This window comes from Diuraphis noxia, unplaced genomic scaffold (genome assembly GCF_037042655.1).
Source record: "Diuraphis noxia isolate RWA-SAM2 unplaced genomic scaffold, SU_Dnox_SAM2 contig0002, whole genome shotgun sequence".
NCBI classification, from domain to species: domain Eukaryota; kingdom Metazoa; phylum Arthropoda; class Insecta; order Hemiptera; family Aphididae; genus Diuraphis; species Diuraphis noxia.
Window position 1 is genome coordinate 68943783 of NW_028301712.1, and position 226051 is coordinate 69169833.

Consider the following 226051-nt stretch of genomic DNA (forward strand, 5'->3'; position numbering starts at 1 on the left):
AATTCCCTAAAACTAAAAAAATACCTTAATAGTCATATTTCTTATATGAGATACCAATAACAATAAAAACCATCTATACTTAATTTCTGTTATAGTTTGAAAAGGTTATGTATATATAAATAGGAGTTGAGTTCGGTAGTGCACGCAGCGGTCTCGTCATTCGTCAACTAGTTAAAACGCGGCCCATCAGAAATTTCCCGATTTTTGGATGACCCAATACCGTTACTGGTTATTGGTATACTATTCGTTGATAACATAAACTATAATAACTAGAGCTAATAAGGACGCAAACATTTAAAAATGAACTGGACATTCTGCCAAACTTCTGCTTGTTTTTGAATCACTAATGAATTAAGAAAAGTTCGGTCTAAGTACCTATTAATAAATTAGTCTTATAGTTACATATATTTATATTCACATTTCACAAACAACTGTAATGCAGGATAAAACTTGTAGCTTTGGATGACTCTGCGACCAAACGATCATTTTTAGCAGATTGTTCAAATATATAATCCTTTATTGTATATAACGATATGTTATAAAAACAAGGGTGGATTATATAATATTATATTTGTACACATAGGTAATGCATATATTATTATGTGTATATGTGAGTCATGTAGACACAACTAGCGGGGGCTTGGTAGGACTTAAAAAAATGTGGATTTAGTCACTTCTACAAAATTTTCTTGGTTATCAGAAACCTCTGTTTAATAGTCAAATCGATATACGAGATAAGTAGGTTAGGTAGGTCATTTGGGATTTTTCTGCCACAATTTAATATTATGTATACTATGTGTAATGTTTATTTTATTATTTGTCACTACAAAATAAAAAATATGTGTATACTGTATACAATAATAATATGTAGCTAATAGATACCTATATATTATGTTTAAAAAAGCTAACTGCGTATAAAAATCAATACTTCGCCACCAAGCTTATTGTTATGTAAGAATAATAATATTCGTGTTTATCCTTACGTTTGTAATAATATCAATAAAAAATATGACTATAGCCTATAGGTACTCGAATACCTACATTATATAAAAAAAATTAAACAAATATTACAAATTCCAATAATTTATTTTAGATAAATGTATACCGAATTTTTTGTCTATGATACTAAACCATCGACCTAGAATGCGATAGTACTTTTTGAAACTAATTTTAATTCGTAATATTATGTAAATATGAGATCGATAAATTCACTTTTCCCAATTTTACCATAATAAGCTCCTCCCCATAACAACAACGTATATAAATTTAGTTTGAAATGTTTGGATACTTTGACATATCATAATTTTTGGAATTTGAATCAGAAATCTTGAAATGTGGACTGACCTATCTCAAACGGACATTATAAAGAATTCTGATCAGTTTTCTGAAATATTATCGCATTATTAGGTTGATCCAGCTACTGATCGGTAGGATGGAAAAAAAGTACGTACAAATGAGCGTAAATTGTTTACCGCCCACGCGCACAATGCCGAAAAGGTGACTTGTACGAGTTGTACATGCGCGTCACTATTTCTTATTTTCTTTTACACACAGCATTACACCAATAATCAGTAATCACTAAATACGCGCGCATTTACAAAACCCACATGAATGCAATTTGAAAATAGTCTATTTTGAACTCCTTACTTGAACTCTTATTACTACCTAGTCTTCTGATTAATACCTAATTTTTAATATCTCTTTCTCTTTTATTTATACTTAACTGAAGTCTGAAGAGTGATATCAATGGATATATTCTCTCATCATGTGAACCCATCATGTCAATAATTCCTTCACTGTAATCAAATTTACTTATTAATAAGTATAACGATACAACTGTATCGTTAAACATAGATTGTAAATGAGAAATTTTTGTAAATAAAAAATAAAAGCGAATATTGTATTCGCATTAATAGGTATTACAAAGCATAGTTGATAATCGTTAATCTTAGTTGACGCACGTGGCGATGTCATATTTTTCTAGTATACTACGAAATACGAGGCTATAAACAATAAAATATAAGTGTCTAAATATTAAACTGTTATTGTGATTTAATTTACTATATGTGAGAAAACCAGGGTTTACGAGAGTTACTGTGATTGAACTCGCGTTTTCTGAACTAAAATCAGCACACGTTCTCCAATTGGAGCACTGTATTTATTCAAATTTGTAGGCATTTTTGAATTTTCTAAAAATATCTTTATACTTGGTACGATCTTTAAGACGAAAGGTATTGATTACGATTTTTCCTATAAGTATTTGAGAGGGCAATTTTTTTTTTATTCAATCTAATAACACTATGAGACATACTTTTGTGAACTTAAAAACTAACTCAATGTATGTTTTTTCAGAAGTTTACCTCGTTTGAATAATAATGGTAATATTAAAATGACCTTGACGGTCAGACATTACGCGACATCAATGCGATTCTCTTTCAATCGTAATAATAGTGGTTTTATGGTTTTATCAGTAGATATAGACATTTTGATTCAATTATTTTGTGTTCGAAAGTTAATCGTATGTCGTTTTATGGTTCGTAATGTGATTGACCTTTACAGTATACAGGCACATGAGAGTTATTAAACATGACACCATGTGATATTAATATATTATAATAAGACTATTCGTCTTCAATCCTCCCACGAAACGAAATAATTAACACTATTAATTTCCAATCTAAAATCACGTACCACTGCGACTGTATTGAAATACTATTTTATATACACCCGGAAAATTCAACCTACGTAAGCTTAGTATTTACTCATGATTATTAATTTATAATAATTATTATTTCGGAATCCAAGTAGTGCAATTAATTTAAAACTGATAACAATCCTATCAAATATCAGTTCATAACCTCTCATTCTTACAATTTTTTTTTTTTTTTTTTTTTAAATAGGTACAAAACATATTTTCAACTATATTATCTACAAAGTATACAGAGTGATTCACCATTCACATTAATGAAGGTATTCAAAATCTGATTTTTGGAATCTTTAAATATGCCCTAAGATCATATTTTCGAATTATTGAGATTTTTGTACCGCTTAAGGAGTATCCTGTAGCAATACAAACTTTTGTTTATCAAATGAGAACCCACTTTTTTACTGTAAATTATTTAGTGGATAATTATTTTGAGTATTTTGATGTACCTATCGAAGTGGCAAAAAACATCCAAAAAATTAGAAAATATGGTCTTTGAGTATATTTAAAGATTCCAAAATTTAGATTTTGAATATAACTTCATTATTAAAGGAGAAAGGGGAGCGAATGCTTGGTACCCTGTATATATTATATTATTAAATGAATAAAGGGCCTCTGATAAGTGATTCGCGGTTTTTTTAAGTCAGATAAGAATTAACAACTATGCACACCAACAGCTAATCGAAAGGGGAAAAATAGTCTAATTAGTAAGATTTTTAATTTTCTATCACTATAATTTTTTTTTTATATTTTAATTTTTGTAGTAAACGACAATAGATACGTCACACAAAAATAATTAAGTGAATGTGTGTTTTTTTTTGTTTTTCAATGAATTTTTAATGTTTATTGGTGAATTTCCCGACGCACATCGGTGTTAATCTATGTATAGATGGAATCTCCACGTACCTACACAGTTTTTCCACGAATCGCGTTGGTATGGAACAGAACACGGCACCGGTCCTTTCGCTTCCATTATACCTGTATCAGTCACAGAACACGGCACCGGGCCAATGATAAGATAATAATTATATTAATATTATCTAACAAGTCATAATAATAATAGTATGATTTTATATTTGGAATTCATGAAAACACATTATACTGGTACTCCTCGTGTAAATCGGAAGTTATTGTACGACGGCGTACAATATTATAGAAGCATAAGTATTAGCACAAAATGATAATATTTTTATGGCGGAGAAATAATTGTAAATACAAAATAATGATATTGCATAATATTAATTATTATATAATACAAAGAGTAGATAAATATAACGCAAGACTAGAACGTTTTGTTTCAGATTACCATAAACAAAAAAAAAAAATACTAGGACAACTTTTTAGTTATTAGGTGTTGTTCTGGATTTCTTAACAAAACAAGGAATGTATTTTATTGGTTAATTGTTTTACAGTATGTTTTTCTTTAGACATAACATTTCGGATGACTATATTGTCTTGATCTTCAACGTTGGCGTACGGGATCTCTGATAATACATTTGATCGGCACCTAAGTGGAATACAAAATAAATACAACGGTCGACACTAATAACATTGAAAAACTAACAAAAATTAAAAGAAAATGTGATGATTCGCGTAAAGACAGTTTCCGTCAAATCAATTTTATTTTATCTGGGGACCTGTAATTATCATAACTTTATTTTGCATTTTAAAGGTTTTGCATTTTCATACTACATGGTAAAGCTAGTTTTTCGGTGTATTTTCGTTGACCTTTTAGCTTTTAGACGCCTAAGACTTGTGAACAACATCATGCAGCGATCAATGGGAGACGAACACAAAACGCATCCAACACACTACCAGTTTGACGCAACGAGTAGGTATATATAACAATTTATTTATATATTTATTAGTTATGTACCTAAAATATATATACAATAAATTGTATATACCCGTGCGTGGGTGCGACCGGACGTCCGCTATTGATTTCAACCTGCGTTTCCGGTAGCAATTACGATTTATTTATTTTAATAGCCGACGTTGTGCTCCAAAATGTATTCTGATGTACCTAGTTTGCGCTCTAAAAGGACTCAATAAAACTTGAAGAACGTTCACTTGATAATATTATAGGCATGCGCTACTTAATACTTATATATTTTATATAGTCTAGGTAAAAGAAACGGAACACTGAGCACAGAAATGAGTCAATATCAATTTACCATAAATCGTAACTATCATATTAAAAATGTAGGTACTTAGGGTTATTCCTTTTTACTTTAATTATTATATGAATTGTCGACTGTCGTATGAACACAAACTATAATGATATGTTGAGTAGTATTCTAATATCTTCTTACAGTGTGTCCGTGATTTCACGTAATTAAGTTACTAATTTAAAAATTGAGAATTTTTCTAATAATAGTATATAGTAGTGCAAACGATTGATACTTTAAGCAATTATTAAGAATTTGAAAAACTGCAGAGTGCAAAACCGCGATTTAATCAACGATCTGAATTATTTTACCTCAGCCTGAAATAAAATATAATAATTTTCAAACATTTTGTACGTTGACTCACATTTGTAAAGGATAATTATTTGAAAAAAAAAATTAATCAATTTTAGCAATACCATTGTAAATAGTAAATTTGAAACATTTAGGTATAAATTAATATGAAGCTGCTTATGTTTAATTCGTTATTCGTCAATAATCAATGAAATACTTATCGGAAAACGATAATAATAATTATTAGTTTGATGAATTATTAAATTTTTATGATTTGTTTATTTTATAAGTTAACACACTGTTATTACTATATGAATTAAACTAAGTACTGCAGAATAATATTTTGATTAATTGTTAAATATTTTTATTGAACTCAGTACCTACCTACATCACTTTTGTCAAATCAAAATAATATATTATAATATTAAACGATATCTATTAACTATTATAGGTATTACAAATTAATAACGCAATTTACAAGAGACCTAATTTAAGTTGTCTCTTTCTCTTTATGTATTTGGTTAGAAATATTTTAATGCATTTAAGTATACCGTACTATAGTCCGAGTCTGTACTGTATGTCACGAGAGAATAATCACTTGTCACACATCACAAATGATTCGATTGGCGCGTCGAGAACCACATGATCGTCGAAAAGTTGGTGAGAGATGTGCAACACTGACGAGAATCGGTCGACGGACTGATTATTCTCTCTCGTGGTACAGTAACAGAGTACCTATTTACAATTTATCTACTATGTCGAATCTGAAATCGCGTATTATTGTATATTGAAAATAGAAAACGTTTAACATTTTGATAAACAAAATATGTATTTTATATCTGATGGTTCTATAATAACAATTAAGAGGACGTCGCACCCGCATGTGTTGTCTCCGTCTTACACACGTACGACATAGGAAATGTTCGTTCGCTAGTTTCAATAGGGTATTGTCAGTTTTGATATTAGAGTGAATCCATCTATTATCAAACTTTTAGGTAGCAACATTATCTGTGTTCTCTCGTTGGTTTTTTACGATATTTCAATTTTTAAGTGAGTTATGGGTATGTAAATTATGAATATTTTAAAATGTTCATAACTCACTTAAAAATTAAAATATCGTAAAAAACCAACAAGAGAACACAGATAATATTGCTACCTAAAAGTTTGATAATAGGTGGATTCACTCTAATATCAAAACTAGCGAACGAACATTTCCTATGTCGTACGTGTGTAAGACAAAGACAACACATACGAGTGCGACGTCTTCTTAACAGATATGTATTTTAAATTTCTAACCAAAATGTCGAAATCGTTTTATAATATCAACGCTTGACGTTTATATGTCGTCCGGACTGAAGAATAATTGAAAACGTTTTGTGATACAGGTAAGCACTAAGCAGTAAGCTTCTCATAAATCTAACAAACAGTATATGTATATATAGTGTTATCTGCAGAGTACCGATAACATCATATTATGATTTTTAATATTTGACGGCATTGTAAACGATGACTCACGACCATTTCCGTCCTGTGTTCAAAGATTATACAAAATATATTATAGTAAATTAAATAGTTTATTTTGGTATGAACTTGAAACCTATTTTTTCCTTGTACGAATTCCAGATAACTTAGATATACCGTAAGCATACAGAAATAATTGAAAAACAAAATCAATACCTATCTTCATTGTATACTATAATAACTTTAAAAAAAATTAAATAAGTCAATACCAACAATTAATTTTTTCTAATTCTATTTGTATTTAGCATTTCTGTATCAGTGCCGGATAATATGCAGTGGAATTGGATTACCTATTATGTATATTAGTAATACGGTTAAGCTTCACCTAAAAACCGTTCAGTTTTTATTCTAACGCCATTTTTTTTTTTTATTTGACGCAATAGAAATTCTGAAATTTAAGCATCAATATAGATTATTGAACCGATCATTTATCTACGGTAATACCAAATCCTTAAATAATAATCACATAATTAATAAGACGTGTGGTGTGTGCATGTGGTGCACCACGAGTAAATCGAAATATATTCTTACAAAAACTATAATAGCTCAGAATCATAATATATATATATATATTTAAATGAATGTAGTCAATGTAGAACACCAATAATATTTCCCAATTATTATTTAAAGGTAAAATATTCTCTATATATTCAGACTTAAAATCAGGGCCGTAGCCATTTTCCAATAAATAATAAATAAAATAATAAAATATAGTTGGTATAAATTATGTATGCATAACAAAAAAAAAAATAATAATAATAATAATAAATTGATTATAACATTATTATTATTTTTGTAATTATAGGACATTTTAGCAAGAAATCAATGCTCATGTAAAGAAAAAAAATTAGACATTATATGAATAATAATATTATTTTATTTTTTGTAATTACTCAGACAAGCGTTTTTCGATAGCTGATTTAGACAGTCGATACCAAAATCAATAATCATCAACAGATAAGCACAAAAGTGATCTAATAGCCTTACTTTATCTTTACAATACGGAACGTAATTCTAGAACACTGGCTAAAATATTGAAGGAAAATAGACACAATTTTAGTCGAAAATATGGTGGGCGGAAATGGAAACCAACCTTTTTTTTGTGGTTGAAAATGGTCAGAGGAGGAAAATGGTATCTCATTTTGGAGGAAAATAGATCTTCCCAAAATCAGAACTATATTACTAAAATTACTATTTTAAGTGATATCGAGGAATTTAAAACTAGCGCATGACGTCATTAGACTACAAACCACACGATTATTTAACTTAACGGCCGCATCTATTTCTCTCCAATAATGTAATACTAATTTCTTCAGCATAGGTGAGAAATTTATATAGTACGTTTTTTGTTAAGTATTGTATTTAACACATATAAAGTATAATACCTAAGTTATCATGACTTAGTCAGGAAAACTTTATAAAAAATAATAATAAAAAAAAAAAAAACACAAAATAAATGGCAAGATAATATTATTTATTTTTTCATATTATGATTAGTATCTACAAATAATATCCCTCTAAATACAGTACACAACATTACAACACTGATTTCGACTATAAATGTCGGTAATTTATGATCAAATGATTAAATGAATTTTAATAACAGGAGGAAAATAATAGACATAATTTTTTATAAGAAACATGTTTGATGAAAAATTAAAACTAACCTTTTCTTTGGAGGATTTCCACTCGGCCATCGTTATGTGTACAAGTTAAAAACTACACTCAATGAATTACTAATTTAAAAATGCTTGGTAGAAAAATAGATTATTAGCTAAAAATCAAAAACTAAATATTAAGCCTTTTCAACAAGGGAGATCCTTAACATTTGATTTTTTGTTACTGATTAATTGTCTTGTCACCAAAATTATATAAGGACATAAGGTAAATTTTTTATAGGTAGAAACGTGAAATTTGGCACAAAAGTATAGTGCTAAGTGAAAAATCTAAAAAATTGAAATTTTCTAAAAAAAATTATGCTACTTTAGGAAGGTTATAGTTTTAATTGCATAAAGTGACTTTAATATTAGTGATCATTCTTATGATCACTGTATTGATTTATTGTGTCCTAACGTCCTAAACGATACCTATAGGTATTGTCTGCATAACATGTCATTACTGTCGTAATCTTGTGATTTGTTGGTAATACGCACGATTTAATATATATATATATATATATATATATATCTTAAATCGTGGTAATACGTTTATTTATTATTTAAATATTATCATAATAATTTGTAACAAATATACTGATTAACCAATTTAACATTTAGATCAAACTATAACTTTTTTTACGATCTGTTAGATTCTGAACGAAGTGATGAATGTATTGATTTTACAATGATGTGTGTGTTTTTTTTTTGTGTCTGTGTACAGCATAACTAGTCGAAATAATGCTTCGATTTCAAACTTTGGGGGTGGTTTCCGATGTAAAATTGAAGATCCTTGGTGCATTATAGAGGTCAAAAGTAAACATTTTCCGACAGTTTTCAAAAAAATCGAGAAAAACAAAAAAAAAATGACAGAAAAACGGGAATTTTTACGCAAAATCAGTTTTCGACCAAATCGATTTTTTTATATGGTTGTAATTCAAAAAATAATCACTTTAAATACTTGAAATTTTCACCAAATGTTAATGTTAGTGTTCTCTATATACAGTTTAATTTTCAAAAATTTTTGACTTTTTTTGAGTTATTTATAGACCACTGAAATTTACACTTTTTTTGAGCATTTTTTTTTGAAGTGTCGGTAAAAAAATGTTGGACGACCAAAAAAACTTGAAAATTTAATACAAGGTTCCTTATGAGTTTTTCTTATTGTAGCTAAAAAAAATTAAAAATCGTAAGTCACAATTTTTTTTAATAAGCTTTTATAGTTCAAAATTTTACGAAATCTGTCGAAAACGCGAAAATTCGCAAGTAATTTTGAAGTTGAAAAATCATAAAATTTTTTGCGTTTATAACTAAGGATTAAAAATACAACACTAAGTTCTCCATAAGTTTTCCTTCAAGTAGCTATAGAGAAAACTCGAAGTATCATTATAGAAAAAATATTAAGTGCGTTTGAATTTTAAATTTTTACGAAATAGCGTAACGATAACGATTTATCCTGAAACGATTTTAAATATTTGTTATTATTCAAAAAGTATAAGTCCTAGATACTTGAAAATTTTACCAGTTATTAGGATTGGTATTTTCTTTACATGATTAAATTTTCAAAATATTTTGACTTTTTTGGAGATATTTATAGACGACTGAAATTTTCAATTTGTCTGAAAATTTTTTTTTGAAGTGTCGATAAAATTTTTTTGGCCCGATCAAAATACTTGAAAATTTAATACAAAGTTCCTCATAAGTTATTCTTAAAGTGATTAAAAAATTATAAGAATACATAGGCACAATTTTTTTTTATAAGCGTTTATAGTTCAAATTTTTACGAAATCTGTCGAAAATGTGAAAATTTGCAAGTAATTTTGAAGCTGAAAAATCATAAAATTGTTTGTGTTTATAACTAAAGATTAAGAATACATCACTAAGTTTTCCATAAGTTTTACTTCAAGTAGCTATAGAGAAAACTCGAAGTATCATTATAGAAAAAATTTTAAGTGCGTTTGAATTTTAAATTTTTACGAAATAGCGTAACGATAACGATTTATCCTGAAACGATTTTAAATATTTGTTATTATTCAAAAAGTATGAGTCCTAGATACTTGAAAATTTTACCATTTATTAAGATTGGCATTTTCTTTACATGATTTAATTTTCAAAATATTTTGACTTTTTTTGAGATATTTATAGACAACTGAAATTTTCAATATTTCTGAAAATTTTTTTGGAAGGGTCGATAAATTTTTTTTGGCCCTATCAAAATACTTGAAAATTGAATACAAAGTTCCTCATAAGTTATTCTTATAGTAATCAAAAAATTATAAAAATACATAGGCACAATTTTTTTTATTAGCATTTGAAGTTCAAATATTGACTTAATACTAAAAATTACAGCAATGTTCAAATTATCTTAGATAGAAATTCATAAAAATTTTTCTTTTTTGATCTAAGATTTGAAAATTTAATACAAGGCTCCTATCATATTTTTACAACAGCAGTTGAATAATAAAAGAAATGCGTAGTCACAAATTTTTTTTATAAGCATTTAAAATTCAAATTTTGACTAAATACATAAAAATTACGGCAATGTTCAAATTATCTTAGATAGAAATTCATAAAAGTTTTTCTTTTTAAATCTAAGATTTGAAAATTTAATACAAGGCTCCTATCATATTTTTACAATAGCAGTTGAAAAATAAAATAAATATAAATGAATAATATTTTTTAAATGCATTCAAAGTTTGAATTTTGACAAAATACATAAAAATCACGAAAATTCTCAAATTATTTTAAATTAGAAATTCAAAAAGTATTTTTCTTTTATATCTAAGATTTGAAAATTTTATACAAGGCTCCTAATATATTTTCACAATAGCAGTTGAAAAATAAAAGAAATATAGAGTCACAAATTTTTTTTATAATCATTTACAGTTCAAATTTTGACTAAATCCATAAAAAATACGGCAATGTTCAAATTATCTTAGATAGAAATTCATAAAATATTTTCCTTTTATTTCTAAGATTTGAAAATTTAATACAAGGTTCCTAATATATTTTTACAATAGCAGTTGAAAAATAAAAGAAATGAATATTCACATTTTTTTTTTTTTTATTATTTTTAAAAGAAATTTACAATCTATACCTTAGGCACAATGAGTAAATGTGAAACAGAATATATATAAGGTATCAAAACAATTAATATTAATAATAAAAAGAGTTTACAATAAATTAAATTTTACAAGCATTTAAATTTTAATTTTGACAACATACGTAAAAATCACGAAAATTCGCAAATTATTTTAAGCAAGAAATTCATAAAATATTTTCTTTTTAAATCTAAGATTTGAAAATTTTTAGTAATCTATAATATATTCTAGACAGATAAACCGTCTCCGTTCAGAATCGTTTTTCGTATACAATGATATACCTATCATTGCATTCAAATTTAATCCCATCCATTACAGTAACCTACTGTACAGCAGAGCGACATCCACGACTTACCCGCTTTTTTTTTTTTTACATGTAAAACGTAAATTTGTTATTTACAATCTTAAAAAAAAATTATCAATACTTTAGAATTTTGTTTTCTACATGAAATTTACTATATTTATATTCTAAGTCATAGGTAGGTATTTCATGAAAGTGAGATTTTGTAAATGTTACGAATCAAAAAACATTCCATTCCATGGTTTAAACATGATTAATAGCTATTATGTTTATTAAACATAGGATTTTAAAAATTTTTTTTACCTTTTAAAGCTTTACTTTACCAGTTTCGAGGAATATATGAGAATATGAAGTTTACATTTTTAGTGCGCAAAGACGACGGCGTCACATTTTCAGTGTCGCTCGATCGTCCGGTTCGGCCGTCGGCGGCAAAGTATACTTACGGTAAACAACTTCTGAAAACGTCAATGTACTCGGCGGCTTTCCCTTGTTTCCACCCCTCAGCCACCAGTCGTGCAGTTTTCCGCGTCGTAAAACAAATGCCGCGACGAAAAATTGATTTCCCCGCAGCCTTGTAGGTACCTACACATATAAGCGTATATTCATACTATCATATATTATTATATTTTGTGTAAGCCACACACACCGTAGAGGTACCTATACACAAAACAGTTAAAGGTACGCACATACATATATTATTATTATCATTTATTTTATATTAAAATTAATATTAAAAAGATTATTGTTAGACCTTTCACTGAGAAAAACTCATGTAGAGGACCAGGGTAGTATTATTATTAATATTATTATTGTAAAACGTACCTATATTATACTGACCTATAAGTCCACAAAATCATTCCGAAAAAACAGCATTTGTGTTTATACTTTATTGTATTGCATTCATAGCATTTTTGGTTTCAAAGCACATCAAATTTTATAATACACCTATACTTAATAATACACATTAATGAAAACCATGTAATTCATGCAAAATGTTTAATTCTCGAGGACATAATATCAATCTGTCTAGGTATATTATAGTTTCATAATTCTATATTATATTGTATAAATGTCAAATTCCGATCGAGTGTATCCCTCCCTGCAGGTGTTCACCCCCCCCCCCCCATCAATTAATAGAATTAAAAATTCTTAAGGTGCAAACTATAGATTGTTTATGTTTTATATCATTACATCGTATACATATTATGTACATCGTAAAATATCAAACAGAATGTGGGGTGGTACGTTCTGTATTGTTTTTTTTAAAGACATATTTTTTTTTACTTTTTACATGTTAAAAAAAATATGACTTCTTATTTGAAAAATTCCTAGTATCATCCCTGATTTTTTCTATGAATGGGTCCTATTGGAGTGTTTTCTGAAACTGCCGAATATATACTATCATATTAACGAACAGCACAACAACTTATAATCGATCTCGATCGCACAATCCATTTGGAGTGTATACGACTTGACCCAATCAACTCATAGTCCCGGACAACTTGGCGAACAAATAAGTATATCTCACGTGACGCCATCTATGCGGTTTGATTGGTGACTTTTTAAAAAATATTCAACGGAACTATATTCACCTGCAGACCGTGTTGGAGCTTGTGTTGTTTATTTTTTTTCCCGTCGGAGTCGTGTAGTACAGCTAGCATACTATGTATAAGTTTTATATATTGTACATTTTTACCTATCATAGGCACATTAAATTAACCTAACCTATAGATATTAAATATTTTGAAAAATAAGTACTTTCGAATCAGTGATCAGTGGATAGCATTTAGGGATTTTACATTTGAAATTTAGAATTTTCAAAGGATGAGCAAAGAGCAAAGAATATTATTTATCAATTATAACTTACAACTGCCGAAAGTTTTTACGATTGCAATTACTGCCTGTTGGAATTTTGGAATCGTTTCTTAGTTCTTATTAAAAAAGTACATTATTTTAAATTAGGTACCACTCGTATTAGTGTATTACGAATAATATCGGTAATTGTTTTATAAAAAATGTGATATGATATTGATACCTATATGTATTTAAGTTTAAAAAAATAGCGTTAGTTATAAGCTCACACATTTTATTTTATTTCGTTCACAATTTTTCCAATTTACATATTTTGGAGTGAAATCGTTTAATATTAAATATAAAGATTTACATATTTGATTCCTGAATAAATAACAAACATGCACTTGACACGTGTTTACGCGCTTAACCATAAATTAACGCAGAAAACATAAGCAGCTGGTGCATTATATATTTATTTATATTATTAATTGCTAAGTTGATTTAGATCATATTAGTATCTCGAAACCTTTACCAAATTCTTTTCTGCAGCAGTCGATAAATCATGTTTTTAATATAAATTGTATTATAAAATCCTTGATTGTTATTATTGTGTTTTCCTAAAACCACACGATCGCCATGTATGTTATATTATGAATTATGATGATAAGCAGCAGTGGTTTGGAGAGGGGATCGATATAGGGCATCATCCCCCCTACCGGCAATGTTTTTTTTTTATTATTCAAATAATTTGACCTAAAGTCACCGGCGCCTCAAAGGCCACAGCAGCTGTCTCCTCGCTGTAAACAACGACGACAATGCTATTAACATGCAGCCATGCAGGTTAGTACGCAATACAGTATAGTAATTCACAGTAATGCCTATTTGTAAGTAAAAAAAAATATACAATATTATCGTCAAGCATAAGGTCGGCTGAGTCGAGCTATAATTATTGGGAAATAAGTAATATAAAGTAATATCGATTACGGGGCCCCGAGTTCGGAGAGCAGGTTTGCCAGTGATGACGACTCCCCCCCGCCCCCTCGCCAAGGTACACACGATTTTTTATGAGTATATCGAGTCCACGGACGTATATTACAGTATACAAAATGTATACACCAACCAATGCTGAAAGAGTTTGTAGATCGACTTTCCCAGGTATTGCCTCTTCCGATATCATCAAACTACATAATAAATTATATAGGTGTAGGACATAGGTATATATACCTATAATGGGTAGGTAACCTGTAATGGTTACTGTATCTGCTACAGGTATAATAATAATAATAGTTAATAGCGGTCGAGGTGTGTCCGGCGCTAAACCGGACCCACCCCCTCGCCAACCAAGCTTTATAGACTCATCGATGGCGATTCTGTATAGCCAGCTGGCAGCTGCAGTGATGATGTTATAAATTATAATACATCATAATGGTATGATGTTGAACTGTATAGAAAATGAACCATTGAAGTCAATGGTACAATTTTAAAACTTCGTCCGACTGCTCGCGACGCGGTAAAGATGGATTGGACGTGTTATATTATCTAATATTGAGTTGCCGATATTATCTAATAGGTATCTATAATAGGCAATAGCCAATATCGAGATATAGGTACTATACTATCAGCAGCATTCTCTGATTTTTTATTTTAAAAGGCGATAGAACAATTGATTGAAAAGTTTACAATGTTGATGTGCAATAACAATGGAACACACATTAAACATATATTACATCGCAATAAACATTATCTTTATTGCGGTTAAATAAATTTAAAAAAAAAGTTATTGTAATTTATTAAAGTTAGGTATACACTATTCAGTGTGATCACGATTTAACATAATATACCTATACTTCGGTCAGATGACCTTGAATTTGATTTTGGCTTTTATTTATTTTTTTTACTGCATAAGGACTATATACTTACACGAATATAGTTTTGAACTGAAGACTGAAATTTATCTAGGTACTCTTTTTCTTACCTCAAAAATTGACTGATTGAAAATGAGTTAAAGTTTCAACAAATCATATATAAAATTTGTGCAATTGAAGGTTGACAGTTGAAAAATGTGATACATATCTATATAGTCAAATGTTAGATAGAAACAGCGTGATATCTAATATCTAACTTCTTGTCTATACATTATACAATAGCGATGTTTGCCACTTACAGATTACATTTGCATATGAAAACACTGATATAATATAGAGTATCTGTTGTTTGTGTTATTTGGGATACTAAAAAAAATATCACGAGGAGATGGGGATCTACCTCTCCCTCGCTAGAACATCTATGATGCCCAAAATAAATATAACATATAAATGTAGGCATATTTAATATAGTTATACTCGTACTTGCTCCTATTCAAGTAATACACTAAATTCAGTGGCGTAATTAGAAATTTGTCTTAGGGGGGGATAAACATTTTTTTCTACACAAAATACTTAGATTTTCAAGTACAATATCTGGGAAAACTATTTTATCAAAAATTCTTAAACTAATATATATATGTACACAAAATGTATTAATAAATGTGCTTTAAAATTCTACACAATTTAGTACCTATACAATATTATGATAATTTCTTAAAAATGTAAATTTTGAATATATTAGAATCAAAATTTACTTTTAAATTAAATAATAATTTATAGATTTCTTGATATTAATTATATTTAATATATTTCGTCGTGATGTCAGCACGATAAAACATATAATTCCATAAGCTTCAAATTAATATATAAATACACACATTATATAGGCTCTGGGGGGGATATATCCCTCTCATCCCCCCCTTAATTACGCCCCTGACACTAATAATATCCATGCTTGAAGATCACTAGCAAAAAACAAATTTCGGACAGAAATATCGGGATTTTGGCTCCTTCGGTATTAAATCATCGTATAATGGTCCTAAGTATTTTATTTATTGGTTAAATCTCAAGTGATTTAGCCAGAGTTCAAAACATTTAAGGTTGATTGACCATTTTATTGATCTAACTAATATGCTTCAATCGCTAATTAAATTTAAAAAAAAAATGTAAACATCCCAATAAATAATCCATGACAAATTGTTACACTTCGAAACATAATAGACATTGAGGTCTGTGCAAGTATCAGATTTTCAGCAGAGTTGGTCATATTTTATGCCATCTATGATCTCTATGATGGTAACAATATATTTAGTTATTTTCCTTAAATTATAAGTAAAAACATATAGACCACACAATAAAACAGTAATAAGCAATTATTAGCGGTGTGTACTAGTTGCGGTCACCCCTCAAAAAGGTTACATACTAGTTGCGGTCACTCAAATAATAATAACTAGGTAAGTATACTAAATAATATAATATAGTTTATACTTTATATAATTATTTTAATTTAGAAAAATGTATCAATCAACATTTTCCTTCCCATTTATATAGAAAATATAACATACTTGGGAATGTCTAAACACACTATTATTTATTGTGTAGGTATGGTTAAAAATGTTGATACTTTGTTTAAATTATTCGAATATTCAAAACTATGATCGGAGTATACAATTTAATCTATTTTATTTATAAACGCTGTGTACATTATATCGAAAAATATGTTTATCGTATAATATAAATTTCGCCTATAATTGGAGTATAATAAAGCTATGACCGCAATTAAGATATTACCTAAATTGGCGTGACCGCAACTGTTATATCTGTTTATCTCAAAAATCGTCATGACCGCAACTAGTATGCAGCCATCATCAATCTGTTGCGGTTACCCCGTGATATGTGCATTGTGCAGTGCAAGACGTATAGTACAATAAATTGAACTAACTGATGCATATAGCTAATGATAAACCAAAAAAATGCCCCGGTTAATAAAATCGTGTAAAAAATTAAATTGTACATTTGTTTAAACAGAAGCATGGTTATATTGGTTATATTGGCGACGAACGTTTAAAACTTTATTTTTACTCAAAGTTGTTTTTATATATAGCTTATCGCTTATAAATTTAAATCTTGCCCATAACACAATACAATATAATATGTAATAATGTACTTACGAAAGAAACGTACAACCTAATATAACCCTTGGTAAAAATGTAATATGTAGAAATGTCTAATTGTTTAATTCATAATAAATCGTTTGAATGTATATAAATGTATAATTATGTCATATTATATGCTTTTAATAATGGCCCATTAAATACATGGATTATTTTTAAATTTATATTATACTACCTATATTTTAATTTGAAATGAAAATAATTAAAAATAATTTATAGTTCAGTTACTTTTTCTATTACTAAGTCCAAGTCGTAGGAGCCTCATGATACTACTGCCCAGGGCCTCATAAAGTGTTTTGCCCTGTTAATGGTAAGTGGGGATATTTTACTGCGACTTTTGTTCCGTTTACTTAACAGTTTCCATCATATACCTGATAGTGAAGATCCATTAGTATATCACTCATATAATCAAATTAACATGTGTGTTTATGTTGGCTATAATCAAGTTTCATATAAGAATCCTAGTATATTGTAAATGAATATAACGGCTGAAAAATCTAAAAAAAATTATGAAGTTCAATTTGTACACTGATCACAAAAACCAAATTTGGTTTTAGACGCAATTGTTGATCAATGTCACAATTTCAAAATTGATACGCAGTAACAGCATCTAATAAATTAAATATTGATGATCCCGAAAAACCGGACTTTATATGAAAAACAAATTTATAGCGTTGAAATTTGATTTGAGATTGAATATCTGGATTGTAGAATTTCGTCCATTTGGCTACGTGCATGGTGTTCCGTTGTCAGTCAACTGACCTGACCGCGCCCTACACACAACGCGCGTCATCACTCATCATGGTCGTCTTCGTCTTCAAACATGTTTCAACTAGACAAGGATATCAAACATGTTATAGTGATCATCAAATCACATTATAATAAATGATAAACAAACAATAACAATAAAATATATTGGTATTTACAACAGACGTATAATAGACACTTATAAAACTCTTCCACGGTGAAAAACGGTGCGTTAACGCGCACTAAAATCAAGACGTATATATTATTTAGTATTTACATAAGTTTATAAAGACGTCACACACTATAGACGTAAGCACCAGTTAATGGTATTAATTGGTAATAATTAATAATTTTGCACCGGTTGTTACTCCGCCGATCGGCGACGAATTAGCGTTCGTGATATTGACACTTACGTCATTCGTGTGCCTGACCGAGCTGCGGGAAAGCGTAAAATGTTATTATTATTATTATCATTATTATTATATATTGTGCACTGACGCGGCGAGCGGGCGCCGGATATACAAAAAACGGCAGTGACAGCTTGCCGTCGCGCACGTGGAAAAACCGCCGCCGCCAAACGTTCGACCATAAAGGTAACGTCGACGTCGTCGTCTTCCAAGTTCCGGTTCGGTGCAATCGTAATAATACGATGAGAAAGAAATACACACGTGTCGTACGTGTAAACAACAAGAATCATTTAATTTAAGTGTAGTTACCTCTATACTCATCATCAATTCGTAAACTTAATTGAAAATGTTTTACATTATACAAAACATCTGCAGGTACATGATTTCTCGAGATTTTACGTTTTTCAATGACAGCATACATTTTGAATTGTATACCTACTTCGAACAGGTATAATTAACGTATTATAATAGCTTGATACATTTAAATCGAATTTCAAACGAGTAACAATTTGGTTTTGGTTTGGAGCAAATATTTTTGTCCATTGCAGATACTCCGTTCTCGCATCAAGACTTTTAGCCTTAAAATTAATCGATGTCATTTTTAAAAAAAAAATAGAAGGCTAAAAAGTGATATCGTCAGGAATTCGCTAAAATATAACTTAAAAAAATAAGTTTTTGCAACGATATCGAAGTATGTAAAAATAATATTTTCAAAATAAGTGAAAACTTCTAGACACTGATAAATGGATCGCCCTGTACAGTGCACACTACATTATTATTTAAGTAAGTTAACATGCGTTGTCGAGCGCATTTTACTCACTCACACACTAATAATAAATTACTTTACACGGTTTTAACCGATAATAACGATATCTGTCCATATAGCCATATATACTCGTGAATATATGTAATTATACATATAGTGATGGATAGATAGGCCGCACATACGTTACTAATTTACTATAATATTATTACCTATGTTGTATGTATTATATCGGTTGTGCGTGTTCACCGAAACGTGTGCGTTGTAGTGCGTAGTTGTTTGTAGAGAGAAGAAGAAAAGATACTTTGATCCCCAGACATTTCAATTGTTATCAACAATCGCGATATTGACTATCAATAGACGTCAGACGCTATAGTTTTTTTTTTTTTTTTTGTTATTAAAAGTTTATTATATGAGAAGAACGTGTGTGTATAATATTATACACTTGCGTTAAAAATCGGCCTACATTATTATTATTATGTTATGCGATAATATACGTATTGTGTTGTACCAATAACCCATAGAAACGTGCGGTGTGCATTTAATATTTAAAATATTAATAATGAGTGTTAAAAAACCATGTGTGCACTTGGTTAAGAAAAACACAACGCCGGAGTAATGTCACGAACAAAAAGTCAAGGTAAAGTAATCCGATTGATGAGATAACATTTAAATTATAAAAACTAAAAATACTCAATAAGTTTCCATTTTCTGACAATATTATGATTTATGTTCTCGACGAAAAATATTATGTAAATCGATATGAACAATGAAAATTTAGGTAGGCACACTTTTTCATTTTATATTTACGCATATTATAATACATCGTACGTCTACCTATATTTAGATGATGCCCCACTTCAAAACTGAAACAACTCAAAAAAAAGAATATGAGTTTTCTATACTGATTCTCTATTATGTAACGTAAAGCAAATAAATTATAATATTGAAAATGTTCTCTCGTAGACAATACTTTAACTATATTTTATAGCGTTATTGAACGAACTTAAATCGTTATAGGATTGTGTATTTTATGGTATGGTGTTCATAACATGGATTTGTTATAACTCAATAGTTGTTTCAGTTCTGAACTGCGCGGGGCGTCGATATATACGGTAAAATTAAAAGCGCGTTATTCATGGTAATATGTATATATAATTTAATTCTAGACGGCATAAGCATGCAAGTTCGACGAGGGTTCAAATTAGCAACAGATGAATACATTATATATTTATGTGGCAGTATAATATTAAATAATAATAATATATAAAAGGTACATCCTAAAGTTTACAAGTTAGCACTTAGCATAATATTTTCTATATAATATAACAAAAACCGTATACGTAACAAGGTTGAATGTTAATATTATAATATGATGGTTAGTGGTTACCCTTAATTAGTTGTTTCATTTTCACTAATGTATCCATGTATTTTTTTTTTATAAGACTTAAATTAATAAAATTAATGGTAAACTAATTATTAGTAATTAATTATAAATCCAGTAATGATTACTTAATAACTATTATGAGCTATTAAAATAAATGTCTTTGATCAAGTCGTTTAAATTTATATTAAAACTTTTTTTTTATTACAATTTAATAAATACATTCCATAGTTGTTATGATGTATTGATGTATCATAATAAATCGTATACCACCGATTACTTAATTCATAAAATGTTATCAAAATACCTTAAATAGGTACCTTCAATACAGTTTTGAGAAATAAAAATTAAAAATATAAAATATATTAAAAAATATTTTGTGATAAAGTAGGTATGAACACATCGTCCTGGAGTTTTACCGTTTAAATTAAAATAGTTAATATGACTAGTATGGGTGACTAAATCAGCTGGATGAAGAAGAAGAAACTAAAAATGTTATGAGCATTGAAGTCTTCAAATCATATACACGTTAATAAGTTAAATTTAATAGTCCAAATTTGATGTACCGTATTCAAAAAAAGTAAAGAACGAATTGGGGTTCACCATGAAAAATTCACCCCTGAACGATTTACCATTAATTACTATTTAGAAAGATCTAAAATTAATAAACACATATGAAATTAATTTTGAACTTAAAAAACAAAACAAAATAAAAGCACTATAATAATATATGGTATAAAACTAGTTCTATATAATAATGTAACATTTTTATATACTTTTACAAGAGCAAAGGCCTTTGGAATACCAGGGGGTTCCAGACCCGGTAAACTCTTTAGTCTGGCCCTAGAAAGTATACTTTACAATTTTAGATGATAAATATTATTATATAAAAAAAAAATTATAATAGTAGGTATATATTATATTATAAATTATAATGTATAAGTATATTTCTTGCTCGATTAAAAAAGAAAGCGACTATGCAATCACCAGGATTAAAAATATATGAACAAATAGTGAGAAATTCTATAGTTAATTGATGGTAATTTTTTAATTTAAAATTATTTCTCTATATATATCTTATATAATTGTATGAACACACCTGTGTAGAGCAATAAGCGAGCTATATTAAACTAATTCATATAACATGGAATCATAACTTAATATATGTGTATATATAATATACATTACCAAGCATCTAATTGACTTAATTATTATTTTTATTTTTATTAATAAATATTTCTAATTTTAAGTTAAAAATATTGAATAATAAGAGCAACTAAAAAATCGGTTCAAAATGTAAAGAAAAAATAATTTCAACAGTACATACCGGATCAGGAAAATCTTCTTCGTTGTACACATCAATTTTATTGTAGATTACTGTAACGAAGGTAACCATCATTACTCAGTACTCACCAGTCAAATGGAATGACTAAATAGACGAAACACGTAGGTAACACATACAAGGAGAAATTCACCTGATATTATTATTATTATTATTACATACATATCTTTTTTTTTAATCGCCACACGACATCACATTATGTTTTTAAAATACATTACCTTCCACACATTTTGTTTTTTGAAATGTAACATTTACTGCAGACATCAATATTTATAAAAAGTTCGTAAACCGCCGAGTTTTGTACAATATTATAGGGGTCTATCGTGTGTGGTACGGTATTTGGCCGTAGCCACTAAATATGTGTACACACACACACACACACACACACACGAACGCACGCACGCACACACACACACACACACACACAACCAATAATCTGTTTTCGAGGGTCATAAAAAAAACATAATAATATTATTATTGCCCAATCCGATATAATACACAATAATACGTATATACAATATTGCAGAGTGCGAACAGCTCTAACGGTAGTTATATTGGCATAATATACTTTAGTTAAAATGATAGGTACTCAGTATTATATTATAATTTGCGTGTAAAATAATTAAAAATTACATTAATATGAAAAAAAAAACCATATTATACTACACAATCGTTAATCACAGTATTATCAAATACATATTGTGTTGAAAAATATATTATTACATTTCAATTATAGGGTGCTGTTTTTAAAAGAAATTATAAATAAAAATATAATTTCGCACCACTTCAATAGCAATTTTTTCAATTTAATACAGGTCAGATATTATTATATACATACCTTTCAAGCGCCATAAATAGTATTATTATATTTTTAAAGTACTTTGTTTCCACGCATTTTGTTTTGTACCCACAAGTAGTTGCAGTTTTTGTACAGTAATCAATAGGTACCCGAGTGATCGTGTATTTTAAACTTTTGTGTATTGGCTTAAATTTGATTAGGCATACGACATATAGGTCATAGGTGCCTATAATACTATAACTTACAAATCCAAAAATATATTTATTGGAATTAAAATATAATACATAACATAATAACTTAGACAATATTTTACATTGTTTAAGTATTATAAGAAATGAAATAATTGCATAAATAATCAAACTCTAAGTAGGAATCTTGAAAATGATATTATAATAATATGTATATTGTATGTTGCATATTGTATATATATGTGTGTGTATATTTTTTTTAGATATTTAGACAATTTAGTTTAATACATAAATGGTGAAATTATACCCAAAACAATTTTGAAGAAAATAATATTATATATTAATATAAAGTAAAATTTAATAGTGATATAACTACGACAATTAATCATCCTTTTCTTGTACATTATTTACGTTATTCACGCAATTTGATTGTTTAATGTTTAAAGTCATAACTATATGCCTACATGGTCACAGAAAAGTTGGATAAACTTATCCTATTTAATTATAAATGTTTTTGAATAAGTTTATTTTTGTCTATATATATCATAACCAGGAGAGACAAAATATTTGCCCTTTGATCGAGTCTATAGCTGTGTTATACACAATAATATATATTGTTACAATTAGTTTAATTACGTTATTCGTTGTAAACAAAAATATAATATATTATTAACTTAAACATGTTGCAAAATGCATAATGATCTACTACAACTTGTATTTACACACAAATCACAAAAATGCATAAAACTTATCACAAATTATGTTTCGCGTGAGTTCACAAACACGCATTATAAAATAATATGCGTCGACTATTAAAAGCAATCGAACAGTTTTAATTTCAGGTTTAAGAGATATATTTACCTTAATACCTTAACATTATTTATACAGGTACTTACGTATTTCAAGTCGAACAGTTAAGAGAATTCGAGTATAGTTGGCAAAAACAATATTTAATATTATTATATCATATGGTATAATATGGAAAACAATAATCGCACAAACGTGGTAACAGTTTACAGTAACATAATATGTTTATTTCGTTTTTGTCTTTTACAAAAGTCAATAATATAATAAGGGTTATAATAAATTAATCCAATAACTATATATGCAGCCTAAATCATATAATTTTTAACATTATGCAAAAACCATCCCAAATGTTTTGTGTTTTTTAATTCCATAAAAAATAACCAAAGGTACATAATAATATAATCGATATTTTGTTTCGATACATATCCCGCGTAGTTTTAGTAGACAACATATTTTTTTTTCCTTAACTATGGTAGAGTCTTCTGAAATAACATAAAAATAAACGAGTTATTTTAACAAACAATAATAATATTCGAAATCGAATTATATAATAATAAAATAACATGTACCTATATCGCGGGGAAGGGGGATAAAATTAACATAAAAAACATAATAGTACAATAATAATGATAATGACAATAGTAATGTTAACAACACTTTTTATAATAGAAAATAATAACGTAGTGGAGGACTGTATGCACAACACTGCAAGAGGACCGAACCGCAACGTGTGCATAAAATAATAATAATAATAATAATAATAATAATAAAAAAGTCTATATTATAATATAATATGGTTTGATGGTTTTTCGAACGACCACGATTATCTCGATTATCAGTGAATTATGCGTATCCGGTTATAGTACACACAATATACGGCACGATATTATTATTATTACTGTAATAATCGCATATTATAATAATAATAATATTATAATGTAGTTGGATCGATCGTTTTCGAACGTCCGTTTGACGTCGAATATCGTATAATATGATGACTGCTGCAGTTGTCTCATTGCAGGCGGAAACGTCATGTCCACACATCACGAATCGGATATAATAGAACGACACCGACCCTCGAGAAGTGCAGAGGGTGTTTGAACGATAATATTGTGTGCTCGTCGGGACAGGACAGAAAAAGTCGTTTTCTAGGCGTGAAATAATCCAAACATCGTTCACATCACACGAGAAGACAGGTAGATATTAAAATCGTAACGAAGGCAAACGACATCGATAATATTATACCTAACACTATTATGGCACGGCCACATTATTCTGAATTTTCTCTGATAATGATGGCAATTATGATATTATCCGTTATAATATTATGGCAAATCTCGTGAGCGATGTTCGAGAATATATAGTCGTCGGCGAGAACAACGTAAAAAACAAATTTGAAAAACATTATGATTAAAAAAAAAAAAAGCGCGGGTGGTGCCGCCGAACAACCACCAACAAACCTGCAGTAGAGACAAAACGGAAGAAAAAAAAATGTTTTTCCAAAGACACCTGAAATTACACTGTCCACTGTATCATGGTCGAGCCGATTTGTGTGTACGCACCTTATCATATTGTCAATACCGTAATGGCACAACGCTTATATTATAATATATTATGTATCTCGCGGGAAGTGTTCTCTACTCAAACTTTAAATTTACGTATCTATACAGTATATATAGATTGTGATAAAATAATGTATAATTAATAATATCATAAGCTATAGTAGGTTGATTATTATTTTATTTTTTCACGATTTCGCGAAGCTACGGAGGAATATAATGGTGGGTGGCTTTATAGTTATTATCTTTTTCTCGTGTTAAGGTCAAACACGCACTACGGTATCGTAATAAAATACATCATTATTTGACATAATATTAACGTGTAACAAATACAATATATTATACTCGATCACAGTGACAGAAAACTCAGTTTTTGAATATATTATATAATTAGGTAGGTATATAAATTCATCATACTATTGGTCCGTGTAACAGTTGAGCCTAAATTCCGCTTTGAAAAGTAAAAAATATTAAAACAATAAAAAAAATTATGACCATAAAAAAAAAAACATATATGAAATTATAATGATAATAATGATTAATAAACTAATAATCGCAGGCCGCAATGACCCGCGTTTGCGATAATGTCGCGTGAGGTTTTGTTAACGGAGGAAGCTCTAACGTATAGTATTATCTCAAACATAATAATAATATTATTATAATATGACCGGACCTAATAATAATATTCATTATAATATTAAAATAACATAATGTATAGGAAGACTACGCTCGTACAAAATATAATAATATCGATAGGAATAATAATAATAATAATATAGTAATGGTACAAACAAAACGGACAACAACTAATATTAGTAGGATAAAAAAACTGTTGCAGGCTCTGTCTCGTCTAAAACAAAATGATAATAATAATAATAATAATAATATTTAGCGCACAGCTTTAAAAACTTGTATCATTGCTCTATCTTGTCATCAGCAACACAGCTGATACGAAATAATATTATTCAACTATAATAATATACAAACGGAATCAGAAAACAAAACTAAACAATATAATAATAATAATAATAAAAACAAAATGTAAACAAAACTGCCGGCGACGGACTTTTTAAACACGCTGATTCGCTCGCCATTTATATTTTATATAATAATAATATTATATATATATATATATATGTATGTAAAAAAAAAATATGCTATCGATAATATTTTATACAGTTATATAATATAATAATTTATTCATAAAATCATGATATAATAATAATAATTTAATGGTGCATTTTACAACATTATTAACTGTTAATTAATAAGGCACAACGACTTAAACACTATTATAATGTAAATCATACGATTATAAAACATCGAAACAAGACCGCCGTCGTCGTCGCGGTTTGTTTTCTTCTCTTGGCTTGGCGTTTGGAGGAAGAACTCGCGCGCGTATGATGACGAATGGTCACTAGGACGACACACCATCACGCCGGATGATGATGACGATATCAAAACCCGCTCGAAACCGATCAAAACGTCTTCCCTGGCACCAAATCGCAGTAAAATATAAATCCACATAAATATTACAGTTTCTCGAGGCCAACCATTTCTTCGACTGTCCATGCCCGAAATAAATAAAAATGTCGTTGTCGGTCGCGTGAAACACACCGACCACACACGCAGGCGGCGCGGTTTTTGTTCGACATAATAATAATAATAATAATAATAATAATATACGTTAATACACAACAATAGCATCATTCATAATATTGTTTTGATTTAGTTACAAAGTAATAAGTATATAGTTATCGTTTTAAACAGGACATCGAGTTACACCGTTTTTACACGCCAGGTGTGTGTGTGTTTTTTTTTTTGTAAAACGTGTCGCGAGAAGACGAATGTTATGCAAATCGGGAATTTCGTTTTCGACATTATAATTGACTCGTTGAGTGTCCGAGAAAAAAAAAACGGTAAATTCTACTATTCACATTTAAGCCACAAATTTTGTTGTTGCACAATAACGTGTGATAATAATACATCAAAATATAATATCGTTATAGGTACCGTGTATTACCATCGTCATCGTATCACAGATATAGTGAGTTAAAAATATTAATTTTGTATCCGACAGGGATGAGGTGAATGGAGGTAAGGGAGAATGTTTGAAAGGCACACCCGCCGTTGTTGGTGCGCTCAAACCAAACATAATATTTTTATTATTTATAATATACTTTTTTTTTAAATTTAAAACGATATTTTATGACACGGCGGCGGCGATGATGATGATCACTCCTCATCACCACTGGTTGTAGGTATTGTAATCACCGTAGTACTGGCCCGGACCGTAGTTGTGGTGATGACTGGGCCTGGATATGTGCTCGGTAGAGCAGCACGAGTGAAAACGGTTGTATCCGCCAGCGTACGACTGTTCCCGGTTACTGTTGTTGACGCCACTGCTGCCGTTGCTACTACTGCCTCCACCACCGTTGTCGTTGCCATTGTAGTACTGATTCGATGGCAGTGGCGGCTGTTGTTGTTGTTGTTGTTGTTGCTGGTAATGCATCCGATCGTACGACCTGTAGTAATCCTGTTGGTGGTTCTGGTACTGCTGGTTTTGGTGATGGTATTCTTGGTGATACCGCTGCTGTTGGGCGTGATGATGATGGTTCCGGTTGTACGGGTCTTGATGGTGGTACGGAGGCACCTGGTGCCTGCCCACCGCGGCACCAGTCACCTCGTAACCCACGTACTGTTGGGCGGCCACGGCAGCAGCCGCTGCCGCTGCTGCGGCCGCCGTTCTGGTCTGCTTGTTGCGCCTATTCTGGCCACCGCCGCGCTGGGCGCGTCCACGCCTGTTTTGTTGCCGCGGCGGTTCAAACGACGCCGCCACCGCGTGCTGTTCGTCGTGTCGCTGCTGCGACGTGCCGGCGCCGGACTGTTGCTGCTGCGCAGCGGAGGCGGCGGCCGATGCCGACCGTCCCGCCGACTGGCATTCGTTGATGGCCGTGTCTTTCGGCGGTTCGTAGTACTCGTGCTGCGAGAACCTGCCTATCTCGGTGGACCCGAAGGCCTGATGAAAGTTTGGCAACCGGCCGTTGGACTCCCTTCCCTCGCACGTCAGATCGCCGACGAGTTTGCCGTTGGCGCCCGAGCCCGCCACACCTCCACCTCCACCGCCCCCATCTGCACAAGCGTCGGACCGGTTACCGTGATCGACGACTTCGTCGTTTATGATGGTCGAGAGCCAGTCTATGGACTCCTCCTGTGAAATCGGCATGGAAAAAAAAAATGGTTTTCTCGTTTAACTAGCACTATATTATTGCGGAACAACAATGTATCATAATATCACATATTAGCCTTGGCGGCGGATGCCAAACAGGAATGTACGTCATACATACGAGGACACGTGGACGAGGAGGAAGGAATGGACGGACGGATCGCCACGCTCGACGAACTATATATTATATAAAAATAAATTATGATATACAGAAGCGTGCTGGTGGCGTTTTGTGTACGTGAATATAATAATATCGTTTAATCGATATATAATCCAGTGCCGTATCCAGGGGCGGACTTTTAGGTTTGAGCCCCCCCCCCTTCCCCCGAAATTTCAGGGGAGATATCATAGCAATTAGTAATAATGTTGACGGGTGAGCTTAGATTTAAAATTGTAACAATTTAAAATTAAATGCATAATAATACAATTAGTTTTATGTGTCTACCAGTATACATTTATATTTTTTTAAATTATTTCTTATTTTCCTATAGGGTTAAGTTTGAATGTTTAAGCTCCTTACCCAAAAAAAATCCTGGGCACGGCACTAACACGATCCATAACAACAATAATAATAATAATAGGTACACACAGGAAATGCGGAAGTTCGGATGCAGGTTTTTCAAACGTTTGGGTCGTGTTTCTTAGTCGGACTTACCTTGATGATCTTATCGTTTTCGGTCATGTTTTGGTGGCCGCCCAAGAAATCGGCCATGGGGTCTGTCATGTCGGTCTGGGAAACAGGATGATGGCTGTTGGCGACGAACGATTCCGCCGAAGACGTCGACGCCCCTGCAACGATTATAATATTATTATTATTACAATAATATTATGACGTGCACGCATAAATTATGATACAGATAATGTCATCTGCCACGGCATAATGCGGAATAACCATAATATTATCATTTTTATAACAATGTAACGGTATGTAATATACAAGTCGTATTATAGGTAACGCACTGGTGGTGCAGTGTGTCTGCACATTAGAGCGAACACGATTGTGATGTGCTCGGCGTTTATGCGAGACGACAGATAATAATATGCAAAAGTAGGTATAGTAATAATATTATTATAATATTTGGAACGAAATTAACCTGTCAACGTAGCTTGTTGATGATAACCATGGTTCAGGAAGTTTCCTGTACTTTCGCCGATATGTGAGTTGCAAGCATGCTGAAACACAAATTCAAAAGCAAACGCATGAAAGACGAATAATATTATATTATAGAACGCGTTCTCGCATTTTTCAGCGATAACATAATATTAAAAATTATTATTATTATTATTATTATTATCATCGAGCGTATTATAGGTTATTACAACGCACAGCTGCGACATTAAAACGTACGCATATCTTATTATTATTCATTGGTGCTCCCAGACATATTTCTAGAGGAAAGGGGGGCAAATATAAATTTTTTTTATAAATTTTATATACTTCCATTTAAAAAGTAATCTATGTTTATTAAATTGGCACGTTACAGATAATGCTTTAGAAAACAAATACAAAATCCTAGGGTAGGGGTGGGTCAAGTGCCTAATTAGGGGCACTTTTTTTGCAATATTGCAAATACTGAACATTTTCAGTCGAATTACGAATATTTATTAATATTTTCATACTCGAAACTCGCTTAAAATTATAATATCGTCGTAAAAAACAACGAGAGCAGAGGATTATACCTTTTAAATTTCACAAAATTTGAAACTGTCAAATGCATAAATGTTGGTAAATTATGCGTAGGAAATCGCTTCCTCCCTTAAGACTACATACTAACATTTTAGGAGATTTGTTAATCACAGCACTAACTAACTACTATAATACCATGATTCAGTCATGTGCCGAAGAATTAGTGTCAAAGTGGGGGGGGGATGGCAAGACGGGGCACTTGCCCTCCCTGGAAAAAATTATATGAACTTATAATTTAATAAATATTAGCACGATATTGACAACATAAAATAAAAATTTTAACTTCTAAGATATGAAATACTTGTGAATGACAAGCGTTCACTGAGAAAAAGTGAACTCAAACAAAAGTAGTTTCATTCAAGATGACATTATATTAATATACTTTTGGAATAAACCAAAGAAATTTGCTATTTTTATTTACCGATGTCGAATTATACTTTTGACCCTATTTTTTCTATTTTTTGAATATTACGTGTACTTATTAAAATGTATTTTAATTAATTATTGTATACCGTAAAAATATTAATTATAAAAAATAATAGCATATTTATATTTATATGTTGAAATTATATCATTAAACATTTATTTTGCTTAGATTTGAGAATTTTAATATTTTTCCCCCTCCTGAAAAGTTACCTATGCGGCATAGGCACCATGCATGGAGGTATCTATATAACCTATACGGACTATACGTTCAAAAATGGCGGATCAGTACTCACCATTTGCGCGTGATCGGCGGCGCCCGACGACGGCGAACCATACCAGGAGGACTCGGTGGCGCCATAGTTGAAGTAACCCGCGTTGGGCTGCGCACCGTACCCGATGCCGCCGTAGGGCGTGTAATCCGGTTGCTGTTGGTACTGTTGCAACATGATTTCCGGACGGGCAGAAGACGTCGTCGATCCCTCGGCCTTAAGCTGCTGGGGACTCTGCTGGAGCTGCAGGCGGCTGGTTGTGATGGTCGATGTGGTGGGACTCGGCGAAGCGTGGATAGCCGGATAGATGGGAGCCGGACCGGTGACGATCAGCGGGACGTCACAGCCGGCGATCAACCGTCCCCGCTGTTCGTCGATGCCTGCAGCTTGATCGTCACCACGGTGGCCGAAAGACGGTAGCACGTATTCCGCACCGTGATCTTGGAGTTCCGATGTCTCACGGTGATCTTGTCGCAGCTTTCCTTCGCCGAAACCGTCGACTTCGTTTTGACGCCGATCGCACGCCGATTTTTGTAACTGATCAACGTCTTGTAACTTCTGAAACATGCGCAACGATAGAAAAATTAGTATAAACGATAGGTTATACGATAATTCACGGTATATTATTGATGACTGTAAGCAGCAGGGTCACCACGAAAAGGGGAGGGGGACAGCCATTTTATCTGGAGTACAGGGACCCGTTTAAATGAATTTGCAATTTTTTAAGTATTGTAATTTTGATTGGAATACCTAACTTATTTTATGATTTAAAAGTATAATATTATTAAATAAAAAAATATTATTAAATAAAAATCGTGTAATATATCGCTTGTAATGAGTAGCATTTTATTGGTAGTTTTTTATAGGGCCGAAAAAAAAGGTTTAGTTAAAGAATTTGATGTGGGGTCCGTTGATGAAGCATTATACTAATGGTTGAACAATAAAATTAATTGTTAATTCAATCTATTAAAATACCGCGACCATCTTTAGCTTATACACATTTTATATACACGCCAACTATATAGGATGCTCGAGCATCAATTGAAATGTTTTTAGAGTACTGAGCATTCCATAAAATGTGGGATCAAATGTGTTTGGTAATTAAATATTTTCTTTAAGAAATTTCAAAAATGTTTATTATTTAATGAATAAATGCAATAAATTGATGGATAATATATTATTATATGGTGGATTAGACAACAGACAATCAGTGTATAATCCGAGCAAGTATGAGTATGTTTCGTTTATTCGATGATAATTTAGGTGTATCTGAACAGTTTTTAGGGTTTTTTGATATCTACAATTGATTTATCAATTATCTGACTGCCAACCTTGAATTCTGATTGTCCAACTCAATTTAAATTATCAATCACAGACTTCAAAGGTCAGTATCATGGCGCTAATGCAAATATAAGTGGTCATTATATATCACTATTATTAAGAATGGATGGTTAAGGCCACTATACATACTATTTTTTGGCGGTGGAGTATTCACTTGGAGTGCCCGGTGATTTTTAAAAATATGTGCACCTATGTATAATTATATCTTATATGATTTCTTAATTAAATTAATAAGGCACAAATTATATACAATATGGGAGGTTAGACTTCCTCGTATTATAATAGTTAGGTACAACGCGAAATATGTTGAAAAAGAATGAATATTAATTGTAATATGAGGTTCTGGTGGTATATAAACCAACTTAAAGAGAAAATACGACGACACTCATGGCGTGCAAAGGTTTAGAGCAATCTGTTAATAACAACATAATAAAATATGCTAAAACTTTTTGTTTACTACGAAATACGAAATGCGTATACGAAATACGTTTAATACGATACACTTGCGTATAATGTACTGCAAATCTTTTTTTGACAGACGACGTTCCGCGGTTTATAACACTTTAATCCCGTCGATCATGTTACGTTTCCCATTTCATATTTTATCCCGCAGTGGGGAATATTATTTATTGTCTAAAATTAAAATGTTTTATTACGACTATCTGTGTGGTCGATTTAAATCCAGAAAAATCATGACGTATATTTTCATAAATAAATATAATATATATTTGATACTCTTAAACTTTCGAACCACAATATTTATTGGTGAATATTTTAGATTATTGCTGCACAATACATTTCCCTTTTTAATCTTTTCACTCTTTTTTTCTTCACATTATACATTAATGAGATTCACGTCTTGGTATGCCATTAAAATATTATGAATACAGCTGTTCATTTCACAAATTTGCACCCGACTTAATTAAGCGGTTGCCAAGGGATAATATTATACAATTAGACCTATGATTAACCGGTGTTTCTACCTACCTGCAGTTGGGCCAACGACGTTTAAATCTACTCAGAACTTAATTTCATAATTTAACACTCGGGTTACATCCGAACAGATTATTTTAAAAGTGACTAAATTAAATATTTAATGATAAATAATATAAATTTGTACATATTAATAAAATTTATTTATTTATTTACGTTTAAAAAAATAATAATACTCAGTTAAAGTAATAAATATTTTATCAAATTTAATCATAAGTTCTTAACGTTCTGTCATTATAACAATGCACTAGACACTAGTCGTATCAGGAAAGTATATGACATTAAAAAAATAGTTTTAAGTTAAGTTTTAGTTAATTTAGTTTAATTTAAGGTATTTATATTAAACATATACTATTTATTTTTCAAAAGCTGTGGTCTATTGAAAAAAAGATAGGTAGCTAACTGATTTAAATTTATACTTTCATAATATTTCGTTAAATATCTCAGTATATATAACCTACACATGCGTCACGTAAATATTATCATGAAGCAGTTAAAATATCATTTGTAATGAATTAATTGAACAGTGAAATTTATTAAAATAAACAGTATAAACAGCAAATTACATTTGTTGGTTTAAATAGAGATATATAATCAGGCATTAATCAAACAAAATATTTATGATAGGTATTCTGAAAGTGATTATAATTTTTTTATTCTGTTCTACAATTAAGCAGTAAAATTAAATATAGCTTGAAAGATGTAAAAATAAATTATGATTTAAATAATAGTACAATTATTTAAAATAGAACCTATATATAATATAAAATTAAGCGACGGACTTATGAAAAATATTTGTAAATATGAGTTAAATTCGATATATTATTATGCATAATATTATGTTTATTTGATTAAGTAAATAATAACTCAAGCAAATCGATAACCCACAGGTTAATCCTGATGAGCGATGATCGTATAATTTACAATATACCTTTAGAATATTACCTCTATTATACTTTTCTGACCTACAAAATAATATTATATTTTCAGAGAGATGGGTTTTTGGTTAAAATGTCGAGACTCTAAGGGATCTGGCGTGCGTGTGAAAAGTCCTGCCACTTGTAAAAATCAATCCGGTCAACCCAACCCACAACGTACAGAGAGAGTAGACGAGTGGAACGAGAGAGATAGAGTGAGGGGAGGGTTGTGACAGAAAAAGGGGAGAGAAAAAGAGAAAATCCATTACACCGCGATATAATATATACGGTAAGAGTATTATGATGTACGTTTAGAAAAAAATAAATTTATTATTTGAAATGATGGGATGGATCAAAAAAATTATCGGTTTTCAAAAATTCAAGAGCCAATCCCTGTTACTTTTCTGTTGAGACTTAGTGGTTATGTGTGGGGGAGAATACATCTGATTTTTCCTGTAAATAACCGGGTGCATATCACGTAATTTCATAAGGCAAAATATCAGAGACATATACCAACCTAACGGATTTGTATAATAAATAATATTATCATAGGGACAACAATAAGTTTAGATGAGTTAGTCAAGGAAACTTTATTTAATAATAAAGTAATAAGCAATAGTAAAAAAACAATGATTATAAATTATGTAAAATTAGGTAAATTTCATTAATTAGTTCAACTCCGTATCACTTATATAGTAGATATAAGTAATAAATTATAAAATATAGGTACTTAGAAGATGATCAGACTCAGAAACCTTTTTTTATGTATGGAATGATTTAACATAGAATTCAAAAATAACACATCCATTACCAATTTATAGTGACCTACCTATGACAAAATACACTCGAAAGTGTTGAGTTGAAACCAGCTACTATCCTGTTTTTTTTTTTTTAGGTATGCATTTTATTCGAATTTGTATTTATGTGTAAGCTAAGGGGTATTAAAATCGAAAATTTAAATAATACATTTATGATCATAGTTGTTATGTTCATTAGTGTATGTTACAAAGAAAATATAGTAATTCGTTGTAAATGAGCTATTGAGTTAAAATTATAACAAATAATTATAATACACTATATACTGGCATATACTCCAATATAAATAAAGAAAAACTGTCACCAGATTTCTATACACCTAATAAACTATTTTCAAAACAAACATTTTTGGAATTACAAAAAACCCTATCAGGTATAGGTAGACCGCAGAGTACCAACACCTTGAATGAATGTGAATATAATATACATATTAATTTTGAATGAAATACATTAAACACAATTAATACACATAAGCTTAACACTTATGTCTTATATACAGACGCATAATTATAATACCTATTTACCTTAATATTTTTATTTTTCCATTTATTTAAGTGTATGATAAGTAGTTAATTATACATTTATATTCAATACTGATTGTAAGTTTGTTTCGATGAATTGGCGACATAGAACAAACTCAAAATTCCAACCTTCTTACGATTTCATGAATTCTCTTTATACAATATATTAAGAGTATACTTAATAAAATACATGAACCAGCATTAAATAACGAAGTTTAATCATTTTTTTATTAGTATTTTTTGTTCACTCCCAGACCATTTAAATTGAAATTAAATTCACATTTACAGTACCTAATCGATCAGACGCGAATAGTCTCATTGGCTATTATGATATATTATACGTATTCCTGGAAGCGATGGTTCGAAAATATTCAAAAAATGTCATATTAAGTGTGTTTAAATTGGATTTTAGAAAATCATGCTTTGTATATTGTATTCAAAATATCGTAAATTTATCTTTTTCTTAAGGTGGACATGACAACACGTTCAGTTGAACTAGGCAAATTAATTTGAGGTATTTTTTTGCAGTCAGTTTGTGCAAATGAACTGAGTAAATTATTTAGGTTTAGTCGTACAGTTATTGACACAAATTTTTGTTCAGTTCTAACTTGACACTGTAGCAAAAATGTCGTCGATTACCAGATTAACAGGAGCTCTCTATTCTCGCAGTGTGTGTAATTAAAAAAAACAATTCATGAAAATAAAATAAATATAAAGAAGTGGTCGAAAAATTGATTGTTAAAAAAACAACAATTTTCGCACGTAAATTTAATTGGTGAATTATCTGGAGAACCAGATGACTTCAGGAACTACCTTCGTATGGACGAAGAGACATACAGTTTACTATTGTCATTAGTTTCTATTTTTCTAATACCATTCAAAAACAAAATACTGCAAAAATCGCAGACGGCTGCAAAAACATACAATAAATATATATTATGCCGGCAATACATTATTAATTATTATAAATTTAAACATAACACGGGTGCGCTTTGGCCTCGTGTAAACGTATTTCCGGTATACACCGATATAATATTATACATACGTGCAACAACATAATAATTAATACAAGTATACCAATATACATGCAACCGATATGGCCGTTCGGGAAAAATGTACATATTTTATTTAACCGATCAGTTACAACTGAATAGGTATAAATGCACATACACACACACACGACGTGGAGTAACGATAATCAAAGGCACTGACAATAATAACATAATATACTATAACGACGAGTAAATCAAAACAAATCTGATTTCGTTGTATAAACTTGCGAATTTGCTCCAATGACTTCGGTCACAATGAAACACAAAAACAACAAGAATAAAGCCAAGTAAACGTATATATAATATTTTACTTGCTTTTTCTCGAATGCAAATACTTGGATAGTTTTGTAAGCTGATTGACATATACATGTTGAACACAGATTACTATTAAGATTTTTTTTTAATATTGCATAAGACAAAGTTGAGTTTGGTTTTCAAAAAACTGCAAATGTGTGAGAACCCGGCTGCTTAAAGACAATGATTTCTGCTCGAGTACATTGTAATGATCGATGAAGGTATACATAATAATTAATACTACAACAATACATGACGTGCAACACAAACTCCTACGGCAGCAACCACATCAGTTCGACAACCCCCCTCCCCTCCCACACACGAGGAACTCTCCCCGACATAGACGATGACGTTTCCGCCAGCCGCCCCATAGTGTTTACATCATTGTCATCGAAGTCTTCCAATTTAAAATTAAAAAAGCATCACGTATAGGCACTTTTCATAACTGCTATATATGATGTATATGCTAGATAATATACCTACTGCATAGTGCATATATGTACGTACCTATATAATACATAATATGCGCAGTGTGTACTAACTATAACTATACAATAAATATAATATATATGTACATGTAGGTATATAAATGTATATTATACGCAACACACTTGCAATTTATACGAGCATATATAATATAGTAATAATATGCGCCGACAGGCCGAGAATTATTAACGACGACGAGAATAAGAGACTCTGTATAAACATTTTTTTTTTTTATACGCATGTTGTTATTTTTTTTTCCTCGCCCGATTCGTCTCTTCCTCCGCCGCAGCAAATCTAACACCGCGGCGGCGTGTGCGCACGTTAAAAAAAAAAAATCGCAACCATATTCGTCAAACACCACACGTCGCAGTAACGATTATTGTTATTATTATTTTACGGAAAACGATGTCGATATACGCCATCGTCGGGTATACGTATACAGACAATATGAGTGTGATACGCGACGTGTATGCGAATTTGGAATTGCGTGTTTTTCGCCTTGAACAGAAAAAAAATCACCACTGTAAGTCAAAAAACGATTTGAACTTATTTGTGAGCGCGAAAAAATGCACACGCAAAATAATGGATTGGCTGCGTTGATGAGCTATAATAAAACACTACAATCACACGTCATTATACGAGAGAAATTTGTTGATCACACTAACGTAAGGTTGACAATATAATAACCATAATTTGACGAGTAAGCAGCCAAGCAGGAGATTAATTATTTATACAACACGTAGGTATGTTATTATAACAAAATGGCATAATAGACACCTATACATATTAAATCCATCCAAGAGGTTTAAGTAGGCGTATTATGTTAATAATACATAATATAGCTGTATTAAATTATATCCTTTTAAAAATGCTCAAAGCTATCGTGTATATACTTAACAAAGTTAAGTTATTAAATTATTTCGTTACGATTATTATGTTACCTATATTATATGTATATAATATTATGAATACGAAAGGGACTATAGCCATCATCATCATAGGGTGTGGAGGGCGTCCACCGATTATTTCACCGTTAATAAATCTACCTACTAACCACTGTCGCTCTTCTGTTAACATTATATATTGTAATAACATATAATATACGACTCCGACCACACGCTATGTAAACAACAATACAAAGTGTATAATATCGACTACGGCTTTTTTACTTTTTTATTTACCCTCTCTGGATTTGTTCGTACACATATTACAATAAATAATTACATCTACCTCATTATATATACAAATAAGAGCTACTCATGGTGTGGGGAGGGGGGGGGGGGTAGTCTAGCGCTTGCAGTGCTGCAGTTGCGCAGTGCACACCACGGCGGGAAAACGGAAACGCAGGTAGGTAGGAAGTGCATCAGTGCAGTAAGTTGGGTAGTATATTATGTCCTATGACCGATGTGCAATATAATATTATATATATAAGGACGATGACAGCTCTGACGTCCGGAAACGTACTTATATAATAATGTGTGAGCTACTATACTTAAATGGCTTATCGATTCACACGGGTGCCCCGAGCCAGGGTGCGGCAATCATTATCGGTGTAGGTCAATCATTGTTTAAAATAAATGGTATACGCATACGATGATAATGTCGATTCTATATTAGAAATCTGCTGTACAAATCATAAAATATTTTACCTATATAATAACTAATAAGGTATGTGAAGTTTCATTGTGATTCATGTCTATATAAAATTGTATGTTTCCCGGGCATTTGAGGTTCGATAAATAGTGGAGTTCTAGAGGTAAGAGTATATAATATTAATACACCGTATAATAAAACAACCCTTTGCATCATATTTTCCCAAAAATATTATGGCCTGCAGAAGCCTGTTTGATTTAAGTATACAAAAGGTGAGGCGGATGGAACGAACTAGAATTGGTTATTGGAATGCTATATTTACACTATATGTACTTACGACACTTAATATGTTGTAATTATTGAAAATAAAACATAAAATATATAGCTCCTCTTTTGGTTCTGCAGGAGGGTCAGTATACAGGTCCCGCACATATACGGCACACACAGCGTGTGATTACGAGAATGATATTATATATTACTATATGTTTTACCTATAGTATACATAATATGCATAATGATCCGAAGAAAAAAAAGAGAAAACGATGGTTTTTTTTTTAAAGATATTTGGAATGAGAACGAGTCCCTCTTTTGAGGTCGTAAAATGTACGTTTTTATGTGGGAATGTCGCGATATGGTTATACGTTTCACAATCTTTATACTATACACTCAACTCTTTCCTTACTATTGTTATTATTTTCGTCGGAACCTAATCTCGTGAAATATTAAGCACGTGGACTATCGGATTTCCGAACAATATATAATATATTTGAAGGAGAACATAATAATAAATTATAAAAACACAATATGTTCAGATTGTAAAGAATCAATAAAAAAATATTTTAGAGAGCACATACTGCAACATATACGCACATTATATTTAATGACGTGAAGCTGACAATAATTTTGTTACCGCACTGTTCGACGAGTTCTCCCTCTAGTGATGCTCGGACCTTTTATTGTCGACGTTCCTTTCTTGGTGTCATATCATGTCACGCACCACAAGAGATCGGGGTCAATTTTAAATAATATTATATAACTTTTTATAAACACACCGTATACTCACACACACGCATATACATAATATATTGTCATATAACGTCAATCCTTACACTAGGATGTTACACTGCAAGCTGACAGTCTATAATATAGACTCTATATATGTAAGGATCAAATCACCGTGGCGGGTACAAATTGTTGTAAAAAGGGTAAACGATTCGAAGTCCTGTCTAGTCTCATCACGACGAACGATGACGATCCCGATTTAAAACCATACACTCGTATAATAAAATATCAAATGCTTATTTGGCCATTTTCACGGTAAAAAAACATTTGCACGAATACGCCGGCGTTACTATACGCTAAATATTTATGTGTATCTAGCTGCACGTTCGTTGAATAAAATTAGTAGTTTGTCGATCAAACGAGCTTCTGTTTTATGATCCTAATGAATAGATCAAACCGATTTACGACCTACATTATATAGTATTATAAATTTTACATTTGATAATACACACACGTTGTGAGCAAAACAAGCACTGTCCGTTTGAATACTATAAAGACCACTATACATTATTAAAATAATAAACGCGATTAGCGATAAACATAATATAGCGATTATTATGCCGAGATGTTGCGACTAGTCGTCTGATAAAGAAAAGAGAATAAAAAAAACATCAATGCCCTTTTCAACTTGGACGCAATTTGATTGCACAACTTCAATAGTAATAGTAATAATATAACATGCGTATACTACTCTGTTTAGTGCGATGCCAGGCGGAAGAGTAATCCGATCGAAAAAGTATTTATATTATATACATGATAATATTAATTATCACAGAATTAATTATTCACATTATATGTGATATTATATCGTATTAAACAAACGTGCGTGGTAATCGTACAATAAACCGCAGACAATATATATATATATTTAAACATTGTAGATTATATACAATTTTAGATCATGATTTAGACAAATACAATTAAGTCAGTAAATATATTCATTATCGAGTAGTGGATTGGGGAGGCGATGCGTGAGTAATGAAACATTGTAACGATAAAAATGTAAAATATTTTCGTGGGTAGTGATGGATGCTGTACAACCATACATATATATACATATATATATATATATATATAATATAAATATATATACCTAAAAGCTAGACATCTACGGGGAGAAGACGTCATACCTCACGTCCACGACCAAACAAAAGAAATGGCGCTCTTGTCAGGAAAAGTGTAGGTATAATAATATTATTAATTTACAAGCTGAATCCGTGCACTTCGTAGCCCGTTAAAAATCCCACCTCTTGTTATATTTCTTAAACTGTGTGTTATCGTCCTATATACCGCCGAATGCTATGCAATAATTGAATCTCTAATTCTCATCTCAACACTAACCCCTAACAAATTTCTAACCATAACTGACTCTCCTTCATGTTTACAAGCTCTTGTCTCAAATGCTTTCAAAACACCCAACTCCCCACTCATCATTACAATCATATCTCTTCTTTACATGCTCTCCGAATTAGACTTTGACGTACAGTTTCTCTGGGTCCCTGGCCATACGGGGATCTCCAGTAACGAGACTGCAGACTTACTGGCTAAATCGATAGCCTCTTTATGCTGTCTCCCAATCAGCATAATACCCGGGTCTGACATTTGCCCAATTCTAAAAATAGCGTTAATAAGTTATGGCTCAGATACGGGGGAGGATTTTCTCACTCATTTTGCCACTTGGTACAGAGACATTGCGCCATCAATTTCTCCTCACCCTTGGTTTGATAAATCTAAACTATTTCGCAAGAATATTTCCTTTTTCTCTCGCCTCTGCTTCGGACACACCTTACTACCTTCACTCATTTAAGCTCGGCCTAAATGATTCCCCCATCTGCACCCGCGACACTTGCAATCCATTTTTATAAATATAGATATGTACATACAAATAATATATATATCCTCCACCCAATTATGAGAAAATCTTAAATCCGCCGCTGCGAACGCTTATAATAATATGAAATACACCTGCAGCAACAGAGTTGATATTCTCGTCGTGACATTGGCCGCATCGAACTTCGGAAGATCGGTTGCAAAACCTTTTTTACTCCCGACCACCTGGCGCCACCTGGCACCCTCGATTGTAATTATTATTTTTACAATTATAATATTATAAGTATATTTGACAACTATACAAGCCCCTCTCAACGAATGAAAAAAAAAACTGCACATAAATATTATATGATTTAAAATTGTGCGCATTGCTCGAATGATATACTTACCGGTATGGATACTATATACAGTGTGTTATATGAAGGTTTTACTTACGTCTTACAGCAATGTTGAACGATTCGAACGCATAAACCGATTAACGTTTATCGATTCGATAAATTATTACAAATATACATATTATATAATATGACGTATTAATATAACATTCAATACCGGCTATATATGTATTAAAAAATATACGTACACATATGCAATAATATTACAGAACTGTCGATGTGAATGTGAAAATATTATTTAAAACCCTTTTAAAAATGAAAAATCAATTTTTAAAGATAAGCCGATTGAACGTTGAACATCTCCAAAATGCTTATGGTTAGATTATATTTTTACAATAAAAAAATTTGTGTGCACAGCGTCCTTGTTAAATTCATATATATTATATAAATAGGTACCTGACTTAAAATGAATTATAGAGTTTATTGTCATAATGATGTTTCAAAACATAGATGCGCCGCCTGCAGTAGTACCTACTTGCAAACGATGCGGAAAAAAATTTAAACGATCTAGAACAAGAACAAAAAAATGTTTTTAAAAACACTCGCTATGACACACAACCAGTTATAAAATGTTTTAATTTTAACCGAATAACATTATAATATTATATGATGACAATAATTTAACGCTCCGAACGACGTCGTGCTATCGTCACGATAATAATATTATATTATGATGTTATTGCGTGTTCGGGTATACACACACACGTAGTAGATTGTAATATTGTCATTTATCACACCGGAAACTCATTTTTTCCGTTTTCATTTCGCGGAAACCGTGTGTACGTCACGGACATCGCGCGGAGACGACACACACATTCATACACGCATATCGCGCATGAATTCCTCTCGTGTGGTGAACCGGCGGCGGCGGCCGGCTACACGTGACTCAACACGTGGCTCACCGCATACAATAATAATAATAATAGTAATAATAATAATAATAATGTATTGGATTGTTCAGATGGCGCTCTGTACGCCGCGGCACGCTGTACGCACAATGTATATAAAATAATAATAATAACATGATAATGTAAAGCGCCACCGCAGCCTTTTTCCCGCGCTTAATATTATTATTACACAACTCTATCCACTCGCCCACCCACCATAAGCACCACGTATTCCCGTTTTGCCAGAGGGAGTTGCCCGTTTCCTTTTTTTCTCGGTTTTTATGGATTTTCCGCGTCGGACGACGACGACAACCGCCGCCGCCGCCGCCGCCGCCGCCACCACAACCACCACCACCACCACCACACTAACATCACCACCACCACCACCACAATAACGACCACCACACTAACATCACCACCACCACCATCACACACGAGCCTAGAAAAACATCAATTTTTATCCACGGGGGTTCCTCTCCCCCCTTGACGGCAGGTCCCCACCACACTGCCATCGGAAAAAAAAGGAAGTGAGCTTGTACATACAAATATATATATATATATATATATATATAGGTCAACAGAGACCAGTAAACGAAATAATACACATATGTACACAATACACGCCGAAATAGTATAGGTATATATATTCATCACAGTATCATACGAGTTTTATCGATTTTGAAAATCGGTGTGTGTCACATAATAATTTTATGGCCATCACAACATATGGAGGATATCCATTATTTACAAATCGTGCTAAATAATCAACGAGGTCTGATATTACTGAGCTGCAGTCCAATAACAGTATATATAATATATGCCTACACACCAGCTGATAGGAAACGGTTGCACATTAGTGCTTCATCGTAAGATAGTATGTCACACGATTGAGGCGGCTACGATAAAAAATAAAAAACAGTTACTTCAGAAGATAAAAACAAAACCAATTAGATTCGATATTTGACTTTACGTATTATGTACCAATCGTTTGATGTACCTACACGACCGCTTAGCGTTTCTATTTTTACATCATACTATCACTCCCGACTATACGTCATCATAATAATAATAACATACTAGATAAGACGGTGTTATGATATTGTACATAATAAAGCACACCTAGATACATAATATGTTATGTACACACAAACTGAGCTAACACGAAACACAACTAGAAGGTGTTATTTATACATACCCATGGCTTAAAGTGAGAGAAAAATTTCATGAGAGGGGATAATTTTTCCACATAGTTTTTAACCACCATCAGACCGTCAGAGTTGTAGAGGAGGCCGCATACCGGTACCCCCGCTGTAGACGCTGGGCGTACCAATAACGGAAAACCGAGAAAATCGTCCGAGAACAAAAAGTTGTATATACATTTTCCTATCATCGTTCTAAACTTTTTTTAGATTACTTAAAAAAATAGGAGAAAAAAATGATTCTGCGTAAATGCGTTTTGTCTATGTTGAGAGTGGGCAAGAGAGAAAGAAAACAAATAATGCATTGACATCATGAACAAATCTTAATCGACCGGTCACTATACTATGTTTATAAATATTAGTACATATATACACATAAACCACGTTTACGGCGGCGTCACACACGCGTTACCGCGGTAAACGAACCGGCGGCGTCTAACGAACCAGACGCGCGAAAAGTTTCTTAACCCTATAATTCGCTCAACAGAAACGCCTACGCCTCCGCCACCGAATCGATACGGACGCTCGGCGGCGACCGACAGACGACGGGCGCGCGTAATCGAAAAACCGTCCTCTTCGTCGTGGTTGACGTCGCCTAAATTCAATTTCCGAGTTGGTTAGCTGGTGTGCATATAGGGCAGAGGAGGCCCGAGATATATATTATATAAGCACGACGACCGTGGTAGGAGTTGTGTGTGTGTGACCGGTGTTAAAAAAGTGAACTGTTTTTGACGAAAGTTCTCCGCGAAGTAGGCTCTAACGAGAACATTATATTTTACATTTTTACTCCTCAAAAAAGCACTGATTCGGCGGTGGGGAGCGATACAATCATAAAAACAATATAAATAGATATACATAAAAATATAGGACTATTATTATGACTTCATGAGTATATTACATTATATTATTATATAGAAACTTAATGCCACACAAAATCGTCTTATTTCTCCGACAAATATCAGTATATTTTATTATTATTAAGTATCTATATCCGTTAAGACGTTTCTACAATTGAACAGCGATTTATGTTGTGATGCAACACCGCTTTGACAAAACAACATTATTTACAACAATATATTAATATATCATATTATTATAATATATGAGCTTCACACAAACTTGATAAATAGGGCCAATTATCTCCTTAAGAATAATTAATATATATACATATATAGGTTATAGGTATATATATATATATATATACATAAATATTAAATATGAATTAAATACACTGTATTTTAGTATATATTACTAACAATTAACCACCGTTTGTAATTAAATCAATTATATATCGAGAAATTTCGTAGACGGAATAAATTGTACAATTCGTCACTGCATGTGGCACTTAAAAATAATTATTACTACAGTCGACCTTAGCGTTACTATAACGACATTATGACATGAAAATTGTAATTTTACCATTGAATAACTTTTAATTATTTTGATATTTTAATGGTGTCGTGTCCTATTCGATCCGTCGAAAAAATCATAACGAAATTATTTTCTAATCTAAATACGAAAATTATTATTTTAATGGATTCCTTATTAGAATCAATAACCTCTGTAATATTTACAATATCTTTTTCCTAAAAAAATTCTATTTTGCATTAATATATGTATTACATAGTACCTATACGAAAATCCTTTGAACCTATTTATATCCGATAAGTCAACACTAATAAAGTTCGACAAAATAATACAATGTTTAATTTTGTTTATGTCAATTTTAATTCGAACTTGATGATAAGTCACCTTGTAATACAGGGTGATTTTCCTAGCATGCTCAATCTCCAGTATAGTGTATGTTTACTCAAATCACGATTTTTAGAATTTTTTGGTATAATATTATTCAAAGTATTCTCAAATGTAAACCATGTTTTTAAAAAGTTTCATAGGCACCTACTAATTACTATTTTTTTAACAGTTGATTTTTAAAAACATTTTGATGCATATTCATCAAATTCGAACAAGTAGTTTCTGAGAAATTAAATTGTATGTAGATACTAAACTACTAATGATAATAGCTTTGACCATGATTTAATGGGTTTAGATGATAAGGAAACTGGAGTTCATGATGATTTAAATGTATATTGATTAATATTTATTCATTAACATTCGTTATATTTTATAAGAATTGACAAGAGTATGTATTAATTAGTACTGAACTAAATATTATATTTTTATGTAAAACTATTATAAAGGACTCATTATTTTAAGTGTAAAAGTTTAATAACTCAGAAACTTCAAATTTTAATTCAGATGCATAAAAGTATTTGAATAAAAATTAATAGCTATTAAGTGCATCTAATAATTAACAGTAAGAAAAGTGTGATTCTTATATGAACAAAGTAGATTAAATTATTACATATTACTCTGTAGATTGTTTAAATAATCTAAGTACATTAAGTACTATTTGTATCTACTTGAAACTATGCTACTATTAATAGGTATTCATAAAAACTGTAAAATTCATAGAAAAATGATTTAAGGATAAAATCCCGATCATAATGTTATTGCACGATTTTCCACGGAAAAGTTGAGAAATTTACGAAACACTTAATAACGTGGAATCATAAATTAGTTATTACAATAGAGAACAATAATTTTTTTCGAGGGTAAATTATTATAACTATGACTAATTATGATAATTTAAATTTTAAATAAACATACAATTACATGATATCTCTAAACTTAAATTATCCTTAATGTGACCAGTTTATATATTATGATGAATTTATAATAACCATTTGTTTACTTGTGCAGCTATATATCTTGTTTAAATATTTAATTGTTTTTAAAATGATAAAATAATAATGATTTTTATGTGTAAGTAAATATATATATATATATACCAGTTATTATCATCATAAACGTTGAAATTAGTCCGGTGAGAAGAATGTGACTGTTAACATAAGACCTAGGTATAACTATGCAAGCTTATATTTTTCAGATATTCAACCGAGAATTACGAATACAGAAACACAAGTCGTTAACCGCTGCGTGAACTTGGTATTTTATGTCAGGTAAATGTGTATAATATTATTGTATAATGATTATTCATTGACCAACGCACATATATGACAACACGTGAACATATACATACCTATATAACGGCCAGCACACCAGACATAATAAGAATAATTTAATTTTACATTTCAATTATGATTTTTTAAACGCATCGTCGAGAAATATCGATAATAATAAATAACACTGTATTAAGAAGTAATAACTTAGCTCGTCCCCAAAGTTCTTATACAACGTATATTTCCAATTTACTAAGTACCTACTAAATTCACTAATAGAAAAAAAAAACAATATTTCGAAATAATATATAATAAAATGATCATTTATCTATACTTCGTAAAATTGATATCATTTTTATTTTGATTAAAATAACACTATACAAGTATATAATATGTATTTGTATTAACTAACTATAAAGTAATTTCAACAAGTAACTCATCTTTTCAGTGACAAATGCATCGTGCAATGAGAGCAATTTTATTTCCAAGTATAAGCATATACATGGGTAATATACTTCATAATATATCATAATATGTACATTGTACACGGTACATCATATTAATTAAATAATTTTCTAAATCATGCAAGTTTGGTGTGTAGCTTTGAGAGAATAGACCTTCGTGTTTATCAGATAGGATATAATATGATGTCATTAAGTACGTACAAGGTAGACAACACTGTAATTTAGGCACGTGTAATAAGGACAATATATGGTTTCAGCGACATTTGAAATCATAAAATCAAACTTTTGCGTGAGTCTAGAAAATTATTATAGTTGTAATTTGTATGTAATAAGTTATTGCTATCCAATGAAGGAAAACAATTGTGAGTCAACGACGCGGTAACTATATATACGTATATTATACGCCTATATAAGCGTCGGTCCAATATTATATCGTAATTATAAAACAAATAAGTTCCTTAATAAGTAGTTTAATAATATATACTGGAAGTACGGAATGAAAATAAGAGTGAGCACGGTATACGATCGAGAAGGATATCCCACAGACTTTACACTCGACTTCATGGGTACCAGATAGGAGACACATTGTAACATTTATGTAATTACAAGTTATGAAGTTAATACGAGATTTATAAGTTAGCAATTGCATTAAGTTTTGTTACAATACGAGGAGTACATAAACACTGTCATCTGTGAACCTCTAAAGAAAATAATTGCAGACCGAATGATCCAGAGAACGTTATTGCAAAGGGTAAAAAGGACTCTAGTTCATTAGTTGGCATTTCAACGGTAACTGATCGAAAACTTGAAACGCTTCACTCGCATTAGGACGTCAACACAACCTTTCGACAGTAGAAAAACCTTGAGAATCTTTTCTTTTGATGGTAAGTCGTATAGTCCGTTAAACGCCAACTACGGAATGCGTGTTCAAGATATATACACAAAACTGAAGTATATAGGATGGATCATTTTGGCATACCTTGTATATATACAATAGATACATCTATAAGTACTAGCGAGCAGCGATGTACCATAATATATATTTTATTGCGTAGTATGTACGAATAATATCGAGAATAAAATATACGCGCCAGAACTCTGTTCGTTTAACACGGTGACGACTTGAGAGTCAAACGGTGCACACACGAGAAAAAAAAACAACAAAACAAAACCGTCCCCCCTTCCACAAACAGAATTTTTTTTTCCTTAAAACACGAGCACTATTCGTCGTACTCGGGCATGTGGTAATAATAATATTGTATATGTATTATCGTCGTTGTCGACGCAATGTGTGTGTATTATTGTTATAAGTTATAATATAGAACAGTTCGAATCAGCAGCGCCGTTCGTTGTACGTGTGCGCGCGCGTGTTGTGCGTTCCACAGGTGGTAAAAATCAATTATTCGTGGTAGCGCGCACGCGCCCGGCGTCCATCGCACTAGTGGAAACGACACCACGCGAGTACTACACCACTACAATAATACAATATACCATAGTGCATAGTAGACGAATTATTATTATTATCAGGCAGTAGAGGTATAATAGGTATGGAGAGATATTATATATCGTATTATAATAATATCGCGCATTCGTACGAATAGAGAAAAATAGAGAGAGAAAGAGAGATGAAACAATGACATTTCGTTGTAGGGGATAATATTATAACGTGTTGTGTGCATGTACATAATGTGTACGTAAGTATGTGTAAGTAGTACGCCACGCCGCTGCAGTGGTCGGAGTGATACCGTACAACGTACGCGGCGTGTTAACAGCACTAGCAGCACCAACAGCAGCAGCAGTAGAAGTCTACACAACATAATATTATACACAATATCATATTATTATTATTATTATGTGCATAGGTATATACTGCAGTGGCACATCGCAGTACACCGCCCATCACTGCCCGTGTAACCAGGTCTGTACGCGGTCGTGTAACAACAATACTTTGCGCGTTGCTATATATACCGTCTTCATTTCTATTACGTATGCTATTGCTGGCGTGTGTATATATAGTAACCGTGATAATAGGTAGTATTCTATACACGGCGGCGATACTACCTACGAGTGGTTAAGACACGCTGCGGTAGTATACATGTCGCGATGCCCGAGAACGTATCAATTTTATGGCCTTAAGGGGAGGAGGAGCACGGGGATAACAGCCGCTCCTCGTCCTTAAAGAATCGGAATATTTGTCGCCAATAAGTGTTGAACATCGTATCGGAAAATAATTAATAATCTCGAAGTAAAGTTAGATTTCGTACTATACACATTTGAAATTTATGAAACAAAACTTGCGCCGAATTTATCGAATTCTTTTCACAAAGTCCTTTCCCCAAAAAACACTAAAAAAAAAAAAACATAGTCTTTATCATTTTATACACGCCACTCAATTGACAAGTATATGTGCGTGACGTCGCGTGATGAAAATGACCCGGTGAGTGTCAGAACTAGTCAGAAGTTGTATTCGATAAACGAACCGAATTGGTTTTTTTTTCAGAAGCGTTCCGCGTGTCGAAAACGTCGCCTGTCCCGTCGATCAAGGGGCGACGGATGACAATGACTGCAACAGTAAACCGACAATTGTTACGAAAAACATAATAAATTAATAATACGCATAGAAGAAAAAAGGCAGTATGATCATAATAGGTATTAAATAATAATAATAATATGATATGTGAGCGCCGACGAAAACGACGACGCGCGCGCGGGACCCCGTTCGACGGTGGCCGTGATGTTACACGCGCCTATGTCGTAGTTGTAGCGCATCATAGTCGTTTTCGTCATCGGGACACGCAGCGTATGACGACGGAATGGCAGGGGCAAGGGGCGACGAGGGGGGCATACGCGATATCATTATAATATGAACGCGCGCACGCACACGCACACATACGCATACATTTATACGTGTGCGTGCGTAAAGCGCGACGTCAGTGGCAAAAGCAGCAGCAGTGGCGTGCGTGTTGCGCAATCCGTCACATTTGCGAGAAATCGCCCGGAGGACTGTATTACAATATTTTACAATAATATTATTATTATTATTATTGCTCATACGTACTAAAACTGTACACTATAGGCCATCACGTCGCTATATATACTTCGTACAAGTATATAATATAGGTACGGAAAAAAGGGTCGTCCGAAATCAATAACATGCCCAGGAGGCGCGCGGTCACCGAGCCGTAGTAATATTGCGTATGCGTTGTCTAACTACAACTATATATATAATGCATATAACATACGCACGCAAGTATATAGTATGTGCAGTAGTCGAAAGTATATATATATATGTATGTATGTATGTATGTATGTATATAATGATGTGCACGCAGCGGGATTTCGCGTGTTCGATACACGACAGGGGGACAGGAGCAGTGGCGGCGGCAGAAACGGCAGAACGCTTATATATGTATAAAATATTGTGTACACGAGAAGCCAGTCGTCGGCTGTATTGTATTATTATTATTATTGTTATAGTACAAGCGGCGGCATGACCGGAGAGCGAGAAGAGAAAAAAACAACGCTACCTAATAGGATTTACGAAACAACGTGGGGGCGGGCTTCGGCGGCACCGTGGCTTTATGTTTTTGGAATGGGATAAATAAAAGCTGCTGCTGCTGCTGTAAAAGTGCTGGTAAGTCCCGAAAACGTCGTCGAAGATGTCTCCAATTATAATTTTTTTGTTATTCGACTTGAAATTGATTCCGGACGTGGCGCATCCGGTAAACCGTTCACAATTGTGCCGTATGCGTGCGATGGTGTTGGTGTACTCGCCGATGCCGCACTATATTATTTTGAAATATCGCGATTTACCGTTTTCCGTTTTACGTACGCACGCGTACGACGTATCCATTTTTCCGTAAATGCAGAAACGACAGTTTTTTTTCGGTTAACGCCCGTTTTAGTTTCTGCTAGGAACATAATGAAAAACTGCAAAAATCCGACGAAAAGGGAAAAAATGCTAGCAAGAGCATTTAACGAATATACTGACCTTTTGGCTTTCTAAAATCGACTTAAAATCCGCCCAGAATATGTAAATGTTTCGATTTATTCGGGTTCAGATTTAAAGACCTCCTCTGCGCTCTGCAGCACTGTACCACAAACAACTATATTCTAAATATTTTTTTTTGTTATAGCATTTGAAATACAAAATAAACTCGTAAATATTTCGTGGCATTCGAATAATGTAATATTTGCGGTGAGCTTCTGGGCGCAAGACACTATAATATAGTATTGTTATTTGTTGTGCAATTATATTTGCGTATGTTTATATTTAAATATTTACAGTTGCGGGGAAATTATATACACACATGATGTATCACACATTTTTCGAATTTAATAACACGAGAAATATGCCTACCAAATTCTAATATACAAACTACTTCGAACAACTACAACACTGACAGTTGTGAAAATAATACGACCAGACAGTTTACAGCAAGAAACAATAGACTAATTTCTGTTATCACATCAGATATTTTACTATATAATAAACGCTGTATAATGATAAGTAGTACCACTAGTACCTATATATTATCTTCTGATTTATAGACTATTAATTCCTCACCACGCTAATATACATATTATAACAACTAACCACAAGAATTATCTCATTAGAAATTACGATTAGTTTTTGAGCAATGCTGATAACAAAAGATAACATGTTGACATTCGTGAAATTTCTATATGTGCATTAATTTATATTCCATCAGATCAAATATTTGAGTCGTATACATCAATATAGGTACACTGGTGCTATCACCTATACCTTAATAATATGTTGAACTAACGCTTAAAAAATGCACTTACAAACCAATATTATTGCTTTAGTTAAAAAGTTCATTTACACAAACGACTAACACCAACTGTAGACAACCCGCAGACAATTATTGGAGTCGTATAATTTTGGCAGTAACGTTTAGACACTGAAATAATTGCGTAATTTAAAAATGTGTTATCACGACGTGGATGAATAGTTAAAACGCAGTATTCGCTGTAAATGCGTAAGTCCTATATTATAATGTCTCGTTACTGGAAAAACATAAAGGTTTTGTATTATACCTAACGCATATATTCATGCAGACTTAAATCTCTCGGTATGTAAACAATAAACATATTATTATCAACACTATAATATTATAATAAATAAATACGAAATATTAAACTATATAGTGTCATTTTACAGTAACGATAAAAATCGTAAAGGATGTTGCTTATTAATTTTTTAGTGTCCATCACGTCACACACACGCGCAAGCGTGCAAGTTAAAATATAATATATTACAATATTTGTATGTACGTGTACACCTGCAGTATAGTAAACATATACTGTATTATTGTTTATATATAATATATATATTATACACACACACGTATTATTACATGATATATTCGTATAATATATTATATGCAACACATTTGAAAATCATTGAGATAGGAAATGAGTCGCGCCCGAGATAATTTATATAATGATACTTAGACTTGGCAACAGTGCGTAAATGCGCGTCGCGACCATTGTACATAACATACTAACACTGCACTCGCGTATACATATGAGAGGTAGACGCGCGCACACATACACACTCGCGCACGCGCGCGGGTCCAATAAGTTTGATTTCCGGTGTTATCCGACTGACAATAATAATAATTTCACTAAATATATACTGCCGAAAAAAATGTCCCATTGTTTCGGTTCCCTCCTCCCCCTCGCCCACCACGTGTTCCACCGGTAGTCGGCCGAATCGCGCGCGCGAACGAGAAAATCCTCCACCCGGCGTACGTCAGTGTCGCGTCGCCGACTATTCAACATCGCAATTAATAACGCGACCAGTCGCGGCCGACCGACCTACGACTACCGTTCGACAACATCCATCAAAGGGTACACCCATGAGGAGGTCGCGGCCTTTCCACTGGAAGGGGGCGGACAACAAATAAGTAACAACGATAATAACACATTTTTTTTGCCTTTTACACTGCGGAAGTGCGCCCGCGCATCGGATTCAAAAATATTCGATTGCCACGTGGGAGGGAGAAATAGGTGGTAAACGCGAGTACGTTCGACATTGTCATAATATTATACATACCTGGGTAGTTTACCATCTGTATAATAATATTGTAACCAATGGTATCAATACATTAAGTATTTCAACTAGTTTGCATATACCTGGAATGTAGATTTGAAGATAACAATATAAACAACTAAACGAGCAATAACATTATCTTCAAATCCTACAGGTATTGCGTAGCCGTAAACCCCGCCGTCATAACAGTTTTTGTGTCGTATGCGATTAGGCCGAAGTCGGCGTTGTCGCACGTTCTACATTACACCCGCGTCGTCGAAGTCATGGTTTTTGTTGTTATAATATTATTTTGTTCTCGAGTGTAATGTTACCGCCACTAAAGTGCGCATTACTACACGTTTAGACGGAAATTTACAATTAGAAAAAAATAAAATGAAAAAGGCTGGAAACGAAAATAACAATAAATAATATAATATATCAATAGGTAAGCGGTGGTGGCGACCATCGCAAATGGGCTTCGGTGAGGTCAGGCAGGAAATCCGGAAGACAAGCCAGTGAAATGTAAATGTTTCAGAAAATGAAAATGATAGACAAAAAAATATAATATATAGATATCATAAAAACCGTTGGACGCCGCCGTTCGCGTATACGGTTTGTGTGCGGACGAGCGCGCGTGCACACTGCTGCGAGTTATAATGTAGTGCACACACGCGTGAAACGTGGCAACGTGCGATATTGAAATCAACGTCGGCGGTGGTGTCGGTGTCAGTGGCGGTGACGGTGGTAGCGGCGTCTCGGTGACGGCGCTTATTTATTATATTTTTATTAGGAGGTTATTTTATTCTTCTTTTTTTATACACACCTGCGTGTTCCGGGCGAGACGCGACCGACACAGCAACGCGGAGCGAAAACTTTTGGGAGAAAGGAGACCGCGAACCCGACACCGATTTCTGGCGCCACGGAACGGTGGACGCGGGAAAAGGGCGCTTACTGGTACGTTCTTTTTTCCTATACGACACCCGCAAGCATCTACCGAAATGTATATGCTTAGATATTATTTAAATAAATATTTCAATAGCAACAACAAGCTGGCGAATCGTCGTAATTTAGCATTCCGATGAAATGGGTTTATTTGTATTTTTTCGAAACATTACTACCCAACTACGCGATCAATGAGCACGTAAATTGTATTAAAAAACGTGAGCGTCACGCATTGGTTTGGACGTGATGCAGCGACCGCACGTCGCCCAAACATATTTACGAGAGCCCGGCAATATTTTATATTTTATACAATTGTAATATTCAGTAAAATGTTTTCGTCCATGCAAATGCTCTTTAACGTTTCGAATAAAACATATGAACTATGGATGTATTAAACGGAAGAATAAAAACTGTGTTTTTACTAGATATACCAATGCATAATATATATGTGTGCCTTTACATAAACGGCCGACGAAGACGATTATATTATGTCAAATATCTTGTATCGAATTTGAATGTAAAATGATGATTATATCTTCATAATAAATCATAATATAATGTATTTTATAATACGGTGTATATGCCCGAAGGAATTTTAAATGCGATTTGTTTGTATTATGACTTATGAGTAATAGCGTACGAACTATGTGCATTGTGCACCATCAAGCATTAACGATGAAAACACATACAAGTACGTGATAAAAAAAACCCTTATTCTTATTTATTATACTCATTAGTTATTACTTTGCAATTAATATAATATAATATGTATATAATACCTTATGTATATAAGGTGTAACAGGACTATTTAACAAATTTCCATTACAAATAATACCATATTTGTCAAATAGCATGCCAAATAGCATGAGTTTCAGAAAAAAATGCAATAAATATGGAAATGTAAAATCGAATTTTCGCGATAATGCCAAAAATGATGATATTTTTATTATTTCCCACACTTTACACACGCTTTACATACAATTTAACCTAAAACTAAGACAAAGTTCTATACAGATTAAAATATTCAAATTTCGCATTCTACTTAACTAAAATTTACTTTTATATTTTTTAAGAAAAATTTCTTTCGGGACCTTTCTACCTATTAAACATACTTGATGCAGTTAATTGACGTTAATGAAGGTTAGTAATAGGCGTATTCTAGAAGTTCAATTGGAACCAGCAAACAATGAATCACCAAATAAATGACTAAATAATATTATTAAGGTTTAGGACTATACGTTTAATATTATTGGTTAAGAAAAATAAACGTTGTATTCATCTTTTTCAGTTATCTATCTATAGGTACATATTATTGTCATCGTGATATTCAACATTAATTATTTCAGTCATAATATATTAGGTAGGTATATAGCAATAAATAAATTTAATACATATTCCCGTATGATAGCATAGGTAATAATAATACACTTACTCGTTAAGTGGTCTAACGAAGTCTCCAGGAAATTATTCAAATTATTCAAACAAGTTGGTTATCAGTTGGTGGTTGCATCTGAATTAGTTTTAATACCTAAAAATTTATATTTGAGGTGGGTACCAGGTACTAGAAATAATTACAGATAGTTGGGAGGCAAATGTTATTTGGTAAATAGGTATTCTAGTAAGATGCTATAACTACACCTACACTGCAGTGTCATTATACGTGGTAATTTGGATGCGCATCAAATGGACGTGATGAGTTCGTGCAATGCATGCATACGACATTTCTACTGGTGTAAGTATTATAGATAAATTTCGGAGAATTTAAGAGGACGCTACACCCGCATATGTTGTCTCCGTCTTACGAGTGCGTAACATACCAAATTTTATGCTCAGCAGATCATGTTTAGCTCCGTTAGTTTAAAATTTAGAGTAAATTGACCTCTTGCAATAATTAAAGGTAACATTATTATCGAGGGCATAAAGTAGGCTTTTTATTATATTTTTATTTTAAAGTGAGAAATGTGTATTTTAAGATTACAAACAATTTACAATTTTAAAATACACATAACTCACTTTAAAATAAAAATATAATAAAAAGCCTACTTTATGCCCTCGATAATAATGTTACCTTTAATTATTGCAAGAGGTCAATTTACTCTAAATTTTAAACTAACGGAGCTAAACATGATCTGCTGATCATAAAATTTGCTATGTTACGCACTTGTAAGACGGAGACAACGTATGCGGGTGTAGCGTCCTCTTAACAAATTTACAAAGTTTTGCATAGAAATCCAACTAATTCTACTAACTGATAAGTGTATACATAATCGACACAGTTCTTCTATGACAAACATATCTTCAGCATACAAAATCTAGGACCCAAATAGGTATCTAATCCAACTGTGTAGTACCTAAAATAATTTGGGACCCAATTAGTACCTATAACATTTTAATTATGGGAAACAACTGTCAGGATACAGCTTTCAGATTTATTATTGATTCTCGAAATTTTTGCAGCCCAAAACCAAATTATTAGCCATCCCTATTAGGGTTTTTTTTAAGTACATTAAAAATTTTAAACAGTTGGCAATTCTTCAAAATAAATAATAGTTGAAAAACAACGGTTCCTATAATAGTAAATATACAGTTATGATTCAATTAATTTAATAATATTTTTCAGAATTTAGTATTTAGCAGATATAGAAAAAAAAAATTAGAAGGAAAATTCAAATTGCTTTTAGAATTTAAACACAATTTCTTTCGTTTTATGTTGTATATCTACTTAACAAATATTAGGTATATTCGTAAAAAGATAAATGTTATATTTATTTTTGTACTAAATTTGAATTAAACGCTTTCAAAAACATGAGCTGATTTGCGTCGTCGATCAGCGAGACTTATTATAGGTATTAGGTATATATGGTAAAATTACCTGTATATTTTAGGTATAATACCAATACCGACACCGGTATATAACTTTAATTATATAAAAAAATAATAATAATAATATAATATTGTGCAATAACCACTAATATGGTATGTTTAAGGGTGTGTAATCCGTTATATTTTATCTTAAATCTAACTATTTAGAACATTCTAGAACAGTAGAACGATTCGTAATAAGTCGTATAAGTATACTATAGCAGACATATAATAAAATATCACAAAATATCTCAGTACACGTTTAAGCACTCGGATTTAATGCGTATGTGTTCAGGCATCATCACTATATACCAATATGTACAAAACGCCTGTGTCAGGGAGACGGCAAAATGATAACCTTTGGCCCCGTTACGATAAAACAAAATAAATACTATGATACGCCTACCACACAATCGTTCGAAATAGACGTGGAGTCGTGGAAGTGTAATGGAGAAACGAAACAAAAAATAATACTATAATAACGGCACAACGCAATAAAGTTCCCGTGTTTATTTATTTGAAAAACCAAAACCAAACACGTCTACCACACAAATACATAACATAATATTATTTACACATATATGAGGAACGGCTTTGTACAAAATTATTATTGGCGATATTGACAACTTGCACGTGAGACACCGCGTGATTAATTAAAATTAATGAACTTTTGATCACAAAATTTACTCTTTTATACTCAACAGTATATTATAATATTGTTGTCAAATATTTATCGGGGTAATGATATATTTTTATGCATTAGGTATGGTGTTACCACGGTAACACGTCATAGTGTCATTATAATATTATTGTATTGTAATATCCAATTTGAATACTGATTTGTTATAGAAGCACACAACATACAAATATCATGACAATTTTAGGAATAAAATATGTTTTATTGCATATTTGACACTAGCAATTCGAAATCCAATTATATTAACCCCGAACATTTTGAAATATACACCAGAAATGATAAGTATCAATAAGTTATTATACTGGTAAGTTGGTAGTGCCCAACTACATTATAATAATATATTAGTTTGATATTATATTATGTGGGGAATTGTTAATAATAAAATTATTAACAATATTAAAACTTCGCCAGTTTTATCAAAGGTGCCAAAATATATTATCAAATTATTTAACAGTTAAACCGTTAGACAAAGCATTATTTAATAATATGAAATGATCAAATGACTGATGTAATACAATCGCATCGGATGAACTACACTCGTGTAATAGCGTGCATCAGCCAAGGCTACTTTAAGATTCTGATTAATAATATAATATTATCGTCAATAAAACGCCTCGAATGATTAAAATTTCTTTTGCGATAAAATAAGAATGACATAATTTCTAATTAAACAAGGTGTGGTGGACGTATCAACGCTCAAATATCGTGTTAATTAATAGTATAATATAAACACCTGTCAACTGTACGTGAGAAAATATAAATAATAAAATAATTCGATAGAAATCATCATTTGCTTCATTCCCATTTTTTGTATCAACGGATTATTATGCGTAATTATTGTTGAAAAGTTAACACTATAGAACCTATATAGACCTATAGTCGTACTGTAGAGTACACTAGTACAGTGACTATATAACTTTATACGATAATAGTGTGTTTGAATAATAAATCATTTATACCGGGCTATACAACATAAAAAGAAACTATTACTTTTTCAAAATAAAAACATTAGGAAAAAAATACGTCGCACATCTTTACAGCCTGTACTGATGCTCATCGATCGTAGATTTTTATTATGTAATGAGTTTGATCGTTTTTAGAAAATATTTTTTACAATCACAGTCATAATCATTACGTTAGATGTGATTGTGTGAACAACTAAACCAATCTGACAGAAAATGAAAAAAATTAAAAGGATATAAAATATAATTTTAAGTGTAGGACGAGGTGCAAACGTAAAAACGACATATTATAAGTTGATGTTTAGGGTTTGTGACATTTGATGGTTTTAAACAACATAGATACAAACAGTAAACATTTGTTTTACACATCATGCAAAGATTGCAAATTAAAAGTTTTATATTTTTGCATAATATACTACATTACTACTTAAATATCTCATACTATGGCTTGGTGAGGCGCGGTCGTACGCTCGATCTGCGGAAACGCACTGAGCGTACATACTGGCCACAGTTGCTAGCTCCCGGATGGATGTCCACCCGGGATTTTTAGCAACATACCCTTGACACACAATCACAAACACGTGTTACAACCTTACCAACTCAAAAACCTTTTAACAAAAATAACCCCCACCCCACATGGTCTATGTTGCCGCGGGTTCCTCCCTAAATATATATATACACTATATATTTTAGATTTTTAGTGTCATTTTCCTAGTGTTGGTGCTATGTTTTGTTTAAAATCAGATTATTTTTTTGATAAAACATAGTTAAATAAAGAAAGTTGAGTAGAAAAAAATAAACCGATAACAGTAATTGGTTTTCAGTTAATTGTGAACCAATTTGCTTTGAAGATCAAAACAAATAAATAAATATAATTTATAATAATCTCAATCTCAAATTTAATATACTAGCTAATAAGTTAATAACTAATTAATTATAATTAATTAAAAAAAACCCTTTTTTTGTTACTATTTTTTATATGATTAAAGCCTTAAGGGATATCTAAAGATTATTAACTATGAACATTTCAAGATTAATTATGTTTAACTATGGCCCATTTTAAAGTGATTTTTAGTATAGTGCTATAAAAGTCTAAGCACTTAATAAATATGTGAACACGAAAACAAATATTTAGCTAGTCTAACAAGTTTTAAATGAAATAAAATTGTCTATAACTCATGTTACTCCAATTTTCTATAATTTGTAGTTCATCCAATCTGTTACAATCCTAATTACTAAATAGCTAAAATTTGATGATTATAAACACAATTTTAATCGCTGTATGCTTGTATCTCATTAATTATAATAGATTAAAATTAAAACATATTAAGGTAGTTGTATTTCGGGATAGTATTATCTTCTATAATTTCTTGTAAATAAATAAATTGTTTTCATTAGAAGGTACGTCATGTTTGAAAAAAATTACCATAACTCAAAAATGTTGTAGATAAGTATAAAATAATCAAGCTGTGTCTAATTTAAAAACGGCAAAATAATTTATATTGATTTCTATATTTTAGTAATATTCGTTATATTTAGGTAGATTAATTTTAAAAAGGAATATTGATAGTTTATTTAGAATTTAAAAATTTAACTAATTGGTAAAGTAATTAATGGAATAGTGTAACGGATGGTTAAAAATCAAATAAATACAATAATCTTGTACAGTTATTGAAATATTACCATAATGTGTAATTTTATTCCTTACGTAGTTCGTAGTTATGATACTTTCTAGAGACTAGTTAAAATATTTTAATATAGAATTCTGTGTGAAAATCAAGGGGTGAAAATCATATAACACTGGTAGACAAATGCCGGTCTAAAGTCTAAACAGTAACGTTGAAACCACTTGTTGACAATACAATAACAATACTAAAGTAAAACGTTCGTATTCGTTAAGTTCACGTACGTAATGTCGTCTGTTAGTTACACGTGTGTAACTAAATCGTCACATGTATTGTAAATATTTTGTAGGTATTTATCAATAGCAACAGACTATATTGTGATATTGTATCATGATAAATTCAAAATAATAATTTAATTTTTAAAATAAGTGCAATAAGTGATAGGGACTATTGTGTATTATTTTAGTCCGTAATTTGTTGGACAGTTTCTGAAGAAGTTTAAAGTGTTTTGTATGGTATAATAAAGGAAAATAGATAATCTCTAGGAAGTTCTTGGACAGTTCACCGTCAAAGAGCGTAATTGAAACTTGTACCGATGTCCGTCTTTTATAGTCAGGATAAACTCAGAATCAGGCGTGAACTCGTTATTGGGTTACGGTTATTTGTTTTCTCGAAAGTTTTCAACCATATTGAAACTGAGTACAACTTCTAGGGTTCATGTTCAATCATAACAATTTGTTTTAAATAGCTTATAAATGGTTTTCCCAGGAAATGTTTCCATTTTAAACTCGTCCCAGGTAATAAGTAATTATGTACCTAGAGCACGAAAGAAATTTATAGGAATTTGGTTATTTTTGTAATAGTTATTTATTATTAATTAATACACAATTATTATTACTTTCATTTTTCTTTAGTTTAAATGCATTTAAAAACAGAAAAGATTTCATGAATTTAGAAATTATATTTACACCAACTGTTAAAACTAACGAAATTGGCATAGTGCGTTTTTATAATGCAAAAAATTAGTGTACAAAATTTACTTAATTATTTACGTTTTATAATATTCAAAAACTTATAAGTTTGGTAGTTTGGTACTAAATAATAATAGGGCTTATCAATGATTATTAACAGTTATACTCTCTTCTATTCATACCTGAATATATTTTCTTAAATGTGGTACCTAGGTACCTTATTATTTCATGGAATAACACGTGGAATAACGAATTAGTAGTGGAAAAAATTTTATTCAAAACTTAAACTGACATTGTAAAATAAATAAATTTAAAACCATGTAGTCAAAAAAACTAAGTCCTGTAATTAATTAATTGGTAACATTTTTCAAATGAGAAAAAGAATTGGTTTTAATTTCAAACAAGCAATTAGTCTTTTCCTTGACAGCCACAGTTGAGAAAAATAAAGAGACCAATAATGTGATCTTGCAAAATATTTAAAAGATATAAACTATAATGACATATAGTAGAATACCTTGCAGTAGGCACTGAGCACATTAAACCTTTTGCTAATATGAAGTAAAACCTAATAATGTAACAATACACTATAATATTGTTCGGTTTAACACGTCAAAAAGTAGATATAATATTGAAAATTAAATTATAAAAATAATACCGTCAACCCAAAAACCTACGACTGTTCACTTACTAGAAAGTTTTCAATCGTACCGTATGTAATGACAAAATTATAAACGAGCATAGGTGGTGTTAGTACTTACCGTTTGTGGTGTCGGACACGGCGAGACAAATAAAAACGATAACAACCGTTTGCTGGGCCCCAAAAAAAAGTTCAAAACAAAAATTCGTCGGATAGTATTTGGCAAAAACCGAACCAACAAAAATGATCAAAACGCACTCGGTTGATAGTGAGAAACCGCTTGGCATCGGTTTATAATATTTAATAATATGAATACGACGATCGAATTTTCGCGGCAAACGATCGCGGAGAAGAGCAACGGCATCGACGGCGACGAAGATGACGAAGACGACGAGTGTGGAGTGACGGCGGCAATACGGCACGACACCACGATAGACACACTGTGTGTGAGGCGCGCACGGTGCGGCGGCGCAGCGTCGGAGGTGGTGGTGACGACGACGACGACGACGACGGCGGCGGCGGCGGCAGAGACGAGCCCCAAGGCTGTTACGCGCGTAAAGTGCCACGCCCGCGCCACCCACCCCACCCATCACCATTCGATCAGGGAGCGCGCGCGCAGACCGCCGCGCTAGACACGCGCCCGTCCGCCCGCTGTAGACAAATTTTGTCGCTCACGTTATCATTATAATTTTCACGCGGGCGCACGTTATCAGTATTTGCCCAAAATAGCACACGTGCTCGCGTGATAACGGTCGCAGCTCATAATATTGCCGTCGGATATCGACGTTATAACATGGCCGACGGACGACGTTTTGCGGCTCGCGGCGCCGACGACTTTGGTCGATAGTTTTTTTTTTCGCACACTACACTACAACTCCTTGGACGTGTCTCGACGGTTATCGGCCGTATCGGCGAGACAGTTGCCAAAGACCAAATTTTTTTCCGTCCGGTTAGGTCATTTTTTTTTTAAATTTAATTCGAGCCTGCCCGCCTGAAAGGTCAAACGACGAGCGCTACATCTTTTCAGTGTACGGATGAAATAAAGGTTACAACATCTGCGTATTTATAGAAACGCTACAACCGGGAATCGCCTCTCGGCCACGAGTACCGTAGACGATCATATTATTCAGTCCACACCACCTGCTCATTTATTGGGAATCGCACTCATTTTCGACTTTTTCGAGTGTATCAAATAATCCCAGTTCGTCTGAAAGACGATTGCAGCTGAACACTGCAGAAACGTATCGTTTCACTTCTCGAGCGCTGTGGAGCGGGTGACGGAAAAATTGCACAGTTGTTACTTGGTTCCTCTCAGAAAAATGACGTTATGCCTAAACGTCGGCGACTCTGTCGGGACGAAATATTTTTATCGCCTGACAGCTCGGCGCTTTTATGATACTTTATCCGAGGAGATTATGGTTTTCGACGAAAACGTGTTTTTAGGGGTTTTACCTGCCCTGGTTAGTGGACATAAAATGTAGATTATGAAGATACGGATGCGCGATGTCCATGGTTATTTCAACACTATAATATTAAGGTTCTGGTTTTTTTTGTTGAAGAGAGAAAGAATATATTTTTATACAAAATATAATATTATTATTTATTTACTTCTTACATATTATGCATATTCGATGTTCTTGGGACTTTGGGAGGTTTCTCTGTTTGAAATTGGGTACCTACATAATTTCATTTATCAAAAATTCCTTCTCAATTAAGTCGAATAGCCAAACCATTATTTTATTATCTATGACCCTGGATAAGTTTAGTAGTATAAAAATTATCGCTGTATGAAAAATAACTTTTATCTTATCATCGTAATGATTATAAGATTTGACAACGTTCGAACCAATTGGTCACGCAGCTCCATCGATAGAATCGACACATAGAATATGATTGTATGACGCACTCGTTTTCGTACGAATTCAAAAATTATATTTATAATCCAATTATTATACTATTGAATTAATATTTATTTGTAATCCATTAGTTAATAATTAGTATATGTATGCCAACACGCCGTGTCATATAGAACGCCGCGCAGGCTGTTGATTATTTTGATATTTACTTTACAGCGATTGATCGAGTCAATACTCAGTTACGTCGTTACGTGTCACATATTATTACTGAACACACTGTGTATTCAGTATTGCTTATAATTGTTTATAGAACGGCCAATTATATCATAAGTGCACACAGTTAAGTGTGATGGTTCCATAATAATATTGTAGTACCGATAAGATTATTCTCTATACCCTATTGATATATTTTCCTCAGACGACATTTATGTATAGCATTACTACCAATTGATATAATGTTTTAAAATTGTAATATAGGTGACGCATGAACGTTAATCAAACACAAGGTCAACTTACTTACGTACAAACTCAAACAAAAATATGTAAACTGTGTTTGTTTGTTTGTTTGAACCAGTCGACAGTCAACACACCGCGGAGTAAAAATAAATAAACACACTTTGAACAAATGATATTAATAATAATAATAATTTAAATTCTTAAATATCCATGTATTGGTTAAAAAAAAATACTCATACTTATGTTATGGTATATATTTTATTGACATCCAGGTGATCCGAGAAATATTAATGGCACCACAATGTTTTCGTCAACATAGGTAGGTATTAGTTTTGTAATGATAAATTCGTATCCAAGTACGTAAACGTTGCACGCACATATTTCGCCATATCATAATTATATTTTAAGCTATAAAAAATGGTAACAATTCGGTTAACCAATGACAGTTAAAAGAATAGTTGTATGCTTGTATCGTGTGTAATACACTGTTACCTTTTTCTATTAAGCACTGCTAAATTAGCAGTCTTAACTTTGTCGTTTGTCAATATGCACGTTAGGTTTGTTATTTGTTTTTTTTTTTTTTTAACGAAAGATGAAAGATAAATAATTTGATATTATGACGTATAGAACTAATATATTTTATATTTATAATAGAATTACTTGAACAAAATATATTCCAAACGAACATTATAAATTTTAATTCATAATTATAAGTTGTGATTTTGACTAATGTAGATCTTATTTGAATCTTTTTGAATTCCTACAGCAATAAAAGCTATAAGCTCTTCGACCATACCTAACACAACTTCAGTAATTATCGTTCATGTTACAAGTGCACCGGGTAGATATTTTAATTTCATTCTATTCTGACCATTTATCGTTATCGTCATCGTCTGAACTCTGATGCATAATATTTTATATGTTTAGCACCTGCAGCCCGACTATGATATCATTGTACTAATGTCGAAGTTTACTGTACGCGAAACTATGTAACACTAATAAACACGGTATATAATATGTTTACCTAAATGTGTCGAAGGCGATAATTTTTAATATTGACTTCTGCAACAAGCAGCCAACGAATGAGTTATGCATTTGGTTACAGAACAATAGGAACGAGCCCATATCGTACTTACTAAACAGTAACCGTTAGCAGTCCCCATATTATATGCATCGCATTACCGTTAAGTTTTTGTTTTTAATATTCTGACCATTCTACATTTCTACTTCACTTCTATAGTAACACACATTATTTCACTAAATATTCAAGCTGATGATCAAACTATTTACCTATATTATATATTTAAATACAATTTTATACGATTTGTAAAAATATGAAATAATAGTTAAAAATTAATTTTTATACGATCTATGAGCATTTTTAATGTTTTTAATATTATACCCCATGAAATATTTTTAACCAAATACGCAATCAATATAATGTAATCATTATACAAAATACAAATTTAAATTATAAAAAATTAGCTACCCTCTCCTACTCAGCCGCCCGGGGCAACAGTACTATGTAGCTCCCCTTTAAATACGGCCCTGCTGATGAGATGAGAAAAAGAAGGAAAGCATGAACTATTTTATGTTAAAGCTTCTATAAATTACGAAATTGTTTAAAAAATATATGTTATACATTTAAAAAATATTTATCAGAAATAAATATAACACTTTATTAGTATAATTAAAAAATAATGTATTATTAATTTGATCGCTTAAACTTAACGAACGTGTTAAAATACAAATAAATATGTGTTTGATTTATATTTTATTTTATTATTTGTTTGTTGTTTACATATACCTAAATGAAAAATTTAACTTTTAAATTATATTAATTTAAAAAAGTAACATTTTTTTATTTTACCTTAAGTTTAACGATAGCAGACAATATCATTGATCAAATGTATATAGTATATATAATTATTAATTAATCAGTGTTGATAATACTGATATATTTTTAACAGTATAGTTTATTTTGAAGTTATTATATGTACTTATAGTGTATTAATGTGACCAATATAATATTATAATAATGTTCGATCAGGGATAAAAATATATTGGTAGGATTGTATTTTTTTCCATTTACGGCAGCCCACATCCAATTATTGGCCACTCTAGGTCTTTTAATCACGACTAGATGATGTTATCATATTTATCTATATATACTATACCCTTTGTATAGGTAATGTATATAATATAACCTTGTATTTATGTATAGGTATTATAAAAATGCATTGTTTTATTCTTACTGTGGTCTGTGAGTTTCTAAACTTATGTAGCTGGGTATGTTATGTTTTTTGATTTTGAATGTTATAAAATTTGAATAAAAGTCATGGGTATATCTAATATAATATTTAACAACTAACTATGGAATCATACCAACAAATAAAGGAGATTTTTAATGATTTAGAGCAAGACGTGTTAAAAATATTGTAATAGTGTTCTCAAAATTCTCCAAGTTTTTCAAATATTTGGCTTATACCTACATAGATGATGAACAATAGCCTGTACTTTCCACAGTAACGAGTCAGCTGTATATATATATAATATATATATATACAATACAGAGGCAAGGATGTGTTTAATTTTTTTTCAGAAATCCCCTCCGGTACTATGTGCGTTCGAAAGTCAGCCACGACAATAGACTTATTATGTTTTGGGTTTTTTTCTCTCTTTTCTTTTTTATTAGAAATATACATAATATAAGGCGAGCGAGTTGAACGCGTGTGTTGTGAAGATGCAAGAGAAGAACACAAGTGGGTGTGCCATTTGGGCCGACCATGGTTGTCGCTTTCACAGTTTCACGTGTTGTCGCATTGCCGGGAGTGAGAAAAACTAAACAAAAATATTAATAATAATAACAGTCAATTATTATACGTAAGTAATTTATGGTATACCCATTTTTAGATAGGTAAATGAATACCACGGAATTCAGAAAATTACTACGATCCAGTTATAGTGTTTTGATTATCTACGCATTATTATGTATCTTTTAACATTTTAACATTTATATAAATTTTTTTGGAAAACTCTTGCCACCTTAGATTAATTCAGATTAATTAATATTATATATTTAGTAAGATAACTTTTATAATCATTGTTAGAATGTTTGAAAATGATTATTGGATTAATATAGATATAGATAGTGATATATACAGGGTGTAACAGATATAACAGATATAACAGATATAACTGACTTTTAGAATAACTTTTGTTCTAATTAATATTTTTAATTTTTTTTTTTTTGTTTATTATTAAGAGACCCTTGCGCTATACGTACAATATAAAAAAAATTTCATTTTTTTAATAGTACAAATAAAAAAATTTAAATTTGATTAAATTTTTGTTGGAAAAATTCAAAATAGCCTATCTGTAAATTTAATTAAAAGAAATATTTTGATGGTAAAAATATTTATCTAAATCAATTAGTTTATTTTTTAGAATTTTTTAAAATATCAATATTTTTTTGCATAAATTACTTTGCAGCGTTATAACTTATTTCAAATATTATTTCTGAAAAGAGTGTATTTCTTAAATTAGTTATTAATTATATAATTTTCACAATTTTTATTGTACGTTTAATCAGCATAATTTTTTTTTTTTAGTCAGTTCTATCTGATACACCCTGTATATATATGTATGTATGTATATATATATATATATATATATATATATATATATATATATATATATCCATGAACGGCACTAGAATTTTTTTTCAGGGGCTAAGGTTTTTTCAACAAACAATGAGATTATTTAAATGAAATATAAATATTTTCGTATCATATATAACATGATATAGTTATATTAGCTATATAGTACACAAGTTTTTATATTGTAGGTATGCTCTAGAAGTCTAAACAGATAATTTGTACAAACTTTTGAACAGTTAAAAATGTTTTAAAAATAATGTGAAATATTTTGTAGGTATGTACCTTAAAAAGAAAAAGTTTAATCACTTAATGGACTTAATGGACAGATGAATTTGTTTGAATCATCTCCAACGCAATGATTTGAGATATCTTTGTTTGTTTATTTTTATTCAGTAATTAGTACTCAATAAAGACAATGATAAATAAATAAAAGATTTTTTTTTATTTTACAAATTTCAAAACATATAATATTGAAATTGTAGTCAATTTTTTTCTTATTAGAAAAATAATATATTCAATATATTCCTCAATTTTTTTATTAATGACAAATATATTAAATAAGCTAAATAATGATATTTTACACAATATTTGTTTATGCACCACTCATTCATACAGTAAATGATTGAAAATCTTATAAAATTAAATGAGTTAACAAAAATGAATAAAATTGCACCAATATAGGCGAATAATATTTGTTTTAAATAAAAACTTGTGATTACCTACCTAATATTTAACTATAGTAAATTTCAAATTTTTAATTCAATACATAAGTGTTATAAGTCATAAATAGTAAATAATAATAATAATGTTTTATATCTTTATTATATCGTACATATTTTTCAAAGGGGGATTGTCGAGGGGGTTGAACTGTTTTTTTCAGGGGCTAGAGCCCCACCTTGCTCTCCTTGCCGCCGTGCCTGTTGATTGTATCAATTTTAAGTATTACCATTGAGTAGGTACTATAGAAATAACAATAATTTATTTCATATCAGTATATTTTATTTTATTAATTATTAAAAAATTATTTACTTTAAACTTTAAATAAAATACACAATGGGTGTATGTTCTTTTTATTTTATAACTCTCATCACTTGAATTTTATTAGGCTGAAAACAATATATATTCATATTTTGAAGATGCCAATATAACCATTTTGTTTTGGTAGGTAACTATAAAAATAGTAAAGATATTTCGTGTTGTTATGACGTCTTCGAGTAGATATCTACCTAATAATTCGACAATATTGGTTTTTTAAATTAGTATAGGTTTAAATATTGAATAAAAATTGGAAAATTACCAAAAATTGCACTTGAAACGCGTAGAATTACAAGAATTCGACACTTATATGCAGAAATTAGACTTAAATACAACAACTACGTAACTTAACATCGAAATCACGATCAAAGAATACGAAAAAAGTTGTTAATTAAATTAATCAATATCTGAATCTATAGAAAAAATTTACAATTCCACCTAAATCCCAACAATGCACTAAAATAACATAATATTGACAAATGGTAATAATATTATATTTTTAATTCCAATTTAATCGATTTTGAATATTAATAAATAATTTGATACGTAAGTTTACTATAAAAATACTTCTATAAAAAGTGTTATATTTGTATTATAAACTTATAATGCATTGATAACCTTTAAAATTATTTAAATTTGAATTAGTATATCCTATATGGCTATTATAGATACTTTATGAATGTATATTATAGTCCATTATTTAGAATTTTAAGTATTTATATACATTTACGTATTCTTTATTATAATTTAGTTACTATTATATTATAAATATAAAATGATAATTTTGTTAAATTTGGAGTTTGGGAGGCCATAACCATAACATTTTGTGTATGTATTACAAGGACGTAGGGAGTCCTGGATGTATAAGAGGCCCCCTATCCCTTCGCCAATAGCTAACAAATATATGTATACATTTTAACGACATTTTAACGACATTTTAAATTGGAGTTAATATATTATAGATCTAATAAGTAAAATATTTACTTATTGGATACCCCTTAATGAAATTTCTAGCTTTGCCCTTGTGTATGTCAATGTCTCATAGTATTTGATGTGTTAAATGGGTACTGCATTATAGGTACTTATAATGATAATGATTATTCCATTCCAAATTTTTCCCGAAACTATAAATTACTTACCTATATGGTTATATATTAAAATGTTTTAATTAAACTAATATTTATACACATCAATACTTAGACACATAAGTGTATAGGTATATAGAGGGTCCAACCCCTCAAAATTTTTCAAAAAGATTTTTATTTTTAACACATATGATAATTTCATAACGTAATGTAAGTAATGTAGTATACTTCTATATAGAAATATATTGTTAAGAGAGTGGTTGGTGTCAAATAAGAATCACATTTTCGATCGAAGTCGAAAAACAGTATACATAGAATCTCACAACAGTACATAATATTGTAAGGCTTTGAGATGTGTATATATACATATATATATATATACTTTATATATAAACTATATACATATATAAAATACATACAGAGAAATTTAAGGAGTGGGGGATCAATACGTTGACGTGCGACCACTCGTGTCGATGATAAGGGAGATCACCACCACCCCAGAGGGTTGGTAGCCACACTGAAGGGGCGGTGATCAATACGGTGCCGTGGGTCAGTAAACCTCACCTACTACACCAACTTCCATAATATCATCCCTTCCCCTCTTCAAACTCGCCACCACTACACTAGTATATATATATATGTGTGTGTGTGTCTGTGTACACGGGCATGTATATACGGGCATAAGGTATACGTATACAGGGGCTACATAACAAGCACCTGTAAGGATTCTTCCGTTCAGAATAACTCTACCTCTTCTCTTGCTCACTTCAATGTGTGTTTAGTCAATATAAGAGTCCCTCATTCTTTTTCACTCAATCATTCCGTCACTGATGGCATATATTTTGAATCGATGGTGAACGGTTGTATAACCACAATTTTTTTTTTTTTAGTTATGGGGTTTTTTCCTTCACGGTTATAATCGATATTACAGCATTTTAGATACACAATATGTGAATGGATATACTAGATAATTTGATGAATTTCCCATTGTAGCGAGTTGAACAATAAGCAGCTGTCATCGATTGAAACAATAAATCATGTTCGAGAATCCAAATACGTTAGATATTGTTTGAATAAACTTGTTGCTTTACCGAAACGAATTATGAAAAATGTCTTAATATACCTATGTATGACTATTTTCATTTTATTTCAAAAATACTCCCAGATAGCGCTAATGTTTTGAATTTCAGATTTACTTGTCTCTTACTAGTCGTATTAATGGCCAGAATAAAATATGAGATTATTGTTGTAGATAAATATCTACCTATTTTACCTACTTAGGCTGTATTAGTAAAATATTCTCCAATACTTATTTAAATAAAAAACTGTATTCACACCACATAGGAAATTAGAATCAGTATTCAGCACAGGTATAAAATAATTATATTTTTAAATGGCAAGACCTGAACATAAAATCGTGTAAGATTTGGACTTTTGGTATAATTCGAAAACTTGTTCTGTATTCTGTTTCTGTGTGTTAGTAGGTAAGTGATAATATACCATGAAAATCGTGAAATACTGAAATGAGTATACCTAACCCACTTTATTTCACATTATATGTTATGAGCAAGTGATTTATAAATATATATATATATATATATATATTATATCAGTATTTTATATTTTTATATTAATCATTATGTACCTACCTAATATTAAATAGTAATTTCTTATTAATATTCTTTTATTACCTATAACATAATTGTTGAATTATAGTTTATAATTGTAAGTATTCACTATTCATTGAAATATATTTCCCTTATATGATTAGTTATATAAGTACATAAGTAAAAATTAACCATTTTCATCAATTTAGACCTAATAATAGTAAAATAACAAACAAACTACGAACAAATAATTAAACACGAATTGAGAAATAAAAAAAGAATATAATCAGAAATTACATATTAATGAATTGCTACAGTCTTTTCTACGGAAATTATATATAGTTTAGAAGAGCCTTTATCGAGTTTCCTACTTTAATATTTCCGCTTGGTTCACGAATTAAGATTTGTTTATTTCTTTAAAAAATGTAATCAAACTAATAAAAAGTTATATTAATAAATAAATACCTTTAAATCAACAAAATGTGACTATATGTATATCTAAGAATGTTTAAAAAATTCGCTATGAATACAGTTAACTCTTATAAAAACATGCATTTTATAAAACAAAAACCAAAAAAATTTCAGTATTATTGAATTTTACTATAATTTTGACTTTCTTGGTATATTAAATAAATAAAATAGTATAAATGACTATAATATAATAGTATTGTGAATGATGAAAACAAAAGTATAATTCATATAACGATCAATAATAAAATATAAATATTATTTATATAGGTGTACCTCCTATATATTTTAAACAGTAATTACTATTCATTGTGTTTTAATGAAAATTTAAACTTTGAAAAACATTTAAAAATTGTTAAACTTATATGTGATCATGTTCTAGTTATTTAATTATTTAGTGTTCATTAATTATTTTGTTTAGCTATGTACCTATATAATAATTAATAAATTAACACTTAATAATTTAACTAGAACAAGTTTAACATCAAAACAATTTTTAAACTTTTAAAAGTACATAATATTATAATACACGTATTTTATAAATTAAAAAAACGTATTTTCAAGAATATGCATACACTAAATAACTAAAACATTATAAATATTTAAAAAATGAGAAATTAATAAATACAGTTTTCTACATCAGCTAAATCGTATACATATAAGTATAATATTATCATTTATTCATTTATCATATTTAGATAAAATACAACCTTTTTCATTATTAAACATTAATCAAATAAATTTTAAATAATCTCGCATTATAGTACAAACTACAAAAGGCCAAAGAAATACCTGTTGTCTATCATATAAATATGCCTTTTCAGTTACCCCTTCTTTTGTCAGAACGTGTATAATATATATTTATATAGATAGATATAAATAGATACAGCATGCAGGGAGAGAGAATAATCAGAATTGTATGAGTACGGTTATTGATGTCGCCGTACTATACTAATATACTATTACTTTTACACCTGTTGATTCAAATGAACTCTCCATACTAATGAAAAGTTCGGCCAACATTGCTTCCCAAATTTAGATTGGTGACTTTTTATCCGAATAAGTAATTACTCATTAGGTGTACTCATCGAATCGCCTCCAACACCTAGTACATATAGTATCCATAGGCTATAGAAGTACCAATATATTATATATTATGGAACTATCGATTAAAACATTAACCTTCGTATTATTCGTAACAAGTTGGAAAAATATTGTTTTTATTCTCTTATTTCGTCGATCAATGATTATTGTTAAAGATTAGATAAGCAATGAGTAATCATATTTACGATACTACTTTTGTTACGTTTGTCATAAAAATATGAAATTAACATTATTGTAGCGAAAGAAGGAAAATTGTTTCAATTTATTTTCAAAAGAATATACATAATAACATGAAATATTATATTGATTTTTAATCATTTAAATTAATTAATGTATCTAACGACTATCGAGATTTTTTGGTTCAAATATGAAATCATTGTATAAAGTGAAATAATATTCAAGTTAACAAATTACTAGAATATTTATTGGATAGTGGATATAATTCGAGCACTAAATTGTCAGCTACCTAATAGGAAAGGTGGTAATTTGAATGGTCTGAAAAGTTTCCCATCTTATAAATTATCCAATAAATTTAAAAAAAAAAAAAAGCTGGAAAGTGGATATCATTCTGCTGTACAAGTGTACAGTAGGTTACAAGTGGATTACTGTAATAGATGGAATTAAATTTAAATCCAAGTTATTATATAATTTGTATACGAAAAACGATTCTGAGCGGAGACGGTTTATCTTCCTAGGATATATTATAGATTATTATTACTTATTATTAATACTTATTAAAATATTTGACTTTCCGGTAGAAATTTTTTTTTTTATATAGGTAGACAAACTTATAAGGAATCTTGAATTAAATTTTCAAATCTTAAATTTAAAAAGAAAAATTTTAATGCATTTCTTTCTAAGATAATTTGAACATTGCCGTAATTTTTACGTATTTAGTCAAAATTTGAACTTCAAATGCTTATAAAAAAAAAAAAACCGTATAGTTATGTATTCGTACTCATGCATTAGAGTAAGACCGTTGTGATTAAAAAATTTAAGACCTGTGCAGTATAAATGTATCTGGATTTTGAGTGGCTTTTGTCTGCTTATGATGATAGAAATGTTTTTTACTACACAATGTTTATGTATAAGCGTGCTCAATTATAGATCAGTATAGACATAATAAGATATAGCACATTATGATATTACATATATTCAAGAGGGCTGAGTATGGTAAACCACATTAGTCAACACCATGGTTGTAAATAGTAGGGCCATGAAATTATCTCCAAAGATATATTGTACTATATATTATTCTGCAAAAAATATGAATATTAATTTAAAATTACAAAAAAAAAACCAAAACCGTTATTCCTTATTTAAATTTCTAGTTTTGTCCAAATTTGAACTTAAAATATGTATAAAAAAAACTGGGTTTGTATATTTTTTAGATTCTTTGGTTACTTTGGTTACTTATGTATAAATTCTTATTCTAATCTGTGATCATTGACTATAGACTATGGAGTATGGAGTAACCTATATAAACCACACTATGATAACAGTAATAAACAATTTATGAAGAATTTTAACTAATTTTTTTTTTGACCGAGTAAAAATATTAAAATAATTTCCCTTACCTACAAATAGTTCAAAAATAGTCAAAATCTCAAAATATTTTGAAAATTTTCATACAAACAAAATGAAAATTTAAACTAGCTTCGGTTATTAGTTTTTAAGTAACTCCAAAAATCTTTTAATTCAAGTTTTGCCTTAAAATCCTCGTTTGTCCTTCATTTTATTTATTATTATTTATTTTTCCCTATCCATTTGAAAGCTACAAATAGGTATATTATTTTTTTTCAATATTATAATTTTAACATTTTAAATAAATAAATGATTTTTTTACTATTATTATTATATTCATTATAATTTACCGTCTTTAAATATTTATGCGATTATAATTAATAATTAATTACTCAGGTACTTTTAACCTATTTTAAAATAAAATACTGTTTACAACCAGTTTATATTATTCTCCCCTACAAATTCGATAATATATAAATTTCTTTTAATATTCACTCTAAGAATAAAATGTAGGAAGAGTCAGGTTCATAATATGTAAATTTGCTATGTATGCATGTGGAACATATGCGGGTATCTGACTATCACATGCGGGTGTAGCTGTGTAACGTTTCTTAAAGAAATCGTATGTTGTATGTAATACATTTAGATGAATGTTCTTTTGTATGAACAACCAAATTTTTTATACCTAATAATAATCTTGGTAAGTTATGGCTACTGTTATAAATTATAATATTAAGTCTTCATTTAATAACCAATTATTAGTTAGTTTTAGTTTATCACCATCACAATAAATTGATTTTAGAACAGCCAATTAAAGGTGTCAATAAATATATAATTAAAATGAAATTGAAAACAACTAAGTATATTATGAAAATATTTTTAAAGAAATGTGTACCTTAATAAATAATATACAGTTTAAACTTTAAACCATAATAAACCTTATTTAAATACTTCTTTAACATATTGGCATTTAATAAATTGTATGGTTTCTATATTTTTTAGTATTTAGGTACTAGAACATTTTATTTCATTACTTACAAAGTTTAAACTAAAAAATTACCACTTACCAGAGGCGTTATGATTGGCGTGGTGAAGGATTTTGAAAACTTGACTTGAACTAGTTTCCCAACTACTTTCGAACCACTGGATTTAATTTCTTTTGTGTTATTGTCACTATTCGTAAATTTGTATGTTAACTTTTCTTGACCATTTTCTAAAAATAACACAATTTTATTAATGGTTGGTAGCAAAAAAAAAATAACAACTAGACAATAATAAGTATTATTTAAGTAATTCTATACAGTAAATTAATATTATTCTGAAAGATAATTGATATTATATAAGTTTCTACACTTATATACTTAAAAATTATATAATAATTGTATATTGTACCTACATACTAGGTAGTAGATAATATTCTAATACACACATATGTGTTGTATAATATGTTATGCCTTTATTATAATACCTATAGAGTGTAATACATTTAACTTAAACAAAATTATAGAGAAAAATATTTTTATACTTTTTTGGTTTATTCTATTACTTTATTCATTTTAATTGTATTAATAAAACGTTGATAATTCAATTTATAATAAACCAATTATATTTATACACGATTATAGGTCATATTTTCATTATTAATAATAAAATTGTTAGAAAATTGCAAAAAAATTTGTATTTTTAAATAAATTTTGATATACTTTACTGAATGTTTTAGCATACATGAGTCGTGAATACACTTTTAAATACAGTGGTGATTTACAATAGTAAATTTTATATTATTATCAACACAAAAGCAAGTATTCAACATAAACATAAAATAAATATAAGTAGGTATTATACTACGTATTGCACGTCATCTTAAATATTGGTTATTTTATGAATGTAATTAAACTCAATTTATGTTTTAATTAATTTAATTAATATAAATAATCATTAATAAATGATTATGACGTTTACAACTAACAGGCAATAGTATTTATTTTAGAACATGGTTAAACAATTATTTTTCATACAAATCTTTTTTGTAAAATTTTTAAATGTCGTGCTCGCATGTGTTGCTTTTATTTACTAATAATGCATTACTGCCCATCATGCTTCATAACAAAATATACGTGTAGCAGTAAAAATTTTGGGTTTTTAACTTAAATATTAGAGTGGATTGACCTATTATAAAACTTTAATAAGGTAAGAACATTATATTTATTCACTAGTAGGTAGTTTTAGGCTATTTCAATTTTTAAACTTATTATACATATGTTTATGTAAAATATTAAAATATTGTATAAATCAACGAAAGAAGGTGAACATAAATAAAGTTCTTAACTTAAGATTTTATAATAAATTAATTCGTTTTAATATTAAAGCTATAACATAAAATTGGATTAACGTACATTTTCATGTTGTCTATTTGTAAGACGAAGATAACACAGCGGTTGTAACGACCACTTTAAATTGTCAGACTAGTTGACTACATACATTAATTTTTATTTTTATATGATGCCTAACATTTGACACTCAATATTTTGTAAAATATAAGTATATAGGTACCTAAATATATAATATACATTTTTATAGTATGAATTTGAAAATGAATTAAAAACCTTTAGAATTAAATGAAATTTTAAATTTTCTTAAATTAAAATATACTTTTTTATCATATTTAGAAACTTAAAAAAAAAAATGTCTTTAGACAAAAGTGTTGCTAATGACTGGCTGCCTTCCACAAACTATTCATGAGTTACGTTCGAGTAATTCTTAACTTTTTTCTGTTTGAATGGTTAATATTTTATTATCTTTTATGTATGTATTACTGTATTGCATTTTATTCATTGGGCCACTAGGTACAGATTGTAAATTTAGTTTAAAATAAAATAAAAGTATTGCTATCTATGTTTAGATACTTTAAATTTGGAACAATTAATAATATTGTCTATTATGTTAAACTATAATACCTAGTGAAGTTGTGTATAATAATATATGTGATATTACTGAAACCTGAATATCGAACGTGTAAACATTTGTAATTAAAAAGAATATCTATTAATTATTTTTTGATTCATTGATTGTTTAATAACTTATATTATAATATAGGTATAGGTTATGTTTTTAAGATTATGTCAGAATATTTTCACATTTACTAACATTTAATAAGTGTTTTTTATATCTAATTAATAAAATAGCATTTTGACAATAGTTTTTGGAAATTTGGAATATAGTACGTCAGTAGATATTTATTTTAATGTACCTACGTCATATAAATAGTAAATCGTGATATTACCAATTCGTCGTTTGAAGAACTAATCAAATGTTCAGGTGTTATTGATGGACCTTCACCGTGAATCGCGGTCAAATCAAAAACAATAATAACAATAATTCTTCATTTATATAAGTATGATATAATATAATATTATTATAACGAATAAATAACACGTCCGATCGTTGAATTCGATGGGAAAAAATTCAGATTATACTTTAAACAACAACATACATAGGTGCTTATATTATTGTATATGCACGAGAGTGTGATAGCTATGGGTAGGCGTGGGTGTGTGGTATATTACAGTACGCATACGTGTAAGCATAATTGTATGTATGCGTGTCGTCTTGGAGCGTAAGCGGTGCGTATTGAGCTTTCGCGCGCACGTGCTGGTTGCCGGTTGTCACGTATATAGCGTGGTGCGCACGCAGGTGAGCAAAACACGCACGCGCACGCGCTCCATCAATTAATGTACCCATCAAGAGCGACTGCGCGAGGCAGATTCGACAGAGCGGTGTGCCACCCCACCATCGGGGGTGGACGTGGAGGAGAACAAACGGAAAAGGAGCGAGAAACGTTTACGGTTAGGCCATCACTCTATACACCCCACACCCACATGCGGTGGTGTCGCCCGGAATCCTTTCTCGGTGTGCGTTTGCGCCACACTAACGTTACACCGGTGGCGGCGTGTGAACGTAATAATAATGGGTATATATGAGCGCAGAGGCTGGTGTGGGTGGTGGTGTAGTACTGTAAGGAAGCCACATATTGAGGGGAAGGGTAGGGGTCGTTGGAAGCGCAAGGCTGGCTGACGCGTGGGTAGCCGCCGCCACAGACGCCGACGCCGGCGACCGACACAGGCGCGCGCGGTTCAGGCGACAGTGGCGGTGTTCGCGCGCGACGCCAGTGGAATCAATACCGCCACCGCGGCCAATCCATCGGTTTTCGACCGCACGGCGCCGAGGCGCCGTCATCACGTTACACTACCACTACTACTCATACGATATGTGTGTGTGTGTGTGTGAGAGAGAGAGTTCAATATATAGGTTTAAATCGTCTTATTTAGAGTTTACTCTAAATTATTATTATTTCAATATCATAATTATATATTTTTGTATTCATCAACATTCTTATTTTTCAGAAAATTATTTTACCTCAGGCTAAGAAATTAAAAAAATATATAGTTAGGTACCGATTTAAAATCAAAAGATTATATTATATGGTCCATATGGATAAACCAATGTCCAAACAACACATGGATGAAAACTAAACACGATATGAAATATTAAAATTACATGAATGTATAATGCTAGGTGTCAGTTTAACATTTTTTTAAATGAACATTTTCTAAAAAGTTATTTGTAGATTGTAGATAAGAGGACTTATAGCTCTAAAAAAGCTGTAAATATGCAGCTCTTTTGCACTTAATAACCCCATAATATGATGCGCATAAAATTTTTTCTAGTGAATTCATTTAAAATTATACATAAAATAAATAGCATGTAAAACGAGTCAAAACAATCACATAATTTAAATATATTTTACCATCTTCAAATAAACAAAATATATTTTTTTTTAATTTTATATTTTTTTTCTGGCACTAAAAAAAAAAAAAATTGTTTAGTTAAAATCATTTTAATCTGCAAGCACTTCAAGGAAAAACATTTGCCTGCGGATTATCAAAAACCATATACTACGACAAAAATTAAAAATAAATAATTTTTATCCAAACATGACTGTATTTTTTGAAATAAAAAAGGTCATTTTGGAAAAGTTAAAAACTTTATTTAAGTTAAATATCTCTCTAAAAATATAAAATGCCGCCTAAAAGTGTAAAATATGCCCTAAAAACAAAAATTACTCAAAATATGCATTTACTTGCAAAATTAAATTTCAAAACTAGGTGTGTGAAAGCTTGAAACGTATTTGTTTTGTATTCAGCTATTTTTATCACAGTGCAAAACAAATATGCAAATGCTACAAGTCAACTGCCCTAGTTATTTATATTGCTGAGAATTATCTTGTAGGTATATAATATATTATAATATATAAATAATAATCATATATAATTTTAAATAATTTTTGACTGAAAATCTATAAAAGCAAATTATTCAAGATAATACAGTAAAACCTCTAAATACCGGACACTCTCGGTCGCTTAAACGTCGTCTGCTATTTGGAGGTGTCCGCTATTAAGAGGGGAAATACAGTGAGTACACATTTCTCCGTTCCCAAAATTCCGTCCGTTATTTGGAGGTGTCCGTTAAAGGAGGTTTCACTGTATTATGATGGTAAGAATACTATAATAAGATTCGTGGTGGTAGAATTCAAAGTGCTAAACTCTTTTAGTCATTGCGCTTCTGTGTGCGTGTGTAGTGTGTACATGTATACAACATGACAGGCGCATGCTGTATAATAATATATTGTATGGATTTTTGCCTGAGACGGGAACGGTAGGCGTTGGTCGCCTATACATATAATATTCTGAAGGTTTCGTGGTGGCTATGCCCCTAGGGCGAAGGGAGAAAAAACTACACTCATCGTAATAGGTTATGGGATGGTCGGGAAGACTGGTGTTGGTTAGTGATGACTGGGTAGACATGAACACGAGACATTTTTTCCTTATATTGTACATATACATTAATTGCATACGCATTATTAGTGCATTACCCTCTCGTGCGATTATATATCTGGGGTGTCTCATTAACAGACGTATAGACGTATAAATTGTATTAAGTATAGCTAGGTAGGTATACTAAGACACTAGAGAGTACCTACAATGTATGGTATCAGTGGCGTATTTGACTTAGTTATATGGAGGGGGGCATTAAAATTATTACACACACAAGCTTAAATTCTGCCTATTTATTTTACCATGAACTGTTTTTATTTTTATTTTTGTGTTTGATGACACTTTTCTGTTCGATTTCAAAGAGATTTCTGGTAGTATATACATTATCCTGCTTGTACATTTCCTATATATAAAAACCAATAATTATTCAAGTCGTGAGGGGACGATCATCACCATCGGCCCCACTCAAGGACGGTCTGTATGATGGTAAAGTTGTGACTACATACAATACAATAATAATGATAAAAATAATAGTTAATACCAAATAAAAGTTATATAATAAAATTTCACCTGAAGTTTTTTTTCAATATGAATTCTACTTTAATGTATTACACATTTTAGTATCATTTTGATGCTATCTATTTAAATGTAATATGTAACACTAACACCACATTAACATTTTAATTACCTACTTAATTTTTTTTAACTCTTTAATATAGGTAAAAGATTTTTTTTTATTTTACAATATGCATGTATTACCTATTAATTATTATTCATAAATGGAAAAAATAAATTTTACGGTGATGCTTCAAAAACCTTACAAATAAAACAATTAAAAATTGTTATAAATCGATCATTTAATATTTATCAAAAAATTCTTTAAAAATGCTAAAAATGTTAAAACGATTTGCTTTTTAATTGTTGTATGTCTATATCATAAATCATAATTATGATAGAACTAAAGGTAATAGAACTAAAATGGTTCGTACTCTATTTTTGATAGAAAATTGAATGTAGAATTAGAATGTATTTTTAAATTATCCTTGATGCATTATAGAGGTCAAAACTCAAAAGTAAACATTTTTCAAAAAAAATCGAGAAAAACAAAAAGAAAATGACAGAAAAACGGGAATTTTTACGCAAAACCAGTTTTTGACCAAATCAATTTTTTATGGTTGTAATTCAAAAACTAACCACTATAAATACTTGAAATTTACACCAAATGTTTATGTTAGTGATATCTATATACAGTTTAATTTTCAAAAATGTTTGACTTTTTGAGTTATTTATAGACGACTGAAATTTTAATAAGCGTTTATAGTTCAAAATTTTACGAAATCTGTCGAAAATGCGAAAATTAGCAAGTAATTTTGAAGTTGAAAAATCATAAAACTTTTTGAATTTATAACTAAGGATTAAAAATACAACACTAAGTTTTCCATAAGTTTTCCTTCAAGTAGCTTTAGAGAAAACACGAAGCATCATTATAGGAAAAATTTCAAGAAGTGCGTTTGAATTTTAAAGTTTTACGAAATAGCGTAACGATAACAATTTATCCTGAAACGATATTAAATATTTGTTATTATTCAAAAAGTATAAGTCGTAAATACTTGAAAATTTTACCAGTTATTAGGATTGGCATTTTCTTTACATAATTTAATTTTAAAAATATTTAAACTTTTTTTGAGATATTTATAGACTACTGAAATTTTGAATTTGTCTGAAAATATTTTTTTGAAGTGTCGTTAAAATTTTTTTGGCTCTATCAAAATACTTGAAAATTGATTAACCATGCCTTATTCAAAATGCGTCCTAATTGAAAAATAAAATATTGGTTTCAAAATAGAATATATGACAATATTTAAATATAATATATCCTAGACTGACAAATCATCTCCGTTCAGAATCGTTTTTCGTATACAATGATACCTATCATTGCATTCAAATTTAATCCCATCCATTACAGTAACCTACTGTACAGCAGAGCGACATCCACGACTTACCCGCTTTTTTTAGTTTAAAAAAATGCTATAGTACACACTGACACTGTTAAGTGTAATCAACTATAGATCTTAAAAATTGTATAATGTATTTCTTGATGTATATCATTATATTTATTTATTATTTATTTTTATTTTCTATTAGATATATTATTTTAATTGTATTTTTTTTAAATGTGTATAATTATAATTATACACATTTATATATTGGAATCGGATGAAAGACATACTAGAAGTTTTGTGACAAGGGCAACTATGATGGACTGATGGAATGTGTTACAAGGTGGATTCTTTTATAGTCTATTATTCTTGTATTATCGGGCATTACTTATATAATAAATCTACTCTTGTATACCTAAGCTTTATATTTAACATTTTTAAATTTATATTCTTATAATATAAACGTTTACAGAAAGGATAAACATAAACAATTGTATTATTTTAATATGCTATAAAATATTTAAACTTTAGTGTAGTCTTTAGTGATATTGCTATAGTATTATCTATTATAATGAATTTATTGGTAAAAAATACAAAACTATTGAAAATATTACCTGCAAGAAATGGAAGTTCTGGTAGATTGTACATCGAGCGAGCCTTAGTTGCAGTTTCGTAATATTTATGTTTGTCTCTGATATTTAAATGTTTCCACATATAGTTGAGTCTAACGAGTTAAACATAGCATAAAGAAAATATTAGATAATAATAATGTAAGTAGTTTAATATAAGGTAAATTTGTTTGACAAATTTTAAATAAAACTCGTTAACATTACATTACTTTACAATATTTTAATTTATAATTATAATCTGTTTTCAGGAGTAAAATGTATAATAATTTAACATAAAAAATATTATTATTAATTTTAAATTTAACATATAATCTTAGCCAAAAAAGTATTCACTAAGTTGTTCCAGAGTAAATATGAACTTATAATTTATTTCTGAGTTTAATATAAGGCTAATGATAGTAAATTAGCAATCTTCGGGAATTTGTTTTAAAATACTTATAATTGTTATAATCTACCAAAACATACATAAAGTAGGTGTTTAACTCTATATTTTATAGTCTATAAAAATACCTGAAAACTTAATATTTTTATTTATAAGAACTCAGTAGTGATAGAATAACTACAACAACCACTGATTTTATTTTTATAATTTCACGTCCAAAATATTACGTAGAAGCAATTATACCAAGTAAAATAATTAACATACGCAGAGTTATGTCCATAGTCTACTACGGTAACCTCTGAATACACAACAAAATTGTTATTGTTCCATATTACTTGTTAGTGGTCAATTGGATATTATAATCAGATATAGCATATAAAAACACTCGACACCATAGATAATTATCAGATGGCATTGTTAAAGTATTATATAATTATTGTATGTTTAAAAAAAAACCTGAGAAACTCGCTAAGCTGTACCATTAGAAGATTTTGAGTTCATACCTTGTTAAGCTTTAATGAATAAGTCATGCAATAGATTATAATGACTATATGTAAAATTTGAATTTAATTACAAACCATTGTGTGTGAATGAAAAAATCACTGATTTTAAAGGTATTTTATAATATATTTATATTAGTAGGTGTAAATTATTTATTTTTCTGTTGGTAATACAATATTACCAACAGAAAAATAAATATGGGTGGTTGGGGGGGGGGGGGTGGAAACCCCTACCCCCCCGTAACTACGCCACTGGTAATACAGCACTTCTGTATTAATATGTTAGCTTGAACTAAATTTTTATAGTATCGTATATATTATATTATACAATATACATCATAATCGCATAATTAATAATTAATATAAAATTATATCATGTAGTATTGTTAGAATTTATTATTTATTAGCTTATAAAGTCATAAGGTTATAACTTACAAGTCAGTACGACGTAAGTTCGTAGAATGGTGTGAATAAGGCTAAATATTTTTAAAAGTGTATTGTGCATAGAAAATAATAATATACGTAATTACAAAAAGTGTTAGGTCTAGTGCCTATAAAAGTATCATTATAATTATTGAATTCAACATATTAGTAGTAATTTATAATTTTAAATGAGGAATAAATGTTTAAAGTTTAAATACACATAAACAAGAGCATATGGTTATTATATTAAAGTTTTTCTTCAATGTAGAGATCCAATAGTTCGAATATATTAAAATGGTAGTATAATCAATTGATTAAATTTGTATACAGAATGTCACAAAGCTGAATCACCCCCATTTTCTTTTAAAAATAAAATTATTCAAACTCTAGTTTTTTGAATTTTTAAATGTACCTAATTGAAGAAAATTTTTTTAAATTCTTCGAATTTTTAAAAAGGAGTGCTCTGTGGTTTTTGCTTTGTTTTTCAAATAAAAGTGTGACCCTCCCCTCCCTTCGAATGTTATGTATTTATCAAATAATTTTTCTGAAAATGTTGACATATCAGAATCAAAATTCAAAAGAGTAGTTTTTGAGTTATTTGCAGACTTTATGTTCTATACGGATAATAGATCAACGATAATGTGTTTGGACGATGTGGAGGCTTTAGTGGTTTTCAACATAAATAATTTGAAAAATAATCCAAGTATAATAAATAATAGATCCAATATTACCTCTAATACATTACTCTTTTTTTAAATCACTTCAAAGGACTATAATTATCCTAAGAATAGATAATTTAATAAATAAAAAATTACTTGTTCTAAATTGGGTAAATCAAAATTTTCAACAAAAAAATCCACTGACCAATTTATATTTAAAAAAAGGGGGAGTTCTCATATAAAAAACAGAAGTTTGTGTTACCACAGGAAACCCTTTGAATGGTGTGAAAATTTCAAAAATTTGAAATAAGGTCTTTAAATAAATTTAAAGATTCCAAAAATTAGATTTTGAATAAGTTCAAAGGTACAAAAAAATTGCTTGAAAATGCTGTTAAAATAAAATACGTAACCTATACTGTATACAATATAATAGTGTACTCTAAAAGTTTCAATTACTCGCGAATAATATTTTTAAATTGCAACAAAATAACTAAAATCGTTATTCTTGGTTTTAATATGTAATTTCGTCAAAGTTTTAACTTTAAATACTTATGAAGAAAAATCATGTATATAACACTTTATTATTTTCAACTACTATTATAACAACTTATAAGGAACCTCGTATTACATTTTAAAGTTTTTGATCCAACCAATACAATTTACAAATAACAAACTTAACAAGTTGAAAATGTCAAATGTCTGTAAATAACTAAAAATATTTTGAATATTTTATCATACATAGAAAATAATAAGATAAACATTTATAAAAAAATTTACTGCCATAGGTACCTAAAATTAACATTTCTTAAATAACTAAAAAATCAAAAAGTCATTGAACCTGTATTTCGGGTGAATATCTAATATCTTACTTCAAACGCTCGTAAATAATAATTTGACTTTCCGTTAAAATTTTGTTTGGTTTTAAATTTAAGAAAACATTAAGGGAATAATTTTTAAGAATTTCTACCTTAAAATATTTTACCAATTTTCTTGATTTTGATTAATTTTCTTAAAATTTTAAGTTCAAACGCTAGTAAATTATTTTGGATTTATACTCTCAACTTTTTAATTCCCACTAACAACATTTTATGAGAAACGCCGTGTTATTTTCAGTTTATTGACTGCAGAGTGAACATTTTTTATCAATAGTAATTTTAAAAAAGCAGGTAAGTGGATGTCGCTCTGCTGTACATTAGGGGGTGGGGTGGACATCTGACTTCGATAGGTTAAATTTGAATGCAATGATAGGTATCATTGTATACGAAAAACAATTTTGAATGGAGATGATTTGTCAGTCTAGGATATTATATTATATTTAAATATATTCTATTTTGAAACAAATAAATTATTTTTCAATTAGGTCGCATTTTAAATAAGGCATGGTTAATCAATTTTTCCAAAAACATTGCATGTAGTTATCATAATTCATAATACTTAATATTATCATAGATATACATATAACTGGTTTGAGGATAAATCGTTATCATTACGCGATTTCATAAAAATTTAAAACTCAAACGCTCAAAACATTTTTCCTATAATGACGCTTCAAATTTTCTCTATAGCTATTTGAAGCAAAACTTATGGAAAACTAAGTGTTAAATTTTATAACCTTTGATATAAATACAAACAATATTATGAGTTTTGAACTACAAAATAATTTGCAAATATTCATGGTTTTGACGAATTTTGTCAATATTTGAAATTCAAATGCTAATAAAAATTTAATTTGAATTTCCGGTGGACATTTTTTTTGTGATAAAGATTGACAAATTTTTAAGGAATCTTGTATTAAATCTTCAAATTTTAGATTTAAAAAGAAATTTTTTTATGAATTTCTAGCTTAAAACAATTTGCGAATTTTTGTGATTATTACGTATTATGTCAAAATTCAAAATTTGAATACTTATAAAAAAAATTGTGACTATGAATTTATTTTATTTTTCAACTGCTATTGTAACAATATATTAAGAGCCTTGTAATAAATCTTCAATATTTTCTACCCAAAAAATAAATTTTTATCGATATTAATTTAAAAAAAAAACTAATAATGATCGAAAATTGCATATACCTATGAATAGTACAACATAAGTCAAACATTTTTGAAAATTTCATGGCGGATAGAATATACTTATAAAAACATTCGGTGGAAATTTCATGTATCAATGGTCATTTATTTTAAAGTTACATCAATAATCAAAATCGATTTTGTCGAAAACTTATTGTGCGTAAAATTCCCCGTTTTTCCCTTAATTTTTAGTTTGTTTATACCGATTATTTAGAAAAATATGTAAGAATTTTTTACTTTTGATCTCCTAAAGTATCAACTAGATTCACTTTCTGATTTAACAAGGTACTGAAGTTAAAAGTCGAAGCATTTTTACTGCCTCAAAACGTAATGACAAACACAAAAAAAAATATTCATGGTTTTGTCAATATTTGAACTTCAAATGCTAATAAAAAAAAAAATTGTGCCTATGTATTCTTAAAATTTTTTATTCACTATAAGAATAACTTATGAGGAACTTTGTATTAAATTTTCAAGTATTTTGATAAGGCCAAAAATTTTTTATCGACACTTCAAAAAAATATTTTCAGACAAATTCAAAATTTCAGTAGTCTATAAATATCTCAAAAAAAGTCGAAATATTTTGAAAATTAAATCATGTAAAGAAAATGCCAATCTAAATAACTGATAAAATTTTCAAGTATCTACGACTTATACTTTTTGAATAATAACAAATATTTAATATCGTTTCAGGATAAATTGTTATCGTTACGCTATTTCGTAAAACTTTAAAATTCAAACGCACTTAAAATTTTTCCTATAATGATGCTTCGTGTTTTCTTTAAAGCTACTTGAAGGAAAACTTATGGAAAACTTAGTGTTGTATTTTTAATCATTAGTTATAAACGCAAAAAAATTGCAAATTTGAACTATAAATGCTTATAAAAAATAATTGTGACTAACGATTATTAATTATTTTTAGCTACAATAAGAACAACTCATGAAGAATCTTGTATTAAATTTTCAAGTTTTTTTGGTCATCCAAAATTTTTTTACCGACACTTTAAACAAAATTCTCATAAAAATTGAAAATTTCAGTGGTCTATAAATAATTCAAAAAAAGTAAAAATTTTTTGAAAATTAAACTGTATATAGATAACACTAACATAAACATTTGATGAAAATTTCATAAGTATTTACATTGATTAGTTTTTGAATTACAACCATATAAAAAAATCGGTTTGGTCGAAAACTGGTTTTGTGTAAAAATTCCCGTTTTTCTGTCATTTTTTTTTTTTTGGATTTCTTGATTTTTTTGAAAACCGTTGGAAAATGTTTACTTTTGACCTCTATAATGCATCAAGGATATTCACTTTTACATCAGAAACCACCCCCAAAGTTTAAAATTGAAGCATTATTTTGACTAGTTATGCTGTACACAGACACAAAAAAAAACACACATCATTGTAAAATCAATACATTCATCACTCCGTTCAGTATCTAAAAAACACACACAAATGATAAAATCAATACATTCCACGCTCCGCTCATAATCTAAAATTGTTTATACACAGTTTTCGACCTCAATTATCCGCTAAATGCCATCTTCAACATCGACAAGTGTATTGTAGTACCTAGTGCATTATTAATTGGTCATTATATTTATTTATTATTATCATATTATACCAGACACTTGTTGTACAGCTACGTAAATCAATCAAGTTTTATTTTTGCTTTCAATATGTTACTATTTATTTGGAATTTGGATTGTGTTTTTATGAAACTTGTATCAAAGTTTTCATTTAAGTAACAACTTTTACAAAATCAGTTTTTATGACGTGTACTAAGACTTTGAAGGGGAAATTGGTAACACGTGGTTAAATACACAAGGAGAGTTCTTTTTCAGGATATACTGAAAGCTAACATAAAATATTGTATGGAAAACCGGAAAAATTAAACCACAATATTGAAAACAAAATCAGAAAAAACATCGTAGTTATCGTATAGTCATAATAAGATTCTATGTGATCCAAAAAAAAGTATTATAAGAATTGAATTGAGTTGAGTCTCTATTTTAAATAACATTTTTACTTTATATGGCTATGTTATAATAAAAATATTTTCGAACAATTATGTATTGGAGGATTTTAATGACTGTTAGTACGTATATAGGGTGTAACAGGAAAATATAATGACAAATGAAAAATGATACAACAAACAAATTAAATGTATGAAAAAAAATTATAAAAATTACAAGGATAGTAAATAATTTCAAACTTAATATTATGACTGAAAATTAATAAATAGTAAGTATACTTAGGTAATAAGTTATTACGATTAAAATTAATTTATTATAAAAAACATAAACATTTTACAAAATGTAACAAATAAAACTACTAGACTTGATTATTTTCACCATTGATATTTTTCTAAAAAGTAGATCTTTCGAATTGGCTATTTTGAATTTTTACAAAACCATTTGGCAAAATGTATAACTTTTTATGTTTAGTATTAAGAAATAAAAATAAAATAATTGTACTACATACATTTAGAAAGCGTCTATAAATTATCTAAAAAGAAATTTTTAAATATTTATTAGAACAAAAATTATTTTATTCGTCAAGCAATTTGATTACACTACCTTAATACCTTATAGCCACATATAATAATGTAATACTTGTATAGTTTATGAATCCCTACTATTATAGAAATAATTTATTGTTATAAAAGTTCAAATAAAAATTATAGTTTATTTTTATACTTTTTTTTAGTAAGTACTAGAATCTAACTAATATTTTATAAGTACATTCGTAATAATAATATACATAGATTCTATAACCAGATTGTAACCTAATCACGCATGTCTTATAAAATTGTTATCAAAAGTGTGAAATGTATGATACTGCTTTTAAACAATAATTCCTACCTACTATCGTACCCACTTGACCACTATCAGATTATATTTAAATAACTAGCTAATATATTAAATAGGTAGGTACCTAACTGTAAATAATCTGCTTATCACTTCTACTTTAATACTAACTTTAGCAATAAAATAATATAATTTATGAAACATATATAATGTGAAAAGTTATTTTTGTTGTAAATACTTACATAGTTTTATGATAGGTTTCACTTTTATGTGGATATAGGTAATTAAGCTGTTTGCGAAAGTCTTCGCAGAATATATAATATGAACTGAAGCTCAAATTCGCCCTAGCACGTCCATACACTCGTTTCCCAGCATTATTCTCATTAGAATTCAATTGATTAGTTGTAGTTGTATTGTCACTAATGGACGTAGGTAATTCTGGTGGTAATATGATATTCAATTTTGGCTCAACATCCAATTTTGTCAAGATTTCTGAATTTGATACGATTTCCGGTTTTGGTAGAAAATTTGATTTTTTCTCAGATATATCTTCATTATTGATGAAATACATTGTGTATATCCTTAGTATTAGAGTTTGAAATAACTATATCCCTAAATATGTTTTGAACAAATGGTTTAAAAAATAATAATAATATTAATAACATATATTAGTTAGCTAGGTTCCTAAATAGTTATTAGTTGCAATTTATACTAGTAATTTTTTCAATAAGTGATCTAAGCTACTTAAATATTCATGAGTAATTATTGTTTATTTGATGAATAAAAACTAAAAATAGAAGATTGGGGGGAGTTTCATTTTATGAAAAAAAAAACTATTATTAACCACTAAAAAATAATCAAAACATTTTTGTATTTCAATTTAAAATTAAATTGAACATTAAAACAAAGTTTGTAAAAATTAAAAATATTGTTTACCTGTATAAGCGGTTATCAAACAATAGAATAAATAAATAATTATAATCGTTCAGATATAAATTCAATCAAATCTTGATCATTTACAAATAGTTAGCAGATTAACACTATACTACAATAATTACATAATAACGTTTTTATTCAACACACTGTAATTACGATAAAAAAAAACTCAAAATCTTTTAACAATTTTCCAAAATATGTCGGAATGCACATAGAGATGTGTGTGCACAACCGATGAGTATCATGGAAGAAAAATACATTCATTAATCATCGTCGATAAATCCATCGTTTGTGACTTGGCGAATATAAAATACTAAAAATCTATTTACGTAAATATTGCTTGTTTTTATTTAAGTTTTGATTATAGATTAACTTACGACTTACGAGTGCATATAAATTGCATAAGCTGTAACAAACTAACATGTGATTATTGTTGAAAATAAATATAATATTAATAATAATAACTTATACTACCTATTAATACATTTAATACCTAAAAGAAAATTTTAATAAACATTATAATCGTGTGAATAATAGAAATTTTAAGGTGTGGGTAGCTTATTTGTTATAAAATATATTCATAGGTACCTTCCTAAAATGTTATGTATAATTTTTTTCATACTCAATTTTCAAGTGTTAGCTATAATGTATTATTAATTATATATCTATACATATTTTACATAATATTATACATATGCTATGACACTATGTAATATGAAAAGTTTATATCTGAACGTAACAACTATATAAATATAATATAACATATATATTATTAAATAAAGATATAAATCACATCACATAAACTGTGAGAATGTGAAATGATAGGTAACAGTTGACCCACTGTAATTTTTCATAGTTATTGTCATATCTCGTATTGAATTTAAATAATATGACAAATGGAATTGATCAATAAATCTATTTTCAAAAATTTTTTATTTTTAAATATTTATTAGAAATAAACAATCTATACAAGAAATGTACAATAAGCTTATGTGTGTTAAGAGAATACATGGCATGAAAAATTGAGTAAGAAGCCACCCACTGGCAACACTTAGCAATTTTTCAAAAATAATATCCATTTTTTATAAAGTAATAATATGATGTATTAGGATTATTACGGTTATTATGTATTTATGTATAATAAGAACAAAGTACATAGGTACTACCTTCCTATGAAATTTCATGGCGATAGGCCAGAGCCCATGTCATACTTGGCATTTTAAATCTCATCTAGATATATTTAAGACGAACCCAAAACCCAACTCATACATCATTACAGTATATGCATTTCAATATTTTATATTTTTATACCCTTAACTAATACGTCTAATTATTAACAAATTTCAATCATTAAACCAAGATAGTTATAGGTAGTTTATAACGCAATATAACTCATTATCTACTCGTTATTCTAACATAATTAGTTATCCGTTATAATTAATATATAATAATATTACTTGAATAATAATTAATATTTAATATATGTAAGGAATTTTGTTAAAGTATAGCTAAGTAGGAGTCTGAGCAGGTACGTAATTAAGGGGGGGATGAGGGAGATAGAGCCCCAAAACTTTTATTTTACTGCTGTCATTTTTTATTTGTTGGGATAGTCGGGATAGACTGTATGAAGCTTACAGATTTTGCTTGCTAAAAACATATAATTCACCACTCCCCCCTCCCCCCCAAACCAAATTTCTAATTACGCCACTAAGTCTGAGATGCCAATGCACCACTGAAAATTAACATTGGTCAGAATAATAATAAATGATAATTATATTATTCTTTTTTAATTCATTTCTCATAACTGCAAGCGCCATCTATGTATCAGTATTATAACTATTTACTGTCGATCACGTCATATTATATTATTTTCAGGCACATCAGACCTTCCGTAACATTGATATTTGTATAAGTACTTGATTAATATTATAGGTAATTTAGATGATATTAAGTATTTATAATTATATGAGTCACGATCACGAAGAAATGCTGATAGTCATAGTTTAAGTAGTTATGACCACAATCTAAGATACAGACTTAATATAGTGTAGGTATCTTAAACCGTGGAACAAATACAATAACCTATGTCGGATGATATAATTTAGTATTTTAATCAATATTCCATTGACGAAAGTCAGGTTTAAAAAAAAAAATACATCTTTATTTTTTTTAAATTTCGATTCGTTCAAGTCCTATTCAAATAACAATTTATTTATAATGAATTATGGTAGGTATACAGTAAATGAGTAAAACATAAATTCGAGACTACCTTATATAGTTCTAAATTATTTAAATGATACAATAAGCTGGTTCGAATTTTATTGAAATTGAAGTATTCAAGTATTATATGAAAGCGTACAAAGTAGGTAGCTCATTGTCATTGCCATTGATTGATCAAATTTTGAAGTCAATTTCCATATATTTTTTTTTTTTTTATTAAAAATAAAGTATATTTGCAATTTATACATGTAAGTGTATAATGAGTAAGTGTGGTGACAGAGTAATAAGTAATATGTGAAAAAAAAAAGAAAAAAGTAACAAGAGGAGGAAGGCTCCCAGCAGTGCCACCTGACCAGAAATTAGGGTTTGAGTTTATTTCCATATATTATACCTTGTAAAGTCGAAAATATTTCAACTCGAAATTATTGATTATATAATTATAATTATAATTTATACCCCTAATAAATACTTTTATACAATTAATAATATTTTGAATTAATGTTGTGATTATTTAGACTTCAAGTTGGATCGTTTTTTATAATATATATAAAAAATAAAAGTATAAATATAAATTATGAGGGTAGAAATAACTACTACATACATATAGGCTATTAATTAGTGATTAATATATACAAATGAATACCTTTTGATACCTAAAATAAAATTGTATATCATATTGTTAATAAATAATAATATTATCAATTATGTACATGTTTAATTTTAATCATATTTATAGTTACCTATATATAACTTAAAATTTAAATTGTTAAATTCTTAGAATTTTTCAAACACAAATTGTCAAAGGTAATAAGTGATTGTGAAGAAGTTAACAGTGTGGAAGTAGTTCTTAAATAATTAGGTAATTTAACTTGACTCGGTATTGAAACAATTTAAATTGTTATACAAAATAATTATATAGTCACCTATACAGCGTATAATTCCTTTCGGCTTTAACTTAATTAAATTAATCGTAATAAATCTGTCGGCACTAATAAAATATTCCAATAGATAGTATAAGTAAAATATAGCCAATATAGGATTAAATAAAAAAAACTAAATTGTACGAAAAATAATGTTTGGTTTGCAACTTTATTGAAAATGTTAACTATATTATTTTAGGACAATATAGAGTATAGATTATGTGTTTATGTAATATATCTCTATGATTTTTATTATTCATTCATCAAATAGTCATTATAATTTAAATAAGCTGTATTGCAGCATTTATAAAATGCTAAGAAACTTTATTATTTGTTTAAACATTTAATAGGTTTATATTAAATAATTTAATCTGAATAAAAAATAAAAATACAATTAATTGAAAAAATGAAAAAATAAAAAAAATAAATATTTTTGGTTTGTAAAGTAAGATATAATTATTAAACTATTTTAAGTTGTCTGGAGAATACACATCGGCTCCAGCAACACCAGTTCCTTTTGAATCTCCCAGCCATGGATATTTCTTCGGACACTCTTTACATGTTGACAAATATCTGAAATTATAATTTATATTCATCATTCATTTTTTCATCTAATATCATACAAAACAACTTAAATATAATATTTATTCTTCAATCAAATTAACGTAGATAAATACGAACATATTATGAAATATACTATAATTTATAATATCAATGCTATAAGATGTAGGTATGTTACGTGAATTGTAAAAAATCCAGTATTCTGTACATTTTCCGAGAGTTATTCAATTAAAATCTTTGAATTAAGAAGATATTTGTGTAAATAAATTATGTAGTAGGTTAGGAAAAATACAAAATAAACTGTTGAAACTACAGTTACTTCTTTATTTAATTTCTTATATTAGCTTATCGCACTTTTATAATTTATAGATAAGTTATTCATACAAGATATAGATAGGAGATAGTGGTTGTATAACTTGGGTTACTAAAAACTATATGAATATAATAAATATTGTGAATGTACTGGATAATAATTGTCATATATCTATATTTTCTATTATTATAATAGAAAGGTAGGTTGATATTTTCAAATTCAAAAATATAAATTGTAAGTCTAGTGCTTTTGTTCTAGTTACTTAACTATACTTAGTAAAACGAAGTACAGTGTAGTTAGATGATTTAGTGCTTACATCAAAATGGTTTGAAAGTAATATGTATATGAGTAAAACATAATGATAGAATATGTTGATATAATTAAGCCTGAAAATTGTATTAGAAGCTCAGTTTTCTACTTTAACCGTACTTATACTTATTATAATAAATTACCTCGTTCCGGATACATTGGTTTCCGGATGCTTAAAGGATAATGGACATTTGTTCGGTAAATTACATGGTGGTGAAGGTAATTGATCGGGTTTATCACACATCCACGGTTCAAATCCAGCCAAATCTTTGGTGGTCTTTGGGTCAGTCATCCAAGTTAATGCTTGTGTAGTTGTGACAAACCATACGTCTGGCCTAAATTTAAAATTTAGTTTTAATTACCTAGTTAAGTTGTTATCAACCCGTGCAATTATATGAATATCGATTACTGTTTATTTGCCCAGTCAATGAACTTGTGGAGTCCATCTTCAAGTTCTTTAATTTGGAACCAGTTGGTGTGGAAAGGCATCATATAAGGCGCTCGATTTTGCGAATAATACCGGTCAAAATCTTCACGAAGCCATTCGAATACTTCATTAGCATCATGACTATGCAACACACATTGATCTAAGTACGGGCAGTGACCGCCTTCGTAAGTCGCCACGTAATGAGCATTCAAAGGAACTTCCCATGTACCTACAATTATTAATAAAAAATGAAAATGTAATATTAAAATTTACATTAATTAAAATAGAATGAAATTATCAAACTCAAATTGATTATACTTAAAAATTTTTTTTCTAGAAATTAACCTTTAAATGATTTGGTTGGGCAAGTTCCAGATTTACATTCGTGTGGAATCTTATAATCTAAAGAGTATGGCCATATTGGTACCCTTGACGGAGGTATACCGATTGAACTATCATATACAAACCCGTAGTCTTCAATTACCTAGAATAATATAAACATATTAAATCATTGTCAGTCATTAGAAAGTTCCGAACATATCTCAGTCGTTTTGTTTTAATAAATTTATGTATATTATTTTGAAACTATTAATGTATTCTATTACATTTCTATTACTATTCTATTATAAATCTTTAATTCGTTGTATATATATAAATGAGCATTATATAGAAAAACGGTAAAAACCTCGTATTGTGTGTTTCTACCAGGCTTCAGGAATGGTGCTCTCATGCCAACTATATCGCTTTTGGTTAAATTTGCAAAGTTCACTAAAATCTCTCTCATTCCAATCATTTCAGCAACCCACTCTTCATATCCCTTATCATGTAGGCCTTTTTGTAATCTACAAACATACAGTTTAATAACTTTATTTAATGAATATGTATATTATTCATCATTAGAATATTGATTTTATAGCACAAAATCCATAGAATAAGCATTTAAAATAAAGCAATCAATCTTTAAGACTAGGTATAACAGCAAATTTATTTTTATTATTTATTATTTTAATAGTTAAAAATCAACTTATAAATCGTTAAATAATAATTTAACATAATAAACTAAATGCATGTAGGTACACAAGACTACTGGGTTTCAATTTAATTTCAGAGTAAAAGTTTATTATATATGTTTTTAAAATTAATCAGAACTCTAACGTTGATTTAATCTTTAAAAGGCATTAAAAAGACCAAAAAAAACATGAAAGACGAAATAAGCAAAATGTTGTGTATTTATTCGGCGTTACTTGCATGAAATATAAATCCGATAAAGTTTCATTTCTGATATGGTAGAAAAAAATCTAATCCCTACTAATATTATTAATTAATATTGAGGCTTTATAAATATCAATAGTTTAATTTTTCAACGTTATATAAACTTATAAACCTATTTGATTATTTGAGTATATTATATAATATTGTTTATTTGTATCCACTTACGACACAGTTTCAACAGCAATCTCATGGCCTCTATGTGCGACTTCTTGTACCATGTTATAGTCACAGTATTCATGGGATATAAAGAATGTACCTTTAATGAGACATCCATTAGGATTTTTCTTATTCTGGGAAAATACTTTTTGATAGTGATTTTGATAATTATTTTGATTTAATGCTCCGTCAAATGTCAACAGTATCATTTGAGGTGTCTAAAATCATTTTTTAAGTTTAAATAAATACAATAAAAACATTATTGTTCTGACTGTCAAAAAAAATACCTCTTTTGGATCCAAACCACCGGGTATGATGGTTCCATCTCTAGAGCAAAAACAATAAGGTAATGTACACTGACTCGTGTCACATTTTTGAGCTAAATCGATAGGATTCTCTGTACTTGGAGCTTCAGCTAAATCAAATAATGATAATTCATTGTTATAGTATTGTATTTTAAATATTAATATAAATAAAACTTACTTGTAGGAAGAGGTCCACACCGGGCCTCATTTTTAAACGTACATAACTTGTTAACATCATCAAAGTATAAGCCCGCTGGGCAACGATTTAAATATGGAAAATTATCTACACACTGAAATTATGATTGCGTTAACAAATATATTATACACATATTTATCGAATGTCAAAAATACCTGATAAAATCGACGACATGTGGCTGGATCAGCATAATTTCCGTTTCCACCGACTTCAGGGCAGACAAAAGTTTCTTCAGCAGTTTCACACAACGCTAAAAATTGATTAATTAAAAACATATTAATATTAAGTAATATTGAATTACAATTTTATCAATTTCTATTACTCCTTTGTACAATTATTATAATTTATAACATATAAGGGCAAAAAATATGAAGGTTTTTATCGTAATATAGGTACTTTGTATTTAAATAATACCTACAAATTATATAACATTATGGAATTTCATTATAATTATAAAAGTATAATAAATATTGTGTAGTTATTAAGTTACAAGGTTATTCTCGTTCACATTATTTTTTGTATTAGATTAAAAATATGGAGATAAATCAATCAAAAACAATAAACCAATTTAGATTTATACAAATAAAAAGAAAAAATATCAAATACAGACAAAATAAACCTGTTATGATAAAAAATAAAACCGATAAATGCAAACAATTTGCATTAGTTTTAGGTGTGTAAAAATTTAGTTAACAACCTAGCTCTTCTGGAAATTTATTTGAATATTATAATTCTATCACATTCAATACGAAGTCACAAAAGGAATACTGGTTATTTTCGAATTGGTAACCGCATTAATTTCTGCTAAAACGATAAATTGTGAGTAATAAATTGAAATCAATTAATGGATATTTAGTACAAAAATATTCAATTCTTAAAAAAAAAAAAAAAAAAAAAAAACATATTAATTTATTGCTAGACATTAGTCATATGTTTTTAACTTTAATAGTAAATTTATTTTAAACAAATAGGTTTATCTTTCAGAAATAGAACATCGAATAAAACATTCATATTAAAATTACACAAACGATTATTTATTGATCTATAGTTACAATTAAGTATAAATATATGATCAAATTTTATTCTTTATTTCTAATGATTAAATTACAATTTACTGGAATAATAGGGTTAATCTATATTAGTTTGGTACACCATGTCTTGGGAATGTCTAGTAAAGTTCAACGTTCTTTAGCGACCTTAGCACATATTATAATTAATAAAAAACTCCACATACATTTTTTTTTTATTATGCTCCAAGAATAATAATTACATAACGACGTGTGAGAAGGTATTGTGGGAAGTGATAGTAGACCATGTGGTATATACATATAATCGACATTTAAAAAGATGAATTGAATTTTTACGCTTTCACAGTAAGGCCGAATATTAATCTCAATATAATAATGTCTGAAATGTTCAGCTTCGAAAATGAATAAATTTTTTTTTATATATAAATCACGTTCGTACCTATGTAAAAAACCTTTAAGATTAAAATACTAATTTGATGAGCATATTTTATATTTTCCAGCATTTATAAATTGGCTTTAATTGCTATTTGAAATCGGTTTCACTGATTTCACTTTAACCTACCGTGAGCTTGTTACAATTTATCACCAATTTCTCCAATTAAAAAATAAATTTTACTAACTAATCTCAGCAATTGACTAGATGATTCAGATGAACAAATGTTTATTTTTTTAATTTATGTTTATTTTTAAAGACACAGAATTTTTTTAATTTAAATAATATTTGTAACTTTGAGCAGAGATAGTAATATTTTTTGTTTTATGGTTATGTTTTCTTACTATATTCCACACTAATTCCAGTATAAAAACATTTTTAAAAGTTGAATTTTGCACTGTTTCTTAATTAAAAATTGAGTATAGTTTAAACATCGATAAAGTAGTTATATTTATTTATTTATTTATTTACGGAATAAATCCATTTACATATGATTTTGAGAGTATTTTTTCACTGAAATAAAAATATCAGCAAACTTGGTTTTTTAATTTTAATCAAACCTTGCTAAAAATCATGTTATGAATACAATAGTTTGTAGCATATAATATTGATACAACAATTTTTTCAGTATTTGGCGCAAATATATGAATGAAGCGAACTCAACGTCAACATTCATCTATGTTATAAATATCGATCTGACTTTTTTAAATGTCAATTTAATTCACCGCCGTGAATAACAAATATAATATAAACATATATTATATTAAATATAATTTAAACACAAATTTCACTCTATTTATCTCAAATCATAATTGAAAAATTTCAATGTACATTAACAACATCAAATTAAATTTATGTTACAAATTTATACTTTGCCAATCATTAGTAGGTATACTCGTAAAAATATCAATAGCATTTCATTTTATTGATATACGGAGAATTTCATTAAAAAATATATTATATTAAGTGGTGGAAGTTATTGTCAAAGTTATATAATAAAATACATACCACCTATTATTGTTTGTAATTTGTATGTAATTTTCATATTTTGTCAGTATCTATTCAATTTTAGAGTCATATCGCAATAATAATATACCTATGCAAAGTTAGTTGTAATATTTTTTCAACTACAACGAAAAGGACTACATTTATCTAATATTTTTAGTTTGATTCATCTTTATTCCTAATTTGATTAATATAAATATATATGTTTAAATAGTTATGTCGTTATGTGTATCCGATGTAAATATAATTTAATGGGTTACACTTCAAATACACATTAATTTGTTATTTAACTGAAAAATGTAGACTATGTCAATGGTCATGACATTATAGGTACTTACCTACCTACAGATAGTATTTATAAAATTCGTGTTTATATAGCTATTAGTTTAGTATTAAGCTTGTAGCTCGAACATAATACTGTGACCGGCAGGCATACTTTTTAGTCTTTGAATGAGAATAGTTAAATTACAGACAGTAAGTATTAAAGTGCATAATATATTAATAAGTGTAACTAATACATACCAATAAATATATACATATACAGATAAAAATTGTATTTATAATATTATACAACAATATTATTTTAACTTGTATAGTTAAGGCAAGCTTAAAGTTGATTAATTAATTTAAAATATGATTTGAAAAACTTAAGTTATGCAATCCAGTTATGCTGTTAAATCCAGTTACGTAAAATATTTAATGAACTCTATGCAACGCATAAAATATATATCAAACAGTCAGAAACAAATATCTACGGTGTACAGCCGTATCAGATAAATATATATATATTTTTTTTAAATTTATATTAAGTACTTGTGTTCAGCTTAATATTATAACTCTGTTTTTGAAATAATTTATCAAAACATAACACTTACCGATTGGGCAAAAGTAAATCGCTGTCAATGCGATCACTTTAAGTGCAAAATCCATTCCTACGTCGTGGTCTTAGTTTACGAGATTACAAAAAAAAAAAAAAACAAAAAACCAAATATTTACGTCATTTTTTCGAAAGCAATAGTGTTTATTCAACCAGTGACCAACTTGCTTGCGTACTGTCGCTGAACTGTGTTGCACAGGTACACTGTGTACAGTGGTAACCTAAGGTTGACCACTTTCTCACACCATAACCAGTTCCAAGAAAATTTTTGATTCATCATTATCATTGTACTATTACTATAATTATTATTATATCTATTACGATCGTCAACAAAAACGTTCGTATTTTGTGTGGATAAAATATAATATAATACGATACCTAATATTTTATAGTGTGGTTATGTTTGTTGCATACAAAGTCAAGGACACGACGGATCAACGCAGACAGACATAATTCGTAATGGTTTATCCTTTATTCCATTGAATTTAGTGTATAATAAAAGACTTTAAATTTATTTTTTTATTCAAGTGTAATAAAATACATATATTTTATATGGGTACAACGCAGGTGTTGAAATAGGTGTAATTAGGTATCTATTATGTAACTTTGCATTCAATAAATAAATGTAAATACATGAAAGATCGATTTAAAACATATTATAAAATTTGAATAGATGGCTAGAATAATAATTTAATAAAATTATAAAAATGCATTTCAACTTTTGGTTTAAGAATATAAGAATAGTTACACAATATATATATATATATATATATATATATAAATGCTGTGTATAAAATATGTTATACGTGTATTTACACTTTCAAAAAACGATGCCAATCTATGATTTTATAAGATGTATAAGACATAAATTATTTGAATTGCTATTAAAAATTAGAAAAAAGTTTTATTAAGTTTGATTTAGTATTAATTCTATGTAATATGAAAAAAAGCCATGTGACATTTCGTTCACACTTTCTCTAAAACAAACAAATAAATAGATATTATATGTTCATCATTAATTTTAGAAACCAGAAGTTCAAGATTTATTACTTTCTTTTAAAATTTTTTCGAATCAACTGACATAACTTGATAATAGAATGTAAAGATATATCGCTATGTGGTCAATTAACTACCAGGGTTTAGTGACAAATAGTTTTCATATACCTACAATAACAACGATTTTAAAAACAAAATACCATCGTTAATTTAATTTTTTTTTTTCAGTCTCATTGATATTATATTATGTTATTAAATATTGAGATTGTAGATATTTCTTAAAGTATATAAGTAAATACTCAAGCCCATTGTAATAAATATTTTAACTTACAATAATACTTAAATGTTTGTGTGTCTTCGATTTACAATATTTAAAATTTACAAAAAATATATTTATGTGTTTTATGTTTCAACATTATTAATAATCAAATATAGTCAAATAAATTCTTTTAATGTTGACCAAAATGCATTACAATAACTTAAAGGTTAAAATATTATATATTTCTATACTATATTGAAATTGTTATAACATAGGTATTAACTAAAATAGTAATTAGTAAGTATACGATATATTGCTTGATTAATTTAATATGTATCAACAATACTATAAAAGTGTATTTTAATTTAAATAATTATAAAAATACTATTTTTTTTCTTCAAAATAATCAAATACTTTATAAAAATGCATTAGCTATATTTATATATGAATTATTTAATATTTTTATCTAATTCTTAAACAATAATATTCCACGATTCGGCTTCGTCGGTTTCATGTTTCTCAAGCTGAAGCAAAAAAATATATTTAAAAAATAGTCTACACTAGTATAGTTCAGATGTCTTATTCAATTTTAAGAATAAATCATGATATATGTACCTTTTCAGTAATATTGTCTTTGCAAGACATTCGAATTTTTTCCACAGTTGCTGGAGCGTCCAACCTAAAATACCCTGTGACACCAGCATCTTCTCTTGCCGAATAAATGGCATTTTTAATGGCGAAAAATATCGAAGCGGATAAAAACAACGGTGGTTCACCAATAGCCTAAACAATACATTTTATAATATGTAGATATCCTGTAATGGAAGGTCAATCAATAATCTTTTACTTTTGATGAGTAAACAGCTCTTGGATTTTCTGAACCTTTCAGCAATGAGACTGTAAAGTGTTTCGGTATATCGGAAAATCCGGGTATTTTATAAGTACCAGGCCCCCTTGTGTATAACATTCCTTTTGGGCTGTATACAAGTTCCTCTAATGTAAATAAACCATAACCTTGCATAAAAGCTCCTTCAATTTGCCCCACGTCAATTGCTGGATTTAAGCTCTGTCCGACATCCATTACTATGTCTGTGCTTAAAACCTAATCGAAAGAAAGGAAAAACGGAAGTAATAACCTGTTTAATGTGGAAAATATGAAACACCCTGTATACTTCATGGTCACCAGTTAAACAGTCCACTTCTACCACCGAAACAGCTGCCCCACTAGTGAAATACAAATAATAGTTGACCGTACCTTGATCTGTTGTTGTTCCTATAGTGTGATTTCTGCGTACAACATAATTAATTAATTTTCATGGTTACCGAACATCATTATTATTATTCCTTAAGTTAATTATCAGAATCAATATGTTGTGTAAAAAAATAATAATTAATACACGATTGATGAGTATTAAAATTCAAAGGTTTTGTATAATATCTTATAGTAAGCTATTGTACAGTATACTATATAATATACACTATACATATGACGCATCAATAAGCATTGCACATTCACCACAGATATTTTCAATATTTTTCATAATATATTATCATACACAATTTTTAAATATATTAAAACATTTAAAAGTTTTTACTGTTCTTCATGAACTTCTGAAAATGACCTTCATCTATACTCTTATTAGGTTATTTATATATACATATACTTATTGGTATATGATATGTATGGTAATATTCATACAATTTATAATATAATGATATCTAATACAATGCAAGTATATATATAGTGGCGATATTAATGGTGAAACGTCTTACAAAACTATGTTCTGTCGAACGAATATTTTTGTCTATTGAATTATATATAGCATAGAGGCCATAAAGTTAAAGTCTATTAAATTTAATGTTTTTAAAAACATTCGATGCTGCGTGTGGAAGAGTGTTACTGGCAAATAAACTTACGCGTAAAAACCCGAAGCACACAAGTTCACTTTTTCAAAATACGCTGTCTTCACCCATTCAGCCCACGTACCTTCTGGACTCCTCTTCTTGATCGGTTCCAATCTGGCTTTCACGATCTCACAAGCGTTCTGCAACACGATCGTCGTAGCGATAATATAGAGCAATAAAATGTATGATTTAATATGTAATGTGTGAACCATAAGAAAATAGTTAGTGATCATCTCAGTTGTTTTTTGTAAACAGATTGATTCACCAAGCATGCTAACCCCTTTTTTTCTCTTTAATATTGAATTTATTCAAAATCTGACTTTTGGAATCTTTAAATATACTCAAATACCATATTTTCAAATTCTTGAGATTTGTTGTACTATCTATTTAAGGAGTATCCTGTGGCAATACAAACTTTTGTTTTTCAATTGAAAACCTCAAATTTTACTGTAAATTATATTTAGTGGATCATTTGTTGAGAATTTTGACCTATTGAAATCTAAATTCTAATGAGTAGTTTTAACTTTGTGTTATGATGATAAAAGGTCCATGGTTTAGGTTTATAAGATTATGTGGTCTATGGTGGATTTGAAAATATTAGTCATTAATATCGACATAAATAATTTGTAATAACGACTTAGTATCATAAATACTAGTTCCATTGTACTATTGTATTCCTACTGTGTATTTTATACTTTATTAAAACGATTTTTAAGGACTATTATTCTTAATACAAACATTTTAATATTTAGGAAACTACTCGTTCAAATTTTGATTTCGATACATAAAAATTCTCAAAAAAAATTATCCACTAAATAATTTATAGTAAAAAATTGTGGTTCTCATTTAAAAAACAAAAGTTTGTATCGCAACAGGATACTCCTTGAGTGGTACAAAAATCTTAAGAATTTGAAAATATGGTCTTTGAGTATGTTTAAAGGTTTCAAAAATCAGAATTTGAAAAACTTCATTATTAAAGAAAAAAGGAGGTGAGCATGCTTGGTGAATCAAACTGTACCTATATAATATATTAAATGTTAATATTATTCACTTCGCCTAAATGGCTTAATATTGTAGTATTATACTTCTTATTCTTCGACCATTTTATTATTTTATTGTTTAATAATATGTAGAGAAAGAATCGACCATTTTAAAGAGGATAACCGGAAGGCTGTGACATTGCGGGCCTGTTGTGGAAGATAAACGCTTTATGCATCAGCCTCTTCGAATTTTCCGGTAGATCGAAATTTACTTTCAGCCTTTGGTGATCGTATTGTGCAGAACGTAAAATTATATATTATATTAAAATTATAATTTGCACGAGGTTGCTGCAAAAGTCTAAAATGAGATATACTCGTACACCTGCGGGCCACGTCATCTGCACACAAAAACCTTCGAGGGATCCAAGTTAGTATGCCTCTCTTTCATAACAAATTATTACTCCCCCCTCCTCCTCAAAACTAAAATCCAGCGTGTACGCATATACTCACGAGAACAGCCATCCCGTTGAGGTCGGAGCTGAAGCTGCCGGCGGTTGGTGACGCATTGGCCACCTTGTCGGTGCTGGTCTCTTTGATGTGTATCAACTCGGTGGGTATGCCTAGTGCCCTGCTGGCCACTTGTATCATTTTTGTGTGCAGTCCCTGGCCCATTTCAACGCCACCGTGCGCCAGCAGTACGGAACCGTCGACGTAGACGAGTATCAGGGCGCCGGCTTGGTTCAAAAACGTCGAATCTCCCGAGAACCCGATACCGTACATTGTCGGTACAGCTGCGATGCCACGTTTCTTCCACCGATTTGCTCTAAAACCGTATTATTTATTTATATTGGTTACGATCGGCAAATGAATTGGTAAATACAAAAAATATGAACTGCTATTATATGACGATTTATAAACAAGTGTAAAAATATTAAGAGAACGCTAAACATATATTTGTTGTCTCCGTCTTACAAGTGCATTTCATAGAAAATTTACACTTGGCAGATCACGTTTAACTCCGTTAATTTAAAAATTAGAGTAAATTGAAAAATTATGAAACTAGATTATCTGTGTTTGTTGTGGGTTTTTTACGATAACTTAGTTTTTAATTGAGTTATGTACATTTTTAACATTTTTTATATTCGCATAACTTGTTAAAAAATTGAACTATCGTAAAAACCCACATACAAACACAGATAATGTTCTTAACATAAAGTTTTATAATAGGTCGGTTCCCTTTAATATTTTAACTAACAGAGCTAAACATGATCTGCTGAGCGTAAATTTTCTATGTTATACACTTGTAAGACGGAGACATCAAATGGTCGTGTAGCGGTCCTTTTAATACACCTTCCAGCAGACAGCTGTGTTACAGTCTTACAGATAATATCAATCCGTATAATTTTCTTTTTTTATAATTTTCCGTATAATTTTCTTTTTTTATAATTTTCAAAGTCATTATAAAAGTTAATAATATTATTGATGAATATTAATACATTTTTTTATTTAATATTAATTATTATTACAAAAGTAAATAAATGTTTCTTTTAGTGTTAAACAAATATGTATCACAAATTGGACCAAACAGTTCACCTGTTCTGATCAAAACAATTATTGTAATGGTGTTCTTAGAATTAAAAAAAACCATTATTAACTCTCTATAATTCTAGCATTGGTTACGACTGACGAACGTATGTATAAATTACAGTTGTATTAGTTGGTGGCCAATAAGTTTGAAATAAAAACATCGAAAATCATCTACGGTATACGTTTAAATTGTATCATGGAAAACCCCGAATTATTTGCTTTTAACTATAGCTTAATATATATATAACTTAGTTATTCTTATTTTAATATATATGATAGATAGAGCCGATGTATAACATAAACATTAATTCTTAATCGTTACCACGATTAAAGATAATATGGTTGCCCAACGAACTATGATAAGAAACAATTTAATGGAGCTCATAAATTCTTTTATTATCAACGATACCCTAGAAACTTTCACTAGCGCTCATAGAATATGAATTAAGTACTAGGCATCTGAATTCAATAATGTTCTGTGATAACAGTGATAATATGCACAATGCACAATATTTTCCCGCGAAAATATGAAAAAGTAAACGTGATTAAAAATACGAACTTTTCAACGATTTTTACAATTTATTGTGATTTCGTGATTCGTAATTTTAGTGTTAATTGTACTTCTAGTAAAGAAATATCTACTTTTGGTGTTTTACTTTGACATTTGAATGTAACGTGCATCAAACTGATATGCTAACTGATATATGTAGTACGTTTGTCATAATGAGAATGAGACAGTATACATATATTAAAAATCAGATGAATAAAAAACAAAATAAAACTAAAAAAAAATTATCAAAACTCGTAGGTAGTTAGCTAAAATTATAATTTACATTACATACAGAAAGTGACGTACCTAAGTACTTTATTAATTAATCGTTAAAAATATATTGTTTTTAATTTGTGTCAAAACATAATATAAATAAAATATAAATGTGTTACAGACTTACAGTATCTATCATTCTGTGTTTTTAATACTTTTTATAACATACATAAATTACTAAATTAGTAATATGAAGATAATATGATGAAAGGTAGTATAATATTATCAATTAAAATTATTCAAATTTGTGATTCAATATTTTAACGTTTGGAGCGCCAGTTCTCGGTTCTACTTGTTGTGATAACAAGGAAACTCGAAGAGTCACTTTATTATGCTTCGTTGTGCAACCATATTATCTTTAATCGTGATCGTTACTAATCATAAATCATAATTGAAGCAAGGTTTTCATACGGCTGTTATTTATAGGGAGTAACAAGAAGACCTGACAAATTAAATAACTTTTGTTTTAATCAATATTTTTTAATTTTTAATTTATTTTTATTTTTATTTAATTTGTTGACTTATTCCCTACAAGCATAGTAATAAAACATTTGGTATTTTTATTTTTAGATTCTGAGCGGAGCGGAGAATGTATTAATTTTACATTGATGTGTGTGTTTTTTGTTTGTGTCATCACGTTTTGGGGCAGTAAAAGTGCTTCGATTTTCGACTTCAGTATCTCGTTCGATCAGAAAGTGAATCTAGTTGGTAGTTGAGGGGGGGGGGTCAAAAGTAAAAAATTCCCAATATTTTTCTTAATAATTGGGATAAACAAACTAAAAATTAAGGAAAAAACGGGAATTTTTACGCACAATCAGTTTTCGACAAAATTGATTTTGGTTTTTGATGTAACTTTAAAACAAATGACCATAGAAAATTTCACCGAATGTTTATATAAGTATATTTTGTCCACTATGCAATTTTCAAAAAATGTCGACTTAAGTTGACTATCAATGAAAGTCTTATGAAATTTTCGATTATTATTATTTATTAGTTTTAATTTAAATTAGTATCAATAAAAATGTATTTAATACAAGGCTCTAAGTAACAGTTAAACCTAATATGCATAATACTTATACGGTATTGTATATATCTATAGGGTATACCTGTTGAACTCTACGATTTTTTTAGACTTTAAAGTGTAATTTGATCTTTCCATGACTTCATCCCAACAACTTTTAACGGTAAAATTAGATATCAATTGATTATAAAGTGTTATCTGTCCGTTAACGAAGAAATTCTTTACTCTGACTTCGTTTGAATCGATGTTCAACTCTCTAGATATGTGATCGATAATTGATTCCGCAAAAAACATTCCTTGAGGTGCACCAAATCCTCTAAAAGCCGTATTTGATGATAAATTTGTAGCACAAGTATATCCTGATACTCTCACATGAGGGATATGATACGTATTCGTTATATGAGATATGCATCTTTGAACTGTCTATAAAACAGAAAAATCAATATTAGAATATTATAATGATTATAAATTATTTATTATGAGCCGTAGACCGCGGTGCCCTTAGAAAGCACTCGCGGTACATAGTTTGGGAACCACTGCAATATAATAAAATACATTTTTAATAAGAATTAAATATGCTCGATTTAAATTACTAAAAAGATGTAGGTACTCACTCCCGCGGACAAATCTCTGGAACTACCGCCGTTATTGTATACAGAAAGGTCCAAAGCCTGGATTTGTCCATGTTCGTTAAATCCTACACGGTAATGACATAAAAATGGATTCCTACCACCAGTAATTAACATGTCTTCATGTCGATCCAACATGCATCTAACTGATTTACCGGTTCTAAAAAAAAATATAAATTTTTTCTAATACCAAACCTTTCATCCCTGCAGTCTTACTTCACAGCAGCTACTGCACATGGCACGCCTATAGTAAATCCTTTAGTTTCTTTACCACCAAAACCACCACCAAGACGTTTTGTTTTGCAAACTACACGGTTTGTTGGTATGTCTAAGCAATGTGATATACATTCCTAATCAAACAAAATGTTTATAACAATTATTTTAGAGAATAATATAATAAATATTAGGTGGTTATAAAATATTTTTATTTAAAAAATAATACAAATAGGTACTCTTACTAAAATTATCCACCGAAATGATAATATTTGTTAATCTTTTATAAGTTAAAGTTTCAGCATAAACATATACGATGGTACATATTTTTAAATTTTATTAGATATATGTTCATAAAATTCTTTTCCGATTTGATTGTATTTTGTATTTTAAAGTTAGTTTATAAAGGTTGTAGATATAAATATATATTGAATAATGCATAAGATTGGAAGAGAATAAGTTGATTAGGTATATTAAACACATTGTATATTTGTATGGCTTATTGTAGGTCTTTATGTTATATTTTATAATTATTGGTTTATTTTATTATTATTATTATTATTATTATTATTATTATTATTATTATTATACAGGTATATAAAATGTTTACTTCATAACGTGAAACTCCGAGGACTTTTTCAGAGGCCGAATATAGTTAGAGAGATTGCCAAGCGAAATCTATGTTGGACAGGACATGCTTGGCGCAAACAGGGTACTTTAGTAAAACGGGTGATCCAAGAAAAGCCTAAGGGAAAAGACCACTAGGTAGACCTAAGTTGAGATGGGAAGACGGAGTGAAGAGATAAGTGGAAAGGATAGAGCCTGGTGTCAAATAGAGAGAAGTAGCGGAGGACAGGGATAGGTGGCAAAGTTTAGCGTTTTCAGAATGGTCTTAAGGGCCGAAACTAAAGAAGAAGAAGAAGAAGAAAAAGATAAAATGTATACAAAAACAGTTTAACAAAACAAAAATACGCAATTAAAGCATTATTTATTAATAATTATTGCTTACTTTAAATTTTAGGGTACCTTTATGTAATTCAAATAAATTGTTGTATATTAAAAATATTCAATTACAGAATTCCGTATAGAAATATGAGATAGAAATCTTAAATCTTATATTTTTATAACATATTTGAGTTTATAGACCTTAGTTAATATTTCTATAAGCATTTAATCATTACTTAAAATAGAAATCAATCTAAATTTATATAGAAGTTCAAACTCATGATTTTTATTAAAAACTAACTACATTTTTAAAACAAAGGAGATATAAATAATAATAATGGATCATGTATGGTGCTTGTATAAATTATACCTGCAATTCGTTTGGTGATTGTGTTGAACTTATAATTTCGATCTCATTATGTTCATTCATCGGTATTGCTATACAACATTGAGTTTCTAAATAAAAATGATCTTGTCCACCAATACGTATGGTGCCATTTATACTATGATTTGATTCTTTGAAACCCAGATCTATGCATCCTTTTTCCAAATAGGCACAACGACCATCGTAAAATGATTCACTTTTAATAGCTTCCTGTAAAATTCAAAATTGCCAAAAACATCTACTGAAAATACATTAATTCTATTGAATGACGTATTCTATACGTGTCTACATTTATCTATAAGTTATCGTTATATTTATTTAAGATTTTATTATTATTCTTTCAAAAGTCTATACATTTCTATCTATATCAGATTTATTTTTAAATATACTTTAGGGTAAGATTGTGTGCTTTGTTCACTCGTAGAGCATAGTATTTTCATTGCTTGTCCTAACAGACATTTATATATATATTATATACACACATGATTTGGTGTCATTCAGTTAACTATTTTTTAATTACTTGTTATAGATACAAAAACAAAAATTATACTAAAAATACCTTTTATACATATAATGATTATATTAAATAAATACAGAAAATTAATTTAAGTAACAAGTGTTTAAACTTTAAAAGAACTTTAAATTTTTAATGCGTCAAGTTTCCCAACCCTTGGATAAGTTGACACTTATATGGGGCATGGGCCGTAGGGTAAGTTGACATAATAACATATGCCAAGATACAATAGATTTTAAGTACACATAATTAATTCAAATCTTGTATAACTTTTAATAAATTTTAATAACTTTTAAAAATATTAGGGTAAGTTTACGCACATCCATTTATTCTTGGTGGAAGAAAACTTGCCCGTACTACACGTGCTTTGTGTTTTGATTAATAACTTATATTTTTGTTTGATCAAATTAAACATTATGATTCAAAATTGTGCATACCTCGATGGTAATTATCGGTTTTAATTCTTCATACTGAACATGGATTAATTTAATTGCGTCCTGTGCTGTAATTGGATCTACGGCAATTAATCCGCAGATTATTTGCCCAAAATTTACCACCTGAGAAATAGATTTATTATTTATTGCTCTCAAATCTTAAGACAAATCTTAAAACAATAAGTGTATAATATATTATTATACTTTTTCTCTAGCGAATACATAATCATCTTTAATCGGCATTACACCGACCATATTGCGACTTCCTGGTAAATCTTTTTCGTCAACTATGGTCACCACGCCAGGTTGTGATAATGCCTCAGTATAGTCTACACTTATAATTTTAGCATGGGCATATGTAGACGTTTTAACAGCTAAATAAAGTTCATCAGAACGACGAGGTATATCATCACAATACACCGCTTCACCTATGATTATACAATAATTGTATAATGTATTTTAAAACTTTAAAAAGGTTGTATTTTTAATGTAAAAAAGTAATATTTTTTATTATTTGATTTTAGGTACTAATATTTGATTTTTTCAAGTAGTACAATATTTATTTATAAATAATATGTTAATTAATTCTATAATATGTATATGAATAAGTTAATTGTTAAGCTGTAAATTTAATAGTTAATGTAATAAAAGCTAATAATAATAATAAAAAAAATGTGTTACCTACCGGTAGTTTGTTGTATAGCTGATTTGTGAACTAATGGTTTACCAACAGCGTCATCTGGATCTTGAGAATTTGGGTCGATATGATAATATTGAGCGTATTTAGAAATATGTGTAATAGCGTTAATGCCGTTACTTAAATTGTATTCATCTATCATTTTCAAACTTAATTTATTACTCACGTAATGGTAAAATTTAAAAAATAAGCTGAAAAAATATAACATCTCGTACAAACATACAATATAACAAATAAATTATTGTGAAGATTTAATCATATTATTCACCTTAAAACAAGGCTTTTGCGATAAGTCACCATTCCTCCAGGGGCATTTGATGTCAGAGGTAAGTCTTTAAGTAACTCTAAATACACATCATCTAACAATGATTCTGACCATTCTCTGTTGATTATTAATGATTTTGTTTTTTGAGCAATGACTGCAGTAGCTGACATCCCACCAAAAACTAACTCTGCGTCTTTTACAATATTATTTGACATCTCTACATAAAATGCAGCATTTACCAAGGCTATGTCATCTTCTTTTCTTCTCGATTGTTTAATCGATTTAAAAAATGTATTCTAAAACAAATTTATAAATTTTTAATTACTGTAATACAACACTATTTCATTAAAAATGTGTACTTAACGCTTACTTTCTGTGTAAATGGAATAAACAAATCTATTACAACTTCATCTGGTTGTAAAGCATTTTGTCGATAACCCGTAAAAAACGTTTTATCCATTTTAAAAAATCTTATACCGTTTTCTAAAATTAAAACAACATTAAATTAACAAGATTAACCTACAATTTATTAAAATATAAAATGAGTTATTACTTTTACTCTGTACTTTTAACTGACAACGAGCAGCTATAAATATTGGATTTAAATCCGATATAGGACTTCCCGTTATAATATTTCCGGCTATACACTAAAATAAAGAGTAATGAAATAAATAATTATAATTTAATATATAATCATTATAGTTAATTACAAACGATAATTTTAAAATGGTGGTGAACTTACAGCTACATTACGAATCTGTTTACTAGCAAACCATGGTATCATCTCCAATATAGATTTTATTATTTGAATTTTATGATCTAACAATTTAAAATCACTTGATTACACGCTGCATAGTTAATAATGATTCATATAAATCGCTTACCAGGCATAATATCTAAAAGTTTCTTTAATTCATTTTCTAATTTGTCAATAGTTACCGCAGCTCCAACAAGTATTCCTTTTATACACTTTTTAATGACATTTAATTCTGGCACCTTATTCGGTTGTATCATCACTGGATATTGACAGTTTTTGAATTTTATTTCAACTCCTAATTTTGAAATTATATTGAAATATTTTCCATGTAGTTCTATTTCATATGTATGTATACTTTACCGACTTCAGTATTTCCGACAATTATCCGAGCATAGGGATACTTATATTTAAGTTCCAACAGTTCCAAAATTGATGTCGGTCGATACCATGTAGTCTTTTTACCTCTAAATATCAAATACTCTTCGTCGTACTCTTTTGTAAGCTACACACATATAATTAAACATATCTTTATATACAATATGTAATAAACTAATAATTAATAAAATATATTATTTTTGTTTCTCACTACAAGTTCAGGAGGAAAAATTGGTTCTTGAGAAGGATCATACGGTAAGAATTCGGATGAACTGGACATATTATCCTCAGTATCATTTTCAATTTTTTTAGTTTTCATACAACATTTATTTCCCATGGAACATCCATTAGAGATTTTATCACAAGTAGTCAATGTCATCAAACCTTCTAAAATAGGTCTATAACCAGTACACCTACACAAGTTACCTGAAATACAACAGTCAGCAATAAAAATAACGCTCTAAACAGCATAATTTAAAAAAATTACATTTACCTTGTAAAGCAATTTCTAGATCACTTTCATCTGGTGTTTTTTCTAATGATCTGAGCATGGCATATACAGACATCACAATACCAGGTGTACAAAAACCACATTGCGATCCATGATTTTTCGCTATTCGTTCTTGGACAGGGTGTAATCTTGTTTTTGTGCTACCTATTCCTTCAACAGTTATTACAGCACACCCGTGTATGCTGACTACAGGACACAAACAAGCATTTACAGACATATGTCTAAAGTTTAATTAATTAAAGAGTTTTTATGTTTATAAATAATAATATACAAGTGTACATTGTACACACAGTAGCTATTTATAAATAATATGAATTTAATATGATCGATCATATTTGAGTATATTATCAAAATTCAAAGGATACAATGGAGACTTCTTGACGTAATCATATTTTGATACCATTACAGTACAAGCTCCACATCCTCCTTCAGCACATCCCAATTTAGTTCCACACAAATCCACTATAGTAGTGAAGTTAAGAAATTTTAATTGGTAAAATTTATCGATTTTATGAAGCTGTTTTTCATTTTAAGAAATGAGGACAATGATTTAAAAAAGGATACATTTATTTCTTAAATAATAAAGCAAAGTCCAACGTGGATCAGCTTTTGTTTCAACAACCTGTTTAATAAATTTCAAAAATTTTTCTTACAAATTAGGTATAATTTGCTTAATATAAATATATTTTAAAAGGAGACGGTTATAACTATCATGGTACACTGGTTAGTCAGGTTATGCATAGGTAAATTAATAATATGTATTACTTATTGTTATCGGAGTTTCCGTATTGTGATTATTAAAAATAGATAAAAAAAAAAATACCTTTTCCAAGTATAATAGTACCTATCCTACTATTAATTATTTGCATAATTTTTTAGTTTTGTTGAAAATCTTTTTTGATGTATTAATATTACCTACAAATAACAATAGATAAAATATGTATATCGTATAAGGGATATAGCCAACACACTGCAAATTATATTATCAACTATCTTATATGTAATAAAAATATTTAACACTTATTATGATAAAAGAAATAATAACTGGTTATAAAATACTGGGAGAAGAAATTTCGAGTATACGATACCAGAAGAAATCAAATCCAAACGGAAAAATATTTCAAAAAGTGAAAATTCAAATGTATAAAAAAAATTTGTCATCTATTTCCAAAAAAAAATTATCTAAAATGCATACATGTACTGTAGAAAAACGACTTCCAAGCAGGTAAAACAAAAATCATACAATATAAGCATACCTACTAGCCATAGGCGCAAATAGGGGGGGGGTTTAGAGCCTAAGCCCCGAAACATTCCCTAAATGTTGTTTAAAGCTTATTAAATATTATTAAAGTTGGGTTTTAGCCCCCCCAAATCTCAAACACTGTTTGCGCCTATGATACTAGCTCTAGACTTCATAATTTCGTATGATTGTATTTTGACACTTTGTACAACATAACTACTAACTATATGTAACCAATAGAGCACCCATTGATAAACTAATTATACAGTGGCTGCTAATAATAGACAAACTAATTATATTCATTTGTAACAAAACAATACATCCATGATGGCGTCAAAACTTAAAATTTCATCAAATTATATTTGATATGCACGAACTCATACAATTTATTTAATACAAATTATAAATTTTAGATGAATCCCTCAAACTAACACAAAATATACCTACAAGTACCTAAACAAATCTAGTACCAAAAAATATTATTATTATTTTTATTTATATAAAAGGTGATTAACCAAGCGTGCTCACTCCCATTTTTCTTCAATATAATGTAGCTATTCAAATCTGATTTGTAAATTCTACTTTTTTCTAAAAATCTATATTATGAAATTCGATTTTTTTATTCTATATCTGATCGAAATAAGTAAAACTTTAGCTTTTAATATACTATGTAGTGTTATAGTCGTTATAGAAAACTTACTAATGTATAATAGGTTATATCTATGAGTAATCCAAAATTATGATACATTAAAATTTTCAACTATTCAAATATTTAAATTTTATTATTTTATCATAACTTTTTTATGAAATAAAATTAATTTAAAAATTTATAATTTACCAATACCTTTTTACCGTTGACAAAAAATATTAAGGTAGATGTAATATTTTCCATTGTGCAGCTTTTGTATGAAAAATGCGTAATATGTACAAATTCTTGAATTCAGTTTACCTAATTCAAATAAAAGAATAGATGTAATATTTAATAAAAATTCACTTGTACTATAATTTCATATACATTCACTATTTTACTGAGAGCTGTTATTTATAATAGTTTTGAAAAATATAAAACTGATATCTAATAAGGCTTCAGAAACCATAATTTGTTGTGTATTTTTTAAATTAAAAGATAGATAATACAATATCAATTTCAAACCTGCATTATTTGAACATTGTACGTCGATGAAATGTATCCTGTGTGTGAATACAATTTTGTGAAACTAAAAACAAAAAAACTTGTTTTCTTGCTAGACAAAAAAGTTTAGGACTGTTACTATTATATCAATAATATATATATATATTTTTTTTTTATTTGGAGGTTAACAAAAACTGGTTTATGTATATAGTATGTAATACAGTTATACCATAACCAAGATTTTATTCTGTAGAGTGGGCAGTGGACAGTAAAATATTCAAAACGTCATATTAGTATATTTATTAATTTATTACCTAACTTTTATACATCAAATGAATAAAATACATATATATATATATATATAAATCTATAGTGTATATACCTGAGATTTCTAAGTAACTACACCTACAGGTGCATAATATACATTATACAGTATGTAGGATTTGTTTTTAAAGGAAAGTATATATATTAATGTGAAAATTTAGTCACGTATATTTTTAAGACAGTCGTTATAAATATTAAATATAGATAAGTAAGTTAATTCTATATATGTTAGGTTTAAATTTTTTGCATATAATGTACTATAATATAGCGTAGATTGCAATAACAAAGCATTTATATTTTAAATAATAGCAATAAATTAAGTTCTGTTACTTACGATGCATTCAAATAAAGAATTAATTATTCCAAAACTGCTTACAAAACACTGGGTACGTTACTAAGTAAATACATATATATATTATATATATATATATATGTATAAATACATTTTTTTATCAACAATAATTTACCCTCGGTGACATAGGCCATTGGGTTAATATATATAGTACTATAGAAGTATATACCTTCCTGCTGTAATTTATTTATTATATTTTAAGGTTTAAATTATAATAGACATAATTTAATAATAATAATAAACTGGATTTTTACTTGTGAAATTCAAATAATAATATGATGAAATAACTAAATATATATTTTACTCAGTACATGCGTATTTCCATCTTAGTAGACAGTATTTTTAACACTAATTGTATCGGACTACTGGGAATATTTCAATAAAATGAATTAGACAAGTTATACTTTCAAATGAAAATATTATATTGCTTAACTTAAAATAGTGTTGTATCAGTACAAAATCATTGAATAAATAAATAAATTAAAACGACTATATAAAACTAATTTTAAGATAAATAAATAATTATTTGACATAATGCTTTAACGAATATTTACAATATTAAATTGTTTCATTTAAAGTTTCATTTTCGTTTACCAATGAAATTATGGAGGAATTAGGTTTTGTAGTTTCTTCTTCATATTCATCATCGCCTTCTAATAATAAATCTTCCGACACCGTTGAAGGTGTAGTTGTTGTTGACTTAAATAGCATTAGGCTAGGCTTAGGAGGTACTAACCCGACGATTTCAACCTATATAAGAAAATAGTATAAGGTATAACATAGTTTGTAAAATAATTTATTACGTAATATGTTTTTAATTAGGCACATCAAATTGTTTGATTAAAATATAATTGAATTTAACTTTTCAACAAATCATAATAGATATTATTTTATAATCTTCCCTTGGAAAAGTTACACGTACTTATAATTTAATGAACTGTCATTGCAGAAAAGCAAACTTGTAGCAATGGTAGTTTCTAGAAATTTGTAGTTTTAGGCACCAATATATACATAAATATTAATATATGTACATTTTGTTTTCCTTTGTTATTATAGTTCGGTATGTTGGTTCACTACTAGTTCACTACTATAGAAATTACCTTTTTTTTATCTACTTCACAATTTCGTCCAATGTATCCATCAGCACAAAGACATCTATAATTTCCATCTTCTTCTGGGAGACTTACACACGTGGCTCCGTTTTGGCATGTGACATTATTAGTTTCGCAGTATTTCAGTTCTAAAACAAATAAAATGTAATTACTCATAATTCTGAAAACAGAGTGATTGTTTTTTCAAGTATTTACCTTGGTCGCAGAGCATACCACCCCAGCCAGGCTTACAATTACATTCCCATGGACGGTTACATGTACCATGAACACAGCCTGGGTATGCGAAACATTGGGTACAGTTCTTACCCCACCAGCCAACCTTGCACCTATAATTGATTTATTGTTATTATTTTTGGTGTATACACCAGCTTAGGTAATTAATATTGGTAATTATTCATTTATAGTATTTATACATACCTGCATTCATTTGGCTTACGACAATATCCTCGGTCTCGATGACAGCCTTCAGAGCATACGGCTGTAACAAAATTTCTTTAATTTATAAGAAACCATTGCAATTTCATACACATTTTACTTACGTATCTGACATAAAATTCCTTGCCATCCTTTTTCACATTTGCATTCTAATGGTTTAGAACATGTCCCGTGCATACATCCTGGTAATGGTTGACATTCCTTGCAGAGATCACCAGTCCAACCTAAACGACATCTGCATAATTTCAACAGACACGGTTATATAAAAAAGCATTAATTAATCGTGTTATTATAATGTTTGTGTTTAAATAAATTAAAAACTAACCTTTTTAAGAGTATTTTCTAGCATTATAAAAATAACAATTTTAATAATTTTAACTTGCACATTATATATTATTTGTAATATAACACCTCATCATAATTTAAAATTACTATAGTTATGACTATGACTGCAACATTATTTATAATTATGCAACTTAAACATTATTATTATAATCGTATGAAAAAGCATATTTTAATCCATTAAAAATTAAACATACAAATTACATAAAACTATAAAAGTACCTTTTTTTTATATCATACTTTTTAAATTTTTTTTTTTTATTATAATGAGAAGTATCAATTATATTTTATTTACAGAAAATTATTTTTAATTTTTTGTTGATTTTACCAAAAACAATTTATTTAAAATTCGATTATAACTTATAAATAAGTATCTGTTTTCAGTGCCAAAGATGAGGTTTTTTTATAAATATATTTATAAAAAAAGTTGTATTCATATTTCTTCTGGTATTAATTATAAAATATATCAATATAATAATTTTTAACTAATGTGTAAGCACTGAGTTATAACTACCCTTTATAGTATACCCTTTATAGCTACTTATAAGAGTTACTAGTTTATTACAGATAGGTAGGTATTATGTATATTATATCCTCAAAGTCTCAACGTATTTATTTATTTATCTTATTTTAATTAAAAACAATCCAGTTGGTAGTTTTTGAGTAATATTCACTTCGGATAAACCAAGATGGGTTGAAAACATAACACAAAATATCGAAATTATAAGTTTAAATTGTTATTTGATCCGATTATGTGTAAACTATGGCAACCATCAAAACAGAAAAAACTGTTTTCTACTAATTTGCTACTATTACCTACTATACCTATATTTTAATATGTAACCAATGCTCAATATCATGGAAACAAGGCTTTTCAGTTTTTTACAAATTTTATTTATATATAATACATGTTAACCTAAACAAAAAAAATATTCATTTTTCTGGATTGTAATTGAATTACCCTTTAACTACTTATGGGGTTGAAAAAATAAGCTATAAATCCCCTCCAAGTATCAAGGAATCTATTGATATAACTTTTATAAAGCAGTTCATGAGATGCATAATTCACCTATGGCAGATTGTATATAGCACTTGGTATAAACCTAAAGGGGTTCAAACATCAAACTACTCTCTAAACTTTCCTGATACCTCTAAGAACAATTCAATATATTTTCGATCATGTAGTTTTTTGTTATATAAGCAATAATTATACATTTAAGTATTTAACTCTCTATTTATTTTAAGGTTAGGTTTTCTTATCCGAGGCCATAAACGCGATGATTTAATGCATTAATTGCCTGAGTAAACTCTGGCAGCCATTTATACACAAAAAAAAAATTAATAAAAAAAGCTTTCAGTTTTCCTGAATTTCTCAATTTTCTAAGCAACTTTTAAATTTTTATTTCCTCAAAAACCTTATGCGAAATATTATGAACATTAAAAAAAAAAACAGCCAAATTGGTTCAGCCGTTCTCGATTGATGTGGATTCCAACAAACAGCTGAACAGCTTTTTATTTTTATTACATTATAAAACAGCATACCTACATATTTTATTAATATAATTAATATACCAGATACCTCTGATACCTATTAAGATAATGTAGCGATGGCGTGGCAGCAGCATCGATGATAACGATGTCGGCATTCAACATACACAATAATGACATAATATTATAATAAGAAGGAAACGATTGAAATTGAAAGCCATAGATTAAGTTACACTGCCTATATAGCATAATATATTAGTCATTTATAAAACTTATAAATAGATGACAACTTTTTGTCCTTGTCTTATAAATTCCTTTGAATTTACAAAAAATAAAAATAGGCCACTTATCAAGATAACAACTATCCTATCTCTCAAGTTGTACCAAGCAAGAAACATTTACAAAATTTTATAAAAATCGGTCATGTACTCATGTGGTTTCAGAGATTAATGTGAACGGATATCGTGACACGAGATTCTACTTAGAAAATAGATATAACTTAAACAAATGACTAATAAATTAAACTTGCCTGCATTCTCCTGGCCAGTCACAATACCCTTTACTTGGATGACAGTCTTCGTGGCATACCGCTATTAGTACGTTGCGCATAAATAAAACATGTAAATTATTTAGATAATTTTAATGCACCATCCACACTCTTCATAACTTTCAATAAAAAATCATCATTACGTTCTGAACAGAATATGCCGTCCCAGCCTTCAAAGCACTTGCATTCGAAACTATTGTTGCAGTAACCGTGTTGGCAGCCGGGCAGTGCTATACACTTGTTGCACATTTCGCCGTAAAATCCTAAAAGAATAATATCAATGCGATCAGTCTTTATATAGGCAGGTACTATTTTGGTGTAGCACCATGATTTCTGTTATCCATCACTCATCGACACTCACCCAACTTGCAACGGCATTCGGATGGCCGTTTGCAGTATCCTTGAATTGGATCACAGCCTTTTTTGCAAATTGGTACATCGCAAAGGTCACCTATCCACCCGGGTAGGCATTTCATATCACCATTGTCATCGCAAACGTAATGACTTGATTCATTTTGTGTCGCTGGCGCCTCGCAAGCCTATATTGGATAAAGTTAGGTACACACATACACACACACACACACACACATATATATATTAGGTACGTGTCATGTAAATAAAATATACGAAAATCATTATTCTAAACGTATACCTAATTACATAGTATTTATCAAAGTTATTAAAGTATCAAATTCTAAAAACAAATATAATTATTAATAACTACTGATTATAAGAAATTATATACGTCATGTATTTTATTGCAATTGAACTTTCTTATAGGTATTTTAATATTTTATTATCATTAGTATTATTATTGTCAAATATCGCTACCAAGTACCAACGATCGACTGAAGGTATCACTGATTTATGTTTGTATGAAAGTAGTTATCTCATCCTACGCTGTTTAACTTCCTTCTGAACACAGTTTCAATGGCAGACGGTAGTTTAACGTCTTAATCGTCTTATAGGTAGTAAAAACTGTGTCTGACAGTAAAAATATACTTAATCAGTTCTATACTAAATACTTTAACACAATGGCATAAATTATTTTATATACTGCAACACTTTTAGTAACAAGAAATTATTGATAAAATTCATACACTAATAAATAATTTCAAAGTAAAAATTCTTGGTTCGTGATTTATAATTCTAAAGATGTACAGAGGCGCAAATCTAGGGTTGCAGGGGGGGGGATTGATACTCGATGGTCAATTTTCAGACATTACAATAAGCATACATCAATACACTTATATTATATTATATTTTTATTTGATACATTTTAATATTATTATTTATATGTAAATGAGAACAGTGACTTTTTTCAATAGATGGGTATTGAATACTTTTGTTTTGCCCCCCCCCCCCCATAATTTGAATTAGTTTGCGCCTCTGAAGATGTAAATATGTAATGAAAAGTAAATAAGCATATACCTAATATTAAAAACAAAAAGTTTTTAGTTTTTATATTGCTATATTTATTTGTGATCAATTGATTATATCACATACTAAACAAGCGTAATAATTATACATTAAATATATTGTAATCAGTTATAATGCGGATACGATAATTTTTATAAGAAATTGTAAATCAAACTATTTAATCCATAAATATTTGTTTTTTAATGCCAAACTGCTTTATAAAGAATTCAAAAACATTTAAATAAATTGACCATAAATAATGATAAATATATGCAAAGTAGATATAACTGTAATACAAACACTTATAGATGCGCTGATGCGCAAGCATAAAGTATTAAAGTATATTATACACATTTAATATAATGTAATAATATTATACTGTAAATGTTACTATTCTTCCACTGACTTCTGGTTTCAATTCTCAACTAGTATTTAAAAATAGTTGTCCATCTAGTTTATAGTTAATGCTACGGATATAGTCTATTTGGATTATAATACCTAATAAGCAATCGTGACAAAAATATTTATGTGATATTATTAGTTTCTATAAATTGTAAATATGTACGTGTCGGCATACCGTTAAACAAGTATATTATTTTTTAGACCATTTGTCTTAATATGAAAATTTAACCATTACCTAATTTTATTTTTTTGTATTATATTTAAGAAATATAAAAAAAATATTTGCAGATTTATAATTAACAACAAGTAACAACTATATCATATATAGACGTTATATCTAATAATGGTGTTATAATTAATTACAAAAATGTTTTGTTATTTAATCAAAAGTTTTAATAATTATGTTAGCTTATCGTATGTAGGCTATCTGTTTTACCGTTGCACAAAACCTGAGCGTTTTAGAACATACCTATGCATAAATTGTATGATACATAAATCGACACTTCGGCTAACACATCCTTGTTTATATAGTGGGTCACTAGGCTACCAGATCTGATCACGGACTGAACTAGTGCCGTATACAAACGACGTGACCGATGATAATCATATTTAGAAAGTCAGTGTAAACCCTTATTGTTTCATTTAAAATGTAATTGTTTTTCAATAAAATCAATTTTACAAAAACATTGAAATTATCATCTCGCCAATATTAATAATGTGACAAACAAACGAACACAAACTCTACAAAAAACGTATCATTACTTACTAGTCCAAGATTTACATTTTTAATTTGTAGTGAAAAACAAAAAATAATATAATTATGATTAAATATTTTATTACAATTAAATTATGATAATAGTTTTACCTGTTTTTTCCATTTTGGGATATTTTTGGATGCGGCTAAAACCCTTGGGGCTCCAAAAGTACACAAAGCAAAAAGTACGGCTAGGGTACTTCTATTGGTCATGTTGACCAAACGACGTCGTATCAATGCTTTCACCAGGACTACACTGACTCATCGGAACATCCGAACCAGCCACTTCCCATGTCTTTTTGTAATTAGAATAAAAACGTGAGCTATAGCAGGTGCACTCTGCTATACTACGGTAAATAGCGGGGAGACTACGAATACTTCCGAGAATTCATATACAAATTTAAAAAATAATTAATATACCAGATTATTGGATACAAAGTAATATACATAATAATTAATATACAAATTTAAGACCAGTGAATATCTCATATAGAATATGTTGTGTTATACCCCTAATAAATTTTTCGAAATAATTTAAATTTAAATTAGATCCTTATATTACAACAAAATACAACAATATACCATGTGTTCACCAATTTAAGGAACACTGACATTTCTTAGCCAGATTATGTTGAAATGCAGAAACTCATTTAACTACAGCAAAAAATAAAGATTAAAAAAGGTGGATATCTACTGATCTACTGTTCAATAGGTTACAAGTGGGTCACTGCATGTAATGGGTAATGTTAAATTTGAATTCAATGATTAATATTATTGAACACGAAAATAACAACAAAACAACTAAATTCATTATCTATTATTAAATGTTAGACATAAATAATTGAATAGATATGAATTTCTAAATAAAAATGATTTACAAATTTTCGTTTTCGACAAATTTTGTCAAAATTCTAGGTTCAGATGCTCACAAAAACCTTGTAGGTATTATACATTTTCAAGTATTTTGACCAAAACAATTTTTTTATTTATTAATTTAAAAATAAACTAATCAAAATCAAAATGTTCTTAGAGCTTTTAAGGTTAAGGAATGATGATACAAATACTGTAGTATTTTATTTTCGAATTTTATAAAATCAACAATAGTATTTGTATTTGGCGTATTGACCATTGACTGCAGTGCGTATAATGACGATGCCCCATAAAATCGAAAGTTGCAACTAACAATCGATGTACATTTATACAGAAGTAATTTAAGATATTCCTCACAACTACACTTGGTAGAGAACAAGAGAAATCTAAAATTAGAAAGACTATAAACATTTCCATAGTATATATATATTATATATATATATTTAAAAATAAACAATTGTATGTATTAGTTAAAAAAAAAATAGTTAAGAACCTGTCACACCGTTCTACGATTAGTCGGAATAAAGTATTGATTTAAAAGTTAAAAACAATAATATTAACATATTAGTATATTACGGCAGTGTAAAATGTTATAAAATTAACTGTCCACCAAGTTGAATTAATTTAAAAAATCCGTTTAATCTTTTTTCTTCCTTGTCACCATCACAAGAAAACAAGAGACCTCTATCAACATTGAAGAATAGTAACTATTTATTCATGTGGTGGGGCTAGGATCTATCCTACCGTAAAACGACGCCTTAAAGTAGACTATACAACAAGGAGAGAACAAGAGAAGACAATTCTAAATATCCGATCGACGATCATCTAGTTGAAATACTCAACCCCGAACCCAATAACGTCTCTAAAACTCATCCAATTCTTATCAGAAACTCACCTTATAAATAAATTGTAAATATTAAATTTAATATACTTGATATTTTAATTTATTGTTTTTCATTATTTGTTATTATCAATAAGTAATTATGTAATTTATATAAATTATATCTAAAAGAGTAAAATGTAATGCTATTACGCTGTCACAGCTAGATGCCACGCCACAAACAGTTTGCTTTAAAAAACAACAACAACTGTATTATAAGAACTCTAACTATTTATCATATTATAAGTATATAATATAAGAAGGTAATATTTTTTGATAAAAATTAATTCAACCTACCGTATTACTTATTATAGTGCTATAAATATTAAAAAATAAAATAATATCGAACATATTGCTAATAGCATTCTATAAGGTCCAAGAAATTTAATTAATTTAATAAAACTTCAAACAATTGTTGTAGAATATCGCAGTTTTGACTTTTACAAATTAAATGGTATATCTTATAGTGTACCATCTATTATGGCGAAACTCCAAAGTATTTATAAAAATAATGTACCGATAAACAAATAAACAGAATGTTCAAATTGAGAATATATACTATGTACAATAAAATAGAAATGAGTAATTACTAATTAGTAGTATACATTAGTTGGTACATAAGTACATTTACCTAAAAGGAACTTATTTAACTTATTTTATTAAAAAATATATAAAATCATTTATTGTAGTTACTATTGATGGTATAGAAATTGCATAGGACACTACACTCGCATTGCGCATACTATCATAGATTATTTTTAATATCTTGATTTTAAAACAAAGTATGAACATTTTAAAATGTTTAAATGAACATAACTAGCTTTGAAATTGAAATATAATAAAAATCCTATGAATTTCACAAGACGATATTCTTACTTCTAAATACATTTTATAACAGATCATTCCACTCTATTACTCTAATATCTCTAATGTTAATCAGTGGACAAAATGGAATATTTGGAACGTGCAATTACTGTTATGGGTTTGGACGGAGACAACACATGAGGGTTATTTATAGAATGATCACCTACTAAATGTGGAATTCAATTTTTCCTATTTAATTTTCTTATATAAAATTTGAGTAGACCATCTGATGAAGTTAAGATAACGATAAAATTAATATTTTAAAATATCTATTATAGGACATTTTTCGTATTTCTGAAATGAAAATCGAGATTATCAACAGCATTTTTAGTTTAGTTTAGAAATTATTTTTAATAAATTTGATTTTTTATCTTCTCGACTACCTATTTAAATTATTGTTATACCTTCACAATATTATACATAAAAATAACAAATATTGGCAACACTAGACGAGCCGGCCGGTGAATAACGCCTCGTCGCCCCACTCCCTGAGGCCATTAACTTGAATTTTTATGACTGTAAAAATATCATGGTACATAGTGACTATCTACCTAATGATAGCATTTATAAAGTTTACTCCTTCAATTTGATTACTAATATACGGTAATGAATACACATATTTGTATATTACATATTAATATTTAATACATTTATAACAAGGCGTTTGCGCTGTATTTACACAATAAAAAATTATTATAACAAAAACACACGCCATACCTTGTTTAGAACGTATTACAAAATACAAATTACTATAATACTACAGAGTACGAGATTCAGAAATACTTTTAGAAAGTATCTAACATAGACTAAGGAGTTATCTATAAGGCTATAACATCACTAAGAAGTGTGAATGTAAGTATGAAAAAAATAATAAAATATAATATTATAATATATACCTACTTAAGAGTAAGTTGACACAACTGCATTTGGTAAAATATAAGTTATCTATTTAAAATTCGCTCAGGAGCTCAATAATCGAAATCTAATTTTACATATTTACCCAAATGCAAGTGCTCGTATAATAATTATAACACATTAACATCATCGTATTAAAAATATATAACGTTATAGAATTTATTTTTTACGATTTACAAATATTGTATTTTCTTAATCTACAATTTTATAATCATAGTCTAAAATACAATTTGTCAATAATATTTGAACATATTTATTATATAGAATTTATCGATGTATCATTGAATAATTTATAAAAACCGTATTAAAAAATATTAATAAATCTAATTAAAAAGTATTGGTTAGTTGCACTAACCTTTTCAAACTCAATCGTCAAGTTATATTGTTATTACCTGTACAATATAATTAGTAATTACACAAAAACGATTAAACAATACCAAACGTATTCTATGATTCAGTTATTCAGAACAATGTCAATATTAAATATTATCTTAAATTACTTATAGAGAATTAAAATGGAAATGGGCACTATCGACTATCATATTTTATAAGAAGTTCAGTTTTCAGTATAATCCACAATAGGTACTTACAAATTAGAAACAGCAAATAAATAAGACGATACGTTCAACAAGCAACAGTTATTATAAGAGACAGCCAGTTAATAATACTATAGCCTATAGGAAGGTACACGATTTATAACGGAAGAAGAGGAACAGTGAATATTCTGCAACGATTGAGAAGAGAAAATTCTAAATCGAGAAAAAGAGTTTTCTAAGCATGGAAAAGATAGGAATAAATAACCATAATTACTGTGAAGTACACAATATACGGTTGTCACACTTGGATTCTAAGTATATTTTACAATCTGGCCAATAATGATATTGCTGATATATCGCTTGATATTTATCCATAGGTTACCAGGTATAGAAAATGTTCATTTGAAAGCATTTTGAATTCTAAATTAAATTAAATCTGTGGAAGTCTAAAAATAAGAGCTACATGTACCTAGAAACCAAAGGTTTAATGTTAAATATTAATAATAATAATAATATGTAGGTAATATAATATATAACATATAACTATATAAGTATTACGTATAATTAAAACAAAAGTTCTATTTTGTATGCTTTGGATATTCACCTATCTAAGGAAAAATACAATCAATTTTTAATAAAATATTATATTTATTTTATTATCTACTTAACTTTTAAAGTTTGATAGCCGTAATTAATAAGCAATATTAATACGTCATGACTCTAATCTCCATATCACCAATCACCTTGAAATTCAAATAAAATAATATACAACATACCACGTGTCCACGTCTTGTTTACATTTAATGTTTATCAATTATCATACTATAACAGTAAAAAAACAATTATTAAATCATGGATATTAAAATACGATAAGATTTATGTTTAATTATATCATGTTGAATTGTTGAATATAACAATACCATTGATAATAATAAATATTATGGTTGTTAATGCAATAAATATATTTTGTGATCTGTAGTAATGCAATTTGATTAAGGGGATCGATGGCGGACAATTATTTCAAACGACCTAGTAATGCGATAATACTTTTTAAAACTAATTTGAATTCCTTATTATTTCTACTTGAGTTCGGTCGGTCTACTAAAAGGTAGTTTTTAAGTTTTTTCAATTTCTCCCCCCCTCCCAGGATATATACATTTATTTTGAATATTTACAAATTTTCAAACGTTGATTATTCGGAATTTAAATCAGAAACCTTAAAATGTGGACTGGCCAATGTCATATAGATATAATAAAGAATTCAGATAAGTTTTCTGGAATATTATCCCATTATTAGGTCAATCGGTACGATGGACAAAAAGTACATTCAATACAGCATAAATTGTTTACTGTTCACGTGCGCAACGCCGAGGCTATGATTTGTGCATGCGCTCCGTTATTTCATTTACACACATTTACAACACTGCAATCATACTATTCAAAAATGGCCTATTTCGAACTCCTTACAAATTGTCCACCGCCAATTCCCTTAAATGTATTAAATTTGTTGAATAAAATTAACAAACATCAATGTTGATTTCATAGGCGCAAAAGGGAGGAGTGGTTGGGGGAATTAGCACCCCCAATTTTAAAATTATCACCCTCAAATAATGTTCGTGTTTATGAGAAAATTCACCGCTTAAGCACCCTTAGTTATTTTTATTGAAATTAAGCTTATGGTTGATTTAAAAATGATTTTTTATAAATTGTTTATTAATTCAATGTACTTTTTTTAAAATTAATATTTGTTGTATATAACTAATGTATACCAATAAAATTTGTTAGTTTTACCTATTAGGCGATAAAATTTCTTATTTAGATACTATATTTTTCAGACTAAAAATCATTTTAACATATTTCAATCTTTTAACATATTAAAAATAAGTTTTATATAATTTACTAATGAATTTTTGTTCAGTGAAGTATTTTTATTATTATTATCATCGATAAATATTCTTTTGTTTGATTAAAAAACTTGAAAATATAAATCGAGGTTCTTCATAATTTATTATTAGTGTAATTAAAAAGAATAATTTGATTGTCAATTCACAATATTGTTTTCTAACGTAAGTATTTTAAGCTTTCTTTATATTCCAAACAAAACAGTTTACGGCAAAGACAAAATAAATACAATTTTAAGGACATTTTTGAAGTAAAAATGTTTTCGGTATTGCAGGATATTTAAAACCAGTAAATCTCATGAGTCATGGAATAATTTACTTATTTTGATGTAATTCAAAAACGAATACTTGACTGTAGATATTTGAAATTTTCGCCAAATGAAAAAAAAACCACAATAGGTTAGGTTTCTCAAATAAGTAGTTAATTTACTATTTAGTAACCAAAAAAACTAAAAGGTGCACTATAGGTATTATTAACAGTAGAATATATTTCTTTAATAGTAATAATATCAAGTATACTTTGTAATATGGACGGCCTGCATGTCTATAGGTCAGGCTGACCATCTTCGCTAACGATCGTTTGTTGTATATTATAATAATTTTATATTATCGAATTCAATTATAACATATCCATGAAAGTGATTTACAGAACCCCCACTAAACTTTTTATTCGACCCAGCTCTTAATTTAACAATCCGAAAATAATATGTAAATGCAAGGAATAATAATCCTATACATCCTATTAAATACCCCATACACATATCGATATGCTCATAAACTAAAACCTACCTAAGGTAGTTTTACATTTTAAGTGCACTGAGAATATGTTATACTGAAAAAGTGAGAAATGTATTTATTTTACAATTATTATGTGATTTTTTTCTATATTTGTCTATTATTTAACTTTTTTAAGGAATCTTATAACCGCAAACCTTCAGAATTGCGTATTTGTCATTTGACAAATGTAATATGTCTAGTTATAATCATATTATATTCTAATAAGTAATAATACATTATAAAAATACAAATTATATTGTATTATGCTAGAAACGTAAAAATCATAAACTTTTTGATAAATAGCTTATTAGCTTTATACAGTAATATATTTTAAAATTATTATTCTTTTAATTCTCATGATAACTTTGGAGCTATTACAACTTGACATTTTGAATCAAGGCCACTCGCATATTTTAATATTTAATTTGTAACACACCTACACCTGCTTTATTATGCTTTGAAAGCTTTTAATAAAGACTAAAAGACTCTTTAGACTGTATTCATTATTCGTTTTTGAGAGTTACTATTAGTGTTGTTCAATAAAGCTTTATAAACACAATTGTATAAATTCCACTCAAAATCAATATTTAGAATCATTTGCATTAGGTATTGTTAACATTATCTTTCCCCATCGTGGACATAAATTGTCAAATAATAATATAATTGGAGTGCAGCGATGACGCGAAAGGGAGACCCATCCGTCTGACCTAAAATTCTTCGGTGTTCGGATTCACATTTCGCCTTCCTAATCATATCATTATATTATTAATACCAATAATTAATAAATATAAAAAAAATAATATTATTGTTAAATTTATTTATTTATCTATAAAATGAAATGATATAATTGAAAAATAAAGTTTAAGATTAACCTTTTGAAAAAACATTATACAATTATCAAATATATCAATTATACGATATTATTATTCAATTTTTATTTTTGAAATATGTCTATAGATATTAAACAAAAGTAGTCATTCTAAATTTTTTGACGTTTTAACTCAGTTGACCACACTCAGGACCATCGAATTTGCGAGATCTAGGGCGAAAACAATTTCAAAGCCTATTAGGCTTTTATTTATTTATTTCATTTATATTTACAAATGTTTCTAAAATTTCAATTTGTTTACTCTATTTATATTAATTGATCCAAAATTATGGAGCTTTAGAAGAATTGTCCATTTTTCAGAGGAAGCAGAACAATAGTGTAAGTGTATATAGTCTAAGTTTCTTATAGAATTATACAAAAAAATTAATCACTAAATTCATCTTTTCGCTTTTCTTATGGTTTTATGTATATTAGTTTTTTAAGTACCTATAGTATACATTTTTATAGTCCCAGATTGGCCAGATTGGCCCTCTTGGATTTAAAGTTCTGGTGTCACGTTTGTCAGGGCACAGACAACGCCATTGGAGAAACGAGACACTGTATATGAATATATGATTGATTGCTAGCAATGAAAACAATAATTAACATTTATTACAAAAACAACGATATTCGATTGTTGTAGATATTAATTAAAATGGTAATACCACAGAATAGAACAATTATTAATGATGAAATATTAATTTTTATTATATAGTGATATTATGTGATATAATATTATACATTAAATACATAATTGATTATACCGTTTTATTATTTTTTTTTTCGGCTGGGACAGCACGGTTTTATCTGGCACAATCTGGGTAACGGGTTGGCGACACTGACGCGTTGACGGTTCGTGACGGCGATCGCGAGTCTGCGCGCACGCCCCACCGCTGCTGCCCGACGCCCTCCATTAGTTGAGTTTGTCGGCCGGCTGCGGACGCTACGGACAGGATTATTGTGTGTGTGCTGTGTTGTGTTGTTTTTTTAATTTTTTTTTTACACTTGTGATGATGCTCCGATAATCATAAATTAGGCGAACGGCAACGCCCGGAAATATTGTAATATTACTATTTGGCGCGATAGTATTTGTGTGTGCGTTCTTTATAAATATACAATATTATACACCACCCCAAACACGGAATAATATTTGATCGTCCGCGGTTCGGCACCAGGTAAGCGAACTTAATTATTATGAATTTTATGTATTTAAGTTTTCATTATGACCATTTGGTGGTCATTTACTCCGAATGTTATCTAATGTGAGATATTCGTGCACACTCACTCGCCGTTAGGCGGTTATAATTATTGGCGAACTCACCGCCGCGACGGTAGCCTTGACCAATATAACGATTTACTACGAAATTTTAGCGTTTAATAATAATATGTTATATTATGATATATTAATATCAGATCGGTGACATCGACAACAATTGTTGGGTTGTATCTACCACCCGTCATCGTCACCGTCGCCGCGTCGACTCGATACAATTGGATTTGCACACTGTAAAGTGTAAATCGTTTTCCGCCCGCCATGCAAGGGGGAACGGCAACATTTCCGTTCGCAAAAGTTCGGTGAAGAGGGTGGGCTCACTAGCGCATGGATCGGTCATATTTTCGTCGCTGACCGTTCTTGTTACCTTCGTCTAAACATAACTTGTTTTCACTTTTATCGTTTTGAATACAGCCATCGAAAAGCTCTTGTACTCGAAACGATTGATTTGTTTTAGGTACGTTGAAAGTACTTGTGAGATATTTATGTACATAATATACTATATAGGTACTGTACACGTCAAGCCACAGCCGACCAGAACTAAAGTCGTTCATTGTTATCGCGAAACCAAAGAGGATGTATGATAACGGTTACATCTTTTCGTAAAACTCAAGGCCACTGAATATGAGTTTGGTTTGGAAAACTTTTCATTTGTATAAATTAAAAGTTTTATTAGGACCCACAATAACATCTGAACGAAAATCGTATGTCAATACTATTTTAGGATTGTGTTTCACAATGCGCGTTTGATGGTTTCGCGAAAGTCGTATCCCGCAATGGGCGTCAATCGTCTTGGGGCCGGTTCTTCACGTTCAATTTAAATCGTCCTACAGAGTGTTCCGATGTCTGTTCATGTGTTCCCTCCATGAATGAGTTTCGTTTGTTTAACGTTTATTAAGTAGGTAATAAAACAGGCGTTTCCGCTTGCAATAAATTGTATGTGTTACCGACACTATTAATTGTTCTCTCTCAAGTTTTGTAAGGTTAAATAACAGGAAGAGCTTTTTCGAGATGTTTACTAGTTATCATACACGATCATAAAATATTATCATGGTAAAATGTATGTAAATAAAATAATATGTTAATGAATGTATAAGCTAAAAAGAACAACCGTTCTCACCATCTCATTCATAAAAACAATTCATCTTATTTGCGATCATTCATTAAATATTTAATCGTAAATGTTATAATGTGTTTAAATTAAATTGATCTGGACTCAAGAATACTTTTAGGTGTTCGAGTTTTTTAAAAGTGATAATTCATTTTCTACATGTCACTACAAAATATTAGGTACCAAATAAATGTCTAATTAACAAAAACTATTGTTACGTACGTCCGGATATAAATAATAAATGTATAGGTACCTAATTGTTTTAAATTATTAATAACGATGATAATATTCAAATGAGAGTCGTATTTAGATATAATATTATAAGCGGAAATCACAACTTTCTGCCAAGTTATAAAAACTATGTAATGCCAAATCCTCCGCAATCAATCATTGTGTATTTTTGATTTAAAATTATACCTAAATAATGTTTAAGCATAGCAATGTGTTAACTTAGAATTGACAAAATTGCATTTTTGAAAATATGAAAACAAATAGTGATAAATTAAAATTGTTAGAAATTTTGAAGCCTTGAAGTTACAAAATTTCATATTTATTAAAATAACATAAAATAAATAATTAATATTTAGTAATCATTCATCAAATTATCAGTTGCTTAAACACGAATTTATACCTTTTGTAATAAATAATGAGTGATATACATATTTAGTGATTATAATAACAGAATAGGTATGTTACTTATTGAATTTATTTTCACTAACAAACAATGGATCTACCTAGTATATAGTACCTATATATAAACTATTGTTCAAAAATGCTTATAAAGAAATAATAAATGTTTAAAAAGAAGTAAAAACGTTTATAAATATTTTTGTATTGTAAGTAGCTATATAATATCAATCAGACAGACAGATACATAGGTAATACATGTACGACAGATTTTTAAAGTAATCAACATACATTTTTGAAGAGAATTTTCCACCAAACGTTTTTTCGAGGTCTTACCTACTTAATACTTTAATTAAAGCATGGGTATAAAAATATGAAAAGCTTACTTTAAAACTGGGTGCTTACGTAACAATGGAACATATCATATTTCAAATTATTTAAAAGGGCCTCACTCGGCGAATGTACTTAGAATAGAATTATTTCAACTGAGGTCCGATCGAGTTATTTTGTTACTCACGGGCTCATTCGATTTTTAACTGAGAAACTAAAATTGTAAACACTAAGGTAAAAAATTGAAAGTTTTTGATTTACGAATATTCATTTTAAAATATAGGTAGGTATCTGCTTAGAAGTATTTTTTCTTACTTTAAAAAATCATTGTAAATGTTTCGAATAATATTATTCGCGATCATGACATCATACGTTACTGGTGGATCATTGGTTAATGTAGTCATCTTGACGAGATTCCGCCTCCGCCTACTGAATACTTCCTCGATACTATAGCACGCCAAAAACATAAACCTACGTGTTGAAATATTAAATATTCTCTTGGTATTTTATTTTTTACCGTACAGTAATTTTATACCATTGATTTAAAAAAGTATATTATTTATCAATAATAATTTATGATTAATTGAATACCTATATATATATTTATGAAGCTTTGACATTTTTCTGAGTTAAGTTACATATGGCATTTTTACACAGTAGTAGTGTTGACAAACCACATTCTGGCCAAGAGCCAAAGTTAACTTTCCTTAAGGAACCTTTTTGAAATTTTAACAGAAAGCTAAAAACTTGTATTATTACCTAGTAATTTAGGCCAAAGAATTGACAAGATAAAAAAGAACTGACAGGTAACCAGGTAAAGCCTTGTAAATACCAATTTAAAATTATGTCATTAATTCATTCTTTTATTGTAAATAAATGATAACGATAAATATAAGTTACACATCTCAAGTATAACCGTTCATATGTTGCGCCCACTCGACTTTTCTATTAATTTAATGTTTTTTACGAGTTTCTGGTGATTAGCTGATATATAGCCATCGCTATCATATGATAATCCAATAACATAAATACCTCGATAAATACCTACACAATTCAAATTTAAAAATACATGTCTAAGCCACCCATTTATTGTACTGTGCAGATCAAAATTACCTTACATGCCACTTAAATTTTAATTTTATGGAGCAATAATATCTGTTTGTTTTATTAATCGATAGGTATTTAATGTTTAAATATTTAAAAAAACATTAAGAACAATCACTTACCTATTAGTTTTGATTTATCTAAGCTGATTCTAGATATTTAATTACAAAGTACTTGTAGGTTTTAAATGTAAGTGTTCACCTAATGGTCTTATTTTCTTATTAGTAAGTGAATAAGTTAATTAACACATATTTTTGATTTTAGACCTTGTTGGAGATTTTTTTGTAAATATTAATCTTTAAACTAACATTATTAATATTTTTTTTTTATTATGTCGCAAATCGTAATTATTCAAATCTGGATATTCTCCATTTCTGGACAGTTGATATTTTATATTTTATTTTTTAAACTCAAATTACTAATAATTTAATGAAAAACACTAATTAAACGATATTTTTAATCAATGTCGTGGTATTTTTATGATGATACAAATAACATAACCTGCTGTTAGTTTATTAGTATCATCAACTATTTATTAATTTTTATTAAAAATCATTCAATTTTATATGTACTTCAATGCTCGATTGATAAACAGAACATTGCTCATATTTTGATGTTATTACAACTAACGTTTACCAATTTATAACGTTTTAACATTTAAAACAAACCCTATTAAGGTACTTATTTTTAAAAATATCAAGTAGGTGTATAATACATTTTGTTTACTGTTCATAAACAATGCCTCATCATAATCGTATAGGCGCCACAAAGGCTATAAAACCAACCCGATATCAATCAATGCAACGACGATACAACGCTAGGGGTGAAGGTTTGCTAGTGTCTCGAACCATTACACTCGACTACAGCCGATATCACGTCATTGTAGCTTATAATTGTGTGTTTAACTCGATTTAAATCCTATTCATCATTTTTAGGCCACTGTGTCTGCAATCTGTCGACCATCTGATTTCGACTGAACATATCGAATCCTGTCTGTGATCTAATTTTTAATCATTTAAATGAACTATCTTACACTTACCTAATACTTCCTCAATTTCGTTTAAAATAAAATACTTAAATTAGTACATATTAGACATTTGTAAATTATCCAATAAATATGTTCCTATCCAAATAAATAAAAACTTTAATTTTTTTAGATCATTTTATTTTAAATTTAATAATTATTGATTATTTTGATATATTTGGTACATAGGTGGGTAATTTGATATAATAACCCTTATTAACCATTGCCTGCTGAACATATTTGACCATAAATGTTACAGGTGAATTATATTTAATCTCGTATTTAATTGTTTTTCTAAATTGAATCTTATTTTACTCGAGTACTTACTAACGTTTATACTTATAGTTGTGCCTATTATAATCTCGACAATAAAATAAAATAAATTAGGTAATATGTATACCTACTAAATTATAAGGTATTAATAAAAAAAACATAAAATATTTTCCGATATTGTATCTAATTTGAATGTTCAATGATTTTATTATTTTATAACTATTTTCAAAACAGAATGTTGTTTCTGCGTATCATAAAATTCCTGACAAGCTTTGTTTTTGTTGGAAGTAATAAGTGTTCTGGCATCACAAAAATCGACTTGTTCAGTTAAACTTTAGAGGTACGAACATCATTAGGTAGCTAATTATTTAATATAGATAATACTTGCCTATACAATTATCAAAAATAATAATATATGATTATTTCTCGTAATTATAATTTACTGTTTTTTAAGACTTGATTGATTCAAACTTAATCATTAGGTACCTAGGTATTAAATTGTATATTTATAATTCATTCTACATCTATCTAATGTACTGTTTTATTATAGTGACAGGTATTTGGATTTGGGTATAAATGTCAAAACCTCATCATTATCATACTATTCATACTACATCGCTACAATTTATTATCTATATAACCTAATTATTTGTCCTAATTTACGAACAAAATATAGGTACATATAGTTACACTATACAATGCTCTAAAATACATTGAATTCCCTCGATAAATATAAATATAGAGGTATTAATTTTATAATTTTTATTAATGTCTTTCGAACCTAACTTTAGGACTTCTGCCATTATTCCTTCGTGTTATTACAAACTATATATTATAATAATTAATAGCTTATAAGTTTATAACTTATAATATATAGCTCTAATATACCTAGCTTTTCTGCATAATACTTAAAATTGTCTAGACACCAATTGTATGTCAACTCCACAGTTCGATAATAAATTGGAACGCCCATAACTTTGCGATTATGATCGAACTCATTTATCCCATTTACCCAAATAAATTTTTTTCTGCCATGATATTTTCTGAAGTTCAGCTTTGTATTATTTATAGCTGTATTACTATAAAGTTAACTTAAGAACGTATTTATTCCCTACTAAAAATGTTTTCAAAATATATTCAACTGCAACCTTATCCATCATTTGAGAGAAAATATTTAAACTAAAAAAAATGTATTTTAAATACTTATTTTGATTGTTATGTACCTATTGATTTGTGCCTACCATAAAAAAAAAAATGCCGTGTATGTCGTGGTAAATTACCGAGAAGATGTTTTAATCATTTTGAGTCTGTCGAATTCATAATAAAATAACAATAATTTTAGGTTCAGTACATTCATGTACGATATATTTCAAATAACATTTACCTATAGGCTGAAAGTTTAATGTTCAATTATTAATAAAATAGGCCTATGAAGCTCTAAGTCCCCAGCCAAGCTAAATTGAAAAATTAATCAGTTATTTAAAACAAACTAAACTATATCAAATTGTTTAACCTAGATATATCTCAATCCTTTTTTTGTTCATACCTTTGTTTTGTATATATTTCTTGTTAAAAAAAATATTAATATTAAAGGCCAATAACCTTTGTTGTTGAGGCTCATTTAAAAAAAAAAAATAAAAAAAAAAATAGGCCTATAATCGCCTATAATTTATAAGTAATAAACTAATAACGCTTTAAAAAAAATTATACTATATATCACAATTTAAAATTATTATTATTATTATTTATTACTTAATATGTTTTATTTAAAAAAATAAGAATTATTAGTATTCTTGTATTATGATTTGTTGACTTTTACTTATCTTTTATGATATATGTATAAGGTATATATCTAATATTTTTTAAAGAATCTAGTTAATCGTGTTTACACTTAACAACTTGTAAAATTGTAACCTAAGTTAACCTTTCTCATTATATTAAAAAAATCTGGATTTGTATCTATATTTCATTTACATAAGAGGTCAAACAGGTTACATCTTATTTACTCGTATCTCTTACAATAATTAGGTACTTAAAACATTTAAATACGAATATTTATAATACAGATATCTACATTCTTTTATTTAATAATTTTTCTTGTTCCAAAAATTGATTGTTCTAGGTATATAATATGTTTTAAATATTTTGTATAGTATGTTTCATCTAAAGCATATTATATTTATGAAATTATTACATACTTGAATATGTTATGAATATTTTCGTACTATACAATTTTATATTTATAAAATTTACAATACCTAAAGGTGTATTAGCATTAGAATAAACAAAAAATATTAATATTTCTACAACTGATTAAGTTGGTCGAGATTCAAGTTGAATTCCTTTTGTTGCAAATGGTCATTGTATCTTCGAGATACTATTTAATTTTAACGTTACTTATTCGACATAAGTCAGTAACAAAACGTCTTAATTAAATTAATTTTTCTGGTAGTTTTTGACTTTAATAATACTGCATCGTGTGGCATTCTGATATAGGTACATTATCTGCTTAAAGAAAAGTTGTTTTTATTGATTGCGAACAGCACTTAGAAAAAAGTTTGATGTATCCTCTTTTGTATTAATGGAACTGATAAATATCAGAGTATTTTAACATTTTCGAACAATATAGAAACGTTCGCATGAATACATAGCTAGGAATACCTAAAATATTCCTTTGGATTGTAAATAATTGAAGTAAATTAAGTTATAAAAGTGGTTCTAAATTTGTTTACAACGATTACATTATTATTATTATACTATGTAAAATATATCAGTAGTTAGTACTAATTCACACCTAAACTGGGTTCGAAGAATCAATGGTTCATATAATAAGTAATTGATATAAGGAAGTTTAAAGTAAAATCATAAAATAAATATGATATGATTCACTATAATAATAAGAAAATCAAACCAAATGTTTTCTATTTTTTTCAATGATCATACTATGGCCATTACGCCGAGTCTCCTCCAATTAGGTTATCACTTTTTATATCTTTGGCCTTTCCCAAGTTTCAGTATTTTATATATTATGTTTCAACGATAATATTTTAAATATAGGTAATCAGCTGGGTATTAATAATTTAAATAATAATGTAGGAATTATTTGTGAATTAAACTGTATCCATTGATAGATTACCGGTTAAAATGAGTTTCGCTGAACTGCTCTTAGCATAGTTATAGTCGTCTTCCGTTATAACTTGATGCAACCGGTTTCGACTTTTACTTCTTTACTAGGTTCTTGTCTACTCAATACGAAGCCGTTCAACTAATAAAATATTCATTTAGCTGTAATGATTGTACAATTCTAGTGTCTGGTAACTATTAAACCTTTTGCAATACCATACTGTTTAAGTCCCAGTTTAAGTGATAGAGTTTATTTTTATTTTTTAAACCTTGCGTTGTATGCGGAGTTGTATGTATTGTTCATACTGTATGTGCATAACATATATTTTTTAATTATTAATTTATTAGGTACTTATTATATTTTATACCAATGAATCAGTTAATTTTATATAATATGCCCTTTTTAAAAATAAGAGGAATTGTTGAAAGGTTTGGCAAAAATGTTTTAAATAGTAAATACTAGTTCGTGTGATAAATGTAGACGAGTAATCCTATAGTTGGTTTATAACCGAGTTGGATGGAGTTGTCGCTTTGCCAAACATGGTGGAAGTTGATCCTAATGTTATTCTCAGTGCATTCTTCCCCGCATAAAGTCGCTTTAATTTTTTTGTATTCGTCAGGACTCAGCGTTGTCGGATTTTTCGGTGAAATATTATTGTAATAAACTCCGTGCCCCCGCATATTAGAAACGCCGGTGCTCATTTTTAGGATATATACAAATCGTTGCCGCCACCGTATATTATGTATAATGTATACGTCGTACCGCTACAGAGTTGGGCCGCCATTAACCTCTTGCACGGAATTCTGTGCGTGTATAAAATCGATAAGTAACGCCGCCGTCTCTCCGAGGCCAGTGGTTTCCAAAACGGAAACGAAAAACCACCGCTTTTGTTTGGTGCGCGTTCCGTGGCGTTAAAAATCAAAACCAAAAAAAAATAACAAAAAATGTGTCACGGTGGTTGAACTTAGAGGCCGATTTGATATGTGTATATTTTATTATTATGGTTTGCATTGTAGAAAATAGTGAATGCAGATATAATACAACTATTACTATTATTATTATTATCATCATTATGATTTGTGTTATAACGATGATATTATTATATTAATATCCGATGACAACCACCACGGTGTGCATAACGCGTGTTATAGAGAAAAGTGAGAGGAGGGTCACCTCTGCCGGTCACTGTAGTGCGAGCGTACTCGTGTATACAGTGTGTTTTAGTTGAACGACCTGCGTTTGCGTTGCATTGTTCTGCCGGTTCCGTTACTGACGCTGTACATGCATGGATCGTGATAGTCGGTTGAAAAAAGGACCTAGAAGGTGGTGATGGTGACTACACCACAATAATTAGACATGCGTAATTTTGTTTTGTTTGTTTAGAAAGGAAAAAGTAGTCTGAATCTTTTCAGTATGATATTTTTATATAATAATATGCTACATTATGTTTATGGTGACACTTTACTGATGTTTTATTAATGAAAATTGCATTTTTTATTAGAATAATGTAGGAGGAAATTAAAACCCAACAGATAACAAGCTTAATATTCATCGCCAAGTACGGTACAATTACTGCACTCAACGATGGGTAGTTTATCATACAATACAGATAATTAACACTTAATTTTTTAAATTTAGGTTTTTTTTTTTTATTTTTTATTTATAAAGTTTCCTGACAATTGGTCATCTAAACTTAAGGCTATTAAATTTAGGTAAATAAGTTATAACAAGCATATTTTATCCCAACTCCCAAGACGATTTAGTATCGAGGATTTGGTTATTTTTTTTATTCCTTGTGACATTATCAACACATTACACTTCTATAATTATAGAGGTCACGATTAAATACATTCTTACACACGTATTGTTTAGTTTTCATTATTATTGTATGTTTTTACTATCTACTCGCTCCGGAATTTTTACATGCCACACGCGGCAAATAACCTAGGACAACCGAATTTTCCCCTTTACTTGCTCTAATCTGTAATAAAACCTAAACATTACAGTGATTTTTTGTACTACTCACATTATCATGATTTATGGGTGTATATTTTGCTACGTGAAACGAATATACAGGGTGTAACAGAAAGATATGACAGATTTACATGTAAATCTTATATAAATCTGTCATATCTTTCTATTACACCCTGTATACTATAGCCGATTATTAATATTTGTAATGCATTAAACTTTTAGTTTCAGTTTTCTATGTTGGTTTTTTTAATTTAAAACTTAAAACTATTTTCTTAGAAGGCAGCGTGAATAAGTTCGTATATTAGTTATATATAAAAACCAAAAATATAATATATATTGTAATTGTATGCATTAAATGGATTGTTTTACGTCTGCGCGTTATTTGGGTGTGGCGCCCAAATGAAGAACGGCGTTTTCCTTGACAGACCACCATTGGGTCTTGCCCTGGATAAATAAATTTAAATTACGTTGTTTGACCCGCTTATGAACACGGACGCATACGGCCGAATTATTATTCTCTCTGATGCCTGATGCGTCGGCGGCGACTTATGACTTATACGTGGAACGAAACACAAACTTGTATGGTGTATTTTATGTAATGAATATTACAATATTGTTATAACCCTATTAAAAAAGTGCCGGTAAACGGTTTATATACATATTTAATTTTTTTTTAACGCTTGCGTATAGCGTAACAACTTATTATTGTATTATTTTTTTCCATATACATAGTACACTTTCGGCTCATTCACTAGTATTGGACTTCGTACATTTCCGATTGAACAACGGTTTACACAATTTTATTTTATATACAGGTACATTATATAATATGTATATACATTATATTTATCAATGTCAAATTGTACATTGTTATTGAACATATTATTATAAAATTGTATACATTCGGACCGTAATAGCGTAATAACGATAATCACATTGACAGCATGTGGTTTATAATGATATTTACGAATGTTACTAACTATATAAGTTTTAAAACATTGATGGGACTACGGTAGTTCGGTAGTATATAATTAACAATAAACAATACGCCAGACGTACTAAGTACATATTTTACTATTCGTTCGATCAATTTACACACATAACTGATTTCTAAACAATGACGTCTATATAATAATCGTTCAAAATATCTATGCAAAAAGAATTTACTTGCATTTGCATTATTGCATGTATGACATTATAATAATAATGACTCCAAACTTTATTGTGCTATCATATTAAATATAATAATATACCTATATTTTCCTAGCTGAACACTTCTTAAGTGCTTACGGTATAACTTTATTTAGTTTTTTTCACGTTAAAGATCAAGCTGTTTTTATCTTCGCTTATTATACCTTTGTGTGAAATTTGCGGATTGAGAATTTCGAACGTATTTTTTATTGGATTCTATTCGAACGATGACGAATGAGCGAGGAAAAGGAAAAGAAAATGATGGTATTATAAAAAAATCTGGGCCAATTGCTCTGTATAAGTATCATAGACGCAACCAATACCTCCAAAGGAAACGTTTCGCTGTTCTTGTTATGTATTATTTTCCCAGTGACGTCCATTTCGAGAGAGAGCAAATTAAAATACGACAATTTTATCATTATTATTATTAACTGTACACCGGCCAAACGCACTGCTATGTCAGTGACTGATGACTAGTAGCACGCAAACTGTACCGATTTAAAACTAGCAATGTTCATAATATAATGTGTAAATTGTATACTGGAAGGGCATAGGACCCATTGTGTTATTATGACTGTTTTAAAATTAATCTATTCCAATTTAACCGCAGCTGGTGGATAGAACGCCTACGTTGCATGTTTATCTCGGACCATTTTTTTAAATATTTATTTAGAAAATGTTTGAACAATAATATACAACATTTTGTGTTTTTTAATTCTATGACGTTAAGTTTTCCCGTGAGAATAAATTGACACCGAATTTTTCTTTGTATCTTATAGGTATTTAATCATTAAAATATTCTGTTGGTACTATATTATCATATCATATGATATTTAAAAAAAAATGTTAGATTTGATTGTTTTCAACTATATTTAATTAAAGTTTTTACCACCGACTTAAACTATAGTAAAGTTATAACTCATGGTTACTAAATTATTTTATCAATAATAATTTAACTTTATTTAAAAACATTAAAAAATATATAAATAATATTATACTATTTTTGTATTATTCTTTAAAGTATAAAATCAATAAATTTGTTTTTAACCGCTACTAAATCATGATTTTAAATAGTACCTATTTTTATTAGATAAAAAAAAAATATTTCCAGTTGTATTTTCAAGATTCAGCTTAATGTATTTATATAGTGTGACTTCAACATAATAGTATTTATTTTAATTAAAATTATTATAAGTTGTAAAAAATAAATCGTTTGCCCCTTCCTTAGCGGTACATACACTGCGCATCCGCTTAGCAGCGTATCCCGTGTGAAATAAGTGTTTCAATTTTAAAAATATTCTCAACAGCTTTGAAAAGCGGTTACCGAATTCTATTTTTGTTCATGCATTGCCTTGTAACTGCTCTCATAATGTTATATACTACTCCTACCATGAATTTTTTTTGACCGATTCCTATGTACGATATTGTTTATACCTACACACGTGGTATTACTCGATTTTAGTCGGGTTCCATAACATTACGAGTGAGACAATCATAATTGTATTAGTATATCGTACATACAATATAAATGAGAGGACAAAATTGTTATTTAAAAACAAAAAAATGAAATGATTTTATTGATTACTTTAAAAAAATGTTTAATTCTTAATACATTCTATACAATTTCTTAAATCAGTCGTTCTTATTGTAAATCATTAGTTTACAGATTGTATAATTTTATAATGTAAAAATAAAATAAAAATAAAACAAAATTCTTAATAGGTACTAGCGATTTCTTCCTCTGAATCTGTGTAACCTTAAAGTTCCTATCTATACTATTATAGTATGCTCGTTACGTAGACACGCAGTCTTAAATTTATGTGTAGACCATCATTATATAGGATATCCGCTAATAGAAATGCGTGATTGCCTTCGAGACAAAAGATTATAACATTATTTCCTATTACAAAATTGTTTTTAAATGATATAATCAAATAATTAATTATCCTTCTATTGAATTATGTCATAATATATTTTTTACATATTAAGTACCATTGATGTATGTAATATTAGTTATTTACTTATTGTTATTAATATTAAAAGTTTTAACTGATTAACTACATGTTTAACATTCGACAATTAGGTATGTACCAAAAATCGAAATACGACAACAAAATAAATGTGCTACAGAGTATGAAATTGAAAATATGTCATTAAAAAATAAAACTGAAACTTAAAAAATACTAAAACGATATAAAATTATTAAATAACAATTAAAATGTTATCAAATATTTTCAAAAACGTTAAATAGTTAAGTTGGTTCAAATAATTAATTGGTGACTATGCGTGTTAAGAGTTGACTTATGATCATAGCATATATATTTATAATTTATTGCTTCGTATAGGCTTTTAATATGCAATATTATAAATAGTTTACATTTTTCATGTTACAGATATAACAAACTATATTGAGGTGTCTGGCTGTCATGACGACAGATATCTCTGTGGTCCGGTGGGATCCGGCCATACAGCAAGATGGAACTGGTATTGTAGAAGATTATGAATATGACGGTGGAAACTCTTCTTCCAGACTATTTGAAAGATCCAGGATTAAAGCTTTGGCCGGTAAGTTTTGTTTATTTTATTGTTCCGACAACAATAAGAAAATAAAAACGAAAAGGACAGTTATTTCTCCGTGTATAAACATGCGTTATTAAATGGGGTCTTAGAGAGTAGTGAGTAACCCTTCGGTGTACGCGCAATCACGCCTCAACTCTAGATTATTACTCATGTTGTCCTTACCCAACACAGGGGTTCTGCATTATACATAGTTGACTCTTTGTTTTTCAGATGAAAGAGAAAGCGTTCAGAAAAAGACGTTTCAAAAATGGGTAAATTCGCACTTGGTTCGGGTACATTCTCGAATCGGCGATTTATACATAGACCTGAGAGATGGCAAAATGTTAATAAAACTATTGGAAGTTCTTTCTGGAGAACGATTGGTAATAGCTTTACTTAAAGTTTATTCAAACATTTTTGTAATTCGATTTTTAACATGGTTATTTGTGTATAGCCAAAACCTACCAAGGGAAAAATGAGAATACATTGCTTAGAAAATGTAGACAAAGCTTTGCAATTTCTGAAAGATCAGAGAGTCCATTTAGAAAACATGGGATCCCATGACATTGTTGATGGAAATCCAAGGCTTTCGTTGGGCCTTATATGGACGATTATTCTTAGATTCCAAGTATGTACTAACTACAATTTTTACTATTTTATTTAATAATATAATTCTAATAAACAATATAATTTTTTTCATAATGTAATATTTATTTGGAAAATATGGTTTTAATTTAATTTTAGATTCAAGACATTACCATTGAAGAAACTGATAATAAAGAGACAAAATCTGCAAAGGATGCTTTACTTTTGTGGTGCCAAATGAAAACAGCTGGCTATCACAATGTCAATGTTCGCAACTTCACTACTTCCTGGCGAGATGGTCTTGCATTTAATGCAATCATTCACAAACATCGTCCTGACCTTGTACAATTCGAAAAACTTAGCAAAACTAATGCCATGTACAACTTGAATAATGCATTTAACACTGCCGAAGACAAATTGGGAATTGTAAAATTATTAGATGCCGAAGATGTATTTGTTGAACAACCAGATGAAAAATCAATTATTACATATGTTGTGACATACTATCATTACTTCAGTAAAATGAAACAAGAAACAGTTCAAGGAAAGAGAATTGGGCGTGTTGTTGGAATAGCTATGGAAAATGAACGTACAGCCCAAGAATATGAACGTTTAACTAGTGACTTATTACAATGGATCAAACAGACTAAAGAGTCATTAGCAGAGAGAAAATTTTTGAATTCTTTGAATGGTGTTCAACAGCAATTACAACAGTTTAACAACTATAGGACTGTTGAGAAGCCTCCAAAATTTGTTGAGAAAGGAAATTTAGAAGTTTTGCTTTTCACATTGCAGTCTAAAATGAGAGCTAATAATCAAAAACCATACACTCCCAAAGAAGGTAAAATGATTTCAGATATCAATAAGGCTTGGGAACAATTAGAAAAAGCAGAACATGAAAGAGAGTTAGCATTGAGAGAAGAAATCATTAGACAAGAAAAACTTGAACAGCTAGCTCAAAGATTCAACAGAAAAGCAAGCATGCGAGAGACTTGGTTGAGTGAAAATCAACGGCTAGTTTCTCAGGTTAGTTTTTAAATTAATTTGCATCTTACATAGAATTTAATCTTTAAAAATATAAAAATTAATTGGTACTTGCAGGATAATTTTGGTTTGGATTTGGCAGCTGTAGAAGCAGCAGCAAAAAAACACGAAGCTATCGAAACAGATATATTTGCATATGAAGAACGAGTAGAAGCAGTTGTAACAGTTGCACAAGAATTAGAAACAGAGGACTATCATGATATTGTCCGTATAAATGCAAGGTAAATTTTAATTTGGATAACATTTTTAAACAATTGATTACTTAATAATTTTTTTTTTTAGAAAAGACAATGTTCTTCGTTTATGGAACTATCTTCTTGAACTCTTGAAAGCCCGTCGTCACCGTCTAGAATTGTCATTACAATTGCAGCAAAATTTCCAAGAAATGCTATATATATTGGATTCTATGGAGGAATTGAAAATGAGACTTTTGTCTGATGATTATGGCAAACACTTGATGGGAGTTGAAGATCTTCTTCAAAAGCATAGCCTCGTAGAAGCTGACATTAATGTTTTAGGAGAAAGAGTGAAAAGTGTTGTACAACACTCACAACGTTTCTTGGATGAAGAAAATACAGAAGGTTATAGACCCTGTGATCCTGCTGTCATTATTGAAAGAGTTCAGGAACTTGAGGATGCATATAGTGAATTGGTGAAATTAGCTGTTGAAAGACGTGCTCGTCTTGAAGAAAGCAGGAAATTATGGCAATTTTACTGGGATATGGCTGATGAAGAAAATTGGATTAAGGAAAAGGAACAAATTGTTTCTGCTGGAGATATTGGTCATGACTTGACCACTATTAATCTGTTGCTTTCAAAACATAAAGTAATATAAATCCTTGTAAATATTTTAGCAATTATTACTTATTATTATTATTTACCATTTATTAGGCACTTGAAAATGAAATACAGAGTCATGAAAGTCAATTACTTGAAGTAGTAAAAGTTGGAGAAGATTTAATCAACAGTAATCATTTTGGTGCCGATCGCATACAAGAACGAGTATCCAGTACACACTCCATGTGGGAACATTTAATCAGTTTATCCAAACAAAGACGCAAGCGTTTGGAAGATGCAGTCGATTATCACCAAGTAATTTAATTGTTTCCCTTAATGGTAGATATTTAATTGTTACATATAGTATATATAGGGTGATTTAGTAAGAGCATATTTCAAATCAGCAGGCTTGGTTTTAAACTAATTACTAAATTCCTTTCTTAAAATATTTATTTACTTTTAAAATCAGCAAATTATGATTGATTTGGGACATCTTAGGTTTATATGTTTTTCTATGATGGTTTTTAAAGTATATAGATTTAGATATACATTTATTTTTAGAACTTTTAAAATTAAATACAAAGTTTTACTGCATATTATTATATACTTTATTTAAATTGTTTGTATAACAAATTAAATTATTTTTAACAATATTAACTATTAACACATTTGTGTGAATACGTGTAATAAGTTCTAAACTATAATTATGATTAATGAAGTTATGAACAATAATTAATTATTATAAATATTATTTTACCTAAATTATTAAGAATTAATTTAAGAGCTTTCTACAATATTTTTGCTACCAATAATTAAATTGTATGTAATTTTAAACTAGTGGTTTGCTGATGCTGATGATGTCGACATTTGGATGTTAGATACTTTGAGACTAGTATCTTCTGAAGATGTTGGCCGGGATGAAGCTAATGTTCAATCATTGTTAAAGAAACACAAAGAGGTATTTATTATTTATTGTATATTTGTTATCAATCTTCTTTTACATTATTATTCTTACTATTCATAGGTTAGTGAAGAACTAAAATCCTACTCACAAACTGTTGAAGCATTACGTTCTCAAGCCAATCAATTAAGTGCTGAACCAGGTGCACCAACAAGTGGACCAGAAGTAAATGAGCGTATGTCATCGATTGACAAACGCTATAAAGAATTGGTTGAATTAGCTAAACTTCGACACCAGAGACTTTTGGATGCTCTTTCTTTGTACAAGCTTTTCAGTGAAGCTGATGCTGTACAACAATGGATTGGAGAAAAGGTAATAAGAAAATAAAAATAAATTCTTGATTCATAAGTTTATATCTAAAATATTTTTTCCAACTTAAGAACCGTATGTTGGAAACCATGAGCCCAGGAAAGGACATAGAAGACGTTGAAATAATGAAACATCGTTACGATGGTTTTGATAAAGAAATGAATTCAAACGCATCACGAGTTGCAGTTGTAAACCAATTAGCACGTCAATTACTTCATGTTGAACATCCTAACTCTGATGAGATCGTAAACAGACAAAATAATGTAAGCAATAAAATTTGTAAAGTTTTTATTGAGAAATAAATTCAAATGTATTTGTTTTTAGTTGAATCATGAGTGGGCTGATTTACGAGATAAGGCTGAAGCAAAACGTGACCAACTTAATTCTGCTCATGGTGTACAGACTTTCCATATTGAATGTAGAGAAACTATTTCATGGATTGAAGACAAAAAGAGAATATTACAATCAACAGATAGTCTTGAAATGGATCTTACTGGTATAATGACATTGCAGGTAAATTAATTTATGCTTTTAGTACCGTAAGAAAGAAAACACATTCATTAGTTTTGTATTTTATCATTATTATTTACATTATTTATCACAGCGTCGTTTATCTGGCATGGAAAGAGACTTAGCTGCCATTCAAGCCAAATTAGACTCATTAGAATCTGAAGCACAAATGAATGAAAAAGAACATCCAGAAGAAGCTGCTGTAATTCGAGAAAGAATAGAAACAATTCAAAAAGATTGGGAAGAATTAACACAAATGGTAAGAAAATAAACTTCTTATTTTAATTAAAAATAATTTATATTTTGTTATAATTTCTAAGTTGAAAGAACGAGATTCTAAACTAGAAGAAGCTGGTGACCTTCATCGTTTCCTACGTGATTTAGACCACTTCCAAGCCTGGTTGACTAAAACTCAAACTGATGTTGCTTCAGAAGATATTCCCTCCTCATTATCAGATGCTGAAAAACTTCTCTCCCAACATCAAGCAATCCGTGAAGAAATTGATAATTACACTGCTGATTATACTCAAATGATGGAATATGGAGAAAAAGTTACAGCTGTAAGTACAACTGTTGAGTTATCAAATTTATTGAGTATTTGATGTATAATTTCTTATTTAGGAACCAGGAACACAAGATGATCCTCAGTATATGTTCTTACGAGAAAGGCTCAAGGCTTTGCGTGATGGATGGCAAGAATTGCACAAGATGTGGGAGAATAGACAACAACTTCTTTCTAAGTCCCTTAATCTGCAAATGTTTAATCGTGATGCTCGACAAGCTGAAGTATTACTTTCTCAACAAGAACATGCTCTATCTAAAGATGAAGTTCCAGTAAGTTAAAAATTTTCTTATATGATTAAAAAATATTTTTAATGTTTTAATTTTTTTTTCTAGTCTAATCTTGAACATGCTGAAAACTTGATTAAACGTAACGAAGCTTTCATGACCACAATGGAAGCTAATGAAGACAAAATTAATGCTGTCACTCAATTTGCTAATAAACTTGTGGACGAAGATCATTTCGAAGCTGATAAAATTAAAAAGAAAGCAGCGTCCATACTTGAACGACGGGATGCTAACCGTGATAAAGCCCAAGAACTTATGGATCAACTTAAAGATCAATTACAACTTCACCAATTTCTCCAAGATTCTGATGAACTACAACAATGGATTCAAGAAAAGAAGTTCACTGCTCAGGATGAAACTTACAGAAGTGCTAAGACAGTACACAGTAAATGGACTCGTCATCAAGCATTTGAAGCAGAAATTGCATCCAATAAAGATAGATTAGATAGAGTACAGCAATCCGGAGAGGAATTAATGAAAGAGAAACCTGAATTAGCCCAAATAATTCAACCAAAGATTTCTGAAATGTTAGGTCAGTTTGAAGATCTTGAAAAGACCACAAAAGAAAAAGGTGAACGTTTGTTTGATACTAATAGAGAAGTTCTTATACACCAGACTTGTGAAGATATTGATTCATGGATGGATGACCTAGAAAAACAGATTGAAGCTGCTGATACCGGAACTGACTTGGCTTCTGTCAATATACTTATGCAGAAACAACAGATGATTGAAACCCAAATGGCTGTAAAAGCTAAACAAGTTGTTGAATTAGAAACACAAGCTGAATACTTGAAAAAGACTGTCCCTGAAAAAGTTGAAACAATTATTCCGAAGAAGACCAAAGTGGAAGAAAGATTTGAACAACTTAAGGAACCATTGAAAGTAAGACAAAGACAGCTGGAGAAAAAGAAAGAAGCATTCCAATTTAGACGAGATGTTGAAGATGAAAAATTGTGGATTGCTGAAAAGACTCCAATGGCTACATCAACTGAATATGGAAATAGTTTGTTCAATGTCAACATGTTACAAAAGAAAAATCAAGTAAGAAAATCGATTTCTTGGATACTATTTGTATTTGTATTATTTATTATTTATTTAATTTAATTTAATCTTTATACTTTATTTATATTTTAGTCTTTGGGTAATGAAATTGATAATCACGAGCACCGCATTAATCTCGTCTGTAGCAATGGTCAAAAGTTAATTGATGAAGGACATGAAGATGCTTCACAATTCACAGATCTCATACATGATTTAACTCAACGCTGGCAACAACTTCAACAAGCTGTTGAGCATCGTAGAAAAATGTTACTTCAATCTGAAAAGGCCCAACAAGTATGTCAGATAATCGTATTAAAATTAATTTTTGAATCATTTGAACCTGAACAATATCTAAATATTAAAATATAAAATTTGTGTTTAAATATATTCACAGTACTTCTTCGACGCCAGCGAAGCAGAAAGTTGGATGGGCGAACAAGAATTATACATGATGGTCGAAGATCGTGGAAAAGATCAGATTTCAGCGCAAAACTTAAAAAAGAAACATGAATCCTTAGAATTAGCTGTTGATAATTATGCCGATACAATCAGACAATTAGGTGAAACTGCTCGTCAACTTACTAGTGAAATGCATCCTGAAAGTGACCAAATAGCTGTAAAACAATCTCAAGTAGATAAATTATATGCTGGACTAAAGGATTTAGCTGGAGAACGTAGAGCTAAATTAGATGAAGCTTTGAAATTATTCATGTTGCACCGTGAAGTTGATGATTTAGAACAATGGATTGCTGAACGTGAGATTGTTGCTGGTTCGCACGAACTTGGTCAAGATTATGACCATGTCACTGTAAATTATTAATTTTCCATACTTTTTTATGTGTGTCACTTGTATCATATTTTTAAAATCTTTTTACAGTTGTTGTGGGAGAGATTTAAGGAATTTGCTCATGATACTGAAGCAACAGGTAGTGAACGTGTGGCAACAGTTAATGGTATTGCTGATCAACTTATCAATATTGGTCACAGTGACTCTGCCACTATTGCTGAATGGAAGGACAGTCTAAATGAACAATGGCAAGATTTACTAGAACTAATTGAAACAAGAACACAAGTATACTAATAATAATATTTTTTTTCTTATACTTGGTAAGTACTTTATATGTATTATTTCCTTAGATGTTGGTTGCTTCACGAGAACTACACAAATTCTTCCATGATTGCAAGGACATGGTTAGTCGTATTGCAGAGAAAAGTCATGAAATGTCTGAAGATCTTGGTCGTGATGCTGGTTCTGTCCACACATTACAACGTAAACATCAGAGTTTCTTACAAGATTTACACACACTTAGCACTCAGGTTCAAACTATCAGCGAGGATTCTGCTCGGTTACAAACATCATATGCTGGAGACAAAGCCAAAGAAATTACTGGACGAGAAGCAGAAGTTGTGAATGCTTGGGCTGCTTTACAATCAGAATGTGAACTGCGTAAACAAAAATTAGCCGACACTGGTGATTTACACAAGTTCTTCAATATGGTCAGAACATTAACCTTATGGATGGACGACGTTGTTAGACAAATGAATACATCAGAAAAACCTAGGTAATTTGTTCTTTACTTCTAGAATTTATTGTAATGTATTGTAATTGTTATCAAAACATTTTTAGGGATGTAAGTGGAGTAGAACTATTGATGAACAATCACCAGAGTTTAAAAGCAGAAATTGACACCCGAGAAGATAATTTCACAGCTTGCATTTCTTTAGGAAAAGAATTGCTTTCAAGAAACCATTATGCTTCTAATGAAGTAAATTATTTAATTTATTCGAATAAATACATCAATACCCATTAATAAACTGTTTGATTATTTTAGATAAAAGATAAATTAATGTTATTGAATACCCAGAGAAATTCACTATTGAATAGATGGGAAGAACGATGGGAAAATCTTCAACTAAGTTAGTTTTTGGTACTATTATAATGTTATATATCACTGTTATATTAAATTTTTTTTTAAAGTTTTGGAAGTATATCAATTTGCCAGAGATGCTGCAGTAGCTGAAGCATGGTTATTGGCCCAAGAACCATACATCATGAGTCTGGAATTAGGAGTAAGTTAATTTTCATTACTTTTTCAATAAAAACTTTTATCCATGGTATTTTTGTTATAGATGACTATTGATCAAGTGGAAAATTTGATAAAAAAACATGAAGCATTTGAAAAGTCAGCTATTGCACAAGAAGAGAGATTCTGTGCTTTAGAACGTTTGACGACCGTATGAATAAATAATAATAAATAAATAAATAATTTTTTTAATAATATTTTAAATGTTATGGTTCATTTAGTTTGAATTGAAAGAAATCCAACGTAGAAAAGAAGAAGAAGAACGAAAACGCCAGGAAGAGTTAGCTAAACAAGCAGCTCAAGCAGAAGCTGAAGCAGCTGAAAAAGCTGCGTATGTTAAAAATTATTTGTACAATTTTTACTAGAAATATATTTTTTCATTAAAAAAATCTACATTTTGCTTACATTTTACAGAGCTGAAGAAGCATCTGAAGCTGATGGAAAACAAGCTAAAGATGGCGAAGGTCGTCCTGGTAAGATAGCTTTTGTGGTTTTAGTTTTTAAATATAATAATATAATAATAATGCATGCAAAATAACAGGTGTAAAATAAATGGTGAAAATGCTTGGTGGTGCTTAGTCAAACTAAAACATTACTTTCTAAATTACAATTATTATTATTATTATTATTATTATTATTTTAAAGCCATAGTATAGACATTAATTTTATATTATAAAATCAATGTAATAGAACTATATACTATTAAATTCATAAAGTCCAATGAAATTTAAGATTTATGAATTATAAAATTTTATTACTGATTTTAATATCTAAGTACCATTAAATGATATACATATTATATATATATATATATTTTTTTTGGTAAATGAAAATTAATTAAAAGATAAAAGTGTAAAATATTGTAAAAAAAAAAACAAATATTATAATATAATATGCAAATTAAATATGCACTGAGAGTTGTTAATGTTGTAACATATTATTATTATTTGTATAAATATCTAGTCATTCAATGCCTTGGAGATGTGATCAAACAAATGATAATGTGATGTAAATAAACACAATATAATATATTTGCATCTATATGATTTACTGTGAAAATGTTTAAATACATAAGCGTATATAGAGATATTTAAATAATATAAGTTATTAAATTATAAATATCTGAACTCTGTGTAGAAAAGATGTTCTTGTGTGATTTAAATTGAAACATTAGATAGGAAGGGAACATGCAATTCGAAAAACAATATTGACACATGTATAATATGAACATATTGTTTTTTCTGTTATTTGCACGCTTGCGTTCTCTAAATCTAACATTAGCGTCAATACGTAAACCTCCACCCACTAACCTCGCACTGACATCGCCAATCGAAAAACCGACCGCAGGTCAGTTCATTTAATTTAAAAAAATATAATATTTTTAGAATATATTTATTTTATTCTATTATAACTGTTTTGCATGCATTTTACTTAACTTTATTAAAATATACCGTGTATATTATATAGAACAGCGCTATAATATCGCATGACTCGCTACAATAATTCGATTTGTAATAGTTATAGCAATAACTTATTACTATTTTTTTTTTTTGGCATGAAGTTGAATTGAAAGTGTTTGTTATTAACATTTGTAGTGCATGACAGCTCTGCATCGAGTAGGAAGAGCGTTACCAGTCCTGCCGCGCCTGCAGGGGTCGCTAGATCCGCATCTACGTTGCCCTCAAGTAAGTATTTCAGCTATCTCAAGCCTGCTTTAAATTAAATTATACTTATATTTTTTCGAACATTTAATCATTAGCATGTGACTTGCTTTATCATGCTCTGACATGATACGATGTGCGATGACTATTAATTTTTAGTTTGCTTGTTTTGTAAAAGTATTTTTGTTTGTGTGTGTATTTTGAAAACGTAGCTTCGCGAAGTCAATTAGTCAAAGATCGCAACAAGGACAGGTCGCGCTCAAAGTCACCGTTCCGCAGTTTCCGGTGGAAAAAATCACCGCAAAAGAGCCCGTTGTCCGCTGTGTCAGCTAGTGACGACGAGGCCACCGTTGAGCCAACTTCAGGTATTGTAATCTTAAACATGATGCGGAGATATCCGTCATATGTATACTTGCTTGAGTGTAAGTCTTGTGCATGGTCATGAGCTATACAATTATTTACAATAACTAGCATGTATGGGGTGGGGAGATTCATACGCAGACAAGGGGATGCGTAGTGTAATGTGTCCATCCATTATGTTTGTTTTAATAGTGTCTCATTGATCGTTGTTACAGATCAATCAGCCACCGAAGCTGATGGTGAAATTCTAGAAGGAATACTCAACAGGAAACATGAATGGGAATCTACCACGAAAAAAGCATCCAACAGGTAAGTGATCCATACTATTGTTTGTATTTTTTTTTTTTTTTTGTGCAATGGAACATTAAACATTTTTTAACATACATATTGTGGATAGTGAAAATTACCCCAGAAATATTATCATTATTAACTTGTTTCTTTTTTTTTTATTATCTTATTAATTTCTTATTGAAGAAAAAAAAATTTAATTGGATTAATGAATCAATTAAATTTATATCACTTTAAGTTGTGATTCACGATAGTCGATAAGTGTGATTTACCTTAACCTTTGCCCGTGTTAACGAGTACATCACGACGCTCAAAACAGTGAAATTTTAATGGTTTTTTTCTTTTTCTTTTTCACTTCATATCATTTCATTTAATAATTTAGTGAAGTATAAATAGACTAACCGTTAGTTATCCCTAGGGCTCCTCGGGGTTTGAGAACCACGAGACTGACATATTTAACACAATATCCGTGAAAAGAATTAATTTACTCTGGCTCATTGTTTTATTAAGTAGTATGAAGAACTCGCAATTCTCTTGAAATATATGATAATCATCCTCTTTCATCCCACAAAACACTACTGAAATAATACTAGTTTGTTAGCATGGTAATTTTTATTTATTTAATTTTTAATAAGATTATGATATTAATCGTATTCCTATGATTTCTTCCGTAGGTCTTGGGACAAGGTGTTCGTGTGCGTACAGGGTACCACCTTGGCGTTCTACAAGGACGCCAAAGCAGCCAAGACGTCACCGGAGACGTACTTCAAAGGCGAGGCGCCAATCGACCTGCACGGTGGCACTGCCGACGTGGCCACCGACTATACCAAGAAGAAGTTCGTGTTGCGCGTCAAACTGGCCAGCGGGGCCGAGTTCCTGTTCCAGGCGCGCAACGATGCCGAAATGCGTCAGTGGGTGAGCACGCTGAAGAACGTGTGCGAACAGGACGCAGCCGGCACGCAGTCCCGTTCGCAGACGCTTCCCGCAGTCGGTGACAAACGCGACGAGCCCAAGCGCCGCAGCTTCTTCACGCTGAAGAAGGTGTGAATGATCGGGGACAACCGAGATAGATCGCCGTCATAGGCGGACCATATAAGATCCTTATAAACTACCCCCCCCCCCCAACCCCCTAATCCAAATCGGTGTCGTATGCGAGATCGTATTTTTTTATTTCACAACCCGAATCCTGAAAACGCACTCATTTCACACACACACACACAAACGCACACATCGCTTCCGACGACTCGCGTCGTATTAAAATTTTGTCTTTTCCTCACGCCCCGCGCGAGTCTCTTATCTTATTTTAATTATATTTACGTTTCAACAACGTTCGCGTGTGTTTACTTTTAACCTAACCTGCCTTTATTGTATTATCATCATCGACGACAGCTATTTTAATAAAAATTATACTTATATATATATATATTATATTTTATTCCTTATACTCGCTTTGAAATTAAAAAAAATAATATATATATATATATATGTATGTACTCGGAAAGAGGCAGCTCCCGACAATGTTAGGTTTTTTTTTTCACTTCTCACCAACATTTTATTATTATTATTTTATATATATATATCTATCTATTCTATGTGTATACCAATATTAACCAAAACTATACCTACATGAATGTTTAGTTTTTTTTTTTAATTTATTTTAGATCCTAGAGATGTTTTATTTATTTACTGTATTTTTATTTATTTATTTTTTTTAACGCCTATTTACACCCGTTTCATATCTATTTTATTTATAAACAAATCTTTTAAGCTAATATTTAATTGACACGTTGTTCATATTAAAGTATTATTTTTGTTATAAATTAAAATAACAATATGCCTGGTCGATAAATATTAATGAATAAAATATATTTAGAGCAATTTTAGAATTTTTAAGAATTTTAATTAATTAATTAATTTATATATATAATATACCTATTGGTCTATATATAAATATAATTTTTAAAATAACTTAATTTATTAAAATTGCCGGAAAAGAAATTTTTCATATAGAAATCACACAATTTTTAGTTACCTCTAAGGCTTTAAAGTGTACATTTAAATACAATTTTGCTATATTTATTTTTAAATAATATATATATAAAAATAAATTCTATTTATATTATTCTACTATCCGGCGTTTGGTTCCTCTACGCTATTTTTATTTCGTGCTATGAAAAAAAAATTGTTAATTTTTATGAGATGGATATGAAAATATAAATGATGAGTTTACAATATATTATATATATATATATATATAGATTTATATGTATGTGTGTATTTAGGTAGAAATATATACCTATGGATACTTTCAATGTTTATGTAATTAAAAAAAGAAATTATATATTTAACTTTGCTTAAAAAAAAAAAAAAATGATTTGTTTAGTGGATATAATAAAACTTATCTTCAACGAAAATATTCAGTGTACTTTTCTTTTCCATGTCTTCAGACATCCCATACCTCTGTCCTTATAGGCATAATTTTTGGTAAATTCTTGAGAGGGAGGGTTAATTATGAGGTAAGACTCAAAATCTATAGGGTAGGTTTAAAATAGAGTGAGCTTAACCCACTTCCATAAAATAAAGCGGTTTACATTATACTTATTAGTTAATAATTGACAAGATTCAAACCAAAAAATTTAAAAGTATATAAAGATCAAAAACTTACAAAGTTAAAAAAAAATTAATTTAATTTCAACTTATGAAAAGAGATCATAAAAAATACAATTGCCCCTTAAGTTAAATATCTGAGGAGTCGTTGCCAACCCCTCCCCAGAATATTTTGATCTAAGTTTATAAATAAGTGACTGAGAGTTGCTAAGGTGAGCTGGAATTATTGTCAAATTTCATTGATATAACTACCTAAGCTCGATGTATGACTTCTGCGATTTTAGAATTGTAATTTGTATTTTGCAGCTATTACACAAAATAACTTTTTAGGTGAGGATGTACTTAAGTATTACTACCTTGTTATAAAAAAAAATATTTTACTATATGTCTCAGTATCCAACCACTGCCAATATAATATTTTATGTTATGTTTAGAACTTATATAAGCAACTTAACATACACATTCTTATGAAAGTTAAATATTAAAAATAATAATTGTTTATGATGAGTAGTGAAATAGTTGCTAGTCTCAGACTTAAGTGGTTTATAGAAACTTACTTAATAATGAATTATTACTCACATCTCGCTCACGACACACTTAAGTAAGTTAATGGCTAAAGTCTCTAACATTTTAAATGTTAGCTATTATAGACGTCACTTAATAGTTAACTGTTATTGTTTTTAGATAACACAATGTATTTTATCACGGTTCTCAAAACTGAAATATATTTTAAGTACCACTTACTAGTAACTAGGAAGTCGCGCTAATGTATTAATTTTTCAGATGATGATTTTTTTAAAGGCAATTTTACAGACTACTTATACATTATAAAGATTTTAATTTGAAAAATTTAAAAATTCCAAAAGATTCAAATAAAAAAACATTAATATTGAAGTGAATTCTACAATTTAAAATAAGAATATTATTGATATTTTAATTTAAAAGTGTGTTATCCGCTGTTTGACTGTATTATTATATTATTTGATATTTATATTTTAAAGTTACGTATATTTTAGTATATCTAATCGTTAGGTATGAATCGTGGTTTTATATTTTTATCCAAAAGGCTCAGCTCGTTTAGTCATGGTACCTAAATAAAAAAATAAATATGTCAAAATAGAATAAAAGATAAATGCCTACCTGTAAGGTTCCTAATAAAATATTTTTACTTTTAAGTTTAAATGTACACATTTATAACTATTTTTTTAAATATTTGCGCCATCAACTGTGTGGTTCTTAGTCGAAGTAGTAGGCTTTTTTACGTTAATTTATATATTATTATAATTATATTGTTTATTTATTGGAATGAAGGCTTCAACTTCTAAGGTCTTTAGCCTGGTACAGTGTAGGGAGTGTTGGCAACACTGGGCCCTAACGCCTCAACAGGGGCTAAGCTGTAAGGTGAGCTGTGAGGCTAGTAGCAGCAGTTTTTTTCCCCACGATACAGCGAGCGGAGCCCGGTCCGAGCTATGTGCGACTGCCGGCTGCGTTTTTACTGTTTTGGGTGATGACTAATTTCTTTAAATATTGTTTTGTTTGTTTTAGTTATTTGAGTATCTATATCGATATAAACCGCTGATATATTTCGTAGACAAAACCGTTATAGTTTTTTTTATTCCTAAATCCTGACAATTCTAACTCTTAAGTGCTATAATAGTGTTTAAGCAACCGGTGCTAACAGGAGGAACGGTTTATTCACAGAATAAAACAGTGGGTTGATTGGAACACGTTTTATATGTGTGACTAGGATTTATTTCTAAAAACCCGAGTGGTCACCTATCCGGGAGCTAACAACACCGGTCGGTACCTACGTACACCAAGATCGTTTCCATAGTTTAGCCAGACCAAGTCACTTATACAGGGTGATTCACCAAGCATGCTCATCTCCTTTTTTCTTTAATAATGCAGTAATTCAAAAACCGATTTTTGGAATCTTTAAATATACTCGAAGACCACATTTTTAAATTCTTAAGATTTTTTTACTTAAGGAGTGTCCTGTGGTGATAAAAACTTTTTTGTAGTTTTGATTGAGTAGTTTTTAAGATATTTAACTTTGTGTTCTAATAAGGATATAAAAAGTCCGGACAATATAATAACTCTGATCTCATAATAGCTATAAATTGAATGAACTGTCTGTTATGCACCCTTTGAAAATCTAAATACATTTTTTAATAATTATATAGGATGAATTAGTATTTTATTTTTGTTGTTTAATTTTCGAATATCATATATTTACAAAATTTAATCAACTCGGTTTTACAGCATTTTATTGATGCCTTAATTAACATATTAAGTGTTTATAATTAAGGTGTATACCCTATGCAATTATTATAATGTTTGTAGGTTTTGTGCATACAGCATACCCTACATTGTATAATGCTAAAAATCTTTATATTACTCAAAAATGTAAAATTAGATATGGTAAAATCAAACAATGATGACGTATATTTGGTAATGTTTTTTTAAGCTTCTATTTATATTTCAATAATTTATCATGGAATATTATTCATACTAGTTCAGAATAGTAAAATACTTTAAAATGTTTCATTATGTTACATATTATTAATGATAATATCTAATTTTTAAATTAGGTTATTACGCCTAATTAAATTGTATTTTTTACTGAATTGTTGATTTTAACGCACGCACTCATACGTATTTGAACAAATTAAAATTCACAAAAATTGAAATACAATTATTAAAAACTTCTAAAAAAAGTTTTGGCGTCAACGAATTGAAAACGATTATAATACAATAATTATTGATAAGATGTTTGCACTTGTGCTGAACGTCTCTAGACGCATCACATCGTGTTACATATCGTGCACAATAAATGCTAATTTTTTTGATCGTATCAATATACCTAATTAATATTTAATAATATAATTTGATCAATAAAAATGATTATTCATCCGTCTTGAATCCTGCGCGAATTATACCTGAAAAATAAATATATGTTTATTAAAACTCCATGTAAGATACAAATATATATAGGCAATAGAGTATGCAGGAATGCGGTGCCTACCTAATCGGACTTAAGACTGGAGCTAACTTCAAAGACATACGCGATTTCACGAAATACAAATGTCTTGATTATTCTAATCTATACCTACTCGACACTCGTCATTTAAACACGTATTTATTACTATGGTAACGTATATATGCACGGGCGCCGTTGGTAACGCGGGAAATATTTCAACATTGTCATATTATTATTATTTTCCGACTCGCCAGGAACCGTTTAGTGTTAACTCGACAAAAATCAGTTATCTTATATTTTGAAACAGTTCAGTTCATCGCATCATCATGGGCAATATTGTTGTACGACCGTCGTCGCCGCCACCGTATTCTTACGACGAGAACAACGCGGACAATGATAGACGTCATGTACGAGACCAGTCGCCAATTCCTCGGACACGCCATCTAAGCCGAGTTGGCCGTCTCCGAAGCCAACGGTCGGCAGACCAGGCCGAGCCTGCAGTCGTCCCGAGACGGAACAGACCGACGGCGGCCGCGAACCAAGACAGCGGCGACGACTCAGATCAGCCGCCGTGGTCGGTCGTGGTCGAAGAACCGTCGTCGTCGGCGGCGGCCGGCAGACGTCGGGGACGCCACCAAAGCATAGGTGGCCGTCTGCGTAGCCGTCGGTCGGCGTACCAGGCCGAGCCTGCGGCGGTCGCAAATAGGAACAGACCGACAGCCGCCGCGAACGAAGACGCTGGACGCCGATCACGGACGCAGGAACGAGACCGGTCGAGGTCGCCAATTTCGCGGTCACGCCCACGCCACCTGCAGAGTAGAGTCGGCAGTCCCAGTCGCCGTCGGACTAGTAGCCCAGTGGTCGTGATCGCGGCTGAAGAACGGGTCACCGTGGCCGAACCTCGGCCCTGCCCTCGCAGATCCAAAAGAATAACAGCTGGTCAGAGAAAGTATAAACTATAAAAAATGATTGGGAATTGCGATGGGTCTAAAATCGTATACACCGTTAAAAAATGCAAAACCACGCCGACTCTATAATATGTAAAACATTTGAATATTCTTTATAGACTAAGTATTAAATATATGTATAATATAATTTTTTTAATTTGATTTCATTCTTAATTTTGTCTTTCGATGAAGAAATAAAATAAACCTTTTGAATACTAAATTATTATACCACATCAACACATCATGTCAGATACGAGATATGAACTATGATGTAGTTACAAACAATATTTTCGAGATCTTAAATTTATCACAACGTTTAATAAGTGTCCCAATTTAGATTTTCAAATGAGAACCTATATTATGTCTTAAAGAAATATGTAAATTAGATCAATTTTCTGAAAATTTTTACGTAGTGTTATCGAAATTTCAACAAAACATCCTGAGTAAATATTCTACACTAAAATATCGTCTTTAATTTCATTATAAAATTCCAATCATCAGAATTTGAATATATGCCTAAGTATAAAAATGGGGTGAGGATGCTTAAAAAATCACCCTGTATTTGTTTTTATTGATTATTTTCAAATTTTACGCTATAAATATTTATTAATTTCTTCAGTCTAAATAATTTATTTAAAGCTTGAACAATTTTTTTGTAAACATTTAACAATAGGAGGATGTATGGTGATGTATACACGGATTTGGCGTAAATAATAAGGTGTGCATAAAATCTTCATTATTTTTCAGTCTAGAATTTTTTCACGTACGATGCTCCTTGCACATCTTTATGTAGGCATAGTGTTTGACGCGGGGTTGGTAAATTGAGTCCCAAATGACCCTAACTCGGTAAATTGAGTCCCGGGTAAAAATAGGTAGTAAGTTGAGTCTCAGAAAAATTAAGGTAGTAGGTAATTTGAATCCCAGGGAAAAACGATTCATATGCATTTAAAATTTAAAAATTTTATATAGTGCACATTTTTAAATTTTAAATGCATATAAATCGTTTTTCCCTGGGGCTCAAATTACCTACTGCCTTATTTTTTCTGGGACACAACTTACCTACTACCTATTTTTACCTGGGACTCAATTCACCGCTTTCAAAATGTACCAAACTTATCTCGGACTCAATTTACCTAACCCCGTTTAAAGTATGAAATATTTCACTAAGTGATGAAATATTTCACAAAAACGTATAACATTGAAATTACAATAATCTAATACAAAATATTAATGATAAATAATTATTGATATTAATCATCTATTGTAATTTCAATGTTTTACATTTTTGTGAAATATTTCGTCACACTTAGTGAAGTATTTCATACTTCAAACACTATGCCTATATATAGATGTACAGGGAGCATCGTACGTGAAACAATTCTAGATTGAATAATAATAAGGATTTTATGCACACTTTATTATTTACGCCCAATCCGTGTATTGTGTAGGTTTATGTATGTCATCGTAGTGAAATGTTTCCAAAAAATATGTTTAAGCTTTAAATAAATTATTTAGAGTGAAGAAATTAATTAGTATTTACCTATAGCGTAAAAGTTGAAAATAAGCAATAAAAATATCTACAGGGTGATTTATTAAGCATCCTTTACCCATTGTTATACTTAAATTATGCATATCTTCAAATTTTGATTATTAGAATTTTATAATATAGATTAAAGGCGATATTTTCGAGTAGAATATTTATTCAGGAAGTTTTGTTCAAATTTCGATTACAATACGTAACATTTTCAGAAAGTTGACCTGATTCACATCTTTCTTTAAAACATAATATAGGTTCTCATTTGAAAATCCAAATTGGTATCGCCATGAGACACTTCTTAAACATAGTGATAATTTTAAGATCTCGAAAATATTGTCTGTAACTATATCATATATAGTTCGTATCTCGTATCTAACATGATGTGGTAGGATATGGTACCTATGTCCTATTCAAAAAGTTTATTTTATTTCGTAAGTAAAATGTGAAAAATCGCACACATTTTTTGGGAGACTACTCAGTCAACCTCCACGCGGTGTCTCCTGGGTACGCTAATGGGCTGAGATATCGAACAACCTTATAACAATATTCGTCGGAAGAAGACTCAACTCTGATAACCTAAAAGTACTTACGTGGCTCAATTCAATGTTACCCATTGCACAAGAACCACAAAATTATTATTTTTTTTTTTTATATTACAGATGCAGACTTGCATCAGTGTGCCAGTAAAATAAAACAAAATATAGGCTTCTAACTAAAATACTGTTTATTATTATAGTACCTGTACTAAACTTGGAGTCTTGCGTTTTTCCTGTAATTTTATACAGTGGAGACCGCTTTTAAGTAAAAAATGATGGTAGAAAATAAACATTTTTGGTTAAAATTTACTTATTTAAATAAATTTGTTTTCAAAAAGAACAATGTTTTTGTTGATTATTACTGGTTTCGATTCATAATTTACAATGTGAGTATGTAACCAGGGTTACGATGATTTTAATTATACGTTAGTGAACTGTATATTTTTTATTGTAGTGTCATGTAGGTACCAGGTACCTATAAAATATGTACGAGATATTACGCTGCAATAAATTGCAATAAAATAAGTATTAGTTATGACTAAAACTAATAAGCCATTTATATAAAAAGCATGCAGTGGTCAACAATAGAACGTGGTGAATAAGATTAATTAAACACTATAAAAAAGCGGGTAAGTCGTGTATGTCGCTCTGCTGTACAGTAGGTTACAAGTGGGTTACTGTAATGGATGGAATTAACTTTGAATCCAATGATATTATATCATTGTATACAAAAAACGATTCTGAGCGAAGACGGTTTATCTGTCTAGGATATATTATAGATTATTAAAAATTTTCAAATCTTAGATTTAAAAAGAAATGCTTTTATGAATTTCTAGTTTGAAATAATTTGCAAATTTTCGTGATTTTTACGTATTTTGTCAAAATTCAAACTTTGAATGCTTATAAAAAAAAATTGCGACTATGAATTTCTTTTATTTTTCAACTGCTATTGTAACAATATGTTAAGAGCCTTGTATTAAATTTTCAAGCTTTTCTGCCTAACAAATAAATTTTTATTGATATTAATTTAAAAAAAAACTAATAATGATCGAAAATTTGAAAAGCCTATGAATAGTTCAACTTAAGTCGAAATTTTTTGAAAATTGCATGGTGGATAGAATATACTTATATAAACATTAGGTGAAAATTTCATGTATCTATGGTCATTTTTTTTAAAGTTACATCAAAAACCAAAATCGATTTTGTCGAAAAATGAGTGTGCGTAAAATTTCTCGTTTTTCCCTTAATTTTTAGATTGTTTTTCTCAATTATTTAGAAAAATATTAAGAATTTTTACTTTTGACCCCCCAAAGTACCAACTAGATTCACTTTCTGATCGAACGAGGTACTGAAGTCAAAAATCGAAGCATTTTTACTGCCCCAAAACGTGATGACAGACACAAAAAAAAAAAAAAAAAAAAAAAACACACATCATGGTAAAATCAAAATGTTTTCACGCGTCTTCTCTCAGAAATGACTGTAGACCTATGTGAAAGGATACGAAACGGTCAGCATATTAAGTTGAATCACAACACCGAATTTCAACATATAACAGGAAAGTCACCACCAATACAACCACCTCTCCTAAGGACCGAGTCATCTAATCATATATAAGAGAGACGCGGACAAGAGCTCGTCAGACGGTTTTAAAATCTGAGTCAGACGGTTCTTAAATTTTAGCTAGACAGTTTGGCAGATAAGACTAAACAAGACATTTGGAGGCAGGTCGTAACACCACTCACAGTCTTAGCAAATTACTTCTCAGAGTTAGGTCGTAACACCGCTCACCTCATCATTTAACCATAATTGTATTTTTAAGTGAAATAAACAACATTTTAAATAAATACATCAAGTGTTCATTTCTACGTTGTTAACCTATATGAATCGGCGTCAGTCGGGACGCAACAATTCTAATACATAACATAACTTACTTTAAATTCATTAAAAATAAAGCTGTTTGATATTTTACAGAGTTAGACAAAAATTTAGTGTCTTCATCAGAAAATATTTGAAATTAAAATTAGGTAATTAGTATCAGTTTTAATGAACAATATAATGATAAACAAATTATTAAATTTACTAGTTATAATATGGTTAACCATCTTTTCTAGTATTTCTGAATTTAGTCATAATACCTACTGTATAAATAATATTCTGTGAATCTGGGCATAGCCCATTCGGCTCCCGATTTTCCTAAACGGCTTTCGTTTTCAAAAAGGTCAATTCCCAAACGGCTCCTGTCGAAAAAGGTTTTACGAACAGGTCAATACCCAAACGGCTCCCATCGGAAAAAGTTTTACTATCAGGTAAAATCCAGGTGGTAATCCTGTTTATTACAACACAAATTTCTTTCCACTTCATACAGACTTAGGACTGTCTCTAAAGAGAACATACACACAACGGCGGCGGATATCGTGAACAGACCGTAGTTCAAACAAACTACACAAGCTGACACAATTGTGTGCCATATCCATTATCCATTTAATGGATTCCATTATCGCATAATCGTTGGATATTTCCAATTAGCCATGAACACATAATATGCTATAGATTATACATCGTTGATATATGAGTCATATGTACACGACGAAATAATACACACAAGCTTTGGCGATTATGATACTCGCCGAGTACGAGTACGTATAATATTATATATGTATATATATATATATATATATATATATATATATATATATATTAATTTCGGTATACAAAAACTGTATACAGTTACAAAATCTAAAAAAAAAATATAAAAATATTGTAAAATCGTGCGTCTTAAAATGTGCGATTCCGTACGCTGACAAAGACCGTACGGAACCGTGTTCTACCCATTTTTTCGACGGGAGCCGTTTGGGAATTGACCTGTTCGTAAAACCTTTTTCGACGGGAGCCGTTTGGGTATTGACCTGTTCGTAAAACCTTTTTTTATGGGAGCCGTTTGGGAAAAATTAACAATAGACGGGAGCCGTTTGGGTATTGACGGTGAATCTATGATATAGTGATGGGCGATTCTTGAAAGTGATTGATAATTGATATTTGAATTTTGAATAGATTTAAATCGGATTGGAAGAAATCGAATTTTTTCAATTTTTATATTAAAATTCGAAACATAGTTATTTTAGTTATTTAAATCACGAATTCACGATATGACGTGTTATGAGTCAATTTTGATAGTATATAAAAGTTTTAAATACTATAATTAAGGGTCGGGCCACACATAGCGGTCGAGCCGCAGCGGTTCAACCGCTCACCAAATTTAAATTGTTTTATTTTAAATGCAACCACCCGATACGCGTTCACACTTACGCGGTTCAATATAAAAATCGACCGCAACATGTCGCGGTTGACCCGCGTGCGGTTCGACCGCCCAAATGATCAAAACACATTTTTTTGAATTAGTCCGTTCACACATAGTCGCGGTACATTTTTTCAAAGATCACTTGCATTAAAAAAAGAATTCCAATAGTGGGGCCTAAGGTTTCTAGTAACTTTCATAACCTAAAATTACACTGTTTTTTTATTTGTAAAAAAAAATGATGTTTTAAAATATAATTTAAATTTTTTTATCAAATCTATTATAAAATACATGAAAATCTGGTGTATTTTCTTTAGGAACAGCGTATAGAAATATGTTGGTATATAACGTAAGTAGGTATGTAATAATATAATAAAATTTTAAAATGCCTCACATAATAATAAAGATAATATACTTACTACTTAGATATAACTAATTTTTCATTACGAGCATGTCAACTGTAGTAATTACTAAGTTTTAAAATATAATAATTTTTCAATCACCCAATACTTTGGTATAACCGCACGCGGTTCGACCGCGCATATGTGAACGGTAATCTGGCGGTTGAACCGCTGCGGCTCGACCGCTATGTGGGGCCCGAGCCTAAAAAAAAAAAAAAATAAGAGGGCGTGATGCCCGCATGTGTTCTCTCCGTCTTACAAAATATGATTATATGGTAAATTTTACGTTCAGCAAAACACGTGGTAGCTCCGTTTGCTTAAAAATTAGAGTGAATTGACCTCTTATAAAATTTAAAGGTATGATTGTTATCATTGGCGGATATCGATCGAAAAATTTGGGGGGGCTACGATTTTTCTTATGAACCAAAGCCATGAGGGTGGTGGCTACGGTTTTATTTTAAAACCATCATCCTTGAGGATTTAGAAAATTCATTTTAAATACATTCAGTATCCATATTTTTTGTTACATCTTTCTCTATATGTAGAATAGAAAGATTTGTAAAACGTTCTTGATACATGGAAGTTCTCACCCAAGTCTTTATTCTTCTTATAGCCGAAAAAGATCGCTCGTAAGTTGAAGAGCTGACAGGTAAAGTAAGTGCTACTTGAAGCATTTTATAGACATTTGGAAAAATGTCTTTTTTTATTGATGTTTTCAAATCGTCAATAGTCAAATCATTGTTGATTTTATATTTATAAAATTTCTGGCAACAGTCATTTCAGATTTAATATAATATGGCAAACATTTTAGAGGGGGCTTTGCGGCTATCAGGGGGGGGGATAAGCCCTCCGGATATCCCCCAATGATCGTTATATAGACAACCTCATATGCTTTTTATTATATTTAAATTTTAAAGGAAGTTATGAGCATTATAAGATACACAAAAAATTTACAATTTTAAAATACTCATAACTCGCTTTAAATTGAATATATAATAAAAAGCATATGAGGTTGTCTAGATAATAATCTTGCTTTTAAATTTTATAAGAGGTCAGTTCACTCTAATTTTTAAGCTAACGAAGCTATGCGTGTTCATGTTACGCGCTTGTAAGACGGAGACAACACATGCGGGTATCACGTCCTCAACTCGTCATCGAACATAAATATATATTAATTGTTCGAGATAAATGTGCCTTTTAAAACTTTGCAACTGTGACAGATTCATTTGATTTGCTTATTTTTAACGCGCCTTTTATGAGCTTAAACGTAATTTAGCTGTTGTTACGTTACATTAAATTCCATAAGAAATGCATAAATTAAAATAAATGACTTTTTCTTGATGTTCATAATTTTTTTTTTATATTTCTTTATGTTCTAACTTTCAAAAACGTGTTCTTCACAAGTTTATACGTATATACCGACCTAAAATATTAAGCTAAACCATTTTTTCGTCATTGCAAACAATTTTTAGTATTTTGTACCATACTCAGTTAAGTAGGTACCTACCAATTAAATATTAAAAATATCTCATACTATTGTAACTCATAATATACAGTGTACTACTATACACTAGTTTCCCTCTAATTTATGCTTTATATCTTTTAACTATACCTACCAAAGTATGTTTGTTTATTGTGTTTTTGTTTTTGAGTCATCTTTTAGGCGCAAATAGGATGGGGAGGTTAGGGAGGGCATTAGCAGCCCCAATTTTAAGATAAGCAATTTTCGTGTTTATGTATCAAAAACTTTATCTTACAAAAAAATTACACTAAAACGAGAAAATGCATAGCTTAAGTACACTTCGTTTTTTTATTGAAATTCCGGCTAAACGTGTATAGACTTTTCAGATTGTAGTCCAAAGCTTTTGAAATAAACTTACAGAAAACAAGATTTATTAAAAATCAAAATTTAGATCAATAGATCAATAAACATCTAAAAATCTAGCAGTACACTGCAACTGTTTTCAATATGAACTTTCAAGTGTTCTTTGAGGCCAGCTGCAGTGTATGGTATAATGATGGTAAAAAATACAACACTGTAATTAGCCTAAATAAAATATATATTTGATTTCATTATAATTAATATTACTCATACATGAACATAAAATATATATTAATATTTAATGTATACATAAAAAAAAACATTAGTTGACTCGTGTTAGAAAAAAAATATACATATTTTTCCATCCTTCTTATTTAATTTAAAATAAATACTATAAACTATATCAGTCAATACACACTTTGGAACCCGAAAAATAAAGAAATACTATGTTTTACTAAGTTATAAAATTAAAATAAAAAGCAGAAAAAAGGGAAATAAACCAAATAAAAATTATCGTACCAATGTTAAATTCTACACAAAATAAAACCCTAATTAATAATACAAAAGACCCGTGAAAAATCATGACAAGATTAAATATTAACATTAAGGGTAAATAAATTATATGTTAGGGACTGTTGTAGCAAAACAAAAGTAAGAAAATTGTGCGTTGTATACAATTTCTAATACAAATAGAAAACATGAAACAAAATCATGTGCAAGATGTACACATAGTATTAGACTGAATACAATAAAAAAATTGTTAGTGGTATTTATCAGTTCTATAATATCTTTGGTAAATATTAATTTTATAAATGATACATCTATGATTATGACTATGTTACAATACATTTTTTTATTGCTAAAGAGTAGGTATAAATTGAAATACTATAGAGTAGGTACAAGGTGGTTTTTCTCTATACAGAGAACAAGTTTGTTTTATATTTATTCTTAATAATTATGAGCTAAAAATACTATTAATCAGTATTATTCGAATAATATTAGGGTGTTTCATTTTTTATTCAGTCTTAGATTCGTTTGGCCTTTTATAGATTTTGCTATATACTCGTAAGAGCAAACTTTGTTAATAAATATCAATTACACAACATAATTTGATTGTTCGTTTTTCATTACTCATTATAATTATTGGCACTCAATATAATATATATTCTAAATTAAAAACTTTATATATATATTTTTACATATCATTTAATGTATTAATAAAAATATTATACTTCAGGTATACCAATATACATTTTAAAATAATGAATTAAAACCAGTAAAAATTAACCAAACATCAAAACCAAGCCCTTCCCCCCTTTAGAAAAAAATATAATTAAATATATATTTATTTAATAATAATAATAATGACACATTAATTTGTCAGTAACCGATCTCGAAAATGAGGTTAAAATTTAAACCTCCAAATGAGTCATGCGTGAAGAGCATCCGACAACATCAAAAATTTCACCGGCTGATGCTGGTGGAAATAATGGTTAAAGTGGTGATAAAGGTGGCCCAGATGTAGCCTGATTTGTTAACTGATATGGAGACGGGAGATCCAGTGAGATTTTATTTAGGAACGGCGATGTAGGAGGCTGCTGTATAATGTAGCCACTGGCTGTACTAGCATTTGAAGACTGGTTGAAACAAGTAACCGGCGATGAACTAGTTAGATAAGAACCAGTAGAATTGTTGATAGGCTGCACTGAAACAGATTGTTGATGTTGATGTTGTTGTTGTTGTTGTTGTTGTTGTTGTGGCGGCTGTGGCTGCTGTTGACCAATAGCGTTATTGTTGTACACTTGATATGCACCTTGATTAGTCGTATTAGTAGTAGTCGAGTGTTCCTTATGGTAGATATTAATGTGTGCACGTAAACTATATTTATTCTTAAATACTTTACCACACACACTGCAACCAGCTGGATTGTATTCATCACTATGCCTAATGCGCATATGTTTTAATAAGTTAGACTTGTTGGAGATCACTTTTTGACACAAGGGACATGGTCGGCGGCCTAGACGGTCTGTCATAAAAATAAAAAAAAAACAGAAAATTACTTAACATGTACTTCAATACTCTTGAAAAAAATTGGATAATGTGCAACGTAATTCGTGCGATTATGTATGTAGTTTCACCTGATTACCATTTCACCAACACAAAATTATTATTTGTGTAATTAGTCATTAAATATTAAATTATAAATACACTGTAATTTTATATGATACTTTAGATACACAAGATATAATCTTAGACTATCAAATTAAAACTATATTTATTTTAAATGTATTAAATAATATTTTTTTCAAAACATTTAATGCAGATTTCATAATCAATTCTAAACAACATCATAATAATCCATAACAAGATACGTTAGAGCTTTTAGTTGGTTTAATTTATCAATAAATATTCTGGAAGATGAAAATGCATAAATGCATATATTTTTTTTAAACTGATTTATAACAATGTTAAACTTAAGATTGGATATTATAAACTTAACAATGTATAATAATCACAATATAAATAATTTATTACAAAATCGCTATGAAAGAAATATTACATATACACTTTGCTTTGTTTCATTTTGTTATTATATTGGGCAATTTTTAAGTATGCCCACAATATTTGTATTCTTAAATTATACATGAATTATAATTATAATTTTGGAATTTTTAAATATACTTGAAGACCATATTTTCAAATATTTGATATTTTTGGTACTACTAAAGGATGATGCTGTAATAATAAAAGAATCTGTTTTTTCAAATATGAACCCCCCCATTTTTACTTTTATTTTGTCTTTGGAATAAATAATTTACAGTAAATAATATATTGAAAAATAGAAGTTTATAACGCCACAGAACATTCTTTACATTCTTTAAATAGTAATACAAATATCAAGAATTTGAAAATATGGACTTTAAGTATATTTAAAAGTTCTAAAAATCAGAATTTGATTAAAGTATTATTAAAGTGAGAAATGGGGATGAGTATGATTAAAAATTCACCTGGTATATAAAAGAAAATTATAAGGATACTAAATCATAGACTATTATATTATATATAAGAATTTTTTTTTATGATTTAAACATAGATCTATAACTATTAACATTGATTATATATAGTTTATAATATTATTACTAATACATTATATATTATTGTTATTATTATTTTTATTAATAGTATATAATATATTTAAAAATAAATTATATTTGAAAATATAAGATAACATTATAACATATCTATTAATATTCACAAAAATGTAATTTTTACTTTTTTTATTATCAATTACCTGTTTATAATTTATATACATCATGCTATGTAATTTTAATTCTATTAAAAAGCTTTTTATACATTTTACTAGCCAAATAGCCAACTTGGTTTTTGCCTCTTAACTTTATATTTAATCAATGCAAAGTTTACAGTAATGATTATCATGCCTCAAGATATTATTGTATACTATACTAAAAAAATGTATTTTTAAGATATCACCTGTCTTTTAATTGAACAAAAATATCTAAAATACTATTGTTGCATTAAATTTAAAATAATGATTTTCAATGTTGAATATTAAAATGTCAAATATATAAAAATTTTAAAGAAAAACAATTTCATAAATTATTGAAATATAAAGGAATTATCAAAAATATCAATTTTATTTTATTTATGTAGATGTAACTAGAGTAGTATAATAGTGGACATTGTTTCAAGTGATATTTAAAAAGAAACTTTAGAATATCATATAACATATTATTATCATATTTAAGTCTAATAATTAGACATTTGAATAATTTAAGATATGAAATGCAAAAAATCCATACTAAATAAAAAGTATACCTATGAAACATGCTAAATCACAATACAGATATAAATATATAAGTTAAATATTTTGAAAATTAATTAATTAGTGTAAACGGGAAATAAAATAAATCAACATCAATGCATAAAAAGTATGTGTACCACATTTACAAACAAAAAAAGGTGGGCAAGTAGGTAATATGCTATAGAGTAAGTAGGTGTTGAGTGTGTCAGTTTAATGGATGGTGTTAATTTTTAATTCAATGATAATCAAGCGGTTTATATCATTGTATACAGAAATAGTTTCTGAGCGGAGATGGTCGAACAACCAATATCAAGTATATTTCAATATTTCATGTCATTTTTTTGGATATTGCTATTACTGTAATTTATTTTACTGCTAGTATTAAGATAGGTTGATTTATTTTTAGTCAAAAACATAAAATTTTTTATAAAATTATAAAAGTGCATATTTATATTGTATTTTATTATTTTTATTAACGTTTAAGTCAATACCATCTTACCTTAGAACAGTTAGAACAGTGTAAAAGGTGCATGATTTAAATAGGTACTAGCTAAAAATAATGTAACCTAAGCATTTATAATTTATAATTATGTATAGTAAAGCTTTTAATGTATGTAAAAGTGTTAGGTTAATATCACAATCAAAGATTACATAATATTATATATATTTAATCGCGGTCTCCAAAATTACAACAAATCTAAGTCTCAAATAGGTTTACAAATAGGCGCAGTTTCAATGAAAAAAAACTAAGGGTGCTTAAGCTATGCATTTTATCATTTTAGTTTTGTTTTTTTGTAAGGAGAAATTTTTAATACATAAACACATGCATTATTTAAGGTTCCTAATTTAAAGATTAGAGATACCAATACCCCCTAAGCCCCCTCCCCCTTGCCTAACCTAACCTTTTTCAATTAACTAGGTACATTATAATTTGCAAATTGCATCAACAATTTAACTTGTTCACAAAAAAAATGTTTCTAAGTATAATATACTTTAATTAATATTTTGAAGTTATAAAAACAACTTATAAAGAACTTTGTATTAAATTTTTAAATTTTAGGACCAATCAAATGATTTTATTGATAAATAAGGAAAAATAAAAAAATATCAAACATAAATAACTTATAAATAGTGGAAGTATTTTGAAAATTGAACCAAAAAAAAGATAATAGATTTAGTTGAAAGCTAGTTTTAGATAAAATGTGTTTTTCATTGAGACAATTCCTGGACATTTTTTTAAATTTTGATGTAACTATTAACTAGATTCACTTCTCTATCAGAAAAAATATTGAAGTTGAAAACCTAAGCACTTTTACTGCTATAAAAGGTGATAATAGACATAAAAAAATCACACACACACATTATTCATTGCTCCGCTCAGAATTTAAAATGTGGGTGGGCAAATACATAAAGACCATAACATGGTATGTCATTATTATTTTGAACAATAGTATAGTGTACAAATATTGTTGATCAAACAATGAACTTATACTTGCAAATATAGTATAGTTCCAATGTTAGAATTAACATAAAGCCAGTTATTAATAAATATATTATATTTTATTATGTAATTAATTGGTGTTATATATGTTTAAAGATTGTTAATTATTGAATTTGTACATATTTGGAATGTTTAGTGCTCTAGACTCCCCCATTACAAACAATACACCATGCTCCGACTGACCAACAACCGTTTTGTCCACTTACACAAATTATATCACCATTCATCACAATCTGACATTGTGCTCTTGTCGCATGTGCGTTTTGTACGCCTCGCGATATACAAATGAGCTGGGGCAAAGATAACAACACAGCCGGCGCGTCAAGTCCGAATGCATTAAACGCACATGATACTTCAGCGACGACTGGTTGTTGTACATCTGCCCACAATGGGGGCAGTCCCCACACTGAGCCAGGTGGGATCCTGCAAAAATATGTGTACCGCCTGCATGGCTTATAAGCCGTGAAATACATTGATTTCAAAAAATATATGGAAAACATTTGTTTTCGTTTACTTTTATAAAATTAAAAATTAAGTACACTTATATTCTATTAGATATTTATGTTTATAGATATATAGGTATATTTTATCAATCATATGCATACTATATATATATATATATTAATTTAGAAAGAGTATAATACCTGCAGTTGTTAATGATTGTTCCGATGGACATTGGTTTGTTTGTGCTGAAGATATAGCAAACTCAATACCACTAGCTGTACTTGTGTGGATATCTATATAAGTTTATTTAAAAGAAACGACTATAGTTAATTTAATAAACAAGAAATATAAGAAAAATGAATTACCTTTAGGATCATTCAACATTCGAGAAGCAATTAATGACTTGTCAAAAATTGTGGTAGAATGTGAAACAAATTCATCTTTAACTATATCTACATCTTCATATTCATCAACATCAGGTCCTTGGGCATATGGATCATCACAAAATTCATCTTTTGAGCCTTCTTCATCAATATAACAGTCAGTATCTACATTTCCATCATCAATATCATCGACTTTTAACCGACTCAATATGTCAGTTTCACTACCAGTTGTTTCATCCTATAAAATAATGAATTAGCCATTGTTAAAATTTAGAAATATTTAAACTTTAGTTCACCATAAACTCTGTGCCATTGTCAAATTGTTTTTTCAATTTTACTGGAAGACACTTCTTTCGTTTTGCAGAAACTTTTTCACTGGGAGATTTAGGGGAATCAGATTTTTCTGTTGAGGTTGATGTATCATGTTTTTCATCTTGATTGTTATTAGTAGAAAGTTGCTGTAGTGGAGGTACAGCATTTTTCTCCAAACTTGTCCGGGTTGACTCCTAAAAATAAATTAACCATTAAATAATTGTATTTAAGTGAAGAACAATATTGTATACTAGATCTGTATTTATTGTAGAAGCTGCACCAGCTAAACCTCTTATCTGTAGTAATTCTGCAGTCCGTAAAAATGATGCTAATTTTTTCTCTGATATGTAAACAGTGCCTTGGTACACAAAATTGAGCAATGCCTGGACATCGTCTTGGTTTATATCTTTCAATATTACAACTGGATGTCTACAAGGATTATCCTGAAAATATAACTAATATATTAAAATATGTACATAGAAATCTATTATCTTAGAACAACATCAAATTTAAAATTTAGTGCAGTTTTAAAAAAAGTCTTTTGGTTTACCTTGAACACATTTCGAAAGTAAGTACTGCACATAGACAACACAACTTTATGAGCTTTGAACAACTGTCCATCACATGATAAGGTTACATCTACTAGGTCTTCACTGGTACGAAGACTGTCCAACTCGGTGACCATGTTCAAAGGATAGTTGTTCCATTTCAAACAAAAGTGATCGGCAGTCATCGTAATCCCGAATCAAACACAGACAACTGTTGTTATAATCACCAAACCCTAAAGTCACCAAATAATAACGATGAACAATACAATCTGTGCAAGCGTTTTACAAGTATAAATATAATAATTTGTGCATTTGTTCGTACGAGCACAGTAGACTGTATAACATTTTGTACATCAAAATGTGACATGGTGTGTATATGATATATGGGGGTAACAACAATATAATTATTATGTGACGAGAGTGAGCAAGTGTGTGCGCATTGTGCTTGTAAGTATATTGTTATGTGAAAACAAGAAATGGTACCGTAATGGTGACTTACCGCACTTGAGGGCTGTTCTGAGACATCCGTGTAATGGACGCCAAAACGTTGATCACGTTTGACGGAATAAATAACACGCAAAGGACGAGGCCATTAATAAAAACAGAGTACCGACTACCGAGTACCGACAAATAACAATCAATGTTCTATTTAAGTATAAATTATTTCTTTTTTTATTATTATTATTATTATTATTATTATTATTATTATTATTATTATTATTATTATTAATAATAACAATATTAATTAAATTGTTCTTATCTAACTCGCTGCAGGTTGACCAATCCCCCCCAGACGAACTCAAAACCGAACGCACACTGCTCGCACACGTTTTTTTCGATTGGCCCAGCGGTCAGACGATAATGCGTATAAGATATTACCTATATCTCGGAAAATGGAACAAAACTACAAAATTACAAAACATAATAATATATCTATTGTGGGTGGAACAATTAATTATGTACCTACAGCATTATGATTTATACTATTTATAGCTATTGTCTATTAGCTAAGCCACAGGGTGATATAGCACTCGGGATTCTAGGTACCTAAAAGTCCGGTTTATTTATAAGTAAGTATTTTTCAACTTAAATCAATATTATAAAGGTACAATAAAAATAAATATATGACATTATAATTTTTAGTCAGATTGATCGTTACTTTTGAATAAAAATATAATACAGAAAAATAAAATTTCATGTCGTACAAGAAAAAATTTATGTTATTAGAAACCTATAAATATAATACAATTGTTACATTTGAATTCAGAATAAAAAATGTATATGCTTCGAGAGTCGAGACTATAAACCTCGGCCGTGTCCTAATATTAATATTAATTAATAAATATACAGGGTGATTCTTTTATCAAACAACACTCATTATTTCAAAAACTATTGACTTTTTTCAAATTTTTTTTTTTTCAAAATTGTAGATCCATCTTGTTCTAGAACTATATATTTTTTAAATATTTTCACCCTTATATTTATCAGGTAAACCATTATCAACTTTTGATTTTTAAATGACAACCTATACTTAAAATTTCATATACTAAAAAGGCTGTTTTTTTAATGTATTTTCACGTTTGAATTTTCATTTTTCGTTGATCCGTTTACAAGATATAGCCTCCCAAAGTTAGGTGGTTTTTGGTGGTGTTTGTGTGTTATAGGTGTATGTTAGGTGGTATTTACACACAAACACCATATAAGTGTTGTTTGATAAAAGAATCACCCTGTATATAAATATACGATAAATAAACCGGACTTTTTATACTGGACTATTGTTTGTAGATTCATTGTACTCTATAAGCTAAATATTGTTATGTTATGATGACATTATATTGAATCGATAATCCATCTTGGCCATAAGGATGTATCTAATATAAGGTGTTAATCACGGACTGTGATTAGTGATGTAATGGATTGGAATCGAAATGATTTCGGTAGATCTCGACTGTAATTTTGTTACGATGGTTTAAATTTGACTAGCGCGCAGAACGGCTTTTAATTTAAAAAAAAAAAATTACTAAGATATAATAAATTACTGGAAACGAGCAGACCGAGGTGCTACGTTTATGATGGCGTTAAAACGGTTAAAAAAATGTATGCCGTTTTAAAAGATAAAATGCTCGAACTATGTAGTTTAAGAATTTAAAACCGATTTAACGCCATCATATAAACGTAGTAAGTGGGCAAGAATGGGTATATGTAATAATGTAGTATAATATGTACTATAGAGACAATTGCTGGGTGGTATCATGATGGACACCGATAGTTTAGAACGCTATCTGTATACAATTTGTGGACTAGGATACAAAATATGACGCTAAAAAAATATAACCACCGGTAGCGCTGAAAACATACGATGCCCCTGTGTGGGAAACATTTTGGTGTTTGGTGCCTTGGTGGTCCGGTCATCATGTATTCATACCAGTGGTGGCGCCAGGATTGTATACCTTGTATTTGATAAGGTCAACTTGAGGCCATACTAACCTAACCTGCTTGAGGCACGCAATTTTACTAAAGGGCCAGAATAATATAATACCAATATATAATGAGGTATGAAATATTTGTTCCACACTTCTACAACAAGCATAGGAGCAAATAGTGTTTGAAATTTTGGAGGGCTGTAACTTAGATCAGCAAAAACTACTCACGGGCAAGTTCCAATGTATTATGTTGTAAAATCATTAGAATTTTTTTTTTTTTTGGGGGGGGGGGGCTATAGCAATTCTAAAGAGGGCTAGGCCCCTCCAGCCCCCTCTATTTGCGCCTATTACAACAAGTATATACCATAAAATATATGTCCAATAAAAAATAATATTGGGTCTGATCACTCTAATAGTAGGTACTACATATACCTATTAATAAATAATAAAAGACAATAGAAAATATTTGATAAAAAAGTTTTGATATAAATTTCAATATTTTAAATTTTCATAAAATTTCAAGGTGGGCTAAGGATTTTTCAGGAACTGCCACTGATTAGTACTGTTTATTCCAATCAATTTTATTTTAGTACGTGTCTCCGTGATGGTATTAATATATATAGGTATTTACTGGTATAATATTATAATATTATTCTTTTCTGTGGTTTTGGCAAATAATGTCTTAAATTCAGAATCGTCGGTGGATACATTTTTCTTTCTGAGAGCCGCCAAAATATGATTACACCATAGACCAGAGATGGTGAACTAATCGTAAGCGTGCTAAAAGTGGCACGTTGCTCAAATTGCAATAATGGAACGCAAAAATTAAAATTTAAAAAAAATATGTTATTTCCGTTATAAAGTTTGTTTATAAGAAATTTAAAGAAACAAATTATATACATTTAAAAAATTATAATATACTTCTGTAAAATGTTAATATATTTTTAAATACTATTTAGAATTTAAAACAGGGCATGTGAACAATTTTCATAACCTTGATTTTAAAAATTTGGTACTCGATCCAAAAAAGATTTGCCACCCCTGCCACAGATGATAGACCTAAAATATAACAATAAATCGCGTCATGTAATTTCTCTCTCTAAGTGCTGTCCATATTTTATAGGTCTATAGATAACGAAAAAGTACCAACGGTTAGGTTCTTGCCAGTTTTAAGTCTGAAGGGCTATTTTATATAAGCGCAAAGGTGTGGGGGGTAAGTATTGTGCAAACGGTTCACCCTCAAGTGGCGATTCCATAAGGGAAAAAAGCGCCGAAAATATTTATTTTTTTTAATATATATTTTTACCTACTATCTATAATGATTTTTCACACGATAATTATTATGATTGAATTATATTTAAATATTTAAAGTATTTAAAATTGTTATGATAAAATAAGTACCTATTGGTACACCTAATATAAATAACAAAATATGGCTAATTAGTAGCTCAGTAATTTTAAATACATTAAACTAATATTAAAGCTGCACTTCAATCATACAATTTTTTTTTTTATTTGAATTAAGCCTCGGCAATCATACAATTATAATACTATAATAATTAGGACCCGGAAGTTCATGCATTTGCATGTTTTTTTTGAACCATTAGATTTATTGCTAAGTGAGCTAGAAATGCATTCCAAGACACTACGAAAAACATATCAAAAGTTTATAGTGCATATTTTTGCATATTTAGTGATTTTTGAATTTTAGAGCATATTTCTTAAGTTTACAATTTTTTAGAGCATATTTTATAATTTATAAAGAATATTAAAGATACAGTATAAAAATTCGTAAATAAATAAATGCATTTATATTGAGATAACTTACTAGATATCCTTATATCGTATTTTTCAAATTTCCATTTGACATTAAAAACAATATTTTTCCCCAATTGGTTTTATAATATATTAATATATATATTTATACATTTTAACTACAGCTAGCTTTATCGGCTTTATCTTATTACGTCGATCCGTCGATCGACGAGCGCGCCCGTGCCGAATGTAATGTGTTTAACTTGCTCAATATAATATTCTATATAGCACCCCCACCTTCGATTTTCGAGTCCAAACCTATACCAATCGTTTGTACCTCGTTTGTACCTGTTTGTACCTCTAATAAAATCGTTTGTACCTCAATGGTTTTCAAACTATTCCTACATCCATTTTGGGGGTGCCATGGAAACGCTGGCACCCCCACCTTTGAATTTCGAGTCTAAACCTATACCAATCGTTTGTACCTCGTTTGTACCTCAACAGTTTCTGGTTATTCCAAATTTTTAAGGTGGGGGTGCTGTGGAAATGCTGGCACCCCCACCTTTGAATTTCTAGTCTAAACCTATACCAATCGTTTGTACCTCGTTTGTACCTGTTTGTACCTCAAGTATAATCGTTTGTACCTCAACAGTTTCTGGTTATTCCAAATTGTTAAGGTGGGGTTGCTGCGGAAACGCTGGCACCAACACCTTTGAATTTCGAGTTTAAACTTATACCAATCGTTTGTACCTGTTTGTACCTCAACGGTTTAAATTAATCATATACAATTGATAATATTAATATATTTGGCAGTAATATATTCTACCCACTTATTTTTTCAATTTTTGTCCTTAAAATTATTTTAATCGATATTCGATTATTTTATAATCATTACTAGCTTTACTGCCGTACAGCATAGTTGTTCCTTAATATATTATATTGATTTTCCTATTCTATTTAAACTATTTTTAGTTAATCTGTTAAATTTTTTTTTATTTTAATTGTAATATTGTATTCTAACCTAGAAAATCTTGAAAAATGGTAATATTTCAGATCTTCAGCCAGTAAAAATGGATGGATTTAGTTATACTCTGACCAATACCTGTGCATTTGATATTAATATTGTCATGAACAGTATTATTAGCTATACTATTATATACCTTGTCGTCATAATACTTACCACTATTAATTAAGCACAGATTAAAAACCGTTGAGGTAAAAACGATTTTACTTGAGGTACAAATGATTGGACAATTGGTATAGATTTAAACTCGAAATTCAAAGGTGGGGGTGCCAGCGCTTCCGCAGCATTCCTAACCTAAAAAATTGGGAATAACTAGAAAACTGTTTATTTAAATAATGTTAAGTTCACTATAATCATTAAATAAATAGTATGTACTGTAGAATGTCGATGTTGCTAAACTGTTTTCTTTTATACACACAGGTCTATATGATATAAAATGTTACATTTTAAAATAATATAACCTGAAAGCTAGAACAACGAATGGAATATATTTCTAATTAATAACTATATAATGAATTATTCCTCGGGATTATAAAAAACAGCCAAGTATAAATAATGTAATAATAAAGTAAGTGTTTCCATAATTGTTAAACATAAAATACCACCAAGGATACTTCATCAGAATAATAAGTTTCCGAGTATTGAACTGTTATATCACTGCCAAAATATAGGAAAAAATATTCAATTCCTACATAAGAATGTATTTATTTTATTTTATGAGTTTAAACTACTTTTCAATTTGAAAAAAGCGGGTAAGTCGTGTATGTCGCTCTGCTGTACAGTAGGTTACAAGAGGGTTACTGTAATGGATGGAATTAAATTTGAATCCAATGATATTATATCACTGTATACAAAAAACGATTCTGAGCGAAGACGGTTTATCTGTCTAGGATATATTATAGATTATTAAAAATTTTCAAATCTTAGATTTAAAAAGAAAAATTTTTTATGAATTTCTAGCTTAAAATAATTTCTGTATTTCGTGATTTTTACATATGTTGTCAAAATTCATACTTTGAATGCTTGTAAAAAAAAAAATTGTGACTACGCATTTCTTTTATTTTTCAATTTTTATTGTAAAAATATATTATGAGCCTTATATTAAATTTTCAAATCTTAAAATTAAAAAGGAAAACTTTTATGAATTTCTATCTAAGATAATTTGAACATTGCCGTAATTTTTACGTATTTAGTCAAAATTTGAACTTTAAATGCTTAAAAAAAAAAAATCGTGCCTACGAATTTTTAATATTTTTTAACTGTTATTGTTACATTGTTACAATGTGTTAGAAGCCTTTTATTAAATTTTCAAGCTTTTCTACCGAACAAATACATTTTTATCAATATTTATAGAAAAAAAAACTAAAAAAGTTGAAAAATTAAAATGTCAGTAAACAGCTCAAAACAAATCTAAATATTTTGAAAATTGTATCAAATATATAAAACGCCTATATAAACATTCAGTCAAAATTTCAAGTATCTGCGGTAATTTGTTTTAGAGTTACACCAAAATAAGGAAATCGCTAAAAGTGAAAATCCAATGTTGTAAAAATTTAAATTTCAAATGCTCATAAAAATTTAATTTGAATTTCCGGGTATTAAATTTTTAAATCTTAGATTTAAAAAGGAATTTTTTTATGAATTTTTGGCTTAAAATAATTTTGGAATTTTTACGTATTTTGTCAAAATTCAATCTTTGAATGCTTATAAAAAAAAAAATCGTGACTATGAATTTCTTTTATTTTTCAACTGCTATTGTAACAATATGTTAAAAACCTTGTATTAAATTTTCAAGCTTTTCTGCCTAACAAATAAATTTTTATCAATATTAATTTTAAAAAAACTAATAATAATCGAAAATTTCAAATGCCTATGAATAGTTCAACTTAAGTCGAAAATTTTTGAAAATTGCATGGTGGATAGAATATATTTATATAAACATTCGGTGAAAATTTCATGTATCTATGGTCATTTGTTTTAAAATTACATCAAAAACCAAAATCGATTTTGTCGAAAAATGAGTGTGCGTAAAATTTCCCGTTTTTCCCTTAATTTTTAGTTTGTTTCTCTCGATTATTTAGGAAAGTATTAAGAATTTTTCACTTTTGACCCCCCCCCCAAGTACCAACTAGATTCACTTTCTGATCGAACGAGGTACTGAAGTAAAAAATCAAAGCACTTTTACTGCCCCAAAACGTGATGACAGACATAAAAAAAAACACACACATCATGGTAAAATCAACACATTCATCGCTCCGCTCAGAATCTAAAATGAACCATACAAAGAAAAACTTACCTTCTCTCTGCAGTAACATTTAATAACGAGGTAGAAATGATGGAGCTGATAGAGACTAAGGACGTTCATCTAACGAAGTCGAAAAACAACAAACAGTAAAACATTTTTACTATTACTTATTACTTTATTAGATTAGAATAGGTACTTATTCAATTCTTATAAAATGTCTCATTCCCACCATAAAAAAATCCAACAAGCTGAACAAACCCATTAACATTATAAAGTGAGGTATATAATATTACATAAACACATAAAATGTATAATATATGCTGTGGACAATGTTATCGAGAATTCGAATATAACCTTATGTCCGTCAAAAACTCACAACAATAGGAAAAAAGGTAATGCATAATATAGCACAGGGAATAGGTAGGTATTCGCAATTGACGCAGCTGCAGTCTGTGTATCCGGGACCTGGATATTACCTGGAAATTAAATTTTAGGTTTTTTTTTTTTGTGGAATCGTATAACAACTATTTTAGGTTTTAACAAAATGATCGACTACACCTAATAGATCACAGTAGGAAAAGAACACTTTATATTACATAACATTAAATACCTATTACCTATGATAGGTGAATAAACGCAAATCGTGAAAATAATGACGAACACAAAAAGCGCCCCACATATTAATAAATAAATCAAAATAGGAAAATAATTATAAGATTCAACATACATAATATATAAGGACATCCACTAGTGAAATAATATTTATAGGTGCCCTTCTGAAGAAATGCATCCAGGGACTTTTAAGTACCAGACCGACACTGTTCACTGTTGAATCCTATTAATAAATTATGTTTGAGCCTGATAATATGTGATATGGACTACCATTCAATGTTTTTTGTGTTATAGTTTCCTAGAATTTGCAGAGAAAACCAACAGATTCAATTTGCTTTATGTTTTTAAAGGGTATAGATAGATATCTGGTTCAGTCCTATACGAGATACGACTATAATATACGAGGAGACACATGAGCGGGATGTTGGTAACTATAGTGAGAACGGACGGACGGAGCAATATTGGACAGGAGTTCAATGTTAAATTTTTCTTTGTAGACAGTCGACAGACAACACCGACAAGGCGACAACATCAATGCTTAGGCATCATTGTACTACACATATCTAAATTTTAACAAACGAATAAAATTTAAATAAAAGCCAATTTTTGAAAAATCCATTCTGCAGGCGTGTTAAATTTCAGGGTTCCAAACTTCCAAAGTATTAATTTAAATAGGCTTAACAAATTAAATCCAATATTAAAATCTTCCATATTATTGCTTTTAAAATTTGTCAATGAAATTAAATACAACTTATTCCAAATTATTGATTTTAGTTAATATTACGATATATTTCAAATGGCTTTAAATGTCATAATATAATTTTAAGTTTTCTGTATTAGATAATAATAATATGTGTTACGTTACTATAAAAATGTAGAAACTATTTAACTTAAAAGCAATACTATACAATTTATATAATATTGTAATAATACCGTATGATATATTATAATATTTATATTGAATCAATAATATAACATTGCCAATGGATTTTATAAGCAGATAGAAAAAGCGTATAAGGTACCTATTCTTATCCAAAGTAAAGACATCTAATAATTTGATTTATTTTGTTTGTGATGTTAATATAATTATTTAAAATTGTTTATAAAATAAATAGTATTATATGAAATCAAAATCTCTTTATAATGAATTTAATAATAATACAATTAATATGAATAAGTATAAGGAGAAATTTAATTCATATTAATCATAAAACATTATCCACAAATTGAATCACTAGTTTGATCTTGAAATCTAGATTAGTGTGTATGTTCAGATAAACTGAAGGTTGCTGAATACATATTGATATTGGATTACATATGTTTTCAGACCACGCAGGTATGTTGTGTGCCCGCTTCCAGATTTGAATAAAGATTCATAAATCATAAGTGTAGGTAAAGTTTTTAATTGCGCTCATGTGCTGGAACATAGATAGTAGTATATAAATGGTATAGATACTATATATGTAACAAGTGAAGCTCAGCCGCTCAGGTGACGTGCCTCCTGTGTCCCATACTAAATGCCTGATGACAAACTATTTGTCCTAACCTTTTCAATCATCGCACAATGTCGATCAACGACGTACCATGACATGTGTAGTGTATAAATGATATTGAGAGAGCCGATCTGTAATTTTTTGTTTAATATTTTTTTAGATAACTATCACACTATGAATCATATTAACTAAACAATGAGCAACATAAATAAGATATTTTAAATAAAAATGTAATTTAATGTTCCTATTAGTTATTTGTACCAACTAAAACTTAACAAACCAACAAATATAATATATTATAAGCAATTATTCTTAAAGGAAATTTTATCTAGTTACATTTTTGATAAAATTACAAAAAAATAAGGTTTTATTAATTTTGTTGTAATTTAAAAAATATTTGTAGAAATTTGAAACTTTTTTACTAATAAATAATTAAAATTCATATACATTTAACTTAAAAAAAATAAAAAAAGATATTATGTACCTACAGAATTTTAGCCTGTCCACCGTTACTCTTAGGAGACTAGAAAAAAAATTATAAGCTATATATTAGTAAACTGTAATCACATATTACTATATATTATAAATTATTTATAAAATTATACCAATATTCTCCATTGACCTATTCTATTAGTCTATTATTGTATAGTCTCTTCTATTAGTTATATTTGTCAGTTGTAACATGACTATTAAGAACATAATCAACAAATAAAGTTACATACATTAATTATTTATTAAATTCTTATCAAACAGTAAAAGATATACCAAATTATTTATTTTTATTTATGTACTTTAATATTTGTTTTGCTTGATTTGCACACATAAAATTTGATACAACTTCTGGTGTTAAAAATGTTTGAATATACTTTGTGTATGTTGAACGAGATATATGACCTAAAATCATAATAAATAAAATATTTTATTCCAGCAACATTACATATTAAATAATCAATTTTAACTCTCTTCTCTTCAACCACAATCTCAAATTCATTATTAAAAAATCCACAAAATATTTATTCTAGCCGAAATGAATAACAACAGCAATTATTTTTGTGTTTAGATAGTGATGAATCAATTATTATTTTTTGTCAAATTATGATGCACCGATAAATTCACTAAAAATAAAGCTGTTTGATACTTTACAGAGTTAGAAGAAATATAGTGTCTTCATTAGAAAATATTTGAAATTAAAATGAAGTAATAGTATCAGTTATAGTTAACAATAATGATGAGTTATAAAATTAACTAGATATAATATGGATAACCATTTTTTCTAGTATTTCTGAATTAGTCATAATCAGGGCTAAGATTTGTATGCAATAAAAAATTGTAAAATATGCATTTTATTTACCAAAATATGCAAAAATATGCATTTTAATTTCTATCTTAGATTTTATATTGATCGACATACTTTTATTAATTGTGTTTATCTTTCTCCGTCAAACTATTCAATCTTTAATCGCATACCTATTGTACCATAGGATTGTATTTATAAAAATAAAATTTGTGTTTGACAAAAAAACCAAGTTTTATACTTTAATCAGTAGAGCTAGAATTAAATATGAAATATTAATATTTTTTTTAAAAATTTTTTTTTTTTAATTTGCATTTTATTAAAAAATAATTATAGCAAAGCGATTACAAAAAATATTAATATTAAATTATAAATATTAATTACAAAATATACTATAAAACATGCATTTTTCGAATTCTTATAATAGAAATATGCAATAATATTCATTTTATGCATTAATATGCATTTTATCCAAAATATGCAAAATAAAAACACCACCATTCATCTTATCATGAGGTGATTCGTGGACATTACTGACAAAATCAATAATCAAAAGTCGCAAAAAAAACATGCTGTTGCATACAAATGCTAGCCTTGGTTATAATGCAGTACACTGAATTGAGAGCTCGATTCCTTGAAACTTAATACATTTCATTACAAAATTAGGTATTAATTCTAATTTACTGTAAATAAAAAACCAGAACTAAAAGTAAAATAAAGATGGGATAATGCCTTTCAGTAAGTTTTCATATCTACAAGTATACATTGATATAAAAATTAAAACATGGTATTTATTATGTCAACATTTCTTCTCTGAAAACTTAGGTAATTGCAAAATAAATTTTTGTGGAATTTTCAACAGTATAAAATGTACATTCTATCATACTAACCATGTTCCTGTTTAAAACTAATCCACAGCTGAGAAATATTAGGTTGGCCTAGATTTTTCTTGGCACATTTGAAAATCTATTACAAAAAAAAAAAAAAAACAAAAAAATATATTAACATTATTTCAAAATGGTATCAACTATCAATAATTAGCCAGATTTCAAAATTTCAACTCACATTAGGAGACTTCAAGATGCTAAAGAAATGCTCTTTGATCGCAACTTTTGTCTCGTCAGGTATGGTCGATCTGTTATTATGTTTCCCACGATCGTCGGTAGGTATTATATGCCCTATAGTCATTTTCATGCACAATGTTCGTACTAGCGATAGAGTTGTGTCATGCAAGGTGACAAAAGCGCTTTTACACACAGATCGATTAACTCCATAATGCTTAACTGCATACTGGAAATATTTTGAAGACTTGATGACTTTTGTGGCGTTTATCTTTTTTTCGTTAATAGAGATCATTGCGAACAGGTAAATGTTCTTTTCAAAGCTTTTCAGCTGAGACAGATCATTTTTAATACGAGTTTTAAATTTGTCATCAAACATAAATAAACATTTATTTGAGCAGCAGATATCGTCACTTTTCAAAGATGGTTTAATGTCATATTTTGCTTCATCTGTGTCGTCCTCTTCAAGATCGTCAGTGTCATAGTCGTCATCTCTGTTCTCGTCCATCATGATGAATCTTAAATGGTATATTATTTCTTTACATTTTATTATTATTTATATAAAAACCCCATAGATAACACATAAGGTTATGTATTATCAATGCAAAAAACAAACCCTGTCACTCAAGCAGAAATCGTTAACAATAAATACTTAATATAATGAAATAATGCATAAATCAGTAGGTATTTAAATCGAGTAAAATATACTTAATAACTAAATCATCCAAATCGTAATAAAATAATAATTCTGAACTGATGTCTGATGCGAAGATGCGATACACGGGCTGGTCGCTGATATGGTCAACGGTTCAGTCGTTGTCATTCATCATTTTACCCGCTTAATTTTTCGGGAACGTGAACGTTTTGTTCGAGCCATCCAATAAACATGACGTTAAATAGGTCGAATACAACCGCGTTTGTTAAAGCAATACTATAAGACATTTTCGTTTATTGCCGTTTGGCGTTTTATAGGTGTGTCTTGGTGTTTATAAACTAATGTTTAATACCATATTATGTATTATTAATGAGTAGGTTGAAGGTAGATATAATTAAATAAAGTTCACACATTTTCATATGAACCATCTTAATTCTTAAAAGATCGTTTAGGAATAGTTAACTTCATCTGAATTTCTTTCGCCTCTTTTATTACTATGTATAATAATTTATATCTATTATCTATGGAATAATCGCAGATACCTGTCCTTACGTCCTATATGTTTACATTTCTGTGGGAATATACAATTTCTTGTTACTATATTTTACGACAAGGAATTATAACAATCAATTCGTTTTATTCGTATTCGATATAATTGTACAAATAGTATGGCTATTATAGGTTTTATAATATTATAAATTCTAATCAGAAAATTGATGATTTACAAATTCACTATTGTAAATGTTATGTTCCCAGCGTAAAATTTAGCCACAAAATAATTTTCAGTAAAAATTGGGGTTCTCATTTGACAAATAAAAGTTGGGATCGCAACAGGATGCTCTTGAGGCTTAAGGAGTGCAAAAAAATATCATCAATTTGAAAATTTGTCCTTCATTAATATCTTCTTAAAAATTCAAAAATCAGAATTTGAATAAATGTACCGTTAAAGGGAAAAATTGTGGTGAGCATGTTTAAAAATTCACCCTGTATAATAAAATATAATAATAGGTATATGTAAATTTATACAAATTTATATATCAAATCTCAATAACAAATATTAAACTGCAACAACTGCAATTTTTCGTCTAAATATCTTATTTCACTCAAATTTAAGTTATCAAGATTTAGCTATAAAATTTAAAATTTTGTATTATTATAAGTAATTTATAACTTAAAAATAATTATAAACGAATATTTCTGGTGATTGCAGAACAGGTCCCAGTATATCGTATACATCGCTGGATAGATTATTGCGCTGTGAATATCTTTAAATATTTTAAAATTGTTTTTATAAGTGCTTATAGTATTAAATTATAAGAGTCATGAACTCATGACAGCAATGGCATGCTGAACAGCTATTTTTTTGAGGCAACTGCCTGAGGGAAAATACGGGTGCGTCGGTGCGTGGGTGGATGGGTTACTAATGTTACTATAGGTGTGCAACTGGGCACTAGTTTGATCATACATTTTAAATATCATATAAATGTATACAATTTTTTATAAGAGGACGCCACACCCGAATGTGTTGTCTCCATCTTACAAACGTATAACATAGCAAAATCTGTTTAGCGCGGGACAACTGTTCTCCCTCAATATTTATAATAGAATTTTCAAAATTCCACAACGCATAGGTAAGAACTTTTTCCGTGTAATAGCGTCGTTATTTTTTTGATAACATAAATATATAATTTAAGTTATATGCTTAAGAAAATACATTTATTTTTTCATTAAATTACTTGAAATTATTGGTTTGTGCTATCAAAAAAATAACGACGCTAAGACACAGATAAAGTTCTTACCTATGCGTTGTGGAATTTTGAAAATTCTATTATAAATATTGAGGGAGAATAGTTGTCCCGCGCAAACAGATTTTGCCATGTTACGCACTTGTAAGACGGAGACAACACATGCGGGTGTATCGTCCTCTTAAGTGAAAAACCTAATGGTTGTAGGGTGGGTGTCAAATTGTATAGTTTGCCTCAAGTCTGAAAAATGTTCTGCACGACTGCACGCCACTGCATGACAGAATATCAACAAAATGTACTATGTACTCTATTTTCTATACCTGCTGACCCTGTATTAAATAAATTATGGAATCATATGTAGTTTCTAAATATAACAATAATAAAGTTAATGTTGTGAATAAAAATATAAAAAATAGTTTATGTTGTAATAAGATACTTAATATTTTTAATAAGTAATTAAATTTATTTAATGGCATAAAATATTAAAATACACATTTTGTATGTATTTTTTCATCAGCTTATTCAATTTTATAATATAAGACTAATAGACACTAGATAGCGCCACAGTAGATCAACTTTTCGTAACATAATATCTCGTTCAAATGATAAAGGTGTGTTTCCGTCGGGGCTAGTACATAGGTAGAAACATAGACATAATATATATATATTTTTTTTTTATTAATTAAAGGCTTCAAATCAAAAGTTGTATTACTCTAAGCTTCAAATACAAATGTTTATTAGCCTACAATGGTTTACATGTTTAATATATATTATGTCTATGGGTAGATACATAATAAAAGCACAGACTATATAGTCGGTGATAAAAGTAAATAAATTCTTTTATTATCTATGGTTTCCGACAATCTTAATCTGTGATAAAATATAAATAATAAATATTGTGAAACTGTGAAAGTGATAACTTCTATCAGTATTATAAAAATCACGTGTTTGAGACGAAAACATAAGTATGACAAGACTTGTCTGAGATTCTTGGTTTATGATTTAAATTGACTGTATTTATAATTTTCATCTCAAAATGACCAATATAGATTTCATTGCAACATTTCAAAAGTTAACTGTGAATCCATTAGATTATTTAGAGTAAGATTGATTAATTTTTTTATTTAATTTTTAATTTAAGACATTATTTTATAAGTATTAAATAAGAATTTACTGTACATTTTGTTCTAGTGTGCAAACTAATGTTGCTGAAGAGACAACTAATTTGTTGAAACAACTGTACGATACTACTAAGAGAGTTGAAACAAAAACTGACAATACCAATGATGACACTCTGCCTGAGCTTATAGTAAAGGATTTTGATGAAGAGCAAATATGGCAAGAGCTGGAACTACAAAACTCAGCGCGATTAAAATTGTTGGCCAATACTATACAGGGATTCACAAGAAGTGATTTAATTTACCTTCATAAATCTAATGGTTAGTACATATCTTTTAATTAATATTAGGGTTAAATCATATTTATTTTTTATTAACTATTGTATATGGGGTGATCAAGGTGTAAGTAGAACATAGAAACTTTACACCTTTTTACACTTATTAAACTAATGTTAAATTTTAACTAATAAACAGTTTTCTAATATATCTGCGTTTAAATATTTCTCTATTTAACATTTGTATTGCAGATAATATACATACAAAAGAAATTTTGAAAGATACAAAGTCAACTAATGAAAAAACTAAAATCAAAAGTAAGTAGGTATTTAGTTTTTACCAATTCTTAATATTTTGATACATAAACATGAATACCATTATAATTATAATTTATTGTGATACATGGTCCAAAACTTTTTTATTTTTGAACCTTATTATCTGGAATATTTTTATGAAAAAGGTTTCATATTTCCTGCTACTATTCCTTGTTTTCATTACTTCATTTATTTTTCATTATGGTTATAACCTTGAAATGATTGTATAAGTAATCCATTAGTATCCATAAGTAAAATTATATTAATTTTTAATTATTAATAAGTATGATTTATTTTAGAGAACATATTAAATTTTATTGCTGATATAAATGTAACCTAATAATAGTATTATTATTATTTTTAAATTTATCATTTCACAAATGAACATAATTTTAAATTGTTGTTGTTATAGAATTAAATAAAAAAAACGCTGAATTAAAGTCAGATGAATTTGAAGGTAATTAAAATATAATACATAGTTTTCTTAGTTCAAAATTACAAAATATAATTTAAAATGTATTTAAACTTTGTTTTTAATATAAATAATAATATAGTAAACTCTTGATTACCTGCAGAATAGTATGGCACACCAAAGACAAACTAAAACAATAATACCATATTATAATTCAATTAAATTATTTTATGCTATATTAAATAGTATTCAATGAAAATTAGATATTATTATTAAACAATTTATATCATACATTTAACATTTACATTTATTTTTACTAATGCATAATATGTTATATTGTACATAAACACTATTTTAAGTACTGGACATGATTCTACGGAACACTGCAAATAATCAAGAGTCAACTGTATTATATTTTCAAACAAATTATGACATAATGAATTTTTTTTTTAAATAATGTAACATACATTTGTTTAAGATTCTGAAGATTTAGAAAATAATGATGAAGACGATGACAATAATGAAGACGAAGAAACTGATATAGATTATGTTGAAGGTGAAGATGAGGATAATATTTCTGACCTAGAAGAGACAGAACTTTTTAATACTAAAAAAAGTAAATATAAAAACAGTTATATTATTTATGTTGAGTAATATAAATGGATAATATTAATATTAAATTTATTTTTTGACCAATTGTTTTCCAAAAATTCAATAAAGCAACTAAAAGTACTCTTATTATTGTTGCTGTATATTAAGCATTGTTTTCTTACATATTTGATTAATTTTCATTGTTTAATTAAATAAGTAGTGCAGGGATTTCCGATTGCTGTACTGCAACACAAAAGTATTCCATGTAATTTTTGTCTTATTAAGTGTAGTTTGTATAGATTGTGTAAGGTAAAAGCTTAAATTTAAAAGTTATACATAAATATGCTGTTAATTATTTATGTATTTGATTTAGGCAGAATGACTTAGTGTTAACTGTTTTTTTAATCAAAAAATAATACGAATTTATTTCTTTGTGTACTGTGAATGTGTATAAAAGAAAAAATAGGTTGGGAACCCCAAGTTTATAATTGTGTCAACCATTATAGATATAATTAACTTTTAAAAACTAGAAAAATGTTTACAAAAAAAATGTCTTTTCTTTTAAGTTTTAATCAATATTAAGTAATAATTTAAACCTTAAATATCATTTATAATATTATGTGTAGCTTAATTAAAATTATAACACAAGTATTATTGACTTTCAGACAAACAACTTAATTCTAATATTTATTTTATACTGCTTTAAGAAGATAAATCTTTAATTATATATTGATTTTTTTAATTATTAGCATTTAAAAAGTCAATAGTGGATGATGAATTTTTCAAATTATCAGAAATGGAAAACTTTTTATTATCAGAGGAAAAACTGGAGTCTACTAAAGATAAACCAAAATCTCTAGGTGGCGAGGTTGATTTGTTTCAAGATTTGCAATCTGAAAATGAAGTAATAAATAAATATTATGTTTATTTTACTTTAAAATGTTTGCACATTCAATTTAATATTATAATTTCAAACGATAACTGATTTTATATTATTATTTGATGAAGAATGGATTGGAAATAAAATATACTATCTATAATTTATAACATTTACAGGAAGAAGATAATTTTGGTCCTATGTATCAAGAATTCTTTGAGAAGCAAACAGATGTTACTGGAAAAACAAGCAAATCAAAAAAAAGTGTAAGATTTGTAATAAACGATGAAAAAAGTGAAAATAATGAAGAAGAAGACATATATGAACCTAATGAAGACAACAAACAAAATTTGTCAACATTAGAAATGAGATCAGAACGAATTAATAAACGTATTGCCAAATTGGAAGAAGAAGCTGTTTCTGATAACAAACCTTGGGCTTTGAAAGGTGAAGTTGCAGCTAAAGACCGTCCTCAAAATTCTCTTTTAGAAGAAGCTGTTGAATTTGATGTCTGTACTCGTCCAGGTAAAATATATTGATTGATAAAATAAAATTGGTTGTTTGCTTTAAACAATTTAATTAAAACAATGTATCAATATAATATTTAGCACCAATTATTACTGAAGAAACTACTGTAAAATTGGAAGACATCATTCTTCAAAGAATAAAGGACAAAGCGTGGGATGATGTAGAAAGAAAAATAAAACAAACAAATACACCTCAAGAATTTAAAAAACAATTGGTTTTAAACCAAGAGAAGAGTAAAGAAAGCTTATCCCAAATTTATGAAAAAGTTTGTTGGGTTTTGTGTTAAATACTTGCTTTTTAAACTAAATTTATATTATTTTAGGAATTCATTAAACAAAGAGAAGCTGCTGATCCAGAAAATAAAAATAAACCTGAAGAAGATCCAAAAGAGCATAAAGAAATTGATTTAATGATTAAAGATTTATTTAGAAAATTAGACGCACTTACTAACTATCATTATACTCCTAAACAGGTTAAATTATTTTTTATTATTATTTAACAAAGTGAAACCAAGTTAACAAAAATTGGTTTTTAGTTTTTCAATGAAATGAGTTGAAATAATTTTCCAGTTATATTGTCTTGCCCCACAACAATTGCTTTTATAATGAATGATATGTATTAGTCTGTTTCACGAGAAAATGGTATCAAGTATCAATGAGTTCTTGTCTTTTTTACGCGTCTCCCTTACCTCACAATGTCTTTACACCTGAGCTAAATCATGCACAGTGGCAGATTAGTGAATAAACATATTGTTTATATACGTAGATTGCTTGTAGAAGTTGTAGATGGATTTAATAGTTTGGCAGTGATGTGGAACTCAGTCTACATTCCCAAAATGATACCTATCTCTCGTGAGACTGACTTTATAATGTCAACTAATACTACAGGTGTATAATTAAGTTGCATGTCAATATTTTATTAGGCCATTCCTGATCTAAAAATTGTCAATAATTTACCAGCTATATCAATGGAAGAAGTAGCTCCAATTTCTACTACTGATGCCATGTTGTTAGCACCAGAAGAAATACAAAGTTTGTATATTATTTTTATTTAATTCTTGGTTTTCTTGTATAAATATTTATAGTTTAACCTAACCTAACACATTTTAGGAAAATTCAAAGCACCAGTTCTAGGCAAAGAAGAACGCACTACCACAGACAAAAAACGTGAACGTCGAAAAAAAAAGCATTTGCAACACAAGAAACGTATTACAAAGGAATCTAACCTCAAGAAAATGGAAAAGAATGGGATTAAACCTAAGCATAATAAAGACGGTAATCTAAAAGAACTTAAAAGATTAACAAGTAGTGGACATCAAATTAAAGAAGTAAGCCTGAAATACAAATTCTTAGTTAATAGTATCTTGTATTTATGATGATTTTGTATTAATGATTGATTTCAGTTAAAATCGGTGGATGACAAGAGTATGAAAACATCTAAAGATTTCTTTTCCAGACTTCAGGATCAGGCAAGAAATGAAATTGACGGAAAGAAAAGAATTATGAAACAAAGTAATAGTAATAATACTAAAAAATTTAAAAAGTGATCAACATTTTTTGTTTTTGTACTATTTTAAAATCATGTATAAGCCAATTACTATATTGTTCACTATTTGAAACTTTTAATATTTTATAAATGATATAAGGTTTCATGAAAAATAAATTTATTTGACAAAAAGTTTATTATAAGTTTAATTATTTTAAAGATAGTGTTGATGTTTGTATTTTTGGCAACGTGAGATGACAAATTTGTATCAGGACAAACAGGTACATAATTATAATTTATAATATAAACATAAAAAAATTACAAATACATGTATCACTTTTTAACATCAACCATAACCAAACCTAGAATTTATAATTCAGTTTTATGTGGTTTATTAACAATAATACAAGAAATTAGAACAATAGGTAAATTCTGAGTTCACTAAAATATTGAGCATATAAATACAAATAAAAAAAATGAAAAAAAACGTCCACGATATTAAAACTTTGGTATTTTTAATCTCAAAATCACGATTTTGGAGAAATTTAAAATTTTGAAGTTGTTAAGCATAATTTTCAAATTAAGTTTGACTGACTTTTAGAAGAGCCATCAAATTAAGAATGCAAAAACACACATTTTGAATAAAAAACTTCTAAAAAATCACATAGGAATGTCTTAATACATGATATTTTACAATAATATTTCTACTATAAAATATTTGTAGAGTAGATGGAAATATATTGAACTTTAAAAGACTTACACTTAATATTAATGGACTTTAGTCAGATGTATATGTTAAAACAATTTGGACATTATTTTAATGCTTATGACTTTGAATTGGCTATAGTATTAGTGGTTGATAATTTAAGTTATTGAATTCCTGGGAATCATTTCCATGATGTTTTATGTTCACAGATTTATTTATTAATTTATTAATGTACTACAGCACTGATATAGCTGATATCATCTGTAACAGCTTTGTCATGAACATTAGAGAAATTATATATCTCTAGTAGCGTTTCTATCATACCGCACGCTAAACGCACATTATAAATTTATAAGTTCACGAGTTGCCAGACCTAATAGTCCGAGGCCGTGAAAAATCTATTATTATCAGTTATTACTGATAAAGATAATATAATATTTAATGGGTATTGTGGTACTACTACAATTTATTTTGTGGTACTCTTAGATCATATACATGATATTATGTATTGTATATGATCATTCTAAGGTGGTTCTACAGTGATTTGATATGATATATTGATAATAGTCTAACATAACGATAGTGGTAAAAAAAATTACACTCATGCGCACTGTTAAGACGGAGACAACAAATACCACTGTTATGTACTGTTAAGTGCATTGCTGTGTTTAGACGCTCCCAAAGTACCAAGTCCTAATAGCAGAGAGGTAGAGGGAGTCCCGAGTTGGCATATCAGTTTATACGGTGTATGGCTATATGTACTATCTATTATGTGGTATGACCGTGACATCGTTTCATTGTTGTGAGGGGGGAGAACTTGTAGATAACAGTAGCCGTGGTATCACAGAACATTATATTATCAGTTTTATCAAATGATAAACTGGAACCATGGCGGCTGATAGGCAATAATAATGATAAATAAAATCGACAGGAGTAGGCAGTCAGCAGGCGGCTTGTCTGTCAAAGTTGTCGGCACTCGGCGGTGAGCACCAGCACGGCAGTCGGCAGCACCCGAGGAACCGTAATCGAGTGCGGTCGTTGGTCGTTCTCTCGTTCATTTTTCCGTCTCGCCCCCGTACACGCTTACGCGCACACGCGGTCGCACTCGTCAGTCGGTTGTAGCCAGGACGCGCAACATTCGCACGCGAGCGCTAGTCCGGTCGCTGTTTTTGCGGCGGAAGTAATTTTTATTTAGCTTTTCGTTTTTTTCTTCTCCCTCTCTATGTCTAGCAATTTTGCATAGTTCCCGCAAACACGCGACGGCAATAATCACAATAATTTTATTAATATACGAACTACAAACAATAATAATAACAACAACTGCCGCGTGCAATGAATTCCGTCGGAAAACCATCCGAGCAGTCGTTTCGCTCATATCGTCGGTGTGCTGCCTCCGTCATTGTGCGAACGGTCTCCTCCAAATTTGGACACGACGAGTGAACGACACCATCGACGCCGCCGCCTCCGCCACCAACAAAAGTCACATGGTTCACACGCCACAACCTCCGTTCAGCAGCAGTTAACACTCAACACGCGGTTCAGTCATCTCGTCTCGTTGTCACAAAAATATTCGTGATGGATGGCAAAATCAAGAAACTCTACAAAATCGTACTGACCGGCGGTAAGAACGACCCCCCATACGTATTTTTGATGTTATGAATTTATTGTAGATTTGTTGATTTGATACCTATTATGTTTCATAACCGATTTCATCGTATGGCTCAAGAGCGTTATCGGGATGAGTAACTACATTTCGTTTGTTGATTACCCTCCCCCCATCTCAGATTTCCAATATGTAAGATTTTTTTTAGGAAAAATCGACAGACGTGATCAGCGAAATCGTTAAAAAATATTTCAGTTTTGTATCCCCGTAATGATGTTTAGCTACGGTGTCGGGAGTATGCTAAATACTGATATTATGGTTTCATTAAAGGTCACGCTAGTAATGTGACGGTTTTGTACAAATATCCTGTACGGGGGATGCAGAACACCCCGCTCGCGCTTCTCGTTATCGCAATGAGTTTCAGGGAGAGGGGAGAATAAAAAATTAAATAAACGTCTCGCCCACTATTCTTCACCGTTAGACATTGACTACGTTGTTATGCCCATTCAGCGTATATATAATATATGTATACATATATATAATATATACTAACTGTTGCCCGTGAAAATTCATAAATTTCTTATAAATTCTTAATTTCCGACTACACCTGTGGACTTTCTATAAATTTTATATAGCCTATAGCCTAACGATAAATTTACAGTCCAATAATAAAATAATTTTATATTCGTACCATTAGTTCCTGAGATTAGCGCCTTTAAACTCTTGAGCTAGGTATATAAAAGAACAAAATTCAGGAAAAGATCATATTTCCTAGTAGCTGGCATAGGTATTAATCAATTTTTGTTTTGTAAACCGTAGTGCACACTTGTCACATGTAAATTCATAGTGCACATAAAAATAGGGCCTGGCACTGAGTTTCTTTGTATAATATAATATAATTAATTATACTAATATTAGACGACTAGATGAGTTCTTTTACTTTTCAATATTCGTGGAAACTGCACGATCTGCTTAAAAATTATTAGACGATACGTTAACAAGAAGGCTTACCATACTCAACCTAGGTACAGCGTGCTTATATTATTCTAACAATAATATTTTTTGTTCGACTGTAACATGGTGGTTTTGCAGTATAATATTATTATATATAGGCCAACACCATACACGTTGACGTAGGTGGTAGATACTTGAAAAGATGAAAATTATGTTGATTTAATTCGATGATATTTTCGATTTAAAATAAATATTTTTATGTTTACAGTTTGTTTACCTGTTGTAAATTGTAGTCGTGTACATAATACGTGTAGTCAAATAAGGGAATTTTCGCGCATAACTAATATTCTACAAAATCGATTTTAGTCAAGATAGGTTCTTGAAAATAAATTAACTTAATATATATATATATTTCAAATGTAGGTACATTATGGTCAAAATATATTTTCATGCGCATTTAAAAATCAAATTTTGTTGAATTCGTCAAAATCACGAATTTTTTTTTAGTTTAAAATATTCGATTTGTATAGCAATGACTTTAAAACTTAATACAAGGTGATAAATAGATCATACTGTGACCAAAAAATAATTGGTAATTTTAATATAATAATATTATATAGGTAAATAGGTATGTAAATACAGTAGTTTTAGCAAAAACTAATTCAACATGTCTATTGTTACTATTAAGTATTGATAGTATTAATATAATATTATAAAAAATCCTGTTTCATACACCGTCACCGCTTAAGAATCGTTTTGGTTATATTATGGTACAAATGCGGCCATAAGAAATCTGAAGAAATGTTATGTCCTAATGTAAAAAGTTCTATTCTTTTATTGTAATAATAAATGAAGTATTTTTTACCTACTGCATAGGACTTTTAAGATATATTAGACATATAAGAAACATCCACATTTTATATTTACTGAGAAATAAAGGCAGCCGCGTGTCAAATATATGTAGGTATTTATGTATTTCATTTTAAAGTTGTAAATTCATAAATTGGTAGATTTTTTCTCAATAGTACTCTGTAATAAATTATATACTGGTAGAACAAAATTGACAGGTACTCAAATATTCAATATGCCAATATAATATACCCATAGTATTGTACCTACCTATAAATTATAACCACTCATTTAACGAATATATAAGGACTAGTAGGTTAGTTAATCTCAAGGTTAACGTTGAATTTTTTCTTGTTATGTTAGGGTATAATTGTTTGTATATATACCTAGGTATAAGTTATCCAGGTAGGTAATAAATCGATATTATAGTATATTATAGCTATATTTCTCATTGTGTTCGTTGTAATTCAGCATACTTAGTGCAGTCTTAATTTTCATGTTTTTTTTTTATTTATTATACTTGTAAGTGCATTATCGGGGTATTATCTTAATTCTTAAAACGTATACCTAGTACATATTGTATTTGTTTTTTTGGCCATGTTTATAGTATTATACAAAACAATAGGTACCACCATTTATTTCACTCTATATCCCACTCTATATTATTTGGTACAATACTAGGTATGACAGTAAAGTCATGAAAAAAATTTATTTTTAGGTTTTTTTCATCATAACAATAGTAATATAATAATAATTAGGAATGCCATGCTATGTTGTATAAAAATACAGGTACATTTATTTGTATTTTTTAATAACTTATAATATTGTATTATTCATAAATCTACGTTTAAACCTTATACCTATTCTTATATTATATACTTATATGCTTAATTTTTGTATTTTTTATTCTAAAACCTATAGAAGTATTGACTATGTTATACATTATGTTATAATAACTATTGACAGTGATAAAAATATAAAATATTTAATACAAATTTAAAAAAAAAGACTGTTTTATTATTAAAATATTTTAATTATTTATTTATCAATGAAATATGATAATTTGGATTTAGGTGCGAGGCCTCGCGTTTATAATTTGCACAGGGCCTCGCAAATCATACAGCCGGCACTAATTATATAATGGATACTACTAAATACGAATACATTTTTTTCCCGGGGATTTTTTTTCCGATTACCACTAAATACTGATACTAGATAAATACCATATAATCGTATACTTAAAGAGAGGAAAACTGTATTTTTAAATTTTATCGTAAAGCTGTAATTTTAAAATTAAAAATCTAGAAATCGTGTTGGCCCTTTCTTTGCATGCTAACATAGGTATATTTGTGGTAAAATATAAAATTTAAAAAAATATTATTATTGTTAAGCAATGAAAATAATAAAAGTTAATTGAAGATTGAAAATAATATCGACAACTGTAGTCTGTAATGTATCTATATTAGTGACTTTATTTTATTAATAGAATGCTCTTAAGTTTGGATTTCAACTGAAAATTTGTGTTATGAAGTGTAAAAAAAATTGGAATCCATGGTAAAATATAAATATTTATTAAAACCATAAACAATTTTACGTTTAGAAGTGATTTTCAATTTGTATTATTATATAATAAAAATTATTAAGATATTATTTCATGCTATATATAGTTAATATCGATATCGATGATAAAACGATAAGATTAGATTAAATATATTGGCTGGTTTCATTATATAAATTAAAAAAAAAAAATAATGTTTTTCTAATTTAGTAGATTATTATATATTTATAAAATATTATGTTTATTGTAATTGTCGAAACTAATGGCGCTCACCAAGTCTCTTAAAACAAAAACAAAAAACATTAAACATTTTTAATTTCAATAGATAAATCTTTTAATAAATACTGCATATACATATTTTACAATAAGTTTTTGAAGTTCTAATGTTGATAAAATTGGAATTAAAGTGAAAAATAACAATTTTAGTTATTTTGTCGTAATTCAAAAATATTGTTTTTAGCCTTTAGGGGTATGAATTTTATCGGTATTGTGGTATACTTATTAATATTCATTTAACACAATTACATTTCCAGAATATTTACATTAGTGTATTATGAATTATGATATATTGATACCTATACCACGAAAATCTAATCACACGTTTTTGATAGTTGATGGTACCATGGACTAGTCTGGAGTCTGGAATACGTTTGTTAGTATCTTAATATTTTTTAAATATTTCGTTAATTTAATCGTGTTTAGTTCCATTATAATTAACATTTTTCGTATTTCTGCAAAAAAACTAAAAACGATGTGTTTGGTTCAAGCATAATTTGTGCTTGAAATATCCGTAGAAAGTAATTTTACATTTGAATTTTTTGGATTTTTAAATTACTGCTAGAAGAATACTTATGAAAAATCTTGTTTTAATTGTTTTATATAAACCTTTGCTAGAAATATTGAATGTTATATGAGGTGTGTTACCCTGGCACCCCTAGGTCAAAATGTCGACTTGAAAACTGTTTGGTATTATGTTATTTATTATGTAACATTTTGTAACCGCAAAAAAAAAAGGTGTAACCACATCGGTGCCCCGGAAAACGGCTTTACAAATTCCGGGTGCATGCAGTGTAACATTACTTTATTAGCTGTTCAAGACAACAGCTCAAAATGTTGGTAGGTTAAAAAGCTTGACAATTTTATACGAGCTCCTCCATAAGTTGTTAAAATTTAAAAACACGAAAATACCTACTTAGGCTGCAATGCTGCATAGGTACAATTTTTTTCACAATAATATTTGTGTGATGATACTTGAAACATTTAATGTACTTATATTTTTATATTTTATAATTGTATTATATTTTACATTTTAAAATGCAAGTTTTTAGGGAAAAATTATTGCAATCTACCTATAATACTATAATAAATTACTTTAATTACAATATTATCATAAAATACTTTCTAATTATATTATATAGGCATACAGACCGGGTGTTGACCAGTTTCCATCAACGGCTGTTTTTTGCATTTTAAAATATACCAGTTACCCTCAACCAAATGTTCCATTTGGCATTTGCTCACTAACTCATAAACCAGTGGCGGACACTCTCACATATTTTAAATTCAGGTTTATAATACCAACCCGCAATTCTTTAATATTCTATAATTATTCTTGTATAAATTGCACACAAATAAAATAAAAATGCTAATCTTTTTTAATTTTTTTATCAACAACTGGTGTTTTGTATATATTTTCAGTCCCGTTTTCCCTCTCCATAACCTACAAATAAAATTCAATTTGCCAGCAGAAATCATCTTCAACATTAAAAATTTTTCTGTTGTATAAATTGTCTTCAGCCACTTTACAGATACTGTAAATAGTGTAAACAAAATTATAAACCATAAGCTTAGTTCAAATGTTTTTAAATTTCGGAAATTCCAATCGTTGATTATCCGGAATTCAAACCAGAAATATTTAAATGGACTGACCAATCTCAAGAAGACAGCATAACGAATTCAGATTAATATATTTTCTCAGTATTAAGTCGATCACCGATTGTTTGTTTACCGTTCTTCAAGTGCGCAACGCTGTGGTGGTGACTCGTGTATAAGTAATAATATGTGCGTGTAGGAGCGCTCTGCCATTTCTTTTTCCAACTAATGATCACTTACTATGCACGCATTCACAAGATCTGCATAAGCAATTTGAAAATTATCTATTTTTACCTCCTTAACTGTCCTCCAATGATCACCTTAAGAAATAAATTTAACTTATATTCAGTGAAAAAAAAATGTTTTTCCATCTAAGAAAATATACTTCATCGTATTTTATTTTATTTACTTACATACATGATATTATAAAAATGAAAGTATGAAACATTCCACATTTTGTAATTATATCATATTTATGACTGACTGATACAGTCAATAAATTGAAAATATAAATACATACCTAAATAGTCTTTTTTTTAAAGACAATGATGATAATTTTTACCTATAGTGAAGTTGGTACATTCTTACCACGGAGATTACAGTTTTAATTTAAATTTTATCAAATTTATCGAGTTATAATAATATGTTTACTCGTATGTTTATTATTACGTATAAAATTAATTTATAAAACCATTAGTGAAACGTTGGTAAGTACTTGTATGCGACACTATAATAGATACTACTTTAAGATATTTATAGTCCGGTGGTATTTATATAGACAATTCTTTTTTTTCTTCAAATAGGTAGGTACTAAAAGAAATAATATGAGATAAAATGTGATTATCGTTTGATGTTTATCGGTTCCTACTGTAAATATGCTTTTCCAATATAAATATAATTTATTTAATAATATTTTCCAGATTATTTATGCCAGGTACCTACTTGTTAAATAATTATCTTCTCAAGTAAATATTTTTTTTTAAATATTATTAGTAACTAATAAAGTAATAAGTAATCTCTAATTAACAAAGTAATAACCAATGTAATTTATTTAAAATTCCTTATTTTATAATAACATACTATGGTTCGGATATTAATTCGCCATTCAAAACTGAATTATTCCCAGAAAATTATTTTAATTATCTTGAATTACCTATGCATATTCAAAGCAAAAAATTGAATTACGAAGGTATGACGTAATTTATATTTTAAATAATATGGTAGAAATAAAAATAATCTTACTGTCCTTTTGTATGTAGAATTGTAGACATTAGAACTACTATTGTCCTTATAATATTCATTTTTGAAATATTATGTTAATTAAATGGATTTTTGAAAAATGATTTGTATGTGATTATTATTCATGGAGCTAAACAATTAGTTTTTATGTTAAATATGAAATATGTGTATAATATAGGTAGAGTAATACACTCAAATATGTATTATATTAAGTTATATCATTATTATATCATTACAGATAATTTTTTTTTTTTGCAAAAGTCTTGAAAGTTGTTAGATAAATCATTTTTAAACTAAACTGTACTCAAAATATCTCTTTTATCTTATATTTTAATTGCGAAGAAGAATAATGAAACAATAATAAATTATTGTAGTTACACAGTAATACATTTTTATATGACTTTATACATATTTTATCCGACTAACAAGTATCAATATAATATGTCTTTGAAGTGTTATTTTATATATCGTAACTTGTTGTAAATATTTATTTTAAAACAAAAACCTAGGAAAACTAGTTAAACTATATGACCAAAAACTCTTACAGACATTGAAATGTTTAATATTTGTTCAGCATTTGGTGTTTTTTTTGTAATCTAACTCCATTTCACATACATTCCAAAGAATTGTAATATCTTCTCGATTTATTTATCCATGCATGTTCTTTAATACTGTTGTAGAACCTCGAAACAAATAATATAACGGGTATGTATTAATGTACTAGATGTGTATAGACGTCTTAATTTCATGACATGTATTTTGATATTGCTATTCAGGTAATTTATTTTACTATTAGTATTACGGTTTGTTGTATACATTTTTGCCAAAAACATTGCATTTATTTTATTTGTTACTCGATAAATTATTACAAAAGTGTATAATAGTGTATACTTACTATTTACTATTTTGCCAAAAATTAAATTTACAATACCTGAAAATAAGTTCATTTTTTACAAACTTGGTGACAATATTAACTACTTATGAGAAACCTTGTTTAAAATGTTCAATCCTTTGATAACTATAAAAATCGAACATTTAAAACAATTAAATAAATAATAAAAAATAATTTGCAAATTCTCATGATAGGTACTAACTGATTATGTCAACATTTGAACTTCTAATACTTATAAAAATAAACGTGCCTATTACTTATGTATCTAAAATATTTTTAAATTGCTATTAAAACAGTTTATGATGAACTTTGTATCTATAGCTTTTTGACCCATCGAACATTTTTAATGATATATAAGGTATACCTACTCATAAAAAAATGTTCAAATTTCAAATGTCTATAGTTGCTTAGAAAGATTCAAGTTATTTTTAAAATATTGTAATGTACCCATAGAAAATGATAAAATATAAATTTACTGAAAATTTTAAACACCTATATTTATTTGTTTTTGAATTAGGTACAACAGAAATTCAAAAATCGTTGGAGAAAAAATAATTATTTTATGTTTATTTTATTATTATAAACATTCGCTGAAAATGTCGATAGTACCTATCTACAGCTGTTCATTTTTTTTATTTCTACGAAAAAAAATTATCTTCGACGTTATAAATTCAAATGCTTATAAAAAATGTATGATTTTCCTCTAAGATTTATTTTTATTTAAGATTGAAAAACTTTTGGCGAATCTCGTATATAATTTCTAAATATTTTCATAAATAATGGTTGCAGATTCCGCTCAATTTTTTTTTTTTAATTTTACTTATAAGTTATAACAACTGGAGTTTTTTTTTTTTTTTTTTATTTATTTAAATTAGGCTTCAACTCCTGAGGTTATTAGCCTGTAGTAAATACAAAATACAAAATAGTAGTCATAGAGTATTGATCTTAAAGCTATGGGGACACATTATGTTTAACAATAGAGGGATTTTGTAGAGTATATGTACATTCAATTATTTTTCTAAATTAATTTTGCTAAGCCTATGTTTTTGAAAAAATTGTATATGTTTTTGGAGTTATCTTCGCCAAGTGCTTGTTGCATTGTTAATGGGTTCCCGAGGATTTGTCTGGAGTTAGTGAACTTTGGGCATTCTAGTGTAATGTGTTTAATTGTCAGCGCTTTGTCACAGAGTTCGCAAGTCGGGCTGTCTTCTTTTGTCATGAGGTGCAGGTGTGTTAGGCGAGAGTGTCCAATCCGGGTTCTTGTGGTAACTACTTCTTCGTGCCTGGATGAGGATGGGGGAGTTTTCCATGGGTCGATTGATGGTTTAATTTCTTTTAGTTTATTTGTGTTTGGAGTCTTCTCCCACGAGCCTTGCCAGTGACTTTTAGTTAGATTATTTATTTTTGAGAGTGCGTCTTGAAATGTTATTTTATTTATTAGTACCGAGCTGGGTGATGCTATTGCTTCGTTGGCTGCCTTATTAGCTAGTTCGTTGCCACTTATGCCAGTGTGGGAGGGGACCCATAGAAATTCGATTTTTTTTGTTGTGTTTGATAACTTTTCTTGGATGGATTGAAACTGGAGTTTTGTGTTACATTCTCCAGATTTTTGATAAACCAAAAAATGATTTATCGAAAGTAATAGCAAAAAATTGACAATTTCGTATGCCTATTAGCTTAATAGTTAAAAAAAGAATAGAAAATTCTACTATCAGTGTTCAGTAGTATAGACTTTTTATTTTTTTTTAATTACAAAAAAAATCAGAATCATTCTGTCTAAAACTGGTTTTGCGTGAAAAATCCGGTTTTTTCTTAATTGCTTTGTGGTTCTCGGCGCTTTTGAAAGTGCCCCAAAAGGAGATGACAGAAAGAAAAAAATAACACACATTTCAATATTAATACGCGTCTAGACGAAGCAGCTTTTGCCGCGCGGCATGATCGCTCGGCTTCCGTCGGCCCTGTACCGCGCGGCAAATACGCGTCCACACGGTGCGGCATTTATTTCCAGATTATTTTCCAGTAGACAATAATTTAAATACTAAAAAATAAGTACGCCGGCCGCGCGGCTTTGTCGAAAATACGTCCACACACACGCGGCTTTCCTTTGATGTAGACCGCCTACTAGGCCGATCGGAAATTATGCCGCGTGGCATCAAAAAAAGCCGTGGAAAATGTATTTATGTATTCACACTCATACCGCGCGGCAAAAGCTGCTCCGTCTGGACGCGCCATTAAAAACCAAAATTGATTTTATCAAAAACTTTTTTTTCCGTATACGACACATCTACAATAACTGCAAATATTCCCGTTTTCTTGATGTTTTTTTATTTTTAGTGATTCCCAATTATTAAGAAGATTACCAGAGATATTCTATGCTTATGAGCCCCTAAGTACCAGCTAGTTCAAATTTGCAACTAAAAACCACCAGTAATATTAAAGATCGAATATGTTGATTATAATTGTCTTCTCCCAAACGTGTATAACGTTTGACATAAAAACATATCGTTTTACTTATACATATATTCTTTATTTACATTAGTTTTTTATTTTTAGTAATTAGATTTAATCTTTTTCTTTGATTGACAATAATGAAATGAAATTAATTACTGTTTAAGTTTAATGACATCTTAAAAGTGGTACACATGAAAAATTAATATTTTATTGATGTGATATAATATGAACTATAACCGTAATAATCGTATATAACTACGTAATATTATAGAAAATATTGATAGAATAACTGTATTATTAATACCAATATAAAGTCAGTATATCCAATATTAATTATAATTTTATCATTGTAAAATTATGTAATTATTTATACCTGTTAATATATTGTGTTGAATAAGATATGTATATTGTATGATCAGTTTTAGTTCTGTAGAAATATTGGCTACAATATTAAATTAATACCTAACTACTTAAGTATCTGAATAATGTCTGCTATTTTAATTTTTACTATTAATTTACAATATTATGATTAAAGTCATGTAACACTATAATACTAGTATATTAGTATATCTCTATATTTAATATGCGTATGGTGTTAAACTGTATTATGGACTTTGGTAATATCGTTTTGATGTTTTATAAAATATCATTGGATATTTATATCAATCAAACTACAGTGTATATTTCTAACCAAAAGAAGAAAACTTGTTATTTCATAATAAATATTTAATTGTTCCAATATCAATACCTGCCATAACAATTGAAATACGATTTTCTATACGGGTATAAGGTGACACTTGGTAACCTACATACAAGGGAGCTCAAGGAATTGAGATTTATAATTAACATGTCTAACAAAAATCTACTTAAATTATGTTATTAGAAAAATATTATGTTTGTGTATCATGTAGATGTTAAGGTCTATTTTAGGTGTGTATTATATTTTATATAATAAATGTTGAAAACCATTATTTTTTATCGTCTATTACTTTATACATTATATTAGGTATCTATGTACATAAATCAAAAACCATTAAAATTTTAATACGTGCTTTAAATATTTGCATATGATAATATTATATAGTCCATCGGTTATTATTATTTATTTAAATAAAATATCGCCTCAAACGAAAATGGACACAAGACCTCTACTAAATATCTAAAGACAATTAAAATACATTAATTAGTCAAAATTAAATATCTACCAGACACATCAAGTTTGAAGTAGTATCATTGGGTACCCTCTTCTATCATTCCACCATGCCTTGTACAAAATAATTAAAAACCATAAAAATTACCTATTGTAAATACCAATTACAGATAGTATATTTTATTTTTTCTAATAATAAAAAAAAAAAGTAATATATGAAAAATGTTTATACATAATAACCACAATATTATAACTTTTCTACTACCGTTGATTATAGATACTAGTATTTAAAGTCAATGCTATTACTCTTAAATCCATGGACTAAAATTGTCTTTAGTTCTTGTGTATGCCTCTAATAATTAATTGTAACAGTTTCATTTATAATTTTTTATTAATTTAATTTTTGATTGATTGCCTGATATTTAATAATACATTTTGACATTTTATATACAAGTATAAAATAAATATTTACGATTTAGTATGACGAGGTGTCGGGCTTTTAGTCGCAAAATCATCAACTGGTACTAGGTGTGTGAATTCTTGGGAATTATGTGCTAAATATCTGTATAGTTTATTTGTAGATTTTCCTTGGGGGTGGTGAGGGGGGCTGGCCAAACGTACGTTCAGCCCGTGCCACTAGTTCTGGGATGAATGATCGCGTGGGTTCTTGGTAACAAATCCTTGCCACATGCATACACATATCAATCGCTTCTATACTGTACCAATTCCGTTACTCCTACAATAGTTTTGCCGGACTCAAGATAAAAAAAAAAAATTGATTACCATAATAATTCCATAATTTTTGTATACTTAGATTAATTACCAACCTACTATATTATTCATAGTTTGTAAACTAAAAAATATTATCTATAGCTTATGACATATAATGAAAAAAAAACCATAGACAATGTCTTCAAACTTTATAACTGCTTATTGTGATGTAGTTGTCTGACGTCTGTACTCTGTAGGTAAAGAAAAATAGAAATTGATTACTTCATGATGTTTATGTGTATGGATTTAATACACTCTGGGAGGTCTGGAGACAAAACCCACCTCGCAGCAAAGTTAAGTTTAATATAAAAGTGTACATTGTATAGTGAACCACCCCACACCCACTCAATAGAGGTGATTAGTCGATACGTCACAATCTATAATGATAACGCGTCTGGTTCTAAACAACCGTTATCACGGTCCATTCCATAAGAAATGCATTGCCCGTTTATTTTTTTTGATTCATTTGGTTTTTTAATTATTTAACATTTTTTTTTTTTTACTTTTTAAACTGATCTTATAGTTTTGTGTGCATATTGAAATATATATTTAACCAATATTTATGTAGGTAGATTATGTAGTAGACACTCACCATCATAGAGCATAGTTAAATACAGTGATGAGCTGCCCCATAAAAGTACGTGTTCGGCGCCACTGGTATGTTGTGAAAAAGTTAAGAATGTAGCTTATGCAGTTAAATCAATTGACTACCTAATTGCTACATGTAATTATAATATTATCCACTCTTAACTAAGTTAGTTATGCTGGTCACTGATATATATTCATTTTTCAACAAGTTTTATTTTGGCTATCGTTTTATACTTTAAATATTAGTACAAATAATATGATATAACGGCAGTTTCTTTATGTGTCGTTTACAATAAATTCCGATGATTAATATTAAACATACCCAAGTTATCAATATGTTTATTGTGTAAATATCTGCTTAACAGAACATTATATACGTAATGAATCATAACAATTTAAATTCAGAACAATTTTTTGAAAAGTATTATTGTAAAAATTATATACACAATTCACGTGAAATTGAAATAAAACACAAAGGCTCTGAATAAGCAAATACTTATACCTACGTTAGTACTGGTAAGTTGAAGGACTATTAAAACAATTTAAATGGTAATTATTAATTAGACATACACGACCGCGTGTATAAATACGCCATATTAATAATTAATAATTTAATCATATTGTCTTAAGTCTTGTAAATGAATTTTCACAAGTATAAAAAAAAATATTTTTTATACCTAATCATTAATCACCTATATCATATAATCATATCATTGATTTCATTTTTACTGTATAATAATATTTTATTTATTATTGTTTTGATTATCGCAATTTAGTAGGTATGTTAAGTTAAAGTATTGATTATTAATATCAAAAATATATTGAGCAAAGATATTTATTTTTTCATCGGATTTACCGCTTAGGTACAGTTAACGTATAATTAATCTGTAATATATAACTATAGTTATTTCTTCACACATTTTTTTTTAAACGCAATGTAAAAATCATTGTTGTATTTCATTTTTAAGTTAAAATGTTGCCTTATCTTAGACAAAAGACTGACCTGGAATCCACACATCAGATCCAAAAGATTAATTTTAAACTCTCGTTCTCGTATATGCTATCAAAAAATAAATACACAAGCTTAAAAAATAAACTGCTAATTTACAAAAAATTTTTAAACCCAATCTGGACTTATAGTCTTCAACTCTGGGGCGCGGCCAAGAAATCGAATCTAAACAAAATACAATCTTATCAGAATATCACTCTTCGTCAACTCACTAACGCTCCGCCATTATACATTTCAAATATAACACTCCATAACGATCTAAATATTAAATCAATAGAAGAGGAATCTGTATTATTTTACAAGCGATTCTTCTCACGTCTGGCAAACCATAATAACCCACTAATCAATAACTTAAATAAATTAACATTTCCTGATAATCCTCGCCGTCGACTGAAAAGAAGGTGGTGCAGAGATCTTTTACAATAAATACTCCAACTCTTCCTCTCCAGAAAAAAAAAATGAAATAAAAAAATAAAAAAAATTTTTATTACCTTTCTTCCCAAATCTCCCATCACGCAAAGAGTCTCTAGTGGGTGACTTCTTAATCATGAATACCATGTGTCTTTTTTTTCTTTCTCTTATCACTTATACTCATTATGCTAAGAAGTATAGATTGTATAATTATTATAATAAAAAAAAAATGTATATAATATGTATGTATAATTTTATTAAACTACAGGTGGTCAATAGCACCATTGAAAAAAAAATGTACATTTGTATATTCAATATTACGTTACATAATAGTTATAAGTTATAATTAAATTCAAACACATCAAACGATTTTCTAATTTGAATCTGTTTTGTGCTTCCTTTATTTATCATAAACTTTGTGATTCTAATAACAATATTATTACTATTATGAATTGTAATTTATGTCGTATGACACAATATATGTTATATATATATAAAGATGAACAGGGAAAATTTGTTGCATTGAATACTACAAATTATTTATTACCCAAACAGAAATGTTTTAAGGATAGCTACCAATCAATTGTTAAAAAATGTAATTGTCTAACTATTTCAATTATTTATAAGTTACAGCTGTATTTTAATTATTAGGATTATGTTTATTAAAATTATCTACTTCAACTATTATTGAGTAGAGTATGTTAGAATTCAAATAATTCAATCCAATTGTTGCTTAGTTTCCCTATTTATTGAATAAAATATTAAATTATTCTTAATTTGTTAATTTTTTTAAATGTTTTTCTTCGGTCAAAAAAAAAAAATTATTCAAATATATAGGTATAAAATTTGTTACATTACAAATTTTCTAATTATAATTTTTTAACTAATTACTATAGATAGTTTCGTTAGACCGTGTATTAATCAATACAATTTTAAATAAAACATTTTTTCTAAAAGGCTATGTAAAGGTTATTAATGTGATATTGATATGAATACTCAATTATTTATCTTTTAAAATAAAAAATATATTTTAACTTAAATTAATTGAATCGAGTTTTAAGAAAGAAACACTTGTTTGCTTTGGAAATCAAAATGTTTAGCTTATAAAAATAGTACTTGACATCCTAGTCATTTAATGTCTTAAATCTTATTTATAAAATATGAGCCATCATGCGCAATTTATACTGTTAGTAATTAGGCTTTTTTAACCTTAATTATTGATTGAAATTGATCTTCAGATGTTATCTCTCTTATTTAGTAATATGGTGTCCTTTTTTAATGATTAATTTGATCGTATAATTTTTCGTAATAATGGATGTTTTTTAGCTTACTCAATAGTTTAATATATGTGTAAAATCCGAAATAGTTCTTACAATATATAATAATAAAAATTAGTCAACTTTAAATTATTTCATCTAAAAAAATCATCGAGGTCAAGCAGTAAAATTAGTTTAAAATTTGTTCTTTGTACGTAATTTATAATCGTATATCTTATAGTAAAATTACACCTAATATTTTAGATTCTGAGCGGAGCGATAAATGTATTGATTTAACAATATTGTGTTTTTTTTGTGTGTTTACATGATTTTTAAGTTATTTATTTTTTGAAATTTTCTGTTTTTTAGTTTTTTATTCTATTAACATCAATAAAATTGTATTCATTGAGTCAAAAAACTTGATAATTTAATACGACGTTCCCCATAAGTTGATAAATAGCAGTTGGAAAATATTAAAAATGCATAGGCACGTTTTTTTATAACCGTTTAAAGTTCAAATTGTGACAGTTTTTTTTATAGTTATTTTAAGTTCAAATTTGAATGAAATTACATATAACCAAGAATAACAATTTTAGTAATATTTTTGTAATTTAAAAAGTATTATTCATGGGTAGGTACTTGAAATTTCTAGACTTCTAGAATACATATATATTAAACTCTATTTGTAATAGTTGATTTCGTTAATGACTTATTATACTTTATAGCATATTTTATATATTATGAATGACTGAGTGAACCTGGTACATAATGAACCAGATTTGAATAATTTGGAATTTATTTTATAGGTACCTATATTATTTTTGGAATAATAGCAATATAATTAATATAGTACAATACTATAAAATATTCTAGACTGACAAACCGTCTCCGCTCAGTATCCTTCTTTGTAGACAATGATATTATATCATTGAATTCAAATTTAATACCATCTAATTACAGTAACCCATTTTTAAACTACTGTAGAGCAGAGCAACATCCACTTACCCTCTTTTTATTTTAAAATTTAAAATATTTTCTACTGTTATAAATTATAATATTAATTAATGGGTACCTTAGAAATGAAAAAGACGAATTTCTATTTTTACCTATCTAAATATATCTATATAACGTAATAAGTTTCGTTATTAATAATTCAATAATTGTTCTTGTCACAACTTCATATACATTTTAAAGTAAATATTTAAAGTTTGAACCGTTGGTCTTCATAATTGTTGTTATTTAGCTTGATATATTCCAAGGTTTGTCGTAAATTATTTTTGTCACAAAAAGATTATTTAATGGCAAATATACTTAAAAGTTGTAACCTACCTAAGTACGAACAGACACATTTTGTACAATTGTCATAATCATAAATTATGCGTGTTCTTCATAATTCATATATTTAAATATTCTCGGTTATTATTTTTATTTTGTTTTCTAACTTGCACGAATAATCAAATACCATCTTTGTAATGTATATAGTTAAAAATAAAAATAAATGCCTTTGTATTTGTCTATTTTTATTAAAACTTTTACAATTACTTTTTATTATTAAAATGTAATTATATTCAGTTTTTAATATTTATATATTCTAATGAATATGTCTACATAATAGTGACTTATATTCTTTTAGATCAGTTAGATAGGTTCTATTACTTTTAGTTTAATCCTCATTTTTCATAAATTCATAGTAAAATAGAACAACAATTAACATTATACATTCTTCTTGAACGAGTAATTTAAATATTAAACATATTTAATATAATATATCTACGGTACGTACGTGTAATGTGTTTTTATATTTTAGTGTATTTAATGATAAAATATATATTATTTTTTCTTGATGATGCCATAAAGAAACATACGGAATATGTTACCTAATTATACTCTTAGTCGTATTGAAGTCTTTAAAATGTAAATTGATTAGTATTGTACGAAATAAGAATGTTATTCTATAATAACTTATTTACTTGTCATGCATGTGATATATCGTAATTCAATATTTTTTTACTTTAATTTGTCAATCATAATTCATTAGGTTATCTATAATTTGAATTATTTATACAATGTGCTCGTAATTGAATACAAATGTTAAATATTTCATGAAGATGCCTTATTATTCATTACTGTTAAAAAATAAATAATAATATACTTTATATTATTTGAATGTAAATGTTTGCATTCACTTTTTAATTTGGAAAAATATTTAATAACTATATAATTTGTTAAATTTAGGTCCTTGTGGTGGCAAGACAACGGGTCAGTCGCGGTTATGTACATTTTTTGAGAATTTAGGATGGAAGGTAAATGTCAAAATTATTATTTCCGTTCTAAGCATAACATCTTGTTCAATTTTTATTTATTTTAGGTTTACAGAGTTCCAGAGACTGCCAATGTTCTATTAAGGTAATAATAAATAGATATTTTTTTTTCAATTTTAATAATAATTATGAATTAAAAGTTCTGAGAATAGAAATGTATAAAACAAGTTTAATTTTCATATTATTTCATATAAATATAATACTATTTATTTTTCATCATCGTTTTCGATATTTTGTCAAAAGGATTTATTAAGGCAAAGTGACTTTCAAAATTAATCCAAAATTGGTTTTCTCAATTTATATAACTGCTATGATTATTTTTACTTAACAATAAATTAAATTTTGAAATTCAATTTTCTGTTTATTTTACAAAGGTGTTGGGTTCACACTTAACCAGAGGTTTGATTTAAAATAAATAAGTTAAATTATGCTCCAGTTAGTCTAGTATCATTTTATAAATCAAAATATTATGAACTATTATACTATAAAACATGAATATTAGCTAACCTTAAAAATATTGTTTAATCTGAGGCATCTGAATAGTTATAATTTTATAATAATATTAAACTTAGGCATGTATTATTTGTTTTAATATTTATCTTAATTTTTTTACAGCGGAGGTATCAAATTTTCGGAATTAAGTGACGACGAAGGTAATACATTTCGAAATTATAATATAATATGATCATTTATCTTTCTCAGTCATGCTATATATGAGTTTCAATTATATCCTTTAATGCGAGGTTAAAAAAAATGATTTTTTGGCTAACCATCAAATTCAGTCTTAATACTATAATAGTATGTTTTTTTACACAGGGCCTATTGCCCTATTACTTATGCCGTATACGTCATAATATTCCGTCTGTTTTTAAATTGTTATTCTTATACAGCGATAAAATTAACACACCTCCTTTATTGCGACCATGAATTAGTTAGTAATCCCTAAGCTGCATTTTAATCTAGCTTAGTAGGTCATCATAAATTCGCAATGTGATATAATATATTTCTATTATAATCGCATATAATATTTGTATTATATCCCCTAAGGGGATTCCCCTTTGAAATAGTATTATCATTGATTATAGAATAGATTCTATAATCAATGGTATTATGTTACGTTTCGCGGTTCGTATAATAATATTGATTTTAAAAGCCTCACAAATCATTAGACATCAAGTAATGAGGGGGGGGCTCCCATGCTTACTGATGGAATGATGAGCCCACGCGGTTAAACTTGATGCTATTTAGACATGTTATGTCCTTGAAAAATTATTGTCATTAGCCTCATAATATTATTTTTGTTTTCTGTTGCAGCCCATAAATTTCAAGAAAATCTTCTCAGATGTATGTTACAAATAGAAAATACTTTTTTTGAACTGGGGGAATCATGTGACCAGGACTGTCTAATCATTTGTGACAGAGGTGCTATGGACGCTGCTGCATGTAATACAACAATTATTTATATGATATAATAAATAAAAATAATGTTAGCGACAAGAATTATAGTTATTAATATTAAAACAAGAAATCTTATTTCTGAACAGATTGAAAAAAAAATCAAAAATTTAAATTACCAATTAATATTTTTTAAATATTAATTGTATTATTTTATCTGTTATACAAATAATAACAAAAACCTCCATTTAATTATGTTATTGATGAATCATAAAATATAAAACATACATGTTTGTGGTATAATGGTATACTATTGTTTACATTTCGGTACTGTTAACACTTCAAATTTTTCTTATTATATTTAAAAAATAAATAATATTCAGTTAAGCCTTTTTATATTTCTCGACAGCTGTTTAATATTTTAGACTGTAAGCGAGATAGAGAATATATTTTCAATTATTTTTATAATAATCATTGATCAACAACAATATTGCTATTTAAGGAAATTATTTTAGGTAACCTTCATTGTTTATTTTTATCAAATATTTGCAAATAATTACTTTTGTTTTGTTTATCTAATAAAATTAATTCATAACAAAATATTATACATTGGGGATTATTCAACCGTTAAAATACGATATTTAGACATTTTTTTTCGGTTGTATATAATTAGACCTTATAAATAGTTAAAAATTAGTAGACCGGAAAATACGAGTATATCATAGATAACCTAGCTAGTCCAAAAAAATGAACATGCTAATTTTTTACTTGACACTTGTACAATTGTTCAAATAATACAATATTGAACAATTAAATGTTTATTTTTCTAGATATACCTTCTAATAAATGGGATCTGATAATGAAAGAAAATGGTTTGAACATGGTTGACTTGAGAGACAATCGTTATAATCAAATAATTCATATGGTGTCTGCTGCATGTGGGGCTGAAGACTTTTATACAACTGAGGTAAAAATGTCATAAACTCTTCCATTATATTTTTCATAAATTAATTTAATATCCGTTTCAGGACCATACGAGCAGAAGAGAGGATGTGTCTCTTGCTAAAAGTCTAGATGTCAAAGCGTCAGCGTCATGGATTGGACACCCATATTTTGACGTCATTGATAATTCATCCGATTTTGAAAATAAAATATGCAGAATGATAGCTGTAAATATTAACATTAAATCAATTATTTATGGTATCTGAGAATATTTATATTCTTGTATTCATATTTTATAGGCTGTTTGTCAGAAACTGGGCCTAGACACCGGTGATCGATTAGCTACAAACTCGAAAAAACGTAAATGGTTAGTGAAGTATCTACCTAATGATCAATTGTTCCCTCCATTTCAAGATTTTGATGTCGTACACAATTACTTGCAGACATATACTAAAAATATGCAAGCTCGCTTACGTAAACGAGGACAAAAAGGTTCTTTATCCATCTGTACTTGCATAACATATCTGACTATGACTTCTATTTTACTTAATATAGGTCATTGGAATTATACACATACGATTCGCAGGCCTCGGGTCCGTGGTCAAGTAATAGAAGTGAAAACACAGCTCAGTCACAGGGACTATGTAAATCTGTTATCGCAAAAAGATGAAACCCATTATCCTATCTATAAAAAAAGGCGATGTTTTATACACTACAATCAGTATTTCCAGCTTGACATTTATTGCAAACCTTGTCATAAAAGGTTTGTGACTAATGACTTAAAATCTTTTTTATATTTTCACTGGATATCTTGTGTTGTTTTATTATCAACAGTAAATTAATTGTTTTTCTGGTATTAGGTGCGAAGGGTTAGTGTTACTTGAGACGTATTCTGCTCTTGAGGACCAAGAGCTGCTTGATCGATTACCAAAATTCCTAGATATTGAAGCTGAGGTTACTGGTAACGCAGCTTATTCCATGTTTAACTTGTCACTTGTTGAAGAATGGGACAAATCAAAAAATTTTTGTCACTACTTGAAAGGTAATTTTTACTTAACTAGTGATTGTTTAGGAGTAAAATATAGTAACTTTAGGTATGTGAAATTAGGCTAGGATTAGATTTTTGTTTAAGATATATTATAGTTGTAGCAATTTTTATAAATTTTTTTTAGGACCAGACGAAGATCTAAATATAGGTGTTCATAAAACCAACCAAGTTAGTTACATTCATACAAATGGAAAACTAAGGAAATAGTGACTTTGCTTTTACATTTTTAATATAGTATTACAATTTTGTTTCTAGATGTTTATCATTGTATAATATTCATTTTTTTTTTTTAAGTTTTGTTAAGTAGTATACAAAATGTCCAGTTACAATTGTTATTAATAGATTTTAAAGTTACTAATCTAGGTACTTTATGTAGTCTATAACACAAACTACTCATACTTATATGTATATGATACATGCATTATTTTTATCTATATTTGCTAGTTTTTTCTTTATTATTATAATTTTTTTTTTTTTTGTTCTTTGCAACCAGTACAATATATTCAATTATTATTGTAGGTAGTAAGTTTTTATTTATTATTTTTTAGATAAATCTTATTACGTAATTATAAGAAATTATTTTTAAAATATATCTAACACAACTACTTATTATTTGAATTCCCCACGAGTATTGATTAATTTCAATTGAAGAAACGACGAGTACCAATATTTGTAATGCACTTGAACGTCATGAAATGCTAATGGTTTGAATTTACTTTAATTGCTAATAATTTCTACAAATTTGACACCTTCTAACGGTTTCCTACAAAAGTATTATTTCACTCAGACAAAAATAAAATAGGTACCAACATAATTTTTTTGAATGTACTTAGCGTGGCTTTTTTGATTGTCTAACGCATCTTGTTGGAGCTATGCCGAGTCCATTTTCCGTTTTGTTTTGGCATTCTATTCAAAACTTATTTTATTTTAAACACCGCGGCGTGAGCACGGCAGTCAGTATTGCTAATCGTCTTCTTTCAAAATTAATAATGTCTCATTAATTTTTGTTTGCGTTGTTGAGCTCAAAAGAATATTTATTTTTATGTTCAAAGCGTGTTTTTAAACGCTTATGATCTGACGTATGTTTTCGATGTCGTGTGGTTATCGGATTCATCAAAATAAAAGTTAGACGTTCATGCCATAATAGTCCTCGAAAGTCTGCGTTGGAGCACTTCGAGGTGCAAGTATAAAATTAACGATTACTATAATTACTATCTATGATATCTATGATTATTTCGAATTTGTTACTGTTCTTTATCGCATATTACGCAAACATAAATAGAATAGATAGTGTACAATAGTGTCAAGTATTATGAGTTGAGACCGTTGTAAAACTATAAGGTTCGTATATATTATAGTCAATTAAAAAAAAAAAAATGCGTGATCTGCACTATGGCGATTAATTAATATAATAATTGTGCACGGAATCACACACGCCGCGCCGAGCATACTTACACAGAGTGGGCACCTAATATTGTTATATTATTTCATATGCTACGATTTGTTTTTCCCACCTCAGATCGCTTGCACTGTTACGGCAGTCGCCAGTCATTGTACGACTTTAGACAAATATGGACGCTAACTAGTAGAGAGTAAAAATTAAATAAAAAAGTTACATTTAAAATAACTTCCTGACTTAAGTAGTTGGTGGTTTTAATTTATAATTGACGTTCTAACCAAATTAATTAGATCGTGAATGTACGGAATTATGAAGTCAAAACATTAAAAAACAAAAACCGTAGCACGCTACTCAATATTTTTCAATGGCAAGGAAAATCTATTATGAATCATAGATATGTTTATTTAACCATGACAACGAAAACCTTACTGAACAATCGGTCAAAAAATAAAAACGCGTAGTATCCCAGCCCAAAAACATGTTTACATATTAATAATTTTTTTTTTTTTTTTTTTTAACTTTTATTTTTAATACATACAATCTATAAATACATTTTACAATAAGCATGTTTGAGGATTTACGTTTAATGACATGATTGACTTGATGAAGTAATCACCCAGCGGCAACACTTACTGGCAAGAGGGTTAGAATTATTTTAAGTCACGGTTTCAGCTATGCTTTAACCTTCTAGGTGGGTTCCTTAATTAATTATTAATATTAACATATTAATAATTAAAAATAAAAACTAGTTATTTTTGTATCACTGCAAAAACTCCAATGTTCAATAACACATTAACACTGATGATTATCGCTGGATGATAGTTCATAATATTATAATGTGATATAAAGGCAATATATTGTTATATCGATGTCAATATTATGCAATTAAACGAATAGTACCTTAGTTTGTGATTGTGATTAAACTTTCAGATTTTATAATCATATTAAATTTCATCTAATAAGTAATTAATTATAATTAATAAATAATTCTCATAATATCTTGATAATACATGCGGTGGCGTCAAATCAAGAAAATTGAAGTTTTTCTAATAAGGTATTTTTTTTTTATGGCAGTGGTAAAATACTGCCGAACACAATTTAGAATAAAAACTTTATTAAATTCAGTCATAAGTCATAAAAAATAATTTTAAATTAATGTGATAGGTTAACGGATTCTCAAATTTATGTTTTAATCTTAAAAAATATACTTCTAACTTTAGACCCTATTGAGTGGAAATATATGTCTATAATACGACGACGAATGATATGTAGGTATTACCTAAAAAAACATAACCATAAACCCAAGTGGCTGTAGTACCATAATATGGCATAATATACCATTTCTGTGTACCAAAATCATTGCCGGACTTTCCGGTGTAGTGAACCGGACACTACACCAGTGCCTACATCGTGCCAGGACCACATTATCCAAGAATTTTTAACGCTCAATAAGTTATATTATGGCCACTCTCATATAATATGCATAATACTTCATATAGGTACTCCTCGCTCGTTGAGAACACGATCAGTTCTCAGTCTAGAACTGCGTTTTCCGTATTTTAACTGGTCATGTTCTATTAACGTGCGCAAAGTCCAGTGACCAGTGGCGTGCTTAGCTTTTTTGAAAAAGTGCTGGTGGTTATACATTTTTGACTATCTCAGACCACCTGGTAAATAACTTTAATTGCTCTATCATATTATTATTTTTTATAAAATAGTAAAAATAAACCAAATTGGGTAGTGTATATGACACTCTCATCCCCCCCTACCCCTACTGAATTCCACGTGAAAATGCCCCTGCCAGTAATTGGTATAGACGGGATACGCAGTGTGTAAACGGTAGTAGTTCTATTTAAACAAACACACGAGTACACGACTGATTTTTTTCAAAATATATTCACGTAATTAATTGCACCAATAGATATACAGATTAGGTGTTGTACGGTTAACGGATTGTAGCTAGGTAAGTAAGTAGATATGAAAATCGTATCGTATGGGCCATACACCGTTTCGCATACCACTTACCAGGTACGACGAGTTTAGCTCAGTTGGTGTACGTATTATCAGCTTTTCTTATTATTATTGTATTTTTATATTGAATTATGCTGAAATAAATAAATAACAACGTAGCAATCTGCAATTATTAGCTTATGGTGCAGTATGTATGATGGATTGATATATGATATTTTATATTTTCTCGAGTCTGCCATTATTTAATAATATTATATTGTTATAAAGTCTAAAGTTATAAGGCGATCAGTCAAACGAGTTTTTAATTAGACATTTAGGCGTGTCAGTCGTCGCACGCGTTTTAAATTTGATCTCTGACAACGCTGGCAGCGTGCACAGCAGAAAATCGTTTCGATAACCCTAGACATATATATGTAGCTTTATTATTATATCTACCCATAGGGTACCTACCTACTTATTAACGTTATAGATAACACATCCGCATTTGATGTATTATCAATAGATTTTAAATGTAGAACAGCAGCTATAATGCTCATCGATTATAACAAATAACATTATTATGCTGATATGTCAGTTATATGGTTTTACTCACTGAACCCGCCCACTGCTATACCCTATATTATGCATGGGCGTTGGTCACTTGGATAAAATAATAAAACTCGGACAATATTTATTTTTTTTTTAAACAATCGATAACATTACAATATTATCATTATAGTTTTGCGTTAACGTAACTGCGAAATGCCTGTCCTAATCGGCAATAACGATCATTATTATTATTGTAAAGCTAAGATTTCTAAGCGTTTGTATGTTTTTTTTTTCTTGAGTCCAAATCGTTGGTTCGTAAATTATGTCCACGTTTCGGATTATCCTCGTTTAAAAAGAACAACTTATTTTCACATGTTTCGAACACAACGCAAATAATTGCATTATTCGATTTTTAAAAATCTCGCAATTTTTTATGCACGCGTATATAATTATTGGGTTATTTGCCGAATCGTTATAAATATATTATCTTATCTTATCATCTTATCTTGGTCAGATGACCGATTGGATTTATTAGACACCTAGCTATTCATTATTTTTGATTTCAGTTGTAGTTACGACAATATATTATAAAGAAAAGAAAAATATCGTTTTTGCAGTTTTTGATAAATATAGGTAATGTATATTTTCCAATTTTAGCTTTTATTACTATTATTTATTAATAGGTATATACAAGACTAAATGAGTTAAACATTTCAAGTTAACTTAACTGCATTTATATATTTTTTTTTTTTTAACTCAATTGATTTTTATTGGCAT

At 29.0% G+C, this 226051-nt stretch overlaps 10 protein-coding genes and 1 long non-coding RNA gene across 18 annotated transcripts; 4 read left to right on the forward strand and 7 right to left on the reverse strand.

Moving 5' to 3' along the window:
- Positions 1-4053: 4053 nt before the first annotated feature.
- LOC149058849 (uncharacterized) lies at positions 4054-22304 on the reverse strand. Its single transcript, XR_016190548.1, has 3 exons — positions 22203-22304; positions 12185-12323; positions 4054-4211 (listed from the first exon to the last, which is right to left on the reverse strand). It is a non-coding gene; the product is annotated as an uncharacterized LOC149058849 (long non-coding RNA).
- Positions 22305-24216: 1912 nt separating this feature from the next.
- LOC107172713 (uncharacterized) lies at positions 24217-91432 on the reverse strand. Its single transcript, XM_089219460.1, has 7 exons — positions 91089-91432; positions 83988-84097; positions 76667-76812; positions 31203-31736; positions 29891-29969; positions 29452-29585; positions 24217-28781 (listed from the first exon to the last, which is right to left on the reverse strand). The coding sequence occupies exons 1-7, from the start codon at positions 91415-91417 to the stop codon at positions 27816-27818; spliced, it is 2298 nt and encodes a 765-aa protein (XP_089075586.1). The 5' UTR covers positions 91418-91432; the 3' UTR covers positions 24217-27815.
- A 3628-nt stretch (positions 91433-95060) lies between these two features.
- Cda4 (chitin deacetylase Cda4) lies at positions 95061-101999 on the reverse strand. The gene is made up of 10 exons (XM_089220714.1): positions 101803-101999; positions 98617-98711; positions 98444-98555; positions 98248-98375; positions 97970-98178; positions 97218-97374; positions 96878-97016; positions 96515-96761; positions 96249-96440; positions 95061-95495 (listed from the first exon to the last, which is right to left on the reverse strand). Exons 1-10 carry the CDS (start codon positions 101855-101857, stop codon positions 95387-95389), a joined length of 1443 nt encoding a protein of 480 aa, XP_089076840.1. The 5' UTR covers positions 101858-101999; the 3' UTR covers positions 95061-95386.
- A 1231-nt stretch (positions 102000-103230) lies between these two features.
- On the reverse strand, positions 103231-117618 carry ry (xanthine dehydrogenase rosy). Of its 4 annotated transcripts, none has more exons than XM_089220019.1 (25): positions 117494-117618; positions 117185-117289; positions 115665-115722; positions 115466-115562; positions 115083-115321; positions 114801-115015; positions 114575-114716; positions 114342-114509; positions 114200-114276; positions 114011-114104; positions 113828-113940; positions 113461-113753; positions 113181-113383; positions 112700-112923; positions 112499-112618; positions 111533-111757; positions 110221-110354; positions 109990-110164; positions 109461-109798; positions 106455-106767; positions 104977-105104; positions 104232-104346; positions 103907-104161; positions 103675-103842; positions 103231-103583 (listed from the first exon to the last, which is right to left on the reverse strand). In XM_089220019.1, the coding sequence occupies exons 2-25, from the start codon at positions 117230-117232 to the stop codon at positions 103533-103535; spliced, it is 3993 nt and encodes a 1330-aa protein (XP_089076145.1). In that variant the 5' UTR covers positions 117233-117289; positions 117494-117618; the 3' UTR covers positions 103231-103532. The 4 variants fall into 4 exon arrangements, with proteins under 4 accessions (XP_089076145.1, XP_089076143.1, XP_089076146.1 ...); XM_089220017.1 differs by having other exon boundaries at positions 117179-117289; XM_089220020.1 differs by lacking the exon at positions 117494-117618 and adding an exon at positions 117356-117466.
- A 928-nt stretch (positions 117619-118546) lies between these two features.
- LOC107172294 (uncharacterized) lies at positions 118547-124919 on the reverse strand. Its single transcript, XM_089220755.1, has 9 exons — positions 124759-124919; positions 122434-122611; positions 122216-122335; positions 122055-122115; positions 119800-119930; positions 119678-119738; positions 119456-119586; positions 119249-119388; positions 118547-118898 (listed from the first exon to the last, which is right to left on the reverse strand). Exons 1-9 carry the CDS (start codon positions 124858-124860, stop codon positions 118707-118709), a joined length of 1116 nt encoding a protein of 371 aa, XP_089076881.1. The 5' UTR covers positions 124861-124919; the 3' UTR covers positions 118547-118706.
- An 8254-nt stretch (positions 124920-133173) lies between these two features.
- On the forward strand, positions 133174-159195 carry beta-Spec (spectrin beta chain). Of its 4 annotated transcripts, XM_015522919.2 has the most exons (30): positions 133174-133433; positions 146683-146854; positions 147080-147231; positions 147303-147476; positions 147593-148459; positions 148535-148698; positions 148760-149303; positions 149369-149569; positions 150093-150212; positions 150279-150527; positions 150596-150787; positions 150849-151037; positions 151129-151293; positions 151355-151594; positions 151656-151868; positions 151932-152924; positions 153018-153218; positions 153319-153732; positions 153802-153996; positions 154062-154486; positions 154552-154690; positions 154757-154841; positions 154903-154994; positions 155055-155159; positions 155230-155339; positions 155423-155481; positions 156604-156693; positions 156882-157034; positions 157245-157338; positions 157992-159195. In XM_015522919.2, the coding sequence occupies exons 2-30, from the start codon at positions 146716-146718 to the stop codon at positions 158362-158364; spliced, it is 7137 nt and encodes a 2378-aa protein (XP_015378405.2). In that variant the 5' UTR covers positions 133174-133433; positions 146683-146715; the 3' UTR covers positions 158365-159195. The 4 variants fall into 4 exon arrangements, with proteins under 4 accessions (XP_015378405.2, XP_015378418.2, XP_015378412.2 ...); XM_015522932.2 differs by lacking the exons at positions 156604-156693; positions 156882-157034 and adding an exon at positions 156290-156355; XM_015522926.2 differs by lacking the exon at positions 156604-156693.
- Positions 159196-162591: 3396 nt separating this feature from the next.
- Positions 162592-163928, forward strand: LOC149058850 (uncharacterized). The gene has a single exon (XM_089220567.1). The coding sequence runs from the start codon at positions 163231-163233 to the stop codon at positions 163864-163866; it is 636 nt and encodes a 211-aa protein (XP_089076693.1). The 5' UTR covers positions 162592-163230; the 3' UTR covers positions 163867-163928.
- Positions 163929-171662: 7734 nt separating this feature from the next.
- Positions 171663-179136, reverse strand: LOC107172781 (uncharacterized). The gene is made up of 7 exons (XM_015523080.2): positions 178953-179136; positions 178456-178686; positions 178157-178348; positions 177890-178099; positions 177576-177831; positions 177411-177503; positions 171663-173468 (listed from the first exon to the last, which is right to left on the reverse strand). The coding sequence occupies exons 2-7, from the start codon at positions 178636-178638 to the stop codon at positions 172936-172938; spliced, it is 1467 nt and encodes a 488-aa protein (XP_015378566.1). The 5' UTR covers positions 178639-178686; positions 178953-179136; the 3' UTR covers positions 171663-172935.
- Positions 179137-188714: 9578 nt separating this feature from the next.
- Positions 188715-191168, reverse strand: LOC107172565 (uncharacterized). Of its 2 annotated transcripts, none has more exons than XM_015522858.2 (4): positions 190977-191168; positions 190365-190878; positions 190190-190265; positions 188715-188899 (listed from the first exon to the last, which is right to left on the reverse strand). In XM_015522858.2, exons 2-4 carry the CDS (start codon positions 190869-190871, stop codon positions 188775-188777), a joined length of 708 nt encoding a protein of 235 aa, XP_015378344.1. In that variant the 5' UTR covers positions 190872-190878; positions 190977-191168; the 3' UTR covers positions 188715-188774. The 2 variants fall into 2 exon arrangements, with proteins under 2 accessions (XP_015378344.1, XP_015378349.1); XM_015522863.2 differs by having other exon boundaries at positions 191069-191148.
- A 2289-nt stretch (positions 191169-193457) lies between these two features.
- On the forward strand, positions 193458-198558 carry LOC107172534 (U3 small nucleolar ribonucleoprotein MPP10). The gene is made up of 12 exons (XM_015522828.2): positions 193458-193861; positions 193952-194199; positions 194406-194471; positions 194881-194925; positions 195359-195496; positions 196221-196375; positions 196528-196873; positions 196957-197141; positions 197199-197348; positions 197799-197907; positions 197986-198203; positions 198279-198558. Exons 1-12 carry the CDS (start codon positions 193797-193799, stop codon positions 198420-198422), a joined length of 1869 nt encoding a protein of 622 aa, XP_015378314.1. The 5' UTR covers positions 193458-193796; the 3' UTR covers positions 198423-198558.
- Positions 198559-200009: 1451 nt separating this feature from the next.
- Positions 200010-221898, forward strand: LOC107172750 (TRPL translocation defect 14). Its single transcript, XM_015523051.2, has 11 exons — positions 200010-200688; positions 217906-217973; positions 218039-218076; positions 218607-218644; positions 219306-219434; positions 220217-220353; positions 220415-220555; positions 220628-220820; positions 220884-221091; positions 221189-221370; positions 221501-221898. Exons 1-11 carry the CDS (start codon positions 200643-200645, stop codon positions 221581-221583), a joined length of 1263 nt encoding a protein of 420 aa, XP_015378537.2. The 5' UTR covers positions 200010-200642; the 3' UTR covers positions 221584-221898.
- Positions 221899-226051: the final 4153 nt, after the last annotated feature.

Coding starts and splice junctions, on each gene's coding strand:
- Cda4 (XM_089220714.1), bottom strand. CDS start 101,857: ATGGATTTTGCACTTAAAGTGATCGCATTGACAGCGATTTACTTTTGC. Junction 98,179..98,247: donor GTGGTTTGGATCCAAAAGAG/GTATTTTTTTTG, acceptor AAATGATTTTAG/ACACCTCAAATGATACTGTT. Junction 97,017..97,217: donor GTAGAAACACACAATACGAG/GTTTTTACCGTT, acceptor ATATTATTCTAG/GTAATTGAAGACTACGGGTT.
- LOC107172534 (XM_015522828.2), top strand. CDS start 193,797: ATGACCAATATAGATTTCATTGCAACATTTCAAAAGTTAACTGTGAAT. Junction 197,349..197,798: donor ATCATTATACTCCTAAACAG/GTTAAATTATTT, acceptor ATATTTTATTAG/GCCATTCCTGATCTAAAAAT. Junction 198,204..198,278: donor GTGGACATCAAATTAAAGAA/GTAAGCCTGAAA, acceptor GATTGATTTCAG/TTAAAATCGGTGGATGACAA.
- LOC107172713 (XM_089219460.1), bottom strand. CDS start 91,417: ATGTATTTCATCAATAATGAAGATATATCTGAGAAAAAATCAAATTTT. Junction 29,586..29,890: donor TCAACAAGCTACGTTGACAG/GTTAATTTCGTT, acceptor TAATCGTTGCAG/GGGCGTCGACGTCTTCGGCG. Junction 28,782..29,451: donor AAAACGATAAGATCATCAAG/GTAAGTCCGACT, acceptor CCGATTTCACAG/GAGGAGTCCATAGACTGGCT.
- LOC107172294 (XM_089220755.1), bottom strand. CDS start 124,860: ATGACCAATAGAAGTACCCTAGCCGTACTTTTTGCTTTGTGTACTTTT. Junction 119,931..122,054: donor GACTGGCCAGGAGAATGCAG/GCAAGTTTAATT, acceptor GAAATTATGCAG/ATGTCGTTTAGGTTGGACTG. Junction 119,587..119,677: donor CGTAAGCCAAATGAATGCAG/GTATGTATAAAT, acceptor AATCAATTATAG/GTGCAAGGTTGGCTGGTGGG.
- LOC107172565 (XM_015522858.2), bottom strand. CDS start 190,871: ATGATGGACGAGAACAGAGATGACGACTATGACACTGACGATCTTGAA. Junction 190,266..190,364: donor GCATCTTGAAGTCTCCTAAT/GTGAGTTGAAAT, acceptor TTTTTGTAATAG/ATTTTCAAATGTGCCAAGAA. Junction 188,900..190,189: donor TAGTTTTAAACAGGAACATG/GTTAGTATGATA, acceptor TTATGATTTTAG/GTCATATATCTCGTTCAACA.
- ry (XM_089220017.1), bottom strand. CDS start 117,232: ATGGAAAATATTACATCTACCTTAATATTTTTTGTCAACGGTAAAAAG. Junction 114,717..114,800: donor TTTTTCCTCCTGAACTTGTA/GTGAGAAACAAA, acceptor ATATGTGTGTAG/CTTACAAAAGAGTACGACGA. Junction 104,162..104,231: donor GTTTAACTGGTGACCATGAA/GTATACAGGGTG, acceptor TCTTTCGATTAG/GTTTTAAGCACAGACATAGT.
- LOC149058850 (XM_089220567.1), top strand. CDS start 163,231: ATGGGCAATATTGTTGTACGACCGTCGTCGCCGCCACCGTATTCTTAC.
- beta-Spec (XM_015522919.2), top strand. CDS start 146,716: ATGACGACAGATATCTCTGTGGTCCGGTGGGATCCGGCCATACAGCAA. Junction 150,788..150,848: donor TCGTAAACAGACAAAATAAT/GTAAGCAATAAA, acceptor ATTTGTTTTTAG/TTGAATCATGAGTGGGCTGA. Junction 151,038..151,128: donor CTGGTATAATGACATTGCAG/GTAAATTAATTT, acceptor TATTTATCACAG/CGTCGTTTATCTGGCATGGA.
- LOC107172781 (XM_015523080.2), bottom strand. CDS start 178,638: ATGACTGCCGATCACTTTTGTTTGAAATGGAACAACTATCCTTTGAAC. Junction 178,349..178,455: donor ACTTTCGAAATGTGTTCAAG/GTAAACCAAAAG, acceptor TTATATTTTCAG/GATAATCCTTGTAGACATCC. Junction 178,100..178,156: donor CTACAATAAATACAGATCTA/GTATACAATATT, acceptor ATTTATTTTTAG/GAGTCAACCCGGACAAGTTT.
- LOC107172750 (XM_015523051.2), top strand. CDS start 200,643: ATGGATGGCAAAATCAAGAAACTCTACAAAATCGTACTGACCGGCG. Junction 218,645..219,305: donor GGAATTAAGTGACGACGAAG/GTAATACATTTC, acceptor TTTCTGTTGCAG/CCCATAAATTTCAAGAAAAT. Junction 220,354..220,414: donor AAGACTTTTATACAACTGAG/GTAAAAATGTCA, acceptor TATCCGTTTCAG/GACCATACGAGCAGAAGAGA.